Source organism: Onychostoma macrolepis, chromosome 01 (assembly GCF_012432095.1).
Source record: "Onychostoma macrolepis isolate SWU-2019 chromosome 01, ASM1243209v1, whole genome shotgun sequence".
NCBI classification, from domain to species: domain Eukaryota; kingdom Metazoa; phylum Chordata; class Actinopteri; order Cypriniformes; family Cyprinidae; genus Onychostoma; species Onychostoma macrolepis.
Window position 1 is genome coordinate 22,382,983 of NC_081155.1, and position 288,358 is coordinate 22,671,340.

General features: G+C 36.3%; 6 protein-coding genes and 2 long non-coding RNA genes across 10 annotated transcripts; 4 read left to right on the plus strand and 4 right to left on the minus strand.

The window, feature by feature from the left end:
• Nucleotides 1-520: 520 nt before the first annotated feature.
• nr3c2 (nuclear receptor subfamily 3, group C, member 2) lies at nt 521-70,995 on the plus strand. The gene is made up of 9 exons (XM_058768442.1): nt 521-944; nt 3,611-5,393; nt 41,401-41,528; nt 53,335-53,451; nt 54,954-55,271; nt 59,455-59,599; nt 62,328-62,458; nt 66,838-66,995; nt 68,563-70,995. The coding sequence occupies exons 2-9, from the start codon at nt 3,631-3,633 to the stop codon at nt 68,716-68,718; spliced, it is 2,916 nt and encodes a 971-aa protein (XP_058624425.1). The 5' UTR covers nt 521-944; nt 3,611-3,630; the 3' UTR covers nt 68,719-70,995.
• Nucleotides 70,996-78,139: 7,144 nt separating this feature from the next.
• On the minus strand, nt 78,140-145,299 carry arhgap10 (Rho GTPase activating protein 10). 3 transcript variants are annotated; one of them, XM_058778830.1, is made up of 23 exons: nt 144,755-145,299; nt 116,929-117,024; nt 116,648-116,709; nt 114,810-114,881; nt 114,543-114,644; nt 112,805-112,915; nt 111,019-111,123; nt 110,283-110,412; nt 110,056-110,162; nt 109,865-109,959; nt 107,696-107,777; nt 106,988-107,027; nt 106,773-106,841; nt 106,357-106,431; nt 103,232-103,316; nt 102,401-102,459; nt 101,815-101,920; nt 99,479-99,638; nt 96,208-96,346; nt 94,149-94,308; nt 84,962-85,066; nt 81,904-81,995; nt 78,140-79,930 (listed from the first exon to the last, which is right to left on the minus strand). In XM_058778830.1, the coding sequence occupies exons 1-23, from the start codon at nt 144,906-144,908 to the stop codon at nt 79,866-79,868; spliced, it is 2,271 nt and encodes a 756-aa protein (XP_058634813.1). In that variant the 5' UTR covers nt 144,909-145,299; the 3' UTR covers nt 78,140-79,865. The 3 variants fall into 3 exon arrangements, with proteins under 3 accessions (XP_058634813.1, XP_058634805.1, XP_058634819.1); XM_058778822.1 differs by having other exon boundaries at nt 78,140-79,299; nt 144,755-145,298; XM_058778836.1 differs by having other exon boundaries at nt 78,140-79,357; nt 144,755-145,298.
• Nucleotides 145,300-145,573: 274 nt separating this feature from the next.
• prmt9 (protein arginine methyltransferase 9) lies at nt 145,574-154,885 on the plus strand. Its single transcript, XM_058778807.1, has 13 exons — nt 145,574-145,743; nt 146,246-146,448; nt 146,612-146,760; nt 147,316-147,552; nt 147,659-147,826; nt 148,479-148,581; nt 149,144-149,253; nt 149,419-149,611; nt 150,196-150,379; nt 151,539-152,220; nt 152,305-152,458; nt 153,873-153,995; nt 154,458-154,885. Exons 2-13 carry the CDS (start codon nt 146,251-146,253, stop codon nt 154,728-154,730), a joined length of 2,574 nt encoding a protein of 857 aa, XP_058634790.1. The 5' UTR covers nt 145,574-145,743; nt 146,246-146,250; the 3' UTR covers nt 154,731-154,885.
• Nucleotides 154,886-155,200: 315 nt separating this feature from the next.
• Nucleotides 155,201-162,551, minus strand: tmem184c (transmembrane protein 184C). Its single transcript, XM_058778846.1, has 10 exons — nt 162,053-162,551; nt 160,638-160,768; nt 160,487-160,523; nt 159,982-160,187; nt 159,294-159,368; nt 158,327-158,420; nt 157,866-157,978; nt 157,359-157,458; nt 156,961-157,132; nt 155,201-156,768 (listed from the first exon to the last, which is right to left on the minus strand). The coding sequence occupies exons 1-10, from the start codon at nt 162,167-162,169 to the stop codon at nt 156,470-156,472; spliced, it is 1,344 nt and encodes a 447-aa protein (XP_058634829.1). The 5' UTR covers nt 162,170-162,551; the 3' UTR covers nt 155,201-156,469.
• A 129-nt stretch (nt 162,552-162,680) lies between these two features.
• On the plus strand, nt 162,681-165,341 carry LOC131542314 (uncharacterized). Its single transcript, XR_009271698.1, has 3 exons — nt 162,681-162,862; nt 163,333-163,425; nt 164,478-165,341. It is a non-coding gene; the product is annotated as an uncharacterized LOC131542314 (long non-coding RNA).
• A 1,043-nt stretch (nt 165,342-166,384) lies between these two features.
• ednraa (endothelin receptor type Aa) lies at nt 166,385-178,291 on the minus strand. The gene is made up of 8 exons (XM_058778859.1): nt 178,055-178,291; nt 176,366-176,839; nt 174,486-174,613; nt 172,107-172,305; nt 170,935-171,087; nt 170,557-170,690; nt 169,952-170,060; nt 166,385-168,851 (listed from the first exon to the last, which is right to left on the minus strand). Exons 2-8 carry the CDS (start codon nt 176,771-176,773, stop codon nt 168,714-168,716), a joined length of 1,269 nt encoding a protein of 422 aa, XP_058634842.1. The 5' UTR covers nt 176,774-176,839; nt 178,055-178,291; the 3' UTR covers nt 166,385-168,713.
• A 47,070-nt stretch (nt 178,292-225,361) lies between these two features.
• On the plus strand, nt 225,362-241,652 carry LOC131542319 (uncharacterized). The gene is made up of 3 exons (XR_009271699.1): nt 225,362-225,453; nt 226,050-226,238; nt 241,560-241,652. It is a non-coding gene; the product is annotated as an uncharacterized LOC131542319 (long non-coding RNA).
• A 25,653-nt stretch (nt 241,653-267,305) lies between these two features.
• pou4f2 (POU class 4 homeobox 2) lies at nt 267,306-269,623 on the minus strand. Its single transcript, XM_058783354.1, has 2 exons — nt 268,923-269,623; nt 267,306-268,616 (listed from the first exon to the last, which is right to left on the minus strand). Exons 1-2 carry the CDS (start codon nt 269,133-269,135, stop codon nt 267,678-267,680), a joined length of 1,152 nt encoding a protein of 383 aa, XP_058639337.1. The 5' UTR covers nt 269,136-269,623; the 3' UTR covers nt 267,306-267,677.
• Nucleotides 269,624-288,358: the final 18,735 nt, after the last annotated feature.

Here is a 288,358-nt window from a genome sequence, read left to right on the forward strand (position 1 = left end):
TCTCAAGCTAAAAATTCACACAAACCACTTCCAAAGGACATTGACGACTACTTTATCAAGATCCAACTTGCCTGAAAAGATATTAAAATCTATAGGCTACCTATCTTTTTGTTTATCTTCCTTTAGAATCCAGGTAGGGTTTTTTTTTTTTTTTGCTTATACTTCAATCAATTTGTCGTTTAATGCTAAATCAGTCCAGTCCAGACTCATTGCACAGTGCTCCGTTTGTGCAGATGACAACATTTATAGTTGCATTTCCAACCTTTAAATATGTATACTTTTTTCAAATACTCTGCGGCATGAATTTTTTTGTGATTGCACAGTGCATGGTTTAATTAATCAAAATAACGATTAACCGATCTAGTTTTATATACCACCGTGTAACATTTAACAAGTAAGGTCACGTACTTAAATGTTTGAACATCCATTTGTCCTAGATGCACAGGTTAGCGCCTGCGTAATCAAACTACCTTGCCCTACTTCTGGATGGAGAGCCGTATATACCTGAGCGGAGCGCACCCATCGCCCCCCTCCCACGCGAGCTCTCATTGCAGTAGGAGGGTCCATGTGCACACAATGACGTCGCTACGCAAGTCTGACTGAGTCCTCCGCTGTTTGTATTAGTCTTCAGTTGGGCGCCTTCAACAATCTAGTAGCAATGTGCACGTAAACAGAAAACAAACGACAGGACGTTTCGGTGAAGTCGCAGATGACCGCTGTACGCCTAAAGCGCTGTCGTTAAGGATCTCGCGTCATGCGCGCGGCAGTGTGCGGTGCGTTCAGCTGTCACAACTGAAACTAGTACATGCAAGCAGTCGCAACACTGGGAATACTTCTAAACACAACTTAACGCCACTGTTTGGTGTCATTCTCTCCGTTTCGTCTGTTGGATTACTAGTAAGCAGCAGTAGAGATAACTGTCACAATTGGATGTCATAATTACGGTAAGATGTCTTAATGTTATTATTGTCATTATATCGCTGGAGAACAGAGCAGTCCTCTGTGTATGAGGTATTGTAAATGCAGAGCGTTTAAAACTTGTCTAAAACTTGCAAATTTGTGACAAGCGATGTTTCACTTGACAGGACCCCTGTGCTGTGCATGAAGTGCATGCACTTTAAAGCAATGCAAAGAGAAGAAAAAAACAACAATATATAATAATTCAATCAATAATGTATCCTTTAGTAACATCCTTTGCATTGTAATGTGTGTAGGCTATAACATTTTCTCGGCTAAACTAACTAAATCCTGTTTAACACATCGCTATTGCTAACGCTTTCCATCAAATTTAGCCAACATCATGTCTTAAATAGTTATATCAAAGCTTAGCGCGATCTCGTGGTTCTTCACGGGATACCAGCTTTGTTATTTGGCGTAATGTTAACACCATCATCATCATCTTATTTACTGTAAGTAAAAATGCTAGAAGTCGGTGCATCTAGAGTTAAGTGCAACTGAAGTTTATTCAGCCAGATGGGACTCAATTATCAGTGATGTTCACAGACAGTAAGAATATTATTGTGAAAATGCATGCAAACATCCCGCATATTTATTCCACATATTTAAGCGTACTTGATTCACGTGACGTCATGTGATGAATAAAGTGCATCACAACGATATTTAAACAGAAGAAACAACTGCGTCACATTCATCATTCTGGGGGTCGCTGTGCAATGCAGCAAGAAATAGCGCGCATCCGAACCTACACGTAAAGTTGACTAAGTTTTTACAGACTGTGCAAAGAGCAAGTTCGTAATTCGGACGTTTAATGAATGTCGCAGAAATATTGCGGCTACAAAGCTTATAAATAAAAGACTGACAGAGAGACTGGACCAATCCGTGAGTGGCGTGATAAACTCTTGGCGACAGGGTGTCTGCTTCTGTCCAATGGTTGCACGCTAAAGTACGGTATCGTGGGAAGAAGACGATAGGGAGAAAAAACTAACCAAAACAAAAACAACGAACTACGTCAAACATTTAAAGCAGCACTGTATCACCATATGGATTTGCTTTTGAAAGCGCGATGCCTAATGAACTATATGTTGCTACAGAAGAACTACTCAGTTCTAGTCTTAGTATAGATGGTGAAAGTCTGTATGTAGGCTACTGTACATGACTGACAGTTAAACTCACAGCGGTTCTTTTGCGTCTTCAGTCCCTCCCCTAATGTTCGTGTGTGTGGTCGGTTTGCTTTCTCCTCTTGGTGCTGTCAACAGTGTGGGAAATGAACTTTTTTTTGCCGCAAGCCATTAAAAAAATTAAACAAAAATTCCAAAAATGACATAGTGAAATTGAACAAATACACAATGCATTAAATTCTGCACCCTGTTTTCAGATTTAAACCAGTTAATTCTGCATTGAGGCCGTCTCTGCTTTGTAAGTCTCAGTTCACAGTTTTTCTTTTTTTTTTGGAAGCCTGTTTGGGTTGCCAGCACCAAGATGAATTACTTACGAGGCATTTGGAATTTCAGAAGGTGCGCACATTTGTCATTTTAACATAACTAAATGTAACACTGCTGAAACGAGTCCTTACATTGTATCGTTGCCATCTGAAGGACAGAAGGATTCACTTTTGTTTGATAAACGTATGTTCAAAGATAATGTAGATAAATAATATTATACCCTTCTACTTTTCTAGAAATATAAAATACTATTGCTAATAATAATCCATAAACAAACGATTAAAGAACAAAGAAATGACACATTCTATAATACACTATAATAAATACAAAAGGCTATCACCAGTAATGAGACTCCATGACAGCACAGTGCCATTAACATGTGAACATAACAGAACTGTATGTCTGTGGATGTACAGTATATGAGGGGCAGAGGCACATTTTTATGAACTTGGCCTACTACCATCCCTCCTACATTTTAGTTTTTTAGCAGGCAAAGGACTTTTTATGGTGCAGACAGATAGCAGCTGAAGTTAGAGGGTGCGGCGGCAAAGTAAAGCGCAGGGATTTGCTTGGGAAAAAGTTAGGCTACCTGCTAGGTCACAATTCATATTCAATGAGAGGGGTGAGTGAATTCCTTGAAAACTATCTTGAATTTGGAGCACTGCTCCTGATATCTGCAGAGGCAGTGCCAGGAAAGCAAACACTTTCACAGTTAATTTATAAATTTGCTAATTTATAGTGGATTCACATATCATGGTGGTCAAACCATAGTAAAACATGTTTGGTCAAATACAAACATTTCAGCAGGAGAAGGGGAGGCACAGTGGTCTGACAGAGAAGGCATTTGCAATCCTATTTAATTAGCATCCCATTTAAATCTGAGGATATAAATTGGTTATATATATATATATATAAAACTAAATCATATCTGTATTAAGTGCAAAAAAAATTATATATAAAAATTTGTGGTAAGATGTCTTTAAAGCCCAACAAAACTAAATAAACGATACATCTCTTTGTAATAACAAAACTGAAAACAGTATATCTGTAATGAATTTTCCAAAAATAGACAAATTAAACCAGTAATAAATAATAATTATGTGTGCTCTTTGGTTTGACAGTCAGGGTAATGAAATTTCTTTGTACTAATCAAAACAATGCTATTTTGACTGTAAAGTCTAAATGTCTCTCATTTATTGGTCCATTAGGTTTATCAAATGATCCAGGTATGGAGACTAAAAGATACCAAAGTTACTGCGAAGGGGCAAATGCAGAAAACAAATGGGCACAGATGCCAAACACCATGGAGTATTGCTGTTCTGCCGAAGAGAATTTGACAAACAGCGACGTGCTCATGGATATTGTTAACTCGAGCAATGCCCCTAATGTGCCGTCTGTCTGTAAGGACAACAACTTTAAAACTACGGACACAACAATGCTTAGAGTTAACCAGAATCAACCGTTACCTTTTCCCTCCTTCAACAACTCCTTCCACAACCGCAAGTCGGAAACAGACTCAAAGGAGCTCTCCAAAACAGTTGCTGAGTCTATGGGCTTGTACATGAATGCTGCCAGGGAGGCAGATTTTAGCTTTGCCCAACAAGGTACTGCAGGAGGGCAGGGTAGCCCAGAGAAACTGTATCCTCTTTGTGGGAGAGCAATTGAAGACAGCCAGTCCAAAATGACTGGGAGTCCAAAGATGAAAGCTCCCCCAGCTTCATTCCCACCTGGGGCGCAGCTACCCAATGGTGGCCCTCAGGAGTGCGGTGTGGGCTCTGCTACAGTGCCCTCTGCACTGGCCACCGCTCTTTCATGCAGCACTGATGGGTCTGGACCCACGTCTAGTCCTACCGGACACAACATGGTGTCGTCTACTACCAGCCCCACCTTCTTTGACTCCGATTGTCCGTCGCTGGCTTCTTCCCGCAAAAACTTGACCCAAGGTCAACACACCAGTCCCAACACCTGTAGCCCTGTAAAGTCCAGCATGGTGGGGTCACCTCCACTGGCCAGTCCGCTCAGTGTTATGAAGTCTCCAGTTTCCAGCCCTCATAGCATAGGTAGCGTGAGCTCACCGCTTTCCTGTAACACCAACATGAGATCATCCGTCTCAAGCCCAACAACAAATGGAGGCAATACCTGTAACATTAGACCATCCATCTCCAGTCCGCCCACCATTGGCAGCATGACCATGTCCAGTCCCAGGAACTCATCCAGGGGTTTCTCGGTCTCTAGCCCTCCCAGTGGATTGGGCCTAGTTCAAAATGATGTCAACAGCCCTGAGAGCCGAGAGCATGACTTCAAGGGATTCGAGTTCCCGAAGGTAGAAAATGTGGATGGGGAAATATTTAACATCGGCTTGGATGCTATGGGAGTGGCCAAATATATCAAAAACGAACCTGGCACTGATTACAGGAGTATGTGCCTAGGCAGCAGCAAGAGCACCATGCCACATTCTCCTTTCATAACTCACATTAAAACAGAGCCAAACAGAGAGGTGACTTGTTCGAACCTCCAGTTTGTGGAGCCGCAGCTCTCTCTAGGCTGCTTTCCTTCTACAGAGACCACATACTTGTCTTTGAGGGATAATATTGACGAATATAGTCTTTCTGGGATCTTGGGACCTCCTGTTTCGTCTCTGAATGGCAACTATGAACCTGGTGTGTTTCCTAACAATGGCCTGCCTAAGGGGATTAAACAGGAAACCAATGATGGCAGCTATTACCAAGAGAATAATAATGTGCCCACGTCGGCTATTGTTGGCGTTAATTCAGGTGGACATTCATTTCATTATCAGATCGGAGCGCAAGGAACAATGTCGTTTTCACGCCACAATCTGAGGGACCAGACGAACCCCTTGTTGAATCTAATTTCTCCAGTTACTGGATTAATGGAGACGTGGAAAACTCGCCCAGGCCTGTCACATGGGCCTCTCTCTGCCAGAGGGGATGGCTATCCAGGCTCTGTCTGCCTTACAGAAAACTTGGAAAGGTAAGACAAATGCGGGGAGTTTTTATTAATGTGTTGTAGTGTTGTTTTATACTCTCATATCCCCAAAAGAGAAGGGAAAAAAACTATGAAACCACGTGAGAATTAAACAAAAGTTACAAACACCATGGAGACAATTCACTAAAATTAGGCTAAATTAATTGTATTTGTCTGGAAGCTCCTAGTCAGTATAATTAACTGACAGACAAATGGCTTGCCTTTGAAACATCCTCTCCACCCTAATGTGAAGGACTTACTGCTTTTGTGGTGCATTAAATCTACACTTAAAATTGAAGTTGACCAGCATGTGATCTCAACCCAACACTGCAGGGCAAGTGCTCTACTAAGCTCCACTATAGGAGGGAAGCAAAGTTTCCTTCTTATCAGAACTTTGTCTGGGTCTGTGAACATAAACATAACTTATTGTGTCGTTATCAGAACGCCTTGGAAGATCTTGTGCAATGAAATACATCTTGTTATTGAGTCCGGTCATTATGCACCAGCGTCATACAAAATTAATGGTAGGTCAAGTACCTTTCTCTCCAAAACAATGATAAACAAGCAGTTTTTATGAAAGGCTTTTAAACAAACAATGGGAGAGATCGAAGAAGAAAGCAAGTTGCTTAATTAATCATTTGAGACAAGAAACTGATTGTTTTTAGCCCAGTGCTTCAATGCTAAATGCAAAAATAAATCAGAACTTGATATGTAGTGTACAATAAACATGAGGACGCAACTTTTTTTGTGACCTTGTTCGCTTTAGCCATTGCCATGTGAACACTGAATCAACTGCAGTGGGCCTTAGGAAATCCTCGCCAGTTACTGAAGTCATAAATGTTTGCTTACCAGACTTTAAATTATACGGTTGCATAATTTCTTTAACAAGCTTGCAAAGTTGCAGGAAGCCCTAAACAGTTCTATAAAGCATATCCCATCTGACAGTCAAAACTTTTATAAGAGTCAGATGTTTGCAGAGTTAACTGAGTGATACATTGAACCCCCTTTTCAGAATGTGTTCATTTGATGCTATTCTGAGACAAGGCAATTACAGCTAGCCGAGCTCTAGCAGTATAGCTAATGATTTTCACCCCATCCCAGATGTCCTCTGAAACAGTCAGCCAAGCACTCATTCAAAATAGAGTGTCTTTTTTACCAGTCTAACGATATCAGGAAATATGTAACGCTAAGTTGGCTAATGAGAGAGTGTAAATATGTCAGTTGTCTCTACGTTTGTAGCTTTGTCATGTATTTTTTGGCTAAAGAGTACCTTGTATATGTCATTTAAACAGACTTTTGAAAAAAAAAAGTCTGTTTAGTTAAGAGTGTGTATTCAAGCTGAGCCCACCACTGTAGCACCATCTATTATGAAGCAGTCCCTTCTGACTGGCTACTAGGCTACAGTGAATTATTTAAGTTTATGATTTACATAGCATACTGCTATTTAATTGTTAATGTATGTGTACAGTTCTTTTTGGATAAGAGGTTACAGGGAATGTGGACAAGCGGGCATCCTATTCAAATATATATATTTTTTTTCCTTAAAAGGATTTAATTAAGGTTCAATTATGAACTAAAAAGGTATTTTTAACAGCATTTTTTAAATCTAGGTTACTGTTAATTTAGTAATATACTATTTTTACATACGATATTTTTACATAGTATATATATATATATATATATATATTATTGTTAATTTTAATTTTTAATTGTTCATAATACATTAATTCAGTTGTACTCATTTTAATTCATTCAACTTGAAATGTAAATGTTAATATTAACCAAAATTAATAAATGCTGTAGAAGTTTTTTTTTTTCTTTCTTGACTTTTAAAAGTTAGAGGTTAGTTAGGTTTTTAAATGGCTGCATTTATTTAATCAAAAATACAGTAAAAACAGTAATATTGTGGAATATTATTACAATTTCAAATAACTGTTTTCTATTTCAGTGTATTTTAAAATGTATTCCTATGATGCAAATCTGAATTTTCAGCATCATTACTCCAGTCTGAGTTCCAGTGTCACATTATTTTTCAGAAATCATTCTGATTTGGTGTTTCAGAAACATTTCACTATCAATGTTATCAATGTTTTTGTAGAAACCACGATACATTGATAAAAACAGAAATAGAAATCTTCTGCTTGTAACCTTATAATTGCCTTTACTGTCACTTTTGACCAATTTAATGCATCCACGCTAATTAAAAAAAAAATCGTATTGATCCCAAACATTTAACTGTAGCCTACATATACACAATCATGTAAAAAAGTTGATAAGGGGCATCTATGATCAAGAGAAATTCATTTTTATTTTTACCCAGAAACTTGACAATCATAATAATTTGCCTTTGGGTACAGCTAAATTCTGATGTTCTCGCTATCTCCCGCTCTCTCTCTTTCTCAATGGTTCTGTGCTGTCACCGAGTTTAAATCAATAACTAACACACTGAGCAAACCATGACTGAGTGACAGAAGCGGAAGGTGGTGGGAGAGGCGCTGATCTAAAACCTTCTTTTTCCATTTGTAACTGAAAGGTTAATATTCAGGTTCTAGGGGGATGTCAGTCAGGTAAGAGTAAAAAGGACTACAAATATAGATAACAAGCTATGAAAGTTACAATGATACAGCAGTTTACTTTGAAGGCAACCTATATAGTGGGAGTCACATCGCTGCTGACAGGATCAAAGTCACCCTCATCCTAATGAGATCCAGCTTAGCCAGAATGTCAGAGTAGATGACAGTCAGAGGTGGGATGGCTCACTGCCACGTTGGCCCCAGCTGGCCCTCAACATCACACATTACGCCTGGTCAGTCAATATCTCTGTATGTTTTACTTTTGTTTTCTCTGTCTTTGTCCAATGTTTCTTTTTTATGTTGCCTCCTTCATAAGCCATTAGCTTCGTCATAGGAGTCCTTTGGCACAAACAGATCTTTGATATCAGCATTAACTATAAGCCATTATTGAATCATGTTATAAGTTCCATGTAATAAGTCAGAAAAAAATGTAAGAAAGAGAATAGCAAGTGAGAAAATGACACAGGCAGTAAAGTGGGGGTGGGGAGTTTGGTGCCTTCAAGCTGTGCATAGTAGTGTAAGGGAAATTCTTTCATACACTGATGAAAAAGTGCTGTCAAAATGGCAACCTGCAGTGATATGTCCGTTACAACTTTTTGAACCACTCTGAATGTAATTATTGGTAAAGAATTTAGTTCAAAAACAAATAGAAATGACAGAATTAGTGAAAAGTATTTTTAGTTATGCCTGGTAACCAGTAGAATGCATTTATTAAAATGCTAAGTGAAAGAATAAGCCATTTGTTGTTTGAATACAATAAGGAAGATTGACAGTGAGTATTAACCGAGAGGAATGGAAATTCCCTTTAACCAAAATTATGCAATTGAGTGATGCAGCATAGCAAAGGGCAGCAGGTCGCACCACTAGCAATGACATTTTCACTGAATTTCAAACTGCACTTACCCAGAGCGGCAAAACAGAATGAGACAGCCATTCACACAGGACGCTCACAAATAGATTTCACTATATTTATTATTTATTAGTAGTAAATTATCATTAACTCTACAAAACTTACTCTAGCTTATTTAGGATGTTTTTCTGATTTATTTTATGCATGCACTTTTGTATGACGTATTATTTTATATCTTAATAATATATGGAATACATATTCTTTATACAGTAGAATTCCATATGGCTGGACTGAGTATGCCAGAGGAGGCATGTTAAGGAAGCAGCAGTGCAGGAGGAAGAGAGGTCTTTGCTCTGGAGTTTGGCCAACTCTCAATGTTCCTCCAGCAGATGAAAGGGCATATCCCTGTGAGAGCACTAATGAGGTCTTAATTGTATGTTCTTCTACAAAATTAATGGCCAGCGTAAATTTGATAAATTTGGACGTGGCTGGATACTAATATACCAATTAAATCCCAACCTCACAAAATCTGGCCCTCTGCATGATGGGCTGCAGACAGGGGCAACACCTCTGTTCATTTGTGACGGGAAGCAGAAATGGAAAGAAGTGGGAAATGGAAGTGTGAAGTATGGGGAGCATGGAGAGGGTTTCCTCTGGGTTCCACACCAAGTGATGGAAACTATTTTATTGCTCATTTGGGAGTAGCAAATATCTGTGGAGATCAATATTGCTTTGCAATTCTACCTGTCAATTTTATTTTTACCTTACAAAATGTAATTGTGCAGGAAGTCATTATGTGTTCCTGTGACTCCCAGGAAATCACTTCAGCCACCTGTTCACCACTTATTAAACACTTCCCTAACTTTAAAAAAAAAAATTTTTTTAAGAGTTAGTTCACCCAAAAATGAAAATTCTGCGATCAATTGCTCACCCTCATGCCGTTCCAAACCTGTAATGCTTAATTTCTTCTAAGGAACACAATAGATGATATTTCGAGAAATGTCTATACAATGGAATTCAGTGGTAACTGTAACATTCTTAAAAAAAACCCCCACAGAAGCCACTGTTCCACAGAAGAAATACGTTCATGTAGGTTTGGATTGACATGAATAAATAATAACATTTTATTTTTGGGTGAACTATCTCTTTAAGCATGCTACAGTATAGGGTTAACCTAGCGTGTTAAGTAGCCTAATCTCCTAAGTGTGGGTGAATAAAACATAATTAATCCAGCCGTTCCAAAAAATGCAGTCCACAGATTCATTAATATGAAGTAGAAAATGTTCAGATTTAGAGTAGTAAGTTTGCAGGCATTATAGAAACTATATTTCAAATGAAATATTAATCACAAAGTGTGATGTACTTTAAAATATTTAATACAAGCAGATCGTTAATATTGAATGCCTTTATCTTGTTGCTTCTGTTTTTCAAAATAATGATAGTGTATCACGATGTGTGATGACGTAGAAAATTACGAGTTTGTTGCCTAATTACTTCAATTGATTTCCTTCATAATTTTGCCAGTAGCAAACTAATAGTTGGGCTGTTGCAAAGGGTGTTAAATTCTCTTGAATCCAACACACACTCAAGCTCACACAAGTATGCTTTGCACTCTATTAAAAGTGCAGCTACTGTATGCTTGGGATTCTGAGTTTGTAATGGCTGTCCTCATTTGAACTTCTTCCTCAAACAGCATTTGTTGACACTGGGCCAGATTCTTTCAAGGTAGTCCTGGCATATCTACCCACATTACACCAGTACCAATTCTTCATACTGATTAAGATCTCTATTATTTGCTAGCATGTGGCCAAGCCACATAATAAATAACACAACAAACCCTTGAAAAAAATCATGACCGTAAGATGTAAATCATCTGTATCTATCACCCAAACTAAGAAGTGTCTATCTATAAGTGACTATAATTTATTGTGTAAACACTTTGCATGGACTTCTAGGCAGATGGACCATTGTATTGAAAATTACAGTTTAAGTCTGTTCTGTAATGTGTGTGTGAGTTCCAAAAATGTAAGAATATGATCTGAGATAACGAATTCATAAGCGTGATTGTTCCTCATAAGGATTCAATAGAGAATACAAACAAATTCTTTCAAGCAGTGAGTTGCAAGCAGACTGAGACTTCACAAACAATCCAGAGTGTTATTTGAATGCATTCTTTGATTCATTTGAATCAATAGCGCTGCATAGGCAGGTCATGTGACCTCTGATACTTCTCACGGAGAGTCACAGCGCTGCTGTTTTCTGCTGTTAGCTGTGCATGACTGCACAAACAAAAGAGTAACTTGATCATTCATGTCAAATTGTAGGTTGCTTAAGCTGTGGAAAATAAGCTTAAGCGCGGTCAAAAGCGGCTTAAGTTTGTGGATGAAACCAGGTGTATCAGGCATGTGGTTTGGATTGATTGACAAACTCGGAAGCCGTTAATCAAACAACACTTTGACTTTGAATGGTAAATTTTCAGCCTGAGCTCTTGACAAAGTGGGTCAAGCTCAATTAAAAGGGGGAAGCAAGAAGCAAGAATACTTTGTAAGTGCATTTTACTTTGCTACACTCGCACAGGCCGACCATACCTTTAGTACGCTTGATAAATCTTTTAAAATGGTCAACACTGTGGCATCAGACATGACCTAGAAAGCAAACTTAGATCCCCCCCACCTCCCTCTGAACTAATTTGTGGGAAACAAACACAAGCTCCGTTGGGCTTTGTTGGGTCTTGAGTTGCGCCCATAAAAATGAAACGCTTTTTTGACGTGACTGAGCTATAAGTCACTGGGTTCGCAAATAAACGTTGCATGCCCTGGAGACAGCCAGTGACACACAGAACCAGCAGGTAAAAAGACACAGGAAGGTGTCAGATGGCACTTTATAAAAAAGACACTGTATCAAGTGTACACATCGGCAATGCAGCCTCAAATACAAGATTAAACCTCAGCAGGAAGTTCAGTGGCTTCTATTACAGGAAAGAAAATGGTATGTGGGGTTAAAACAGCAACATGTGAATCTATAAAGGTATTAAGTATTGACAGTGAGTATTGTGAGTATTGAGTATTGACTGTACTCACAATGTGACTTGATATCTCACTCTTGCAACTTTATTTTGCAGTTGTGAGTTAATTTCTTGTAATGTAACTATATCTTGCAATCGCAAAATTATTTCTCACAATTACGACTTTATATCACTCATTGTAATTTGTTGCAATTTTATATTTTAGTATGTCTCTGTATTGCAAAGTGTGACTTTATTTCTTATTTTAAACAGTTACGACTTTATTTGTCGTATTAACCATACCTCAAAATTACAAATTTATTTGTCATGTTTACAACTTTATTTCACGTAACTACAACCTGCTATACATCACACAAAATTGCAACTTTATATTTCACAGTATGACTTTTTTCTAAAAGTTTTCTAAAAGTCAACTGCTACTTTATTTCTTGTAATGTAACTAAATCTTGTGATTACGAATTTATTTCTCAGGATTATGACTTTATTTCACACAATTGAAACCCACTGTATATGTGTATCTCAATTGCAACTTTATATTTCAGTGTGACTTTATTTTGTTTTATACAATTTTATTTTGTAATGTAACTAAATCTCGCAATTGCAAATTTATCTTTCATGATTACGACTAGTGTTGTCACAGTACCAAAATTTCTGTGTTCGGTACCGATTCCAGTGAAAATCCACGGTTCTCGGTACCAATTTCAGTACCAAAGAAAAACACAAAAATTGTATTAATAAAATAAAAAAATTAAAAAAGTACAAAAATCAATGCCATTCTTTATACTTACTTAAAATTGTGTTTCAAGTTTTTCCGCAAGTAATAAAAGTAATAAAACAGTAAATAAGTTTCACCCAAATTTAATTTGTCTTTTATTTAATGAAATTTAAACACATTTTATTTTTTGGTGAATAAAGGGGATTTACCGTACTATTAAAATTAAAACATGGAAGAAATATTGTGAGATTATTTCTTAAAAATAACGTTTTATTAATTTCATTCAACAGTAGTAGTAGTATCACCAAAGACTAAAGAAACTTTGGTATCACATACATTCTACTAAATAATAGTAATATATTTCTGGCACAATGTCTTTTAAGTAAAAATGAACTTTTATTTTGACGGGTTGCCATGAATACCTTTAAATTGACGCTGGTTTTACTCAAATGAAACGGCAAAATGCTCGTGACGTGAACAGTTCTGGAGATGTTGTTTATGTATTTATGTCCTCATTGAGACGGCAGATGCTGAAATCACTGCGAGCATCACTTCAGTCTATGTAGTAAACAAAACCGCGCATCTCTGCCATTCATTCATTCACACAGAGACACAGAATATGCAGGATATTTGAATTGACTTTTGCGGCTTAATATTTACAGATACTAGTCCATATGGCGATTTGATTTTAAGTGTAATGACCTACTTTTGATTAACTCATCTAAACTTTGACAATTTCCGTGACATTCCGTGTTAAACTGTAAATTCCGTTTTTATAACTGGATTCCGAGATTCCGTCCGCGTTTTCTGCATCGCGGAAATCATAGGGCTGTACGCGTCAAGAACCAGGTTGACCGGGTACTCGGTACCACCGGTACTTGAAAAAACCTGGTACCGCGACGTTTTTATTTTTTTAGTACCGACTTAGTACTGAAGTACCGGGTCTTTTGACAACACTAATTACGACTTTATTTCACACAACTGCAACCCACTGTATATCACAATTGCAACTTCATGTTTCACAGTGTGACTTTATTTCTTATTTTAAACAACTGTGACTTTATTTATCATAATGTAACTATATTTAGGAATTGCGAATTTCTTATGATTACGAATCACTGTACGTCACTATTAATATTTCATATCATGATTTATTTCTTATTTTAAACAATTTTCTTTTTAACTCTGAGGCAGTAAACGGCCTCCATGCAATTTGGAACATCATATGTAAATTAATCAGATAATAATTAAAACAAATCAATATGGAGACTGAATGAACATGATTAGCATACATCTAAGTTATGACTGTACGTCTCAAAATCTCAATAGGGATTTCTGTCTATGGCAATTGTTTTGAACACTACCACCTGTATTTTGAACCTCATACTCATGAGTGTATTCAGAGCCTGTGGCTATGTTGTGTTGTTTCTGCACACCTGATACACAGCTTTGAGGCTGCCCGGGGCTGAGTATGCCAAACCCCCACATTTCACCACACTGTACTCGGCCAAGTTCACATTCTGTTTACTGCCTGCCTTTGTTTCTACTGTCATCAGTAATTTAGGGACAGGCACTCTGTCTTTTATGTGAGATTTGTATTTGCCTAATCAGAGAGAGAGAGACGTGTGGCGGTTTGTTTTGTCTTAAGGAAATTAAGCAGCCAGTCTCTTGTGCCACTGCAGACTGGAATGTTCTAGATATAAAACCCTTGTTTGAATAAAGAAAAGTAGGAGCACTGGAGAACAATTCTGGAAAAAACAAGACCACAGTGTGTGATTTAAAAAAAAATAAATAAATGCACGCCATTACACAGCAGTTCAAAACTTCTGACCTGTTAGTCAGGGAAAGTCTTTGCTGGTAATACCTTTGCTTATGACTACATCCTCAAATGGAGAATTTCATTCTTGTTGTGTTAAGGTAAAGTAATGTTTAGGACCATTCAGCCTTTGCATGGATTGCAAATTCTTGTATTTACTTAGCATACTTATTGTACACATACAAATAAGCTTTTAAAGGGATATTTCAGGGAACATTTTAGTATAGGGACCAGTTCTCACTATTAACTTGATTATTAGCATGTCTATTATTAACATATTGGCTGTTTATTAATACTTATAAAGCACATATTCTGCATAACCACATTCTACATCCATAATCATACCCAATACCTAAACTTAACAACTACCTTACTAAGTATTAATAAGCAGCAAATTAGGAGTTTATTGAGGCAAGTCACAGTTAATCTTTTGTTAATAGCGAGAACTGGACCTTAAAATAAAATGTGACCATATTTCACCCAAAAATTTACAACCTGTCATAATTTACTCACTACCGTGCAATTTTAAGCATGTATAACTTTCTTCTGCAGGACATAAAAGAAGATATTTTGAAGAATGTATTTGGTCATACAATGAAAGTCAGTGGAGTTAAAACAATGCTGTGCCCCACACTGACCTTTATTGTATTAACTTATATATCGGAATGTCTTTTTATTTATACACAAAGAAATTCATAAAGGTTTTGAACAACTATACTTTTAATACATGCTTGATGTGTCAAAGAAGCATGTATCTGATATGATACTCAGATACCAGATGTTTTAATCTATCATGCAAATACTTTAGTCCAGGGGTCACCAAACTTGTTCCTGGAGGGCCGATGCCCTGCTGAGTTTAACTCCAACCCTAATCAAACACACCTGAACCAGCTAATCAAGGTATTTCTTGGTATACTTGAAACTTCAAGGGCAGGTGTGTTGAGGCAAGTTGGAGCTAAACTCTGCAGGACACCGGCCCTCCAGGACCGAGTGTGGTGACCCCTGCTTTAGTCGTTAAAAAAAAGCAGATAAGGACAGAATATTCCACAGCTTAATATTTGATATTTAAAAACATACCCATATGGCAATGTAAAATAACATATTGTCCTATATCAAGAGTGATATTGCCATGTTACCTATAAGGAGATATATCATTTTCACATACAGTATGTGCATTCTCTGAGTAGATGTATAAGTTTATAACATATATAAAATTCCCACAGTAAAATTTGTGTATGTTAATATTCTATGTGATGATTTTTATATGGTGTTATATATAGCAACCATAAATGTCAACAATATATATTTTATTTATATATGCAACTTTATTAAAACAACATATATACAGCGCACAAAAAAAATCTGTATGTTTATATATGTTTTCGTAATAATTTGTAATAATCTTTTGTAATTTTATTATATTATCAACATGTATTGACCGGTTTTAGGATGATATGTTGTATGTACATGGAATATACTATATATCAAAAATGTATTTACGTAGGTTAGATATGTATGTTAATATATGAAATTGTTCCAGTTTCTAAGATGTTTTTTGTTCATATTACAATATATTTCCATATATTACATTTGAAGATGGGTATAGACAGCACTACATCAGAAATGTCTGTGTCATACAATTACAACTGGTTATAAATAGGAAAGTTTTTACCGCCCAGGCTGCAGTAATGACCTAGATTTCCTCGTTTGTTCTGTAAAGCAATAGCAAGGCCAATGGGGTAATTGTTGGGTCAAATCCCCACCAATGTTCATCAGCCTACTTTAAACGATTGGGCGGTTAGGGACAAAAAGTGCTGCTTTTACAGCAATTCACAGTGTCCAGCCTCCCCATTAACCCACTTTATTGATGTCACAAGTCATCTGAATAATGCTTTTTGTATTCCCACAGCCAGCATGTTCTACTTGCTTGCACTTTGTTGCAAAGCCGTGTTTGGCAAAGCTAAAGTCTTTTGAAAAGTAGAAGGAACTCTGTCCAAGTTGTTATTGACATGTTTAACATGCCTCAAGTGCTTCCTCCACTGCGATACTTAAAAAGCATGCACCAGGTTTTGGGAATGTGTGTCAGGGTGGTTTATGAGAACTAAAACCAATCTTCATGTCCGTTTGCCAGTACACACGGGGGAATGGTTGGGTTGGATCCATCTTTAATGTACAGTTGAAATAAAACAAGTCCATCAAATCCATGCATCACTCAGACGAGAATACACACACATGCTGGACATGGTCATGTATGAGTGTTTTGCCAATTTGCCGAAGTATGTCATCAAGAAGAAGAGCTTGATAGAGGGCAAATGTCAGGATTTATAGTAAATATCATTATAAATGTTGGTCTGTTTGTAATGAAAAACTATTATAGAGTTTCAAAAGACTTTTGCAGTCCACGAGTCATATGGAGTCATTTGAGTCATAAAGAGTGGCCTGGATATTCTTCTAATTCACCTTGGGTTTTTACACAAAAGTCGGTCATATGGGGAACATGAGTAAATAATGACAGATTTGTATTTTTTATTTTTTTGAATTAGCCTATAAAAATTAAAAACAAAACTTGTAGACCTTTCCTAGAAAATGTCCATCAGTCAGCAAAAATGAACTTGCTACCAGTGCATCACAGCTCTCTTATAAATTATATTTCATAATGACAAAACATAGCTATTGAAGCAGAATGATATTGCATCTCATTCAGTTTTTTTGGCACATTACTTCAAAACCACAGGAATTCTCAGTTGCAGGTTAATTCTCAAACAGACTCTCAGCTGTGCACATGTTATATGTCATGTTAGTATCTTCTTGTTTTCTCTGCAGTGCTATAATGTTTATTAGATTTCTCGTTGTGGTCGTATTAGACATGCACAAATCCAATTGGTGCATCCTCAGTGGGACACAAAACTGCATCACATTTTTATACTGGGCAAAAGAGCAAAGCGTGTGAATGACACTTTTTATACTTTTCAGTTGGAACAGCCAAGGCCTCAGGATCTAGGACCCTGTGTGTTACTAAAGAGGAAAAACTCTTTATCTTCCTTGAGTATCCCTGCTGAAAAAACCAATAGAACTCTGCCCAAAACACAATAGAAAATGTAATGGTTTTAATGGTTATAATGGGAATTGTATTGGTTTTAATGGAAGCTATAATGGTGTCTACTGGTATGTGATGGATTCTATTGGTGGGATGTTAAATCCTATTGGAAAAATGCCCAAAACACACTACAAAAAGGAATTTTGTAATGGTTTTACTGGAAAAAGCTAATGGTTTATAATGGTATTTTAATGGAAACCATTAGAATTTCTATTGGGCTTCTATTATTTATTTATTTTTAGCAGGGATGGCATCATAAAATGTGATGCAGTATTAAGATTAAAATGAAAGTCACCTTACTAGCATGGGAGCTAAGAGTAGACACGCTGAGTCTAATCAAGTGCCTCTTTTTTGCACCTGAGGCTGTTTTTAATGACTTTAACTAACTTCCTTTGTAATGAGCCAGGAAAACACAGACCATCGGCAAAGACACGCAGGCCTGAGAAGGGGCTTCATAGATAATCAGGCTTACTCCATCTGCTATTAGTGGTTGTAGTGACAGGATGCCACGAGAGAGAAAAAAAAAAATCTTGGAATTTGCCATTCCCTGCCCGAATGCTGACTCACTAGATATTAGGGAGTCAGATTTCGCCCAAGGGTTGTAGCACGCAGAAGAGTCTCGATCCCCCCTGAGAATCATCTGCACTGGAAATGAGGGCATGTTGGAATCACGTGGGAGGGTCTGAAGTCCCTCGGGAGCCCTTAAAAATTCTCCTTAGCACTTAACGCCGCACTTGAGACATAATAGTTGCTGCAGTTGGTGTGCTGTTTAGGCATGATCTCTTCTCTCACAATTTTAACTCTTTCAGTGCAGTTGTTGTCAAGCCATGTATGTCACAACTGTCTAGTGGTGCCTTTATTTATTTTTTTATGCTCCAGATGTGATGAATTTCAGTACAGAAAGTGTTTTAAAAGCACACTAGAACTCAAGAATAAGGTCGTGTCTTGTTAGCTAGCAATGCATGCATTTAATGAACTCTTTGTAACATTGTTAAAAAAATCATTTTCATAATCAGTATTTTGTTTTCTTGTTTTCTAGTAAAAATATGGTTCCCACTTTATATTAGGTGGCCTTAACTACTATGTACTTACATAAAGAAATAAGTACAATGTACTTATTGTGTTCATATTGTATTGCAAAACACTTTTGCTTCTATTGATTAATTATAATTTCATCTAAATAATAATTAATAATACTTTAATTATATGTTTTAATTAAATTTCATTATGACAGTTTTAAGCATAAACGTCACTAAATTTTATTAGATTCATGCTACACACAAGAACAATTTAATCAAAATTATGTAACTAAATATATAATTTATCTTGTCTTAAGAACGATGTGCTATTTTTACTGGAAGACTAGATATACTAATTACATGATTAAGTAAATAGCAGCCAAACAAAATGAGATGTATGCCTTTTTTGTGTGTATTGCTGTGAATAGCGAGACATAATATGACCTCGGTAATAGGCTCCAGATTTTGGAATATGGCTACATTTAATTGTCTCCTCACTGGGGTGGTTGCAGCATGATGCTGGTGAAGTGATATTATGGCAGCCCATTAAGGTAATTGGCCTGTACTTGAGAAAAGAGGAAACACATTTATTAGAAGTTTCACTCTGCAATCATTTCATTACTGCTAGTGTCCTGCAGGGCATCTTGAAATGCTCGACCATGTAAGTATGGGAATAGATGGTGTATAACAGAGCTCTACAGTGTGTTTTTTTATGTAATAAATATGGTAGTGATTGTTATATGACATTGTGTGTTATGCTTTTTTTATTAGGATGGCAATATAAAAGCGATGATCTGATTTACACAGCAGACTGATCATCGATAGCCAGAGGGAAATTTCTTTATTGCTCCAAAGAGATGAATAACACCTTTGAAACCTTAAAAATTAAACTCATACCACTGAAAGATTGTTGATTTATAAGGCTCCGTGAAAGTAACCTTTCGCAACTGAGAGTAGAAAGCAGAAACAAAGAGCTGAGGGTTCAGTTTAGTTTAGCCTCAGTCAATGGTGAAGTAAGATTTATGGTAGCTCTTTGGGACCAACACATTCAGCATAATCTGTTTTCAATCATGCTATTTAATTTCATGACATTCTGCAGCATAAATAGCTATTTATTATATACTTTGGGTTGTCCTGACTAGGGCTGTCAATGCCAGTTAACAGACAAGATTATCAATAACAAGTTTTATACCACAGCAAAAACTAATATTCAGTTTGTTGAACACTACAGGTGTCACGCCCCTGGACTGTTTTTGTTGTGTTTTTGCTCCCCATGTGCTCCGTGACCCAGTTTCTGTCTCCCGTTGGTTGTGTTGATTTGATTCCAGGTGTGTCTCGTTTTTCCCTGATTGTCATGTGTTTAAAAGCCCTGTCTGTTTAGCTCATGTTTGTCGGGTCTACTTGTTCAGTTTGTGTGTTTCCTACGATTCCCAGTGTTGGATGTACACTGTTTATGGACGTCATTAAAGATTGTTTTGTGTATTCCACATCTCCTAGTTCCTCCCCGCACAGATCGTGACAACTGGTCAAATGTTTGGGATCAGTAAGATTTTTTTTTTAATGTTTCTCAATGTCTCTTCTGCTCACCAAGGATGCATTTATTTGATCAAAAAATACAGTACAAATTGTGAAATATTATTACAATTTAATAAATGATTCATTTTGAGTTCATATTTCTGTGGAAAATGACACATTCTATTTTTTAGGATTCTTTGACTAGAAAGTTCAAAAGAAAATAATTTATTTGAAATCGAAAAACTTTTGTAACATTATAAATTACTTTACTGTCATTTTTAATCAATTAAATGCATCCTTTGTGAATAAACGATTTAGACAAAATTTAAAAGTCGAAGGCAACTTGATGCATCCAGATTTTTTAGTTCACTAAACTATTGCTTTGGTCTATATATATATATATATATATATAGTACAATTAACTATTGCCATATTTTGTTTTTCTGCACAATATTTTGAGTTATGAAAAATGCAGGAATTTTCACCAGATGACTTAAACAGCTACATTTGAATTTTGGAAGAAAAAAAAATATTCTAGAATGACTTTTTAGAGAGTGCATCTGTGTAAACAAGGTTCGCATTTTACACTATTATTCATAGACGACCAATGCTGACACAGATTAAGTCATCTCTAACTAACTTGTGTGGTACAGACTTTGTCTATTTATAGAATCAACAAGACATTAAGCCAGCAATGAAGAGTATGGCTAGCTATCCTTGCCTTATGTGAGCAAATCAGACCATTCGCATTTCTCTTTAGCAACCATCTGGGCATTTCAGTTCATTAAATCTGCACTAACAAGATTAGATCTAGTGCAAATGCTCAACAGACGGAACGCTAGAGATGAAATGTGCCTATACTACTGCTGTTCGTCCATAGATTATGTCTATGGCTATTTTTTGTAAATAAGTGGAAGGAATGCATAACAACAACAGTTTGACAACATTATACAATGTCATGCATAGATAAAGGTCAAAGTCAGTAGATAATCCTTTTTTTTTTTTTTTTTAACAGATGTAAACTACATTCCTACACTCTCAATCACACAGTCTCAATCTCAATTCACTTTTTTCAAGGTCAGTCACAAACAAACAAAAAGGACTCTCCTTTCCTTAAAGAGATAAATCACTCACAAAGGAATTCTGTCATAATTTACACACCCTCATGTCATTCCAAACCTGTATGACTTGAGCTACTTTCTTTTGTGGAACAAAATAAGTTTTCAAATGTTTTATATATAAAAAATAAATAAATAAAAGAAAAAAATCCCCTGAATGCACTTTATACACAAGAAAGAATGAATGAATCAATCAATAATAAAATGGTATAGTTGGTGTATGGTTTATTTTGAAAATTCAATCAGAAGTTAATAGTAAATTCTGCAAATAATTACAGTGAAATAGCAAGTAACACATTGAATTAAATGTGAAATTTTGAAGCAGACAGACTAAAATACTTTACTGTTTCTTGTAAAACATACTCCAATAATCTTTACTTTAATTCCAACTTTGAAAAATAATTTTTACAGTGTATGACAGACCTCTGAAGTGATCCGTAACGGTCATATCCCTTCAATACATAATAGGAAACAGACATGGTCTGATTGCTTTGGTCCACCTCCAGTCACTTACATGCCTTGACAGAAATGCACCATGCACAACATTCTCAATAAAAATGCTACCAGGCTCCAGATGTGCCAAGCCCACACAAATAGCTGTGCAAATCTCCAGTGGGGCCAATTGTTATTTAATGTATGACAATACAAATCTCAAATATCTTGAGAGTCCATTCATTGCACTTAATTGGATTGAGTGAGGCCCACTCGTTGGCCTACATACGTATTGTATTGTGCTTAGGATGCTTAATGCGAATGACACTGATCTGATGATTGACATTTAAGCTCTCAAATCCATTGGGCCACTGTGAAGGGCTTCGGGAAAATATGGGGGGTGGGCTATAACCACAGAAAGATGCTGCAGCACTTTGTCAGAGCGCTTGTTGATGTGTCAGTTGTGTTGTTGTTATCTCCATCTGTTAAGCGCCTCGACTTTCTCCTTCCTTGCCTGTGCTGAGATCACTTTTTTGAAACCGGTTCCTCAATTTTTGGAAGGAAACTTTCTCGAGCCTCACACTTTCTTTCCTCAGAAGGTATGCTAGGCAGAGGCAATATTTATTCACTTGACCTAAAAAGAAATCCACCTCACTGGAGTTTCGAAAGAAGCTGCACTCGGCCTTCAATAAGTCATATTTAATTTCCTTTGACTCTAAGCATGAATCACAGTAAAATGGGCCGTATGAAGACTGGCTTCTGAGAGTACTGTATACCTATCACATGAAAGGGCTTGCCGTGTTTGTCTAGATTACTGTGTTTGAGGAGATTAGGAATAGATTAGGTGCAGCACTGAAATGACTATGAAATGAGATTATAATCTGTTATCAAGGGTATGAGCAAACTAATTAGCCAGCAAGGAGGAATGTAACAGAGTGGAATTAATCCTACAGCCTGGAAGCCTTTTACACTCTCGCACGCACGCGCGCACACACACACACACACACATCCACATCCACTTTTTTTTCTGAACAAGGTGCTGGCATGATAGCTCACTACTTCCATTCTGTTTGTCATGTCTGGTCTCATTAAAAATCATTGTAGGATGTACAACTACACCGCAAACCAGAAACATTTGTGATGCAAGACAAAGTGAGCTCAAGATTCAACATGTGCTGTTGTTGATTGCCACAAAAATATGATTTCTAAAACTATTCATATAGAAGACCAACATGCAAGTGACATAAATAAGCATTAGGTTCGCTACATATTGTACATGCGACTAACAGCATGGTTGTGAGAGTCATATTGCTTTTATAAAACAGTTCCATAAACAGTTAAAGGGCACCATGCCCCTTTTTACAACATGCAATCTAAGTCTCAGGTGTCCCCAGAATCTGTCTGTGAAGTTTGAGCTCAAAATACCCCACATATCATTTATTAAATCATTTTGAAAATGCCTATTTTGAGTTTAAGCAGAAACGGGCTGTTTTTGTGCATGTCTCTTTAAATGCAAACGAGCTGTTGCTCCCCGCCACCTTTTCCAGAATAGGGCTGTCCCTTTACAGCTCATACCTCAGATACTCTGCCAAAACAAAACAATCAGCGGATTGTGTGCGACTCACTCAAGATGGGGTCTCTGCTAATACGGCAGTGTCCATCAACAATTGTGGGCTGGGCTTGTAAAATGTGACATCACGTTTTATGGATTCTGCAAACAGATTGTTCTGAGATGCTGCTTGTGATTTATAGGGATTAAAAAAAAGAGCAGGTGGTATTTTATCATTATAGGGTGGTTGTGTACACACTGCCAACACACATTTATGTTCAAACAACATGTAAAAGTGAATTTTGCATAATAGGTGCCCTTTAATATGGAGTAACTTACATTTAAGACAATATTGCCAGTTATTTTCTCTGTTTTTGCTCTGCTAACAAAGATCCAAACAAAGCGTTTGCAAGCAGAACACAGTATATTGTGTTTAGTTGCTGGGTGAATCAGTGTTTTTGAACAAACTGGCTAAGTGAATAATTCAGTGACCCATTCAGTCAGTTTGGTCACTTGTTTGGTTTCTGAACGAATCAACATGTTTGAATGAATCTGTTGACTGAATGGTTCAGTGACTTACTCTTAAAAACAGTCACTTTCTGCCATATGCTGGCATATCCATGTAACCTGCAGATGAAAATGAAAAATGCTTTTTATCCACATTTTAAAGTATTACGGTTTCTGAAATATCAGTAGTTAGATGTAGAATAAATCATTCTAAAATATTAAACATAAGGTACTTGAAGTGTTAAATAATATTCAAGCTGAAGTGTATTATTTCTGCTCTGCATCACTAATGTCACTAAATGTAACTGTAAAAATAATGATCGTTGCAAATAGGGTTTTCAAAAAACTTCATCCATCTGCCATCTGCCACTCATGGCATTGTTTGAGCTTTGTGCCAAAAACTGTCCGTAGCATTTGTAATTTGAGGTTACACAGGTTAAACACATAAGCATTCTACACTTATCTCATGTCTTCCATCTTACTCAGTTTGTTTGCAGATTACCATGTAAACCAATCACAGAGTTGACACCTTCTTTAATCGGCTCTTTTGTGCTGTGCACTCCTTAAGTATGCAAAGAGAAAGTAGATGGAAGGGAAGAGCAGAGAGAGAAACTAAAACATGGGAACACAGAATTTGTTTGGTTAGTTTTCCAGTTTTGCCCATGCTGGTAGATGCCTTAACTACACCATCATACTGCCTGCTACTCCAGTGACAGCCATTGAAATGTAGCTGTGTATTAAGACACAATATTTTTTCATAAGCAACAAATAAATCATTTTTATTTATTTATTTTTTTTACATCAAATTAACTCAAGTTATTCAGGCTATTGATTTGGACTTGTTTAATGGAGGTGTTTAGATCTGATCAAGAGATTACCTCTGATTATATTGCTACCCCACTGTTTCAGTTCATTTGTTCTGTTTGCTTCTGTTCTGCTTTGATATGTATGTTTGATGCTGTTGATGCTTCGGTCAGGTGGGTCTGTGTCCCTTCATGCTGAATGTTGTTGTACAATCTATTTGATAATGCTAAAAAATTATTCAGATATTCTCTAAATGCTCTAATGCATTAGTCAATCACAATTGGCTGCAACCGAAGTTACAGTGCCTTCAGAAAGTCTTCATACCCCTTCATTTTTTCACATGTTGTTATGTTAAACTGCTTTAAATTACTTTTTTCCCCACATAAATCTACACCCCACTCACCATAATGACAAAGCAAAAACTGGATTTATCACAACTTTGCAAATTCATTAAAAACAAGTCTTCATACCCTTTGCTTTGACACTTGAAATTTAGATCAGGAGCATTCCAGTTTCACTGGATTGTCTTTGAGATGTTTATATACTCTGCCTGGAGTTAACCTGTGGCAAATTCAATTGATTGGACGTGATTTGGAAAGGCACACACACCTGTCTATATAAAGCTTAACAGCTGAAATGGATGTCAGAGCAAAAACTAAGCCATGAGTTCAAAGGAATGGCCTGCAGAGCTGAGAGACAGGATTGTGTTGAGACAGATCTGGGGAAGACTAGAAAACACTTTTTTTTTGCTGTGTTGAATGTTCACAGGAGCATTTGACCTCCATAATCCTTAATGGATGAAGTTTGAAACAATCAGGACTGTTCCTAGATCTAGCCTCCTGGCCAAACTGAGCAATCGAAGGAGAAGGGTCTTGGGTAGAGAGGTGATCAAGACACTGATGGTCACTCTGGTTGAGCTCCATGATCTTGTTTGGAGATGGGAGAAACTTACAGAAGGACAAACATCACTGCGACACTCCACCAATCAGGGCTTGATGGCAAAGTGACCAAATTCAAGCTTTTCCTCAGTAAAGATCCATGAAATCCTGATTGGAATTTACAAAAATACACCTAAATAACTCTCAGACTGTTAAAAAAAGATTCTCTGGTCTGATGAACCTCAATACCTTATTCATGTCTGAGAGAAAACAAGCACCGCTTATCATCTGCATAATACCATTCCAACGGCGAAGCATGGTGACGGCAGCGGCAGGGACTGGGGAAGTGATCAGAGAAGACAGAAAGCTGAATGCAGCTAAATACAGAGATGTCCTTAATGAAAACCTGGTTCAGAGCGCTCAGAACCTCAGACTGGGTTGACAGTTCACCTTCCAACATGACAATCACCCCTATGCACACAGCCAAGACAATGCAGGAGTGGCTTAGGGACGACTCTATGAACGTCCTCGAGTGGCCCAGCCACAGCTGGGACTTGGAACCAATCAGACATCTTTGGAGAAACCTATAAATGGCTGTTCACCAATGGTCTCCAGCCAACCTGACAGAGCTTGAGATGATCTAAAGAGAAGAATGGCAAAAAAAAAAAAATGCAGATGTGCACAGCTTGTTGCATCACACCCAAACAGACTTGAGGCTATAATTGTTGCCAAAGTGCTTCAACTAAGTTTTGAGTTAAGGGTATGAAGACTTGTGCAATGCTATTTTTTCAGTGTTTCCTTTTTAATAAATTTGAAAGTTGTGATAAATCTGTTTTTTGCTTTGTCATTATGGTGAGAGGGGTGTAGATTTATGTGGGGAAAAAAGTCATTTAAAGCGGTTTGACATAACAAAATGTGAAAAAAATGAAGGGGTATGAAGACTTTCTATAGGCACTGTGGATGCACGATAGCTTTCATAAAGCCAAATTTTGTTGACGGTGAGCAGTTTACATTGCTGAATAAATAATGAATGTATTCAGAGAACTTCAGTATAAGGAAAGAGACAAATGCAGAATTGAAAACCGGTCTGATCATGCAACTTTAAGAGGACTTGTTTACTAGCCGTACTGTATCTAAGGGCCTGGGGGTTAAAAGGCATGGCAGAGGTCAAATCAGATGCAGCATACGCAAAACAGTAACACTGGAGAGAGTATAAAGTGGAGCGAATAAGTAGAACACGTTTTGGAAGAAGCACTATAGTTGCTCAACAAAAAGTTTATTGGCACTTTAATGGAAATGGAAAAAATCAATAGAATGCAGGTTTTAAAATAGTCCAACCACAGATACAGATTTTGAATTTAGATTCAGCTGACCCTCATTTAGATGAAATAAAATCAAGCTGAATGAGAGACGATATATATATACTGGAAGTATCAGGTTTAAAGAAAATAATATTCTTAACATTAAAAATGTTAATATGCCATTTTAAGGCATTTTAATGTTGCATTTCAATTAGCAGATCGATTTTACATCATTCTGAGGCTGAAATTAGAAAGATGCCATTTCTAAACAGGCCGTTTCCCCCCCCCCTCATTTTCTCACTCGGTCTAGCCAGTTGGTTATTTATTTACGACAATAGGTACTGCAGTGGATCCTGCAGGCTGGCTTTAAGGCTCCATGTGCACAGTCTAGTTTTAGAGAGTAGCCACAGATCCAATACCAGGTCTGCTGCCTTTGAATGACTGTCACATATGCTACTGACATATCCCAGGAGACTCCCGTAGTTAGCCAAAAAACGAGATTAAGATCTTGCGACCATTTCCGGAAGCACGAGACAGACTTGGGTTTTAACACAAAAGCATGTCTGGAGGTGCTAAATGGAAAGTATTCCCATCGGATCCCTGGAGACTGGCAACGGGAGATGTGCTCCAAGGGGCAGCCTCACCTCCTTGGGGCTGGTCATTACCAATGAGTGCTTTGGCAGGGAAGCTCAGAGAGAAATTGGCAGATTTTCCTCAAGAAATATGTTATGATAGGTTTTCCTATAAAAGTCTGTGGGCGAGGGCATCTCCCATGAGGCTAAATACACCAAAGATGAGTCCACAGACTGATGCAGTGTCACTGTGTGGTCACATTAACATCAAAAAATGAATGAAATCTACAGTAGAAAGTCTGAGGAGTATGGCTTGGAAAAAAATGAAGATAAATGTCTCATGTTCCCATTTCTTAGTGTTTACGGCATTGTTCTAATAGTGGTACTTCACACCTTGTTGTACAACTACTAATTAAACAGGGGATTTCACAGTATACAAGAAGCAACATGCAAGGAGATAACAAGAAATGTGTGGTGTTTTTGTTTTCAAACCTCATTTCGAGTTGGGAATTTTCACTCAAGGGAAAATCTATAGAAACGTTGGATAAAGAAACCCTTTATTGTTGTTGACGTTAGCACTTTGACTAGCTCCAAACCCTCAAATAGTAATTACAAAGGCAATGAAAGAAACATAAACCGCTATACCACAAGATTGAATAGTTTTCCGATCAGAACTTGGTAAACTGTCCATTTTATGTCTTCCTGCTATTTTTTCCTTCCTTTTCCACAAGGTTTGAATTTAAAAGCCTGGTGCCTAGTGTCCACAGCAAAGCTCGTGCAGGCTTTATTTTCCTCCACTCTGTTAAAACAAAGCGAGACGTACCAAAGGCATGTCCCGGTGCCTAAATATTTATGAGAGGAGCGGATGATGCTGTGTATTTACCTTCATTGGCAGTCTTGCTTGAGGATACCTCAAACAAGGAGGCACAGTGTTAGCGCAGGACAGTAAAACTGGGTTGGAGTTCATCCCACACTCCTCCAGGATGGAAAATATGGGGAAATATTTCAAAGCCTGGAGCATATTTAGTTGGGCTCTGCTTTGTTTGAGCTGCGTGCTCCCATGTTAGGATTCATTAAAAGTGCAGCGTGATTCAGAATGAATATGTGGCGGTGGAATCATCCTTGAAGACGGAGGGGTAGAGAGGCAATCTGCAGCTATCCCATCTCTCCATTCTCTGTTATGTAACCAGCCCTCCTGTGGTCTCTCTGACTCAGTCTATTTGTGGTGTCTAGAGTCAGATAAGAGTGCTATTGCAACCAGAGCTTCTCCACCTATCTATTCTTCCCTTTTCTATCATGTTGACATACGGCACCTGTGAGTTTTGCTAGACGTTATTAGGTACAGGTACTGAGAGACTATTAGCCTGTTTCAAAATGATAGAGCCTTGTAAACCAACCCATCGGAGTATATTTAGCTTATCATTTACCTGTCCTATCTGATGTAGAGCAAAGGACAGTAAGATTACGCAACACTGCATTAACTTATCACAGTCCACAATGTATATGAGCTAACTGCCTCGCTTTAGTAGGAACATGGGCTTCATTTTAGACCGCATGAAGAGTGCATCGCCATTTGATCTTAACCATTACATAGTTCTTTCTGAGAGCCCTGCATGCTAAATTATTATTAGGGCTATCAGTGTTAATTAATTGCATATATCAGTATCTGCTGACAAAAATGTATAATTTATAAAGAATATTATTAGAAGTCAGTATATTGTTTTATTTCTAAAACTGAACATAAGCCTATAGTCTAAAACAATCCATTTGGCAATAGAGTTGTCAGTCTTTCCGAGATGTTAACATAATGCAAACATAATGTGTGTTTGCATTCAATCTACAATATTTGCTGTTTTTCATATCACATTTACAGAGCCCTGCATATGACATGCTAAAAAAGAAATAGATATTGGCTGCTAATTAAGAATTTGTTCCCAAAACATATAAAATTATGGCTGTATTGTACTAATTTGCTCCTTAGTTTTATCTTAGTAAAATTGTGGCCATGATATCTTTTTTTCACGTCATGCGCAGTGCTCTGAACAATTTCATATATTAAAGGGATAGTTCATGCAAAAATATTGTCATTAATTACTCACCCTCATGTCGTTCCAAACCCGTAAGACCTCCGTTCATCTTCGGAACACAAATTAAGATATTTTTGATGAATTCTGAGTGCGGAGGTCTTACGGGTTTGGAACGACATGAGGGTGAGTAATTAATGACAGAATTTTCATTTTCGGGTGAACTAACCCTTTAACATATATCTTGCAAAAACATATATAAATATATATTACAAAACATAATAAACATACACATTTGTATGTATGTCTTAATAAAGCTGTATATTATACAGTATAATATATATATATATATATATATATATATATAAATAAAATATATACTGTTGACATAAATGGTTGCTACGTACATATAAAACCATATAAAGCCATCATATATATTATTAATGTTTGTACATATAAAAAATGCTATGGGGATTTTGGTATAAACTTACATTTTTATCTATCCAGAGAGAATGTATGTATGTGAAAAGTACAGGTAACATATATGTCAATAACAAAATATCATGTACAGGACAATAAATGTCATATAGTACATTTATGTATGGGTAGTGTTTTCATGTTGCCATGTCAAGTTCAAAAGTAGTTAATCTCATCTCATTTCTTTTCTTTTGTTTGTCTTATTTTATCATTTATTTTATTTTCAGGAATGGATCCAGTTTAACACATCCTGCTCTTATACACGTGGTTTGATGAGGCACGTTGTATGTAGTAGCTGGTCGGTTATTGTGGCTGTAGACTCATGGGGCAAATGATTTTCAATTTATGACATAGATAACTGTTCATTTTAGATAACTAGAATATGCTGATGTCTGTAATAAGCATTTAAATTTGCAACCTCTCATTACAGCCCGCATTTACTGCTGCCTATATTGGTACATATACAGTATATACTGTATAGAACTGCACAAGAAAATTTTTAGACTAGCCGTGAACCCACAGCAAAATTATTGTGAACATGTCCATGTAGGTTTTCTTGCAATCTGACCTACAGAGGCATTATAGGGAGTGTGGCTCAGTGAGCATGCTCAGATTTAGAGTGGCGCTCTGGTGCTGACATCACCTAGAAATTGCTTATCCAAGGTGACATGTCTACCCAGCAAAGGGCAGATAGTGCATCGCCACAAATATTTCACCTTATTAAATATACATCGATAGGCTCGAGTTTTTAAGGTGGTTCACCTGAGTCAAGGTTACGCTGGCAGATTTTTATTTCTAACATTTCTAGACTGAACAAGAGTTGAAATGCTTCTAACACAGAGAGCAGAAACGGATAGAGACGGAGAGAGAAAGATACACAGAAAAAGAAAACAAAGACATAAATTACAGTGGAATGAGAGCGAGAACAGCAAATATGTTCCTAGAAAGCATCCCGAATCTGTCTTAGGCACATGGCTTACACATGTGTCCCAGTGTGTGACGCAGAGTGTGACACATCAGGTGGAGTCAGCTTGCTGTGGGCATCGGATGTGGCATTGACCCTAGTGCCTGTCAGACCGGGTGGCACTGCTGCAAGACGATGGATCTCCTGCTGTGATAGGGGTTTTTTTTCTGTGACATTTAAACACTACAAATAGGTTTTTATCACTATGTTGTGCTAACATTTAACTTCCCACAATAATTTCTGTTATTTATCCTTACAATGAAAAAAAAATGTTAACCTTAACAATACGCTTCATGTGGTAATATCTAAACCTTGGTCTGAGGTTTATGTAAATTTTAACAGGGGCTTCAACATTCAATAATAGTTCAACTTAGATTAAGTTAGTCGTTTAAAATGCCTTTAAAAAAAATCTGAATTCCTTTAAAACTTTTGACCCTGCTAAAAGTCATGGTATAATTCACATACTGCCTAAAATCTTTCAAATCAAATTGGTTAAAAAGTGTAATGAATTCACCACAGTCGATGATGGAACCACTTTTATTTAAATTCTTAATTTAAGGCAGCAAGTAGACTTACGTTTTTAATTTTGTGCAATAATGCACTTTCTCCAGTAGTTTCAAAATTCAAAAGACATCTCAGATCACATTTTGATACCAAAAGAAAAAAAAAGAAAAAGGATTTTAAGGGACCTCTTCCTAAAATTCTTTTTGTTGTAAATATTTCTCCAACCCCAGACCCTAGTTTGACAACATCAGTCTTATATAACATCTGTTGACTGTTTCATGCTAAAAGTCTTTTGAATCCAATGAGATGGTCCTGCAAGATTTCCTTAACATCTGCAGACAGACTTTTGAGTGATGTTGCCCTCAAAATGATGATTAGGTGATTAACAATGAATAATGAATGATTCATTAAGAAGAATTTATTGTTGTAAGCAACGAGTGCTATTTTGAGCTTTTCTAGTGATCTGTACGTACATGCTTCGTGAGACATCTTGGACAGGTGTAGCATTGTTCTTTAAACTGCCATATGGTGCAGTAATCCTCCATCATGCACATACTACATCTGAAAAAGGTCATGAAAAAAGGACACTGGCGGTCCAAAGCGACAAGTGTGTGTGATGTTCTGATAATGTTCTTTTACGGTTTGTAAAAAGAACATACAGTATCCACCAACATACAGTATTTGTTTAGAACAGTTTTGGACTGTTTTTGCTTGTAAACGATGCTTGATCTGTGCATATTTTTCTCCTTATTCAGACTAGATGACCTTTTCACTGGAGAAAGCAATATTATGAATAAAGCACTCGTATTTTAACCAGAAGCAACAGTTTGAAGTTAGAAACATTTTTTATGATGAATTTTATGATGAACATGCATCTTTTCACTTCACAAGATGTTAATTGATGGACTGGAGTCATGTAGATGATTTGTGGATTATTGTGATGTTTCTATCAGCTGTTTTAACTCTCATTCTGACGGCACCCATTCACTGCAGAGCATCTATTATTGAGTAAGTGATGTAACGCTAAATTTCTCCAAATCTGTTCCGATAAAGAAACAAACTCATTTACATTTTGGATGGCCTTAGGGCGAGAACTTTTCCTTTAACTTGTTTTTAACCTGGAATATTTCTTTGAGTTAATAAGGCAATAGCAAGTGACTAGTTGACTATAGGCAGAATTAAACTCTATATGAAGAGTGAACACCAAAAGCAGGTGTTAATTAGTATCTCATTGAACAGCTTGACTTGTCATGTCTGAATAGAAATACACAGCATGTCAGGTGACTCATAACTCAAGCATTGTAATGCACATCTGTTACTGATAACGGCTGGTATGATATTTGGATTCTTCTTCTTAGCAGGATCGCAAACTCAACCTCATAATGCCCTTGAGGAGGCCTTGTTCAATGAGTGTGTCATTACAGCTGTGTGACACTGGCCTCAGGCCAGACGGTTTACAGTGAGCACGCACAGAATGTCGCACGCCACGCTGTCCAAGTGTAGCTCTGAATTGCCGGCCGGCTGTCAGACGACTCCAGCAGAGGCACAGCCCCGCCTGAACTCCATTGTTTATTGTCTCATAACGTAAACACGCGGCCAGAATGCAGTCTTCAAAGAGGGTGGGGTAGTTCACCGGGCTGGATGTTGAGATGGGCGACTTTTTGGCACTGTGTTTGTAAGGTAATTTCAATTTCAAAGGGAAATTTCAACTTTTATATTCTTCAAAGCATCTTGAAATAAAAATGTATCAGTTTCTGTAAAAATATTAAGCCGCACAACTATTTTCTGCATATACAGGGCAACACAGTAGGAATAATTTAAGTATCTGACTGGATTTAAAATAATAGAGATTTATTTATTGTGAGTTGTGACTGTGTAGAGAGGACCGGCTTGACTCAGCATGTCTCGTACAGGTAAGCTCACACACTTCAGGGATTTAGCTTCTTGTTTATCCTAGTCAACATAAACCCAGTCTGGAGGTCATAAGTGAATCAGGGTCATGTCTGAGCCTGAATGAGGCCACCAGAGGCAAAGAAGGTGGTCACACTGGATTCAGTGGGAGCAGGTCAGTGTGAGTTCACAAGGTCACTCGTATCACCAACACAGAGGATTTGTGGCATTTTTGCAAAGTTGTCTGTGTATAGGCTTTCAGGAAGGTCTGGTTATATCTCCAAGCTTGCCATAAACCAGATTAGCGTAAATTCTGTGGCATATCATTCCAAAGGTGCTGAAAACAGGACCTTATATGGGTTTTAATGCTTGAATTAGGTGCTGCATGTGGTGTTCGCTGAGGAAAACCATAATAAGAGCTTTTTGTGTTTGAGATAGAGATCCACATTTTTGGAAATGCCTATCTGGATCACACAGCAATCTGATTAATTTACTGTTTTAGCATTGTCATTGCTTTGTAGAACTGAGCTAGTCTTGCTTTTTTATTTATTTTTTTAATTTAATTTTTCTTTTCTTGGTTGAAATATGGAAGCCCATTTCTGCCAGAATAATAAAAAAAAGCTTAGTTAAATCATAAATAGATGAGATGAAAAGTCGAAATTATGTCTTAAACAGTCAGAATTATGACATACAATGTTTCAATTATGACAAAAAGTCAAAATTCTGAAATAAAAAGGTGCAGATGCAGTTTAGAAAAAAATCAATGTCACATTGAAATTGAGATAAAAAAAAAAAAATCATAATTATGGCATAAGTCAAAATAATAGCCAAGTCAGAAATTATTTTTGTCATTGACTTTTTGTTATAATTTCACCTTTTCATCTCATTATTATGACTTTTATAGAAAGACATAATTATGACTTTTTTTTTTTTGCCAAGGCTTGCTTTATTTATTTATTTACTTACTATCTGGCAGAAATGGCCTTCCACAGTTGATGAACAGCTTGATTTTGGCTGGTGGTGGTATTAGTGGGAGGGGCATTGTTGGATCTGATTGGATAAAAATCTTTATAGTACTGTATACTGTAGATGTTTATTTAATATATTTTTCAACCCTTGTCCTTAATCTTTATCCAGTAAATTACAAACAGCTGGAAAAGTCATGGGGCCTTTGATTATTTTTGAGGCCTTGGAGTCAAAAAGGTTGGAAACTACTCTATTAGAGCATGTAGATAACCTTAAAGCTAACCGACATGGACTAAAAGCCATAAAACTGAACGTTTAATCTTATTCTTCTGATTTGCATATAAGATTAAGATCTGTATGGTTATCTTGCGTAATATACCGATACAAACTTTGCCCATAGTCATAATAGAGATAATGACAGGCAAGGCTGGCAGCAGGAAACATCATTGCATCATTGTTGATGTTTTCAGACTGTCACATCTGGTGTTGACCACTGGGGTATTATGTGAGATTCTGTCTCCGTGGCTCTGCTAATAGATGGCTGTTCATTCTCCACCAGGCTTCAACACACCCAGGGAAATGATATTCATGCTGATGAACATCAGTTGATAGGTGAGGTGCGTTAACACAAGATGAGCTTGCCCCAAGTCATTTATTAGGGCATCTTAAAGCTTTCTTGCTATAGAGGGCATTAATAACCAGCATCTGAAAAGTGAAAACTGGCACAAAATTAGCTTAAAGCAATCACTTTTTCTTATTTTATTACTATTATATTGTTTAATTATAGAACACTCATTTAAGGATGCAAAACCATTCCATGTCACTATAGTGAGTTTATTCACGCTGTCTGCGCAAGGGAAGATATAACCTGTGGCACTGTAAAGTCAACAGTTCATGTATACCCAGTTTTTCTTCAATTTTTTTTCAATTGCATCACATGTAAGTACATGAGTGCTTGAATAAGTGGAAACCAAGTGCAACTGTATTAAATTAAGGCTGTCAAATTCATAGTTTACTTGTTTGTCAGTCTTGCCATACCTGCAGGGCTCATGTTGATGGACTGAAGTATCTGTCCTCCCTCACTGTTTACATGCTCAGCACAACACAACAAGGAATCAGTATGATTCTGAATGTTTTTCCACTTTAAGTCAGATCCAGCACTGAATTTCTTACAAACTGCACCATGCAGTGAATTATCACGCCTCAAAATCACTTGTTCTGTGCAGTAATACATTAATCTAATCTTTCCAAACGTCTTGCACTTGCTCAGTGCTTCATGTGAAGGTGCTAAAGCAGCAATACCAGCTTCTACGCACCTTTCTCTTCTAAATGAGGCTCATTGTAGAACCTGAGAGACATTCTAAGTTAGTAAGAATGTTCCTAAATACAATTCTTGAAAAAAATAAACTCAAGAAGTTCTCAAAATTTGAAAAAAAAAGAAGGAACAGTACCTTTGCTAATATGTACTCTTTAGGTATTATTATGTACCTAATATGCATCTTCTAGAGGTAAAAAAGGAACAAAAGGCTACCTTGTGAAAGGTACCTTGTGTACCTTCTTTTTTTGAAGAACACAACAGTATTTGATGTTATCTGATTATACGGTGTTTCTAGTTGAAGACTCACTGATCAACTCAATGAAAAACACCTCAAAGGGCATTTTTTTTTGTGTGTGTGCTGGAAGAGCAAAAAATCATTATAATCATTATAAGTGTGCACAGTATTTTCATTGCAACTGGCTTGACAGGAGTTCAAATGGTTGTTTTTTAAATTACAAATGGTTATTTTCAAAGAGCCTGTCTCAAGATGAAGCGTTCTTTTGCATTCATTTGTGCTTCCTCTAGAATGAATGCATCCTGTATCTGAGTGTGTGTGTGCAAATGCATTGTGCTAAAGTTAAAAACAAGGTCCTATTTGAACATCTTTTTAACATTTTAAACATCTTACCGTCTTAAAACTTTACGTTGAAAATAGCAGTTAAGTTTATTAATGTTTTTGAATCTGTCCCCTGATTCATAAACATCTATGCTATTAGCTTGCTGTAATTAATGATTTGCATAATTTCTTTAGTGAAATGGACAGACAGTGTGTGAAAGTGAGCAAACTAAGTAGAGTATTCAATAGATATAATTTACTTTATTATTTTCATAATTTGCTTTAACAATTCTTAGAGAAATTAGTTGCTCTTTTGGAAGCCTGAATTTACCTTTTTTAAGCAAAATGGCCTTGAAATCTGTTTCACAATTAGTTTCACAACTTCCTTGTAATTCATAGCTCCATCATTTACATTTAAAGAGCATTAGAGGCGCAGCCATATTGGGCCACTCACTTCAGATCACCCCCAGTGGATAGTAATTCGGGTTCTGGATGTAAATGCATTTTACATTTTTGCACTCACTGACATTGCAGTTGACCCTTTACTAGATTCAGGTCTTAATAGCCCTCTGGGGACCCATAATTCTCTGCGGGCTGACCATAATTTCCCACTGCGTGCTGCTCTGCGTGGTGCGTGGAGTGGGTGCATTGATAATGTTTAGACTGTCTCACTTTGGTTATGTAAGCCATTTGTCCTCTCCCCTGTTTGTTTTACCTAATCTACCTTTAGCTTTTGCCGCATTCCAAGTTGTGTTACATAAATACTCTAGACTGGAGAGGAGGTGGCTGTCTGTAAGAGCGGCCGCTGTTTGCACAATGAATGGTGATCCTCTTGAAAGTGAGCAGGACTCATTTTCTCTAGCCTTTCTCTTTCTGGCTTTGGTTAGCATCTGTGTACTGCGAAGTCTGATAACTTTACACCCACCTTAACTGATAGAGAACAGCTCTAATGGTTTAAATTCAGTGTAACTATCGCCGCATGTTCTATTTCTGCCCATTGCTCTGCACAGAGTCAGGAGAAAGACTGCTGCTTTAGCGCTCTGTTGAGATTGATACATGACAGCTCCAGCGCAGTGCATTCGAGCAGTTATATGGTTTGTTATTTTTGCATTCCTGATCCATCTGTCAGTCTTCTTTCTCAACCCTGCCAGTATCTTTATGCATATCTCAGCTGATGCAGCAGCACATAAGCAGCAATAAATATTCAGAATCCAAATAATATAGCAAATACCCAAACTCTGCATTCCATTACCCTTCCTGTAGTTTCCAAGTTGAACTTGAACATAATGTATTATATGCTTATTTCCATCCATGACTGGTAAGTGATCACTACCGTTTTAGTTCACAATTGCTTCCTTTGAAAGAGTTTAGGTTGTGTAATTGCACAGGGAACAATACGTATTTATGTATTAGGGTGCAGTATCGTAAAAAAAAAATTGCTTCCTGTTTATGTCCATGATACTTGGTCATTAAACATACTGTATTATGGCTCTTGCACCAACATAAACTACAGATTCTGCTTAACAAATGCAATTGGGTCAGTCCTACTGTGCAGTATATTTTTAAGCAATCATATGTATTGTACAGAATATAAAGTTTGCAAATTTAAAGGAAGGAATGATAGCTATTACATTAAAAATTAAGATATTATTTGTAATTGCAATACTTTGGTTGAGTGGATGTTGCTATTTGGCTTTGCAGTAACCCATATTCCAAGATACAGTATACTGTATATATGTGACCCTGTAGCACAAAACCAGTCTTAAGTCGCTGGGATATATTTTTAGCAATAGCCAAAAATACATTGTATGGGTCAAAATTATCCATTTTTCTTTTATGCCAAAAATCATTAGGATATTAAATAAAGATCATGTTCCATGAAGATATTTAGTGAATTTCCTACCGTAAATATATAAAAACTTAAAGCTTTCCATACATCAATGGAAAGCTTATTTATTCAGAAAAAAAAAAAAAATGGAAAAAATTGACACTTATGACTGGTTTTGTGGTCCAGGGTCACATATCTCTAATCAGAACATGGTTTGGAAATGTATTTAGTAACCAATTTATAGATTATTCTGTGTCCTTAATATAACTTACTGTCCTCTTGGTCTTTTGGAATATTCTGAAGAGAAAAAAAAAGGCAGATACCGTCATCCAAGAAATGACATCAATTTTAATAGGAACACAAAAATCAGTAAGTACAGTATTAGCAAGGAATTTGACGAATTATGTGATGTTTTGTGGTATTATTTGTTCTGTTGTATATATATATATGTATATATTGTATATATATATATGTTCAAGTTACAGAATTCAAAATGCATTGCATAACAGGAATGACAGAATTGCCATATTAATGATCAAAGAGGGCTTTTGCATTTCTGCATTCTTGAGTGTTTCAAGCAAACTGCTTGCTTACAGATATATTTCTGATTTTTAAAAATGAAATCTGAAGATGAAAAAGCATATCTACAGAGAAAGAAAAGAAAAGAACAGACCCAAAGCTAGAAAAAAATAGCTGTTTGATCTGAATGCATGCTGAGTCCATTCTAATTAAACCGTAATTGTCCATAAAATAAATGAGAAATGCGAACACCTGTATATAGTTACAAGTGTTCTCACTTCACCCCACACCTTTTTCTTATTACATTCCTCATGACCTGTCTGTTTCCAGAGAATCATTTCAGGCATTTCAAGCACTGAATGTGTTTACATGCATTTTATACAACATACAAGGTGTGTTCTTTTATCAAGAAAAGGCCACAAATAGCGAAAAAAAAAAAAAAAAAAAGGTAAATTGAGACTTTTGGCACCTTGTCATTTCAAAACGTGTTGTTTCAGAGAAAAGAAAAATAAAGCTTTTATTTTATTGCACTTTATATGCATATCTTAACAGGCTGTTTTCTCAAAGTAGATTATTATTTTTTAGAAATCTCCACTTCAGTATACAAAACTTTTATATGCAGTTTTATTCCTTTCTATATTCTGAAGGATTTTACAGAGGGGTTTGTTCATACTGTCTATTATCTGCCTGATTTCATATTACATTTTATTCCTAAAAACACTGTGATTTTTTTACCTGTCTATTGACAGTATTTTCTGATTTGTTTAGTGATAAAAAAAAAAAAAGAAGAGATTTTCAAAATCCCTAGTGCAAAAACCTTTGACTCTAATGTGGACAAAATGAGAAAGAAACTTTGAACCAGTGATTTCTGTTTTGGATATATTAGATACTGCCTCATTTGCAGAATTTCAGAAACCTTGTAATACAAAAATATTTGCAGTTCTTATAGTAATCAATCAAATATGAAAGCATGGTAGTATCTGATATCTATATTTGACCCTATTCTTGAATCAACTTGTCCATGTTTTGATGTCAAAACCAGAGTAAACATCAAAGAATTCAACATCTAACGTAAACACGGTTTGCATTGTCAGGTTTTTATAATGAGCTGTTTTTTTTGATAGTTATCAGCATTTGTTGTACATGTAAACTCACTCATTGACCACAGAAGTAAGGGTTACTTCAATAACACACAGAGTAAATGGCGCAAATAGAAGTAAAATTCAGAATCTAACTTCAAAATTCAAAGGTTTTCTAAGAGAGGTGAAGCAGGTTACCCATTCACTTCATTATTTATACCAAAAAATACAAGCAACATCCACCAGCTAAAGTTGTAGACGTTAATTAGTGTTTTTCTCTCGTGCACAAAACACAACAGCAGTGTTCTCGCAGTATGCCGGTCATAAGGGTGATCTGTTTCATAACAACCAACACTGACCTACTTCCTGCAAAAGCAGTCACCTTGTCAGCCCTTTGTGTTGTCTTTGTCTTTTTTACTCGGTCGCAAGGAACGCTCGGTGCAGAACAAGAGAAACGGAGGGGCTCGCTGAACAGTTTAATGCAGCCAGACCTCTCCACATCATGCACAGCGAGTGTTGCGGTGCCGCCGGGGCGATTAGCTCACCAGGGCCTGCCAATCGACTCCCTCGCTAGAGACCCCTGCTAACCGGCTAACAAATTGAATGTGTGTTTAGACGGACGAGGGAGAATTAGATCAGCCCTCTCGACTGTGTCAGAAAGATGCGGTGAAGTTACTACCCGCACCAGGCCTTGAGAGGGAACGTGCCTCTGAGACCCAGAGGCTTGTTAAGACTCAAGGATGTTGTCAGAATGCTAACCAGACAATTACCGTGCACTACTGATTAAAACGAGAGCACGCTCATTATCAAAGTCAGGGCGGGGGAGGTACGTGCTAAGCCTATCTTGCCATTAAAGTATTGTTAGAGTCTTACTGTTGGGTTTAAATGAGCTTCGTTTTTTCCTGCACACCATAGGCGTCTTTCAAAGGGTGACTTTCACTCGGTCCGCAGGGCATCCTTCTGAGAGGCTCTGCCCACTCAGGCTATGTCAGGTTTCACTGGGCAATTTAATCAGATTTCTGCCAAGTCAGCCAGACTATTTGGAGTATGTGCTTCATTTTCAATGTTTCAATTTCATTTTGGAGGGCACGGGATATAAAAATCTCTCTATTTCAGTTTCCAACGTTCTCTCATTTTCTGCCACTTAATGTTGCTCAGTATTTATTTCTGTGCGCATGCGGGCTCCAGTAGATTAGGCATAAATCGACTGCTTTGAATGTGGCATGTTATATATGGGTGTGTTTGTGTATAGTCGGTTTGCTGAACAGACCATTCTTATTATCTGGAGCAAAATGGTGAGGCATACGTTATGAGTCAGTGACATATGCCGTGCCCTTTGGGTGCCCAATAACAATGTGGGAATTACGTGATTTCTGCAGCGCTAAAATCACTGGGCTCAAACGGCCCTGCAGAGCAGGACAAACTTAGCTCAGACCTGGGGTGTTATTTATGGCCATTCTGTTATTTTTGTGCTTTTTTTTTTTTTGAAATAGCAGGGAGGTCAATTAAATGGTTTGGATTAGATTTTTCTTCATTTATTAATTTATTAATGATGAGTTATTAATTAAAATGATATAATAATTGATCATTCACAGTTTAATAATAACAATCGATAGCAACTTCTGTCTGCTTTATCAAAAACGTGCAACCAACATGTAGAAAAAGTAATTGAAAATTATGATTGTGTACACTCACATGTATTTAATGTCAAAATATTTCTCATATATTTATCACATGACCTTTTTAGAGTAATTACATTATAAAATGTGCATTTATTTATTTATTTATTGTAAACAATGACACAATATGAATTGACACAAGGTTACATTTTTAAGGACTTGGCACATATGTTTTTTTGTTCCATGTCTGGAATAAAATAAGCAATTTGTTGATTAAAAGAATATAATTTACTTCCAGTGGCATTGTTTCTGATTTTCCAGCTGTTTTCAAATATCAAATGCTTGAAGCTGTTTAATTCCTACAGTTACTCTTGAACTGCCAATGCAACACAGAACTATTTCTGACCATGTTGAGTTATATCATTAGTGTGGTTTGTCACCTGCACCTGATGTCTCAAGTACAGTTTACAGGTACAATTTTATTTGCTCTTATTTCAGTGCATCATTGAGACACGCGTCTTCAACAGCCAAAGTGTGTCTGGTGTGTGGAGACGAGGCGTCAGGATGTCACTATGGGGTTGTTACATGTGGAAGCTGTAAAGTTTTCTTCAAAAGAGCAGTGGAAGGTAAGACTCTCATCTGTTTTCTCACTTACAAACGTGTTCTGTTGAGAAATGTCTTTATGTCTTCTTAAGGGGCTGATTCCTTGCTGAAAAGGCCAGCTTAAAGCAGCATGAATTCCTGCCTGGTTTATGCATAATATTTCAAGGAGCTCTAGAGATTGTAACTATTCTAGATGGCAAGACTAAGTGGTTCAAAAGAGATTAATTCAATTATAGATTACACATGTGGATTATATACCGATTCAATAGTTCATCCCATATAGAGATGTAGTAAACTAATATTTGCCATATACCACACAACACTTTGTAGTGCATAAATGTCATATATTTGGTAAAGTAGTCCTGGCCTGTATTTTAACCCTCTAAATTTAGATAACAATGTCCTATGGGATAATTCACATCTTATAAAGGGAGTGAAATGTTGTTCCTGCTTTCAGGGAAGTTGAACTTTCAGTGGGGCATTTGTATTAGCTCTGACGCAGACACAACGCTATCACAGCCTCTTTAGAAAGGTGCAAATTGCTGATTAAGCCAACAGACACATCCAAACTCCACAGAGCATGTAGTGTACAACAGCCAGGGGGAAAAGTGATCATCAGTCTATTCAAAGAAACACCTGTTTGTACTCAAGGCATTGTTGCTGTTGTATTGCCCTGAGGAAAACTTGTAGAAACTTTGAACTTATTTGTTTATTTATTAAGATTTAGATATAAAGATATAAAGATTTTTTTCTTCCAAATGAACGTCTCTGGAAAGCATCTGTGGTTAAGTTGAGAATTACCCTGGATATTCCTAGTCTTAGCACTCGTTTCTCATGTACTGGACTAGTATACTGTATTTAGCGGTTAAGTTTGGGCCGTATGTTAAATGGTCCACCCAAAAATGAAAATTCTGTTATAAATTACTCAATTACCTCATAAAATGTTATTCTTCAAAACAAAAGAGAAGATGTTTTTAATAAAACCTGAGAGATTTCTGTTCGTCCATTGAAAGTCTAGTAATTAAATTGGTAACACTTTATTTTAGGGTCTCTTAACTAGCAACTAGTGCTTATTAGCAAGCATATTACTAGAATATTAGCCATTTATTAGTAGTAATTAAGCCTTGTTCTACATCCCTAATCCTACCCAATACTTAAACTTAACAACTACCTTACTAACTAATAAAAAGCAGCAAATTAGGAATTTATTGAGGGAAAAGCCGTAGTTAATAGTGAATAAGTGTTCCCTATTCTAAAGTGTTACCATTAAATTACACAAGAACCGTTGAGATTTGTTCTCACATGTTAAGCAAGTACAGTTAAGGTTTAATTTACTATATTTGATGTGCTCGATGTCTGTTGATCAGCACTTGCACATGAATTAAACCCTGAATTAAATCTGTTCATCATATAAAGTGATTGTTTCTCTTCAGAAGACAAAACTGCATTACTTTTATGTCTTTGAAGTGTCAAACTTTCACTGGAGGGACAGAAATCTCTCCCATTTCATTCAAATATCCTCATTTGTGTTTCAAAGAAGAACTAAAGTCTTATGGATTTGGAACCACATGAGGGGGAGTAAATGATGACTTGAATTCTCATTTTTGTGTGAACTTTCCCTTTAACTCGTGGCTCTCTGGAATTCTTGATTCTGATGGGTCAAAATATTTTTGTATAATGACCTAGTTTCATGTTTCTTGTAACACATTTCATGTCCATTTATTTATTATTTGTTAATCAGCGAGATAATGTACAGTCAGTCAGTCGTTATTGGAAAATAAACCATTTCAGGATGATACAGGATAATGACCGGCTGACTGTATGTCATCCCGTAACAATTACTAGTAAACTGATTTAGTAATTTATAGCAATATATGAAGTTATTAAATGTTGGAAAAATGTGTGTTTATATAAAGCATTCTCTCAGGTTGTGATTGTTCCTCAGAGCCCCGATTGAGGTCACACCTCAAGGGCATTCAGAAGTGCAGCCGCTTTTCCAACACCACAGCAGAGGTAGTGCTGTGTAAGAGTGTGCGCTCCATTACCTTACCTGACCTCAGCCTAGTTACCATCTGAGCGAGAGCGAGAGCGAGAGGAAAGGAGGGAGGAGACAGAGAGAGATTGTGAAGAGTGAGCTAGGGGAAGAGGGAGGGTGAGCAGTAAGATTGGAAAAGGATAAAATGATAGTCAGAGTGAGGGAATAGACAAAACCTAGCCTCGCTGCCTACATAGGCAGCTGCTTTCTAAGGCAGCATCCTAACTGTTTTGGAAGCTCATAAGAGACTGATTTGGAACACTTTACGTAGGCAGTAACTCAGAAAGGGGCAGCACATTTGACAGGCAATTGTTTTCAGTGGAATTTGTGATTAGCATGTTGGTAGCAAAAAACAGCCAGAGGACCGATATTTAAAGATGTACGAGTGGAAGTAGAAGAGCCCATTAACCTTCACTGGTTTTTGAAAGGTGGAAAGGTCTTGACTGGTCTTTCTGATATGAAAGAAAACTGCTAAAATATTCACGAAATATTGCAGTCAATACTTAACAATCTCTGTTGTGTAGTTCCTGAGCTGCGTGAATAATAACTAATAGCAGCACAAACACTTGTTTCTGTGGGAATAGTGTGAAGTGGCCATATGGTACCAGCTAATACTCAACAGACTTTTATTAGGAGCTCTACAGCTGTTCAGTCTGAGGACTAAAATATTTGTTCCTTCATTATGAGAATCTGTTATTACATTTGGCACTAGGGATAGACCGGTTTCACTGTGTTGGTTTAGCTGTAAGGTTTGGGTCCTCTGGGATGGAGAGGGACAAACAAATGCTAAATGATATGAATTTACATTCAACGATTATAGTGTTGTAGCTGTTCCTGATGTTAGATGTCTTTATAAAGGGATGTATTCTCCCCTTTTTTGACGGTGCTGGTGCCACAGCCGGTGCCTGATTTGGAACCATTCAGTGCATTTCCAAAAAAATTTAAAATAAATAGAAGACTCTCAGCTGGCCCCTTAAAACGGCTGATCTCAAAGCAGTAACCTGTAACATATTTTTATAGGGCTGCACAGCTTTATTTTTTTATTTTTAAAATAAAATAAAATAATTTTATTTATTTATATATTTTCAAATACTATAAGGACAAATTGATTAGGATTAATTTGAATTATATATATAATATAAAATTAAATGAAATAACACTTCATTCTATAATTTAAATCATTTTGGATGTTAAAATGTTTTCAGTATGCAGAGTAGAGAGATGTTTGCACATTCTCCCTGCTGAGCTCTGGCACAGTATTATTTCAGTAAAAAAGGTTCATTTTGACATTGGCGATGTTTACATTCACACTTGTAATTTGATTAAGGCAGTCCTGAAATTATGTTAATGTGATTATACTCATAATTAGTGTAACCATAATTGCAGTATGTAGGCATATATACACTTTCACCACATTTCTTCCTCTATTTCACTGACCGAAGCACACATGCTTTTGCTGGAGAGGAAAAGCGTGTTACACTCACGCACAGCTTTGAAATCTGGGGAGCTCAGGAAATAGAGTTTATGATTACAATTTTACTGGATATGGCCATCATGGTCAAAAACACATGAATGGAGCCATATTTTAACAGAAAATTCACCCGATAATCATTTACTCGCTCTCAAGTTGTTCCAAACCTTTCTTTTATTCTGTTGAACACAAAAGAAGTTATTATAAGGAATGTTGGTAACCAAACAGTTGCCGGTAGCCATTGACTCCTGTAGTATTTTTTTTCCCCCATACAATGGAAGTCAATGGCTACCAACCACTATTTGGTTACCAGCATTCTTCAAAATATCTTCTTTTGTGTTCAACAGAAGAAAGAAACTCATACAGATTTGAATAACTTGAGGGTAAGTAAACGATTACAGAATTTATCCTTTTTTGGGTGAATTATCCCTTTAAGCACTTTCGAATAATCAAAATAATGGCAAGTAGCATGCAAACAGGATTAAAGAGGTTTGCTTATGTCATGTAAAATCTTAATCCGAGTAATTTGTTATTCTGATTATTGCCAATATAGTCACTGCCATCAAGGTTTCGAAAGTTGGAGATTTACTTTATTGGCAACCTTACAACAGCCTAGTGAAGTATGTGAGATGTTTGATGCAGTTGATCTGTTCAAAGTTTTCTCATCAACACATTCCCTCATCACTTGTCCGTTTCAAACTCCCAAACCACAGTCTGTAGCTTGGCTGTGATTTCCATATGGGTTTTTTTTTTTTTTCAGACAGCTCAGCAGATGCTTATTATTCAGAAGCCATCAGTGTCTTGGCATGTCATCATGTTTAATGATACTCAGTGTCAGTCCTGCACAGCTCATCATTTACAGGCTTGTATTGAACTGGCTAGACCATTATGAAACAATTAAGTTTTCAGAAGAGTTGTTAAAACTTTTCTGTTACTTGGTAAACATAATACTGAAGAAAATTGCACTGATTTAACACAGCTTTAACAGGTCTATATGACAGTTATTTTTGTATTGCGTATTTGGAATGGAAACATCATGCATCAGTATTAAAGAGTGAGAAACTTTGAGGATTTTTGTGGAAAAACAATAAAGAAAGATTAATTAAAAAGACAGAATGTAGCACCTGATGCCCCTAAGTGCCTAATTCCCAGAACACGTAATGATTTAATGATTTCATTGAGAGGGAAAATAAACTTTAATTATTTCCATCTTAGAGTAAAAAAAAAAAAAAGATAAGGCAATTGTGAAATACATTTTACAATTAGAAAGTCACATTATAGTTACACACACATACAATATAAAGCCACAATTGTGAGATATAAGTTTGTTAGGTTTTTTTTGATACAGAAATGGCTTTCATAATTTATAGCCCTAAGGATGAATTTAAATGTGCTTTTAATGACAAAAAGTGAAACTCCACAAACTTCACTATGTCATGCTTGTGGTTGACTGGCACACATACTGAAAAATGCCAGAACTCAGAGTGCTGTGATTGGTCAGTGAGTATTAAAGGGTCAAACAACTATACAGTCCACTAGACAGGTCATACAATCCCTTTTTCCTCACCTCAAATAACCCCTCTGTGTTTGCCTACAGCACCGCTGCTTTCAGTATCTGCCATCTCTTCCGCCTTCTGGGTGATACCTTTGTTCTTTGACATCAATGCAAAACGAGACACCCTTTGTGTTTAAGCAAATCGGATGACGGCTATCACATTATGGCATCTGTGTTTCCAACATCAATATATTTTGGGACATGGGTCGTGACTGTGTATTATTGATACGGTTGAGGTTATGAAAGGGTTTATTCTGGTCAGTTGGTGACAGATGTTTCTTACTGTATCAATTTATCATCATAACCACAATAACTAATTGTGAACTATCTGGCTTTATTAATCTGTTTGTTGCCCTCAAGACAGCCCTAAGCCTAATGTACAGCAAAACCGCAGAGAAAAAAGATTAATTTCCATATACAGTACAAATATATAACACGTTTTTTTCCACTGGATGTTGTATACAGATGAAGCAGTAGCTTTTCAACCTTGGACCAGATACAATTTCTAACAGGAAAGCAGAGGACTGCAAAGTGCAGGAAGTGCATGTGTGGAAATAACAAATGATGAGAGGAAACTGGAAAAACTGTATTTTCATAAATGATTACAGCTGCGTTTTGGTTTGTAATTTAACTCTCATGCGTCAGTTCACGCAATAATCCATCTGAAGACTGAATGTGGACGTGTTGGATGAACACAGAAAATAAGATCTGCAGTTTACATCAATTAGGAAAACATATTTAGCAGAAATAAATCAATGTCTTACTTTAGAAACTGAAATCGGTAATGTCATTAACTGAAGGGGTGCTTATATTGTGATTAAATCGCTGGAGAGATTGACAGAGCTGGTGGTTGCCAGTAGGTATTTCTACTCAAGTTCTGTATTGGATGGCGGATCATTATCTGAACTTCGCTAACTGTCGTGGCCACTCATGGCATCAGTAGTCACTGAAAAATGCATATCACTTTGTCACTTCAGTGTGAACACCCCTTTATACACTGAAAAAGTTTGGTGTAAGCAACACATCCTCACTCCCAACTCGTCACATATTGACACTTGGTCACAGGGTACCCCTTTAGCGTAATTTTTCGACGTGCAGGGTCCTCCATTGCTATAAATAAGAAACCTTTGGCGTCAATATGCCGGTGCAAAAGGCATTGGGAATTTTATCGTCATGATTAAATTATATATTTGGGTAATAATATTGCCTTAATTGCATATATGTGACCCTGGACCACAAAACCAGTCTTACGTCGCTGGGGTATATTTGTAGCAATAGCCAAATATACACTGTATGGGTCAAAATGATCCATTTTTCTTTTATGCCAAAAATCATTATGATATTAAATAAAGATCATGTTCCATGAAGATATTTAGTGAATTTCGTACCGTAAATGTATCAAAACGTATTTTGTTGATCAGTAATTTGCATTGCTAAGAACTTGATTTAGACAACTTTAAAGGCGATTTTCTCATTATTTAGATTTTTTTGCACCCTCAGATTCCAGATTTTCAAATAGTTGTATCTTGGCCAAATATTGTCCGATCCTAATAAACCATACATCAATGGAAAGCTTATTTATCAGCTTTCAGCTGATGTAGAAATCTCAATTTAGAAAAATTGACACTTATAACTGGTTTTGTGGTCCAGGGTCACATATGTTGGGGTGTGATTTTTCAATGTAAACAGTCACAATAATTTTGTTTATGAGCACGTAACCCAACCCCTGCCCTTTGTATAAGGATATAACAGGCATGTACAACTAGTCTTCTGAGGCAAAATGATTGATTTGAATGATGGACCATCACCATCCACTGTAAAGCCAAGATCCTGTGTGCAGTCGGTGCGCAAATTAAAAAATTGCTGCCAGAAGAAGCCTTACATCAGTCTTGGTTGTGAAATGCTATTGGCTCTTGTGTGTCTCATGACCGATTGCGTCATGCTACGGGACGGGAGTATGCTTTTGAATGAGATGTGAGCGCCTTAACAGAGCGGGATCATTTTCAGCGATTAAAACCTTATATTTTATTAATTTCTTTGCATAAAGATATCATATGGCTTCAGAAGACTTGGAATGTAACAAGAGTTGTTTGTAATACTTTTATATAGATTTTTATGGTCAGTTTTTGCAATAAATACCTGTGACTATACTTTTATTTGCCTGTTACGTGTTTTATATTGTTCAGAAGTGGGTAGGTTTAGGGTAGGGGTGGGGTTAGGTGCTCCACTCAAAGTATACATTTATATAAAATGATTTCAATTTTTTTTACAAATACATGCAAACCATTAAATTAAGGAAACAACTGAAAGCAATGGAGGACCCTGCATGTTGAAAAGGGGTACCCTGTGTGTTAAAAAATGACGCTAACGCGGTACCTTGAGCATCAAACTCCAAGGGGTCCTGACCAAGCGTCAATATGTGACGAGTTGGGAGTAAGAACGTGTTGGAGTAAGATTTACTTTGAAACAAATTTTGGTAAGAAATTGCTGGTAAATTTCACAAATAATTGACGCTTCGCTGGGAGTTTGACTGACAAATCTGACCAATCATAACAGAAATATAACCGAATCTGCCATTTTGTCTGACAAACAAAACGAGTAGATTTAAGTTTGTCAACTTGAACTTGAAAAATGGTGTGTACTGACTTCTAATGTTCATTCATGTTTATTTCATGCTATAACTAGTAAAGATGAAGAAACGTTCAGTTCCCGTGCCGCTTGAACTGAGACGCTACATCGATCTGTCACGACACATTAAAGAGCCACAAAACAGTATTTATTGTTTGAATTTAATTAAAGAATGACAAAATTTTCATACCAAAAGTAATCTGCTCTGTCTTGTCTGTCGCCGCGTTGTTAGTTTTTTTATTACATTTTTTATTATAAAGACTAAAATAGTATTTTCTTGTAAAATATACTTCATTCATTAATTTTTACAATATGCCCCAAAGTCGCAGAAATAGCATTCTACAATAACAACTGATAGCAGCTTGATGTGAGTCATATGTGTGGAATTTATTTGAAGTATGTGGTGAAAAAACTAGACGGATGCTGATTCATATGCCAACGGCCTGTGGTTTTCTATGTTTGTTGTTTACGCTACATGTTGCAGCTAACGGCTAATGTGAAAAGGGCTTAATCCTCTTGGTCTAAATGTAGGTTAGATACATGACACTGTATTGCCATGAAAACAGATCTGAAGACTTGGCAAAAGGAGAACCGTTTTAAAAGGGAAGCTCACGTGTCCGAGTCGAAGCCAGAAATGACACGACAGTTGGAAAACAGATGAAAAAAGATGTGAATATTGTATTGCATGAGTCTCACAGGGAGTTTCCTTTTTAAATGTCTGCTTCATTACTAAGCTGACAGGCTAGGTTTTCAGTGCATCCCTCTATCATGAATGACGTAGTCGGCTAAAAGTAGACACAGGCTTGTACAGGAAGCCCCATGTTGGCTCTACACGTGCACACACTTAGGGTGATATGATATAGTATGAGTATTACAAATTCAGCCATAGCATTAAACTCAGTGCACACTGAAGCATAAGAGGGAGGTTTTGGGACCTAATGGCATGTGGTAAAATGTGTATGAGATGAATTTGTTGGATTAAAGGATCTACAAAATTTCAGGCTAAATAGGGCTACAAAATTCTGAAATAAAACTGACAGAATGTCTTTGCATAAATATGGTGAACGAAGAGAATGATTAATCCCAAAATGAGAAATTATTTGCTCAGCCTCATGTCGTTCCAAACCTTTATGACTTACTTTCTTCTGCAGAACACACACGCCCATCCAAAAAAAAAAAAAAAAAAACACCCCGGTTGGGGTGAATACAGTACAAATATTGTACAATGCAACTCGCTTTAATGCTTAATAAAGCACTCAGGGATTTCAAGAAAAAGTCCATGTGGCTCTCTGAACATTTTCCAATTGTTCTGAATGGTTTGGTGAAAACTAACCCAATATAAACTCTTTCCCTGCCAACATTTTTGAAAAAAGTTGCCAGCCAACTCAGCATTCTTTTCTTAATCAACACTTGAATGTAGATAAGTTTCATAAACAAACACATCATTTTGAGCAAAAAGCTGAGAAAATCGCATTTTTATGAATATACATATGAATCATATTCATTACGATGATCAAAGCAAATATGCAGTAGATAGCTTCCATCAGCACCCCCAAAGCTTGCACAGTCCTTTACACTTCCTGGATTGACAATTAAACATTAGGCAGTTTTCATTTATATGCTGTTTGTTGTTGATGATCACATTATTTTTCATATGCATCTGCTTACATATGAGATCGCTCGTTTCTGCGTCTTCCTTGCATGTGTTTTTGATTGGGAGATTCTGGACTCATTCAGGAGATGCGTAATCGCGTCCCCGAGTGTATAACAGTGAAAACGCAAAACCCAGAAAATTCTGAGTTAAAGCAATTTTGACAGTAAAAAAAAAATTGTGTGAAATTGCGTAGAAACACCAGGAAAAGCAGGTGAACTTTTTCGCCACCTACTGGACTGGAGTGAGGGTTGAATGACGCACACAAAATTTACAGTTAAAATGGCTTCGATATTGAATTGTTTTTCGTCAAAATGTATAAAAGCAATCTTGCGGTGTAATGTACTGCCATTGTTTTAAATTCAATTATTTATTTTTGTGTTCTGCATAAATAAAATAAAAAAGGTAGGTTTGGAATGATATGAGAGTGAGTATTTATTGACCACACATACTTATTTTTTGCATATTTGATACAAATGATATTGTATATTATTCTTTTTTAAGAATAAAAAAGTTGCTGTCTTTCTGTTGCACTGTAGAGCTTCTGTCACTATAACAAATTCCTTGTATGTGTAAACATACCTGGCAATAAAGCTCATTCTCATTCTCTCATTCTCATAAGTGTGAACGCTGCCATCAGAATATTGGTGCATACCAAACTAGTGGACCAAGTTCCACCTTTTCAGGGAATCTGTTCACTTCCAAACAAACTCTGATGTGGTTTGTCTGATGTATGAATTCAACACCAACCAAAGACATCTAAACAAACAAAAAACAGGATGTGTCACAAGATGCGGCCTTAAAAAGGACAGTATGTTCAAGCATACTTGGTTCTTCTCATCATAGGAGCAATAGTATGTTGTCCATAACAGTTTAGGACAGCTGTTGGAGCCGCCATCTCCTTACAGCAGATCTCTGTTTTGATTCTTTTACAGATTTTATAAGCTCTTTGTGAGTTATAATATCAGGTTCTGACCATATCCTCATGTCTTCTGTTTTGTATCTTTAGGTTCGGTGTTAAAAATGCCAGTGTTAACACCAAGCGAACCAAATGTATCATTTTCTTTTTTGGTCCGGTCTAAAAAAGCCAAGAAAACCGAATAACCGAAGGCATGCAAAAACATACCTACTGGAAACACAATAAAATTCTAAATTAACTTGAGAAAACAATAGCTAAACAATGAAGAAACATACTACAACTGTGATCAACCATAATTTACTGCACTTGCTGAGATTTTTTTAAGCCTATGCACATAAACACCACACAGATATAGATCCACAAACTACAGTGCACTTGAAACACTACGATACGCGGAGTTCCCCTTCCATCCTTATGTACACTAACAGTCTCTCTGCTGCTTTAGTACATACACGCACACATATGTGTGCCGATTCACAAACACAGTATGGTACAGTCTATGTGTACGTGCTTTTGATGGGACAATGATTAACAGGATTTGTGGGGCAGCTGCGTACAGTGGTCAGAAGGGGCCAGAGAGTCAGCCGAACAGATTTCAGGTCTGATTTGCGTCTGTGTTTGGATGGTGAGGCGGAGGAGGGCTTCGTTGTGTTTCCTGTGTCGCAGTTTACTGTTTTTTAGAGCAAGAAAAATGGGCTTATGTAAGGGGTCATGTGATTTAGCCAGAAATAGTGGCAAGGCTACAGCTGCTGTTGCTCCGTTTGCAGATCCTGGGCTTTTTTGGCAGCTTCTAGACAGACTCGCTGCACATTTTCCCCTCCACCGAAAACACTCATTGTGCACCCTCATGTAATGGAAGTAGCACCAGTGGCGTGCAGTTTAGCGGAGAAGTCCTTCCCATGATGCACGAGTGAAAGAGGGGGTGGAATATGGGTAAGAGAACGAAAGAGAGAGATGCACACGGTCGCGGTGCCTGGATGCGGCCCTGCGGCGCCGTGCTCTGGCCTGTGGAGCGCGTGGGTGTGTGGCGAGTCAGTGGAGCGGAATGGTGCTCCGAAACGAGAGCTCGATCCACGAGCTGCGGCCTTGGCCAAGGAAGGTAGCGCATGAGGGATTCTCAGGCTGTTACGTCCTCTGTCATAACGTCCCGCGCCAAGACATCAGCCAACCCATGACACACTCAGAAACACTATTTGGGATGGCTCATTTGTCCTCTGTGATAATAGTGCAGGGGCGTAAAGTATAAGACAGCTGTCTCCTTTGCGTCGTATAGTCACAAAGGGATGACTGTGCACGAGGACCAGAATGCATCACAATGTCCTTGTGAAGGTCACATTTTTGTTAATGCACGTAATGGAGTGATTTGTCTTTTTTGCATTACGTTATTAGGGCAGTAAATCAAAAATGTTAATTTTTCACTGAATTAATTACATTATGTTCTAATTCATTTTTCAAATTAACCAAAACACATCAAAATGACTTACAGAAAAAAAAAAAAAAATATATATATATATATATATATATATATATATACATAGAGATCTTGAACACATTCTCTCTCTTCTTGCAGGTCAGCACAACTACCTTTGTGCTGGGAGGAATGACTGTATCATTGACAAGATTCGGAGGAAAAACTGTCCAGCCTGCAGAGTACGGAAGTGTCTACAAGCCGGAATGAATCTCGGGGGTAACTGAATTTACTTACTATGGGACTAGAAACTGTTGTGAAATGATATGAAACAATTATACTGGCACACCTGAGATCATTAATCTAAAAATATAAGAAACATATCCAGAATATAAAAAACACAAAATGTTATAGTGAATGTTATAATATGAGGGATTGCCTTTTTAGTGAAGATTTACAGTGTTACAAAGAAATCGTTTCGTTTTTTTCTCTTTTATTTATCAAAGGTAAGTGGCTTAAAAGAACATATTGAAATATGCTTCACATACATCTGCGATTTCAATATAATTGCAACACAATTTGAGCAGTACTCGGTGAGCTGGAAAAAATGACCAAGCTGGATGGTTTTTAAAAAGACAATAAGTGAAATACAGATGAAGTCATTTGGTTGTTTGTGTAACAAATGCTAGCCAAGGGTCACACTAATGGGGGACACCTTATTATTATATTGAAGATATAAAACTATTGATAAACTTGAGAAATCAGTATAGCCTCTACAAGCAAACATTAACTAGTGACTCCAAACAGCAAAAATACTAGCAGGAAAAAAGAAAAACAGTGAAATTTCATCATGTTCATCTGTAATGTGCCTAGAATTACAAAACATGATTTATTTGACCAACTCTGATCAAAGCTGCATCTCCACCTGGTTGGGTTTCTAAATTCCATTTCTGTGGCTCGGTCTTACCCGTGTTTCCCCGATGTTTGTTAGTCACGATTTCCATTACAAATGTCCCTTGGAACGGAAATAAGTAAATAGTAAATGAGTTGTAACTTTTGACAGATGACTCGTCATTTCACATTTTCAAATGACTAACTACAGTTTTATCTGAATGAAAAATGTGAGGGTCAATGAAGGTACTGCAGGAGGATATATAACATATAGAGTTTAATAACACTTATTATTATACCACTTTTAATTGAAATTCTCCCTGAACCTCATTGAGTCAGACTATTTTTACATTGAGAGATATAGTAGACGTATTTGATTTTAAATGATACATGAACATCCATTTGAAAGACTACACAGTTTTCACAAAGCTGTCGAGAGTATAAAATTTGAGCATTTACTGGGACTAGCACATATGCCACCTTCAGTCTCACTTACTGATGTGATATAAAATCTGCTGGCACAGGAATCTTGCAATTAATATCAAATTGGAACACTCACACAGCCAATTAACAGCATCCTCCCGAACCACATAAGAGGTCACATCTATACAGCAGGGATTTAAACTGTGATCCCTGCTATAAGATCCATCTCTATTTGAATAATTACTTCTATCAGCTCCAGCTCATTTCAGATATGAAAAACTGTAGGAACACTGCTTGAAGACTACACTGGGGGTCTTTTCATTAATACCTTGTTCATTTCAAATTATTTATCTCTCTTATAAATCATTGTAAGACCTTCAATGTTTAACATAAATTGCAATTATTCATAAAATGGATCAGGCTGCTCAAGTGAACGGCTTTAATAATATATATTTGTTATTTCCCAGCACGGAAGTCCAAGAAGTTGGGGAAGATGAAGAGCGTTAGCGAGGATTCTTCCCTGCAGAACTCAAAGGACGGGCCTCCGTTTCTGACTTCGGAGAAAGAGTTGAGCTCGGCCAGCGCTCTTGTCCCACACGTCGCCACGGTAGCACCGTTTCTGTCACCGTCTGTGTGTAGCGTCCTGGAGCTCATAGAGCCTGAAGTGGTGTTCGCGGGCTATGATAACACACAGCCCGACACAACCGACCACCTGCTCACCAGCCTCAACCACCTCGCCGGAAAACAGATGATCCGAGTGGTCAAGTGGGCCAAAGTACTTCCAGGTATTCTAATTTGTGTCTCAGGTTCCGTCTTCTGTATATTCAAAAGACAGGGAAATTTTCTCCTGATTTGAACTTATTTGTAATTCAGTATTAGTTGAGTCTGAGATGTACTTAGAAACTATGCTGTCTTATTGATACAATCCTTGACCTGTCGGTTGCATTGGTATAGTAGGGTCTATATAATTATAATTATAATATAATTTTCTATAATCAGTGGTGGATTAAGACCCTTTGGTGCCCCTGGGCAACGACACGTATAGTGCCCCCACCCGCCACGCCACAAAAAATAAAAAAATAAATGGATGAATGAATGAATTAATGAAATGTGATAATTTACATTAACTGTTTTTTTTTTTTGCAAAATGTTATATTATTAAACTGATCTGATAACAAGGCTACAAAAATCCTTACAAAATCAGGTTACCACTTTTTACAGTGTACTCTGATACATTTTTTATAACTTGTGAACCCACCTCTTACAGGTGTAATCTGTTCTTAGATGAGATATAAATCTGAACCATATGCAGCAAATTGAAACATTTTATAACTAGTGAAGCCAACTGTTACAGGTATAATAATCCAATCTGTTAATCACTTCAGACCCTGTGGCCAACAAAGAAAGTGTGGATAGTCTTTTTAGAGTTATTGTTGTCCTCAGCTCATTTTTCATTCATTTATATTTAATTTACAAAATCCTTTTCTACTGTTTTACTCCCTTGTGTAAAAAGGGTGTTTTCAGAAATGCGACAATGAGTGCATGGTCTTGTTTGTAATTACATATACAGCGCTTAACAAATTTATTAGGCCACCACCCAGTGTTAGGTTTGTGCCACAGCTGCCCTAAACTTAAGTATTGGTGTATTGGTGATTACCAAAATCATTTTTTTTTATGTTTCTGTAATGGTTAATCCACCAGTATGTGTAAGATCTTTAGTCACAGTAGTGTTTCTAATGCTAAAATATAATTATTGTTGGGATTGAGTGGATTCGAAGATAGATTGCACAAAAGTTTAATCAAAAGCAGGTCCTTGGGAACAACTAGAAACTATTTGGAAGTCAGTAACAACAGAGACTGTGGAAAAGTGCATAAAAATTATGCCAGCAAGAATGCAAGCTTTTATCAAGGCCAAAGGAGGCCATACAAAAAATATATATATATATGTGTATATATATATATATATATATATATATATATATATATATATATATATTTTTTTTTTTTAGGTTTTTTGGTTATTATGAGCGAATAAAGACTGTTTAGTCGTTTCAGTTAGTTATTTGCCTAATGACCATACAATTTTTAGTTAAACAAGTTTTTGACGGGTGGTCTAATACATTTGTTAAACACTGTATATAGCTACATAGTTTTGTGAGGATTTGAACTGAAAATAAAACGTACAAACTCACTTGTTTACGCTTCGTTGAAACGAACTGCATCGAAATGAAAACGCACGGGTTCATGCATAGCCTATGTGTGAATCTGGCGATAGATCACGCATCCACTGATTCACGCAAAAAAAAGAAACTTTTAACAAAACATTCAGAGAACTTAGTACGTTCTTAAAAAAAGGGTATAGGCCATGGCTAGATAGACGTTTGAGAATACATCGCTTATTTTACCACAGAAAATGTATTTGTATGGTGCCCCCCTGGACGTGGTGCCCCTGGGCACTTGCCCAAATGCCCATATGGTTAATCCGCCTATGTCTATAATTGTGTTCAGGATCATAAGATCTGTGTCTTCAGCCCACTCCTAACTATTCATGCTTCTACAAGTATTGACACTTTATTTAAAGGGATAGAAAATTCTGTCATAAAATACTCAACCTCACGTCGTTCCAAACCTGTAAGACCTTCGTTCATCTTTATAACACAAATGACGATATTTTTTGATGAAATCCAAGAGCTTTCTGACCCTGCATAGACATCAATGCGACTGAAACGTTCAATGCCCAGAAACGTAGTAAGGACATCGTTAAAATAGTCCTTGTGTCATGGTACTCTTGTGAACGCGCTGCGGGGAGACTGACATGAAAGAGAAGAAATTGTTGAATAAATTTGCTATTTTTGTTTTCTTCGCGCACAAAAAGTATTCTCGTAGCGTCATAAAACTGATGATGAACCACTGATGTCACGTGGACTATTTTAACGATGTCCTTACTACGTTTCTGGGCCTTGAACATGTCAGTTGCGTTGCTGTCTGCGGGTTCAGAAAGCTTTCATCAAAAATACCTTAATTTGTGTTCCGAAGATGAAGGAACATAGGTTTGGAATGACATGAGGGTGAGTAATTCATGACAGAATTTAAAATTTTTAGGTGAACTACCCCTTTAACATTCTATATCTCTATGTTCAACAAGGCTGAATTTACTTGATCAAAAATAGTGAAAACAGCAATATTGTGAAATATTATTGCAATTTATAATAATAATTTTCTATTTACAATTTTTTAAATGTACTTTATTCCTGTGATGCAAAGCTGAATTTTCAGCATCATTACATCAGTCTTCAGTGTCACGTGACGTTTCTTCAGAATTCACTTTAATATGGTGATTTGCAACTCAAAAAACATTTAATAATGTTTGAATGTTGAAAACAGTTGTGCTGCTTAAAAAAAAAAATGGAAATCATGATCATTTTTAGGATTCTCTGACGAACAGAACGCTAGAAAAAACTGCATTTATTTGGAGTCCACTAGCTTCCAAAGTAGGTTGGCTCATCATATAGAAGAATCAGAGGTTCACTGTGTCTGTAGTAACAGTAATTGATTAACTGAGAATTGCTAGCATATGTTACTGTATTATAAACTAAAAATCCCATACAATTTTTAGTAGTTAATTATAATTTTGGAAAAATCTGTTTTTGTCATTCCAAATTAAGTTTTCAAGGTACCTTGCAACAAGACGGTCATTTGCTGCATTGCAATTATTTGATACCAGGGTGTCTCCTTGCTATATCCGGATATAAAAATAGAAGGCTGAAAACACACCAGGGCAAACTGGCTCACTGAGTTTCAAAGGCAGGCTTTGGGCAGTCAATGCATCACACGCTCAGACAATCTACAAGTGATGACTTGCAGATGTTCAATTATTACTTATTTTGTTCTGTTATATCCACATTGTTGTGTGTTTGTCATGTGATTTTAAACCATTTTAGGAGTCAAAAACAGCTTCAGGTGAGCATTTGATGGGAAAAATAGGATGCATTTCAACACTTTAAGTTTTGTAGTTCTGTAAGTTTTAGCAGGTTACTGTACATCGACAATAATTTCACTAGTTTCACCAACATGTGGACCAATTTCCAAAGGGATAATATGGGGAAATTATTATTTATAACAAAAGAGAACACAAGGGACGCTCAGAGATTGCCTGGAAATGATAAAGTTATTGTACAAAAGAGATTTTAAGTTAACGGTGTGACACATTATAGTCAATACCAAATTTGCGTATTACAGACAAGCCAAAAATAGCCTCTGCTTCACCGATAAGTTTATAGTGTGTCCTCATGTGGCTTATATTATAGCTTGTGGGTGACTTTATAGCTCTATGTGAGTTTTGGCAGGAATCCAGTCTGCTGTATTGCTAACTCTCTCTGACAACAGGACAATGAATGGAAACCTTCTGTGATTCATGTAAACCTGATTGTGCCGACTGCACTGCAAGACTTTTTCATTTATGAACAAATTTGTGCCACTCTAGGAATCGACCTCAAACTGTTAGGTTCACAATGGCCACACGCATTACATGAACTAAAGAAGTAAATAAGATTAAAACTTTACTTGCTTTGTCCAAACAATTTTACTATCTGCATCCATTTATTGTATGCATATTTCATGTTTTTTTTTTTTTTAATAAAACAAACAAACAAACAAAAAAAAAATAGTATGGAAATTCTATCATTAATTTCTCACCTTTATTATATATATTTTCAGCGGAACACAAAATGGAAATTTTTGGAAGAATCATAATGCAGCCATATAACAAATACATCTTCATAGTGACAAAAAAAAACAGCATTTTTATTTTTAGGTGAACAAAAGCCCAGGATAGCAAGATCCTATTTTATTTCTTAGAGCCTACAGTTCTGGCTTAATATTAGCTCTGCTTCAGGGCAAGTCATGCCCTCGAGTATCCCATATGTCTCTTTGCTCTGTGTTAACTTGCCCTTTATTTTTTTCCCCCAGGTTTCCGCAGTCTACCCATTGAGGACCAAATCACACTGATCCAGTATTCCTGGATGTGTCTCTCCTCCTTCTCGCTCAGCTGGAGATCCTACAAACACACCAACGCCCAAATGCTGTACTTCGCCCCTGACCTCGTCTTCAACGAGTAAGCTATCTCACACAACACCGCGTATTTACTTCATATAGATATTTCTTGATTTATTCCATCCAAACATTTGAAGTAAATGAAAAAAAAATCAACTACAAAACTCCCTTTTTTCATAAACTACAACATACAGACAATCCTTGGCCTTAGGTTTACCCTAAAGAATCCGGTGCTTCAAGTTACACAAGTTGAGATAATACAAAATGATAAGCTCAATAAGCATGTTCCCAGCAGGCGTACGACTGTGACCTCAAAACTGTCCCTTCAATCGCTCCGCTAGGAAATACACTTTCCCTTTAAGCGCTCCTTGATAACGTTGATCAAGGCCGAGAGTTAGGTCAATGGGGCACATAATCAGCACAATCGATGAGAAGTGTTGAGTGGAAAGAGTGTGATTGTGTGCTTTTTAAAGCTAAATGTCCATTTATTGAGCGTAGTGGGAGAAGCGTAAAAATAGAGCACAGTGACCCCTGCAGGAGAACTGGAGCACTTCATTGTATTTGCCAAATGACTTGGAAAGATCTTGAGAAAATGCACAGAATTAATTGGCATGTTTACATATTAAAATATTCTCATCACCTCATACACAACTTCCACACATCCTGATGGCAAACCGCCACGAAGGTTTCTGGCACACATTTCCGAACCAGCTTTGTTTCATGATCGCCTAAACAATTAGCAGTCCTTCAGCACAGTCACAAAAACTTGCATTTTAACTCCTGACAAACCATGAGACTGCGACAACAATCCAAGGGTTGTCCACAGGAAATTTAATGCACACATGCAGGCAGCAGAGTGTTGTCATCCACAATACCACAATATTTGTAGGATAAACACATTACATTACATTACATTAACCCAGTTTATATAAAATAGCACATATATACTGTCCCAAAGTGTGCTTTGACTAGTGTGTACTATATCACCGTTTAAAAAGGACAAGATTTTTTCATGTACTACACAAGGTAAAATACAATCCAAAATACTTGAAATAATGGTTTGTACTGACCGTAATTAGTTCTTAGTTATAGAAATATTGGCTGCCATGAACATTTAACCATTCAGAAGACATACAGTATAGTGACAAATATGGTCACCAACTTTCCCATTCAGTCTACGACATATGAATTATTCTACATATTCTGAGTGCAGTTCATTGTTATATTATTACATTTCAATGGTTGGTTTTAAGGATATTTTTGTCGCCAGATGTCCATGTGAAATCTAGGTCTTGAAGCAAAACCAGTTGAGAAGCACTGCAGGACTAGTGCAGCAGTGCCCTTAAAAGATATTGATCGAAAACATTGTGTGTCTGCCTTGAAGAGGAGCAAAACAAAAGTTTCCAGGTTTCCAGTCTGACACTTTTCAGTGTCCTCTAAAAGTATGTCAGAGTCAGAAATATATGTGTATGGATGGGTGACGGTGATCTTTGACAGACTGCTGTATGTGTATGTTCTTCCAACTTTCACACCTCTATTACAATTCATATAGAAACACCTCCCCATAGCAACTGAAAGACGGGCCACAGCAAATGCCATTTCCTTCTGTCTTTCTCAATAAAAGCTGTTGTTTATGACAGAATGTAAATGGTATATACATATATATATATATATATAAAGAATAATTAGAAAAGTTACTGTAAGGACACCACTATAAGGCAGATATTCTTACAAGTGCAGAGATGAGGAATTGCACTCTTCTCTCATTCCATCTGAAAACAGATTGAAGGTTGGGATATTAAATAAAGATCTGTCAGACTGGAAGAATGGGAGAGATAGAATCAGTTCTGGCAGACAAAAGGCAGACAAACCTGAGCACAGAATGACAGCAGGTCAGACAGCTTTGGAAGACAGATAGGCATGCATGTATTCTGAAACACACACACACACCTAGAGCCAAACAAAGTGGCAGATCAGAAAAGGTATCTAGTAAATTAATAAACAGCCAAGGAAGTGTCAAGATGAAACCAAAAGTGCTGAATAAGACTAAGAATAAGATTGGAAATCCAGAATTCATTACATTTTAAATGTGCACATTTGGAAGACACTTACATTGTATAATAGGTGCACATTTTATCACTTTATGCATTCCCTGGGAATCGAACCCATGTCCTTTGTGTTGTTAGTGCCATGCTCTTTTGGAAAATTCCTTGTTGCATGTTTGTTTGTCTTTGTAATTATAATACGTTTGTTATTTAATGTGTCCTTATGTTATGTCTAATTCAGCTTTGCCATCACGTGAATATATTGCATTTTAAAATATATTCAAACAGAAAACAGTTATTTTAAATTGTAATAATACTTCACAATATTACTGTTTTTACTGTATTTTTGACCAAATAAATGCAGCCTTGGTGAGCATGAGAGACTTCTTTCAAAAGACCGAGGGCTTATTTAATAGTTAAATCGCTTATGTAGTTACACAAATAATGTTACAGTTCCTAATAAAGTTACTGGCTATTTGGCAAGTTTGATTTATTTCTCATTTATATCCCCAAGCCTATTTTTACTTGACTTTGGCAGTAGATGAGGGTTAATTCTGGACTGTAGAGGCTCTCCAAACAGCTCTGCCAATGTGGTAATCTAATAAACCCCAAATGGTGCCTCAAGTACCTTTTAATTGTTTCAATATTCTTTTAACTGTATTTCCACAGCAATTTTTGATTCAACAAAAGTGTACCAGTAACAATGAACTTGTTTACTACAGATCCTCTCAATTTCTCCACCAGGGAACGTATGCAGCAGTCAGCCATGTACGATCTGTGTGTGGGCATGCGGCAGGTAAGCCAGGAGTTTGTCCGTCTGCAGCTAACTTACGAGGAGTTCCTCGCCATGAAGGTCCTGTTGCTGCTCAGCACAGGTGAGATTGTGTGCCCAGAAAGCATCTTCTACATGTGTTTCAAACAGACAAAGAATCAGCCAACAATATGGAAAATAAGCAAATGCATGAATGAATGGATGTCTTCACTCGCTCCGTTTGCCTTTAGCACCCGAGCTGAGTATGTGGGTGTGTGAGATCGGAGAAATTTCCATGAGCTTTGATTGTATTTAAATATTGACACCTGTGGTTTGACCCAGTGACTTAGTGAGAAAGGATTTTAACATCTTTTGAAAGGTTACATTCTCATAATAGAAACTTGCGAGTCATGTCCATAAACCAGGTAAATCAGGTTCCTGTGCCTAGAGCCTTATATATCTGAGGTCAATGAGTTTAAAGTTGGCTGTGGCGCTGTGGGTCCTGATCTCTTTCTCTTTGTCACACCCCTACTTTCCTGTTTGTGCTGCACTTTGCACTAATTACGGCAAAAAAAAAAAGATTTAAAAGATCTTCAGAGCTACAGTTGATTTATTTACTGGTCTGGACCTTGTAATTCATTAAGAAAGAATTAACAAAAAATCTATTTAACTGAAGGGTCATGGGTGAGATGCTAACTCAAAATTTCTTCTCAAGCTTTGTGCACTTGGTCTAATGCTGAAACACTAAGAATTGCAATTGAATCCGAGTCTGAAGGCTACATTTAACAGTACTGAACGATGTCCATCATTTTATCTTAATGTCTTCTTTATGAAAACATTGTTGAAAGTAAAGTTTTCTATAATCACTTCCACAACCTTAAGGCGTGCTGCTAAGTAATTGCTTTTTAGAAGATATTGCTTTGTTTGCAAAAATGGATCACTTTAATCAAGACACAAAACAGAAAACAAAACACATTTCTTTCCTTACACAGTTAAATCATATTTTAGCATTATAATTAATACGAGTGTCCCATATGTATACTATAATTGACAATAATATACATTGCAAGTATAATTATTATTAATTAATAATATAATATTCCAATTAAGATTGTCATTATTTCTGATATTATTGGTATTTATTTACTCAGAAAAATAAAGGAGTGCAATAGATTAAGGTTATAATATAAGATAATATAATATAATGTAGGGCTATCATTAATCGCAATTAATCTCATCTAAAATAAAAGTTTCTGTTTACATGATAATATGTATAATATATAATATATATACACAGAGTACACACACATATATTATGTAAACACAAATGTTTGGAATGATGGATTAATCGATTTTACAGCCCTAAATATGATATACATAATCTAATATAATATTTTTTTTCGGATGCTAGATAAATTTAGCTCCCATATACAAGAGCAGTACATACTCTCAGTTCAGGCAGACAGGCACAGCCAACGCACCCCTGGGCTTACAGCATATGAGACTGAAGTTTGAGTTCTGAATTCTCATACAGGATAGGTTTTGGGATCCACAACCACTTGCTGATCCTCTGGAGCCTTTCCAGAGAGCCCTGCTGTACTTAATAAAATCCAGTCAGGAGATGGGCACAGCTCCAAGAGCTGGTGTTTTTCTCTATAAAAAGAGAGCTTCATGCAAGGAGAAAGAACAGGGGAAGTGTAGGCCGAGTAGTCGGGGATGGTACACTTTTGAAGAGCTGTAGGTTTTGATGGAGCAATTCTTTAAAAAAAGAAAGGAAAAAAAAAAAGGTTTCATATAAATCAACATAGAGATTAAAAAAAATGATGTATTTCGCTGACTACATCTGTGATGTGGGTTTATGTGTGTCATTGCTGATATGAGATACGCTGGGAAGAGCTGTTTTGTTATATAAATAAACCGGTTTCTGTTTTTCACGGGTAAACCAACCCATTACACAGATAATAGTGGACTACAAGCGCTTTGTTATGATCTACTTTATATGCAAATGGTGCGTTTCTATGTATTAATGCTGTTGTGTTGGCATGTTATCTTATGGTACAGTTACTGCTTGATGTTTTTATAATGCAGCTTGTTCAGAATGCTTTTTTGATTCATTTTGATGTGTTATCAGCCTTTTCTGCTTTGCTAAAGCTATTGTGTCATGCCCTCTACTGTGGGGCTCCAGGGCCACTGTAGTTTTAGCATGAAGAGAGAGAGAGAGAGAGAGAGAGGCTGTTATTCCTCTTTGACCTTGGCTAAGGTTTCAGAAGCCCTGCAGGCTCTCACATGACCTTATTTGCGATGGTAGTGTTGACCTGCTAAAGGGTGAGTCACTAAACCAAATCCCCTCTCGTTTTTTTTACTTTTTTTTTTAAATTCCATTATTTAACCCCCTTTTTTCCTTTTTGCTTGTGGTAGACTCAGACACTATGAAATAAATATTCCCACAGACACTGCTATTGGGCAAAAAGATATGTGTCTATACAATTCAAGGTGTCAGTGTTAAATACATTTTGCTGGACAGATATCTTTTGTTGAGTAAGTCTTGCGTTTACTTTCATAAAAGTATTTGGACACCTACTTCTGTTATGTAATGTCTTTGCATTATATAACAAAATATCAAATTAAGTGGCATTAACTTCAAAGCGATGGGACAGGCAAAATGTTGAAGCTTTTAAATGACAAAATCACAGTTTTAAGTGGGCTTAAAGGAATATTCCATGTTCAGTAGAAGTTAAGCTCAGTCAGCAGCACTTGTGACATATAAATGCTGATTGCAACAATCGTTTATTTTGAATGTGAAAAAACTCGGGCCAAACCATAAACATTAAAACACTCAATAATAGCATTAGTAGTAGTAGTTTCAATAGTGTAGCATTAAGATTTAATCAATATGCATAATTTAAGCATAGAAAAATGTTACTAATCTTTCTATGTAAAGATATATCCAATTGTTGTCATGACAGTGACAAGTCCTAAAACGACTCTAAAAATGACAAGAACAACTTAACAGCTCAAATAAAACACAGGTTTTAACAGGAGTATTAATATGAGTGCTTTATAATAAGTTTCACACCTGTGTTTTTAAAAATCTCCAAAAAATTGCTCCATTTAATTCCATTTTAAGTGTCACTATGACTGATTTTTGCTCTGAGGGAAAAATTTTGAGAACAACTTAAGAACTCAAATAATAAGAAAAATAATTTTTTTGAACAGGCTAATTTATGTAAGACCTTTTATAAAATTACAGGCTTCACATTTCTGATTTTAAATCCTCCAAAATTGCCCCATTTATTTACATTGTAATTACCTCAGCATAACCTTCTTTCTTTGGATTACGAGGTATGAGTCAAAATCATTTTTTTAATCAAACATTATGCCACAATTGTTGTTGATTGAGCATAATTTGACTAAATAGCTCTTTAACTGACTCTTCCTGTCAGATATGTTAACAAAATGACAGATTCTACAGGCAACAGCATCTATTTCTTATGACAAGACTCGATTAGCGTGGCATAATCGCCCCACTTTTTATTCACTGGGGCTCTAAATTGCAGCCTGTGGCTAATGAAGCTGGATGTGGGTCAGTGGGAGAGAAGAAAACAGGGGGAAGTGACTGCGGGTTTAACACACACCTGCCAATGAACAGAGGTGAAGAACTGCTTTTCATTCAACACACAGAGTAGAGAGCTTTAAACATCCTGAAGGACTTGTTGTTGTAATTTGGTAATGTTAGCAAATAGCTAGTTTCGTGCTAAGAATTGGAGTTTGTTGAAACTTGTTTGTGTCTGAAGGCTATACTTAGCATTATTAAATGATGTTGGTTCTTGTATCTTATTAAAACTTTTTTTTAATTAAAAGTTTTCCATAAATATCACTACAGCCTTAAGATGTGCCACTGTGTAAATGCTGCTTTGTTTGCAAAATTTAACATCAAAATCATATTGAAACGAACAGAAATGAAAAGAATTCAATTAGCCAGTCAGTGGGACGCAACAAAATTACTAATTTGATCAAAATAGATGCTATTTGTATGTTGTCGAGCACTGGATAGAGCAAGCGTGAGAATGAGCTGTTTCTTATTCAGCTGTCCAGAAGCTGAATGTCATTTCACGAGGTTGGCTGTAGGCCATGAGTGCACTTGTCCTACAGGATAGGGGAGAATTACTCCCTTCAACCTGAATGAGCTTTTATCTCCCATCTGCCAAAAGTAAAAGAAGTTTTCAGTACTTTGATTGAGTTAATCCTTAATAACTTCACACGAGAGAACATTAATCACCTGAGAAGGTAGACTGTGAGGCAGACAGATTAGATGGAAGGATGAATAAACAGACACAGATAGATAGATAGATGGGTAGATAGGTAGATAGATGATAGATAGATAGATAGATAGATACTGTAGATAGATGCATGCTACTTAAAGAAAACAGTGTTGTTTTTCTCACTATAGAGCGAGTAGCTACTGTAACAAAGTGAATTTTTTTATTTTTTTTTTGTTGACAGTGCCCAAAGATGGTCTGAAGAATCAAGGGGCATTTGAGGAGATGCGGGTGAATTACATCAAGGAGCTCCGCCGCTCAGTTGGGAAAGCCACTAACAATTCTGGCCAGACGTGGCAGCGCTTTTTCCAGCTCACCAAGCTTTTGGATGCAATGCATGAAGTAAGTCGAAACATTCGCCTGTTATTGACCTCAGTTGATAGATCAAAGACAGATACAGTTCTGCTCTAATTATCCAGAGTGTTCTCATTCAGTTCATGGGTCTCTTGGGTCACACTTTATTTTAAGGTCCAATTCTCACCATTAACTATGACTTTTGCCTCAATAAACTCCTAATTTGCTGCGTATTAATAGTTAGTAAGTAGTTGTTAAGTTTAGGTATTGGGTAAGATTAGTAATGTAGAATATGGTTATGCAGAATATGTGCTTTATAAGTATTAACAAACAGCCAATATAATAATAATAGACATGCTAATAAGCAGCTAATAAAATAAGAACTGGTCCCTATACTAAAGTGTTACCGAAATATCTAATTTTCGTGATATTGTAAGCTTAATTTTAAGTAATGTTCAAGCAAATCGGTTTTAAGCTTCTTGAGTTGAACACGAGACAGATGATTTAAAGCAGTGGTTTTCCCATATTTTAAAGCATTTTTTCATGATGTTTATACAGTGTCTGAAAAATATGAATTAGAAAAAAATGCCAAATTAAGTAATTGGATTTTATTGTCATTGCACTAAAGCCATAAGACATTTATTAAATCATTATCCTGAAATTTGAAATATTTGTATGAAACTGACTTCATGTTTCTACTATTAACATAAGATATTTTACTTTTTTTCTTATTGCTATTTAGTAGAATAAAATAGGTTGTGATTAATCTCATGATTTGTGTCCAGATTAATTTTTGTGTTAAGCATATTTAATATCTTAAGTTGACAGCCTTGGGATCCCTTGATGTCCGTTTGATATAAACAACAGGGACATGAATAATATGAGTTTGTTACATAAAGTAGAAATCCTCTGCTTTATTTCTATAATATCTGTAATAAATGCACTGTAATAAGACAAAAAAATGAACACCTACATGTATTCTGGTTTAGATCAAGTAGCTCAAATATTTGTCTAGAAACAAATCAGAATGAACTGATATTTATTTAATAAATATTTAATATTCCTTCATTAGAAGTAGCTCACAATTTCTCATGTGGTTAGAAGCTGAAAACCATTAATATTTCAAATCAGCGGATCTTAAAATAATTACAGCTGTAGATTATTAAAGATTTGTAATATCAAGTGTGCATTCAAATGAAAAACTGCCATCCTTCATGTTGCCACTGCGAGATTAGAGCCTCGGTTCATTTCTGAGAGCTGTTCATTGCTAATCACTTTTTGCATTGCTGCCAGCTCAACATTTTGTAATAGCACACAAAAGTACTGGAAAAGACAGTTTTGAATTGCACTTGGGGGTGAAGAACACTTGACAGCAGTGTTGATTTATTAATTTGTAAGATGAAGAGAAACAAGTTCAAGTTCTGCCTAAAAGCTTTTCCGCTTTGGTCAGTGAGACGGCACATCCATAAATGAGCTCAGCCGCTCTGCAGTCTTTTCTTTGCTAATTCATCAATACATGTTTTCCCAGACTCATGTTTCACCAGAACGTCTCTTTAATGATAAGCACTGTCAGTTTGAATTAAATCAGAAGTCTCTTCTCTCTTTCTCTTTACAGCTCGTGGGGAGCCTGTTGGACTTTTGTTTCTACACTTTCCGTGAATCCCAGGCTCTGAAGGTCGAGTTCCCTGAGATGCTGGTAGAAATTATCAGCGACCAAATACCAAAGGTGGAGTCGGGCCTAACACACACCCTCTTCTTTCACAAGAAATGACTGAAAGCTCGCAAAAGGAGGGAAAAATGAAGGATCACATGAGAGGAAAAGCAGAGGACACTCAGCCCTCAGAGAGCGAACAAGAGCAAGCCCGTTATGCACAAAGCAAGGCGTAACGAGAGGCTTGGTTTAAAGCCATATAAGGCTTGCGTAGTGAGGGAAGGCAAAGAGCGATCTCTGTAACCAGCCAACAGAGAAGAACTCATATTTCTTGTGACAGCGCGTTCCTTACCCCCAAAGACAATGCTGACAGTGTTCTATATGGATATGAAGCCATATTCTTTGGTAAAGCTATAGTGCACAGTCACATGTGAATACGTCACACACACAGAAATATGGGCCCATATACTAGACATTTCCTTGAATCCCAGACCTGTCAGTTTGCCAGTAAATACCATTGCGTTTGTATGTAACTCCTATCTGCCGCTCACAAAATTACAGGTAAAATTCAGTAATAAAACTGCTTTTTATTGCTGGTTAAGATGGAAATATTGATTAAATTGGGGTGTTTGCAAAGAGGAAGTAAGATACTCCAAGGGCTACAATATGTTAAATATAGCTGAATTTTGACTAATTGGTGCATGGAAGTAATTGTAGAAAGAATCAAATCTAAATTTATCTGCAAAAATGGCATACTTGTGTTTTTTGATGACTTGAAGTGTTTACATAGGCCATGCTGATTCAGTGCTGCGGTGGCCTGATGATTGATAAGCTGAGAAATGGCAGCTCCGAAAAAATGCTATTGGACCGGGCAGAGAGAAAAAAAAGAGAAAAAAACATGCAACTTTGCAATACAGCAAATATTATGGCTCGTCTTGTAAAAAATTTAGCTCACGCAAACACACATGCCACATTTTGTGCGCGCTTGGACTGTAGCAAATTTAGTAAATCGTACCTAAGCTGTTACTAAACCAGCTCCCTTTGGACGTTAAGGAAAATACAGTACTAATTTACAGTTCTACTCGAGAAAAGCATTTTATATGATTGCGAAGTTTTTGCGTTTCCAAGAAACAATCCAGCTAGAAGCCATTTTCTAACAAGGTGCTTCTGTTTTCTTAACGTAAATAGTAGATGATTTTCAGTAGCAGCACATGTACAGTTAGATACCGTATGGGGAAAATCAGCTTTTCTGAAGCATACAGCTTTCATATTAGTAAACAACAGTAACAGCTGTAGTCCACGTAGTAGTCTATTGTAAGAAACAGACAGGGTTACGCGGACTAATAACAACAGTAACCTGCTCATAAACACACAATATATGTGTATCGTATGATTATAATTGTTGCTTGTAGGAATTTTTTTCAAAGGTTGTACATAGGAAGTTTTTGATTTCAACCACCTTGCAATTAAAACTTGGCTATTTGGGGAAGTACCAGTCGACTTGAGAGTACTTGAGTGAATTGTATCTTAAAAAGGAAATTGGACCACTGTTTCGTGTTTCATAACCCCACTGTGCTACTGATGGACTCAAAAGAGGTACCGCTAGTTCTCAAATGCTGTGAGTCTGAGGACAATGAAGGTGAAGGTTTGTGTGTTGTTTGTGTGTGTGTGTGTATTTGCTTTTCTCTTTTTCTCTCAAATTTCTTAAAGGCACAGGATAGCTGACTTATTTTTGAGAGGGCATTGTTGGTTTTCTCTGATAGGATCTGAACGATCCTATTGGTTGATTTTGATTTGCACAGACACCGTAATGTGATAATTGGGATATTAGATGTTCTACTATTGTGTTGGTTATGTAATGTGCTTTGGGGGGTGGGGTGGAGGTCAGGTTGGGACGCTTGTGAACTGGAAAGGTCCAAGAACTTTTGATGTTTGCCTTTTTGATGTAGCTGGTTGGTGGTAAAGACTGTTGGAGGACAAAAATCCTAATTTGAATAGAACAATCAAATCAATCTGTGGTACCCAGGCAAAACCCATTTCACCAACCTGTCAATACACTGTACGTTGAACATTTTTGATGGACCTAAAACTAGGTATGTGCAGTAGTCTCTTTTTTCCAACCTTTCCCTTTTTTAAATACACAGATCTATAAATGAGAATAAATGTTAAAAGGTTCATAGGATGTATGTGAAGTATTTTTGAGAGATTCTATTTTGCTGGACACAATATATTAGTAATTTGTCTAAAAAGAGTATATGAGATCTTTTGTAAAGTGAAATGTTTATGCATGCTTTTTGAAAAGATGTTTACAGTGTATTTAAGAAGGGAAACTTGTGCCTTTTTTCTCACAAAAGTTACCATTTTACAGTATCTATTGTAAATAAATCAGTGAATTATTATGTTGCGTTGTATGGAACATTTCTATATTAAATATTTGTCAGACATTGGGATGAAGTTCACACATTTCCCTCTTAACAGTTACTGACTGCCCATCAATCAGAATCAAGAGCAAGAGCCAGAGAGCATGATGGATATACATTTAATTTATATTTACTTTTCACAGCAAGATAGACTTGTTAACTCCCTGAATGTCACTAACTTAAAACTTGTCATTTTGCTCTGTAGTAATGTGAACTAATTGTATGTTTTTTTTTGTGTGTGTTTTTCCTCTTCGCTTCACCTACAAATCTAATAAAAAAACACAACGCAGTGCTCACATCAGAGGTTAGCTATATTAAGCTGAAAGGAAAAGTACTTGTGGTTGCCAAATATTTTTATCCCAGAGTTTTTTTTCTTTTTTAAATATCTAAATAAAAATCAAACCAAGCAAAAACACAGATTAATTTTTTTTCTTCAGTGCTTCACAAGTTATTGTCTTGTGAACCAACAATGCTCTTTATTATTATTTATACAGTATATGAAAAATATTTAGATTTTTTTCTTTTTTTAATAGTATAAAACAAATTCAACCTTTATGTAAGAAAAACCTAAAGACAGAACTAGGACAGGGAGCAAAATTTAACCTGTCTGATATGAATTCAGATGTCCATCAGCAACTTAAGAGAATATAGATTGCCATGCTTGTTGCAGCATGTTTGCAATTTGCGTTTCTCCTTCACCAAATGACGAAGCTTGAAATATTGAAAGTTGGTGTGAATCCACACTTTTGAGTTGCTTGTTACTTCAGCTTTGACAGTCTGCATATGACTTTTTAGATGTGTTTTTTGGGAGTCTAATAACATGTAAAACTATGCATTTGTACAAATCACATTACCACCAAGCAGCACCTTTGTGCAAAATAAGGGCAAAGCATGGTCAAGGTAACCAGAGTATGAACCAGAATAAAATCCAGCTTACTTGTGAAAACCCACAGACCACATGTTGTGTTTGCACATTAACACCCTTGTGTTAATGGATATTGATTTTTTTTTTTTTTTTTGGGGGATAAATCTGAATCGGTGTGCTATACATTGTTTAAAGTGACAAAGCCATATCTCTTTTGTGACAAAAGAGCATTTCCTGTTCATATTTTGATTTTTTTTCTCTCCCTTTTAAAAAAAAAAATCAGTGCTTTGTACAATACTTGTTAGCAAATCTCCTCAGTACAGAAATATTCAACATGAGCAAAAGACAGATGCAACTAGTTCCTCTAAACTGTATATCTTGATGCAGATCTTGCCATAACTGTGTTTGCAGAAACATCAAGGGATTCCAATAAACCTGTTAACAATTAATTACTGTGCACTCTTTCTTTTGCTATTTAAGACAATTCATGAGCATTAAAGGTCAGAAATGGGTGTTACATCTGCTGTAAATCGCAATTTATACAACAGTCATTTTTATTTTTTGCCTGGAGAACATCTAATATTTCACTAAAATTACTAGTATTTCAAATACATTAGCAAGTGTATTTGAATGTAGTGATTAAATGCAGTTTAAACAATCGAGTTTGAAGATTTGTTCTGGGTTAACTTAAGGACAGTTCACAAACTACACGCTCTTGTACTGCTTTTGTGATCATTTTTAATTGCAACTCCCACTGAAGACTATTAACATCGACTTCCTTTTCAAACAAGTGTGTAAATAAATTAATCTAGTGAGTCAACTAATGAGCTTATTGTAAAGTTTTTCACACTCAAAGTTCAATTTGTTAACATGAGCTAAGAATAAACAATACTTTTACAGCATTCATTAAATGTAGGATCATTTTAATTTCTATACTGATAGATTTTTAGTTGCTGTGTAAATTAAAGGGTTAGTTCACCCAAAAATTCTGTCATTAATTACTCACCCTCATGTCGTTCCTGTAAGACCTTCGTTCATCTTCGGAACACAAATTAAGGTATTTTTTGGATGAAATCCAAGAGCTTTCTGATCCTGATCCAAAGATGAACGATGGTCTAATGGGTCTGAAATGGCATGAGGGTGAGCAATTAATGACAAAATGTAAATTTTTGGGTGAACTATTCCTTTAATATTATTGTATTTTGAATGAATATGAATCAACAATGAAGGGAAGCATATTCATTAAACTAACATAACAGTTGCAATAAAACTGAAAAAGCAACAGATTTTTTTCTTCATATTGTTTCTATTTCCCTATATATATTATGAGATGAATGGAAAAGGAAATGAAAAAAGCAAAAACATACGCATGGATGAATTGTTTACAATACTGTAAGTGTTTAAAAGCAAGATAAGGTGAATATTTATTATTATTTTATGTTGTCTTTAGGTTAATAAATGACAAAGTATTGTTCATTGATAGCTAATAACTATATCTAACTTATACCTACCTATGTTAATAAACTGAACCTTATTTTAAAGTGTTACTGCTCATACTGTAGATGTTTTAGAGATTTAGGGGTCAACTGTAGTGGATAACAGTAGGAAGACAGTGAATTGGATCATAGGATGCTGCAGACATCTGAGTGGGCGCTGAGTGAGTGGAAAGAAACAGTAGGAAGAAAAGGAATGGATAAGGAAAAAATACCTGGATACAATATGTGGCAAAGCCCAATGGAAAACAGAAAGAGAGAGAGAGAATGCACACTAAAAGTAAAGAGGAGAGTAGGTTTGAGTGACAAAGTCATAATTCAAACCTCTGGCAGATTTTAGTTTTAACAAATTATATTTCTCCAGGGGAAATGAGCATGAATGAGGAAGTAAGTGATTATGATAATATGTGAAGAAAACAGCAAGTCTCGTCTGCATTTACTGGTCTAGCAGTGACGGAAAAATCCTCGGAAAACAGCACCAGAGAGCGAGATCTTCTGACAAAGAACATAAGCATTAACAATGTAACACCTCCACGTCCCCAGAGAGAAAATTCGCCATTAACCTCGTTAGAAGCCCGATCTAAAAAATGTGCTTGTTTGCCAGACTGTGAGAGTAGACAGTATTACTTTTGCTCTTTTGCGCAAATCCGCAGCCCACTCCAAATCTCTCCCAGATTGCCAATAGCGCAAGCTGTGTAGTCCTGCCAGATAAACAGAATCTATTGGATCAGGCAGATTTCAGGGCTGTGGCTTCACACATGGCGGCTTCTGTGCCCCAGATTCTCTGCTCGCAGACACTCAATCCTTTTCTGTTTTGTTTTTCACTGTCCCACCTTCTCAGTCTCATTCATCCGAGATATAATACAGTTTCATTATATTTCATACATAGCTGCATGCAGCGCAAAAAAAAACTCAGCATGAAGTGAGTATTCTTACGGCAAAAAAAAAAAAGAAAAAGATATTACCATACTTCCCCAGTTGATTGATTACATTTAGATTTGCAATTTTATGTATTTATTTATTTTTAATTACACATTTTTGATCTGTTGGTTAAATATGTAAAATTTTATTCTATATACACTAATTGTATATGTATATATTTCCAGAAAAGAAATCTGAACACTATAACTTCTTGTTTCATTTTGTTTGAGTCAAAGGTTTTAACAGAGGTGATTTTGGATATCTCATCTTCTCCTTTATCACAGTACTATACTCCTTGTTTTGTACAGTATATATTGTACTGTACAAAACAAGGAGGAGTGATAAGCTGACCGTGCTGGGGAAACAAAATGAAAACATTTAAGAGTTTGGTGGATAAAACCTTCTCATTCTTTCAGGCAGAGAGACACGGCGCAAATAGTAATTTGGTCTTAACTCATAACCATGCAAAAAAAAAAAAAAAAAAAATGGGAGACAGATGGGAACTTTGTGGTTAAACTGCATCCAAGGAAACTGCAGTGAAAGGGAGACACAGAGGGAGAGAAAAAGAAAGCCAGAGGGTGAGAATATGAGATGAAGTGGACAGGGATGGCGGGAGGGTGAGTTTGCCCATCTCATTAGCTCGGGCTCATTTGATTATGTAAGCACCCGGCTCTTCGACACGTTGCCTATTTTTAGCCCTCTCCCATGTCTCGTCCTATCATCTGCTCTATTAGTTATTGGATGTCTGTGACTCCGCCATGTCATGATAATTATGTAATATGTGGCACTCAAACACACGCATTCAGGAACACACATCTCACAGCAGTCTGGAAGACATTTGCACGCTAATGATGTGTACAGTGCACTGAAGTGTGATAACGCACACACACACACCATGCTGCACAGTCCGGAGGTACTTTGTAAGCTAATTAGACAGAGGCTGTGACTTACTTCAGTTGTCCAGAAATCAAAATTCAAGAAATTACCGTTTGTTATTTATGCAATTCTGGTCTTGATTTGGTGCGCATTATGTGAAAGACTGGTAATTTTTTACAAAAATATATCACTCCACCTGTGTATAATAACTTGCCATTCTGGGTCATGCAAACAATAACTATTTTTCAAACCCCTCCCCTTCTACTACCTGGCATAAAGAGACCACTTTTTTTTTTTTTTTTCAGAATCAGTTCCTAAAGTCATTTTCTCAAAGTTATGGTTAGCCCAAAAACTAAATGTGTGCAACTCTTTTTAGTAATGTCATGTATTTCTCAATAGCTACATTTACATGCACCTAAATAAGCAGTTTATAATCAGACTGATGGCTCAAACGGACTGAAAAAGCTTCATGTAAACACTTTAATCTATCCAAATTTGAGCTCAGTTTGAATGAAATTTATAAAATCTTATTCTGACTATTTTCATGATCACATTCAAAAATTTTTTGCGTACATGCGCAGTACTGTGCCACATATGTTTACACATGAATACTGGATTTGCTAAAAAGCTCTTTTGAGACAAATGTCAACTTTCTTTTAAATATGCATGATGAAATCAGAGGGTTCATTCCAATTGGTGAAAATTACTGCATGTAACCCCCAAAAACAACAACAACAACACAATAACAATATTTGAAGGGAGTTACAAATAACAAATAACATGTTACCAAAAACATGTACAGTATATATACAGTGAAAAGTGCAATGTGCAATATAATGGCTCCAGGACAGCTCTAGTAATGCAGTTCCTGTAAATAATAAATAAATAAAAAAATACAATAAAAATTCAAGTATTAAAAACAAAAAACAAACAAATAAAATCTAAATAACATAACATAACATAACATAACATACAGTAACTTAAAATAAATTAAATAAGTAAATACATACATAAAATTAAAAATTGCCAGTTGGTAAAGTCACCGCACCACTGTAGCTGTAGTTAGAAGCTCTGGTCTCATAAAAACCTGAAACCCAAGCTAAATCAACCTAATATATACACTTTTTAAAGCTATTTGAGTGCAAGAAACAATATTTATCAGACAGTTCATGGCAAATTTGTATTGTTAATTTGAAATGTTATTTAAACATTAGCTTAAACAGGCAACCAGACTCTATTTCCCCATTCAAATAGATAGGAGTTGGTCTTGCATGCCAAAATAGCTATTTGAAGTTTTTGTAAATATGGCCACCGAGTCAACTGACTTTACTTTCTAACTGACTTTGTAGTTGACACCAAAATTTAAATTAGGTCACCATTTACACACACTCATGCAGTTCCAAAACTTTCTGACTTTATTATGGGGAACACACACACACACACACACACAAAAAAAGTGAAAAAATTTTTTTTTCCTACATTCAAAGTCAAATGGGTCCATTGTTGTTTTGGACCCCATTGAGTTTCCTTGCATGGGCAAAACCCAGACACATTCTTTAAAATATCTTCTGTGCTCTGCAGAAGAAAGAAAGTCATACAGATTTGGAACAATATCAGGATGAGTAAACGATGAGTCTTTATTTTTAAATATCCCATTTTACTGAGAAATATATCACATTACTGAAGTAAAATGGTTTGCGAAATGACATTTTATGTTGACAGGATCAGGAACCACGAAAATCCCTTTAACCGCAATTGAACAAACTGCAGTCATGTTGCAAGAAATGTGCACTTATGTGTGTATGATGGGGTCATGAAAGGAAATGGGAACAGAAAACAGGAAATAACCTAAACCCGACCCAGTTGCTCCAAACAGTGTGTGTGCTAACCGCTGCGCTGTGGCTCCAACAAAATAGTCTATTTTGATGCAAATGGTTTGTTTTCAAGCACTCCATCCAGCGTACGGTAAGGACCTAGACTGCCGTGTGCTCTAGTTCAAGCCCAGTATATGAGGAGGCAGTCCAAATCTGCTAGGAAATGAGGATTTAATCCACTTAAAGGGGGAGAGGTTCAATGTAAAAGCTGCAGAGCAGCTCCAGGGCTAGAAGTGTGTGGGAGAGAATAAGCCACTATGCTCTAAATGCAATGTATGCAATAGACAACAGTTCATTTACATAGAACAGATATCCGGTTGTGTTGAAATGACAGGTACCAATAACAAAATGCTGCTTATATTTGGACAATAAAATTACAATAAACCATCAAAATGCTTACTAAGAGTTTGAGCCAATTACAAAGCTCTAACCAATCTAACTTAGCACACAATTTAGCAAGAAATGTCATTAAATGGGAAATTAATGTGGTAGTGAAACACAACAAACCTTAACTGAAATAAAAGAGCTTGTGTGTTGTTTTTTTAATGGATTTCTAGAAAATGGCATCAGTGAGTTTTTAATGGTATTTTGGCACAGATGTGTGAATGGCAGCAATGGATAAATAATGAAAAGCCACTGCATGTGTGAACAACAGATGTGGTACATTTACCAAAAGAGGTAGCCAGCAATTTACTGTAATTTAACGGGTTTCATGTGTGAAAGTGGCTATTGTTTATCACTCATACAGTACGGTCAAGATTGCTATTAAACAAATGCAAACATTTATGGGAGATTTATGGGTTATACTAATCAGGTAATGAAGTTTTGAATTATTAGACAAGCTAAAGTTCTTCAGCAGAAGCCGTAGTGTCTTTTTGACCTCGATGGGAGCACATCCACACAATTAAGTTAATCGACATTAAGAAAATTACACACAACGTTATTTTATTTTTCATTAAACAACAGTCATATCACAAATGTTTTAGTTTATTTCCCAGTAAGCACATTAGGGGTCCACAGTGCCCTGCAGCATATGGCTTCCATTATTTATAGACACAGTTTGGCATATAAATAAAAATGAAAAGCAAGATATAAGAATAAAACACTTTATTTATTTAACATTGATCAACATCAAAAAAATGATATCAATGCCAAGACCTTTGCAGAGGTCATAAATCACTGTCTGAAATCACTGCAGATATGCTCAGTCACAAATATGAACCCGTGGAACAAGGGCTCTTAGAAAAATGAAAATGGTCTCATTAAACATCAGTGAAGTCCTGCCATTTTTAAGGTTTCTGCAAAAACTATGTGGTAAACTTTAAAGAGGCTTTTAAGTTTCTTTGCACGAAAATAATTCTGTGTATACAACACAGATGTAAGACTTGGCAATATTTAATTTGACGTCATTGTATGGGTTACTTTTTTATTTATCGGTCTCTGTTCTTCGAAATAACGTTAAAACCTATATACAGAATAGCAAAAACGTTGCTCTGTTTGAGTTATCGAACAGCGTCCCACCTGCTATGCGTAATAAATTTAAAGGCACAGCATCAGTTTTAATCAATGCGAAAGATTTAGTAATCGCATACCAATTTCAATATTAATAACAGATAAGCACTCATAAGCGCTCTAGTGTTCCAATGAACCAAGACACAAAACTGACAACGTTCACTGCCCTCTCATAAGGTTACACATTTTACTATACATCATCACATCACAGCCCAATTAAATGCAACTTGATAATATTAAATACAAAGACACTCAAGGTATCTTTGAGTATTGAGTGTACTAATGCTAAACAACCCAAACTACTTGGCTAAAATTACGAGACATGCAACTTAGAAAAAAAAAGAAGAAGAAAAAAAAAAAAAAGGACAACAGTCAACAATGACGGATACATATTTTCCCACGCAAATTTATATTTACATTTCTAAAAGTGCAGTCTCTTTGTATGTATACGGCACATTTTAGCTTATACTTGAACTTAACTCCTGTGCTAGCAACATCTGTGTTTTTGGATACAGTATATATATTTTCTCTTTCAATGTCTTTAGTGTGGAGAAGGATGGAGGAACGACAAGCAGTGCCATTGTGAAAGAGCCGCCGAGACCATGGATACCATGTATATAAAGAGAAGTATGAGGATAGTTCTTTTCGGAGTTACAGTATCTCCACATAGTTTTCAGGGATGAGTCCTCGCTTTCCCTCCAGCACACCCTCCAGCCATCCGGGCTCCCTGGAGAGTGTCACTGCAGAGCAAAACCACGGACACACAGGTAAAAGTCTTACTGCAGCTCTTCTGTCACTCTGTATGTCAGACAAGCAAGAAGTCCTCATTGGATGGAAGACATTTTTTTATGTGGATAGTTAGCATGGCTGATGAATGTAAATTACATGTGTACAAGTTCGGAAAGTTTGAAGAACTATAGCCAATCCCCGATTACTTTTTCTGCATTTTCTGTGTTCATTTTGGGAACAAAATAAGCAGAATGGGTTCAAAGTGTGTCAAATGGAGCTGAAATAATTATTCAATTAGCCAAAGTGTTTAATAAGCAAACACAAGAGGTGGGAGATTTGTGAATAATAGGTGAAAAGTAATTTTTAGATGAGAGCAGCAATGATTTAATGCTAGAGGAATTATGTATGTTAGGGTTTATGTCTGTGCTGAGGATAAGAACAACTGTGAATGTTAATTATCACTGCCTACTGAGGATGCTGAATATTGTCTCAGACACAAGGCAGAGAATTCTGAACCATTGATCAGTAACGTGCAGACCTGTATGAGAAAACAGCGGGATGCCTGTACAGGTAGTTACTATGATTTTGTTGAATGATAGAGGACAACCTGCCATTTCAATAAATGTAATGCATTAGAACACCCTGATGAATGATGAAAGGTGAATGATGTCCAGGTGAAAGACAGAAAAATGGAGAAAAACACAAAAATGATGAACAAAGGAACATGCAGATCACATTTACAAGAATTATTCAAATTGACAGAAAAATGTACAGAATCTAAAATTCCATACGATTTTCATTCTCATATTATAGCAGCAATATTTTACATTTAAAAAAATAATTTATTATTTAATGCACATACTTTTAAAATTGGCTTTCCAGCATTTTTATTGATTTATTTAATTATTAGGGTACAATGGGGCTAAAGGCGCCTTTGATATTATTTTCATCTAAACCACTAGATGGCACAAAAAAACGTGGCGTAGCACTTTGCAAAACATTCGCTTTTCAAGATGCACGTGTAAATTTGTCTGATCTCTGAAGCGATCGTGCACAGAAGCGCGAAGTTGATTCTGTGCTTACTTGATCTAATATTTTATGTTTTTTAAAATGTTGTGATTTAAATAGCACATGAGAATCACTAAAATTAATGCATATATTTTGAGACAAAGGTCTTTATGATTTTCAGTTTTGTTTAAGATAATTAAAGCAACAGTTTTTAAATAATGAAGAATATGTAAAAGTATGGTATTTGGGGTAAAAAGCGCCCCTGCTGTTGGGGCTAAAGGCGCACCGTTATTAACATGATAATTAATAGATGGCTGACTTTTCCATTTGTTGACATGACATGTTTAGATTCAGATGGTAAATATCATATTATGTTGGGAGTCCATATTAGAAATAATCACCATGTTTAGAATGAAACCATCATATTTAAAAACATGATATTAATCATATCATATAATAAAATAATATTTGTTGTTACTACTGTAAATATATATTCAATTATTACTGGATCTCTTCAATACTTTCAGAATCTTTACTTCTTAAAATTATTTTGTTTCTATATTTGAAAATATATATTTTTATATTAACATTTTAATGACAGTATATATATATATATATATATATATATATATATATATATATATATATATATATATATTTTTTTTTTTTTTTTAATTTATTTATTTTTTTATTAAGCAGAAAACAGTACAAACTTTGCTAAAGTGATTCTTTTGAACAAGTATTAACTTAGACATTATTTTAAAAAACATTACTTTAACTGAAGTATTTGCATAAATACCGTGGGCCTTTTACCCCATACTGGTGGGCCTTTTACCCCGTGTGTGGGGTAAAAAGCCCCTCTTGCCACCTCATACATTTATAAGATTTTTAAACAAAATAATCAATTTTAATCGATTTATTTTCACACAAAATCTGTTGATCTATTAATGTTCAATACAACGTATATTTTTTTTCTGCAATTATACATTTTAGGCGCAATGAATAGCACATTTTTTTCTTAAGGTGGGCCTTTAGCCCCTTTGTACCCTATTATTTATTCCTTAATTTTTGTGAATTAACATTTTTTCATGTCAGCATTTCATGCTAGTTGATGCTTTTGCTAGTTTAGATAATTTCATAGAATTGAGTATTACAGATATTATTTATCTGGTAATTCTTGTATATTCTTTTTTTTTTTTCTTTCTTCCCTAGCACGTTTTCCATACACAAAGTAAAATGACAAAGTATTATTTGGGGTGCCAATAAACTAAAATTTAAATTTTAAGTTGGCTCAAAATAGTTTTTATTGTAAATTCAATTCAACAAGAGTTCTGAAATGTTTCATCTGAAGTTGATGAGATAATGTCTTCAGAAAACAAGAGCTGTGATAGTGGTTACGGCCCTCATTTCCTTGTGTTATTTTATCGGTCTCGTTCTTTGTGAATTGATTTTAAGGGATGTTACACCCCTGCCCCATTTCCATCCCTCCACCCATGCTGATATAAGATCGGATTTATTTATTTTTTTTGTGCTTGTAGGACCCGCCAAATCCAATATGTCTGTGGATTCGGGTGAGTGCCTGTGGCAGTGATAACGTTAACACTTACCGTCATGGAAGATTGCGCCAACCTGGAAAGAGAGTTCGGAATCGTGTTCAGCCTCACAGGGGTACACAGCCTTTGCTTTCTTGAGGGTGACACTGAAAAATGGAGGCAATCAGTTAGTGGGCCTCTCGCTATTCGGAAGGGTGGGGATTAGGACGCGACTTTCCATCTAGCTGTAAAGTGGACTCAGCCGAAGTTATCAATGAAAGCAGTCTGCGTGATTAACGTCTGTCCGTAAAAATCCCAGAGCTGAGTGTTGAAGTAGAAGAGAAAGAAGATAGCCATCAAAGAGTAGATATGATTCAAAAAAAGGGAAATTTTAAAGTAAGCTTTGGCAGCATTCAGGCATATCCTGCCATTTATTACTCAAAGTTCCCCTGGAGTGGATTTGGACTACATTTACAAAGCACAAAACGGTTTCCACACTTTTTGACCAATGAATTTCAATGGCTTTTTCCATGACTTACCAAAACATTCATACTCACTGCATACATATTTTAATAATCTTACAAAATTCAGACTGTATTGGACTAACAAAGCACAATTTCAAGTCAATCACAATTTCAAATGACTAAGATTTTTCATGATTTATAGATAGTTTTATAGATTAGTATTCATTTCCAAGACTAGAAGTTAGTGTACCATCAGAATGATTTTAAAACTGATATTTCCAAGTAAATAATACTAATACTGTTACTAATACAGGACGTATGTTTTTGTTGTTGTTGTTGTTCTCGTTGTTCTCTCGCTCTCTCTCTCTCCCTCTACTCACAAGTAGGAGGTAATGGCCGCCACCTGTCACCAATGATTGGCTGTTTACACTGATTGGAGGATGAGAGGGAGCAGAGGAGATTTAAGCAGAATTTCCATCACAGAACTGTGTGGTTGTCTGTGTGTGGAGGCTCTGTTGTGAGGTTTCTCTCCCCTTGCTTTTCAAGGGTTTCTTTGTTATGAACTATGTTTTGCTGATTGGATTCTCTTAGTCATATTGGGTTAATCCACCTGCTGTTCTAACTTCCATCTTTACAACCAGAAAACCTGTTATTTGTAAGTTAATATTTGTTTGTATTTTTGTTATTGGCTCTTTAACTTAAGTTTGCATTGTTAATTTGGGACGGGGTTAAGTAGAGAGGGGGTGCCATTTTCTTTCTGGACTTGTTTTCTCCCGTTTATGTTAGTAAGGCAGTTACAGTATTTTGATGTATTTTTGTTTCCTTTTCTTTTGGTAGGTTAGTTAGTTTCAGTTTATTAAGTAGCTGTATTATGTTTGTTGTTTTGGCCTGAGGTTTCTCTCAAAGTCTTTGAAACCCTCCTGTATATTACAATAAAAATGTTATACTTTTTCTTCTTTTACGTTATGAAGTGGGGTTCTCTATTTGTAATTTACTCTTTTGAGGTAGGTTACGGATCCTCACTGCTGACACACACACACACACACACACACTTTTATTCTGTTTCGTGACCTTCCCTCTCCTAGACTTGATACGGGAACATAAAAAAAATACCACTACTAATAATAATCACAATTTTAAGGTCCAATTCTTGCTTTTAACAAGCATTAACTATGACTTTTGCCTCAAACTTCTAATTTTATTAATTATTTATTTTAAGAAGTTTAATTTTATTAAACTTCTATTTTAATTAATTATTAGTTAAGTAGTTGTTAAGTTAAGGTATTGGGAAGGATTAGTGATGTAGATTATGGTCATGCAGAATATGTGCTTTAAGTACTAATAAACAGCCAATGTGTTATTAATAGGCAATTAGTTAATAGTGAGAATTGGTCCCTTTACTAAAGTGTTCCCTAAATAATAATAAAGAGAATTTACATATAGTTGCCTTAAAGATTTTAATTTGTAACTTCAAAATGTATAAACGTTAGATGAGAATGATTTTAAAGCTGATATTTCAAGGTAAAATAATAATAATGGTATTTAAATATAGTTGCCTTAAAGGTTTTAATTTGTGATTTCAAAATTTATTTAAAAAGTCACTGTAATTAATGAAAAATTGATTGGAAATCCAATCAATAAAATCCTATATATATATATATATATATATATATATATATATATATATATATATATATATATATATAAATAAAGTAATGAAATTAACATTTAAGCAATAATTTTAAATGAATAAATCCAAGACTTCAAAATTAATTCAAAATGAATAAAATCTTTAATCGTCCATTCCAATGACTTCTCAAAGATTTTATTAATTTGCATGATTTGAACAGAACCAGTGTGTGGTTACTGAGAATATAGCAGCAATGTACTCTAGACTCTCTTCACAAATGCTTAACACCATTCAACACCTGCAAGTCTGCTGAATGTTTTATATATTGCCTCATAACAACGTGTCTTAAAGTTAATACACGACCCAGGCAGACACCCAAAAAGTTACTGCAGGAGTTCTAACGAAAATGTGCTCTTTACAACTGCAACATAAGAAAGACGTCATTCCTGAAGGTCAGTCATTTTTTGCCAGCAGCTTTTTAACAGATTGAATGACTTTAAATTGAATGAGTCTGATCACCTGCCACTGGGCATCACTCATTTTATAGGATGGAAAGTTAATGCATCTTTGTGTCTGGATCAGTACTATAGATCATTGCAATGGCCCCTGCCTGGAAAGTGTGAGACAGAGGAAATGTGTGTGTGTGTACAGGTGTAGAGTCGGAAATAGAGCTGAGAAAGTAGAGATGACAGAGAGAGAGAGAGAGAGAGCGCAGAGTTGTGTCGGCGTGTAGGAGGGAAGGAAAAGTTGGTGAGTGTGCGAGTCGGAGGCTAAACAATGACAGATGAAGACTTTGCGAGTGAGTGAATGCATGTGTGATTGAGTTAATAGCCTGAGGCTGAGAGCTTAAGTGAGACTTGGAGTGCGAGTGAAAGAATCAATGAGACAGCGAGAGAGTGTGTGCGGGAAAGGTTGAGCCAAAACCGGCCAAACTCACTTAAATTAATAGATTGGAACAAATTAATTACATACTATGGAAAGGAGGTGTGGATGAGCTTATAATACATGTTCTTCAGGGACAAGTGTGTTTACGTCTTACCTTTCCTCGGGTTTATTCTTCTCAGTTCCTACTAATCCAGGTTTCACCGGAGTAACTAAGGCAGGGGAGGCAGAATTCATCCATGAAGCTGTGGCAGTACATATCCTGCAGAACAAAAAAAATGCCACAAAGAATTTATACTGTACCATCCTTATAGAATAAAAGACGGCAATTTCGGAAATACTGTCAGTGAGTGGAAAAAATACAGCTTGTGTAGGATTGTAGTGATAGATTTTGTTAAATTCCACAAATTGCATAATTTTATGCTTATATGCTACTATTTGAAGAGGTAAATCATCCATTTATGGACATCAAACAAATAAATACACAACAGAGACAACAAAGAAGGGTTAAAAACAGACACACTCTGCAGCATTCCTCACACACAAACGCCTTCATCATTATTCCTCTTAGAGAGGCTGTGCTGCTCAGACAGTCTCACAATCTCAGATAGGGAGAGAGAAGTGAAGGTTATGAGGAAAACTGCCCAACGTCCCTAGGAATCTGAAGGATTTAGAAAATGCAAATAATGCAAATTAGCACTTTAGATCAAAAATAGCCGACAGCAGGATCAGGGAATGCAGGAGACGAACTGCGGAAGTCTACATTTAATGATAATAAATTAATGATAATTTAAATATCAATGTTGAAAACAGTTAAATAAATATGCCAAATATTTCTGCTGCTTTGCTGCTAAATATTTCTATGTAAACAATTTTTTCATGATTCTTTGATGAATGATTTCATGAAAGTTCAAAAGAACAACATTTATTTATATAAAAAATTCTGCAACATTATAAACATCTTTACTGTCACTTTTGATCAATTTAATGCATCCTTGCTTTAAAAAAAAGGTAACACTTTAGTATAGGGACCAATTCTCACTATAATCAAACTCAAACTAGTTGCTTATTAGACAGCTTATTATTAACATATTGGCTGTTTATTAGTACTTATAAAGCACACATTCTGCATGACCATATTCTACATAAATACTCAACAGAGCTTAACTTACTGTAAGCGCAAAACTACGTTTAACAGTTCAAACAAAGCCATACTCCTAATTAGATTCCGGAAACACTGGTTTGGAAACTCAAGAGCATGAAGACTCGAGAGAAATGTGTGTGTGCTGAAGGTGAAGGGAGTGAAGGACTTACAGGTACAGGAATAGTGGCAGCACAGGGGCAAATGAGGAGCAGTGTAGTCCAGCAGGAGAGACAGAGGAAAAGGGAAAGGGAGAGAACGAGATATATATGTACAGTATGTATAGAGAGAGAGAGAGATGCAGTGATTTATGACTCTGCAGTGGGTCTGTGAGTCCTCAGCTGCTGCACATCAGCATGAGACACCAGCAGCGCTGCAGTGCAGCAAATCCACTCATTAACCTCACACCAGCCACACAGACACACACACACACACACACACACACCTCACACCAGCCGTGTGAGTCCCAGCTAATACACCACAAACGCTGCTCCGTACACAACGTTCACGCTTACACACATTTCAAATCAAGGTTATGCTAATAGTGTTACATCAAACATCAGCTCTCACCAGGGTAACGAGTCACCACAAAAAAAAAAAAAAAAAAAAAAAAAGTGTTTACACACTCTTATCTGAATTGTCAAATTCTAAAGAAAAGCTAAATGAAGTGGAAAAAAATGATAAATTCAATATGGTTGCCCTGGCAACCAGCAGAACCACAGGAAAATGGTTTCGCTCCAAAAAAATGCTTTTACAATTACAACTAAGCCAAACCAAACCATCGCACTCATTTTGAACAATTAAAAATAGCACTAGGCACAGAATTGCATATTACGTCTTATTTTTTGATCCCCAAATAAGCATCTTATTTGAAAAGGCAAAATGTTTTTGCTCATTTTGCTTTCGCACAGGATGCGTTTGCAGTCCACGCCTGATCCGCGGCTGTTTACCACAAACACAAAATTTATCCATTATTTTGATTTCAAATCCAAACGTTGTTACTGAAAATGCTTTTTCAGCATTGTGATTCTCTTTTATCAAAGTACAGTAATACAATTTTTCATAGACATTCACATTTAAACTCTTTGTTTTCCTAAATCCACGAGTGCCATATTGCCTTGTTTATCTAAAAGTGCACTTTTCCTTGTTTTAAACCTAGCCAAAAAGCCATGTGTTGACTGTGAAACAGTAGACTTTAATTATATGAATTTATGGTGTAATTACTACATTTCCATGTCAATCCATGTTAATTTTTACCGCGAACAATGCGCTGTAATTCAGCACGTGCAGCACAGCAAAAATAGACTCCGTGTGGAAACAATCGCTGCATGACTGCTGCACACAGTTGCAGTTCGGTGTCATGAGAAATCGGGTCCGCTTAGGACCCCAAACGATCCCATTGGCTCAAATTACTTTTAATAGGTACTCTCTTTAGTGCCTGAAAACAATTCCTACAAAATCATTTAATGATAAATGCTGTTTAAACTACGTTATAATGATAATTAATGTCTGTATTCGTTAGCTTACTGTATGTACTAGCATAGCACACAGATACCTGACTAGCTGCATAGCTTATTTTATACAGGAATTTGCACTTATCCTACATGTGTTCACAATAATTTTTTTAATTATGTTATAAATTAAGTGTTAAATGTCAAATGTTTTATTTTATAAATAAAATTAATTAATGATTTATTTTTTTCACTAGAATGATTACTTTTATTTATTAATTAGCAGTTAATCAAGTGTAAGAAATGACATTCAATTTGTTTCATTATGCACTATTTTGTTCTATTATGCACTATATAGTAAGCCATACGTTTTTACATTAATATCTTTATGTATTTATTTAGGCAATGGGATCACTCGGGGTCCTAAGCGGACCCGATTTCAAGGGGGGACTTGATTTCTCATGACACTGGACCGCAACCGTGTGCAGTGTGAATCGCACAGCCGTAGTGTATATTGACATGCTGCATGAAGTAGCCTATGAGGATGCAGTTATATGCCCCCAAAATATGAGGGCAAAAATGCCCCGTATGGATTTTTGTCTTACAGTTCTATCATGATATAGTTTAGAATATCCACACAATTGCAAATGTGATATTGATTTTATACAATAGTTCAATAAACAAGAAGTTAATATTGTTACATTTACATCAAATATTGTCAGTAGTGTCTATTTTTCTCAGTGTTGCACACAAAAACAGTTCCAAACAAATCCACAGCAGAACTGCTGTGCATCTGTGAACAACAGTGCTGTTTTGTTACTGAATGCATCCACATTTTTTAAAAGAATCGCGTGAGCCAATGATTCAGTAACCCAATAATAAAGACCTGCTTCATCGCTGAATGAATTGGACATTTGAACGAATCGGTTGAATGAATGACTCACTCATTACGCATCACTTGCCACCACCTACTAGCAATTTGTTTCATATTTAGAGTATCATTTAATTTTTTCATATCAGAAAATCAGAAAAAAAACATTAAATCCTGTTTATAATTATTATCCAGTTATAAAAACGGAATTTACAGTTTAGCACGGAATGTCATGGAATTTGTCCAAATTTGGATGAATTAATCAAAAGTAGGTCATTTAAGTGTTTAAATCAAATCGCGACATGGACTAGTATCTGTAAATATATATGAATCCCCCATGTTCTGCGAGTCTCTGTGTGAATGAATGAATGGCAGAGACGCGTTTTTTTTTTCTTTTTTACTACACACACTGAAGCGCGCCTGACGCTTGCAGTGATTTCAGCATCTGCCGTCTCAATGACGACATAAATACATAAACAACATCTACAGAACTGCTCTGACAGTCACTTCACGAGCATTTTACCTTTTCACTTGAATAAAACCAGCGTCATATCATATAGCTACACTACACACAGAAATGTAAAAGTATTCACGGCAACCCGTCAAAATAAAAGTTTATCTTAAAGGCATTGTGCCAGAAATATATTACTATTATTTGGTAGAATGTATGTGATACTATACTGTTGAAAAAAAAATTAATATTTATTTTTAAAGAAATAAATCACATGATATTTCTTCCATATTTTAATTTTAATAGTAAATCCCCTTTATTTACCAAAAAAATAAAATGTGTTTAAATTTAATTAAAAGACAATTTAAATTTGGATGAAACTTTACTGCTTACTGTTTTTCAAACTTTTATTACTTGCAGAAAAACTTGAAACAATTTAAATAAGTATAAAGAATGGCATTGATTTTTGTACATTTTATTTTTGTTTGACTTTATTATTAAAAATAGTGTGTTTTTTAATTAGCATGTGGTACCGAAATTGGTTCCGAGAACCGTGGATTTTCACTGGTATCGGTACCGAATACTGAAATTTTGGTACCGTGACAACAATACTCAGCACATAATGTAAATAATTAAATTTTTAAAAAAAATTAATAGCTTGACAGCTCTAATTATAATACTATAGGAATTTAGGTGCTGTATTTGGTCACCATTTCAAAGTTTTTAAAACATTCCAACACTGATCTATGTATTGCAATTAATAATAATAATAATATTATTATTATATATATATATATATATATATATATATATATATATATATATATATATATATATATATATATATATATATATATATATATATATATATATATATATATATAATTAGTGCCGTCAATCGATTAAAAATATAAAATCGCGTTAATGACAGTCATGGGCTGTGATTAATCGCACATTTAAAATACTAGGATTTACCTGTAATTGTGTTGAAAAAGAAATGCATGAAACTAGTTTAAGGAAACAGAACCTCTCACACTTCCGCCAGGTATGAGACATAATCTTTATTATTCTTTTGTTTTTATTCAGCCATTATCAGCCTTTATACTGGCAATAAAACGTATACATTTCCACAACTATCATCAAACATATTTCTAAATAAATACAACAAAACATTTTCTTGCGACCTTACGTGAAGTATTATGACAAAATGCATTATGAAGAAGAATTGGACCTGTTCTGCAGCTGCATTAGAGCTAATATTAGCATCATGCTTCATAAGACAATTTATGAGATTAATAGTACACTTTTACTCAGAACTCACTTCAAACCACCATCGAGTGTTTGTAATAACTTCATTTTACGATCACATGTGGAAATTGGTCATTTACTGTTGTTAAAATATTCTATTTATAGCCTTTTATATCGCTGCACAAATTAGCATTTCAGATGTACAAATTCAATTTCAAGAAAATCACATACAGACCATATCTATCGTAATCGTGTGTTTATTATCTTATATAATCTATAGGGGCTGTTGTCATGTTTATTTCTGCTGTGTAAAAGCCTTAACATGTGCTCTGCTGAAACTCACGTTGTTTGTGATGTTACCACCTCTCCATTCTTAAGTTGCCAGGTATACATTTCAAGTATAATACACATTTGTAAAAGGATCTATTTAAATTTTTATTTGTCTATATACACTTTGGGCGGCCGCGGTACATTAAAAAAGTAGCCCAAAAAACCACAAACCACGGCTCTGTAATTTTTTTTCCCACGACTGTATTTTCAAAATAAACCACTTGTGCCGTTACCCTGGCAACACTGTGCTGTACCCTCATCACACAATGATAGATAACCTTCCACGCTGCGATGTCGGGAAGAAGTTGGGGTCAAACCTTATCAAGCGATTAATCTGCGGTAAAAAAATATTAACGCGTTAAATTTTTTTGATTAATCGCATGCGTTAACGTTGACACCCCTATTATTTATATTTATATATTTATTAATCATGCATATTCCCTAATATTTAACCATTGACTATAGCCATTTCACGTTACAGTATAATTGAGAGCTATCAATTTTAACATTAGACTTTAAAAAAAATAATAACTTCTAATTTAAATGAACTTAAAACAATCTTCACATAAACCCATTATAATAGTCATTTACCTGTGCCCTTCAGCAAGTAGGAAATATACAGAAATTATACAGAAGTTATCAAACACTACATTTTAAATTAAATATAGATGAATCCTTAAAGCTACAAAAGTTATTGATTTCCTCTTTTTCTTTTGCTCTTTGATTCACAGACATAACAGCAGCTAGTTTATTAAGTTATTTGGCTGCTATTACTTTAAGAGCTGCCGTTGCTGAACGTGACGCAGATCTGACACGTATGCTCGTAGTTTCATCCGCGCTTTAATATGAAATGATACAGGCTACAGAGTAGGGTTGGGCGATGTCAACAAAATTGGCATCGGACGATGTCTACAGTGAAACATCGCGATGTGGGGGGATGTGGTGCGCGTGAATCCGTATTCAGAAAGGCACGGAAAACAAATAGCAATTGCTAACGGTTGCCTGTTACATTACAGTACATAAAATTTCACTTACCACATAAACAGAGTAAGGAAAGATGACTGAGGACGATGGCGAATGATTTGCAGATCCTGAGCACCACTGACAAACATCTAATCTTGCAAAATGTGTGGTAAGTACTGCTGCTCCATAGTATAAACAGAGTACGTGCGATTGCGAATCTCGAAAGTGAACGGAACGGGACAGGAATATAGAATCTGAATAATTACAATTTGGAATCTTGGAATTTGGAAGCATGTCACGGGACACTGCTGTCACTTTTGTATGTATATATGCAAATACAGATTGATCTAGGGATAACACTTTTCCACATTATGCCAGGTATGGATATGCTGGATTAAAGAAACAGTCTGTGCTGAAACATACCTCTCTAAAAAGCCAAGAATACAATGAATGTCTCAATTACACAGTGATCATCACCTGTTAACATCTAAAACTTCATTAAGTGTGACAAAGCACAATTCAGCATTTATCTCGACTGGATTTCTACTAAAGCATCACTATGATCTGTGCTCTCCTGCTTCAAGGCCAGGGGCTGAGAGATTTACAGATAAACAGGTGACAACCTCGTGACATATGGACAGGAGTAACTCTGTAAGCGACAGCGCCCGGTAGAAGGGTAAACAAGGCGAACATCTCTCTGTGTCAATAGTGTTTACGGGGTAGGGCCGTGGCCACCTGTCCCTCGGACAAACAGCAGGCAGGATTTACAGGCGCACAGGGAGCCGCTTCCTCTGATGGCAGAGAGTGGGAAATGGCAGGGAGAGAAGCAGAGGGTTACATAAGACCAGCGCCGTCTGCGCACAGGACTGCAGGCCAAGAAGAGAGAGCAGCATGTGCTCAAAGAGTAAGAGTAACTCTAACATATAGGGGAAAAGGGGGAATATGAGCATGGGTAATTAAGCGATGAAGGAGAGGCAGGATCAAATGGTGATTGTGGTTAATGGAAATGAGTGAGAACAAAATCTATCCAAATTGGGAGAGGACTGGTGGAAACAGCGAACAGATGTGCGGACACAAAGTTTATTTCCAGGTGACTCTGCAGAATATGGTGGGCCCCTATTAGGATTCAACACAAGAGCCCCAGACAAACACACAGCATCTGAAGGGCTGTGAAAGAGCTGAGAAACCAGAGGCAAAACCTCTGGCAAATAACACTGGCACAGGATAAGACTCTCAGCCCAAGAACTAACTCAAGTTGACAAGCACAGGGTTGAGCTTAGAAACAGAACAAAATACCAACACACACACACAAAAGAAGAAGAAGAAAAAAACAACAACTCTAGAAGTGAATAAGGTAGAGCTGAAGGGATGGCCAGTTTATGGCTTCAATATAGATAGGGCTTTGTGGTAGTTTTCTGTAATCAAATTCAAATTATTATTTTAAACAGATAAAAATGTAAAATAGACTAAAACATGATACATCTGCCTATTACTGCTTTACTTCTGACCAGTGTTATTTATATATAGTTTTTATTAATATTTAAACTTTTATTTTTACACTTAATTTTAATTTTAGTTTAAAAAAAAAAAAAAAAAATACTATTTAGCTTTTTTATTTCATTTTAAATTTCAGTTTTATTTTTTTATGTAGTTCAAGTTAATTTTAATGCTTATTTCAGTTAGTTGCCAAGGAAACATTTCAAATTTTCCAGACAATAATTTTTTTTTTCCCATCCAATATTTGGCAACACTAGTTTAGGGACCAATTCTCACTATTAACTAGTTGCTTAATAACATGCATATTACTAGTATATTGGCGGTTTATTAGTATTTACAAATCACATATTAATGCCTTATTCTGCATGACCATATTTTAGATCCTTTAATCCCACCCCAACTTAATAACTTACTATTAATAAGCAGCAAATTCGTAGTTAATAGTTAGTTAATAGTGAGAATTGGTCCCCAAAACTAAAGTGTGACCTAATATTTCAATTTTATTTTAACTTTATTTCAATTATTTTATTTATTTATTTATTTTTTAGTTTTAGTTAACGATAATATCCCTGTTTCTTACTTGTTCAGCTGACAGGAGACTGGTAACCAGTTTAGAATTAACATGTTGAGATTTCATTGACACGTTATATGTAAGGTTTAATTTATTAAATAATCTACAAAAAATCTGTAAAATCTGTTTTTTTTGTAGCACAAACACACGCACACTTAATAGATTTCCTTCCCAAATTGCATTGACTTTTAAAATATGAGACACTAATGTTTCAGGAGTTCAGGACACAAAATAGCACGCATGCTTATTCGATAACTGTTTTAGTTCCTATTTGGATTTATGCATATGCTTTATTTTTTAAGAAAAACTGTTTTTTTTCCCCCCAAGGCATTATTAGATGCCAGTGTCTCCTATCTTACAAATTTAATTTAAAAAACAGTATCATAGCTATTAAACTATATATTGTTATGATTTTAAATCAGTATTTAAATTCAGAATGATGTAAATATAAAAAGGTGATAAAAGGCTGATTTTGTGGTTGTGCTTTAAAATGTAATTTTTATAATATTAATTCACATGATGAAGAATTTTGAAAGTCTGACAGTAATTAGTGTTGCATACTACTGTAAGGTGAACCCTGCCTTGTTTAAATGTTGGAAAATAATGAAAAATTTAGATAACTAATCAAAAAGTAAACAAATGTAATCAGTTACATTACATTAATAAAGTAATTGAAATAGTTACATTACTCACTACGTTTAAAATAGGGTAACTTGTTATCTGTAACCTATCACATTTCCAAAGTAACCTTCCCAACACTGTACAACATATGTGCATGTTATGACATATGTTTTGGAGAGAGGCAAGTCTTTGCTACATACCCGGTGCTATCTGGCAGGGATGTGCTAATGGTGGCGTGATGATTCTTAGATTTCTCGGGAGGCGTTCCAGAGGCGTTCGAAGACTGGGAGGAGACCGACTCATTACTGCCCACTGATGTCTCATCATTAACCAGGCCTGGACTCTCAGAGGATGGAGAGACTGTCAGAGCAAGGGAGCAAGCAGCAAGAGACAGAAAGAATGGTAAGGAAAACAAATAATGTCCAAAAGACAAAAAAAGCAAAAACATATGAATGCAAAAAGACAGAGAGAGAGAGAGAGAGAGTTCAGAACCATTCTTGACATCAATTCAGACTTTTGGATTGAATGAATGCGTTACGTGAATACTTCATAGATATGAGCTTGGTAAGTAGAAATGAGAAATGAGCTTGGTAAGTCTGTATGTATGTGGTCTGGTAAAACAAAAAAAACTGTTTAAAAAAAATTTAAGTTTCAAATTAGATGGTAGTTTAATCAAAATATTTAGAAAATGATATGAACATTTTCTAAGAAATGTATTATGATCCAACTAGTAAAATGTGTTAAGTTTTTTTTTTTTTTTTTAAACTGTCCTCATATTAGTTTTCACATTTAAGGTGTTTTAAACAAGCTTTTCAAGGGAAAAGAAAAACAAAAAAACTTGTGTAAGGATTTATATTGCACCTTCTTTAAAAACAAATATTGAGGTGATATTTTGATCCTTTTCTCATCCTCTCTCATTCTTCATGCCTTTGTAGAAATAAATTGACATGTTTTATTTTTGAAACTGACAGATCGTTATTGGTTTTAACACTCTTTTGTAGCCAACCAATGTGACTGCTGCCATTTACATTTAAAACCAAAAGTTTAAGAGGTAATATAAACAGATTGTGTTCTAACAAAAAAAAAATACTTGGATAAAAGTCAACTGTTCTATCCTGTTCTGTCCTATATCCTAATATTTTACTAATAGAAATTGTATAACGTATAGTATTTGGCTGGTAACACGATCACGTAAAGGTGGTCACACTTTTCACCTTAAGTTTTACATATCCCACACAAAACTAAAACCTGAAAATGCTGATGGTTTTGCTTTTTCATGAATCCATTATTAATGCACAAATTTACAGTTTTCCACTGTAGTGTGTTTATGTTGGCAGTGGCCACATCCCCTTTCTATAGTAACATCCCACAGCTGAGGGATCTCTCCTAAACAAATAACCAGTGTTTACTATCTTGTGTGGAAAAGTGTGGTTAGTCTGACCCTGAAAACTGCAGCGTTTTCGAAACCCAACACTTCTTGGAAAGCTTTGCGATGTGATAATTCACTTTGTGAAAAAGCCAATACTAGTTTGAGTACACCTGCACAGCTGTAGTGTAGAATACATAAAAACCTCATAACTGCTTAACTGAAAAGTGAAACTGGAGATACGGTCTGCTTTGTTCTGTACTATAAAAAAAAATCCACCGTTCAAAACCAAAGGATAATCCTGCATTGATCCCAGTCTGAAATCATTCCTGTTGGGTGGCGTATCAAACCCAAATAGAGAATTTAACACTGCGAGACACATTTCCAAGCAGTCCAGAGCCACCAGGGCATCAGTTATCCACCTAAATATGGACTGGCAAACTACATCCTGTAGCCCAGAGTGACAATGGGTAATCAGCATGTTTCAGCAGAGCATCACATCTGATTGCACAGTGTGCAGTAGTCTTACATAGCCATGAACCCTCACTGAGAGAAACGGTCAAACACCATGGGGAAATAAACTGCATAAGCACTGGAAAACATGGTGATTTTACCACCAGGATTATCCAACTGAACATTTCTATCTATGAATTGCTGCATCTCTTTAATATTAAAGAAAAAATAATAGCTTAATAATTTAGATATTATATATTGTGTCTCCAGGCTCTGCAGACTTTTTCCCAGTATTTTGGCATGTATGAGCGTCTGTTTTATTATCTTTATTTTTTCCTATATTATGCAATTATGTATTTGATGGCAAACACGTGACAACTATAATTCCTTGTGGTGTTTCCCTGACCTTACAGCGCTTAAAGCTGATTAGTCTCTCATACCTGTTTGAATATCCAGCACCTGCGGGTTGTATACAGCCAACGGGCGATTCTGCCGGCTGAGCCTCTTGGACTGTCTGGCTGGCGCAGAGAGGGGTGTAGCAGCTAAGGATGGAGAGCTGCTCGGAGCATCCCCGAATATCTAAAAGAACAAAAAGTTAGTGGGATTTGCTGGCTAGACTGCGTTGTGTGTGTAAAAATCAAAGTAAACAGTCTGTTTAGAGCCGCTGCCTGCGGAGAAATGATGATTATGCATGCGAGTGCGAATGTGTGGCTGTAAAAACAAATAAAGATTCAGGATTCTCTCAAGACCTGTATCTTAAAGAAACAGTCAATCCAAGCTCATGTATTTCAAAACCTGTATGACCTTCTGTCTTGAAACAAAATTCAAGCTGCTCTTTTCTATATAGTGCATGGTGATTATAACCGTTAAGCAATACGTTTAATACCAGATTTCCAGGGAATAAAGGTTTAATTTCATGCTGTTCCTCACTCAAAAGTAGTAATGCACCAAACTGATTCAAAAATTAAAAATAAGATGAAATGAAATAATTACAATTTAAAAAAAAAAAAAATAAAGTTATTATTTATTTTTAATTTTTTTCCCCCCAGATACACAAACTTTGGTAACACTTTATTTTAAGGTCTCTTAACTAGTTGCTAATTAGCATGCATATTAATAGAATATTAGCCGTTTATTAGTAGTAATTAAGTACATATTAATACCTTATTCTGCATGACCTTATTCTACATCCCTAATCCTACCCAATACCTAAACTTAACAACTACCTTACTAACTATTAATAAGCAGCAAATTAGGAATTTATTGAGGGAAAAGTCGTAGTTAATAGTTAATAAGTGTTCCCTATTCTAAAGTGTTACCCAAACTTTATATATTGGTACTCCAGCATTATTCTTGGTCACAGTGAAGTTGGCCAATTTTACCTAAAAAGATACTGACACAATCAAAATTCATCATTGAGAAGTGCTAATTAAAAGTCATTGTTCTGATCAATTTCAGCCCTCCAAAACTCTCTTTTTTTTGTGCAAAATTTTTGTGCATCACTATTCAAAAGATATCATTTTAGAACACTTGAAATATAGCACACAATATATGTTTGGAATACGTGCACATTTGCACCCTTTTATTATACATTTTGCACTTTTTAAAGCTTGAAGGCCATGATGCAACAAGTCGAGATCGGTCAATGTAAGGCCAGTGTCTGTTGGCCTACTTTTTGCAGTGTTTTCTGCACCACTGGCAGTAATTGGACCACAGTCAGCAGTTTTTTAGCGGATTGAGCATGTTGAATCACCGATGGAGCCCGACGTCGAGCGAAATCATTATTATTTGCAGTTAAGAATAGCGAACCAAAAAAACGAAGCCAGCAAACAATAAAGATGCTGCTTTGTTAATTTGTGTATCTGCAGTCCTAACTCTTCCAGTTTCCCTTTTTTGAATGACAAATACAGACTACTGCCACCTGCTGGTATGGGGAGTTATTTCCTCTTATGCAGCTCAGAGCATATGCTAGTTGGCTATATTCTTTGTGGTGTGTACAAGTACAACTTTTTTGGCCTAGGCACTGCAAGGCCTTAATAACCCCTGATCACCATTTACTTGCACTGTATGAAGCAAGTATAGAAAGAGAGCAATGTAAAAGTTCTTCAAAACTTCTCCTTTAGTGTTCCATGGAAAAAGGAGGGTAAAACATTTCTGAAAATGAGTGAATCCTAATAAAATCTACATATCCCTAAATAAGAGGTGCCTGCAAACTCATTAATAGCATGCTAATAAAACAGAGCTCTCATGAGAGTTAAGCCTAAATAAGAGACCCCCAGGCATGTTGCCCAGTTCATTGAGAGACACTCAAACTGATGTGCATCTGAATGAGTGGCAGCTATTCAGTGACAACACAGGAAACATGTTTTCATAATAGCATCGGCTTCATTATAGTCACACAGTGTTTATATTTGAACCCCAGACGGCCGGTGTGAGTGACGGAGGTTAACAGAAGTGTGGAAGTCTCGACAGGGATGAACAAAGGAATGAGAGAGCTGGTAGAAGGGATAGAAATCTGATACTGCTGTGAAATTCTGCAGACGACAGCAAAGCCTTCTCTCTCTCTTTTTCCATCTCAGTCTTTGCCCATTCCGCTCTCTCATTCTCTCAGACTTTCTCCATCCAGCCCTGCCTCTCTCTTGTTACCCTCTCACCCCTCTCTCTCTCTTTGCCCTCGCTCTGCACACTTTTCCCCCCTCGTTTCTTCTTTGTCTCGCAACTTTTCCAACTTCTTTCTCTCTCTCTCTATCTCTCTCTACAGATGGACCTGAATGCAAAACACTGTCTGTTGAGTGCATCTGGGGGTATCAGCAGTCTGGAGAGGAGCTAATCAGTCTGCTGCTCTGCAGAGTCATTCCTTCTCCTGAATCTCAACGCTTCGCTCACTTATTTCAACTTACATCAAAACAACATCAAGGTCATACGCAATATCATTTTGTCTAGGAATGCTGTATATTAAACAATCTGCTTGTCTACGTAATTTTGGAAATTGCACAGTTGCACAGTTCAAATTGCACAGTTGTTCTGTTGTTCAGTTTTTAAGTTCATAATAATAATTATTATTATTATTTTATATAAAGTTTCTATTTTGTAAACACCTTTCCTATAGCCCAAGGTCATTTTGCGAAAGAAAATATCAAATAGTAAAAATCAAATCAGCCAAAGTGATTAATGGATCCCAGTGTTTATTTTTAATTACTGAACTGAAATATGATCATCGGGCACAACATTGCGCATAGTATGAAAGTAATTCATCAGCCTGTTTCAAATGTAGGCTAAATAATTTACAGATTATAAAATAATCTCATTCTTTCTCCTTTTGTCCCTCAGAATGAACCCCATTTTAGGATTAACCAGATTACTGTCATCTAAAGCTGATTAAATCGTCATTTTAACCTGTATTTTAGCCAAATGAGTATGGCGGTCCAACTGTGAGCCTTCAGAAAGAACAGCTAACTGAGTAGTGGCCAGTCAAAACACACATGGCTCCCCCTCCTGGCTGTAGAGAGAAGTACACCAACCTCAGCATGGCAAGACCTTGTAGAAAAGTTCAAAATCAAATAAACAGATTTCACTCACTATCTGCTTTCTATAATGTGATACTCTCTGAGGTGCTAGTGGTGTCTTTAAACCTTGAGAGCTGCCAACCTAGACAGCACTTTTGACAGCTCACTAGGTTTTTGAGATGTGGCCACCAGTGAGAAGTCTCACCTTTTCATGCTGTTCTATGAGAATCTCCACCACAATGTTCTGGAATTTAAGGTCCATAATGGCTGCCACCGTTTCTTCCTGCGGCCTCATGAGCGTGGGGCCAAACACTACACCGAGGTTTGCCACTGTCATCAGGTTCTGTTTGCTGTTGGCAGCAACACTACACAGAAAAAAAAAAGTTATGATTAAATTACTTGAAAGATTGAAAAAAAAGATTGACATTACTGATGAAAGACAGCAAGAACATTTTATTGCATTGTATTTGCATTTGATTGTAAAACTAGATGCAGTTAACCTTCCACTACAAAGTTTCTTCAGAGATAAAGCCCTCAGTCTCACTGCAATGTATCTCTGCTGAATTTACTCTAGTTGTTAATTATAGAAAAAATAAAAAAATAAATAAAAAAAAACTTTCATAAAGGAGGAGAGGGTTGGCAGCATGTCAAAAACCTGAAAACAAGATATTTAAGTTTTAAATTTAGTAATTAAAAGATCACAGAGGTGAAAATTAAAACCTGCATGCTGAATGACTCCGATTTACTTACTTTTTTTTTTTTTTTTTCAACCTTTTGGCTATCAGCCTGACAGATGGAGAATTTTTAGTCAGACTTCATTACTTATCATACATGCAAGTCAATTTGTAAAATATCTAAAATAGTAACTTTACCACCCTCTGGACGAAGAAAAAAAAAAAGGTCATGATGAAAGCAGTCTAGATGTTTTTATGCTTTGCTCTTTGGATCATTTGACATGGAACCTGTTGCACTTTTCTCCCTTTAGTTTGGTTCATGTAGGTATACACTGTATGAATTACATTCTGCTCAAACAACACATTTAGAGTATAATAGAGTTTAAAAGTTTTAAGTCAGTAATTTACACTTTTATTCAGCAAGGACACAAGACATTTCCCCAAAAATATTAAGCAGCACAAATGTTTTCATCACTGATAATAAGAAATGTTTCTTGAGCAGCAAATCAGTGTATTACAATGATTTCTTGTTAGAAGGATCATGTGACACCGAAGACTGGATTAATGGCTGCTGAAAAAACAAACAAAAAAAAAAACATTTGAAATGTATAAAAATAGAAAATGATTATATCAAATTGTATTAATATTTCACAATATTACTTTTTTTTTTTTTTTTTTTTTACACTATTTTTGGTCAAACAAATGCAACCTTGGTGAACGCAAAAGACTTCTTTCAGAAACATTACAAAATCTTTCTGACCTCAAACTTTTCAACTGTACTATAAACCTAATAGAGCTTTGGTGTTACTATAATTCATAATCAAATTGCAATTCTTCCTCTGCAAACGGCTATTAATGCCTATTTTCAGAAACAGGTGATACTCGTTTGAAAATTCAGAAATGGGGGGAAAAAAGGCAGCATATTAACATTTTAGAGAACTTGCTATTATGTAACTTTAATAACAAATTTTGGTCCAAACACTTTTGTCTGTTTCAGAACAACACAAACAAACTACAGGTCTCAAAAAGTCAGATTACCACTTTTAAAGGGTGCACTTTGAAATAAATACGCCACACACATAACAATTAATCACCTCTCTAATTCCAATTCAGAAAACATGGCAACATTAGGCTTTTTACTCTCCATCTCTGATGGGTCTGCAACTGCGCCAACTCCTAAAGCATTTTGCGAGGGCTGGAGTGGATGGAAGAGGAATTTAGTGGCGGATAACCTGAATTTAATTTCCAATTGCACATCCTTGGCTGCCAGCAAATCCCACTCTATATTTTGAGGAGACGCGTCTGCCCAGTCACTGATTGCCGGAGGTTAGGGAGATTATGCGCTTATCTTCAATTTGCTTACATTCACATTATATAAAAAGTGAGGCCTGAGGTAAAGCCTTGTAATGATAGCTAACATTATTTAGAAATCTCTAACCCGATCTAATCTCTTACAGAAAGCTGTTGCATAACTCTCTTCTCTAAGTGGGCAGTTTCTGGATGGAGAGGAGAGGAGAGGAGAGGGGCAGGGCTTGTTTTCTCTAGAAAAAAGTTTTGATCTAGATAACAGCATGGAGGGTATGAAAGTCCATGTGGAGTTTTCTCTCTTCTCTCCAGAGTGCTGTCTGTCCGTTTGCTCTGTTGCTCAGCAACTGAGGTAGCCTACGGACGTTTCTAAGGGTGCTGCCTGTAGGAAGGTGTGTGTTTGTGTACTGATGGTAAGAGGGAGAAAGTTGGAAATAATGATAGAAAATAGTGGCTGACGGCCGAGAGAAGTAAAAAGGTTGGAGAAAGAAAACAGAGAAATGTACACACAAAAAATTGTGTATACAGATAGAAAGATAGAGAAAAACCAGTTTCCACTCACTTGGCAAGATGCTTGGTAACCAGACTGAGCACTAATCTGTTCCTCTCTGGCAGTTTATGAACCAGGCAGTGAATGGCCTGAACTCTAGATTCTGGAGTAGCGCTCTCTGCGTAGACAAAAACACACACACACAAAAAAATAAATAACACAGGGTGTAATAGTGTAGGCCGGTGAGGTGTAGTGGTTAAAGTCCAGGGCTGTTCAACTGCAGGCTGCTCCAGGAGAACTTGAATATAATACGTTTCTGTACACGTGGCCCTCATAAAAACTAAAGAACTAATTAGTAAATCTTCTGCCTTTGTATATGTAGCATTAATAGGCTTGCCACTATTGACTTATAGCACCTCCCAGACCTATGACAACCTCCGCTAACACATCTCTGCTGATGTCATTTTTATCATTTGAAAGTCCTTCACTGAAATTTAATTCAGTGATACTTTCTGCAAGCATTAAACCCCACCTTAAGAGTTTCACAAATCATAAGCAGTTCTCTCACCGACATGCACATATTCAAAGTTTATGGCATTTGTCAAGTAATTGATTGGGTATTGCTTGATTATCGTCTAAGCAAGGACAAAGACCTTACTTGCAGGGACGATGAACTCCTTATACAGCTCGTATGTCATTAGCGGCTCTGGAAGGCTCCTTGAGAGAGAGAGAGGGAGAGATTTATCGGCTTTATTGGGCATTATTATATACACAACACTATGATTAATGTGGCTGATCACTGCAAGAAATTAGATGAGCACACAAACACACACATACACTGTGATAACCAAGTTCATCTGAAGGTACTTTCGCTCAGTTTTTGGCACATGTCCCAGCACTGTTAGCCCAAAATGAGCCCAGCACACCAATATCATTCATACTCGTAGAGGAGTACAAGCTCAAAACACACACATACACTCTGCTGCTGCTGCGTTACAAAAGCTGCCTTGTGCTATTCTATTGTGACACATCAATTACAAAAATTAATTAAAAGCAATGTTAATTAAATGTTGAATAAAACTGCATACAATTATATTTTGTCACTGAAAAGAATGTCCCACTGTGAATCTGACAAATCATTAAAAAACTCTGACATATTTCACATGAACTCATTTATTCTTGATACTTTTATTTGAGATTCAATTCAATTCATAAATGAAGAGGCCCATATGTTTCTTTCTAAGGGTTCACACATGAATTTAGCTTTACACTAAAGTCTCTTTTGAAATGAGCAAATTAAGGTTAAGGATGAATGGGCATGATGTATTCTGTCAAATTACAATTAGTGCAAGGAACATTCTCTCTCTCACACACACACACACACACACACACACACACACACACACACACACACACACACACACACACACACAAACTATGCTGTTTATTATCTGCAAGCAGAAACAGAAAGCAGAAAGTTGAAACTCACCTCAGGTAAAGTTTTAAAGCACTGGTGATGGTTTTGACATCCCAGTCCTCACTGGCTGCTAAATCTATTTCACTGCTCTTCTCATCTACCGATCACAAAACAAAGAATTCAAGTTCAAATGATCTTTAAAAACTATAATGGTGGTATAAATAATGCCATATTTGTATGTCTGTCACTATTTATTTTTTTTCAATAATATTAGAAATGATTTAAGTCTTAAATTGTAATAATAAACACTGCTGTTCAAAAGTTTTGGGCCAGTATTTTTTTTTCCAAAAGGAGTCTCTTATGCTCAATAAGGCTGCATTTATTTAATCAAAATACAGTAAAAACTGTAATATTCTGAAATATTGTTAAAATTGAAATGAACTGTCTGTTTGATCTATTTGCATACATATTTACATATAATCTTACTGACCCCAAACTTTTAAATGGTAGAGTATTTTGAAATGGTTGGGACAACTGAAAAATTGTACAATTAAAAAAAAAAAAAGCACAAAACGCATTTGAAAGGTGCAGAAATAAATAATGAACTCATGGTAAAACTTAAGATGGTTATAATGTTGCCTTATTAGGGTCCTGATTAGGACTTGGATTAGGACAGTATAGATCCAAGACTAATGAGAAAAACAAAGAAAGCAAGATGGGTAAAAAGGTCTGAGGCCAGGGAGTGGACGATATGAAGGGCAGACATCATTTTGTTGTAGCACTGCTCACATAAATCTGGATCTGTAAATACTTTCCTGATGGACAAAGAGTACGCAAATATATAATGCGTAAAACAATCTGCTTTGAGTTTGTAACTCCGGGCTTTGACACTTTTGAAGAATTCAACCAAAGCACTGACAATCACCTCGCTGTCTGGTTAGCTGTAACCATGGTAATGTCTGAGTGAGTTTTAATAGAACACAATAGACAATCAGAAAAGTCTAAGGTCACATATGTACTAAATTTTAGCCATTTAAGTCAATTCAAAGTCAAAATGAAAAACAAAGGCAGTTTGAACCGTTTTGTGCTATTTTCATGCAAAAGCTTAAACCTGAAGTCCAATGGTATTCAGCCACGTTGCTGAATTCAGCCTGCTCTGACCCGTTTCAAACTCCCTGACAAACATGCCTATAATGACGATGGGACGCCACTATTTAATACTCCACTGAGAAACTGAAGTGTGTTTACATATTCTAATAGAGTCCAATGTTGACAGCAACAGCAGAGAGGAAATTGCCAGAGAAACTAACATTTCATCTTTCACTGTTCTGCTTTCTTTTAAAGAACTGATGTTCATTACCCTCACCTCAACCCTCAGACAGCTCTGAATAGACATGTACAAACACTACTGTTTAAAAGGTTGGAGTCTGTACATTTTTTTTAATGTTTTTATGTTAACAAATCTTTCAGAAATCTGCCTTTATTTGATCAAAAATACAGTAAAAGCAGCAATGCAGTACTATTTAAAATAAATGTTACCTATCTGAATATATTTTAAAATGTAATTTATTCCTGTGATGGCAAAGCTGAATTTTCATCAGCCCTTACTCCAGTCTTCAGTGTCACAGGATCCTTCAGAAATAATTATAATATGCTGATATGATGCACAAGAAATAATTCTTCTTATTAATGCAATTAATATTTTTGGGAAACTTTCTTTTATGACTTGGGGGTAAAAAAAAAAAAAAAAAAAAAAAACTGTATTTATTTTTATAAATGTCCATTATTAATATGGACTGTTAAATGTGTTAAAAATGAAAACAAATATAGCAGCATTTTTTCCCCTCCTCAAGTTCCTGAGGCTAAGCTCATACTTTTTACTTAACTTCCTTTGCCTAAAGTTGCATTCTATATTCATGCTACTGACAAGCAATAAAGTGGTTTGAACACTCTAAATAAAGGAAAAACGAAATGTGACTGTGATTATGAACACTATGAAATGTGATTATTTTGTTTAAATTAGAAATTATTATAAGCCTGATCATGTTCTGCAAATGTTGTTAATAAATGCCAACAATCGCATGGCCTCTCATGACTTACTGCTTAATTAAAATGACATGCTTAACTACCTGAGTCCTCAACCTGTGTCCCTGTGAGCACAATAGATCCTCAAGAGTTGTGAGCACATCACAGCTCCAATACAGACATCTTATTAGCACTCTGTGCTTTCATCTTAACACTCAATTTGCATTCTACTGACATCTCAATACAACATAATACATGCTCATCCTCCTGAGTCACTTCGGTGAGAAAAAGTCTGTCAAGAAAACAAACACAGCTTTTAATTTAGTACTACGATTATATCGCTCTGGAAATTAACGTATGGAATTTTGTTTGGTCATTCCACTCTGATCTGTTCTTACAATTCTTTACGTAATAACCATATAGACTTTAAATAAAGAGAATGCCTGGACATAATCCAACAACTGCAGAGCCTGTGAATGAGTGCTCTGAATTTGAAAATGAGATGGATAGTTGGTTGTGCTCTGGATATTTGGCAGGTTTTAAGTTCATGAGCCAACTACAAGGGCTCAGGCTGTTCTCAGATGAGGACAGTGGATCCATATAGAGTGTTAATGGCTATTAGACCCTAGAGTGGCTGAGTTCATGTAGCAGCAGGGGCTCAGGCAGCCTGCCGACTCGACACAGCGTTTAGCATTCAGAGCAGAGTGATTCCAGCTCATGCTACGACTGCAGGAGAGCAAGCAAAATCAAGAAAGAAAGAAAGAAAACTGAGAATGGGACAGGATAACAGAGCATGAGATGGTGATCAGTGTGTGTTGGGTTTTTGGGAGAGGCGAAATAGGATCAAGGAAAAGTGAGAGTGAGTGAGAGAGTGAGAGTGAGAGTGAGAGCGAGAGCGAGAGCGAGAGAGAGAGAGAGAGAGAGAGAGAGAGAGAGAGAGAGAGAGCGAGAGAGCGAGAGAGGAAATCTGGTTGCCTGCCTGAAGTAACGGAGTCAGGTGTCACCTAAAGGACAGGACAAAGGGACGTACAGACAGACACCAGACAAGATGAATGTCTGAATGCCAATGAGACTCAACAGGACACCGGCTCTAGATACAATTATAGGGCTTCAAAGTAAATCACCTAAATCTGAGGAACATTTACAGAGCAATCAAATAAGGCTGAACTTACCAATCATTAAAATGAGAAGCTTCTGTACTTTTGAACTGACCCCGACAACTCTGTAAAGACCTTGATCATTAATACCTGTGAAAATAAAAACATGTTTTGTAATAGCAGTTAGGTACTCTATTCACATCCCAGCTGATCTGGGAAACGAAACACGAGCACACTAAGCTTCTCCTGTATTATCCTGAACAAAGCACAACAGGTTGTTGTTGTGGGCTGAGAAAAACTGCTAGATCATTCTGCCCTCTAGTGTTCAAAAGGTGTTACTGCACTGTGTGAACTATTGAAGGTTGAGCAGACTTTTTTTCTTTTCTTTTTTTTTTTTTTTTCCTGACAGACAATATTAATCCTGCCTGAAACATTTTGCTCTCCTTTATTTTGTATATGACTTTTTCGTATATTATAACATGTAGAGGTACCTCTGGTTTCAATGGCATTTATTGAATTTTTCACAAAGCATATTCCCACGTCATCCAACTGGGCATCAACTATGGAAATACACAAATATCATAAATATCATCACAATTTATGTACCAGCAATAAATACAAACATACAAGTAATAACATTTTTTACGAACAGGCACTACAACTGAAGGTAAACTTGAAGCTCTGATATTAATTTGAGTTTACTTACTTCCTCTTTCTCGTGAATGTGTCCGGTTGAGATACTGCATCTGTGTGTGTGAGATAAACATCAGAAAACACAAACCAGACCAGCATAAAACACACTACACCAAACAGAACAGAATTTATATACCAAACAAGACACCATATATGATCATTAAAACACTTTGAAGTATACACTACTGTTCAAAAGTTCGAAGTCAGTAGGGTTTTTGCTCATCAAAAAGATATTGATATTGTGAAATATTATTACAATTTTAAAGTAAATATTTTCTATTTGAATACATTTTAAAGTGTAATTTATTCCCGTCAAGGCAAAGCTGAATTTAGCATCATTACTCCAGTATTCATTGTCACATGATCCTTCAGAAACCATTCTAATTAACTGCTTTGGTGCTCAGTAATAGTAATAATTACAATAATAATAATAATAATAATAATAATAGTTTAAATGTTTGATAAATAAAAAAAAGTTCAAAAGTCTTTTGAAACTATGTAAAAGTTTTTACTGTTACTTTTGATTATTTTTAATGCTTGCTGAATAAAATGATTCATTTCTTCTTAATGACTTAAGTGCTGACTGCAAACGTTTGAACAGTAGTATAGCTCTAATATGTAATAAAAGCTATCTTTCCAAAAGTTATCCCGTTTTGTCTACTGAGAATCACAGAATTGTTTTCATTGAGTGGTTGGAAGCTGAAGTGAAGGATTGACGCACCGGCTCCTTTCCTCCCATCGCTTGCATCCAGAATCTGTGGTCATCTTCTGAGACTGCCTGGACTGTCAGTACTGTGATCGGTCTAGAAAACAAACAACCACACAACATGCAAAATAAAACTCCACTTTTTTTATTGCAGAATGCTGGTTTTATTGTATATGATTTGTGTTTGAACATCTATTTAATTGTTTTATCAATATGTAATGACAGTAAAGCATCTTTCCATTTCCTGTTTCTATTATTTTAAGGCTATGCCTCTGCATCAGACAGAGTTGTTTTGTGGGCACATGATTTGAGGTGTACGACTTAATAAAGGGAATAATAGAGTCTCCAACAGGAGTAATGTATACATGCATACGTACAATTGCATAATGTACCTCTAGGGTGCCTATAACTGTTTAATCAATTCCAAACAGCTAAAAAAAAAAAAAAAAAAAATCACATCCCAGCCTAATTTTCACTTGGAAATACATTAGATTTTGGAAGTCAAATTCATATTCACATTGAGATTGATTCATCTCCTAATTTGGAAACATTCTGATGTGCCATTGAAAAGATTCCACTAAGCAGCCTCAAGATATACACGATTAACGTTCATCATAACACTCTGCCCAGGTCAGCTTTGGCTTTGATTAATGAGGGTCCTTAGTGTATCCTGGATGATCAAAATATTTTGATTTTCCTTACCCTCTGACGTATGAGATTCAGCACCAACAAATCTTATTTGTCTCACACTCATGTTAAACCCAGTAGTTTCAGAGAGATTTACAGATTTCTATTGTTTTTCATCATCTAAAGTTAAATTCTTAACTCATAACAATTGATTTGCTTCCTATTTTAAGCAAACATCCACTTGAAGAATATCAGTTTACAGGTGAGTCAGAGCAAGTGACTAAAAGGTGACTTTTTTTAACACTCATGTTGTTTTCCAGCCATTTTGAATGGAGATTATTTTCACGAAACACTATTATCATATTGGACTAAATCTTACTGACTTTGCCCCAAACATTGATATGATAATTATTGTTCTCGGGGACTATTTCCCACCCTGTTACACCTATGATGTTTCCAGGCAATGACAGAAAAAAAAAAAAAAAAAAAAAGAAGCTTAAAAATTTCTCACCATGCTTTATTATTACCAAATATTGGATGCAGTATTTTTATCATCCACTTGATTTCTTTCAATTAGCACAGGTTTGTATTTCTTTTTGGCTGACTGATTGTAGGCCTCAATGATCTGAGCTAATGCATCTCAGACTAAAAATCTCAGATTAAATCCCAGAATTTGGTGATAATATAACATAATGAGCGATTCACAAGAAATTTTTGAAAGGTCGGTCATTTTTGACTGGGAACACAAATAGGGAAAGGGATTGTCAGCACAGAAGAAGGGTACTTTGTGCACTAACAATCTTTAATTGAATCACCTGATTTCTTGTGAATCAGAAATGCATCATTCCATTCATTCACAGTAGGGCCTTTCGCACCGCGGGAACCTTTTCATAGTACCCGAACTAATTGTGGAACTACCCACTTTTTGGCGTGTTCGCACCGCAGGAACTAGGAATGGTTTTAGTTCCAGGAACTCCGACTGGAGGAACTAAATTAGCTCCTACTTCAGAGCAGGGCCCAAAACAGTTCTACAGGAACTATCAGTGACACACGTGTACGCTGATTGGCCAAACGCACGCAAAACACCGGCTACATTTTTAAAAAGCCATGTAAACATATTTACTCCACGAACACGAAAAAAAGTGATAACACCATTTACCTGTTGTCTGCAGTGTTGTGTTCTTTTCTCAGCTTCGATGATATGTAACACTGCAAGTTGTCAAAGAATTTAGTCTCTTAGCCCAACTTTTTGCTCTTGCAATCGCGTAAATTGTGCGCTGACATTCCATCTCCGTTATCATGAAATCCACGACACACTACAAAAACAGCTCTGATCACAGCGTCCTCCACTCACCGGTTTTGGACGTTTGTTAATGCCACGCAAAAAGATCGCTGTCGGCCGCTTCAGAGTTCCTGCTGCCGGTGCGAACGCAACCAGGAAAACGGCCCAAGGGAGAAATCGGTTCTCTAGGAACTACCCTGCTTGCTAGTTCCTAAAACTACGCGGTGCGAAAGCCCCTAGTTACCATCACAGCTGGGGGTGCAGGTCCAACATACCGATCTGTGATCTCTATGTCTAGGCAGAACCTCCTGTCAAGAGTGTCTGTGGTTTTGCGGACACAAGACTTGATTGTAACAGACTCTGTCTCACCCTGAATGGATACAGAACATTCTGATCAGCTACACAATTATATCTTATGAACCATGCCATTTTCATGACAAATGTGTCAAGTGTGATGATCATTTACAAGCTTCCCGCCCGATCTCTGGTCAAATGTCTTCATGTGTAGAATTTTCTGTTCTTTGACAAACGTGCAATAGCGTTTCACCCAGCTGGATCCGAAAGGAGGAGGTCCTGTGGAAACAGCAATAACTATCAGCAATGCAACCAGCGGAGCATAGGACATATGACATGACAGTCAGTAAAAGATAATAGGCACCCCAGTGTTACATCAAAAAAATTTATCTTGCGTACGTTTCTCCTGTACGTAAAGATAGCCCTCACTGCTGATGGGGCTGGTCTGTCTGTATTCCTGTGGCGACTCTTTGATTCTCTTCATTAACTCATACACCTCAGAGCGTGTGCCCTCAAAACGACTCCGTGTCTGAAAGCAGAGGCAAAAACATAAAATAATAACAAAATCAACAATGAAGTTCAACAGATTCTGTGAGGGCCTGGAAACTGGGAATGAGTAACTTCCCAGTGTATTCTAAAGACCCCATCTTCGTGCTAATCTAAGACCCATGTTTTCAAGCTGTACATCCTCAGAACTCTGACCCTGACCATCAGAACTGATTTATAACTGATTAAAAACAAAATACCAATGGGGAAAGTGACGTGGTCCAATCAAATAGGACAGGGGAGGGAAGTCGGGTCTCAAACTTCCGACTTAGAAGTTAAACAATGGAAGGTCAATGCAAACAAAGGCCTTTAAATTTCCCTTGGAAGCCTTGGTCCTCTCAAAAAGCTGCTGTATCCTGTCTCAGTAACTCTCTTTCCATATCACTCTGCAAGCTAATAGTGTTAACCAGAAGACTGATAAATCTTGGAGAATCACTGTAAAAATGTGTCTATAGCTGTTTAATGTGGTTAATGATGTATGCAATGAAAAATGTTGAAACAGCATGGAATATATATATCACATAAATCATTTAAAAATAGATCTAAAGTTTTGTTTTAAAGTTGAAAACATTATTACATTTTTACTTACATTTTGAATATTGATTTGAAGGGCCTTTTTATAATGGTCAAAGTCTTTGGCCAACTCATATCCCTGATGATAGAAAGTAAATACAGTCTGAAAGAACGCCAACATCTGTATGAGAGAGAGGGGGAAGAATGGAATTAGAGAAAAAAAAACAAACAAAAAAAAAAACAGACAAATTATATCCTGCAGTACAAACATTCTCGAGTTTATATAATACGTTTTAAATGTCTAAATCCCTATGTGATATCCAATTCCAAGCAAAAGACAGAGTTTTAAGAAGAAAGTCATACAGGTGTACATAAACTGGAAAAGTGAATGTAAATATTTGATAAGATTTTATATAAAGGATACAAATTTTCTTATGCAATCTATCAAATTGTGTGTGCACAAAGCGAGTGAATTAGTAAGAATACTCGCTCCACTAGTAAATGGCTCGGACACACCTATATTTATATGAGGCTTTTGTATGTGGTAACTGTACCAAATGTAACCATGCTGCACCTACATCTCTGAGTAAATATTTTACTTCATTTAAAAATTTTTATACAAGGTAGGCTGCACTGCAGTTCAAAAGATTGGGGTCAATGTTTTGTGTTTAAGAAAAAATGTTTAATATTATTATTCAGCAAGGACACATTAAACTGATTAAAAGTGACAGTAACGACTTTCACATTTAAAAAGTTAAGGTAACACTTTACTTAAAGCCTTTATGTATAATGCATTATAAAAGGTATTCATAATGTACATTGTAATGCATAATATATTTTTTATTTGTTTTAACGCATTATACTTTTTAAAGGTGGAAAAATGAATCTTATAAGTATTAGAATGTATTAGAATTGCAGTTACAATTGTTCACGAGATCATACAATGCATTATAGTGTGCATTACAAGGCATAATTAATGCATTAAAACTACTTTTATAATGCATTATATATAAAGGCTTTAAATAAAGTGTTACCAAAGTTTCTATTTCATACAAATGTTGTTTTAATATTTATCAAAAAAAAAAAAAAAAGTTTAATGGTTTCCTCAAAAATACTAAGCAGCACAACTATTTTCAAAATTGATAATGAGAAGAAATGTTTCTTCAGCTGTAAATCAGCATATTAGAATGACTTCTGAAGATTCATGTGACTGAAGACTGGAGGAATGGCTGCTGAAAATTCAGCTTTGCTCTCACAATAATATTACTGTAAATTCATAGGAATTTAAATTGTGATAATATTTCACAGTATTTTGGTCAAATAAATGCAGCCTTGGTGAGCATAAAAGACTTTCACAGACTTAAAAAAAAAATCGTACCAATCCCGAACTTTTAAATGGTACTGTATATATGGTTACGGTTGACAATATCATTATGACTTAACTTATCTGTATGTACATAGTCCAGTTGTCATTTTATAAGTAAAGAAATTCTTATTTTTAAATCAGTTTTGCGTAATATTTGCCTACAACATGCCAAAGAGATAGTATTATTTAATTCCAAACATAGCCCTTATTTTTGCTATTCTGTTTGGTGCTACCAGTGGTGCAGAAATTACACATAACAGCTTGAAGCATTATGGCAATACTTATGAAACAGTGTATGTGTATACACATATATGTATATTTGTAACATTTATTCTGTTGATGCTGCATTGAGAGTGAATTTCAGTAAATGTGTTTCCTTTTTTTTTCTGTGATAAGTGAGAGCATATCAGATGCTGTCGACAGACAAACAAGACAGCAAACAATGTTGAAATGAATCAAGTTGAATGACAATCTGGACAAAAGGTCATGCACTCACAGGCTCGACACACTCAAACTTCTTCCTCTCCTGTATCTCCTGCAGCTTGCAAACATATTCCAGAGATGACTCCTGAAAGTGCTGCCTCATCGCTTCCACCGACATGTCTGCCTGAAAGACAGACAACATAAACAAAGTACTGAAACACTTGAGATGAAAAGGTCCAAGAAAACAGGGAGAGAAATCATCATATAAAAATGAAAAGTGACTGGGTTGTGAAATGGGTTTTTCAAAAAGCTGTCTGTATTTTTCCTGCAAAATTACCTGGCCGTGTGTTGCCTGTCTTTACAACACAGAGGGCCTTATTCTGTAAATGGAATATTTGAAAACCAAGAAACAACTTGGATGATGTAATTGTGTAAAGGTTTGTCTGAATGTAAACCGTACTAAACATTAACTATTGTAAAATAGTTATTAGGTGTGCGAATACAGTTAAATACAGTGCATCACACTGACATCTCTTAGCAACATTCCTTGGCGATCTCCATCATAAAATCTCAAAGCTTTATTAAAAAAAAAAGACTTGAATTTAAATTAAACATTTCAATGCAAGAATGAATTCCTTAAGCTGTCGTTCTGTGTGTGTTAAGTGTTCTGGTGCATATGGAAGACAGAAATAACTCTCAAAAATTTATGCAGCTGACATTTTGATAACCACAGTTTCTTGTAAACAAGAGAAATGGATGCCAACAGTTTAACCCAAATGGTGTTTGTAACATTAGCTGGTTCCTATTATAACATTACTTGCTGGAGATATAATCATCAGAATTTTATATATATGAATATACAGTGCCAGATGCACTGTTTTGTTTATTATCATTAAGCTCAGGAATTAAACTGTGTCTTTTCTGGATTGTATGTGTGGGACAGGTGGGAGAGACAGCATTTACAGTAGGGCTTGGAGAAAAAAAAAAAAACCAATCGGTTCACTCGGAGCAGAATCGATTATTTTTACATTTCTGTTCCTCTGTATTATTACCGTTCTGAAACCGGTTCAAGTAGAAAAAATACGTTTGTTTCTGCTTTTTGTTTTCATTCCTTGAACCTGTTCAGAGACCTGATTAAAAGTACAATTAAAATTAAAATTAAATGAAATTAAAAAATAAATAAATAAAATACAATTTTAAAATACATCCCTAAAAAAATACATCCCTAAAGGTATCTGGCTGCAGTGACGTGAACATGGCCCATGATAACTTAAGAGTCTTATGAATTGGCGAATAACTGAGCAGCCCCTGGTGTTCATCCTTTCCAGGAATCATACACCAGTCTGACTCAAAATGGCCCAATGCTAAAACTCCTGCCCTTGACCCAAACACATACGTCATACGCAGTAACATAATGGCCCACCATAAAAATATCAACAGACTCTAGTGCTTTTTATGCTAAGTGTATACAACATATAGGCATGTTCATGCCATAAAAGGTTATGTTCCCCCCGCATCACTGAATCAAGATTTAAGCAGGATAATACACTGCACTCTTTCACTTTCCCAGGCTTAGAGAGGACTTGTCTGGCTTCATAAATATGGTAGAACTAACAACAGATTTTAATTACCAAAAGCAAAAAAAGCACTGCAACAAAAGCAAAAGTTACACTAAATAACTGCAATAAACAGTACAGTAAAGAATACAGCAAACCATTGACCTAAACGTATAAATCTTTGTTTTTTCTTTCTCTGAGATACAGAGAGAAATTACCATTTCTTGTGTGTGGGAAGAATGAAATGTGAAGTACCTCCTGTAATTGTGGCTCTTTCTTCTTTGCTGACATGTTCAAAAGTTTCTCTAATGAGCTGTAGTACTTCTCTGTTTCCTTCTCGTACCTCTTTCTCTCTGCCTAAAGATAGCACGAAAGCATATGAAATGGAGGAACTTACTATTTTTAATACATGGAACGAGAAGCAAGTTTGGTTTCAATAAATGTACAGTTTTCCATCTGTTAAATGCAAAGCTCCTAAATGACGATGAGAATGAGAGATGACGGTAAGAGCTATGCTTTTACCTTTGCTGAGCCGAGATGCTCTTTCCGAAACTTTTCTAATGGCTTCATCAGTGTCTCTGTGATGTTTCTCATCTGTGAAAAGAAAATTCATTGGATATAGGATATTTGATCATTCAAGTTATTTTTAGCAAACATTAACAGTAACAGGATGATTTTCTTTAATCAAAACTTGCACAAACGCATTCTGGGTTTAAATGTAGGTGTCACCATTTCATCACCCGAGGCAAAACGGTTCATTTAGCTATCTGACATTTTGAAACAATTATTCCCTAGAAATGAATAAAGCAACACAGAAAAGCAGGAAAAACATCATATTTTAATTGCCACAAAAAAAAGTTTTGTATACCCCGAGAAACTGACAAAATCATTTATTATACAACAGTCTGACTCAAAACAAGCCACTGCTAAAACCACTGCCCTGACCCAAACACACACAAATTATTTATATTCACCAGTTTTGCATTTGCCTACAAAAGTTTACTTAGGTTAAAACAAAACATTTGTGAGAGACTGCGAAACAAATGTTTTGTGAGCGAACGCAAAGTTTCTCAGGGAAATGCAAAAATGTTAAGAGAAAATGCAAACGCATTGAAATCCTTGCAGGGGCTTTGTAGTATAGTATGAATGCAGCTCTGCACAGTGCGGTTAGGTTGCTTTCTAAGTAAATGATTTTGCTTTTGAAGTAAATGAACAAGCCTCTTGAAGATCAGGAACATGTTTCCAAATCCGCAGCAATGAACAACATTCTTTGAGAATTCAAAGAAAGCAATCATTTTCTAAAGCCCATATTTTAACAAGGCGGCTTTCACAATGTTTATTATTATATAAAAACATATCTTTATAAATGAGGTAATGAAATAACAAAAGAAAGCCATTGCATGAGTGTTAGTACTCAGAATGAGCACCACTGCTCTACGATTACCCTGTCTTTCTGACCCTGTCAGGGCCTGTAGGCTCCACCTCCTCCATGCATGCCTCCAGTGTGACGAGGGGCCGCAACATCATTGGCCTGCTGCAGTGTTATGAACGGGTGGGGCTCAAATCTGAGCTCAAAACAACTGTCAGCTGTTGCACTTTGAGTCATGGGCAGGCCCTTTGGCTCTCTAATGCTGCATACTAAATAAATACTAACATGACCTACATGCAACATGAGCCCTTCCTACCTTGATGGCTAACCATGCATTAGACTAAACAGTCCTCTCATACCTTAAGAATGCAAAAAATCAAGGTGAAGGGATCGGTTACAGCAATAGGTAAAACTAATTTTTTTAATGCCTTTAAGGAATCAAACTATTTTTTTTTTTTTTTTTTTTACACATTTTACACTGTAAAAGCAATTTGTAAATGAACTACAGATAAAATGCCTATTAGTCTCTGAAATATAAAGAACTTAAATCAGGTGCTATTGGATGTTCAACCAGAGGGTTTGAAAGTACAGTTCCTAAACAACTCATTTAAGGTGACATGACTCAACATAAGCAGCCGTCTTGTGTAATCACAGAGTCATTGAGACAGAGGACACAAATAACTGATGGCAATGTAACTCACTTCCTGTGGCTGTGACTCAAACAGTGCTGAAGCATGCAGGGACAAACAGACGACTGATGTCACTTTATGTGTTGAACTCAATGTTAGAGATATAGATATATATATATATATATATATCACTTAATTTTGACTTGTTTTTTTCTGAAAACAAGACCATTTTTACTTGTCTAGAAAATCCTTCTTGATTTAAGAATTTTTTGATATTTTGGCTGGAAACAAGCATTTTTTGCAGTGTTTAAAATGTATAACATAGTGTGTTTTTAATGCAAGTCTCAACTGGTTGTGCTCACCATCAGATCTCTTTGGTCTTCCAAGTTTCTAAGAAAGGAGGAGAATTCTTGCAATGATTCATCTGAAATGGCAAACATGCAGACAATGAACAAAGTTTATATGCATGACTATTTACATATTTCTCAGCATGTGAGCCACCCGTCTGAAACAATCAGATGAATCACATGCACAAATCTCACCCACATCACACTAGCAGCCAAGTATTAAAATAATGGCAAATGTATGCATCTGCGTAAATGAAAATGAAAAAAAAACAAACAAAAAAAAAACAACAACTCACCAATGCACTTCTCATCGTCAGTTTTGGCATCGCCGATGTACTCAAATTTGAACTCACCCAGGCACTGAGCAAACTTCTTCTGGGCCAATGAAAGCTCTGCAAATCAGAGACAAATCAGAGAGTTAAAGCTTTTAAATCCAAAGGCAAATGAGGAATTGCTTTATTTGTGGATATTTCAGTGTTTCCATTATTTTCATTCAGAAAGGTGTGCCACAGTCAAAACTGCCTAAACTATAATTCAAAGGTTTTGGGGTCAGTTTGTTTGTTTGTTCATTTACTTATTAAATTAATAATTTTATTCAGCAAGGACACGATCAAAAGTGACAGCAAGAACAATCAAAATATTTATTTTTTATATAAATGCTTTTCTTTAAAAATAAATAAATAAATAAATAAATACATAAATATAATATAATATATATTTTTATTCATTAATGGATACTAATATTTCCACAAAAATATTAAGCAGCAACTGTTTTCAACATTGATAATAAGAAGAAATGTCTCCTACTAGCAGCAAATCAGCATATAAAATGATTTCTGAAGGATCAGTGAAGATTGGATTGTTGAAAATTCAGCCGTTACAAGAATAATAACCTTGTAAAATATCAAAACAGTTATTCTAAGTTGTAAAAATATTTTCTGTTTTTACTGTATTTGTCATCAAATAAATGCAGCTTTAGTGAACCTAAGAGACTTCTTTCAAAAACACACAAAAAAGTATCAACCCTAAACTTTTGAATAGTAATGTATGTAAACCAAGCCATGACGTGACCTTAAACACTGAAGACAAAAACAATCCTTTTATTGTATCATACTGGAAATATTTGTATTACATTGCCCTCTATTCAGGAGCACAGAAAATCATTCCCGAAGAAAAGCTTAACAATACCACCCATTCATAGATAATGAGTTGGTCATAATGAAAGTTATGCTCTGCAAACATCCTGCCGGACTCTTCTGTTGCCAAGATCATCCTGAAGAAGCAGGTGTTGCAAGCAGATATCAAGAATTTCCTCTCAATCTGGAAAACCCAAGGAAAAAAAAGAGGTGGGACTTTGCCATGAGGCTGGGGGAGGATTTTTGATTCAGAGGGAGCAAATTTCAGTCTGTGAATTCCCAAAGGATGATCGCGAATTCCCGATATAAGTGAACTCTCACTGGGGTCCGTGGGACAGAGTGCTGGGATATTTTAGGACAAACACTATGAGCGGTATCCAGCACTGCAGTGTCGTCAACATCGACAGCTGAGCCCGTCCGTGTGAAATGAGCTGGCACCAAATGACCGATCATATTTTCTCCTGCTTACCACCATGTTGGTTTCTAAATTTGCTTGCCATATTTGTCATAGATATACAATCGTTTATCCTTGTAATCCAGTTGTAAAGTCATTGTAAAGTCTACTAAAACTGACAGAATGATCAGAAATGTTGTGTTTTACACAAAAGTAGCATTCAAGATGAGTGGTTTAGTCTAATACTGGTTGTGTATGACCTATATTTCATTTATGTCCACAAAGCTACCTATTAAAGCTGCTTACTCCACCCTCTTGCCCAGTCCAAACTAAAAACGCCTGGTCAACTCATCTGTGCAGGTTGGAGTGAATGTGGATTACTATATAACAAAGCTCAATCATGTGAGTCTGGTGGAGTGGACCTGCTGACTACATGACCCCTGGACACAGCGGACTAAGAATGACAAGAGATAAATGTGAACGATAAACACTGTGCTCTAGGGCAGGGCAGGACAGGACTAAGTCTCAAAATTTTTGACTTTAAACATGCATCTCTATGTGACATTCAGTGTGCCTTGTAAGTAAGATACATTGATGGTTTAGTTTACTTGTTATATAAAACTTTGGGCCTGGATTTTGATTGTGGTCTGATAATTGGTGGCATCTGCTCGATGGATGAATGGATAGTTAGATAAAAATTCAGCTCAGTGATCCTTGACAAAACTTTTACACAGCAGCCATCCACCCATCTGTAAAAATAACATCTGTCCTACGATGTCTCTGATATCAGATTTACAGCGCGCAGAGGAGGCTGGGCAGCTAATTCTAGTGGGCGTTAGGAAGGGCAAATGGCAGCCAGTGGGCACTGAATTAAATCAACGCATTGTTTGTTGAGGTTCTGTTCTTTCAGCAAGACTCAAAATAGAAGTGACAGGAAACTGTATTCTTTCCTTTCTTCCGCATGTGTGTGAGGTAGGCATCACTCTGTAAACATGAAGACGTGGCTGTAGAAGTTGCCACATGCTACAACATGCAATAAGTGGTGAAATCCAACACTAAATGTGCCATGAAGAATGTAAGCAGATCAGACTGTGGCTCAATCGAAATGAAAAATCTAAAAGTTAAATGACATTATAAATACATACATGACAATATAAATTATTTTTTTTTATACAATTATACACATCAGGGCTTGCAAAAATGAAAAAAAAAAAAAAATCCCTGGTAGCCCTTGTGGCAGGCACTTTTGATTTTGATAAGTTCAGATACAGGTTTTCATGAAAACAAAAAGCGTATAAAATGATAAACATCACATTTCAGCATTTTTAAGAAAAGAGATGAGTTAAACTTATACATTATGATATTCATTTAAAACATATCCCATACGTGTCTTAAAGGGACAGTTCACCCAAAAAATGAAAATTCTGTTATTAATTTCTCACCCTCATGCCGTTTCAAACCCATAAGACCTTCGTTCACCTTTGGGACACAAATTAGGCTTTCTGACCCTGCACAGACAGCAACGTAACTGAAACGTTCAAGGCCCTGAAAGGTAGTAACAACTACGGATGACTAGACGGTACAGCTCCTGCTAGTTGACACTGTAATCAATAGTCGATAACACGAGAGAGAAAAAAAAATTACTATAATTTTAATGTTACATTTAAAACATTTTAACAACAAGCTAAAATAAAACTTTTGAAAAATAATAAATATCAAAATATTTAAATATATAAATATTTTTAAAAGCGTATCTGGGCGGAAACTAACGTTACATTTTTACCTCAGACGTCGCATGCCTTTTCTTCATGTCAGTTGCGGCAAGCTTGAAATGACCACGCGACGAGCCAGCAAGGTGTGGGATTATTTTGAATTAGAAGGAAACGGAAAAGTTGTGTGTAAACTGTGTAATGTCAAATTGGCTTACAATAACTCTACTGGAGCGATGCGTAATCATATTCAATACAGGCACGTATGCGTTAGCTTGAAGACAAAGCCAGCAAATGTCAATCATGTCATACACTACAACCCGCCGCTGAGGTCCGCGATCCCATCCGCGCCGTCTATTCCTCTAAACGAAGAACGACTTCGGTGGTGGTGCGGGATCTCCAGGCTCTTTTCGAAACTGCTTGCTTGTAGTTATCTCTCTGCGTGCCTGTGACTTCAGTTCCAGAATCGCCTCTAGTCCCGTCTTTTGCCAGACCACGTTAACATGTTAAATTCACTGAACAAATGCGCATGGTCTGAGTAAGTAAAACGAGCATTGTTATGTTTTTAGACAATATAGCCAACATGAAATACATTTTTAAAAGCCGTTTTAATGCTATTCCTTGATAAACTTTCCTATTGTTTTTGACTTGTGTTTTAATATGTTGGCTAACGTTATATGAAAATGAAGAATTCTGTCAGTCTATTGATTGATTTTCCATTTCTGCATTACTCCAGCTGATCTGAATAAATAAGCTATGCACTGGTTTATGTTGAGTGTATGCTCTTCCTTTTTTTCCGTTTAACGACCGCCTAAAATTAAATGATGATGACTGGAGGCAAGCATACGGCATAATTGTGACCTGTTTTTAGCAGATTTCATTGAGGCATTTGACAGTGTGATGCAAAGATTAAGTGTTTCAAGTGTAGGCTGTTATATAGACACACATTTTTTTCTTCTCTGGACATTTTTTTTTGGGTTTCTAGCTTTTAGACTAGTCGACTAATCGGATACAAAACTTCCGTTTAAACGACAGTCAAATTAGTCGTAGCGCACATCCCTATCCTCGATATTGCATAACGTGAACAATTCCATTTAAAGACTAAGAAAATAACTACACCAATCTTCTAATCTTCTATATCTAAGCAACGTCAGCTGACAAACAAGTTCAGAAACTTGAGAAGTGGTCTATCCCGTATACTCCGGACTCTAAACAACAACGCTGACCCAGTAGTAGAGTGCAGGCACAAACAGGACAGTCAGAGACCTGACTCATGGCATTGAGGTCTGCTGCTCATTCATGGGGAATGCTTGAAGCATTTATTTGCTTTGGAGGTTTGGAGGGAATGTGGCTGAAGGGGTCTTAGTATGTACAATCAGAAAGGGCATCTGTTAGTGTTATGGGAAAAATCAAGAAAGCGTGCTGACAGCACGCACATGGAGGTTCAGCCCACTGACAATCCCTAAAAATTCCCTGGTCAATCCGAGGGAATTCCTTCAACAGTGAAGCATTCAGAAAACACAAACCAAAAACAACACACCCTGGAAACACTGATTCTAAGGTCAAACTCTCAGTACAGCCAAACCCTGGTGCTGACCCAAGCAAAATATTGTGTCAAATTTATGCCAGAAAATTACAATTTTCTGTACCAAATATGCGCCATAGCTTTGATAACAAATTTATTACGTAGACCTTAAAATGTTGGCAAAAAGCCACTCGTTCCAGGAAACTGACAACTCCGTCATGTCAACCTATATATTATGGTGATGTTAAATATGGGTTTGGTGCCTTATTGTCAAAACAGAGGCACTGGCAGAGACGCGTATTTTAGTTTCAAACACAGAGGCCTGTATTTAAGGTGACATTACGTTTTGAAATGAGAGTAAAGACACACTTTGCTGATAAATGAAACTACAAGGCTTGCGGCACCAGTGATTTTAAAACCGAAAAAAGAAAACGGTCATAACTTATATCTTTTTATAGTCTTACTGTATACATCAGAATGTTCATGCTGCTCTGTAACCATATCTCTCTCTCTCTCTCTCTCTCACACACACACACACACACAAATGTCTAACCACCAAAACTGACCATTTCACAAGACATCACCAGTGTTTCTCAAAGTTCCGGTAAAACATTAGACTAACATCTCAACTAACAACTGCATTTAAGGAAACAAAGCTTTCTTTCTGTACTCAAAGTTAGACTTACTGCAGCCAAAACATGACACACAGACACACACACACACAGTCTCAGGCTAAATTGTGTAAAACTCAGTGTCTGATTACACATACATTTCTTTGCAAGACACACCTCTCACTCCTTTGTAATTTGTGTACCGTTTGATCTGTCTTGCATGGTTGCACACAGCATGGGATGAGCAACCCGTAACAATGCGTGGGTTTATCAAGTCTGAGTAATTAAACGTGAAGCATCAGTTGTGTCACACCAACGGTGCAAAAATACATACAAAGACAATAAAAACAAGAAATATTAGCTAATCCTACTATGACAGATCCACATTACTAAACGTGTTGATGATGATTTTGTGGTTTATCTCGGTTCATCTTTACGTCACTCAGCCCAGGAAACAAGAACAAAAAAGCAGGAAAATGCCCCTCCTATTGCTTATCGCAGGAAACCATGTTTTTAAAACATCTGTACAGTCAATGTGACGAGACCGTTAGGTACGACTCCACTGAGACACTTTTCTCTGAAGGCATTACAGGAGTTTAAAGGATGAACAAAAGAGTGCCCAAGAATAAAGATGCACACACTTCAGCAGCCGAACTGCCTTTGGACTGAAGAAACACACCCAGTCTTAATCACTGCAATCATTCATATGCACTGTGAACCAATGAGTAATGCATGCTTAGAATACACTTGCTAACTTGTCATTTAGCAAATGCTTATTATCTCAAGCAATTTACAGTAATGGCATGGGCAGTCTTTCTGAAATACCTGTGCGTCTTTATTGCCTGGGAAGAGACTTTTAGTAATTCAGTTATTTCAGTTCACGCACAGCCCTTACATGGGAACAGACCTAGTACAACCCCAGTGATGAGACTCTGTGAACAACTAACTGACTTATTTTCAAACTGAAATCACACTATTTCAGATTTCAATACAATATAGAAGGGTTCCTTTTTTGGATTAAGATTTTCTGAGCAGTATGGTTTGAATTTACTCAGAAATTCCCCACTGAGTCACATACTGAATATAAAACAGAAACTTCATTTGGGAAAGTGATGTCACTCACAATGACGTCCTGATTAGACCCACATGTTTGTTTAGTTCAGTGGGGTCACAGAGAATCAAGGCTCAGCGTACCTATAAACCAGCTAGCCTACAGCATGATCATATAATTAGTAATAATCAGTACTGTATTTATGGAGATTTAAGGGAAGACACTAGCAGCTTAGGTCACTTTTCTTACCCAATGCAGAGAAATTAGCCTGCTTGTGAGGAAGAGGTCTAATCAAATTAAGTATTTTGGTGCTAATAATTTGATTAGACCTCTTCCTCACAAGCAGGCTAATTTCTCTGCATTGGGTAAGAAAATTGCCTGAATGGTTTACACTCACATAAGATGAAAACTGTACTCGTAAAATATTTTTTACATTGAAAAAAGAAAAGAAAAGTGTGTTAAATATATGCAGTGCGGGTCATCCCGTCAATATATTGTTGAAATATGTTGAAATGATGTTACACCAAATGTCAAATAGAATCACATTCATTGGCTGCCACCTAGATATTCTAGTAGTATGGTGATGTGAACAGCAAAAATTACATAATGGAACACGCTTATTACCAGCAGAGGCAACAGGAGAATCAGTACCTGTATAACTGAAGCAGAAAAAGTCTGAAGCCAGAAGAAGGGGGAAAGATTCGACACCCAAGGTGATCCCTTTTTATAGAACACACAAGGGAATGAATTGTGTAGACCACTCTCTAAAAGTATCAGTGTAGTTTACATGCTGATCCTTGTCAATAAAAGGCAGTACAGTGTCTAACAAACTAATGAATGTAGCCTTAATGTATCCTGAAGTACTTTTGGGGAGAGGGATCACAGACTCTTCGCATGTAAATTTTTATCTTCTTCCTTGAAGTGAAAAAGCCAAGCTAGATAAAGCCAACCTATTATTTACCATGACATTCCTAAAAATCAGCACATAAAAAGCACATTTAATCTGTATGATCTGTAGTGTAGTGTTGACTTATCTGTGAATTTAGCATATTTATGAACATATAAATACTCCACAGTTAATATCCTAATAAATAAATAAATAAATAAATAACAGTAGTTTTGCTTTGACTGTACATGAATGCAATGAATGTACATCATCAGCACCTGCAGGTTTTTGTGCATGCACAAAACAGATAAGATTCGCTAGTTGGCCATGAGAATGAAACTCCAAAAAGATTAATATTAATATTAGGATTGAATAAATACCAGTGCAATCTCAGTGTTCCACACAGTCATTCCCCAGTGCTCTCAACCAAGTCCTTTTAAGGCATGCTAGGAGAAAACCTGGAAATGGTCAAGAGGCCCATCTCTAAAGTTTTACAGACAGAGTCATCTATTACTATAATAACTGAGTTTCATTTTTCTCTCTCTTCTTTCTGCAAAAAAGGACACAAAGCAACTGAGACCTTTATAAGACTAAATTGTGAGTGCAAGTTAAAAGAGCGCCAAAGTCTCAAAGGGGGAAGGCCTTATGTAATGAAAATATGCAATGGGATGTGGGGTATGATGGTAAAAATGAACAGATGGAGATGGCTTTGTGGTAATAGTGATGGGTTTATGGGAAGGTTCAGGTCAAGTCCATTCTGGACTAATAAAGGCAAGGCACATGACTTGTTCTTCAGGTTCACACAGTCTCAAAATGTCACTCAATTGGTGCTCTTTCTTTTAAACAATTCTCGGTTTCTGAACAATGGTTCTGATTTTTCAACATTATGGGTTTGTGTGTAGACGGTACACAGAGAAGCTAATTCCCAAGCACTAACAATTTACAAAGTAGAATTAATAATGCTATACGACAGAAGAAAATCCAATGCTATCATTGTAGCAAGAAAAAAATAAATTAAAAAAAATCAAAGAAACTGTCCGAGTGTGTGTGTGTATGAGTGTGAAACTGTGTGAGTGTGTGTGTGTGTGTGTGTGTGTGTGTGTGTGTGAGTGTGAGAGAATTAGGAAACATGTTCAGGCTGATAACAACCCATCTTTATATACACAGAATGCCTATACTTGAGGCCCAAGTTAAAGTACAATTATATTAACTCTTATTATGCATAGCTAAAGATAGAGCTGGGTAGTTTAACTCAATCTGAAGACTTTGTTCACACAGCGTACTACTTCATAAAATTTTCAATGTTTATTATTTACCTTAAAGACCTAGAACATTTTTGGGGCACCTGACACACCTGCACTTTTCTTTGTTTTGTCAGACCTATTCTAGCAGTCAGCATCAAGTGCCATATATCATTATAAACAGGAGAACTTGTAGTTTCAGTCTAGCTAATTTAAAGTCCCAATTTTCCTTTTGTTTTCTCTAAGAATGAATGAATTTCCAGAATTTTAAGAAAAACGCAAGCAACAATTGTGTGTTTTTTACGGTGTACTCAAACTGAAACTCCTGAAGTTTGGATTTTTTTTTCTTTGGAAAGTTGTATCTGGGTGTTTTACACTTCCAAATAAAATTGTGTCTACATATAACATTCCCCAAGCAAGTTATAGCCATTTATTACAATATTGTTATAAGCGATTTTCAGTGAAAAAACAGGTCTATATAGTTTACTAACAATAGAAAATGGAATCAGTGTTATATAATAACAAGACACAGTAAAAAAAAAAAAGTGACTTTTTCAGAAAAATATATTTTCAATCTGAGTATGAACAACAACAAACACAAACCGTGCAGCTAATAGTAAAAATTAGGGGTGACCCCGAATAGTCGACGATTCGATTCCCAATCTCACAGTCGAATATTCGCGGGGTGTTATGATCATGCCATTTTGGCTATATGGGGGTGCTCAGTGTCTGATTTCACATCGAACTACCAGTTTTCTCCCAATAAGTTAATATACAGCCTATTATGATAATGCTGTAAATAACAATCTTAAAAGAAAGAAGCTTTAAATAAATATTTTAACTTGCGTGAATAAATCCAACTTCCCCTATAGATTAAAGTTTCGCTTTCCAATCCGTCACCGACAGAGTATGGAAGGATTTTCCGGACTATTTAAAAAAAACAAAAAAAAAACAGAATTATGTATTGTGCCAAGAAGGTTGTCTGTTCCTTCACACAGGCACAAACTGACTGACAGCTGCCTTTAGCAGAGCCTTTACCGATTAGCTCCATTAATCAAAGCATTCGGCACGGTCATCTGTGAGTGACGTCACCTCCCAATACAAACATGCCCCCTAGTATAGTCCCGCCCCCTCACAATGATTGACAGCTTTCCGTGTAGACATCAGAAATTCAAATGCAAAAGGAATTGCGATTTTCATTTGAGTTTTGGCAGGTTACATGCGCGACGCAGAGAAAGTGAAAAACCAAATGTGGTAATTAATATTGCTATTTAAATATGACAGGCTCATAACTCCTAAGACATGGGAAATACAATTGCAAATGGACTTTGCCTTTTCATTTGAAATGTGGCAGTCACTGTGCGTTCGGTAATGCAAGATTTGCAATTGCATTTGGATTATGTCTCAATTTATGCGCCCACATGTGGAAAACGCAATTGAAAATACAATTTGCAATTGCTTTTGAAAATAGTCCAGAAAATCCTTCCATAACAGAAGGAGCATTTTGGCAGCAGGGATTTAAATCTTTAACAAGACTCAAATTGACACAGGCAGAGTGGACAACTTCATTTTTTTTTTTCAATCAGGTAGGGTACAACAAGTGATTTCAAAACGTTTCAGTTTATTTATATTGTGTATATATTATTTATCTCGTATAAGATCCATTTTGTTGAGTTACGCTACAGTAAAGTGCTTCATTGTAGTACTATACGGTGATTATCTCTTCAGCACGTGGTGCGAGCAGGACAACAATGCAGAATATTAATAACTATGACTGGCACTGTCATATACATAGCATTATAATGAGGACACTATTATAATAAAACGCTGTGATTTTTTTAGTGTTTAGTTGTGTTTCTGCATTTTATTGTGCGAAGAACGCATCCACAAAAGGAGTTCATTCAGAGCCGTGCAGACGCGTTCATGTGCATTCGGGGCATTTTGTACAGATAGCTTATAAGTCGTAATATTGTTATGTTATATAAATAACGAAGCGTATTCTATGTGAGATAAATGAGTTAAATCCCATTGATTGAAAACCAGCTATCATATGCTTCATTCTACTCGGTCATCTTCAGCGCGCGCAGCTCAAAACAGAAATGCAGAACGTTATAACTCACATAACATTATAATGAGAGCACTATTGTAAATTTTGTGAATTCTTAAGGGTTTCGGTGACGTTTTAACCATCTTTTAATCAAAACATAAAACATTATTTACCCCGTTTGCGAGGCGTCCGTTGCACATTTTCCTTGTGTATTTATGACTGTCCAATGTCTGACTTGACTCTTGGTAATGTATTTTGCTCCGCCCCCAAATATATGATTCGACTATCAGTCGACTATCGGCATGATTCGAAAATTCCGATTCGACTATGAAAATCCTTAGTCTGGGACACCGCTAGTAAAAACAATTGCACAAATTCTTCTGCAACAAAAATACAAACAGTGCAAATGATTCACAAACTACACACAAAATGAGTGAGAAATATACAGAGTGCAACAGAAAAAAATTGTGAAAATGAGCTTTATGACCTATATAATTACTGTTTACATAATATAATAAGATGGCGCAGTGCATGGCAGCCACAGTGCTTAGCTCTCTAGTGTTTGTACTGTTTTTGTTAGTTTTTCCTGTTTTATTTGTTTCTTAAACATGATCAGTTTTACCAGGTATGAACTGCTGAACATTTGGCAGAACACACCACAAAATCTTTTACCGGATTTCAATTATTCAATTATATACAAACGCTTCAGGACGTGTAGACGGGGGAAGCGAGCCGGCGCGCTCATGAAGCTGAGACAGTGCGGATTCAGAACACCGTTGCCTAGCATCCATCTGGCGAATCTCCGCTCTCTACCCAACAAAACGGACAAACTCCTTCTGCTCTCCCGGATAAACAAGGATTTTTCAAACTCTGCTGCTCTGTGCTTCACAGAAATCTGGCTGAACGACGCCATTCCAGACAGTGCGTTAAGTCTGCCGGGCTTTCAGCTGTTTACAGCGGACCACGACGCAGAATCAACGGGGAAAATCGCGCAGCGGCGGGACGTACTTTTACATCAACGAACGGTGGTGTACAGATGTAACTGTGTTAAAGAAGATGTGCTGTCCCGATCTTGAAACACTCTTCATTAACTGCAAACAGTTCTATTCGCCGCTAGATTAGTAACGGTATGAGATTTTCACGGTATGATAATCGTCTCAGAAAATATCACGGTTTCACGGTATATATTAAACAATAATTCTTATCAGTAACAATGACTCTTAAAAGAATAAGAACAAGTTATTTGAGTGAACAAATCCTTTATTGCAACAAACTTGAAACCATTTTAATGAAAGTAAGTCTCCCTTGTGAAATATATATATATTTTTTTAATTTTAAAAATAAAGTTATAAGCCTTATGTATATCTATAATCACACTTTAACATTTTAATTAATGTTTTAAAATGTTATCAAATTAAAATGTAACAACTTTTATTTTTGGCAAAGTGCTGCACAACAGAAGTGCTGCGAACAGCTGCACAACCAAGTTAAAACATGGACAAACATGATATTCCTTAAAAATAATTTTTAAATAAATTCATTATTATAAAGAATATTATTATTGTTGTGGTTTTTAATTTTAAGTACATTGTACAATGCTAATATATTTCTGTCATGACTTCAAGTTAAATTGAACTTTTATTTTGATGGGTCGTAGCGGACCTTTGAGTTTCAGCGTGTATTTGACAATGGTTTGTCTCAAATAAAACTGGGAAATGTTTATTTAGGTTTTCTCTCAGAGCAGCTCTGCTGATGTTCAGGTTTATGTAGACGCTGAAAACACCATTAGTGCCATGCATGCATACTTCAGTATGTAGTAGATAAAATGGCGCCACTCATATCTTTTGATTTATCCATCCATCAGATTGCGCGTTTTATGTGACAACCTCGTTAACTTTATACTGTAAATCCCATGTTCACGACTGCACCAGGATTCCCTCTGCATCACGGAAATTATACGGCCTTTTAACTTGTTATAAATGAGACATACCTTTATTTGCATGGAGGGCTGGTGTCCGCGAATATGAGAGAACATGTTGGATGTATTGCCTGCTTTTGCAGCCACTTTGCGTCCACATTTTTTGCCAATTGGATCCGTCCTCAAGGACAACCCCACGTTCGTTTTTTTTTTTTTATATCCGAAGTATTCCCATACTGCAGATTTAAACTTTTTTCCGGTGGGGGAGGGAGATTAGATATAATCTCGGTCTCTGCCATTTCCTCTGCTGCAGGTGCATGTAAGCAGCCACGTGAATGCAGAGTGAAGCAGCAGAAATAAATTGCATATGCGCGAGTGAAATAATTATTTTTTTTCATTATTTTTTTTTTTAAACCGTAGATATGCAATTGTTTACGGTATGATAACCGTGCACGTTCAAACCGCGATAGACCATCATACCGGTATATTGTTACAACCCTATTCGCCGCAGGAGTTTTGCTCGTTCATTCTGGTGAGTGTTTACATTCCTCTGCAAGCGCATGTGAGCTCGGCTTTACAGAAAATCGCTGATATGATCACAGTGAGTGAGCAACAACACCCGGACTCTGTTTTAATCATTCTCAGGGACTTTAATAAAGCAAATCTCTGCCAAAATACAGACAGCATGTTACATGTCCCACCAGAGACAGTAATATACTGGGTCACTGTTACACAGCAATAAAGGATGCATATCACTCTGTCCCACGGGCAGCTTTCTGATCACGGTTTAGTTCATCTCATACCAACCTACAGGCAGAAACTGAAATCAGCTAAACCTGTATTAAGGACTGTAAAAAGATGGACTAACGAAGCAGAGCGGGATTTACAAGCCTGTTTCTCTCTCACTGATTGGACTGTTTTTTGAAGCTGCTGCCACCGATCTGGACGAGCTCATGGAGACTGTAACATCATATATCAGTTTCTGTGAGGATATGTGCATTCCTACCAGGACTCATTTAACCTACAACAACGACAAACCACGGTTCTCTGCAAAGCTCAGACAGCTCCCTCAGGCCAAAGAAGATGCTCACAGGAATGGGGACAGAGTCTTGTACAAACAGGCCAAATATACACTGGAAAAGGAGATCAGAGTAGCAAAGAGGAATTATTCCGAAAAGCTACGGATTCAGTTCTCTTCTAGTGACATGGCTTCAGTGTGGAAAGGTCTGAAAGACATCACCAATTACAAGACACCATCCCCCAGCACTGTGGAGAATAAACAACTGGCAGACGATCTGAACGAGTTCTATTGCAGGTTTGAAAAAACACCATTCACACCTCCTGCAACCCCCGTCTCCCCCACACCTGCAATTCAGTTAAGTGAAGATGACATGCGCCAGGTCTTCAGAAAGAACAAGAGAAGAAAGGCACCAGGCCCAGACGGTGACTTGCGCTGACCAGCTGCCCCCCCCCCCATCTTCACACAGATCTTCAACAGATCACTGGAGCTGTGTGAAGTCCCCTCATGCTTCAAACGCTCTACCATCATCCCTGTCCCAAAGAAACCCAAAATTAATGACTACAGACCTGTGGCTCTGGTTTCACTGGTTTTGGCTTATCTGAAGGACATCACTGGACCCTTACTGGACCCCCTGCAGTTTGCCTACAGAGCAAACAGGTATGTGGACGATGCAGTCAATATGGGACTAGTGCTGGGTGGTATACCGGTTCATACTTTATTTTTCTTATGATATTAATTTTTAAAATACCGCAATACCGGTGTCATTTAAATAACGTTCGGAACCCGACACTGTTTGAGAGGGGTCTCTTTTCACTATTGCATTGTGGCGAGGACACAGCTGTATGTGTTAACGTTACCTATAGTCTTTGGTGTTACTAAACGTGAAAGTTCTGAAGCTGTAGAACGTGCTGACACACAAGAACTCATCCACAATGTCCACCGCCCGCTGCCATCAGCTCCCGCATCTCACACACACGAGCGCGACTTTAGCACTATATTTAGCAACTTTCAGACCCTTTTAGCGGCTTTTTTCCCCATAGAATATACAAACTGACAAACCTAGCAATTTTTTTTGGATAAGCCTTAGCTATGGTTCAGTTGGAAGATGTCGCCAGTGCTGCCCCGCGAGCGTGAGATCCGACTCTCCCGGCGCAGTGTTGCCTCTCTCGTCGTCTGTTCTGTGCAGTAAACGGCTGAGAAGCCCTGCATTCAGCTGGCCGTACCGCAGCAGACTTGTAAGTAAATGAGTGTTTGGTCTGTTTGGAATTATAAATATGAGCATAGTTCGTCTGTTAATATTATGCACTTTTTTGTTTGTTGTTTTTCTTTTTTGTTTGTTACTCAGACGCAGGCAGTGCGCTGCATGAGGCAAAAAAGTAATATAGCCAAAACCACCTTTAGTGTAACGTTAGATGCATGTTGATTTTATCAGACGATGTCGCGATTATAAGAGCGTGACTCCAGGTTAACATGTATTAATGAGTCATGTTTAGTCACTATTTAGTGTGGACTTTTTCTACAATATTCGCTCATCATGACAGTGAAATAGGGCATTCTAAGTCAATCTACTGCAGTTTTTCCTCTCTCAATCAGTAAACACCTGGTCATGCATGAAAAAAATAAATACCGTCATATAATGTGAAACTGGTATAATTTTGAAAAATACCGTGATATACATTTTTGGTCATACCGCCCAGCACTATATGGGACTGCATTGTGTTCTGCAGCAACTGGACAGACCAGGGACTTATGTGAGGATCCTGTTTGTAGACTTCAGCTCTGCTTTTATCACCATCATCCCATCACTCCTCCAGCCCAAATTAACTCATCTCTCCGTGCCCACCTCCATCTGTCAGTGGATCACCAGCTTCCTGACAGACAGGCAGCAGCTAGTAAAGCTGGGAAAATTCTCAGCACTGGTGCCCCTCAGGTAGGGGCATAGGCGTAAATCCCGGGGGGGACGGGGGGGACAGGACCCCCCCTATCTGAGGCTTGTCCCCCCTAAAAATATCATTACAAGCGACTCTGTGTATTGAAAATAATATAATGGAAATATACTTAAAATAACTGTGTGAGTAGTAAAACAAAATAAACGCAAAAAAACGTTTTAAGTTCAGAAATGTTTTGATTCCCCCCTCCCTTTCCTCACAGTGGTTTGGTCCACTGCCTGCTTTCCTTCTTTACCGATACACACACACCAGTCCGGTGAGAGAGAGCAAGTTAGTTATGTGTAAGTAACTTAGGCTGTCAAGGCTATTTTATTCTCTTTAAACATCGGGTGAAATGATTCTCTCTCTTTAATACAGATGATGCTGGATCATTAAAGGGTTAGTTCGCCCATTTAAGACATGAAGTTGTATGCAATCCTTACCAGCACTATAGTGCATACACACTGACCCACCCTTTAGTCACCTCCCTGGTCAGAGTTCTGGCCGCTGGAAGTTTTTCAAGATAGTACTCCCGGTTAGTTTCCGGGGCCTCAAAACTGTGCGTTTTTACGTGAAAAAATTATTTGCGTTTCAAAGCTTGAATAATTTACATCACGAAAAACACGCCTGACAAAATTCATACCTCAGTTTTAATCGGCACTATTTTCTTTCCATTTCTATCAATCCGCGCTGCTGTCAACGTCAACAGTGCGCACGTTCAGATCAGCTGTTGATAGCGCGACTCGCTGACAACATGTCTGACTACGAAACTTCTGATGACGAAACCAATTTTAGCACAATGTCAGACGGAACAGATGATGATGAAGTAATTTTCAGCTTGTTTACCGTACAGTTTAGACATTGGATCATAAAGTTAGTAAATAGAGCTTACCCGTGGTACTGGTACAGCAAAACTCTTTAAAATCATTTTTTTTCTTTTTCCTCCTTGGTTGGGGATGTAATCGTCTTCGCTGAAGTGAGCACTGCACACACGGAAATCCTTGATTCTCGATATTTTAGCTCCCGCAGAGTAGCCGATGGCAACCAAAGCTGTCTCGTAGCTATATCCGAAACTGGAAAACGATGGAATCTGAACGGTGATCCCGGCACATTCTTGTGGTCACAGCCTGGGAATTTACAAGTTCGCACCATTGTTCATTTTCTACTTTTTATGTCGTTGTCATTCGATTGTGTAAACACTAACAGCTGATCTGAACGTGCGCACTGTTGACGTTGACAGCAGCGCGGATTGATAGAAATGGAAAGAAAATAGTGCCGATTAAAACTGAGGTATGAATTTTGTCAGCCGTGTTTTTTGTGATGTAAATTAATCAAGCTTTGAAATGCAAATAATTTTTTCACGTAAAAACGCACAGTTTTGAGGCCCCGGAAACTAACCGGGAGTACTATCTTGAAAAACTTCCAGCGGCCAGAACTCTGACCAGGGAGGTGACTAAAGGGTGGGTCAGTGTGTATGCACTATAGTGCTGGTAAGGATTGCATACAACTTTGTGTCTTAAATGGGCGAACTAACCCTTTAATAAATTAGTCATGATAAAAAAATTATGACATCCGATGTTTTTTCTATGAGCGATTATAAGGTTAACAAGTTTAATACCGTAGCTTGTCACCCACTACAGCTAACACGGCGATAAGCCTGTGTGTGAACTGATATTAGGCTAATATTGTAGACCTACTTGTTGGGTTTCGTTCAATATGATGTTAAGTGGCAGATCAGTGGGTTTAATGCGGTTGAATTAATGCGAAAGAGACGTAACGTTACTAGGTTTCAGACGAAACCTAAAATACTATGGATGACGCAAAATAATAATTAATATGACCGTGTGGTGAACCATCATATTTAAACACGGTCTCCATGCTATGTACACATGCTGTGTACACATATCTATCCTTACAAGTACAATTTTGGCTGTATTATTTGTGTCCCCTTCAAAAATTGCTCTTGAGAAATTTTACGTTTATTGTCCCCCCCTACTGTCAGATGAAATGTACGCCCCTGGGTAGGGGAGGGCGATATGGAAAATGTTTTTTTAGAAATATCACAATTTTATCACAATTCTTTGTCATGTTGGTTTTACTATTTTGTCTGAGCAGTACAGCCAAACTAATTTACCTATTATAAAGACAAATCCTTTCAAGGTAACAAAATATGAAAAAAAATGGTGCCTATTTAGGCCAAAGTGGGCGAAGATGAAAATCTTTATCATTATTTTATCTTTGTTATTAAAAAATACATTAAAAATACACATAACATACAAATAAAACAAACAGTGTTTAATTTTCAGGCACAATAGGCATATTTAGTAGGAGCATTCAAGAAATTGAATGAACAAATATAAAAATAAAACACTATATAAATTGATTCCTATTAAAGTAACTATTATTTATTTTATTTTTGTCAGTCAAGAGTAGCGAGTTGTTTTTTTTTCTTTGTGTTTTGTTGTTTTAACATTAAAGATTTTGTTGTTGTTTTGTTGGTTTTAGGGCTGCACGATATTGGGAAAAACTCACATTGCGATATTTTGTATTTCTGCGATATATATTGCGATATGAAGAAAAAAAAAAAAAAACTTGAATAGCTCTATTTGGAAAAAAAATATTGTAGATGAGTAAATCAGCATAGAAAAATTAACAAATTACAAACATAGATAAATATAATAGAACAAAGATATAACAGTGCTTTATATTTTTTCCAGTAAGTCTAACAGTATTCAGGTATACTGGTTAAATAATCAAATGTAAAATAACACTGTATAAATTAAATCTAGTAAATCTGTTAAAGCTACAAAAGTGATTTTTCTCTGTGTTTTGCTGTTTGATTAACATTCATGACACTGAAAGCCTTAGGAACATTAAACTGCTGTGAGCCTATACTATCTATTTTCTTTATCAATTTTTTACCTTCACCTAAGCCATAAGCAACTGTGTTTACAAGGTTACTTGCAGAGACATGCATTTTGACAGTTTCGCGCCTATGTGTCATTTCAGGCACAAATAGACACGGAACTGAATGGAATTCAGTGTTCACATATATCTGAGTGACTCTCACCGTGTCTACAAAGGGCGCTGACAAAATACAATAGAACCCATTATAATCAGTGATGCCGTCTACACTGGATGCGGCGCGACACGGCAAATCCTTGCGAGTAAATCCCTCATTCTTTTATGACGTACTGACACAAAGTTCAAAGGATTTGCAACGGTCGCCGCGTCCAGTGCAGACAGTGCGTCGCGGGGTGGCGTGATGCGATAGCTGTCGCGAAAACGATCAGTATAAATATAACTGTCAGTATACTAAAAATCGCACATCCTGCGATGTGACTATCGCGGATGTGCATATCGCGATATCGATGCTGAAACGATATATCGTGCAGCCCTAGTTGGTTTAACAATACAAATTCTGTCATCTGTCTGCCGATTCTGTCATAGTGTTTTATATTTATACCATAATTTACTCACTCAAAATTAGTTTTAAACCTGAATGAGTTTCTCTCTTCTGCTGAACATAAATGCTATTTTGAAGAATGTGGAAAACCAAACAGTTGCTGGTCCACAGTGACTTCCATAGTATTTTTTTCATAGTATGGACCAGCAACTGTTTGGTTACCCACGTTCTTCAAAATATCTTCTTTTGTGTTCAGCACAAGACAGAAATTAATACAGGTTTGGGAAAACATGCGAGTTAGTAAATAATGAAAATTTTAGGGTGAACTATCCCTTTAATGACAGTCGGCTGCATATTTAGAACTGTCCCTTTAAGACCTGCACGCATCTAATATACAGGCACGCATCCATTTGTCTGAACTGTTTACCTTCATTTTAGACATAACCAACTGAGTCTATACATAAACCTTGTGTGTTTTGACAGTAATAGCGCAAAATACAACTTAGTTGTATTTAGGCGCTGTTAGACAGGCTTAGTGCGCGCGCTTCAGGTGTACGGGCTCAGAAAAAGCGCACGTTAGACCAGCGCGTGAATGAAATGTTTAATTGGCAAGGCTTTAAAACAGACGCAAATAATGTACTTTTGTGATTGCGACTAAGTGCAGTGTCCCGTGAGAGTAACTCTACCGCTGAGTTAACACTGATGTGAATGTATGTGGCGTTGTACAGTATACTGATACGGAGGCGCCAGAACTGTAATTGATAGAACGTATGCTGCAGCACGATACTACGATATTTCTCCAAAAGCATATCGTGGACACATTTTTATCATCCTCGATCAAAAATCGTCATATCGCACACCCCTAAGTACCGGAATCGGTATTGATAGAATGTAAACAATACCCATCGCTACTAGGTGAAGTATGCAGTGCAGTCAACCAGCCCACTAGGTTCAGAACAGTCCAATACGTTTTTCAATTCTGTTTTATTTATTTATTTGTATTTACTACACTCAACAAAATGTCCTATGTTTAAAATTTCTGTCTTCTTCATATTACAGCTGTGACACTGAGGGCACAGTTAACCATCAAACTAAATTACGAGCAGGACTGTGTTTACACGGCCATCTCTTCGTCCAATCTTTCCTGTTCCTCTCACTGATCTTTTCCAGACCTCTCTTCTTTCCCTCTCTCCCTTGCTCACCCTTTCTTTCTTTTCCTCTCCTAAGGCCTCTTTTGGCTTAAACATCTCCAAGTTTATTAAGCACACTATTTTTTGTCAGAACATGACATCACCCTCAACCCTCTGGGCTCAGTTTCAGCATTAATTCCACGAATGCGTTAGAGATATGATCATTTCTGTGGAATACCACTGCAGCCGTTCCAGGGATGAAACACGTCTACATGCTGAACTGAGATAGTAGTCTTTGGTTTTGAATACTCACTTGAGAGCAATAAGACCATGACAAATCTAGTATTGAGAAATCAAAATATTGAGAAAATCACCTTTAAAGTTGTCCAAATTAAGTTCTTAGCAATGCATATTACTAATCAAAAATTAAGTTTTGATATATTTACAGTAGTAAATTTACACAATATATTCATGGAAAATAATCTTTACTTAATATTCTAATGATTTTTAGCATAAAAGAAAAATCGAAAATTTTGACCCAAACAGTGCATTTTTGATTATTGCTACAAATATACCCATGTTACTTATGACTGGTTTTGTGGTCCAGGGTCACAAATGAAGATATTGAATGGAACCTGAGACATGATCACTTTTTATGATTAACTGATTTGTTTATAGGCAAATAAAAACCTCTTAAGACCAAAATCTCTCAGGTTTCATTTAAAAATATCTTAATTTGTGTTTTGAAGATGAAGGAAAGTATGGGTTTGAAGCAACGTGAGGGTAATGGAATTTTTATTTTTGGATGGAAATACAGTCTGTTCAATAGGTTACTGTTCTGTACCTAATTGTTGGTCATTCAGCCAACAAAACATTTAAGCGACGCCTTTCAAAAAAAAGTTCCAAAAAGTTTCCAACAAACAGAATATTCTGGAAAACATGAAACAAGAAAATGAGATGTGACTCACAACCTTGAGACAGAATGAATTGACGCATTGAATGGACTGTACATCACTCACATCATGTTTTTTTTAATTGCATAAAATGAAATATAGTCTCTACCTGAATAAGGCCTGTGGTGATGATGTTGCATAAACACCAACAATAAAACAGTGTTCTCTGCCAGGCAAAGAAGCATCTGCACAACACATGAAGCTCATTTCTGGCTTTCATTTCTTCTCCTGAAAACCTTCCCTTTCCATGATCTCATATCCACTTTAATTCCATTTTAATGAAATATTATGACGATGTTTGGCAAACAATGCACTGAGATTACTGGGAGACTGTTGCCAATCTCAATCCTTGGCAAGAGTTGAGAACATCTCACAGACGCTTATAAAACGTCAAAAGTGACATGCAGAGAGCAAAGACTAAACTGTCTATTTGCTTTGCTTTGAAGACATCAGTGTACAGCTTTTTGCCTCCAGTGTCCTGAAATGTGGAAATAATTTTAACGTTTCAGCAGAGCAAAAACAAACCCCGCAGAAGCTGATGTATGTATTTCCCCCCCGTTACTGTAAAGGCGTCCATTGGCTGTGGAATACAAAACCCGCTATTTGTTTCCTATGGACATAGACGAACAAGGACTCTGGGGAGAGGGGAGGATACGAGGACAAGTCAAAAGGTTGTGTGACAAAGACTAGCTGCTCTGCAGAGGAAACAGACAAAAACAGGAGCGCATCCTCTGAGTCCTTTTCATCCACTGAGGGATTCCTGTTCCACAGCAGCTGACAGCCTGGTTGTCACACGTCCCTCTGAATCAAGGATTCCATGGCCAAATACATCCTCCCAGACTTCCAAAAGGTGGAAAAAGTAGGCATTAAGGCTTCAGTTACACTAAACTGCAGACTACTGAGAAATGTGCCAACACAACACGATCTTGACAATGTGCCAACACAAAAGTTTGAAAATCTTCTGAAGAGAGACAAACACTTTATATGATGAACAGATTTAATCACATATAAACATTGATCAACACATAGATAGAGCACATCAAATATGATAAAGCTAAATTGTGCTTGCATGATGCACAAGAACCTATGAGGTTTATTTTCCCATGTCACGCAATGAGTTTCAGCAAGAACCTGTGAGGTTTGTTCTTGTGCATCGAGCAAGTATGGCTGAGCTACCACTGACCATATTTAATGTGTTCTATGTTAAAAAAAATTAATAAATAAAGTAAATAAATCTGTTCATTATATAAAGCGAACTGCTTGATTCATACTGAGAGTACAATGTCTTTTTTAGTTATTTTAAGTATACATTGTATCATTTGTGTTTTAAAGATAAAGGTAAGTGATTACAGGATTTTTTTTTTCTATTTTATTAACTATTCCTTTAAACAAACTCTCGATAATAAACAAGCTCTGCTTCTTTTGCTGCCAATCAGTATTGCACTAAAGAAGAGACAAAGATTAAAAGCTTAGTGGTCATTATCAATGCCATTTATCAAACAAGTATGAATTTCAAAATACAACAAATGATTTGGTTGATTTCAAAACCACAAGAAAAACAAGCAGAGGTGGAAGAACTGGACTCTTTCATGGTTATTTACCTCGGGCCAATTCTGCTCAAGATGACACTTGAAAGAATGATAGGCTCCTGCCTATTGTGAAATTCTTTATGAAAGGGCATTAGCTTCTTTTAAATTTTAATGTTTTAATGCCCATCAGTGTCCAAATTTTTGCATTTTTGCTGTAAACTGTTCCTAGGTCACTGCACAGAGTCAAGTGAGCAGTAAGCACTGGGGCAAAGCCAATCACTACAACATTAAGGAATGCTCCGGACACTGCCTGCTTTAGAAAGTCAAATGTCAGTGAAAAGTCAATTGAAGCATGTATGCATGCCAAGCAAAATTCTGCTAACATGGTGACCAACTGTTTGTGTTATATTCTGTTTTGCCAAAATTCTTGTCATGTTATTTTGTTGCCAACATAAGAAAACAATCAAATGTCATTTGTTACTAAGGCCAATAAGGTGACCGACACTTATACTGAAATGCTTAATTCCGTAGTATGTAATTCTGAATTATGGCTATAGCAGTTGTCTGTTTGAAAGATGCACGCTCCACTGCTAATAACACTGTTGTGTTGAGATCATTCAGGTCATCTAAGTGGAAGCGTGTCTAATTTGCAGTGCTCACTGGAGTGGCCGACCAAAGGTGTTAAATGTGCTTTCACACAAGAGGTGTTTGTGGTCCATATGCGGCCCACCCTAAATAATAAACATCTATCAACAACATATATTATATTAATTAACGAACAGTTTAAATAAAATACAAATTTTATGACTGCCGTATTTGCAAGTATTTTCCAAGCAAATTAAGTGCACGTTTTTATCATATGTGTAAAATTACTGATTAACATGGCGGATAAAAGCAGCTTGTTTTTTTACACCAACAATATACTATAGGCGTACTACTTACAGTACACTGTTGTGAAAGGCCAGTTTCAAATCGCATATTTGGCACACTGCCTTTGTCTTGTCCTCACTCAATGTAAAGTGCTCCCACACAGCTAAGGTCTAAGGCATTTTTGTCTTCTCTTCCAGATCAACTGAATCATGACGTTCATGACGTTCACTCATGGGCGATTCATATTCAAGCGCGAATGAGAACCGTTTTGCGGGGGACGCCAGGTGTTTGAAAAAAAAAAAAAGAATATTTGAATCTCAAAATTGAAAATCGAATGCTAACCCACCGAACGAATATTCGAATAATAGAATATTATGGTCCAGCCCTAATACATACATACAGTACATAAATAAATAAATATTTCTGCCAGCATTATACGTCACTAAAGTGAGGACATTGAGTCATTTGGGATAGGGCCTAAAGCTTCAATTGTTTCTATTTGATCTCAATTGATCCCAACAGTGTAGTTCAGATTTTAAAAATGAAACCATGAATAGAGCTTTTCAGTGCTCAAACTGGCTTCTATACTTACAGATTACTGGCTGTTGCAGTACTGACATATACACCTCCATTCAAACTCCAAATATTCCATCGTAGAACGAATGCAACAGGTATGTTAATTAGTAATCGAACCGATATTGATTTCTTTTATAACCGATACCAATTATTTGCATATTTTTGTGCCCGATAACCGATATGCAGAACCGATATTTATTTACTGTTATAAAGTAAAATTAAAGACTGAGTGAAGTAAGTCCATACTTCACTTTGGTTTTTCCTCCTTTCAGTCATCTTAAAAAAAATGTTTTGAGAATTAGCAGTCTTTCATGTTAAATTTAATCTTCATATTACAACAATAAAAAACACTTTATTTATAAAAAGCATCAGTAGCAACAATAATATTAACAATAAGCAAAATAAATGTAGAATGTCTAATGTTTTCAAATGGAGAAAATAAAAGACAGGAGTCATATCAACTTCATTTTTAACTACAGTTTTAGTTGGTTTATAAGCCGTTTAATAGGCTAAAGAGTGAAGAATAATTCACTGGATAATGTTAATTCACTGAATAATATTCTCTGGAATATTGGAATATAACAAAACATTGTATTTTATTGCATTTCTCAACTGGCATGTTATATCAGAATTATTAATAATGTTTTTGTCGTTCTAGAATCTAGATTATGAAATGCCTGCTGACAGCTGACAACTATAGGCTACTGCGATCAATCACAGAGATAATAAATAATTAATTTCCATAGAGTTGTATTTATTTAGATGTTTATTAGCGAAATAATGGTTATATATTAGGGCTGTCAACGTTAACGCATGCGATTAATCCCAAAAATTTAAACGCGTTAATATTTTTTTTTACGCAAATTAATCGCTTGATAAGGTTTGACCCCAACTTCTTCCCGTCATCGCAGCGCGGAAGGTTATCTATCATTGTGTGATGAGGTTACAGCAAACCAGTGTTGCCAGGGTCACGGCACAAGTGCTATTTTGAAAATACAGTCGCGGGAAAAATTACAGAGCCGTGGGTTGCGGTTTTTTGGGCTACTTTTATAATGTACCGCGGCCGCCCAAAGTGTATATAGACAAATAAAAATTAAAAAAGATCCTTTTACTAATGTGTATTATATTATACTTGGAATGTATCCCTGACAACTTAAGAACGGAGAGTCGGTTGTAACATCAAACAACGTGAGTTTCAGCAGAGCAGCAGAAATAAACATGACAACAGCCACTATAGATTATATAAGATAATAAACACACGATTACGATAGGATATGGTCTGTATTTAATTTTTTTTTTAGATGAATGTGTATATCTGAAATGCTAATTTGTGCAGCGATATAAAAGGCTATAAATAGCATATTTTAACAACAGTAAATGACCAAATTCCACATGTGATCGCAAAAGGAAGTTATTACAAACACTCGATGGTGGTTTGAAGTGAGTTCTGAGTAAAAGTGTACTATTAATCTCATAAATTGTCTTATGTAGCATGATGCTAATATTAGCTCTAATGCAGCTGCAGAACAGGTCAAATTCTTCTTCATAATGCATTTTGTCATAATACTTTATTTAAGGTCGCAAGAAATGTTTTGTATTTATTTAGAAACACTTTTGATAATAGTTGGGTAAATGTATACTGGGATTGAAGCGATATGGCTTGGTAAACGTTTTATTGCCAGTATAAAGGCTGATAATGGCTGAATAAAAACAAAAGAATAATGATAAAAGAATAATAAGGATTATGTCTCATACCTGGCAGAAGTGTGAAAGGTTCTGTTTCCTTAAACTAGTTTGTCATGCATTTCTTTTTCAACACATTTACAGGTAAATCCTAGTACTTTAAATTTGCGATTAATCATGATTAATCACAGTCCACGACTGTGATTAATGCGATTAAATTTTTTAATTGATTGACAGCACTATTATATAATAAATGTTAATATTATTTAGGGCGTTTTAAACCAGTGAATCTTCTTAAAAGTTACATGCGGTGGCCGTGCTGGAACATTTCCTGAGTATCAACCAGCTGAGTGCACAGCAATATGAAAGCAGCTTCATGAGACTAATGATGAGCATATAGACAGAGAGAGAATTAAATTCAGCGCTTTTATTTCCAACATGCGCTCTTTCATGGCTGCATATTATTTAATTCAGGCGAAGTTATGTCTTTATTGGGACAGACTGACGGATTATCTTATGTAACTCTGTGAGTTCGTCTCTATTTCTTAGAGACAAGCTGCATAAACTAGGCCTACATATCAGGTATTTATGTAAAACGTAATTTGTGCATTCATGGCTGAAATGTTAAATAAAGTTTACTAACTACAGAAAATCAAGTACCTGTGCACGCTGTTGTTGTCTCGCCTCAGACGCGCTGCAGTGGCTATCCTGCATGCAATTCTCAAGCCTCCCACAAGATGGCGCTGTTTATCGGTGAATCCAATATTACGAAACCGATATCCGATTATGGAAAAACGCATAAATATCGGGAAAAATATCGGTAAATCGATATATCGGTCGATCTCTAATGTTAATCTTCAAAATGTGGTTACTTTGACAAGTCAAAAAACTTATTTATTTTATTTTATTGTTTTGTTAAACAACAATTCTATGATTTCTTTTTTCCCCCAATTGTTTATTTTTTATGCTTTCATTTCAAAGTACATTAAGACATTACAGAGAATACATTTCTTTATAAATTGGATTAAAAAAAAAAAAAGTTTAGGCTAAGTAGACACTTTTGACAAATCACATATCATAATAATAATTATAATAAATGCAGCATTACCTGCAAGAATTACCATGGACACAAATATTGCAAAATGGCAAGAGGAAGTCATAGTATGAAGTATGCATTCCAAACTGATTGAACAGACTGAGTGAATTCAAAACTAAGTACACAATTACCCATACTTTAAGTACTGTATATAAACACTAATTGAACACAATACCTGTTGCATGACAGCACTAGAAATTTCAAAAAACATTATGTGGGAAAAAAAACAAAAAAAAGGGTGGACACAAAGGATAAAGTTTTTTCTAGTTTTTTCTTATTCCTGCAGGAAACCCATGAGCAAACTAAATCAACCTAAGGGCCCGACAATGGTCAGTTTACCAATTATGTATGTTATTATTGATGATTGCTTTGGTTTCCTATGTTTTAAGCCAAGTAAAACTAAGCTAACCAAGCCATGATCATTATGTGGGCAGCGGTTGTGTGGGCTGTACCATGAGCCTGCTGTCCTGCGGATCTTAATTTAGCCATATTTAGCATTATCTAGAAGCTGTGACACTATTAGTGCATAACGCACAAGACTGAAAAAAGAAAGAGGAACCAACCACAACATCTAAAAGAAACATTTAGCTAAAATTTATTTAGCATAAAACTCAACAGCACCTAAAAACTTTTGGTTTTCCATTTTTATTTGCACAAAACAAAAAAGTGTCCTGCAATCAGAACAAACACTCATATTAAAGATAACTCTGCCCAGACACTGCAGATCCCAATAATTCAAACATATCCAAAAATGGTCTGAACATCCAAGGCGTAATACGCAAGCTTTATTTTTAGCCAATTTGTTCTGCCCTGTCCTAAATGCTAGGAAAAAGGCAGAATACAATAAAAGCATAATGGGTAGGGACATGAAATATTTACAATAAAACTTTACACGTGAAGGTGAAAGGTTGGGTCACATGACAGAGGTGATAAGCCACAAATGAAGATGCATAACTGCAAATGTCTGAACTGAGAAAATTGTGGCCTTTCAAAATAACTTACATAAGTTTCTTTAAAAATCCATAAAGTAAACAGACCAAAAAGCGGACTTGTAGGACACCTGGTGATTTGAACACAGATATTGTACAGTAAATCATAACCCCAGAACTGGATGAGGTCAGCAAATGTTATGCCACGCAAGCTCATTTTCTCAGCGCTACACTAAATGAACCATGTCACTCTCGAGACCAGCAAAACTACTCCAGCAAGCTCTCTGGTAAAAGTGTAAATAAGGAATGACATAGTGACCTTGACAAAAATACAAGACCTGTTTGAGTTGCTGATATTATCGTTATCTGACATTTGCATAGTTTGGATCGCATGTTGACTGAATGGCAAGTTTTATTCTCATTTGAAGCACAATTATTTACACATCAAGTTTAAAAGCAGAGATAAAATGACATGGCACTTACGTTTTGTGGCATTGATGAGATTCTTTCCATCTTTATACAGCTCTTTGATAAACCTGCCGGTTTTGTCCAGCTCTGCTTCATGAGCTTTGATTTTCTCCCTGAAAGCAGGACTGTCCAGGTAACTCTCACTGAACTCCAACGGGTGCAAACCCATTTTTACTGGACTCAGCTAGTTTACAGACTAGCTAGCGTTTAAATCCCGTTAGAAAGCGACCAACGAATGAATAAAAACTTGTCGAATAACGAAATAATATTAAAAAGGGAACGGAAATCTGTCCAAAAAAGCCTTTACTAACGCGTCCTCGTTATATTTTAGGAAGACCAAACGCGTCGGGAGTTCTCTTGGGAATAAAACTCTTTCCAAGTAAACCTGGCCCTGGGTAACGTTATATTAAGTATGTTCCAGGTTTAAACTCTCGCAAGGTGTGATAAAACAGCTGTACGCCACACGGATATCTATTGAAATAAAGGTAATAATGTCCAGTCAGGGTTTTGGTCCGCGAATGACAGTCGCCTCGCGCGAGTCTCCTCCCGCGCCGCGTGCAGGACTCAGCTTTTTTAGCTCTTTCACGTCATCACGCCTGGCTCTCGGGAAACCCGGGATATTTGAGGGAATAACGGGCCGCGGGAGTGGTGTCACGGGGATTTGCGTCTTTTCCATCTGAATAAATCATTCGGCATACGTATCAATTTTTTTGTGTCTCAATAAGCTCCGTAAATGCGATAATACTACTGGGCTGTCAGTAGTGTGTTTAAATCTAATGTGGAACTCTAAAAGAGCGGAAGTTGTTTCCGTCCGCCTGATTCCACAGAGCGGACCTGCAGTACAGGAGCAGAGCTGCTCTGAAGTAGCTCATAAATATAGAGACAAAACTAAATGAAAAATGTTTAAATCGCAGTCTGTGTTTTAATGACAGCGGCAGGCTGGAGTCTTCAGGGGAATTCATAAAAAATACAGTCCGGCGAACTCGACTCGCAAACCTGAGAAGGTAAAGAACCATAAATCCAAAAAACCAAATGATGCTGAAATTGTCAAATTAAAAAAAAAAAAAAAAAAAAAGCATATTAAATAGAAGCATATAATTATTCTGGTTTCTTATTTCAGCCGAGGAAAACTATGCAATGTTCAGTTTTGAAAATTAGGAAAATTTACGTTTGCTATATTTACTGTACGTAAATTTTAACTGGCAGATTTGGTGGATTAAGTAATACTTATTAATGCTTTGTAATTAGGCATTTTATACTTGATTATCATTACATGAATGAATATAGTTACTAGCTCCAAACATCCAGTATACTCAAATCAACTGAAATACATTGAAACGTGTTACATTTCACACTATATCATTTGTGTGCTTATATTTGACAATGATGGAAACATTTTCTATTGATTTTTTTATTTTATTTTTTCCGGAAGCATTCCTTGTCTGTCGTTCAATTTATTCAATTTTAGGTAATGATCCAGTACATGATCAGTTCTGTCATTCACAGAAAACATGCCTAATGCCACTACAAGACCAAAGAGGACGAGGCGTCATAGACGAGCTCAGAGAGAAGATGCTGTGAGAAATGAGCTGGTGTCAAGATCACTGGAAGGCGCTCAGCAGTGTCTGTTCAGTCAGGACTATGGCACTGCTTTTGTTCACTACCTGTTGGCTCTAAACCTTGCTCCAGCTCTAAAAGACTTTGCAAATGTAAGCTTGCCTTCCCCCCCCATGCTTCCTTGATGTTTTAGTCTGTCTGCCTGATCAGTCTGTTTACTGTAACAGTGTGTGGCGGTGAAATGATGTATCTGAAGTTGAAAAAGCTTCAGAACCTTATAGCAAGGCCGGTAAATATGTGATTTTGTATTCACAGGAATCCTTTAGATTTACTCTGTTTAAATGGGCTGAAGAGCTGGACTCTCTTGGACGTATCCAGGACCTCTTTAATTGCTATGAACAAGCTATGGAGTTGTTTCCAGTGGATGAGGTTATAGTGAACAGCATGGGAGAGCATCTCTTCAGGTTTTTATTTGTTTATTATTATTGTTGTTGTTGTTGATAATTATATTATTATAGTGGCTTAGTATTTGTAAAGTACCAAATATTTTTTTTTTTTAGGAGTTTTTTAGTGAATAGGCAAAAATAACAATATAATCAGAATCAGAATGAGCTTTATTGGCAGGTATGTTTACAAATGACAGAAGCCAACGCAGTGCAACAGAATGACAGCGACAGAACAAAAACAATAAAAATAGAACATGTAAATAGTGAATAACAATATACAAATTGACAATTGTATGTACAGGTATATTACAATAGACAGTTTTTTATGAACGGGTATATTATGTGCAAATTTGAAGTGTAAACTAAGTATGTACTGTATGTTGGATAAATAAGTCTATAAGTGTATAAATAGTGTTGTGTGTTCCACGTTTATTGTCAAGTGTTCATGAGATGGATTGCCTGACATTAAAGATAATAAAGATAACACCACATACTGACCCCAAATTTTGTTCAAACTGTGTTGCTCATTTACAAACATGACCCCGAGTCAATTGTTTGTTTTTTTTGTTCCAGAATGGGGTTTCGGGATGAAGCTGCTGGGCATTTTTATAAAGCCCTTAAACTCCGACCAGACTTCCCAGAGGCAAAGGAAAACTTTTACCGTGTTGCCAACTGGTTGGTGGAACGCTGGCACTTCTTAATGCTCAATGACCATGGGCGAAACCACAAGTACCAGCTGGCTATTAAGAAAGCTGTTGAGGGAGGATGCAGCTCTGTTCTGGATATTGGAACTGGCACAGGCATCCTCGGGTGAGATTTTTCAGAAACTTGTTACATAACATTGTTATTTAACAAATGTCTGCTTCGACTGATATACAGTTGAGTTTGCTTTAATGCTTTTTGTTTGGCATGTTAGTATGTGTGCAAAGATGGCAGGTGCTGCTGAGGTCTATGCCTGTGAGCTGTCAAAGACAATGTATGAGCTGGCATGCGAGGTGCTCTCAGCCAATGGGATGGCAGATAGCATCAAGATTGTTCACCTGAAGTCTCTAGATATGAACATTCCAAAAGACATTCCAAACAGGTAAATATTTCTTTATATAGTAACCAGATTCATACTGACCATAGTTTTATTTTTATTTTTTCAAGCATAAATCTTATGATATAATCTTATATATATAATTTATACTACCATTTAAAAGTATGGTAAGATTTTTTTAATGTCTCATCAAGATTGCATTTGTTTGATCAAAATATACAGTAAAAACAGTGATATTGTGAAATATAGAATTTAAAGTTACTGTTTTCTATTTTAATAAATGTTAAAATACAGTGATGGTAAAGCTGAGTTTTCAGCAGCCATTACTCCAGTCTTCACATGATCGTCACATGATTATTCCAATATGCTGATTTGCTGCTCAAGGAACATTTCTTATTGTTATCAGTGTTGAAACAGTGTTGAAATCAGTTGTTTCGTATAATTTTTGTAGAAACTGCTACATTTTTTTTTTAATTCTTTCATCAATAGAAAGAACAACAAAAATATATTTCCCCCCCCAATTTAATTTGTCTTTGTTAAATAAAAGCATTAATTTTTCTTTTTTTTAATCACACTGACCCAAACCATAAAATATCATATATTATTTGTAAAAAAATATTGCTTTCAAAATGTCTTAACTGAGTTTAAATGGCAGATGTTTTCATACATTTGTGTTGATTTATGTTCCATTCTTCAGAGTGTCACTGGTTGTAACAGAGACGGTAGATGCAGGGCTGTTTGGTGAGGGCATCATTGAGACGCTGATCCATGCATGGAAGCACCTACTTTTACCTCCACCTGTAAGTCACTTTCTGAATGATTTCTGTATGTGTATGCGGCATTGACTGTTCTGATCAGCAAACCTACAGTGAGGTCACGTGATGCCACAAATTAAACTCTGATTATAGTGTAATCCTTTTATACAAATGGTTTTATCCTGTCTGATCCGATGCTTATCCGGCCGTGGTCAGTGACTAAGAGATTTTTGTCTCTGAAAATGTCAAGTTGTCTTGCACCAACGTTAATAGCATGCTTGGCAAAAGATTACATACTTTGCCATACTACAACCAGATCCTTTCTTCTAAATCCTTACTTAAAATATTCTAAGCTTTTTCTCATATCAGTGTCAGAGAGTAGCCTCAAGTTATATACATTTTTGGACAACAGGGACGCCTAGTGGCTGAGATACATAAATGTTTGTGAATGAGGTCTAAAGTCATTTTTAGAAAATATGTTAGCAGTGTAGATGGCTATAAAAAATATACAGTTGTATAAAGCTGCTATAAATTAATAAATTTCTGTCCATTATAAATAATGCTTCCAAGTCTTTCACAACAATTGATTATTAAATCATTTCAACAGAACACTCAACAACCCTTGTCCAGTCCCTCACAAACGGGCCGGGTTATACCTGCTGGTGCAACTGTGTTTGGAGTCGCTGTTCAGTGCCGTGAGATCCGTAGACATCACAGGTGAGAGACCAAAGCTGCTTATGTGTGAGTGACACATTGATAAAGTTTGTATTACACTTCTCTTTAAAGAGTTAACACAATACCAAAGAAGCAGGCTCTGGAGTATGATCTTAGAAAGATTAGAGTGAACATTTAGTGATTGAATTACTAATCAACCTTCTGCAGGCTGTATGCGTCTTCAGTTGGAGGCTTGGATCTGTCTGCAGTAGGACAGATCTATAGTCCTGTTAGCTGTCTGGCTGATACTGAGGACAGCACTGAGCCCTACACCACTGAAAGACTGAGCCGCCTCCGTGGAGGATACATTCAGCTCACACAACCTTTCACAGCTCTGGACATAGACTTCAACAATGTGCAGGTATAGAACTCAGTATAATATAGAGCTGAGTGTTGAAATAAAAGTGTCTTTTGATCATGCAATAAGTCAATTGATCAAAAGTGACAGTAAAGACATTTGCAATGTCATTTTCAAATAAATGCTGTTATTTTGAACTTTCTATTCATTCTGAAACAAAAATGTTGTCTGTCTGTTGTCAACATCGATAACTATGTGTTTTGAGCACCAAATCAGCATATTAGAATGCTTTCTAAAGCATCATGCCACACTGAAAAAAGACTGGAGTAATGGCTGCAGAAAATTCAGCTTTGTCATCACAGGAATAACTTGCATTTTAAAATATATTAAAATAGAAAAGAGTCATTTTAAATTGTAATAATATATCACAATATTACTTATTTTACTGTATTTTTGACCCAGTAAATGCACCCTGGGTAAGCGTAAGAGACAAAAATATTTAAAAATCTGACCCTAAACTTTGGATTGTGTATAGTGTAATAGAGACATACAGTGAACATGGGCCAGATGGGAGAGAAACAACACAACTGAAATACCTAAAGTGGCATGGTTGCAGTAAGTGGTATTAAGCATTCTCTGTGTTGCAGGAGCTGGAGGGTCTTTGCTCCAGAGAGATGACACAGCTGCGACTGTATGTGACCCAGGAGGGTGTTCTAGATGCTCTGGCAGTATGGTTTCAGCTACATCTCGACCAGGACAACCACCTGTCCACTGGCCCAGAGGAAGACACATGCTGGGAGCAGGCCATCTATCCAATACAGAGTCCATTCAGTAAGAGCTACTGTGTTAATGTAAAAATATAGAGAATAAGAAGTATACAGATGACCATGACTCTAGAACAATGCTTCTAAAATGGGGGCCTCAGCAAATTTCAAAGATCGCTTGAAGTAGGCATGAAATGGGATTGTGGTCTTTTCTTCTTTATTGTGACGTATAAAAAATGTAGGGTGGGATTTTGTCCATCAGAGCATGTGTTGTTGTCGGAAAGAGGGGAAGATGTTTTTGATTAAAGATTATGAGGGCACGTGAATTAAAAAAATTATTTAAAGAAACAATATGTGCGCAGATAAATATAATATTCATTAATCATATCCAGTTTCAACTGAAAACGTTATGAAAATTAATTCATTAAACCTTGAACTCTGAGGAATGTTACATCTGGAATACAGAAAATTATTTAAATTTTAATTATACTTCTATATTTTATCATACTGACACTCCAAATTTATATATGGGGCTTCTAAATATTGTTGTGGACAATGTAGTTGAGAACTACTGCTCTAGAACTAGTCATGCCAATGAATTTCTTGATGCATTAATATCAGAAGCCATCTCTTACGAAGAGAACAGGAAGTAGTCTCACAAACTTCACATTACCAGCTTTGACTGGTCTCCCAGGTTCGTTTTAAAGCGGTTTTGGCCACTAAATAAGCTGTGTTTAGCTGGTTTTTACCTTTTTCTTTTTTCTTTTTGCTAAATCAGTGCGTTTTAGATGTTTTTAGCTGTTTTTGTTAAATTAGCTGGTTTTGGCTGTTTTTTTTTCTTCCCAAATCAGCTGGGTTTAGCTATTTTTTTTTTTTTTTTTTTTTGATAAAAATCAGCTGGATTTAGCTGTTTTTATTATTAAATCAGCTGGTTTTACTTGCTTTTAGCTGGATTTTTTTCATTCATGCATGCTAATCCTAAAAATTTGCTAGCAACATGCTAAAACATGCTAGCATCATGCTAAGCATGCTAAAAACATGATAGCAACATTCTAATCATGTTAGAAAAATGCTGAGAACATGTTAGCAAAATGCTAACAAAATGCTAATCACGCACGCGCGTGTGTTGAATATGCATCATTTGAGGTTGTGTGAAGACAATTAGGTTAAGCTACAGCCAGTTTAATAGAAATAATTAATTGACTTTAACTCGTATCATCCCCCAGACACTGTGAAATGCGGTGATGAAGTACTGGTGGAGGTTTCCTGTAAGGACTCTTATCTCAGGCTATGCTGCGCTGCTATCATAAGAGATGGACACACATTCCATATGGACAACGTAACTCCCAAGATCCTCACTGCAAACCCTGAGGCTGAGCTGTGCAGTGCTCTGGCTAGCCTTCAAACCAACCAGGAGAAACCATCTTGTGCTTTTATGTTGGAGTCGGCAGAGATCGCCCTCCTCAATAACACAGCGTATCATAACAGCTTCCAGAAGGCCATGAGCAAACTTTTGGTTTCTCTTAAGTCAACTGGGAGGTCACAACCATCAGACACAGAACTCGATCCGATCTACGTGCTCGATGTCTCCGAGGGCTTTTCTGTTCTCTCCTTGATGGCAGCCCAGTTAGGCTTCGATTCAAGTGAAGACAAACATATCAGCCCTGGATTGGTTCAAGCCTACAGTTCAGTGGAGAAAGAGCATCACCAGACTATGTTGAGACTGCTGGCCAAAGGAAACGGTGTGCTTGAAAGCGCACTGGAGTTCTGGTTAAGTCACGTGGAGGATGATTCTGCGGTTCTCCAACGGCCAGCAACCGAGAAGCTCTGGAGCGCCATCATACTTGACTGCATAGAGATCTGTGGCCTTATTAGACAGAAACTGTTGGAGAAAGCAACGTTAGCTAGGTAAGAGTTTAAATCATAGTATGGTTAGTTCTTTTTTTTTTTTTTTTTTTGGTGTTTAAACTAGTTTTTTTGTGAACATTTCAGGTGTTTGTTGGAGGATGGTGGGCAGATTTTTCCAGAGCGCATTGTGATCCACGGGATGCTTGTTGAGTCTGACACGCTGCTTCGGGAAAGCGCCGTTCAAGGAACAGAGCCGACTCTCGGGTTCAACATTGCTCCATTCATCAATCAATTCACAGTATGGTTGGCTCTGTCAATACTGTGCTTACTCTTTATCTCTTGTCCTTGTGTCTAAGGTCCCATATTTGCTCAGGAACGTTCTCTGGTATCTTGAGGTACAATGTAGTATAGGCTTTGTTAACACTGCACCTAAATCTAATTTACAAACCAAATCTATATATCTATGTTGGTTGCCATAATAATTTGCAAGTGCTTTATTTAAAAAGTGAAAGTTTTGAAGTGCACGAAATTACTTTTTTTTTTTTACACATTCACATGTGCTTTGTCCCAAAACTGCTCACTTGTTCACTGCTTCACAATTTACTGCATTCAAATACCACAAAGTTCATTATATGTGGAAATAGCAAGAAAAAAAAGTGAATTTACAAAAAGCTGTAGACAAGACCACACACTGTATATGATCCGTTCTGACCTTTCAGACTGAAATACATTTTTAAAAATCATATTTTAATCGTTTCAAACCATACAAATTGTAAAATATTTGATTTATAGTACACTACCATTCAAAAGTTTTTTTTATAAATAAATAACATTATATAAATAAATGTAAAAAATAAAATATATGTAAATACATTTAAAATAACATAATAAATAAAAATCCATACTTTAACTAAGAATACATTTAATTGTTCAAAAGTGACAGTGAAGTCTTTAATTTTTTTTTTAAAAAAATGAAATGAAAAAGTTTTTAATTCATCAAAATATCCTGAACAAATATATATATATATATATATATATATAATCACAGTTTTCACCAAAATACTAAGCAGCACAACTGTTATCAACGTTGATAATAATAATAATAATAATCGTTTGCTGAACAGCTAATCAGTATATTAGAATGATTTCTGAAAGATCATGTGACAAAGACGGGAGTAATGATGCTGAATATTCAGCTTTGCCACCACAGGAAGAAATTACATTTTAAAATATATTAAAATAGAAAACATTTATTTTAAATTGTAATAATATTTCACAATATTGCTGTTTTCACTATTTTTGATCATATATACTTTTCAGTGTGTCTGGTCTAAACAAAACTGCTCTTCTGTAATCAGAGTGGCTTTTTAGCCTTTTTGTGTAAACATGATTGTTTGGCTTTTAGTTTGTTTTTACAAGACTCCACTTTGAACTGAGAACTCGAGTGCACATTGTAGTTCAAATTCCAAAATTCTATTCACCACCTCTGCTATGTGGTTAATTATAGATGCTTTATACAGTATTGTCAAATGCCACACATCCTAACAGAAAGAGTTGGAGAGATACCATGGATTATCAGCTTATCAAAGATCAGATTTTCCATTTCATGCACTGAGAGAAATGTAATGCATAATAAATATTTTCTGTGGTTTCTGCAAATTACAGAATTAAAGTGTTTAAAGAATAAAATGTCTGTTTTTTTCTTCTCTTAGGTACCTGTTCATGTGTTTTTGGACCTGTCCACACTTGAATGTACACATCTTAGTGAACCAGTAGAACTCTTCGCACTGGACCTCATGAACAGCACTGCCAATTACACCGACAACGAAGTCAAAGTGAGTTTTGGGTTCTGGTTCTTTGGGCTTCTCTCTCTCTCTCTCTGTGTTGTTATTGTTCAAATAGTTTTTGTTAATTGAAATAAAGCTTTACACATAGCTGGGTAGATTACTTACTAATTGTAATCCATCAACGATTCCAAATTACATGACAAAAATTGTAGTAAGTAACGTAATCAATTACATTACACATTTTATATAATAAAATATAATAATATAACAAAAAAATAGAAATGTTGCCTTACTAAAGTGGTTAAAACTGAAATAAAAATAAATTAAGCCAAGTAAAATTTAACAACTTAAAATGAAAACTGAAAATTCTAAAAACTAAACAATATACAAACATTCAAAAACTAACAATTTTAAACTTGTTTAATTTTAAATCCTTTTAAGTCATTTTAAAGCCCTCTAGTAGCCCCATGACTGTCTATTAAATTGCCTTTTATTTTGTGCATTTGGCAGGTGCGGGTCAACACCTCAGGCAAGGTGACTGCCATTCCCTTCTGGTACCAGATCCACCTGGACTCTGAGCACAGCGTCAGCACCTTCAGTGAGGACTCTCACTGGAAGCAGGCGGCGGTGGTCCTCCAGCAGCCCCTGACGGTCAGCAGAGGAGAATGGGTCAAGCTCAGCATCCAGCTCCATAAGAGCAGCATCTCCATTACAGCTGTTAAAGAAGGGCTGGGGGATGATGATGTTATCAGGGAGGCGGAGCCTGTGACCAGTGACTCATGATGTGGGAGGGGTCTCCTGTATTGATATAACACCAGAATCAGTGAATTGCTGCTAATGGGCAATTTTTTAATTGCTGTATGGTTAAAAAAAAAAAAAAAAAAGTTATTATTTTTAAAAACAAGCACACATTTTACATTAAAATAATTTCACCATGACTGTGTGGCTTGATGCTTCTTAGAGGTATAATTAAAGGAAAAGTTCACCCAAAAATGGAAATGTGCTGAAAATTAACTCACCCTCAGGCCATACAAGATACAGATGAGTTTGTTTCTTAATGGGAACAAATTTAGAGAAATAGTATCATTACATCACTTAATCACCAATGGATCCTCTGCATTGGACTGAGGATAAGCATTTTTTCTTTGTACAGTGGAAGGCAATGGTAACGTCATACATATTTGGAATGGCATGATTTCTGGGTGAACTATGCTTTTGAACTTGGATGGAAGGCAATTAAGCAGAAATACTCAATACACATTTCCATGTGAAGTTTAATGATTTGTGACAACCACTGTTAGATAAGGCAATACAACAGCTGTACAAACCGTTGCAGAAGATGCATCTCTCTGAATGGATCAGAGAGACACATGACAGTTCATAAAAACAAAGAAATGGGAATATTTCCCATAGGTCCACTTCTGCAATGATAACAATCTGCCCTTACTGTTATACTATATCTGACATTTATATCTCATGTGCAGCTGATGTTAAAAACTGACAGCTCGTTGAAACCATTAAGAAAACTACCCCCCCCCCAAAAAAAAATTCTTAACAATAAGACAACTTTGGCTGATATTTAGACATTGCATAATTTCCCGAGGTGAACTTAGTCTTCTAAATTTTCAGTAATTAATTAAATTGTTTTTAACCTAATTTCTTTGTATAATTATTAAAATAACCAAAAATAAAAACACAAATACGTTTCGAGAAGGACAAAAGAAAGACCACTAACATATGCGTTTTTATGTGTTAACAATTACATGAAGCTGTTCTGAAGGCAAGCAGTCCAGGAGAGGTTGCAAAGCTCTGAAGCGAATTAGGCAGAAATAGGGGTGCTTCTGTATTTTGATGCTTTAGAGCCAATGTTTCAACTGTAGTTGCTTTACCACATGCATATATTCTGCTGAGAGGAAAGGTTGTAAATCTCCATGGCATCCTGGCAATTTGATATTACTGTCCATGATCAAGGTGCTGCTCCGTGGAAGGAAAAAAAAAAAAAAAAAACTTAAAACACTTAAAACATATTACTTAAAACGTATTTGTATTCACAGATAAAAATGTGAAAGTATCACTGATAATGACAAAGAAAAAAAAACAACCTAAAATGACGATGAAATCCAGGAGGATGTCAATGACATTTTGAAGTAGCATTATCAATACATAGTGTTTCTTAGAATAAAAACATTCATAAAGCTGCCTTAAATTAACCATTATCTGATGATGTGAAAAATTTAAATTGGTATTGGAGAATTACTGTGCTTGGCTCTAAGGTCAGTTTGTAATTTGGTCATGTTTTCAGCAAAACAATGCCAAACAGAGATAAAAACGGAGGACCAACACTACCCAAGTCCTTCATATGTGTTCTTGCTACCTAAGCTTCACCGAGCCTCTCTGAACACATATTAACCACAAGTATGAATAATTACCAGAGTTAACGGCGGCTGCATATATTAGAAACGGTAGTTAACGCACATTAGATCGATGTGCGTTAACTATTTGGTAGCTGAAGCTCAGTGATGCTAAGCGATTGCTACATAGTCTGAGCCTTGTTGATCTGTATGATCGCCAGATATCACAGCAGGCGTGATATCATCCACATCTCCTTCCCATGGTGCACTGCCAAGGTTGGCAGGAGCAGAGATGGAGTGGGGGGTTACGGTGTGGCCCATGCCCTGGTAACGGCCCTTAGGGGATGGAGGGGTAGAGGACGATTCGACGCCTGGATCCTGAGAACCAGCTGACAGCAGTCCTGTGTTCTCGTCCTGGGAAACCTCTTCACCGAAATATGTTTTCCTTGGACGACCCATGACAGTTCTCCCTGAAAAAAAAAAAACACAAAGCAAGGACATAGATATGATGAATAACTGTTTGAAATAGGGCTGGGTATTGACAGATTTCACAAACTGATTCCTGTTCGGGGGGGGGGATATGATATGACTGCTTAATGTAGATGAAGTATTTTGTAAGAATTCAAAATAGATCTTAGACCCTCGACTGTGTCGTGACTCACCGACATTGCGCACTTGTTCCGAGATGTCAGCCCGTATATCTGAGACATCCCACATGGCCAGGAAGGAATCAAAGCAAGAACCTTCCTCTGCTTCCTGTATGTAGGGCTTGTAAGTGAAGCTGAAGTGATGGGCAATGGCTGCCAAAAACATTTCCAAACAGATGATGAAGTCCTGTGAGAACACAGGAAAACAGACCTTTAATCTTAAGGTTACTTCCTCTTGTGCAACCAGAAGTTCATTAATGGTGCTGCATTAACAATGGTGGATTGTATACATGGTAAGCCAGTCAAAGATATATATATAACTATAAGAATAATATTATATGAGTATTATTGTGTCTCACCACCAGCCCATTTCTGGTAAATTGAGTTTAATGTTGAGATCAAGGTATACATACCTGTAATCCAGTGGCTACAGCCTCCACGTTGTCCCAGTCCCAGGTGTGCGAGTCTGAGATCACACCAACCTTCACTAAAAGCGCAATAACCACAGCTTGCCTAAGACAGATAAAAGAACTGAATTAAAACATCATATGGTGGAAATTATCATAAAAGATGACTTAATTAAAATGGGTATTGGGAATTATTATAATAACTATTAATTTTGTTTGATTTGAATATAAAATCTTAATAAAATTGAAAAAAAATAATTATATAGTACTGTCTATTACGATATAATGTCTATTTTATAAATATCTGAATTTTAGATTACATTCAATTATTTTTCAATAAAATTAATGCAATGTGTCCACATTTAACTTTTTTTTCTCTTATTTTATCAATTTCAAAATTATTATTTTGTCACTATATAGTGTATTCTAGAAAACTGCCCTGCAAGATGGGAACTAAACTTGATTAGAAGCAGATCCAAATTATTACAGTGTTAAATGTGTAGAACGGTTTACCAGAATGACGCAAAAACCACCAGCTTGACACAGAGGAATTTGCCCACAGGTTTGATAGGACTCAGCTCTTCCCTCAGAGCCTTGTAGAACAGCACAAGACAGTACATGGCAAACTGAAGAGAGAAAAAGTTAGCACATTACCATTAGATCATCAGGTTACCGTTTATCTTGAAGCAACAACAGTGAAAAATTATTGATAGTTCATGCTCCCTAAGCTGTTTACTGTTCATGTGCAGCATAAACACCAATGAGAGGCTGTAAAGTCTGGTTTGTTTTATTTCACAGCAAATGAATTGGTAAAAACCCATAATGATGGCTCTGTCAACAGGGCTTTAGTTAAGACTTTTTCTTCCTTTTACTTCTGTCTGGTTCCTGAATGGAACTGCAGACTCACTCCGCTCTCACGACATCAAGATCATGTGACATTCTTGCATAATATTCAGGACAAAACAGGTACTTACAAGCTGAGAGAGATTGTTGACGATAACCAGATAAGTCCAGGCATTTTTTGAACTGAAGTTGCCTTCATCGTAGACCCCACAAAGCTGACAAATCCTAATTTGGCAGGACAGAAATGATGCAAATCATTGACCGTCATGAACAGACATGCTTATTTTAGGATTACATATAAAAGCAGAGTCTATAATAGAGGGTGTAATTTTAGCTAAATGTAAGTCTTGTGTTTAAAAGCATCAGAGCACAGAAACATTAGTGTCGACTAAAGGGCTTTGTTGATGCACTTTCATGAACAGAAATTACACTACCATTCAAATGTCTAAGGTCAGCAAAACTTTTATAAAAAAATTACATTTTTATTCAATAAAGATGCAAGATGTGTCAGACACAACATTTATAATAATAATAATAATTAGATTATTAGATAAGTTAGATTTGTTCCTATAAACGTTCTTTCCATTAAAGAATCCTAAAAAAAAATGTATCACAGTTTCCACTAAAATGTTAAGAAGAACAACTGTTTTCAACACTGATAATAATAATAAGAAATGTTTCTTGCGCTCCAAATCAGCATATTAGTATGATTTCTGATTGATCACATGATGAAGACTGGCATAATGACTGCTGAAAATTCAGCTTTGCCATCACATTAATAAATTACACTTTAAAATATATTAAAAGAAAAAAAAAAACATTTTAAATCATAAAATTAATATTGTAATTTTACCATTCTAAATTGTAATGAATTAAATATTACTATTTTTATTGTAATTTTAATAAAATAAATGCAGCCCTGGTGAGACTTCTTTCAAAAACATTTAAAAAAATCGTACTGACCCAAACATTTGAACGATACTGTATATTTTGCTTCTTTATGTATCTTTATATGGTGTAAAAACACAAAAATGTGACAAAACTGATAGTAGATGCTTGACTAACCTCTACAACATACACACAATGAATGACACTTACAAAGCAACAACTGTGGTGACAGGTCTCACAACTGTGTACTGCAGAACCCCCAGTTTACATCTCAGCAAAAGCACTCTGTTAAGAAAAACAAAAACAAAAACAGTTCAGTAAATGTGCTGTTCTCAATATGAAAACAGAGAAAAGGGAGGCCATGAGAAAATATTGTTGCAGTATAAATAAATGTTTCCCTGGCACTGTATAAAATCAAATAAAGTTAACTTGACAGGCATATAACATAGAGCTCTACTGTTCTCTAAAGCAGGTTTTTTTTCTTTTTTTCTTAAACACAAACATATTTTTTCCAGTTAAAACGCTGCTGGTTTAAATCAACAGACTTTTCACACATTACCACCACTGTCTAACGTAAATGTAAAAGTTGCTGCCCTCAGCAGCAACAGCTAAAAGCAGCCAACAACCTCAAGAAAGTGTTCACTCTGCAAGCAATTTAGAAGAAATCTCTTCCTGCTGTATCTAAACAAAAGACTTTCAATTCCCATCCTCCACTTTAAAGAGGGCTCCAAAGGAGAAGATGGTAAACCGGTAATAGAGGCCCTCAATATAAGAACCTCAGCAATAACGTCTTGACTTTCTCCTTTAGTAATTCTAACAACAGATACACATTAAATACCACATCCTGCCTTACGTTATGCCACTTTCATATTCTATCCACGTCTGTGCAAACACTCACTCTCCCATGGGCCACGGAGGGCAGCAGCAAAGAGGGGGGAGATGCTTTTGTTGCTCCTGCACCTCCAGCATCAGCACCAGACTGGGATACTGGTTTCCCAAAAAGTTGAGAAGGAAGATCATGAAGTTGTAGATGACATAGGCCTCATAGCACTCTCTACATGTGTCTACATAAATGGCAATGTTGGGATACTTCAATGCAATCCACTGTGAAAACAAAAGAAGGGACCAAAGAATAAAGAGAACTTGTATATAGAACACAGAAATGTCAAATTACACCAAAAAAAAAAAAAAAAAAGAGATTGGATGCACATGAGTTTGGTTAAGGGAGTCACTTTCTGAGCCATGAGCATCTGCACCATCAGGCATCACATTAACTTATTGTCAAACATAAAAAGGCCAGTGTTCAAGTCAAGGCAATCTTAATCGGAGACTAAACATCAAAGAAGCTATTTGCGATTCAAATACCAACATTTTAGCTATCATTGTCATCACATGATACTCACGCTATCCAGGCTGTATATAGGAACCATCCATAATATTCTGAGGATGAAAAAACAGAGTGAACATGTGAGAAACAGACAAAACAATCAAAGATAATGTCAATTAATATTGCATAAAAACACATTGCAAGTAACATTTTCCATACAACAATACCTGATAATAGGTTTTTGTAGCTCAGGTTGGGTGTAGTGTACTAGATGCTGCAAAATCCCCCACAGTGAGATGGGTATAGTCATGAACACAAATATCCCAGCGATGAACCATGCCTTATTAGGAGTACTAACCTATGAGATTACAAGGAGGAAATGAATACCATCAATGTGAACAGTCACTGTCAAAAATGATCTATACTAACACCAATACACCTAATTTTAACAACAAAATAACTATTTAGATACTACGTTTTCCATTCGTGAGTCAAATTTGACTCTTATATACAGTGTTGGCCAAAATTATTAGAACACTAGTATCTTCACCAGCTAAACAAATGGTTAAGTCAGTTATTTCTATCTTTTGCTGTAGTGTGTCAATTTACATTTCCAAACATTCATTTTGCCATTAATGGTAATAATCCAGTGAGATTTTTGTCTGACAACAGCCAGTGCTCCACACAGAGATCTGATCTGATCATCATCCAGTCTGTCTGGAATAACATGAAGAAACAGAACAAACTGAGACTAAATCCAGAAGAACTGTGGCAACGTCTCCAAGATGCTTCAAGAAACCTACCTGCAAAGCTACAGTACTGTTAAAAGTGTTAGGCACTTGTGTAAAAATGCTGTAAAATGAGGATGCTGTCAAAAATAATGTCATAAATAGATTTTCTTTATCAATTAACTTCTATTAACTAAATTAAATCAACATTTGGTGTGTTTAAAGCAGCTTTTTCCCTAGGTGCACTTGCACATAGCTTTTCAGGTAGCTTTGCAGGTAGGTCCTATAATATGTATTAATATTTTGAATAAGCTTTTGTTTTCAGTTTTCATTTTGCTGTGTGTGTGTGTGTGTGTGTACCTGTTTTTCTATTCTGGTGGGGACTTAAACCTGAATACACACAGACTCATGAGGACTCGCGTCACGGTGGGGACCTAAATTGAGGTCCCCACGGGTAAACAAGCTAATAAATCACACAGAATTAAGTTTTTTGAAAATCTAAAAATGCAGAAAGTTTCCTGTAAGGGGTAGGTTTAGGAGTAGGGTTGGTAGGGTGATAGAATATACGGTGTGTACAGTAGAAAAAGCATTACGCCTATGGAGAGTCTCCACAAGGATAGCAAAGCAGACGTGTGTGTGTGTGTAAACATTTTTAGCCTTATTTTTAGGCACTTTAGGCATAAGTTTTTCATCTAATATGTATATTCTATTCAAATTTTTAGCTTAATTTTTAACCACCGTAATAGTTCTAGTTTTAGTTAACAATAACAACATTGATTTGACCTTTACGTATATTACGCAGCTTAAAGTTCACTTAAATAGTTCACATTAGAAAATGTTCATTTCTTGATATCAGAACAATACAGATATTATATCAATATATACAATACATTAATTATAAAAAGACCTCTGACCCCTGATTTTTGAAGTTCCCAAATACACAATGGAAGGACAACCAGGAGCAGCAGAATGTACAGCAGCACCACCAGAGGCCGGATCCACCTCCTCCAGTTGCCGCATGTGCACGGCATCTTTCCTGCTGCCACTGAGCTCTTACATTACACTCCGATTGAGTTCGACTCAGAGGCAGCTACACAGAAAAGCCGAATTAAGTTCTTGGTAGTTCTGGCATATGATTCGTATAAACACGACTGAGATCTTGATGAATCATGAGTGTTGTGCGCGCGTCAAACAATCAGCTGATTCCTCCCAATCCCACAAACATCACTGCATTCAAGAGCCGCTCGCGATCGCGTCCATTATAAAGTCAGCGCACGGTCATGTTTTATTATCTTTTAGCAGAAATCATGTTATAAAACTTTATTGAGTTCCAAAATAAAGTGAGCGATAAGTTAATAAACAAAGCTGGTCAAGAACTTCCTGTTGATCTTGTCGTCACTGTGGGTTCTTTGCCTGTTTTTAAAAAAAACATTTTTAACGTTTAGCGCCACCCCTCGGATCGGAGAACCAACAAACTGCAATCTATAAAGGAGGAGATGGTGAGTGTTTTAAAACATTTTGTTTCGACGTGTGTTACTCAGTGTTTGTTTGCAGTAAGTGGCTCGTACTTGTATCCCCTTATCTGTCAGCTAGTCTTATACTTATCCATAAAATAAATAAAGTAAAAATAAAGTAAAAACAGTGTGGTTGTCACAACCTACCCCACGACCTGGTAGAGTGTACTGGCGTTTGAAAACAAGAGCATTTTTAATTAATCTACTGAGGTAATTCAATTTTCAAATTAATTGTTATGACACATTTATTAAAGGTGCTGTATGTAGGATTTTGACTCTACTAAAGCATAAAAATATCATAATATGTTTGCAGATATTTAAGAAACATGCTAAGTTAACATACTTTAACTTTATCTGAAAAACAATGCTACAGTCAGTTATTCTCCTTTGAGAATTTGGACTGCAATACCTATTTCAACCACTCGGTGTCAATCCTACATACAGCACCTTTAACTGGACATGAAATTACTAGGCTACTTTATTTCCTCAGATTTTATTTTATTTTTCTGCAGCTATTTTTGTATTATTTTTATCCTTCTTATTATTATATTTTTACACAGAGATGAATTATTTTGTGAATTTTATATTCATCATCACGCATGTGTGCACCTTATGTAACCCTTCATTTGCCTGGTCTTTATTGAATACTTTTGTGATGCTTTTTTTTGTCCTTTTTCGAGACTGCCTGCACTTGGCTGTATTGCCCACACCCTGCTAATACAGTCCTCTGGTGTTACATGGAAGAAAGAAAGCCTTATGGGACCAACACGAGGGTGAGGAAATTATGACAAGTTTTATTTTGAATGAACTGTCCCTTTAAATGTATTGAATTTACGTGCTGTTTTATTAAATCTCTTGACAAAAAGTTAAAAAGTTTTACTTAAAATTGTACTAAAATTGTAAGTAAATAAGATTAGTACATAATATAGGCTATTAAGATTAATAAATATATATAAACTTACATATAATATTTAAACTTACTTTAGGACTACCCTAAGAATAAGTGGAAGTACTGTGCAACTGCTCAGGCTGAATGGTTCACTAGATGGCAGTGTGTGGCAACACTTTTCAAGCAGGTTTATCCCAATAATCCATTCGCTTTATATTCCATATAAAGCATTCCTGAACTAAAACCAGCGAAGTCTCTAAGACTGTTTAAAAGTGTTCCTGACCAGAGGAATGCGCCTTATGTTTTCTGTTTGTTTTCCTGAACAACAGAACAGTCGTCAAATTACTGTTTCTAATTAAGATTCCTGGGGAGTGAGGAAAAAGTTTCATTTTTTTTCCCGCCGTACTAAACTAATTACGACAAATGCCGTATCAGCACGAAAGCACATTGTGTTTGTATCCAGTAATGAAAAGTAACACTGCACAGAACCCTAGGCAATGTCTTTTTCTTAGCTAAACAACTCTTACTTTATCGGTAAGCTTGTGCAAGTATATAAAACAGGAGATAATACACACAGCACCTTTGTCTTGAAAAACATGTTTTATCATTGTTTAGTTTATGCAGTTACATTTATTTAATAATTAAATGGTTAAAATCAAAATTGTAAATAACCTTGAGTGTGCAATAGCTGAAATTTACAGATGTTGTTATTATTAGGTAGGCCTGATATTAGCTCAAACAGTCTCCCCTTGTCAGACCCAGCAGTCATAAGAGTGCAGCTCCACTAGCCTGTTTCAATTACCCACCAAATGTGGAAGACGAGTTTAATGGTCTTTTACATGGAAAAACAGCTACAGCTTGAACTTTCCATGATGAAAGCAGAGGCATGAGCTTGACCTGTAAAACTCAAAACTCATTTTCTTCTCTTTTTTTTAGATCTGGAACAAACTGCAACAACACGTCACCTCCCTGCCTGTCACAAAAATAAGGTATATCTGAAAAAAAAAAACTGAGTCAATGCATTATTTGTGGACTGAAGGAGATGTTGGCTATAAAGTAGTCGTGAAGATGCAGAGGCATAACTTTTCCTTTATGTCGCTGCACTGTCATCATACTGCCCTGCAGTTACAGAAATGGCTCATTGTGATGGGACAGATTGTTCATGAATATTGAATCGATCCTTTTGGCTTTTATAAATTAGAAATCGCTCTTGCCACACTCATGTGAGCGTCTTGTTGGATGACTTGGAGGGATATCGCTGCAAAATGGCATGCGGGGCTCTGCCATGTCGGGGCAGGGAAGACAAACAGGCGGTGTGTTTGAGAAAATTGGATACACATTTAAAGTTTAAACGCTGAGTGACGTCCATAGTTAACATCTCATGTGACTCCCAGCATGAGAGTTCTGCTTCTGTGTTTGTTTGGATGTAATTTAGACGTCAGTACGTGTTGGGCTAAATGAAGAGAGTTACTGGAGCGTGGTTCATGGCTTTATGTCTTTGTACATGTTTGAATTTTGATCTTCATGAATTGGTGTCATTCCCTCAGGACAGAAAAAAGAGAAAATATATGTTTGATAATTTATTCATCTCAAACATCTTGCCAAAGATTTATGACATAAATTGTGCACAAAGGATTCTATCCAATCCTCATTAGCAGTCAATTAAATAAAATACTCTTAGAAAATAAACATATATGCTTATATGTGATTAACAAAGCTTAATACGTGTTACCGCTCTAATTTTTTGGCGCTCAGTCATCGCATACATTTCTGGATGGTTTTGAAATCTCTTGCGTGACAGATAAGGTTACCTCATGCTCATAAATAGAGGTGACTGCACTGCATGTTCTCAGAGTTAATTATTTGATCCAAATGCTGTTGGTTTCTTGCCTTTTTAAGTATAATATCAGTGGTGGTATGTAATATCAGAAATGTGTTATTAATATAATTCATGGCAGAGCACAGTCTTAGGATACAGCCAGAGCTTATCTATGTTTGCTTGTAATGGGGTCGTCTGGCCTTGGAGAGCTACAATATAATGCTGTTTTTCCTTAGAACATATGTGCTTTGTTGAGAGATCTTAACTGAAGGCAGGGTAAAGTAAGTATTATAAAGTATATTATATTATAATATATATTATTTTGTATTGTATTATACTTTTTAAAAGAGTAAAGCCTAAGGTATAAGGAAAAAAAGCACACACATCCTGAAAAACAGTTTTTTTTTTTTTTTTAATTCTCCAAATTGAATTAAATACAGCAGCAGAGTGATGTTTGAATTTTTGTAAATGTTTGAGTGATGTATATTGCACTCTTTTTTTTTCGCCTTTTTTATTGCGTTTGAGCTTCATTTGCTTCTTCCTTGGCAAGCGCAAAGGTTCCCACCAAATTCCTCGGACCTAAAGCCATTCCTTCTTCTCCCTGAAGGCAGTTTCATGTGCATGAGAAAGAATATCTCAAACCTTGGATGATAAGTCGTATATTTTCACACTAATGAGATCTGAATAATTTGACGAGAGTCTCAAAGCAGACTTGTCTCTGTCCTCTAAATTCAATATCTAATTTCATGTGTAATAAAAAATCTTAAAACAAACAAAAATACATTTTCATAGTAAATTATGAAGTCCATGCTTGTTTTGGCTGGTGGAGTAGGTTTATATTCAGCTTAGAACATTGTGTTGCAATGACTTTATACCAAATATAAATAAAGATTAGCATTATAAATAATAGAAATTTGTAACTGTTATTGCATATAACTCTGCATTAAACAAATAATGTTCTTTTTCAGAAGAATCATGTCTGAGAGCAGACCAACAATTTATTTTTGTGCTTATAAGCATCATCTCCATTATATACACTTCTTTATTTACTTAGAAAAATCCACAAAAGCAAATAAAAAAACACATTTATTTGTCCAAACCAGTATCAGACTGATAGAGTACTTTTGTCCAAATAAACACTTTCTAAACTGACAGTGCAGACAGATTATGGTAATAGCTCCACAGTTTACATCTAATCCTCTAGTATGCCCCGTTCACATCCTCTGGGTTGACACAGATGACCTAGAGGGGCCGTGTTGCCTGGTGGGTCAAAGTACATCACAAATCACTCCCAAACTGGAGCTTCTTCCCAGGCCAAAAACAGACAGCTGTCACAAGGCACCTTTCTTCTTTTAACACTGAACGCTCATTACACTTAGAGATAAGATAGCATTGCTTTAAGTGGTAGAATCAATAGTCTGGTCCAATACTCTTAAAAATAAGTAGCAGCTTATCTAGAAAATTGAACTGATGCTATAACAATCTATGAGAAAAAAAAGTGTTGTTTTAACCAGTCATTCATGATATGTAAAATAATCTATAGTTTATTCACTGCATAGCATATAGTGTAAACAGAGCTGTTTGGTTGTTATAGTGCTATAATACGTTTAAATTCATATATATTATAAATGTGCACCATTCCTCACTCAGTGGTGGTGTTGAAGACCAGCACATATGTAACATAAGGATAATCTGTGACATCAAATTCCATTACAAAAATGACATTTTCTTTTTTTTATATTCACCAGCACGCCAAATTAACAAGACCCATGTAGGTCTCTGTCAGAATTTGTATAATTTCATTCATATTAGTTTCAAATTACATCAAGAAGGAAATGGATTACTTAAAATTCCATATACACTACCTTTCCAAAATTTGGGGCCAGTAAGATTTTTTTGTAGTTTGTTTTTAGAAAAAGCTGCATTTGTTTGATCAAAAATACAGTAGAAACAGTAATTTTGTGAAATAGTATTAAAATTTCAAATAGCTCTTTATTTGAATGTTAAAAAATTAAATTTTCTGCTGAAAAGTAAAGTTCGGCATTTATTTGAAATATAAATCTTTTGTAAAATTATGAATGTCTTTATTGTTTCTTTTCATCAGTTTAATGCATCCTTATTTTCTGAAGAAAAATATGAAGAAAAAAAAAAATTAAAATCTTACTGGCCCCAAACTTTTTTCATACAACAAGAAATATGTCAACTTAAAATACAGATGATATACAAATACTGAGGCTATTAAATATTAATAATATTAATGTATGCAAGGTTACTAGCATGTATGAGTTCTCTTCACAGAAAATTCACAGTGTCAAAAAAAAAGGCAAAGATATGTTTGTATCTCTTGGGCGTTTTTGTTTTGATTACAGAAAGGCCCCTTTTCCCGCGCCCTTATGCTCATTTTTTTTTTTTTACCCTATAACACAGCATTTGTTGCAGTTGGATGCATTCCTAGAAATTACTCTTAAATCCCAGCAAGGTCAAAGTTTCATTTGCCTCCTTATTGCTGGAACTGAATCCAGCTGGTTCATTTCACAGTTGCTGTCTTATGTTTATGTTTTGAGTTTTAATTTAATTCTGAGCTTACATTTTCATCTTAAACAAGCATATACACAATAAACGTAACTGGCATTCAAACACAAAGGCATATCTTCATTATCTTCCTACCCCACTAAATAAACAGAGGTGACGTCCAGCGCACATTATGATTCACTTAACAAATGAATAAAGATTGAGGCAGGTGGCGACCTGAAAGTTCCTGTTTTAAAAACTAGCCTTGCTTAAACTTCCACAACTGCATTCAATGTGCTAACAATAACAACCGGACACTGAATTTGAAGGATAGGCTGCCTCCTCAGCGGCATGCTGGGAGTTTCTTTGGCAAAGCTCATAGGAAGGAACACAGAAAACACAGACTGACCACTTCACTCTTCCTTTCTGAAACTTCCTTTCACGTTGGACAGTGACGATCCAGAGCATGTTCATAGTTTAGCATTTACATAAGGAAAACATGGCAAGCTCCTGATGAGGGTTAATTCGTAGCTGTTACGTTCAGCTGCATCCTGTTGCTGTTGGTCTTCACTCCCACAACTTCTCTCACAGCTCACTTCAAAACAACCCTCTGAAAGTCTGGGAACAGCTGCTGTAGGTCTACGGGAGTCTTTAAATATATCAGGTCCATTGTCTGGTCTGATGCTATATATAAAAACAGCCTGATACTGCTCAGAGCACAGGAACTTTAGTTTCATATGAATGGTTACAATGTTTTCCACCTCAAAGTTTGACAATGGATGATGTCCGCTTCTATAATGCGTTTTAAGCATGTAGGCTTACTGGAGTGAGTGCTTCACCTCTCAGTCGCTGTATTTGCGGAGGCTTCTGTCAGTAATGAGGTTGCCGGGCTCATGGTTTTTGCACTGAATGCTAGTGCCGTTCATTGGGCCTGAGCTGGACACCTGGTTCTTGGTGTAACACCAACAGCACAAGCATGACTGCAATGATAAAGAACAAAGAAAAATCATTTGATTGTACCAACATAGTGCATGATTTGTAAACCAATAAATTTTAATGTTGTATTACATAACCAGCTCCATATGTATGGCTTTTCTGACATAGTAAAGTTGCTCAATAGCTCACCTGGTACAGCATTGCATTTATGATTCAGAACACTTGGATACCAGTGCAGTAAAATTCAAGTCACAACACCCAATAAAAGAGCTTAACGAATCAGAGAAGGAAGCCAAAATGGCATGGTTGCTTCAACAAATGTGTTTTTATTTAACATTTGCTTTTGTCAACACTGTTAGGTTTAAGGTAGGTGGTATGTTCTTTTCAAACACAATAAAGCATTAATCTTTTAGCGCCATTCACTGGACATTCAATTTCCAAACTACTGTGATGCATAGAGGAGTCAACAGAATAAAATGTTGATAGATTTGTATTCATCTATTTCAGAGACACAGTTGAACATACCGTTTAGCGTCACTGGCCATTTCCATTTGAAAGTTCCATGACACAAGAAGCAAACTGAAATGTTGCTTCAGGGACATTTTTCTAATGAGCCTGGTTTAGATTTTAAGTAGTACACATTGTATTGTATTAAAGGTGAATGAGTTTAAATGAATCAGTATTTCTTATCTGCAGCTCTAAGTTTGGCCCATAGTAAATCAACTTTGAATGTTTCTCTTGGATCCACACCATCTCTTGTACAAATCGTCAATTTGCTTGTATTTAGGCCCATGAACTTTGAGTTGTTGTTGTTGTTGTTGTTGTTTTGCTTTGTCTCACAAACACTTCAGCTGCACTGTATCTTTTGGGATCATCCTCATTACTCAGAAGGAGCCCACTTAGGGTCTGACATCATTGTCGGTAAACTGCGCTCAGTCAGGGCCGGGCATGGCTTATCTCTCTCTGAGAATGACTCACTGGACCCTAAACGTCTTTCTCTGTGATTCAAGCATAATTTGCTGATAGATTGTTCTGTTTTTTAGATTTCACGAAGACGCAAGGAAATACGTTTAGGAACAGTTGCTCTGTGTGAGTCTGATTGCAATGGCAGGCAAATGAAGGAAGCAAGCCGTTTTAAACTCACCTTAAAGCAGTTCTTGAACTTCTTGCTCACAAAATAGAGGATGATGGGGTTGATGCAGGAGTTCACAGTGGCCAAGTTAATGCCAAAATAATCCATGATCAACAGGAAGCTGAAAGTTTGGACACTCGTTTAGTTTTGTTGTGTATCTGATTCTGCTTCTGAGATTATACACACTTTGCATAATCTATTTTATAACTATGAAAGATCATGCAAACCTAATAAAAAACACCTTGAGCATCATTAGCTATAGCCTTATGTGATGTATATGATAAGAATGCAACAAAAAAGGAGTTGTAAACTTGTGTAAATTAAGTTACAAGCAGTGCTATATATATATATATATATATATATATATATATATATATATATAATTTAAAAGATTTACTTTTATGATTTTATTTACTTACTGTTTTTAATGCTACAAATCTTACAGTCTCCTAGGGGTATGTAAACTTATGAGCACAACTGTATAAACACTTTAGAGTACAAGCTATAACTTTTACGTCAGAAAAAATACCTTATGCACAAGCAGCACAAGTATGTAAGGTATAAAATAAATCAGTCCACTCAATGTTAAGAGTCAAAATTGGCAAAGGCTCACTCACTTTAGTAGGTCACAACGTCTTTCATCATTTGGAACATAAACCATTTTCTTCAACAGTCTACTGAGATGAAGAGGGAACCAGCAAAGAGCAAAGATCAGCACTAAACAGAAGACTGCTTTAGCCACTTCACGCCGCTGCAGAGCATAAACAAGCCATTAGTACAGCAGTATATTCAGTGTTATATAATATACTCTCATGTTAAAACTCAAAGGCTTTACCCACAGTAGGACATACAAGTATACCATGATATCATCTAAGTGTTCATAAAAACAATAATACAGTCTAAATGCAAAAACTTTACTGTTCAGTATTATTAGTATACATTTATCATACAGACTTGGAAGTTTATAATCATTAGTATTAAGGATGACTTCTTACCTGTTTAAGGTGTTCGCTGAGGGCGATCCGAAGGCTTCCATTTCTGCGGTTGAGCATTTCACATGTCATGAGGGTGTAGAAAATAGCTGTGCAGGCCAGTGGCACACAGAAGTAAAAGCCAAATAACCACCAGTCTTTCCAATTTACATAGAACTGAGAGAAGATCAAACACATACAAGATCCATTACATCTACAGTAAGCAAACACAGTTAATGTGCCATGAAATTAGATAAGTAAAGGGCTGAGTTGTCACAACAATTTTTAAATTCCTTTTTATATGATAAAACCAACTTTTTTTAATGCCAACTTTATTTCAAATACTTCATTTCAAGGAGTGAAAGTAGCAAAAATAGCCTCAGAAGATATCAGCATTGATTTAATGGTGAGATTAGACCTTTCATGGATGTTTAGAAGTCAGAAGAGTAAGAAAAATAAAGATATGACAACGATAAAGAGACTAAATTCTAGCTATATATCTTATACACTACTTTTTGAGCGGTCAATAAAAATTATAATATTAATATATAATATTACTGACCCCAAACTTTTGAACTGTGGTATGAAAAGTAGTGGAAGTAATTTTTTTTCTGACTTTTAGGAGAAAATAATTTTGTGTTGTGTCCTGATCACCTTACTGGGTTAATTTTGTAAAAAAAAAAAAGATTCCCTAACCCCCCCCCCCAAAAAAAGGTACACAACGTGAACTCAGCACAATGTTAATTACATTTTTATAATTGAATTGTGCTGTATTGAGTCTCGTCTGAATTGTCTTTTGTTTCTGTGATTAATGGCAGGGTTCATATGAAAGAATGAACTCTGTTTCTCATCTCCACATATGGCTCTGCTTGAGAGAGATACATCAGCTTGTAATTGCACTCATGGTCTGTTATCAATTTACTTCTTTGGACAGAACAAAGAGAAAGAAATCTCCAGATATCGCATGGAGCAACTGAAGAAAACGCAAAGGTTTTTACGCTTATCCCGGTATTGTCTGTTATTTACGCAAAATGTTGTTCCCAGGATCAAAGTTTGTTAAAGATCACAGAAATAGTGCATAGCATCCTGCTCAGGGTCAAGCGGACAGGATGCACTGTTTATTACAAAGTGTTGGAGTGTTTATGTGAATGAGGGGAAAAGACGTCTGCATGACATCCATCCGGTTTGGAGCGTACCATCATGAAGTCAGTTTCAGGCTTGAGCATGCAAGTGTGAATGGTTTGGTTCTTGTAGGTAAAGGTGACCATGTTGAAGACCACTGCCTCTGGCACAGCCAAGATGATGGACAGGACCCAGATGGTGAAGATCTCAATGGCAGTGAAGAGGGGAATGCCGACCCTTTGCACTCTGTTCCAGGACGCTACAGCCCTGTACCTGAGCCACAAAAGGTACAACCATTAAACAAAACTCTCAGACGATTGCTCATCTGTTTCAAAACAAAGACATAACGTTGAAGCTCCATTTCATGTGCACTGAACACTTCTGTGAATGACCTCAGAGAAGAATGTGGAGTCTTCAACACCATCATTATTTTACGTCAACACCTGTGAAGCTTGACTGATCAGATTCCTATCGCGTGGGAAAGCTTTTGAATCGCTGTGCAGCTGTGGCAACATTCAGCTACTGGTTTATAGCTACAGTATGCTTAAAGGTGGATCTAAGATTAATGAAAAGACTGCTTTGCATTTTAATATTCATATTACTAAAATGCTCACAGATATACTTCAGCTGTTTGTTTGGATAAAGTCACTGGTTTGCCTTGCTGCTTGTTTCCCTTTGCTCAAAGTCATGTTTGCTTGTTTGTTTCATTAATATCTTTTCTCTTGTGGGTTTTTCTGTAAAACGGTGCATCAAGATTTTATACGTAACTATATCTTTTTTTTATGACCCATTTGAATATTCCTGTTTAACAACAATGGGGCATTTATATTTCACTAAGTGGAGATGTATCCACTTTGCCAACACTCAGACGGATGAGAAAGACATGATATGTAAGCTCACGCAACATGGGGAACATGAATCGGACGAGATGTGCTGAACATTTCCTCGGCATGATTCACAAACTAATCGAAAGAGGCTGTGCTGTTGTGAAATTAAGGCCAGACGTTTGATTCAAGTGATTCATTCTTTAAAAATTGCGACAGGCTGCTAGACATTTGTGGCTCAGATTTGCTTTTATAGTGCTGGATGACAATGAAATGTCTTTTACTCAGAAAAAAATTATATTGTCTGAAAGAATATAATGTCTTTTTTTAAATGAGAAGGAGCTCACATTGTGTTGAGATAATTTGTCAAAAGGTAAATTCATTTCATTTCACTGTTTTCACTGTTGGCTTACACTTAACTTGGCCAAAGGATAATGTCTTAGTTTAGTTTTATTGTATAATTGTACGACAAGATAGGTATTCGTTCTTCTTCTTTACGCTAGTGATTAAACTGAGGTGGGCAGGTGGCTTCTGCCTCCTAATGAGGAAAATACTTTCTAATGAGAGGTGCCCATTAGAGCTGACCTTATAAACTGGAGGAAGTGCCCTGATTTATCAAAAACTTGACAAGTTAACGTCCCGCCTTTTCCCCTAAACCACAAGCAAATGTTTCCTGAGATGATTTTCATGGGAACCACCCTGATCAAGATGATATAGGAAATACAGCTTTAAAAAAATACAAAGAGTTTTTTTTGTGTGTGTGTGGGCAAAAGAGTTTACAAGCTTTATTTTCTTAGATTATATATACATTTCTGGAGAAAAACTCCATCTGAAGAAAAACTCTGAGAACGATGATAAATTAGAAGAGGCAGAAACTAGTCAGTATGTTTTGTGTTTTTTGTTTTGTTAAAAAATACCAAGAGTTTTTTTTTTTTTTTTTTGGCTCAGACAAAACTTTAGAATTTAAGAATTTAAGTTACTTGACAAATGACCTATTTGCATTTTGTGTCAGAATAAAAATGGATGCAATTGCAGATTGATTCCATATTACGTAGCATTTAATTGGTATTACTTAGACAAATATTGTGGAAAAGTATTGATTTTTTGTATTATAATAACTAAATCAGTCAAAATAGCTTGGTAGGTAGAGTAGGTAGAGGAGTGAAAGACCTTTTGACCTTTGTCTATCCCTGACTTTAAGACCTCAGCAGTGAAATCTGAACCTGAACCTCACTGTGACCCAAAATTTAAAGGTCAAATTAGAGAAGGTTTTGCGGGCAAAGGGATTTTCAAGCCTTATTTTATTAGATTATATATGAGTTTCTGGAGAAAAACTCCATCTGAAGAAAAACTCTAGGCAAAAAGTGAATGAGTTTTAGAATAACAAAACCCTGAAAGTGGTCAGTATTTCAGCTTCTGTGTTTGTTTGTTTTTTGTTTTGTTTTTAACCCATTTCTGGAGCCCCCCCAACATTTTTAATGTCTCACCAATCAAACACACCCGATTGAGACCTGAAACGGGTCTGTCAAGAACCACTGTTTTAGATTATAGATATAATCATACAGTATGTCAGCAATTTTTAATCATGTATGTACACTTTGACATCAAAATAGTGAAGCTGTGATTTACCTGTCCACACTCAAAGCACACAGATTGAGTACTGTAATCCCAACAGATGCTTTCTGGAGGAAAGGCACCAGTTTACACAGGAAGAGTCCAAAAGAGCTGTTGTCAAATGGCCATTTTGTGAGAAGTAGCTGCAAGAAAAATAGAATCATTCATGACTATGATTCCTCAGCCATGTGACCCACAAGCTAATCGCTCACTCTAGTAGAATACAATTCATTAAGATGAATTAAATGTGGATGAACTGAGCAACATGTTCTCACTTATTTTAAGTGCTATGTCTGGACATTTATTTATAAAGAAAAAAAGAAATTGAGATATTTAACTATAATTGAAGCAGTCTAGATTTCTGGAATTCCCTTAAATAAAGAGCAGATTTTTTTTGCCTTTACTCTCTGTTCCCGTCTTTGGCCTTAAGGGCATACATCTTGTCTTGATGAAATGGCTTCAGAGCCGTTTCAATGGTTGCTTGTATATAAGCCCAGGCACTTCCTTGGTCATTGTATACGCTTGCTTGTCCTCACCTTGCAAAACTCCAGTAGTGTTGAAAACAAGAACCTCCTGTCTCCTTTTTTGAAGTGTACCTCTTTTTTGTAATGACATTTGCGTCATCAGAAAGTTTTTTTTTTTTTTTTTTTTGTTGGTTTGGTCTTCTACAAAGACAAACATTCAGTGCTAAACTCATTTCAGAGAGTGTTTTAACTTTATAAATTGTGAAGACAGACTACAGATAGGAATTAGAGTACAAGAGATAAAGGGAAAAACACTCTTGTTTGCCAATTTTTTAGAAATGTACTCTTTGTATTCATGTTAGTTAAAAAAATAAAATAAAATTTAAAAAAAATCAAGAAAAGTTGCAATATGACTCTAAAAATGTAATTTGGTGTATCCATCAAATATATTCAACAAAAATAAATAAAATTACATTTAAAAATGTACATAAAGTAGATAACATTTTGTATACATGTGATTTTTAAAAAAATTATTATTATTCATTCATAAATGTCAGTACATTTTGGCGGGTCACACTACATGACATTTTACAAGGTGAACTAACTGTGCATTGTCATAAAAATTATCTTAATTTTTTTGGATAATTATACCTTGTCACACAGTCATGAGGATTTGCAGGGGATTTGCAGGGTTTTTTTTTTTTTTTTTTTTTTGTTGCTTGTTGCTTGGGCCACAAACGAAGCAGTTTTGCTGAAATGTTCTTTCTTTTATCCCATAAAATAATAATAATAATAATAATAGATGATGCCAAAATCTTTTTTTTTTTTTTTTTGAGGCTTGTCTCTTAATTACGATATCAGGACAGTTATATGACCTTGACATTTTTTAAGCATACTTTTAATACAGAAATTCAAAATATGCTCTTTACTGAAGAAGTGTATTGAAATCGTTGTATGTCTGAATTGCATATTTCATCTATTTTTGAATAAATTCATTAAAATCATTGACCCATCTGCTAACACAGTCCTCTGTTCACTGTCAAGTACTGTGTTCACTGATGAGCCGAAAACCAGACAAGGGACTTTGGCTAGTGATGAAGCACTATTCAGAACAGGGCTATTCATTTGGATGGCAGCCCTTCGGTCCCCTGTTTATTTTATCAGGCCATATCCCTGCTGCACTCATCACAAAAACCTCACTAACCACGGCCCTAGAGATAAACTCTGGATGACCGTATATAATTGTACGCCCCTGCCCTGTGCATCTAAGCCCCCTCCCAACTTCCTCTGCCAGCTCATTCTCCCTTCCTGCGCTCGAGTACTCTCTTTTGTATTGTGCTCTATAGGCTTTGTGAAAAGTAGCCTTTGAGAACAACATGATGTCATGCTTCCTAGCAATTGAAAATAATGAAGAAACCGATCTGTGCCTACCTTGTAGACATTGATAGGGATGTCTATGGTGATGTAGATGAGGTCTCCAAGAGCCAGGCTGGCGATGAGGGCGTTGGGTCCATTCCTCATACACTTGTTTTGGTAAATAATCCTCAGCAAGGTGGCATTACCCACCATTCCAACCACAAACACAGCACAGGAAATAATTGTGTTAATATACTTAAAATACTGCTTGATGGAAGTGGGGTCCTTGCAGGGTGGAGGCCCCTTCACTCTGGTATTGTTATCCAGCAGGGCTTTTCTGGTTGTGGGCTGGAGACCTTTATGCACATTGATTTTGGAGGTAGTAAAGTTTTGAAGGACTTCCTCTGTTCCATTAATGTGGCATATTCCAACAGTGGCCAGGACGGCCATTAGCAAAAACAATTGTAGTGTCGTAATACCCATTGCAGAACGCAGTTCTTTGATTTCCAGATGAGGTGATAAGAACCTGATTACGGCTATTTAGCACAGCTGTGGGATAAGAAACAACAGGATGGACATCAAAACCACATCCATGTCATAAAGCAAGTTAGAGTTCAGTTTGTCGCAGCTCAAGCACACAAAATAAAGAGACAAACGACGCAGGCCTCGGAATACAACAAAATCAAAGAGAATTACTTAAAAGTATAACACTAGATCTGCAAAACTTCAACACAACTTCAAAAGGGATTTAGTGGAGGAGCACAGATGGAGCGTGCCAGTATGAGTTACTGTCACGCTACGGGGACGAGACGTTGCCTTTCCTGTCATTCCCAGCAAGTACCCATCAGTGCTGGCATGGTGCTAGTGGCACAGCATCAAGCTTTTGTTTTTTCATTTGTAATTTTTAAAAAAGCCCGTTGCACAGCTTTCATCACTTTGGTTTCCTCAACATGCATTCCCGCTCTGGTTTGCATAAGGGCAGTTTCCCCAAACTTAATAAAGATGTCTTGGAATTTCACAATAGGAAATCTAGAACAGACCACTGTTTATTACATGGTTTTAAATCAATCAGATATATTTTTGGTAACAATAAGGCTCTATTTGCTAATATTAGTTAACTTAATTAGTTGACATGAACTAGCCATGAAAAAACGTATAAAGCATTTATTAACATTAATGCCAATTTCAACATTTAATACATTATTAAAATTAGTTGCATCTGCTTGCATTTCATAATGGATATAAGCTAACATGAACAGTTGTGATGTTAACAAAGATGAATAAATACCGTAACTGCTAGTACCTTGTTGTATAGTGTTACCAAATTTTCCAGTTCCAACTTAAAGCTTCATATTTTGACCAACTGAATCGCTTATGCTGAGAAGAGCATTAAAATGTCTATTTTTTTTATTGTTAATAACAAAGGCATGATTTGAATGTCTTTCAAATAAGTTAAATGAATCCATAACAAACATAGCCTATTCGTACAGGAGAATCACAAGTGAGAAAAGTTAATCAACTCTCATCTTGTTTTGGATCATTTGAAACCCTCTTTCATTATCTTGACAGCAAAGGAACACTTCTGAGCCAAGATGTGTTTCCTGTTCAAAGTCCCTGCCACCACCTGGTACACAAGGAACTATTTAGTAGACAGCCCTTCAAGTAGCATCTCAGTTTAGCATCAGCTAGGCACTAAAGGGATCCTTAACTGCACGTAAACTGCTACACTTATGAATTATAAATGCCTCCTGGTTTTTCACCTACCGCTCCTTAAATGTCTGCCTTCCCCAGGATCCCGTCAGTCAGTCAGTCAGTGAGTTAGTGAGACGAATATTCGGCTAGAGCCCCCCAGACATCTGTGTGGTATCATATGAGTAATTAACCAACTATCAAAGTGTAGCAGGATCCCATTTGGACGCCACGACGCACCAGAGCTGCTGTGAAGGGGCTGCGCATTCTGTCTCTAGCTTTTCCTGTGGAGAGTTGCTGTGTGTGTGTGTGTGTGTGTGTACGTGTGTGTACGTGAGTGTTTAAGAGAGAGCACTTTGACGGGGTGGGATTGCAATTCTCCACCTCCCCCCTCGGCCGGGAGGGGGGCCCCAAAGGAAACACCAGCGCTCGGTGAGGCACAGCCTGCCTGACTGTCTGCAGTCAACCCAAGCTCGGGAAGCATCAGGAGGAATTACGAACCCTCTCCTGAGGTTTGCCTTCGTTCTCTCCCTCATTCTTTGTCGTTTCTCTGACAGAACTCCTGCTGCCGTGTCGTAACCTTCTCCCAAATGATCAGCAGCGATATTTGCATCTGACAAACTCACCTACCGGTCCTTTCCTTCAGATGCGATACTGACAGCTATGCAGGAGGGGGTGTGGGGGACGGCGGTGGGATCGAGAGCCAAATATCCCTTGAACTTTCTAAACCCGAAATATCACAGTGTGGGTGGTCAGACTCGGGGGAAAATGCGATTGCTTGTGTGAACATAAAAGCCCACATAAGCCTTGGGTTCAAGTCTGCTTTACCAGCCTTACATAAATTGAAGCTATTTTGGATACTTTTTCATTATGTGCTCTGGCAGCGTGATTTCAAGAAGGTCGATTAGAATTACAAGCTTATATTAAACAAAGTTCCTGGCTGACTACATCACTGTCCATTATGCAACCTAAATGTCTATGCCGAGCAAAATGGGCCATTATCAATATGGGGTCTAAGTGCAGGAAGGCTGCTATCAGTACTGCAAACAGGCACCTAAATAAGCTGATACAGCAACTGTACTTGATTCTAATAAAACACTGACCTGAATATCATTGAAACTCACTGGGCCATGATGATGTTTTATATAGCAGTGATAATGCCTCTTCATTACAGCTGCTTTATCAGGTTGTGTTAAGATTGAGGTTTATCTCATCCTTTCACATTGTATGCGATGTTTGATTAAATTTGATTATTTGATATAGGCTGGCATTTATTTACAAAGCACTAATTGTTTTGTTGCCTTCATATCTAATGATATATGTTAATTAAATCAAATATGTTAATATAATCAGCAGATTTATCGTGTGCATAGTTACATGTCAAAACAGATTTGGGCAGATAGCAATGGTTAAGTGTATAGTTCATCACATTTATTTCATTAAAAAGTTTTTAAGTCAAGATTTAGAGTTTTTATATGCACACACACACACATACATGTTCGTTTTTGTGAAAAGTGTACTTTTCAAAAGTTTGACACACATTACATAACGTGATCAAGAAAATTTGTAAAAACAGGAATATTTTGATATATTATTGCAATTTCAAATGATTGTTTTCTATTTTAATATGTAATTTAAAATGTAATTTATTCCTGTGATGCAAAGCTGAATTTTCAACATCATTACTCTGTTCTTCAGTGTCACATGATCCTTCAGAAATCATTCTAATATGCTGATTCATGTTTTATTATTATCACAATTCCAATACTATTTTAAATAAAATATTTTTTTGTGGAAAATGTAATATATATATATATATTTTTTTTTATCAGGATTCTTTGATGAATAAAAGAACAGTGTTTATTTGAACTATTCAATGTAAATGTCTTTGATCAATTGAATGCATACTTGCTAAATATAAGTATTAATTTCTTTAAAAAAGAAAGAAAAACAAAAGATAAAACTTACTGACCCCCTTTTAATCATTATCATATCATATAATATATCATATATTGTCATGCCATCATATATCATATATCTTTTAAAATGAAAATATTTGATTCCTGGAGTTTCATATTTTCCTTGATTTTTGTCCCCCTCCTTTATTTGATTTCTGACATTTTTTGATGCACCTGAGGGGAGAATTAAAGAGTGTTTGTTTGTCACACTTTATTATGCCATTAAAAGCATAGCAGCAGTAGTCTGTCCTAATCAACAAATCTACAAAGACTAAGAAAAGACAGTTTAAAATGTTTGCAAATATTCCACGTATTATCGCTTTATATTTCTCCTTTGTCCATCTAGCTCATATTCTCATCACGTTTCCATGCGGCCAGATGCTATGGGCAGTATAATTCCCCTTTTTATTCCATTTTTACGTGCATCTTTTAATTGGAGTGTTCATTTGCAGCTAATCAGCCTGCTAAGTATTAATTGTGACTTAATTGGGTAATACTAATATTTATTGCCATTCAATTTTAAAATGATTGTGTTTTCTTTAATTGTAGGCATGAATTCATAATAGCTCTTGAATAAGTCATGGTCAACAGTGGCATATATTTTATTAATCGTAACGTGATTTGCTGACAGGATCCTTTTTCACAGAGTCCCTCAAGTCTGCCGGTAGTTTCAATGGTGTCACAACTTTTGGGGTAAAGGGAGAGCGAGAACGAGTGTGTGTGTGAGAGAGAGAGAGTTGAGTTTGGAGTCTTTGTTAATCAAGACATTAATATATAAAATGATGAAACCTTTACCTGGTCCCAGTTGTTTTGGGCTTTCATGTTGTTGTGCTGTTGTTGTTTGGGCTCTTCATCTGGTATTAATGCCATTCTGTCTGAACTCAAAGATGGCAGGCTGCCTGGTAATTCATATGCTTGTTCTCTGATGGCATCTGTGAAAATGTGCTCCGTGCATATTGGTACATACCCTGTGGGAGGGAGCAGGAGCTCAAACCTCTGACTGAGTGGGATGTACGCGGTTTCATAACTGGGGCACTTGCACCAAAAACAAAAGAGAGAGAGAGAGAGAGAGAGAGAAAGATTGGAAAAGAAGGGCGAATTGATTGTCTGTGTGGTGACTGTGATTGACATGCTGACACAGGCTGTCTGATGATGGGCTGCAGAAGAGTTTAAGTTGAAGTACTGAGAATTAGAATATTGAATGGAGTCATATGAATGTCCGAGCTTCTGGTAAAGTGGATTTATACTTCTAAAAAGTACCATAACAATATCACAAAAGTAGTCCACATGAGTTGTCTGCTATTTTTCAAAGTCTTCATTTTCACCTTTTATTATTTTGTTTATCAGGTTTTTTTTTTTTTTTGGTTTTTTTAGCCTTTTTTACTAATTATCATACCATTTGCGGTCAAATAATTTCAAACATTTATTTATTTATTCATTCATTTATAAACACAAGCATGAGTGAGATTGTGAGCTGCAACAGAGATATAGTTGAAATTTCGATATGTTTCTCACAGAAATCTATAATGCAGCTTCTTAAAAGATGGAACATACATTCTGAATCAACCTAAATGCATAAGGTTTATTCAAATAAAATAAAATAAAAAGGGTTAGATCAGGTAGAAAAAGCTTTTTATAAATGCTGATTTCTACTTTTTATTGCATAGCGCAAAAGTCATAGACTAAGTGCTTGTCTTTTGCTCATTATGAAGTTTAGAATAAAATATAAAATGTATTTAAAAAAAAAAAAAAAAAAAGATTTATAATTCATGATCCACTTTTGTCGGCTTTTCCCATGCAATATTTTCACCACAGGAAGAATGAAAATAGAATTGGAACAACATGAGAGTTCAATCTGAGAATTACTCAAACTTCACATCAAGAAAACTGAAATTTACAAAAGGGTTTAGTTATGTTTAAAGTTTCCACCATCATCACTTTGTCTACTCAACCTCCTTTTGTTGTAGAATTGGCATGATTTATGGAGGATCTGGAAAAGTTTTCAAATGAGTCATTAGGCTATGACACCAGAAGCTCTAAGGTCAGGAGAAGTGTTTCTATTATCTGTTTTCTATTACAAGGGAGAGACACAACAGCACAGACAGACAGTTATGCTCTAGGTTATTTAAAATAAGTACTTTTTGAATAAGAACAGTTTTGATGAGTTGAGAAGGTAAATCATTTTAGATGATGGTTGATGTCTTTTTGTGAATCCGGTTGTATACTTTTATGCATTTTAGTGTTTGAAAATCACTGTGGTTTCACATAATAACTCAATAGACGTTTACAACAACTGCAACAGCATAAAAACAACATTGCTTATTTACTCACGTGTGTTTGTAGGTCAGCTAGACACTGTTATAGCCAACATCATCAAATGAGTCACCATTGAGGAACTTTGTTAGCACCGTGTGCCCATACAACATCGAAATAAAATAAATATTATGGTCTGACATATTTGCATTTTACCTGCTTGTAGCTTTTGTATTGTTGCTGGCCAAACTCAAGCTCCCTATGGGCAACATGACAAGGTAACTGATAGTACAAGTCTAAGAAAAGTCAGTAGGGCTCGAGACACATTCCTGAAGCACCCCTTGTCTAATCTGCCTTTTGTCAGACATGCTCATTGCGAGAAGCGATAAGGTCTGAGCACACGTCTATATCTGGGGCATGCTTGCTGCGAAAGCTCTTAAATAAACACTCGGGGGACATCTTGGACTTAATAACCGCTCATCCTCCAGAAAACTCTTTCTAAACTTCTATTTAGCAGAGGCATCAGTCATGTTTGCCAAAATTCCGAAAGTTTGGAAAACACAAGCTTTTCATTTGTTTGAAATGAAAATTCAAAACAGTCTAGAGAAAAGGAATGAATTATTCCTTTTAGGAGGAGTCAGAAAGGTGGAACATGAACTAGCAAAGCAACGAAACACTTCACTCTCTCTGTGCCAGCAGAGGCTTTATTTATTTTGCAGATAAATAAATTAAAGACTGGTTCATTTAATTTCGTCCAATTGTTCTGGTTGAAGTAAAAACAAACAAACAAAAATACAAAAAGAAAAGAAAAGTGTACAGTTCACAGTGACATCCACAAAAATACACTATAATATTATTATATACTATCTTTCCAATATGCCCAGAAGGACTCGAAATGAATTAGATTATTATAGAAAATGTGAAATTATGTTTTATACATAATACAGTACAATATAACCAAGCAATGACAATGTATGATGAATCTCAAAATAAACAAATTATACAAATTTAGAAATGAAAGATAAAAAGTTGTATACAAGGACTGGATACTTGGTAAATCAAAAATTATAAACAAACTATTAAAAACATTAAAAATGCATCTGTTTATGAAGCAACTGTTTTAAGCATTGATAATAATAGGAAATGTCACAGGAATAAGTTACATTGGAAAAAATATATATTTGAATAGAAAACAATTATTTGGAATAGTAATATTTCTCATTATTACTGTTTTTACTGTCTTTTTGATTTATAAAAATGCAGATTATTTCATTTGTCATTTAGGGTATGCTCAAAGAATGTATATTTTTATCAATAGGTACTTCAAGATTTGATTATTGACATTAGCAGTGTTTCCATCCAAAGTTGCAAATTTAACTTATGTGCAAAATTGGAATATCACCTAAAACATTTGCGAACAAGCACCGTTTCCATCCAACGAGTCAAAGAGAACAAAATCGTCACTTCCTGGTAAACTGGCACTAAATAGCCTATAGACAACTAGGATCAGCTACTGAATATAATAATTTTCATATGTGACCTTAGACCACAAAACCAGTCATAAGGGTCAATTTTTCTAAATTCATATGAAAGCTGAATAAATAAGCTTTCCATTGATGTATGGTTTGTTATGATAGGCCAATATTTGTCTGAGATACAACTATTTGAAAATCTGGAATCTGAGGGTGCAAAAAAATCTAAATATTGAGAAAATCGCCTTTAAATTTGTCCAAATGCATTCTTAGCAATGCATATTACTAATCAAAAATTAAGTTTTGATATATTTACAATAGGAAATTTACAAAATATCTTCATGGAACGTGATCTGTGCTTAATGTCCTAATGATTTTTGGCATAAAAGAAAAATCAATACTTTTGACCCAAACAATGTATTTTTGGCTATTGCTACAAATATACCCCAGCGACTTAACCCTTAAGACTGGTTTTGTGGTCCAGGGTCACATATATGAAAAATGACCTGCGCCTCAGAGCGAGCAAACGAAACACAATAAATGCTGTCATTGCTTTCGGAGGTGAATGCTGCTGTTTGGGAACGCAGTCGTGTAAGACAATTATACAGAAATACTTTGATGACAGACTTTGCTCAGGCATTTCAGAACGACCATAACAACAATTTTAGATGCTGTGGAACGAGATCAGTCCGCTGCTAGTCAAGTTATTCCGTCTCATAGCGCAAAGTCACATGACTTTTTTTTATGGACTTGGAGGAATTTATTCGCAAAATGCATTTCCATCTCCCATTATTCGCATTAACCCTTTTTTGCACAAGTCAAAAACCACCTCAAGCGAGCGTAAAAATTGGGCGTTTCCATCACTCATTTCTCATGCGACACTTCAAAATGACACCTTTAAAACAGGGTGATGGAAACCCAGCTATTAGCAAAGGTTTTGTTCACTGATAAAATTTTGACTCTTTCTGATATCAGTTCAGGTGCAGTCATGGCCTAATGGTTAGAGAATCGTACTTGTAACCCGAAGGTCGTGGGTTTAAGTCTCAGTACTGGCAGGAATTGTAGGTGGGGGGACTGAACGTACAGCGCTCTCTTCCACCTTCAGTAACCACGACTGAGTTGTGTTCACTACTCATTGATGTATGTGTGCACTTGCATAGGTTAAATACAGAGCAAAAAATTCTGAGTATGGGTTACCATACTTGGCAATATGTCATGACAATGGCAGAAGACTTGCAACTTCTTTGTTATTCTTCCTAAGTGAAGATCCTGGAACAATGCAAATTCAAGAAAGAGGTGTATGCAAGAGTACAATGGACTCCTATCAAAGACTGAAGAACAAACGCAGTTCATTATGCAGATTGTCAGAGAGCACCAGAATTTTTCAAAGATCAGTTCTCATCAGCAGCGTTGTAATTTTTTATGTTTTATGCCTTTATTTCGATAGGACAGTAAGTGGACAGGAGGCAAAGTGGGAGAGAGAGGGGGGGACAGGATCGGGAAAGGTCCATGAGCCAGGACTTAAACTCGGGACGCCTCAAGCGCAATGGTGCTATGTCAGTGTTTTGCCCACAAGGCTATCGGCACCAACGTAATTGAACATTTTAAGACTAACAACACTGTTCTGCGTTCTCGTTTTTAACCTACTTCACAGTTTAATAATGGTGTTGTATAATTATTAATTATATGCTGATATGGTCATTAAGAAAGAATTTCAACTTTGTTGAGCATACCCCAAATGTAGTCCAATCTCAGTGAATTGATTTGGTTTGTTTCCATTTCTCATTAAGGAGAGTTGACTGAGTGGGTGAGAGCAGAAGATTTCAAAAGGCCAAAAATAAGGGCCGCCCAGTATAAATCAGCCTTTATGTATGTATATGTGCTGTATATGTGTCGTTCTTAAAGGAAGTGGTTGTAATGCAAATATATGACTAACATTAGTATAAGGGATAAAGTATATAGACTAATGGCAGTGGACAGGAAGGATTTTCTATCCCTCAGTGTTACACCAGGGCATGATGATTCTAGAATGGAAAGTGCTCTTGTTATGGAAGTATCCATAATGTTTAAAAGTTTGGACAGCACCATTCACCATTCTTCCTGCCTTTCTTAGCAGTTCTCTGTCCTTTAATAGCAGACCACTGCATAAAAATATCACTTGAATATGTTGTTGTTCTGCATATGTTGAATGACCTAAGCCCTTTCTTGCACATGTTGACTGGATGTTAATAGACCAGTCAACCCTGCTGTTCAGGTGCGTTCCCAAGACTCCACCATTTGAACATCCTCCCAACGGATGCAAACTGGGGTGAAAGGTTTCCTCTTCCTATTTAAGTCTAAAACCAACTCTTTTGTTTTTCCCACGTTGCACTTTCAAAGGTTCTGCTCACACCAGTCCACAAAGACACCGGTGACTCCTCTGTACTATTCTTCCTCTCACACATCCAACAATCAAAGTGTCATCAGAGCATTTTTGTAGGTGACATGACCCCGCGCTTTATTTAATGTCTGTTGTATGAAGTGTAAACAGGAAAGGAGCCAGGACATTTCCTTAGGGAGCTCCTGTTAAACTGACCACCTGATTCAACACACAGTCCTTCAGACAACCAGCATTGTCCTTCTTAGTATGTTCCTTAGAGTGAAAATGTGATAACAGTGATCGCAGTGTTTCCATTTTTTTTTTTTTTCCAGATGAGTGTACACTGCCCTTCAAAAGTTTGGGCTTTTGAAATCCATTAAATTTATCAAAAAGTGACAGTAAAGATGTTTAAAATGAATAAGAAATGATTCTTGAGCACAAAATCAGCATATTAGAATGATTTCTGAAGGATCATGAGGCATGAAATATGAGAAAAAAAAAATGCAGTTATTCTGTTTTGGTTAAGAAATAAGAGCAAGGGTTAGTTATGGATTGATATGGACCTTGCAGTTCATTAAGTGCAAGTCATACTGTTTGTTGATTCAGGGGCTAATTTAAAGGGATAGTTCACCCAAAAATGAAAATTTGATGTGTATCTGCTTACCCCCAGGGCATCCAAGATGTAGGTGACTTTGTTTCTTCAGTAGAACACAAACAAAGATTTTTAACTCAAACCGTTGCAGTCTGTCAGTACTATAATGCAAGTCAATGGGCACACAATCTTTGAGAGAAAAAAAACATGCACACACAAATCCAAATTAAACCTTGCGGCTCGTGACGATACACTGATGTCCTAAGACATGAAACGATCGGTTTGTGCGAGAAACTGAACAGTATTTATATAATTTTTTACCTCTGATACACCGCAATGTCCAACCATCCTGAGCTCATCCACAACATCCGGCGTGTGACGCATCAATGGCTCTGGAACATAGATATATACAGTATACATAGATATATATGTAGATCCTTATGTATCGCGGCCCATAGAAACCGTCGCTAATGAGGAATCTATGTGTATATATCTATGTGCCAGAGCAGGTTGACGCGTCACGCGCCGGATGTTGTGACAGTCGGACATTGAGGTTTATCAGAGGTAAAAAATTATATAATAATCCCAAAGATTGTGTGCCCATTGACTTGCATTATAGGACTGACAGACTGCAACGGTTTGAGTTAAAAATCTTTGTTTGTGTTCTACTGAAGAAACAAAGTCACCTTCCCGTTTCAATCCTACGTTGTAAACTAATAAATTGCAACCACCCTTAAAAACTCCTGATCATTATGTGTTTCTAAAATGTCGCCTCACCAAGAGCAGGTCGACTCAAAACATCTGCAAATAATTATAGAAATAGCATCTGAGATATCAACACAGCTGGCCAAACCTGAGTGATCAGCAGAAACACTCAAGGGGAAGTTTTAGTTTTAATTCAATAATTGCATCCATGTGGTATGCGTATGCTTTTGTATCAAGTGTCAGATATTTGTAGATAGTTCAAAAAGATAGAGTATAACCTGGAGCTTTTGTAGCACTTTGTGTTGTGTAGTTGACGGAGCACACTACCGTTCAAAAGTTTGAGGTCAGTAAGATATATTATAATACATTTTTTTTTTTTTAAATTAATTAATACTTTTATTTAGCAAGCATGCATTAAACTGACCAAAGCTGACAGTAAAGACATTTATAATGTTACAAACGATTTCTATTTCAAATAAATGAAAAGTTCTGTTGAGCTTTCTATACATGAAATAATATATATCGGGGTTTCCACAAAAGTATTAAGTAGCATAATCTTTCTCAAAATTGATTATAAAATGAATGTTTCTAAAACACTTATTTTAAACTGTAAAACTATTTAACAATATTGCTGTTTTTACTGTAGATTTGATCAAATTAATGCAGTCTTGGTGAGCATAAAAGTCGTCTTTCAAAAACATTGTTACCAGCCCCAAACTTCTGAATATTGTTCACTGTGCTTTTATGTGTCTAAAATGAATTAATGTCCATATTTGACATATCAGATATTATGTTTTATGAATACGTGTTGTGCAAATTGCTTTTTATAAAGTAGGATATGACTTCCTGCAGCTGCTTAGAAATCAGTAACACCCCAAACATACTTGAGCCACAGTTCCAAACAAGTGGCGAATGAGCATAATCAGTCAATGGGGCCCAACCCTCTAAACAAGTACAGAGACTCTTATTCTTCACAATTCTCTCTCTCTCCCATTACACATGGACCTCGAAGCTTGTTCTCATGTGAAAACAAAAGTACACTTCAATCCCAATGCTCTCCCACTCTCTCTCTCTCTCTCTCTGTGTCTCGCTTTCCTTTTCTTGATTGCAAACAGTGTAATGTTAAGTTTTGATGTTTACCACATGGGCGATTACCACAAAGTCATTAGAGGGCTGTTATGAAAGCATTCTCAATGACTTTATCTTCCCCTCAGCCTTTTTAAAGGAGTGCAGAACATTTATGTGAGTTAATCAACATCGGCTCTGCTTTACTTCTGTTGCTCTGCCTGATTTACCGCAGCTCTGGGCAATGATTCGTCAATTGGCAACTTCCCAGCATGCCTCAGCCATTGATGGTACCAGAAGCAAGTACAACCCAATAAAGAAAGACTTCAGTCGCAAACAACCCACATTGTTTTATGAGTACATCTGAATTGTGCGTACATATCTGAACTAAACGGTCAGTTCTCATGTCAAACAAAATGTCAGGTTGCCAATCTCTAGCAGAATAATGTTCCAGTGGATGATTTAAATATGTTTAATATATAATTGTGTCTAAATTAAAGTGTTCAAAAGTTTGGGGTTAGTAGGATTTTTTTTTTTCCCTATGTTTTTCAAGAAAGTCTGTAGGCTAATTAAAACATTTATTTAATTAAAAATACAATAAAAACAATAATATTTTGAAATATTATTGCAATTTATAATAACTGTTTTATATTCTAATATATTTAAAAATGTAATTTATTCATGTGATGGCAAAGCTGACTTTTCAGCAGCCATTACTGCAGTGTGGTCAAGATATTGTGCCGTTGTCACAAGAACAAAAACAAAACAAAAAAAAAAAATTGTTCTCATGAAGAAATGTAAAAATGCAGAATGTTTTATGTTAGGGTTAGGTTTAGGGGCTAAAATTAAGGATGCACCGGGCCCGATACTGAGCTCCTCTACTCGTACTCGTTAAAATGCCCCGATACCAAACGCCGATACCACTCAGCATGTGATAATGCCATATTCAGACAAAGAAACAGTGACAACAGAACAACAGACAGCAGAATGGAGTTATTAGAGATTAAGGGTGTCTACGAAGTATATGAGAGCTTGTCGAGTGAATATCCCTTTCTCACAGACATCACTGGAAAGTTTGTACTTTGGTCGGATATGTCAAAAACAAATAAGTAAAACAATGCACAAGTTCCTTAACTGTAGAGAGAGAGAGAGAGAGAGAGTTAGCGCACTTCTGTTGTGTGAACTTTATTGATGTTGGCTCACATAGCACGCATCATTTGAATTAAAACTAAATCGTAAATATAAGACAACTTATTGGGGCATTCAACATAATTTATTTTCAACCTTAAGCATACACGAATTTCTGGCGAAAGTGAAACTAGCAGCCTGTGTCAAATGCGCTGGGCTTTACTGTACTTGTCCCTCATATTGCACCAGTACAAATACGTGTTTTATATGAGTGGCTTTGAAATATAAATCACAGCACGTTTCAGAGAAAAAAAAAAAACACAACTTCTATTTCTGAAAATATCACAGTTAGGAGATTTATAAGGAGTGGTTTCCTGCATTATTACAGCAAAGTGTGCGTGATTACAGTACTGAGCCGCTGCAATATTGCTATTAAATTAAAGATGATGTACCATAGAGCAAGAAAGAAGAAGAAGAAAAAAAAAAAAAAGGACCGGTGAAAGTAACAAAAACTTGTAAAATACATTTTAATGTGCATGATTAAGTGTTAAGATAACCAAAGGATATACAGTCAAACCAAAAATTATTCAGAGACCGGATATAATGTTTGATATTTTTTTGCTAGTGGGTGCAGGACACTATAGTTCATTTATGTAAGTGAGGATAGCAAAATAAAGTAAACTGTGACATATTATACCCAAAAATTCTTCATACAGTGGACTACCAATAAAAGTATTGATAGTTGTGTAAATATTGTCATACTAACAGCTGAATAATTTTTGGTTGATTGTAATCCATTACGTACCTTTCTATCAAATTTATCTGACATTATCAAGATGAATTTGTTCTGACACAATTTAACTCTGAGTTCTTGTCATATTTTATTACCATTTTCTAAACTATAGTGAATAAACTGTTATAATGTGAGAAATGTTGAAGGTGTCTGAATACATTTTGGTTTGACTGTATCTATTTGATAAATGAAGTTAACGAACTAACATTATACATACTCTTTTGGTTTCTGTACCCAGTATTTAAAAAAATTACGAATACAATGAAATGTCGGTATCGGTACTCTGTATCGACAAGTACCTAAAATTAAAGTATCGGTATCGAGCAAGTACTGGAAAAAGTGGTATCGGTGCATCCCTAGATAAATTACAAAGTTTGTATGGTATTTCGACTATGGAGAATCCTCAAAAAACACAAAACCCTTCATGTGTTTGTGTGTTAGCACATTGCTAAACTAACAGGAAACCCAATGCAAATACTGGGTAAGATTATTAATATTTAATTGTACTGTTATTAATACATGACATTTTTCAGTAATTTATGGAACAGAAATGTATTTCTGTCATTTTTCTCACCCCGTTGTCCATCTTGGATTTATCTTTGTTTCACTAACCTTGCTGCAGTGCATCATGGGTGCATGAACGCAGTATCTGTTGGCAGCTCACTAGGTTTAAGAGCATATGCAAATGCAATCAGTGATTAGCAGTTAGCCTCCAGCATTGGAATAATCTCTGACCCAACACTAGCATGTCAAAGACCCTTCATAACCCTTTCCAAGCACATATCCCAAGGTACTAATGAGCAGATGTCTGTCTAACAGAAGGATGATGTGACTGCAGATACAGATCAAAACAAATTTATAAACACAATTTTTAAAACTAATGATTATGTACCCGAAGACTCTTACACTCTAAAAAATGCTGGGTAAATATTGGACAGAACACATGCTGGGTTATTTTGACCCAGCTGGTTGGGTTAAATGTTTTTATCCACCATGCTGGGTTGTTTAATTTAAGTCATCTATTGTTTAAAAATTATTATATTGCTGACTTAAAATGAGCTGGAAATTAAAAATCACACACAGAATTACTATAGGCAACAACAATAATCAAAAGATGAACATTTATTATTAAGCAAGAACACCCATGGATAAAATACAAGACAAATTGAATTTATTTGGGTGAATACAGCATGGTTTACAATATTACATACATTGAAACTTCAACCGTTCTCCTGTAATTGCTTTTTACCGAAATAGTGCTAATTCTCGTGCTGGTGTGCTGCCGAAATCTGAGCCGGTGAAGAGCTGCTGTTCGTGGGGGAACGGCGAACTTTAGACCGGGGCCTCGCATTTCACTCGTAGCTGAAAAATGCCATGACTGACTCCAATACCTGCCCATAAACAAACGGTACTGAGATTAGAGAACATATTTTAACATCAAATTAAACTCAGTATTATAACAAATAAAATCCATTTATGTTATGCAAGGCAAAAGGCGTTTCCATCATGTGAAACGACGCAGCTGACTGACATCTCGTCCTTATGTTGCGTTGTGTAAAATAATACAATTTACAGCACAGTAAAGACTTTATAAATTAAATAAAATTTGTACGAAACTTTATTTCACTGAAGAAGTGCACCAAATCGGAAGCAGTGGTGCTGAGAACCGCTGTCTCCTGTAGAGGACACAAAAAGCCCATGCTCTGACTGTAACTCAGCAGCTGGGTTGTTTCGTCGGAGACAAGCTCAACCCAGTGGTTGGGTATATAGAAAAAAATAACTCCGCATTAAAAATGACCCAGCAACAAAACTACCCAGCACTTGGGTAAAAAAAATATTAAAAATATCCCAATAAAATTACTCAAAAAGCTGAACCCAGCATTTGGGTTAAAAAAAAAAATATCCCAGCACCTGGGTCAAAATATTAAAAACAACCCAATAAAATTACCCAACAGGCCGAACCCAGCATTTGGGTTAACAAAAATAACGCTGGATTTTTTAGAGTGTACACTTAACTACATCCGCTGAATTGTCAGCTTGCACAATCCAAAGCATCAAATTAATGTCAGTTTGTCCTGGGACATGCTGTTCTCAGTGCCACTTTGTTTAGCTCAGTGCAATGACTATACACGGTGCCATCACTATCTCTTGCTTCATCTCTATAATGACCAAAAACAACCAAACTTGCGTTCACATATCAGACAGCCTTCAAATGCATAAGAGAAGTTAAAGTGGCATCACATAATTTATTCTACGTTGAGAGAAGGGATATGGTTGGTTGGGTGACTGTGTTTTTATACGCAGTCTGATATGTTCATAGAAATGGGTGTGCTTCCTGTTCTTGGGTGGGCACTTGAAGGGTTTGCTGAGATAACTTTCAGTTTAATTTGAGACAACAAAGAGTAAAGTGCATTGCTTTTTATTGCTTCTTATGATTAGTTGACTTATTGTCTATATAAAGGAGTTATAGAGGATCTATTTGTACCCAGTCTAACAGAGCTTTCAGGTTAAGATGGTATTGTGTTGCAAAACACTTTGTTCGCTTTTCCTGATGGTCGTAATTGATATTATGCCCATAACTGCACAAACATCTTTGACTGTGGTGCCCAAATGTCTTTCAAACTTCAAATTCCAGTGGCTCTTTTATTTTCTCTCGCACTCACACACACACAAAACATACACAAACAGCCCGTCCTGGAACTGACCTCACTGAAAACGTCATGTGTCTATGGTCATCATTTCCTGTAGTTGTTTACAACAAAGTCCTCAAGAAGTCATCAGACGAGGGATGATCAGCAGTAGCATCCATTATGAGAAATTTATTACGAAACTATCAGTATGATAATGTGTCAGCTTGTTGCTGATTCAATGTTAGAGTCTTTTAGAGAGGGTGAGAAAAGAGGAGAGAGAAGTTACTCATCGTGTCCTAATTTATTTGTTCTTTCTCATAGAGGGCGACGTGACTAAAGTGCCTGTCCCTGAGGAATTGCTTAAATGAAGTGCTGGAAAACCCTCTGTCTGTACACATAATCACCATTTAAAATGACTGAAGCTGTTAAATTGATTTAAAATGTTGAATTGTGATTTATCTCATAATTTCCTTACCATTTTAGTTCCTTTCCAATTCATTTCCTTTTAAGGAACAAAGAAACTAAAGAATAGGCTTTTGTGTAATTACTAGGTTCAGCAATTTGTGTGAATAAAATTTGATATTTACTTTGGTCATTTACAGAAAACATTGTACATTTTAGAGATGTCAAGTGTCTTATGGGGGTGCTAGTGAATTAGATTAATTAAAAGGTTCAACCTAAAGGTTATAAGTTCAAAACCTGGAAGTGGCAATCCATGCGTCTCAGCCATTGTGCCGTCAAGCTAGGCGCTTAACCCCGGGTTGCTCTGTGAGTTGCTTTGGATAAGAAAGTGATAAATAATCTTACTTAAGTTGAAAGTCTCACATAGCCAAACATTTGAATAAACAGCAAACCGTTTTCTCCACATTGCAGCTTATTTTTTGGGGTGGTCTGAGGCTGGGACCAATAGAAAAATAACCTTGAGTAATTTCTTTTTTTTTCTTCTCTGCAAAAGAGAAATGGTCTGATCAGTAATGCAAAACACTCAATAGAGAATGATGAAAATCTCAGAAGCGATTCATTTTCATCTGAACTGAGCTACATCCTCCAAACCGTGGAACCCTTCGGCCATGTGAGGACTTCAGCCCACGTTAGGAGCTCAATTGAATCCAGATGTCGCTCCAGCAATAGCCATTACTTTCACCACTAAATCATTCAGTTCCTGAAGGAATGATAGTCAGGCAACTGAAATGAATCGCTTGCTCTTATTGTTAATCACCCTCTAAAAGATTTTTTTTTTTTCTTTCTCTGAGAACTTTCACTCCTCCACACGTTCTGGAAAAAAATGCATAAAATGTTCAGTGGTTGTGAAAATTGGTTGATTTGGTTCTTTAGTTTCTGAGATTAAAATAATGGTTGTCAAACAAAGCAAAAAACGAGTAGCTGGCATTTCCTCCAAGAAAAACAAGTTTTATGAATTCTGTCTTTGTTGTTTAGTGTCTGGAACTAATTGAGTTTTGTGACGTGTGTTTGCGTGCATAAGTATAATTAGTCTTTCGTCTGAAACTGTGTTTATCACGGACATATGAACATTCATTCTTCAGAAGTGTTGTTTTGATTGCGCAAAATATCTCACGTCAAGAACTAAATGTTTAAATCCTCAAAACAGCCTAAGGAAGACTGTATGAGGACTGTAAGAGAAGCAATTTGAGCAGTGAAAATGTTTATAATTTATTTGTTAATCGATTGATTGATTAATTGATTGATTGACTGATTGATTGGTTTACACCCTACTATCCAAAAGTTCATTAATATTTTTATTCTTATAATTTTTGTATTTATTCTTAAGATTGTTATTTATATTATTTTATTCATAGAATATTCTTTGTTACTTATTTATTTATTTTAATATATCATTTTTATTAATACTTCTATTAATTTAATACTTCTGTTCAGCAAGGACTCATTAAGTTGATCGAAAATAAAGATATAATGTCTGATTCAAATAAATGCTTCAATTGTTCTGTTCATCAAAAAATCCTAAAATAAAAACAAGAAAAAATGTTTTCTTGAATGATTCCTGAAGGATCATGTGACACTGAAGACTGGAGTAATGGCTGTGTAAAATTAAGCTTTGCATCACAGGAATAAAATAAAATAAAACAACAGTTATTTTGAATTGTAATCATATTTGCAATATTAATTTTTTTAAATTATTATTATTAAATGAATGCAGCCTTGGAGAATATAACACTCTTCTTTCAAAAACACAAAAAGTCTTACTGGCTCCAAACTTTTGAACGGTAGTGCAATATTTAAAATCCTAAAATATTCCAAGATGAATTTAACACTTGCTCTTAATGCATAGATATTAACATCTGCAAGATTAAAGGGGCAATTTAATTAATTACTACGCTCATATAAACCATTTTATTGCTATCTGATTTGACTGTGAAAAACGAACGGGTCACAACAGCTACAGTACGCTACAACAGCAAGTCACGCATTATTTTTACCAGCTCTCATTGCTTTCCTCTTTTGCTGAACTGTTTGATTCAATCGCCAAACCCCAGTTTCTTCCGTAGGCTTTATCACAGCTGGCTGGCTAATGTGAATAAATGTATTTACACAGTTGTGGCAGGTTGTCTGAGCGTGTTCTCTGGGATACAGACGTGAGTAACGGGCGCCGTTACACTATCAGACCTCTGTCGTTGACCTCTGGATGGCCTTAACTGTTGGCCGCTGCTCCGTCTCTCACCGCGGCCATTCCGTCCGTTCATCTATGCCGATACGGACTTCACACTCCCTTAACGTGTAGATCCAAATCAGTCTACATGCCTCTCTGCTGCAATATAGCATTTGCTGTTTATTTTGGCCCTCGCCCAACAGCCAGTTCATTGAGGGCTGGACAGAGTCAGGCTAAAGGGATCACACATAGCAGTAATTCACTCTCCGTAGCGAATAACCCTTTTTCTGAAAGCTGTGGCGATAAGTGACCATATACAAGACACGCTGGACTGACAGGAGTCTGTTTGTAAAATAAATAAAGATCGACGTCAGAGCTGTTGAAATGTGCAGTTGCTTTTGCTGGTAAGTTAGTATATAGACGCTGGATGTGTGTCTGTGGTTGGTTTATAATGGGCAGAAGGGGAAATTGGATCAAGTGTATGTGTGTCTCTCTGTCCGGAGTTGCTTGTCTGCGTTAGATTTATGTTAAATTGGAACAATAAGTCTCTCTCTTCATTTCTGTCTGTGTGACGAAAGAGCAAAGCTTCTTTTCCTGTGTGTATTGTTTAATGGGGCACCGTCACCATCTCTTGCTAAGCAGGGCTCGACTGAGCATGGGAACCTGTCACATAAAATGAGCTCTGGGATTTCTTCACAGTGGGGTGGAGGTCGTAACAAGCCTATATTCTGACTGGAACACACAAGCATAACATCGAGAACTGTTAGGATAGAGATTATATTTGATTAAATTATGCCTGTAATATACCGATAAAAAACACAAATACCAGTTGAACTTGAACTCAAACTCATGCTTGCTTTCTAAACTTTCCTGTGATGGCATGATATTATGTTACTTAGGAATTGATTATGTGATGCAAATGTCAAAATGTTTTAGTGCACACATGAAGTGTTTTGAGGTCATACCCACAGCTGCGTAGTAACTGATTACATGTAATCTGGATTACAGAATCAGATTCCGAAAAATAAGTACTTGTAATTAGATTAATTTACATTTCAAAATACTCATAATCAGACTACAGTTCCTTTTTTATTGATTACATATTATTCATACAATAGCAATAAATGATTAATAATCCCTAATTCCCCTTTTTCATCTTTTAAATGTTCCTTTCTAAAATAGCCTGCTGCTTATATACACTCAGAAGGTCTTCCAGTTTTGTGGACGTTCACACAAAGACAGGTGTCTTTCAGGTTTAAGAATGGGTTCAACATTGCATCAAGTGCTGATTTACACATTCAATTATGTTATTAAAGTTTGGGAAACCTTGATGTAATATCATTTTTAATGCACTTCATGTTGTTAAATACAACAAATGTCATATATTTTCTCTCTCTCTTTTTAATCGATGTGATAAACAAGCTAGGTCAAAAGTAATCAGAAAGTAATCTGATTACATTACCTAAAATGTGTAATGTATTGGATTACGTTACTAACTACAATTTTTGTCATGTAATTTGGAATCAGTAACGGACTGCAATTTGTAAGTAATCTATCCAGCTCTGGTTATACCATTTAGCTGTGAATTGTGTGAAAATAAGACTTTATTAATTGACAGTCTGCCTGTTTAACCATCATTTGTGTGAAAAGGAATAAAAGTTGATGGTGTATTACAGCCACTAGGGTTCATTTCAGCAGGAAACTGCAGAGAATTGTGTGTAAAAGTACATTTTTTGGAGTTTTCCAATAATGTAGGTTTCCAGTAAGCCTATGTTGCATAAAACGTTTCACATTTCACATTTTTATCCTTTTGTCCTTGGTTTCTCAACCCTTTCTGTCCAGTCGAACAACCAGTATCAAGTCCCCCTCAGAGAACACTGGTCAACAAACTAATCACCCCCCCCCCACATATTATAGCAAAGAAATGAGAAAGACAACATCAAAAAGTCCTTCATCAGAAGACTGGGTTCTTGCAGAAGCCAAAGCACTTGGGAGCAAGCCCTTTAATAATAAACACAAAGTTGAGGGTCCTTTCTGTTCTAGTTAGGAGTTCCCTCCATGGTGGCCTAAAGGTTCTTGTTAAAATGGCCATCTACTCTTAACTGCTCATGCATATATATGTGTATATGGGATGACTTTGGGCAAATCGGCTCAGTAATTGGAGACATACAGGATCTATATGAAGTGTTCAGGGTTGGAGTTGTTTTCCACGAGGCTGAAATCCCAGCGTGAATGCAGAATCCCACAAAAGACTTCCAAGGAAAACAGTGGCCCCACTGACCCGAGCGAAGCCAAGGGGCAATGCTCTGGAGCCAAGCGTGGGTCCCGGGAGAGCTCCACCGGGTGACTGAGTTACAAAAGAAAACAGTCAAACGGAGCGAGGCAGAACCCATCGCTCCTGTCTGTGACTTCTGAGAAGAGGATGATGAAAAGCCACATGTGTGGTTTTTATTAACCTGAGGAGGGCTTTTGTGCTTCTTACCAAAATATAGACACCACAGAGAAACATGATACTTTTTTTTTTCAATGCACACTACTATTTAAAATGTAGGGGTGAGATTTTAATTTTTTTAAAGAAATGGATACTTATTTTAATTCAGTAAGGATGCATTAAATTGATGAGAAGTGACATTAAGACATTTAAAATGTTTTCTATTTCAAATAAATGCTGTTCTTTTGAACTTTCTATTCATCAAAGAATCCTGAAAAAATTTATCATGGTTTGCACAAATAATTATCAGTGTGTTTCAACATGGATAATTAAAAAAATTTAATTGAAAATGTAGCTTTACTATTACATAATTTAATTACATTTTAAAATATATTGAAATAGAAAAAATATATATATAATATTAAGCATAGCCTCAGTGAGCATTAGAGAATTTAGAATAAAGAAACATAAGATATTAGTGTATTCTTTCAAACACAACTTTCAAAAAAAAAAAAAAAAAACTGTTCATTTTTGCATTAGATTAAAGTCAACATGTTTTTTTGGGGGGGGGTTCTTCTAATTTATAATCACTTATCCAGTCTAATAAAATGTGGCAGAATTATTCACAATGGCTGGGAGAGTTTTAAAGGCACTGAAATAATAATAATAACAACATTTCTACAAGACAAAAACGAATTGCTAACATGTCTGTAATTGCTCCTTAATTTGCACTCCTTTTGATAAAACATTCACACGTGACCCGTTTGTGTGGCAGACTTATTATAGTAATCAATTTTGGATGATATGTAAATATTGCCAATGTTTAGATTTTTCAAGTACAGTCTGTCATTACAAATGCAGTCTCATAGGGCTAGTCGGGCCCAAAGCAATCATGTATGCGTTAATATGCCACAAAATCGCTACTAACATTACCATAAATGTCCAACAAGCCTTGTTTACAAATCCTCTCACTGCACATTCAAGAGTGTCCGAAATGGAGCCTCACCTGAATACCAATTTACTCAAATAGACAAACAGTGTTAAATCACCTACAGTGAATTTCAAATTGCTCATATTGTTAGTTTTATTACACCAACAATATAATTTGCAACCCAACCTATTGCAATGGAGCTTAAAGAAAAGGTGTTTTATATTATCTGCCTGCTATCTATTATTAACAACTATTCAAACTTGCATTTGCGCCATGCAATTTCTTTAATGGTTGTGAGTGCTGAACCAGAGAAGGTTCTTAACAATTGGCATTAAGCAGCAGCGGTCTGTTTACCTGGAGTACTTGATGGCTCTAAAGTAAAACATGCAAAACTTTTCTGCTTACATTCTCTGGCAAAGCTCTTTATAGAGCTGGAGAACAAAATGAATCATTGTGTAACTGGCACTGATGCACTGTCAATAAAATTGTTATGCAAGTTAGTTTTCTTCCTTTTTTTAGATTTAAATGTAGCTATATGGATGATTATTAAAAACACAAATTCCATATCATGAATTTCATATATAGACCAAGTAGATGCACTTTTCAGGCACTGCTATTTAAAGCATGAAAATCATCTTCTGTGTATTAAATGAGATGATTTCAAGAATATGCTGATCAATTATTTAAAATGATAGACCATTTAAAAAAGCATTAGCCTTAAAGTCATGCATTCTTGGACCACAGGAAATATCGGTGTAAAATTGTACTGAAATATGTTTGTCTATATTTCACTGTACATATTTTGAAAAAGGTAATAACAGTAAATAAAAGATGGGAATTATTCTATTCTTAAGTAAAAAGAATATTAAAAGTGTTTGTAATTAAATAATTCATAAGCAGGAGGAATGGTAAGGAATTTTATTTGAAAAATATCTGAATTGGATTTCTGAAGCAGATTTAGAAGATCTTCAAGGCTGCTATATTTCAGATGGATTCAAACTGCATATTGCATGTTGCATTTAATTGTTGAGAGAATTTTTTTTTTTATATATTTCAAAGGATGTTAAATCCCTTCTAACAATTTGAGAAGAACACATTAAAACCAGATTTGGGTTTGTTGTAAAGGAGATGCTCTGAAAATGTCTAAATGAATAAATGTAAATGTATAACATCAAATTTTGCTTTCATACACATGAGAAAAATAAAGATTTATTTATTTATTTATTTTTTGCATCAATTTAACTTTTAACAAAAAACAACAACAACAACAACAAAAACACAATTGTTTAGGATAGTAAATCTAAGTTTAAGTTTTTGACAATGAGGATCACTTACATAAAACCAGTGGGTGGCAGTTTATGTGTATTAATGTATTGTATATAAATAACTGAGAATAAAAAGTCTTATAATATTTTGTAAAGACTGAAGAGGTTTTGGAAAAGAGAGGATGATAACCTTCTACATTTCCATTTTCCTGAAATCCAACTAAACTATAAACGAGAGAAGCATGTGAACATCTTAACCTTTATGGAAGGGTTCAAGCCTGTCTTTGCATTTGGCGGTTTGCCTGGATGTTTCAAGCCCTGCATACTTTCATCTGCGTAGTTTAAAAAAAAAAAGCCTTCCTCAAATTTCTAATATCTAATTATATTGCATGACATAATAATAAATATTTTTATGTTTTAATTATTTGTTCGAAAGTTTAATGTAACCAAAAAACATGAGGAAATAGCGCAGCTACTGTCTTTCAAAAGTGTAGTTTGATATCTTTACCACTTGGTGTCAGAGTTGCCTCCTTTAAAGACATTTCTAAAAATTCTAACTGAATAAATACATTTAATTTTGCGTTTTAACTGTTTGCAAGAGGGATGTTTGCTATAAATTCCTCATTCGTGATTATTTTGTGTTTTTTAAATTTATTATTTATTATTATTATTATTTTAATGTGGTGAGACTTATGACAGCACAGATACAATATTTGTTAATACTGCACACAGGATTATATTGAAGATAATGAAATATATATATATATATATATAAACTAATAAAAATAATATATTTATGTATGTATGTATGTATGTATGTATGTATGTGTGTGTGTGATAGTAATTATGTATGGCATTTTTAAGGTAAGTCAGAGGTTTTAATTAAAACTTTGTATTTTTTATAACAACAATGATAAAAGAGTTCACTTACTGGAAAACAGTCTGTATAGTCAATAAAGATCTTCCTCTATTTTTCTAATAATAATTTATGTGAAGAAACATTTTTATGTATATATATATATATATATATATATATATATATATATATATAATCCTTTTATAAAATACAATCCTTATATATAATCATAATCCTTACTACCGGTATATATGTAATAATGATTATGGTATTTTTTTAAGGTAAGTTAGAGGTTTTATCAGTGTTAAAATATGAAATCTATAAATATATAGAACTAGAGAAATATAAGACTTTTTTTTTTTTAAAGCATGTCTTCTAATTGTAATTAAAACTATGTATTTTTCATAACAACAATGATAAAATAGTTCCTTTACTGGAAAACAATCTGTATCATCAATAAAGATCTTCCTCTTTTTTTTCTAATACTAATTCATGTGATTGTGATACTGTAGAAAATCGACAACAGTGAATGACATCTCTCTGTTTCTTTCTCTCCAGCATCATCAATAGAACTATGAGTAGACATGATGAAAGTCACTCACGGGGTCCCAGAGCAAGACCCTCGATTCGCTGCAGAGGTTCTGAGCGCACACACACACTCTCACACTGCCACACACACTTTAATTAAAGCCTTTGAGAATTGTGCATTTTCAGAAGAGGGAAACATGCAAACTTTCCACAGCTTGACAGGTATATTTAAGTTCTGCAGGTTTGACCAGATGGTGCATCCATTTTATATAAGAATCTAAATGTGAAGGCTGGAAAAGAGGATGAAAACATTAAACAAATCACAGAAGAAAGAAACGAAAAAGTCCAGATTTTGATTATCTATTAGTGTGTTTGAAGTTTTGGCCCATCGGCGACACATCAGATATGAGTTAAGATCAGCTGGCAGGACTTTAGAAAGAAGAGCCGGTCTTGTTTGCTCATCTAATTGCGCAGAGAAGCAATCATGAGGATACTTCTAAAAAATGTCTATAATTCATTTATGCATTTTTTTACTTCTCAACATCAGCATGATGAGGGACAAACAAATCAGAAAGTCAATGTCAATCAAAAAGTAGCACGGCCCGCACAGTGTATTGAATTATTCCCGTCCGGTTATTTTGCTGAAAGCATCTCTAGGAGCCAATGTTCAATTTGAAATGTTCTATGTTACCCCCTGCTTTTTTGACAGCTTTCTCAATCCAAGTGATATGCCTTTTTCAACATCAAAAATTCACTTCAGAATAGGTCTATTGAGCATTTGAGGACATGTGTATTTCAACCGCCGTGTGTCTTTGAAGTTTTACAAGATACAGAAGACAACATGCTGAAGAATAAACATTTCAAAATCACCGCACACTGAAAGATACCTTGAAAGCAAACCGTCCGCTGTTGTGCTAATCCACCGAAAGAGGGAACTCTGTTTTTAAGAGGTGTCTTTGCTCCATCTAGTGAAGCTTTTTGGTAGGGTGTAAATGAATGAAATCTGCACCGTGAGCTCCGGCTAAGATCATGCGCATATTAAAATTCTAAGCAGTGCTTCATTTCAGACTCCTGTCCGTCCGGTTGCACTTTGATTTCATCATATTGGTGGATTAAGGTAATCTTTGCTTCCTGATCAACTGGTGTGCAAATTATCAGCTCAATTGATGATATCCCCGTCTACCTCCTATCATTTTTAATTAGGTTCATCGAGGAAAGAATGGTCAATATTGAATGTCTAACTTCACATAAAAGCATTTAATTCAGCTGAGGTTTACAATAAGACCATGTATGGACTAACATTTAGTAGTTAAAAATATTATTTAAAATCATTGCAAGTTATCCCTTTATTCAGTGTACAGTATTGATGGAAAAATCTCTGTGCTTTGGATTTCCAGAAATAATATTTAAAATCATTTTTGTTTTTTCTTCTTCAAAAAGTTTGTCATTAGGGGAGACATTTTATTTCAGTGTTATTTCAATATAATATCCCCATATTTCTTGACTTCAAATTACAGTCTTTTAGAAATCCACACTAATTTAGAGATAGCACCAATAGTTTATAATAGTGGGTATAAGTACAAAAAGTGCTTTATATTTTTACAAGGCAACACCAAACTTTTTTAGTCATCTCAGGAGGGTAGTGGTCATGTGATTTCAACTTTGTAGCTCTTTTCTCATTTTTAAACTGATGATGTTACAACTCACCCATGTTACAGCATTCTCCAGTCTCACGTATGTAACATACATTTGTTATGCTATGTATCAATTCTTTGGCAATAGAATTTAGTGCAATAAAACATGGATGCATTAAGCTCTCTGAGCGCATGAGTTTGAAGTATTAGCGTGAGCTGCAGAACTCTGAGACATTGTCAGTATTAAGAAGCTCTAATGCTGTAGTGTTGTGTAGTTGCAACAGTCATCTAAGAAAAATTGACATTAAGGTAAAAGAAAAAAAGTGGTTACGTTGTACAACAAAAAAAAATGAATTATACATCCTCAGTTCTTCTAGACAATCCTCTCATAATGTTTAATTGAAGCTCAATAACACAGACTGCCAATTAAAGGCTATGCAGACAGCAGTCCTGTGAATGGTTAAGTGCTTTGGGATTTGGCTACATGGCCTTTTACATTTTCCATGCCTGTTATTTTTCAATTAATGTGAAAGAGGCTTGTGCAACAACTTGTAATAAGCATAAAATGGATGTAAAATTGATCTTAGATAGCCCAAGCAAAGGCATAATGGCAGCTTCCACTCTACTTAGATACTTAGAGGTGTTTTAATGATGTAAGATACAGGTTAGGTCTTCTGAAGAACTGAAAATGCAGATGATTCGATGTAAGACGCGTTGCAGCTGGGGGTTTTTCTGTGTGATTGAAAGACAGTTTGCACATGGTTTTTCTCTTTTTTTCGTGTTATATTCAGCATGAATATTGACAACCATTTTTATTTTGCAGACATTTTAATTATTATTTTTTTTATGATACAGTGACATTAATTAATGACATTATAAGCAATGTCAGCATATATAAAAACTGCACTGCTGCAACATTCCCCTACAATAGTGGAGTACAATATCAGTGTGAGACTTTTCTTACTTCGCTTAAAACACTTATACAGTATTTATTTGAAGTTAAGAGAAGCCAAACTTTAGCTCCACTACAGAAGCTGTTATTTTTCAGGTGTGATGTATTGAAATCAGCGTCATGTATTTCTAATCTACCCGCTGCCTCTGAAGCATCAATAAGGAAAGGCCATATCCCTTCTCCCTGAAGTGATAATTACCCACATCGCTATTGATCTGCCTATTGATGCATTGCTAATTGTTTGCGGCGCTTTTTATTTATTTAATTCATTTCCGTACTAATGCGTATGTGTTAACCTTGAGTCGAGGACTTTGGCAGAGTTTGGGATGCAGATGTGGGGATGTCGGCGTTTGGATTCTACTTTAAAACAGCAGAGAGTTTGTGCCTTCCGCAGTTTGAGGCTCGGCTGCTTAAACAGAATGTCAATTCGAGCCAAATTTGAGTTGCCGTAACGATTCTTTCTTGACGTTGTTGAGATATTGAATTTCGTCCCAGCCTTGAATGCTTCCAACTTTTCTGAGTGGTCTCACAGGTGCTCGTTGAAGACGGCACAAGATGCAATTATATTGACAAAACTTGAAACCACATTAAAGAAGAGCTGGAATAATAATGAAGATTTTATGTATCGTTAAAAAAAAGCGAGAGAGATTTGAATTAAAAACAACAAGTACGTTCAATTTAACTTTAATTAGTTGAATCGATTCCTATACCTATTCAGAAACCCAAGGCTACCATTGCGCAGGTGAATATTCATTTGCTACCTTTTTGCTCTATTTCAAACAAATTTTCTAAGAGAACGTTTGCATTTTTTATCGTAAGGTTGAGTAAATATCGACAGAACAAACTTGGTTGGTTTCTACCATTCAAAGCGCTAAAATCTGCTTTGATATAGAGCTTGATATGCACACAACAAGTGTGATTTTTATCAACCACGAGCACATAAAACGGGAAAATGATCCACAGAGTGACTATTTGTGACGGCGAGAGAGTAAAAAGTGTTTGAAAACACCTGATTGATTCATGGTGGAAGAATACAACGTATACAAACTAAATGTCAACTCTAAAACTGCTGTTTGTGGCATGGCCTGGGTCTACAGTGCATGCGAGGGAGCGTTATGAATATGCAGAGTCAGTACAAGAGGTACATCCAGAGCTAATGTGAGCAAGCGATACCGAGAGGTAATGCGTTTGTGTATGTATGCGAGTTCGCAGAGCTGAAGGTGTTTGTGCTGTTATGCCCTCTGGCTTGGCTGCCAGCTTCTTTCCCCCACTTCAGAGCCAGGAGGCAGACTGCCGAGGAATACCGATCACCTTGGCCAGAGATGCTCCTTTGAGCCTTTCTCTGGCATCTTTTCCCCTTCTGCCAGCTTCCTCCTCTGCTCCTCTCTTCCCTTCTGAAGTTGACAACAAAGACATCCTCGGGGTCCTCCTTGATGTAAGACCCGCTCTTGATCTTTTTTCCCTATGTTTTTTGTACCTTAGTGTTGCACTACTTTCATATTCCGCTAGCACAATATTTACACTCCAGAAGACAAAGCCGGGGTGAATCTTTCATGCTGGCCAGGGCCCTTCAGAAAGAACCAATCATCCGGCCACGCTTCTGCTTCGTTACCTGGCCAGGCTTATCAGATATCAGGGACAGGTAACCTCCGGCCGTGCCGCACAGTCGCTCGTCTTTCCAATCCCGAGCCAAGGCTGGAGCTGCCTGGTGCGTCGGAAGACTTTGTTCCCATCTTGATTTGCCTAAACCTATCCGTTTATAATTGAACCTCTCTATGCGAGAGAAAAAATCGAGAGCGCAGGCTGAGTTACATCTATCGGGCTGAAAGTTTTTCATCTCTTCCCTTCTTCTCTGACATGGAGTACCTCCATCACGGCTGCCACAGTTCCCCCTTTCCCCCCTGCCCTCCCTCGCTCTTTCGCTCTCTCTTTCCTTCCCCGCTTCCATGAGGAGAACTCTCCAAAGAGCTAATTAGTGGAGCGAGCGAGTCCAGAAAGTCATGGTGGAGCTAAAGGAAGAGAATCGTGCCTCGCTCGCTCGCCCACACGCTTGCCGGCTAACGGTCAGGGTCCTGCAAAGGGGTCACCGGAGTAACCGGCAGTAACGAGTGGCAGGGAGACCGACACAGACAATTGAGGGAGCTTCTGAGAGTGATGAACCACTGACAGGAGGTTTCCTTCAAGAGTCCAAATGGCTTAGAGAGGGACAGGCTCAAAGTACCTGAGAGTAGAGAAGCGGTGATGCTAACGACATGCTAACGCATGCTGCTCCATATCGCTCACACTTGACAGGGAGAGAGAGCCTCGCTGACATACTTAGAGGAAGCCAGGGGCATAAGAAATAAAAATAAAACGCTATCCAAAATATTCACTTAGTGACCAAAGGCAGTGCTCAGTTACATCCAATATACTCAGCGTTATTTAAAAAAAAAAAAAACTTGTCATTTAGATCAAGTAGAAATAAATGCATAAAGGGATAGTAAACCAAAAAATTAAAGTTTTCTCATCATTGTATGGAGAAAAAAAAAAAAAAAAAACATTTCTCACAGTATTTTCCTTTTTATTTTGCAGAAAAAAATGAAAGTTATTAAGGTTTGGAACGAACATGAGGGTGAGTAAATGATGGAATAATTAAAATTTTCACATTAAAGTGACAATTTCAGTTTCTTTTATTCTGTATATTTATGTTATTGATTTCCAAGTGGGTAAATAAAAGCAATTAGCCAATATTCACAGCCTTTAATGATCTACAAGCCAGCGCTTGAATTTTCATTATAATACAACAAACCTCACAAGACTTAAACAAATTGCTTGAAATGCAATTAAACAACTTAACAAAGTAAATGAACACAGACTAATCAGATGTACGGATAATGAAATTAGGAAAGTTTGTTAAAAAAAAAAAAAAAGGATTTAAAGTTCAACAAATACATTGTGAAGATATGGGAAGGCAGGGAGTTGGTGAGAGAGCATAGGTGATGTCACGATGGGTTCTGGTGTGAGAGCCAAGCCAGGTTAAACGCAAAAGGAAGAACAAAAGGATTCTGGGAATGTCCGTTGGGTCCTCCATTGCATTCAGACCAAACTTCAGGAAAAGGTTATGGGGTGGCCATTATATTTTCATGATGATCATTTATTTATTTGTCAAGTAAATCCAATCAGAATTGCAGTCGGGCTTTTCACAAAGCAAACTGTGGTAATTAGCAACAGTGGGAGTGGTGGCAACAACTCAGACTCCATCCACTGACTTTTATGTGTGTGTGCAGAGAGGTGTGGGCCTAAATATTGATGGAGTTGCCAAAGCACATGGTGAAAACTACAAACAGTGCTGTACTGGACTGGCAGAGCACGGGGGTCATCATAACGATGGCATTCCAACTAACTTGTACAAATCTAAGCTGCTGAAGCTCAAATTGAGGACAAGCTGTTTCAAGCATGAGTGAAGAACTCTTCACTTTTTGTTCCACTACAGCTATCATATGTTAGCCCATATATATGTTCATGCATTACATTTCCGTATATGAAATATGCTGTCATATTAAGTAAAAACAAACCTATTTGAAACCTATTAGAATTCACATATTAATACATATTAATCACATATATACATCTAACCCAGAAATATAGATATTTATGTATGTGTAATACATTTTTAGATGTCATGTAAATGTATATCCATCCTAAAACCTGTCAATTCATGTTAATATTAATTTAATAAATATAAAACATAGACATGTATTAAAAAAAAAAAAAAAAAAATATATATATATATATATATATATATATATATATATATATATATATATATATATATATATATATATATATATATATAAATATTAAGTTTACTTAAGGTTGCAATATATAATACCATATTTAAGAAATATTCTATAGATATTATTATCATATGCACATATACAGATTTTACTGTATGTGAAAATTATATATTGCTTTATAGGTAACATATATGGTAATATCACCCTAATTTAAGGCAATATATATCATATATTACATTTCCATATTGGAACACTGTTCTAATAAGAAGATTAAAATTCATTCATTCACATACAGTATATCATATCTTTCTCGATATAAAACAATAGCGTTTCCTATAGTTGGAAAAAGAGTTTGCACTTCCTTGATAACTTCTTGTAGAGATTTAATTGAAAATTAACTGCATAACAGTATTTTTTTTAAGGTGTCAAATAAATTCAAATGAAAAAAAAAGTTGAATTACATCATAAAATCCGTATAAAATTATGAGCAGAATTTGCAATAAGGTGAAACCAAGTAGCAGTCCATTAAAGAAACATTAGTCATATTTTCTCATGTACTATTCTTCACTACTTTCTTTACTTTTGACTCTTAAATCTTACAAAAACTGATGAAAGCAAGGGAAGTAAAAGCGAAAGCACAAATGTCCATTTTTCAACCAAAAAAAAGATGCATTAATGCAACACACGCTTCTTACAGTAGGAACACACTGCGGAACATGACAAAGCTTCCTGTTCAGAGCGGTGTGTTTGTCTTCATATAAAATGTAACATCCTGCCGTCGCCTCGTGTGTCACGTGGGACCTCACTTTGCAGGTCTCTGGTGTAATCCCATGATTCCTTTATCTCCAGCCTCGTTCCTCAAAAGAGCGTTAATTACAAAAAACCTTCATTTCTTTTAATATGGCTCAGGCCAATTAAACAGCACATTATTCACGCAAATATTTTATTTGAAATGACGTTTTTTTAATGAGGCTTCTGCCTTGATTGTTAATCGCTGTGAACGTATTAAAAGAAAGGGAGTGCGACACAGAAAAGTGCTTTGTACATCTGCTTTACGATGAATTTTTAACACGTACCCCAGATTTTGACCATGTGCCATCCCGGTTCCTTAAACTGTGCCGTCCTTTCTGCATCTCACCGTACGCGATCGATTGTGCCGTAGTGAGAATTCTTTTTAAATCAAACACAGAAGTCATTTGTATGAACGCAGTGAAAAATTTGCTTTATACAAAATACATTGTTCTATCCACAGCTCTTATTGAGGCAGATTCAACACTAGTGAGCGTATAAAAATTATATCATATTTAATGAGACGCACTGTGTAATTCAAATGATAACTATTTGTATATCCAAAGCCTTATATGCAAGGACTTTGCATGCAGCGCCTGTAATTACAATGAATGGAAACATGAGGCTTGTATCCAGTTCCTACTTGTCCCCATTTTCAGAGCACTTGTCAGAGCTCCCGTCTTTAATAAATTCTTGCTCTATTAAATAATTCAGCCTTTTATCAATAAAGCTCAATGTTACTCTATCTCTTAGTCTTCACATTCAATTGTAAGACTATTTCTTTATTCATTATATGTGTCATTTTGTCACTTTCTAATGTGCGGCTTTCTGAAACGGCAATCTGTATTTTTCCTAGTTCTCTGTCTTTTCATGTCTTACATCCATTTTTATTTTCACTGCCTCCCTGTGCTCATGGAACAGAGTATTATCAACGTTCCTGACATGTCCCCTGTTGTCCATCTTATTCCCTGCCACCGAAATAGAAATACTAAACTTTTTGGTCTGAATTTGTATTGATTTTTTGGATTAACTCAACTAATTAGATACTTACGGAGGTCAATGTGTTTTCTAATGAAGTGCAGAGAGCCCATCCACATTTAATCCTCTGCAATCACGGTAATCTCTCTTTAGGCAAGGGCACTTGTATTTTTTCACTTTTGTGTGGGTCACAACCTCTCAGAATGCCTTAACATAACAGAGCACTTCTAAAATGAAAAGTGTAGATTGTGATGAACACCCCTGATATCGATCTAGCACCATCCGAGTCGACATGACAAACAGATTTGTCTCGCAGCGGCAGTATTTCAGGGATTAACATTGTCCTGGTTTGGTGAATCTTCATTTGTTTTCTCTTTTCAGTACCTCTGGGCAGCATGAATTATTAAAATGCCTCTAATGACATGAGTAGTGCCAGATAAAACCGTGACCTTGTAAGCATTGATCTCCTGAGATACACCAATAAGCTCTAATTTGGACGCTCTTGATATGGCAAAAATCTAGACTTGTATTCAAAACGCCATCGATTGTCAGTCAATTATTCTGCGCCTTTTCATTCCACTCGGCCTCATTGATTTCATGCTGTTGTTTGAGTTGCAGAATTACTGCTGACAACATACAGCATAATCTTGCTCAAGTATCATTATGATTCAATGCTGTATATTCTTCCTTATGTTTTTTTTTTTTTAATTTGTAAAATGCATGCCCTATGTAAATAATGTTAATGTAACGATTTGGGGTAGCTGCTTTAAACCATGAGTCTTTTGTGAGACTGTAGATTTAGAAGCAATGAATCGAAATGAATGGCATCTTTCTCTATATATATACACTGTAAAAAGTGATAAGTTGACTTAACTTAAAAAAAATTGAGGAAACCTGTTGCCTTAAAATTAAGTAAATAATTTTTTTTTAAAAAGTTACGTGAACTTGACAATTCACTTAACTTATTTTTTTTAATTATCATTTACTTAAAGATTTTAAGGCAACAGGTTTCCTCAATTTGTTTAATTTAAGTCAACTTATCATTTTTTAAAGTGTAATGACGAATCATTCTTAATAGATAGAAAAAATAAATAAATGGGGTGAATTTCATTTCATGTCAACTTTAAAGGAATTGTTCACACAGTTCAGTACAACCTTTGAAAACTGACTCATCCTCAGACCATTCAAGATGTAGATGAGTTTGTTTCTACATCGGAACAGATTTGGAGAAATTTAGCTTTACGTCACTTGCTCATCAATGGATGCTCTGCAGTGAATGGGTGCCGTCAGAATGAGAGTCCAAACAGCTGATAAAAACGCCAGTCCACATGACTCCAATCCATCGGTTATGAAATGAAAAATCTATCAGTAAGATAACTTTAAACCATCATGTCTGGCCAAAACATGAGACCATAATTCATAATAACACTTCCTGAAAAAGTAAATCCCCTGTTGTTCTCTCACATCAAAAACCACAGATATCTTGGTTTAGTTTGGAACAGTTTTAGATTGTTTTCACTTGTAAACAGTGCTTGATATGTATATTTCTAACTTTTTCACTAGAGAAAGTAATATTAGATGACTCATCTTTTCGCTGGAAGCAATGGTTTGAAGTTAAAAATGTCTTAATGATGGATTTGTTTATTACAAACACACAACTTTTATTTTTCATCAGCTGTTTGGACTCTCACGGCGCCCATTCACTGCATATAGGATCCATTGGTAAAACAAGTGATATAATGCTAAATTTCTCCAAATCTGTTCTGAAGAAGAAACAAACACATCAAAATCTTGTATGGCCTGAGGGTGAGTAAATATTCAGCAAATGCTCATTTTTGGGTTAACTTTGTTTAGTTTACACTCTTTGAAAAGCCCGATCACTGTAAATACAGCTGAAATGTGTAAAATCTTAATATCAGTGTGAAATCACATTTTACCCCCCAAAAAGGCTTTCTAATCTTTAATTAAAATGTATGTATTTTGTCACTGTGCAGCTAATAATTCTTTTTGTAGTAACCAATTTTTAATGTTTAGTAAACTCTCATTATATTATGCTATGTAATGCCCACTTTTCACAACCCAATCAGTCTATGATTCATAAAATCCCTAATTTTTTTCTTGTTTAATATCTAGTTTCACATGTCACATTTGTTGTAAGCAAAGTGCTGCAAACGGCAGTTGGAATTGACTTTAATTATGCTGTCTCACCCTAACTGTGCTGTGTATATATTTAATCTCCAGTAAATTATTTTGATTTAACAACAATTGTTTTTGCACAAAAAGCCTCCTAACAGTGTGTGTGTGTGTGTGTGTGTGTGTGTGTGTATGTGTGTCAGGTTATTTCATTATATCCTACTTCTGCCATTCCAGTGAAAAGACAGATGTGTGACAGAGTGTGTGTATGTGTGATTATGTGTGTTTGTGTCTGCTGTCTGAGAATCTACAAGCAGAGACCGCAGTGGGACTTGTCTGAGCGTGGGGCTAAATGAAGGTGACAGTGTTTCTGAGCAGCTTCCTCCCGCACAGGAGAGTGATGAGACTCCCTGTGATTGAAGGAACATTCCTGCAGGCATCCTGCAAGGCTTGTAGGATTCAGAGCACCGTCACCAGGGGAACAGCAGCAGCGGCTACCCCAGGCTTTAAGGTGTTAGCCTATTGCGAACAGCCACCGGCACGCTGGAAGTGACCTGGCACAGACAGAAGTTCAATTAGAAACTGCATCTATAGGATGTGCGCACTAATAATCACCATTCATGGCTTTTGCATTGTATTAAGCTTGAAACATAATTGTAGCAAATACATACAGTTTTAGTTCAAAGATTGCATTTAAGTAGTCACGTCCTTGATGGAGGATTTGGTGATGATATGCATGATTATGAGTCTGTACTGGAAACCGAACAACTTTCTAAGATCCATATTTGCAGAAAAATATCAGGTAGGGTGGAAGAGGCACGTAGCCCAGACTGTCAAGGTTCTTAAAGGTCTAGTTAGCAGAGGTAATAGATGAGAGTTGTCAGTTTCACAGTTTATGAGCCCCACGTGTCCCCTGAGAGCTACCGTAGCCTCTGGCCATTCTGCCCTTACCTAAGGCATGGACCGCTGGAAAAAAATATAAGAGAACCTGATGCTTCTAGTCATTCTGCATCCCTGCATCCATCTCAAAATAATTGGTGAGGCACCTTTCTACAGAAAAAGAGAGGGGGAATGAAAGAGTAATAGCTTGCAGCAAAACTGCACAGGTCTGTTAGTTCAACTCTGATACACGGTGAAGGTTGTTTCTCCAGCGGAAAGTTTGGAAAAAGTTCCATGTGACTTAAATGATGAACTCAGGAATGTACGCAATAGTTTGTACACAATAGTTTGTTCTTATTTGTAATTTTTTAACTAGTAACACAAAAAGGTCCAAATAAATTTAGATTAAAAATTAGTTAATGCTTTGAGTATCATTAATGCATTTATCCTTTATTAATTTTTTGGTTAACATTTAATGTGTAAATTTGTTTATTAATTTAAAATTTTGTTTAATGTGGGTGAGACAATTAAATATTTTAGTTTGTGTAAGGTATATTCATATTCATCTATCTTTTTTTTTCCTGAAATTTGCTTGAAATTCCTGATTTAGCGTGTACACACACACAAAAAAAATAGAAATTAGACAATTAAGGGTTTAAAGATAAGACTTTACAATGGTCCAGTTCAATAACATTTATTAACATTCACTAATGATGAAAATAATTGTTTACACCATTTATCTATCTAGGCTAATGTTCATTTATAAACATACTTCTAGTAATTCATTATTAGCTCATGTTTGACTATAAAACTGCATTAATGAGTGAATTAATGTTAATTTATACAACTTTAAAATGTATTATTTTTTCATATACATTAATAATGCTTATTTTAACGACTTTGCTTTGCAGTACAAACATCATGACATTATAAAATGTAAATGTATGAAAATATAATATTATAGGACAGGTCTAAAACACAACGTTTGGTTTCAGGGTCCTTGGCTTGTGCTAAAGTTTTAAATTTAGACACGATTCCTATTTCCGTCAACTTTATGCCTTATATATAAAAAAATAATAATCTGTTGGTGTTTATCTGTCTCTTTTCTTCCTCACACCAACATTCAGTCATCCAAGACTCACTTCACTTCCAGTTATCTTTATCCTCTTAGAATCAATTGCTTTTTTTTATTTTTTTTTATTTAACGTAAATATCAACTGTCAGAAACCTGTGAAAATAGGTCTTTCTTGTCCGTGCCGTTGAAACCCGTGCAAGCAAAGGTTTCGGCCCTCCTCACTGACAACCTGTCCAGCATCTAATGACTACCCCAATCTCCATTTGCAATTCTTTCTCTCATCTCCCTCCCCTCCACGCACATCCATCTCTAATCTGGTAGAAGAAAGGCCCTTCTCACCCGCAGAACTCTGGGAAGACAATACCACTGGGTTTTACACTACCTGTAAGCTCAGAGATAAGAAGGAAACACAGTGAAATTAGGGGGAAAATCATTATTCTCTGAATGAGACGTCTCGGGCTTGATCAGAGGGCAAATCAAAGCCCTATCTCTTAGGCTACTTAAACATTCACTTTAAAAGTCGGCAAACTGATTGTACTCATATGGAAATCGTGGCTGCCGTGCCGTCACCGGCCTGCATTCTCTCCTGTCTCCAGGTTCTCCGGGATCCCAGCAGAGCCCTCGCTCTCCCCTTCATTAGAATCCTCCTGGTGAGGGGCAGACTCTGAGAAATGAGCAAAAGATGTAAATTCGAATGCAGAAAGGAAAAGGTTCAGATCTTTTCTCTTTTTTCCCCCTGACAAGCTCCGGAGAGGATAATGAAACAAGAAATGTTATGGAAACTGAGAGTAGTTCGTCTTGTATGGCTCAGACGGTGTACTGGGGCACTGCTGTTTCAGACGGACGGCTGTGCTTTTGTCAGTCTGTGGGCATCAGGCGTGTATCGGAGGACACTTGAGTACGAGGAGATGTGTTGCCTAATTTTACAGTTGATCAGTAAGTCATGTTCTTATACCAATAAGCCAAGAGAAAAAAAAAATCAAATTGAATCAACACGTCTTCACGTTTTACAAAACAAGCAAATCATGCAAAATACTTGTTTCTGCTGCAAAAACAATGGAACTGGTTTGTCTGCAAAAAGGCGTTTAATTAGATTGTGTCTATTACCTGCAAAAGCATTTGATATTCCAAACACTCATTCTGACTAAAAAGGCCTTGATTTCAGGTTCATTTGTGCGGCTTTATGGCAGTTCCATGGAGCATGTGGATAGCAACAAGAGCCCGCTTGCTAGGCCAAGACCCAAACATGCAATAAGATTACCGCGATCCTCATTAGCGCCCTGACGGACAGCATCATCATCATCTATTAGTGCGGGGAAAATATTCAGACGGGGTGCTCTCAACAGCTCAGTGGCCATGAAATTGATCACCTTAGAAAAAAAGGTGGGGGAGGGATTGAAGGAGGCTATGGCGTTCTGATACACTGGAAAGATTCGTGCTCTTGGGCTTCTGCATTGATGGGCTGTCATGTAGCTGATAAGACTGTGCTTTAATTGGGGAGTGTATTAAACACTGTGCATGGTTATTGGGTTTTCATATTAATGGAGCTTCAACTTGGCGTGTTCTTAAAGAATGAAATGTAAATTATTGATGCTGACGATTATTAATTTTGATGTAGGTTATGGGAAATTCTAGTATTCTGTAGATATGGCTGATGTTTCATTACCGTGGTGAGCCTGAATTGTTTAAACTCTGGGCTTGAAATAAATATTTATTCAATTCATCTTACATTAATAAAGATGTTGGTGTATTTAAGCAATATCTAACAAGCTATATGTAATTCGGCAAGTAATTACAGACGTGGCCATATTTGGAAGAAGCACATGATTGAAAAATCACGAGTTATATTGTTTTTAATTCAATAAACAATAAGTTAATATTGAAAATAGCCCCAAATGACTCCAAAGCCGTGGCAGAATCAACATTGTGCATCTCTGATCAAAACATTTTGAACAATTCAGCTGAATTCACTGATTGACTTGTTTCTTTTCTGAATGCTTTTTTGCGTGAATTCAGTGAACGATTCAGTGACTCACTAGTAAACACAGTAGGTGCGTATGAAATTGCATACTGTCTAAATATGATTTGAACTTCATGATCATTTAAAAATAATGTTCTGTATAGTATGAATGTGTGGAGTATGAATGAAATACAGATTAACTATATCTGTCTTGTTGTCATTGACTATGTTTACATGTGCACCAATAATGCGATTATTTCCAATATTCAGAGTAAGGACTTAATGGCATTAAGATGTTGCATTCCGGGGGTTAAAATACACGTTTTTTGGTGGGGTTCCCCTGGTAAAATGAGCATTTTAGGCACTAAATATCACGTTATTGGGGTTCGCTTAAACCCGCGGACATGAAAAACAACCCGCTACCTCAGTGTTAAAGTAGCCCAATTCCGCAGGAAAACCGCAGACTTGACAACACTGACTGTAGGTATACTATATGTAAGTATTTGACTGCAGAGAGTCATTTGTTTCGTTCCTAAATCAGCATGTTTGAACAAATAAGTTGAATGAATGACTCAGAATACTCATTCATAAAGACAGTCACTTGTTGCCACCTACTGGTGTGTCTGTCCAGTATGCGCAAACACTGACAAGCGGAGTGATACATGTGAATTTTTAAAGCGGATGAAAATTCCAAGTGTTGTTATATCAGGACTTTTCTATGTATTTAAAAGCCCTTATTGTAGATCTGTCTAAGCACATGTACAGCTTCTATGAATGCTGAAGTGCAGTGATTCTTTATAATATCATCATCTCATAAGCAATGTTGCTTCCAGACAAATGATTGACATATCCATTCAGTAATCCTGATCTACAGCAGGTGGTGTGGTAGAGTTCTGAACTCAGAGACTCTATTCACACTGGCTTTCGCAGACTCTCTCTCTCAATCTCTCTGCAGCGTGAGGAAGGTCACATAACCTTGGACCAGCCAGACCTATTGAGCCTCTGAGGCAAATAAGAGCTGTCACTGTGGCATTTCACAGCTTATTCCCATGACAGCAAAGAAAGAATAGCCCCTAATAAGAATCAAAGCTATCATCAGACCAATCAATGATTTCTATTTATATACAGAGCAATCCAGAGACAGCCACAGATAAGATGGCAATCACATTGCAGGTATTATATGTACACAACTTGCAGTGTGAAATCATCCCAAAATTGAAAAGACAGTAATGGAGATATTCTGAGTTTCTCTTGGGAGCAAAAATACTACAATTTTTCACTATTGTGCAGAATCTGATTTGAACTCTGACCGCTCCACATTCTACAATGGAGATATAAACAAGAGTGTTATTATGTAATTTAACTCAATGCCTATGAGGACAATTGTCTTCAAAATGAGCGCTGGAGGAACTCCAATAATGAGTTAAAAACGTCTTTGTGTCTTGTGCCTGTGGGGAGCTAGCTATGATTAATAATTACTGCTTTAATTGTCTAATGTTAATTAAACACAATGTTATTATCTGGAATTAGTTGGAAATCTGGCCGTACTTGACTGTGACTGAATGGATGAGAATAACCATCGTTTCAAGACTGGTCTCTCGAGGTCTTTAGAATGTGGATGCAGCTTGGTGGACATTTTGGTAATTCTTATTTTATAGAAACGTCAGTCATGTGCAGCTGGAAAGCCACTTCCACATTTAGGACAGTTGAGTGTTTTCTTTTCTCTTTCATCCCTGCTTTTCTGTCATTTTTGGTAATTGTGCATTATAAAGAAAAATCTATATTGTAGGAATTATTTGGAATTTTTAACAAATATTAAAGTATGAGATCTGGATATATACCTTTCTCTTGAAAGAAGTCTCCCCAAGGCTGCATTTATTTGGTCAAAAAAAAAAAAAAATAAGTAGTAATATTTGGAAAATATTATTAAAATTTTTTTTTAAAGTGTTTTAATATATATTTTAAAATGTTATTTATTCCTTTGATTTTGGATTTTCAGCAGCCATTACTCCAGTCTTCAAAAATCATACTAATATGCAGTTTTGCTGTTCAATAAGCATTTATTTATTTTTTTAAAACAATGCTGCTTAATATTTTTGTGCAAACTGTGATACACTGTAAAAAATGACTGTGATTTTAACAGTAAAAAACTGTGAATATGCTACAGTAAAAACGGTTAAATGGTTAACGGTACGTTCCTGTAAAATTTACAGGGAAAAACGTGAACTGACGTTTCCAGAATTCCATGCGTTGCATTTCATATTTTGTTTGAATTTGATGTTTTTTCTTTGAAATAACTATGTTTCTTCTTCATTTTTTTCTTATCAGTTATGTTTATTAGAGTTGTATGTTACATCTAATGTTGTTAAATTAATGTTTATTGCATATTTCAGTTTAATGAGTCTAACCATGATGGTGTTCAGTGTTTGTGTGAATGACACTGTGCACCTTCTACATATGTTATTATTTAAAAGCATGTGACTCTCATCACCACCTGCATTTGGTGGTTATCAGTGTATTTCAATGGTACAAAACAGATTTCAGTACTTTAATAGGTTGGTATGCTAACATTATATCAGTTAATGGAATAACGGTATTTAACTGTAAATTTAAGTTAAAACCGTACAACCTAACCTTGTTACCGTATTTTTTACGGTAGAATTCCGGTAAACACAGCTGCCGGTTTTTACCGTAAATTTTACAGAATTTGTTTTACAGTGTACTTTTTTTTTTTTTTATATATATATATATATATATATATATAAAACTTTTTTAACTGCCATTGCTGTCACTTTTGATCACTTTCCTTGCTAAATAAAAGCATTAATTTTTTTCTTTATGTTTGTGCCATACAGTAATTGGTATAATCTTGAAGCATCATCTATTTTGTTCACATTTGACAGTGGATAGTTTTGATGTCGAAAATTGGTAACTGAACCTTCATAGCAGGATTTTGAGGAACGTGCAACAGTAGCAAAACCAGAAACACATTTTGGAATTTTTTTCCAACCCATAGGTACCTTATTCCCCTTTACATTTTACTCTATTCTCCATCACCTCCATCACCCCCAGCAAGGCAGATGACACAGGCTGAAGCCCAGTGTGCCGTTCGCCAAATCTGCTTCGTGTCCGTTCCCATGACACAATTGCAGGACGTTAATGGACCTTTCATGTGCAAAGCTCTCCGGCAGCCGGAAGGCAAAGAGCGCAGGGAGAGACAAGGGCCGTGGTAATTGACGCCTAGCCTGGGAGAACAATCAAGGCCAAAGCAGCAAAGCAGCACATCCTCTAATTATTGAGAAGTCTAGCATTGAGCTACGATGATAATCAGTCTCCCAGAGACCTGCGCCTCTGTGTGGTTAGAGCCGATTTATCGTGTTTCTCTCCCCGCTTCCACTTTTATTAAAGATGATATTTCATATTGAGGGGGAAAAAGGGATCTCCAGACAAAAGTTAAAATGCAAAGTTTCGAGTCTGTAAAAGACGACTCAGATTATTTCTTGGCTTATCCGCTGAGTACATGCAAAAAAGTGGATGAATGTGGAGCAAAACATCAAAGAGCTAGAACTAAGAAAAAGGGAGCTGAAAATATGCTGTTAAATATTTAGTGCGAATGCCAACAGGTGGTCAAGAGTGCAACACGGGGAAATGGTTTAATTATGATGAATTATGAATGACCCTTGTACTTATGTAAATATGCTTTTCGTTGCCTAATTGAAAAAGAAAGTGGATCCATATTGAACAAAAATTTGCTAAATTAATGCGCGCATGTGTAATTAAATGACAATTAGGTTCACTTAAAAATAGACTCTTAATCATAGATAAGTGATAGATAGTATCATAGATAGTATTTTTACAGTTCTCAGTCCGTTTTTGATGCTTATGAAGTAGCTTGTTTTATTTTGAAAGGATTCCATGGAGCTTAACTCTCTTTATTATTGCTAGAAAATAATTAGAACAACTTAAAGTATTTGAAATATGATTCTACATTGTTGTTGTTTTTTATATCTGACCTACAAGACGAATAAGGGGTTTGACTTTTTCATTTTTTCAGTTTAAATATAAAGTCCAGTGAGTGAGCCAATTTTTTATAAACCGTAAAAATTCTTTTGGCTGTTTCTACATGCTTGGGTCACTTTCCAGTGAAGATGGAGCAGTTGAAAGTGTCACAGAAACAATCATTTCCTCTGAGACGCTGTATGCGCCTCTAATGGGCTGTGCTTAGTGCAAAAAAATAAAATAAAAATTGTGAAGTGGCTGGAAAAAAATTAATAAAAAAAAACCTTTAGAACTGTCTTAGATCCCTGGGCATAGAAACCTCTGAGATAAGTAATAATTGATAAACGTTGGGGACGAGGGTTGCCAGCTACTTAAAAAACCCAAGAAACACTCTTAAATATACTGGAATACGATTATGCTCTTCTTTTATCCCTATTCATCAACGTATCTTAACCCATCTTCCCCAAATCTCTTTTCTTTGGCTCCCGCTGATGCCAGCGAAAAGAGAGGAAGAGAAAATGACCGTTTCAGTCAACACAAGGCTTACAAATGGTATGTAATAATTAATCAGGTTTAAAATGGAAAAATACATTTTATTTTATTTATTTAAAAATTATATTATTTATATTTTAATAACATTGATTCACGTTATACTCTCCATTTCTTCTTCCACTTATTCTTCTTAACTTTATTTGTCATTTTAACTGGTTTATAGAAATTGTTGCTAGTATAGTCAGTTTTGTTGTTTACAGTTTTATGCTCCAAACATGGAAACTTTTTATTTTTTTATTTTTTTTTATTAAATTTAAACAAGCATGGACCTTGTGCAGTTTTAATTAACAGAGAATTTAGATAGATGGATAGATGGAAAGAAAGAAAGAGACCTGCAAGTCTAGACAAAATAATACCGGGACATTTTGTCTTCAATTATTTCTTTTTGCTTGTTTTATATGCTGATATAAACACATACATGTGATCATGAACAGAGCTGTTGCTTAAAACCATGGGGCCTAGGATAAGATATAAGAATGTATTCACAGCCCCCTAAAGATGCATTTATTCGACCCAACTCATAGCAAGATCCATAAATGACCCTCAACAACTCCTCCGATTTGATATGTTTTGAAATCGCAAATCCAGTCAAATCCAGATCCAAACAACTGAGAAAGTCAGAAAGCAACTATCTGCCATCAGCTGAAATATTTGTCTTAATTTGAGTGATATTTGAACCAATTGTCTGCTGGATAATTACAAATGATATCTGGCAAGGCATGCGTTTTCAAAATGCGTATGAGCTGTTTTTGTAGCCATCCTTGAGTGTTGCTGAATTCTCATTAAAAGACACTCACCTACACATGCAACATATGCAGCACAAATTATGCATGAACTGACACTGTGCAGCATTTTCACTCAGCACTCAAAGATGTTTCGTGTACGTGAGGAACCACAAAGAACATCATTAGGGGTTTGCAATTAAACTGTCTTTTATTGTTGCGGGTTGCATGTCATGCAAATTTGTAACTTACTGTAAAGCAATGGCAATCACTGAAAAACACTGTTACCCTTAGTGGCATCTTTATATTATTTAAATTCAAACTTCAAATCACGTTAGTGTTCTGGAGAGGTGCCAACAAAAATATACAGTTTTATCTGATTTGAAATATATTACAGAAAAACAATATTCTATGTCACTCTCTTGTCTAAATAGTCATTTATCTGAGAAACTGAAGGCCATATTTAAAATACATTAAAGTCCTCAGACCATGTTTAATGAATACATTTAAATAAGAGCTTATTAAAGTATGCCAGCTAAAATGAGAGGTTAAAACATGTAGAAAATTTCTTCCACTGAGGGTCATTTGCAGAGCCTTTCATACCCCTATTATTTTATTCATTGACTCTTACATGAAATATCTTTTACATCACATTTGCCTCTCCTAGTGGCCATCTTAGAAGACACCGAAAAGGCAGATTCTCTATGTTAATAATGTCTGCAGACCAGATTATAATTAGGCTTCACCACATTAGTCTTAAGGAACAACGGATAATAGATTTAAGTTATAGTCTAGATGACTTTTTATGAAATAAAAGAGTGTAGTCTAATTAATAACAATATTATTAATAATAGCAATCATAATAATACATTTTATTTATTATTTGAAAAGTATATTATTATTATTATTAGTTAGTCACACTTTCTGAAAGCCAGAGGACAACATATTTTTGTGGCACAGAACCATTTGTTCTTATGGCATGTATTTTTTTCCCATGCTCTATCATACACAATTTATTATTTATTGCAGTCTTGTGTAATACAAATGGTCTTAGGATAAAGACAAATCAAGAATTTCCATGCTACCAAGGCGAAAATAGATTCCTAAACAACTTTTGTCTGCTGTGGAAATTGGCACAGGAGTTGAGGGGGGGTTCGGCAGACATCGACACAGGATCTGTGTCACTAGAGGAAATGACAAAGCTGCACTTGAGACAAGCACAATTTCACATTAATGAATAATTGAGACACAGAAATATCCGACAGGGCTGGGAGCTTCTATCCCATGTTTGCTTTTTCTAATTATGCTGATAGAGGTGCCTTGAATTGTCGGGCTTCACTCATAGGTGTATTGAAATCGTGCATTCGGCTGGAAATTGTTCTGAAAATAAACAGGTGATGTTAAATCACTGTTGTGTTGCAAAGCCTTGATTGTCAATAAATGTATAGCATTTGTGTCCTTGGGACTGACAGGAAACTTTTTCAGCATCACTCTACAATAAGGTTCCATTTGTGAACATTAGTTAATTACATTATTTAACTTTAACTAACAGTAATACATATTTGTTAATCTTAGCTCATGTTAATTTCAATATTTGCTAATAAATTACAATATGTAAAACAAAAGTTGTATCTGTTAAATTGTTGATGAATAAAATGTATTGCTCATTGTTAGTTAATGCATGAATTAAAGTTAACTAATGGGACTTTGTTAAAGTGTTACCTTTTGCTACCTATGGTAAAGTGCTACCTTATTCTTTAGTGAAGTCGAACATACACAAGGCTTCAAAACTGGACAGTTAATAACAGCAAGAGGAAGAAAGGAGAGCAAGAAACAGTGTCAAACTAAAAAGACAAGTAAGTTCGAGAGAGAAGCCGAGAATGTCTTGCTGCAATTAATGGGAAGGTGGCTCTTTTTTTCAAGGCAAATGGGAATTGGAGGCTTCCATCATCGCTAGTGGGGATGAGAAGGTACAGGAAAGGAAACTTCAGAGCATCTTGAGTCCATTATGTTGAATTCCAAAACTCATCTCCAGTCTAAAGAGAGAAAGTGAGAAACAGAAAGTTTCATTTTTAATGACAGCTCATGAATTATTCCATTTATTGTATACACTGTGTTTTCTGAGGTAGCACGTCCAAGAAAGGTGAAGACGAAGCATGTAGAGAAGTCTCTGTCCTATAGTTGGGTGATAAGGTGCCAATGACACCTGTTGAGCAAAACAGGAACGTTCCCAAAAAATAGAGCCTTGCCCCGTTTGGGAGACATTCTGTTTCCAATTGGAGTGAGGGGAAAAGAAGAAAAGAAAAAAACACACAAAAAAAAGCACACACACACACATCAGGTCAGGGAGCCGATCTAAATCTAGACCCCATATCCCTTGTAAACAATGGTTATGCATGCTCAATGAGAATCTGTGTGATTCAATAATACAAAGACCCAGATTCAGAAACAAGTGTGTTTCTACATCATCAGAGATATGAGTAAACAAACGTTACCAAAAGTAAAACTGACAGTAACAATTAGAATGAAATATTGAAAATAAATCAAATTAAAATGATTAATTCATTAAAAAAATGTAATGTATAACAGTTAAGTATTATACAAATCTGATGAAAGCAGTTAAATAATGAAATAAAAATAAAGAAGAAAAGAAGAATGAGAAGAAATCAAATGATTAACACTTCTGTGAGATTGCAATTACAATTCCAGCGCCGTTGTTCTTGTGTTAGAACATATTATTGGATTCCATTTTTATTTTCACTTTAGTGACACATTCAACCCAGTGATAGTAGTGAATAGCAGTATTTAAAAAATAGAATATGAAGTGACTGACTAATGTTGGCAAGGATTTTGGTGTGTGTGTGTGTGTGTGTATGAGTAGGTTCTCTTAAACATTCATTCCTTAAAGAGGTTAATTAACGATTTTGGCGCTTCATGGGTTCCCCCTATAATTTAATTAATAAATTTACAGTAGTAAGATATCAAACTTTAATACCATTTGTTCATGTTCTGTGGTGATATGTACATGTTACTGGGCTGACATGGTTATACAAATCTAACTCGTAAGAAATGATTTAATTCTTTAGGTACAAATAAAATTATCTTAGTCACAATTAAGTATTTAATTAATTAAGTACTTAAGCTTAAGCTTAATTAAAGTATTTATGGTGTACTATTATATTCCCCGATTAATATATTAATCTCAAATTATAAATTATACAAAATATTATTTTATTTTAGCATTTTTAGTTTAGTATTAAATAGTATTATTTGTAATACCTTACAAATACAGAGGATGGTCCTTATACATTTTACAGAAATAATTAACATTATGTCAAAACGAGCAAATTCAACAAGACATTTTGATTCAATTCAGGAACACACACAAATTTGTAAGTGTTTCTGGAGTGACTAAAGGTTGTCAAAATCATTTTATTACATTCAGTGGTTGGGTGTGAGGATTAAAATGGTCTGATGTTGCATATTAAGCTGAACAAAATCCAGTCCTGCATTCTCACAGCCATGTTATACTGTCTCCACTGCTCCCTCATGACACAGACATGCCATGTTCTCCAGCCCGGCCAATAGGTGTCCCTGTAAACCATACAAATACTAGCAGCCAATCTCAGTCCTACTAATACTCACTGCCAGCACTGATTCCATTCATACTGGTAATGATACAGCCATCTCTGCTGACAAAGAAGACTGTTAGATACAGGTACCACAGATAACACTGCTGTCATTTGTCACCATTATTTGATACAATTTTTAATATTTCAAATAAGTTAATATTTTGTTAGTAATATCAGTAGTAGTAGGAAAAGTATTATTATTATTAATAATAATAATCTTATTTAGTTCAATTAGGATATTTAATTAGCCACAATCTATAGCATTAGTATTAAATTTTTTATTTTTATTTCAGTATTAGTATTAATTTACAGCTATTATTATTGTTGTTGTTGTTGTTGTTAACAACAACAGTAATAATAATAATCATAATAATAATAATCTTATTCAGTTCACAATCAGTTCAGCTACAATCTATCAAATTAAATTTAATAGTTTTAATTTGAGTAATAGTAGTAATTTACAGCAATGATTATTATTGTTGTTGTTGTTGTATTGTTTAATTAGTTATTAATAATAGTAATAATAATAAAGTTTGTGCCCAATTAAATAATGCCTAATTAAACAGAATAATAATAATAATAACAACTCTCTAACAGTATCTCTTGTATGTGCTCATAACATCCTGATCAAATAATCCAGTGTGTTTTCTGCCCATCTCTTTCCTCTCTCTCTCCTCTCTCTCTCTCTCTCTTTCTTTCTGTCTCTCTCAGTGGCAGCAGTAAAAAGGGGGGTCAGAGCAGCGTTCCCAGGATAAAAGAGCTGGGCTAAGGGCTCCTCTCAATCACTGGGCCCTCCAGGAGGTGAGTTTCACGGGGCGATGAGAGACCTGTCGGGGGTGTGGGGATGTGAGCTCCATTTAGACGTGTCTATCTCAGGAGGAGAACGCTGTTGACTCTCTCCTATCTCCTTTGCCTTTGGAGACAAAAGGCATGCAAATATTTGGTGTGCTGCTAAGCCCCACAGAAGCATATTTAAAATGTCAGGGTGGTTATTTTCTGGCAAGGTGGCTCATCTCCGAACAGCTGGATTCAGTGGGATGGGCCGCTGCCTGTTGAGTGGCTCCCAGACGATGAGGGGTCCCAAACTTTACTCGTAACGGCTCTCGGAGGGAACAGCTTGCTTCTGGAACGGGTGCAGACAAGTCCCATTTGTATCATTCGAATGCGATTTCCAATGCGACCTTGTGAATTTCCTGTATTTTTCTGAAAGCAAAGTGTACTTGTGATAGATAAATAAATAAATGCATTTAATAAACTGAACAAAAATTCAGAATATAACGAAACAGATAATGTGTTGAAAATTTGGAGTTCCTTTTCCAAATAGTGATATAGTTTGTGTCTGTAAATTTTTTTCTTCTCTTTCTGTCTTGCTTTCTCTCTCTGATTCCCTCTCTGAGCTGTGATCAGGAGTGAGCTTTTTCATCGCCCCTGGGGAGGCTGCGGGACTTCGGTCAGCCATATGGTGTGAGTCCCCTGCCCCTCCCTCAATCACAGCCCTGGAGGAGCGGCCTGATGAGGCTGGATCAGACCCACCGCTTCCTGATGGAGAGGACAGCCCTGACTCGACACAGCAAAGAGACAGCCAGGTTAGGAAGAGGGAGGCAAGTGTGATAAGGTGTGCTCAACCAAAGGAACAGGAATAAAGGGAACAGATCAAATAAAGGACAGTTTGTGTATGTTCGAGTCTTGAAAGGAAAAATAGCAAGTCACAGTGTAGAAACATTTTCAGCTGGTTTTAGTTTAATTTTAAGAATTTTAATTACTAATAATTATTTCTATTATATTTAAATTATATTTATTTTATTTATATATTAATTTATTGAATATATTTTGCTTGCTTATTTATTTATTTAGTCAATAACTGCCTATGAGTGAATGAATTAATAGCACGCAAACACACACACACACACACACACACACACACATAGTTATTGAGTAAATAAGCACAAATAAAAAAATTAAACATAAATAAATAAAAATTGCATAATCATTCATTAAAATTAATAAAAAGAAATCCATGTTCACACTGAAAATTCACATTGTACACTTTAAAATTCATGTATACAACTAGATTAATAAACAAACAATGACATTTGTTTAAAATAATAAAATGTGTATAAAATTGCTTTTATCTTTGTTTTAACTGTTTTAACTAAAACGTTATAATAATAAAAATGATTATTATTATTCATTTTTAACATTTTTAAAATGTTTTGATTGTCAGAATAAATTATTTTCTTAAAAATATATTAAAATAACATTATATATATATATATATATATATATATATATATATATATATATATATATATATATATATATATATTAAAATAATTTTAATCAAATTTTATAAATCAAATTAATTTTGAACTTTTAACTATTCATTTGTGTTGTTCACTGACACATACTAGTCAAAGTATATGATATTGATATTAATAATATTGATGATATTATTTGTGTAAGTGTACCCTAAAGTAATATGTATATTCATTTATTCATTTTATTAACTGTATCAATGCATGGATATTTTATGGGGCTGCTCAGTTGGTTCATTATCAGATTTTTTCCCCAGCTCTTCCCTGCACTGATTGCATGATCAATCTGCAGGTCAAGTATTCGTGTCAGGCACGCTGTGAAGATGCTGTAGTCATTTAACTATAATTAGTGATTTTAAATCATGTACATTAATTATAGCGTTTAAATGAAATTACCAAATGGTTGAACAGAAACACCTCAACGAGTCCCCTGTCATACGGAGGGAGGAGGGAACGTACAAGAAAGAGAAGTAAAAGAAAGACAGGTTAATTGTAATTCACTGAGAAGCTGACAGTGGAGTGAACGTATTCCCTGCGGAGAATGATTGGAGAAATAAAAGTTTTCTCTATAGCCCCCCACCCCTGCCTTCTCACTCTCCGAGTTGCCAAACACCAGCTTGTCATTTCTGTTTTGTTTGGCTTCCTTGAGATGCCTGAAAGACTTGATACACACATTAAAAGATGCTGACATGTTTGCGTCTGATCCTCTTTTGGTCTCCATCTCTAATCGGGGGCGGCTTCTCTGTCTCTGTCTCCAACGTTCGCGCTCATAGAGACTGCCACAGGTGCCACAAAAAGACTCAGATCAGCCCCATTTTGAAACATTTGACAAAAGATGGATAGTTTTTCCCTTTCAGGACAGGAAAAACAGTGTTCGCTGGGCACCCATAGATGTGATTCGACTCACAAGTATGTGGCTACTTGACCTAATTAGTGTTCTGTGTTTACATCGCTCATTACCGCACTGACAGTTATTTCGCTCATCTTTGAAAGGGGCCCTTTCATGATGAATTACAGACTTGGATGTATGACACTTCCCAGCTACAGAGGTGTCCCGTACTGGGGACCAAAGCCCAAATGAATCTCCTGAAGAGGTGTCTTGAAGATATAAGCTATTCAAATGAGACACTAACAGAAGGGGACTTTGCTATTGCCGGGCGCCTTATGATAATGTTCTCATTTGAATATAAAAGAATCTTTGCCATTTTCTCCCCGTAGATCAAAAATGTGCGGCTTGAATAGGTGTTCCCCTCGCTAAACAGAGAAGACAATGGGAGAGTTAACCATCTGCTGCTCTTTTGTTTGTTATGCCGATGGAATTCTCATACAGACACTCAAAGAGGGTTAAAACAAGGAGACTGTAATAATGGCGTCCACCTATTACGTACTGTATGATCGTGTGGGTTTTCTTACAGTAAATGGGCAGCTTTTGTGAAGCCACATTAGAGAGTCTTGTGTGAGTGTGTATAAACTGCTGTGCTCGAGAAGTTATGGTCAGGATGATGGACAGATAGGTAGTAAATCCATTGCGGTTCTGTTAATATCTTAATGTACATTACTCCACACAGTCGATCTATAATTCAGTACAACCGAAAAAGGTTGAAAATGATTGTATTGGACTTATTAACACAACCCATATGGAAATAATATACCGCTACCCCCGTAAAGCCATAAACATAAGACATTTTTACTTTTATTTGTCCATTGTCTCCAAGGCTGGAATAAAATAAAATAAAAAATTACATTCACAATTAACTATTTGCTGCTTACAGTAGTAATTTGGGTAGGGTTAAGGGATCTAGAATATGATAATGAAAAGGTATCTTTCATAAAAGATACTCTATAAGTACTAATGGACAGCCAATATTATAATATTATATAGCACTGAAACATCTAGTTGATAGTGAATAGTGTTTCCTTATCTAAAATGTTACCTAATATATATGTTTTTGGTAACATTTTAGCATAGGGACCAATTCTCACTATTAACTAGTTGCTTATTAGTATGCCTATTATTAACATATTGGCTGTTTATTAGTACTTATAAAGCACACATTATGCATGACCATATTCCTTAAGAAGTATTTGTTATTGTTAGTTCATGTTAAATAATCTAGTTAACGAACAGCACCTTATTGTACAGTTACATTTGAACTTACAATACAAGTAGGATAGTTAAAGGATTAGATACTTTAGTAAATCTGAGCTATTGTAGTGTCTGTACTTCTGTAAGTGGAGATCTATAGCGTGAGCTGGTCTGCAGGAGCTGGTGTGTCTTTGAGAGCGTCCACTGCCTCGGGCTCGTCCTCCAGCCACAGCTTCATGTCTGCTTCTGGTGGCTACACACACAGAACAGGCACCTTACAGCAGACAGAGGCCAGTGCCTTGATAATTATCAGGGAGACATAATGTAAATCAGCAACACCAGAGGAAACAAAACTGTCCTCAGCGTGAGCCTCCTATTAGCATTTAGCATGTAGCTGGATGCTATAAACAATTAGAGGCTAAACAAGAAATATTAGGTAAAGTTCACCCAAAAACGAATAGATAAACATCTATATATGAATAAATATGTCTTCATAGATATTTTCAATACAAGGAAAATTCATAGTGACCCGTACCTGTTACAAGTACAAAAACACCATAAAAGCACTATAACATTCAAAAGTGACATTTTGAATGCATTAAATGGATCAAAAGTGACTGTAAAGACTTTTTTTACCCCAAAAAAGTCGAATAAATGCTGTTCTTTTGAAATTTCTGTTCATCACTGAATGCTGAAAAATGTATCACAGTTTCCGCAGCACAACTTAATATTGTTCATTATAACAAATGTTTCTTGAGCAACAAATCAGCACATTAAAATGATTTCTGAAGGATCATGTGACACTGAAGACAGGAGTAATGGCTGCTGAAAATTCAGCTTTGCATCACAGGAATAAATTACATTTTAACATACTATATTAGAAAATAGTTGTTATTAAATTGTAATAATATTTATGTTTTGCTGTGTTTTTAATCAGACAAATGCAGCCTTAATGAGCAAAAGAGACTTTAAAAAATGTTAAAGTCTTACCAACCCCAAAATTTTAAATGCTGGTGTTAGTTCCAAGTCTTCTGAAGTCATTCTTCAGTATTTACTGTGAATGTTCTCCTCCGCTGCAACTCTAAAACACAAAGCTATCTCTAAAACATCAAAGCTATGAGTTCAGGTGACTGGGAATATATAGCACCTGAATCATTACTTGGTGCCTTTATAGGGCTTTTTTGGAGCTTGACAACCTGCGGCCAATATGAACTAAGTAAAGTTTCTTCATTTTGTTTCACAGAAGAAATAACAGCATGCAGGCGTGACAGAATTATCATTTTTGGATGAAGTAGTACATTAGTAGCCATACTCTCACTCCACAAGTGACGGTAGAATTGACGACTATTGTAGCACTAGTGTGACACTTTTACAGCAACCGCAGTTAATTCTAGCCGAAATATCTGGAGGTTCACCATGAGTGCAAACATTCTACTGGCAGTGAGATATTACAAAAGTCTTTTGGGTCCAACAAACCCACCTCATTAATATTTCCAATTATTATTCCTTTTCTGTTCTCTTTCTACCAGCAAATCTGCCGAGCAAAAGAAAGAAAATAATTAGCTACTCCTGATATTGCAGAGGTACGGAGAGCGCCTGGGTCAGACCAGGCATCCTGCGTATTCTGACATTTTAAATTACCTGAACAATACCTGAAGCAATCTCTGGACCTAATTAACTTCCCACTGAGACCAAATGTACACATCATTTAAAAAGATAGATTTGAGGGGACAAAGCATGATGCCTGGGCCTGCGCTGGGGAAAAAGCCTGCGTCCCGGACCTAAACCCCCCTCCCTCCCCACCGGCACGTACCACACCGTGTCCTTTCCCATATGCAAACGCGATAGGCAATATTCTGTTGGCCCTATTTATTGTATTAGAGTAGGGGGACTCTCCATCAAGTAATCAATGTGCTGTTCCAATGAGTTCATTTTAATGCACTCAATCATGCCTTTAATGTTTATGGCTTACGGGGGTAGCGAGCATCAGGAATGCAGGAATGTTATATGGCTTCGGTTTCGGCCCATTTCATCAAATATTTATGCGCTCAAAAAACGGGCATCAAAATAGGGGTGGAGGAGAAATACATTTGCTATGTTTCACTCTCCCTCTTTGTCTTTCTCTCTCACCTCCTGTGTCTGGCTCCCTTGTTTACATTTGAACTCCTTGTGTAATGCTGGCACTCCTCTCCACTTTTATTTATCTTTTAAAAAGGTTTAAAGTGATAGAGTGAGACGTTCTTCACAGCAACACAGGCAGCTTGTCAATGCCACCATCGTCATGTTATGAAAGGCCTTTGTCTTACCAGCAGGCCAGAAGCAAATGATGCAAAAATGCTGAAATTCTGCTATAATTCTCACTCTATTTTGGTGTCAGTCTTACTATCAGCTCAGCTGCTGTTAGCGTCTCTTTTGCTGGTAAATAGAAGAAGCTTGTTCTCTTCCTGTGCCTAATCACACTCTTCAGTTTAACTGCAGCACCCCAAGTAATATTAATTTTGCAGCTAGTCTATTTAAGGCCTTTTGTGACGCGTGTGTATATATTTAACAGTGCCTTTTAGCTTTTTTATTTTTTTCTGTCAGCCTCATAATACAGCAGTCTTTTTTTTAGTTAGATACATGTAATTTATAAATTATAATAAAACGGATAGTTCCGGTCCTTGATTCTGATTGGTTGAGCCACGTTCGAAGCCGTTGTAAATTACTCTACAAACCTACACCTTTGTTTACTTTGTGTGTTGCTTGGAAACCACTTTGTTCCAACCACAACTGTTTCTGAGGAACTACATTGTTTGGTGGAAGAATACTGTTTTTATTCATATCATTACACTTATTTACTCTGTTTTATTTTTATTTTATTTTATTTTTTCGCATCGTGCCTAACAACGCCCCTTAGCTGTTATAAATTCACTGTAAACCACAGCTTCTTGGGGCTTATTGCTTTAGTATACACTACTGTTCAAAACTTTGGGGATGGTAAGATGTTTTAATAATTTAGAAAAAAAAAAATACTTTGTGATCAACAAAGATGCATTTAAAAATGCAGTAAAAACAGTAATATTGTGAAATGTGTTAAAATAATTTTTTGTTTTTCTATTTGAATATATTGTAAAATACATTTTATAAATGTAATTAATTCCTGTGATGGCAAGCTGAATTTTCAGCAGCCATTACTATAGTCTTCATGTCACATGATCCTTCAGAAATCACTCTACACTGAAAAAAATCACTCAGAAATTGCTAGTAAATTTCATTAAGAAATGGCATGTAACACATGGAATTAAATGTGAAATTTTAAAGTAGAAAACTAAAATAGTTTTTCTTGTAAAGTAGACTGTAATAATATTTATTTATAATCTTTATTTTATTATTTATTTATTATTATTATTTTATTTATTTATTTATTTTTTACAGGGTGATATGCTGATTTTCTGTTCAGGTAACATTTTGTATATTATTGTCACTGTTGAATACAGATGTGAAACTTACTCATTTAAAATATTTCTTTAAAATTATTTAAAAATGCTGCATCTTTGCCATATTTAATACATCCTTGCTGAGTACAATTAATAATAATAAAATAAATCATACTGACCCCATACTTTTAAATGGTAGTGTATTTGATTTTGCTTTGGCTTGTTTGAATTTATGTAATAGGTCTCTTGAAGCATCTTGGAGACGTTGCCACAGTTCTTCTGGATTTAGTCTCAGTTTGTTCTGTTTCTTCTTGTCATTCCAGACAGACTGGATGATGATCAGATCAGATCTCTGTGTGGAGCACTGGCTGTTGTCAGACAAAAATCTCACTGGATTATTACCATTAATGGCAAAATAAATGTTTGGAAATGTAAACTGATATTTTCTACTGACACACTACAGCAAAAGATAGAAATAACTGACTTATTTCAAATGCTAGTGTTCTAATAATTTTGGCCACCACTGTATATATCCTTCATATAGAAGTAATTTTGCTTAGCAACTCGTGAACGTTTCTTATAAACATGTAAATTAGTATTCTATAGCAATCTCCTTCACGAAGCCCCAAAACACCTGCACTACACTGCAGCGCTCCATGCCGGTGGAAACGTTCACCTGCAGCCCAGGGAGAGTTGAGTGATCAGTAACAAGCAGTTGTTTGAGCTAAAAGCTGTGATGTGCTGCTCTGAACGGGAGCCTGGAGTATGTTTCTGACATTCAAAGCTGAGCTGGAGAGGTTTGGGGTTGCAGAGAGAGTGTGAAATGCGCGTGTCGAGTGTCGGACTGAGCAGCGGCGAGCAATCACATCCTGCTGTGTGCTATCCCTGAGATCAGAGATCACAGCTCCCGACCACACATGCTCCTGAGACTCTGGCCTCCTGCAATATTTACCCTCTACACGAGCCAGCTTGGCAGAGAACTGTCACTCAGCAGCCCTGGAAAACTGCTTTTAATAGAACCATCAACCCAAATCAGCCATTCCAACACATGGGGATTTGACAATCCAGCTTGTACTACAGATTTACAGACAAGGGATGTTTTCGCAAGCCTGAGAAAGTGGAAACAGTTGGTGGATTCTAAAAGTTTAACATATGAATATATTATGTTCATTTGATATTCATGAGAAGGGGTGCAGTTTGGAGTTTTGAGGAACTTCTATGCTGTAAGTTTAAGAGCAGGATAAAGACTGAATAACAACATTATTTCTCTTGAAAAAAGTTACGGAAAAGTTCCGTTGATCAGACTAGTATTTACCATTTAACACTCTGTATCTATTTATAGATGTGTTAATTAAACTTCTCTCTCGTAAGTCATTCTGAAATTATCATTAATATTATCACTGTTATTAATTCATGAGTGGATTTTAATTAAATTGACCACACCACTCAGGAGGTCAAACTGGAATAACAGGAAGAGTAATGTACTGAATTGCTGTTCCAAAAATGTAAAACATGGTAATGTATTCTGGGAAGTGTTATCTACTTATACTGCTATTCAAAAGTTATCAATCATCTAGAATGATGCTTACATGCTTAATGTTTAATAAAATGTACACCCAAAGCATAATATGACTATCTATCTATCTATCTATCTATCTATCTATCTATCTATCTATCTATCTATCTATCTATCTATCTATCTATCTATCTATCTATCTATCTATCTATCTATCTATCTATCTATCTATCTATCTGTCTATCTGTCTGTCTGTCTGTCTGTCTGTCTGTGTCTCTATCTATCTGTCTGTCTGTTTGTTTGTCTGTCTGTATCTCTATCTATCTATCTATCTATCTATCTATCTATCTATCTATCTATCTATCTATCTATCTATCTGTCTGTCTGTCTGTCTGTCTGTCTGTCTGTCTGTCTGTCTGTCTGTCTGTCTGTCTGTCTGTCTGTCTGTCTGTCTGTCTGTCTGTCTATCTGTCTATCTATCTATCTATCTATCTGTCTGTCTGTCTGTCTGTCTGTCTGTCTGTCTGTCTGTCTGTCTGTCTGTCTGTCTGTCTGTCTGTCTGTCTGTCTGTCTGTCTGTCTGTCTGTCTGTCTGTATCTCTATCTATCTGTCTGTCTGTCTGTCTGTCTGTCTGTATCTCTATCTATGTGTCTGTCTGTTTCTATCCATCTCTATCTGTCTGTCTTTATCTCTATCTATCTGTCTATAAACCTTCAAATTTCAAGGCTTTTTCAACTTTTTTTCAAAACTTTCAAACAAGGCTTTGTCTATCCAGCATTCATGTAAAACTGTGCTTTTCTAGTTAAACATGACGCTTATGTGATTTCCTTAAATTTTAATTCTGCATCCTGTTTGCTACCTCAGTTCAAATTCAGGAATTGGACTTATAAGGAATCCTCATTTTATTTCTGAAATGGTGCACAACTGTATTATGCAGAGGCATGGACCAACAGAAATGTTTCAAACCGTTTGACATCAGAACAGTGTTGAGTTCAAGACCTTCATCTTTTTTGCATTAGGCGCACACATCTACGTCAAATTAAAACATATTGGTTTTGCATTGTAGCTTAACAATACAGGAAAATTTCACCAAATATTTTATTCAAAAGTCCTCACACCTTCCCCAAAACTCTTTGACTGCACGTCATGTCCCATGCTAACATTTGTAAATCCTTTGCCAAAGCACTGAACTTCCTTCCAGGCCACTAGAACAGCAGACATCACTTGCTGACACAAGCTCTCATTTCTTTGTAGCATGAGTTATATCAGGTGGCAGCGAGGCACATTTTGGGCTTGCATACATATAAGACGAGCTGATTTAGGGTTTTTGGGGACCGCCTGAGGCAGGTTATCCTGTGAACCTACTGACTGCAGAGGGATTGCCTGGCAGAATGAAAGGCAGGCAATAAAAGCAGAGGGGGGGAGTGCATCTCGAGTGCATTGAACAGGGGGGCCTCCCTCAGGCAATGGCCCAACTGGCCTCTGGTTAAATCCTCCACTGAAAGTGTAATAATCCAACCAGAAGCAGACAGCAAGAGAGGACAGAGCCTTTAATGCACAACAACAGTAGCTTCTCTAATTGCCCCTTTTGTCTTTTAAGCACAGGATTTCTGAGGGTCTATCGTGTTTGGAAACATACATCAATGGGGCTTGGTTCTTCAAATGAGTTGGAGATCACAATAAAGCTAGAGACTGAACATGCGCCCTCACCATTCAGTAGCCCACTGGGAGAATTTATGTCATAGATATAAATTAAATCCTTTGTCAAGTAGTTGTAGCTTATAAAACTAACAACGAATTTGAGATTAATTTTAAAAGATTCCAAAAGTATCCACGTATATATATTTGAACTGTATGACAACCCAACCCCCCCCCCGCCCCCCACCCCTATAAAACCAAGATTTTACGTTTTTTTTTTGGTGTGTGTGTGTGTTGACAGAAGGGCACTTAAACTAGTAGAATTATTTTCTCATAATCAACAGCATGCTGTCAATAGAGCTTTACTTTTTAACCAGAAATATTGTTTACCTCAATCAAAAGTAGATATAGCTAAATGGTATAGACAATCTAGAATATGACTATACTTCCTTCATGGATGAGTATCTTTATAGATGGATGAATGTATGAACAAATTAGTAAATGAGGGACTGAATTAAAAGTTTGAACTTATACTAAACCAAATTAAACTATTAACATTTGTTTATTTTTAATGGTTGAATATATATTTAATATTTGATTAAATATCTATAATATATATTTTAAATATCTATAATTATATAATATTTTACATTTAAAGTGCATAATAGGTATAGTTCAATAAAAAAGACAATTTTGTCATAATTTACTCAGCCTTATGTTGATTTTTATATATAGATAGATAGATAGATAGATAGATAGATAGATAGATAGATAGATAGATAGATAGATAGATTAACTTTGGTGTACAAGTAACATTGAACCTCATTGGCTTTCATTGTAAAGAACGAAAGAAAGAAAGAAAGAAAAAGAAATCTGTGCTCCACAGATTAAATGAAGTCATAAAGGTTTAGAACAACTTAAGTGTGAGTGAATGATGACAGAATTTTCATATTTAGGTGAACTATCCCTTTAATAATTCTTTAGTAATCCTTTAAAGTAAATTAAATGTCAAATTAAGTCCAAAAGAATTAATCTGGCTCTGAATAAATGTTCCTTTCATCAAAACTTTTACAAAACCACTTAATATAGTTGATTTCATTCATTAAATGTATAGGAATAGCAAACAAAGCTGCACAACCTCTCAATGACCTGATTTTGCATGATAATAGATAGTTGGAGAAGCCGAGCAGCCTCTCGCTTTCCTGCCAAATGCATGCTAATTATGACAGGAAAGGTCAAACTAATTAGCTCTGCTTTTGAACTTGAATGTAGCTGCTTTATTTGAGAGTTGAAAAAAAAAAAACTAAATTAGTTTTATTTCATTATGCCCAATTTTAATCAGTTTAGAAATGTATTTTGCATTGAACAAGCACTGCTAATGAAATAATTGCCAGCTTTATGATAGTGCTGCTACATCTTGGAAAGTGTTAAGTGTCATACTCTATAAAATCAGCCATGAACAAACGCCATTAAGCCAACAGTGAATCATAAGTGTTTTTGTTTAGATAGGTTAAGTAAAGCATGTCATTACAGAGCTCTAAGAGCTCTAAGTGGTAGTTTAAGGGTCCATAAATTCAATTAGACACTATTTAATCCTGTCCTCTAATGTGTTATTCACTGATCCATGTGATGGGAAGAAGCCTGGGGTTCGTCGACTTTTTTAAAGAAATATTGCCTGGGATTTCCATATATATTGTCAGTTCAATGACACCTTTCTCAAGCGTAAGGGCCACAGATGCTTACAGGACTGCAATCACAGTGCACTTCTCCCACAGGACATCCACTAGTCATTAGAAATAGCTGAGAAGGGGGCGTCCCGTGAACAGACCCACACTCGTAGTCCCCATAACAGCCTCCCCTTGGCCTCTCATCGCTAATGCTCCAGTTTAGCGGCAGCCATCAAGAATGCCGTGAAGGTCCTGACACACGTTACGGGCTCCTTGGGGTCCCAGATGATGGAGGGCGGGTGTTGCTGGGAGGCCAGACTGAGTCCCCCAGCCTCATGCACCCCTCCAAAGTTCTCCTTTATCCCTTTGTGGCATGGGCCAGTCTCCTCAGGGCTAACCTCCTCCTCCTCCGAAATAGAGAAGTGGGTGGATGTCTAAAAGAACAGCTGCTATGAAAGAGTGCCATTTCCTCCTGCTGTCACCAGACCCCCCCGGTTCACACACGCAGACACTATCTGCCGCCCCGCTCCCCCAATTAATATGCAGATGAACTTGTTTTTCTTAGTTGTGAGCTCCAGTGACAAAGCGGGAAAACATATGCTTAAAATATTTATGATCTCATCCAGTAATTAAGAGCTATCAGGGCACTCAGTGAGTCAAACAGAGGCAGAATGGCCTGAAACAGGCGCTCGCTCCCTATAAACACACACACACAAACACATACACACTGACACACCCACATTGTTGGGGAATTTAAAGGAATATTCCGGGTTAAATACAGTGGTATACTGTTGATTATCACAGAAAATAATTTAGACTTGGCACAACAGATTGTAAACAAAAAATGTGCTGACTGAAGTGCATTTACAATGTGTGGCAAGCACTCAGAATTCACTTCTTTTTTTTTTTTTACAAACTGTGAAACAAGTCAAATTATTTTCTTTGATAATCAACAGCATCCTGTCAATAGAGCTTTACTTACACCGTATTTAACCAGAAATATTTCTTAACAACACAATCAAAAGCAGATGAGTTCTGAAATAGATAATTGGTACAAAAAAGGGTCCCACTTTATATTAGGTGGCCTTAACTACTATGAACTTACATAAAAAATAAGTACAATGTACTTATTGTGTTAATATTGTATTGCAAAACAATTTTGCTGCTATGGGATACGGTAAGGTTAGGGACAGGTTTGGTGGTATGGGTAGGTTTAAGGGTGGGTTAAGGTGTAAAAGATGGATCAACAGTGTAATTATAAATGTAATTGCAGAAGCTAATTACAGATGTAATTACATGCAGGTGTTTTTTTTTAAATATAAGTACAATGTAAAAACATATATGTACACAATAAGTGCATTGTATAAAATGATTAATTTAAATGTAAGTGCACAGTAGTTAAGGCCACTTAATATTAAGTGGGACCCCAAAGTATATATAGAATATGCCAATATTTTCTTTATCACAAATGAACAGATGATTAAATGTGACTGAATTAATGTGACAAGTTGAAAAATGTGAATTCATTAAAATTTTTGAAAGTTTCAAGTTGTGTTCAAGTAGTTTTAGATTGCAAAAATATATATAAATATTTAAAAAATTAAAAGCTAGACCGACTCGACCGACTGGCTGAAGTTTTTATTTACTGACATTTCAAATTTTGCATTGTTCTCTGAGATTAGCACAGTATTTTAATATTTTCATATCAACCACGTTAAAGTAACTAACTGTACTGTAAAAATGATGGCTTGCAATTGTTACCTTAAAGAGCTTATTCTATGTAGATTTATTTAGGTGTTTTAGGTTGATTCAGCAATATTAAATAATATTTTTGACCAGTTAACTTAACTTTTTTAGTGTAAAAAAACAACTGCTGTAAAATATAATACCGTGCAGAGCACTGCATGCTCGGTCGCATCTCTGTCGCATGCAGTCTGGCGGCTCTGGATGGAGGATCCATTGATCCCACATTCAGCCCAACTGTCATACATATCATGCATTCTACATTCAACATCCATCCTCCAGATAAAAGCTGAAAGGACTGAGCTGGCCTGCTGCACTCTCCGTAGCTCACTTACCGCTTGCCTCCGAGTGTCCTGTGCCTCCTTCCTTTTGTCACTTTTAAAGGGAACACCCTCTTTACAGCGTAGTAAAGGGGCCCTCGTGGTTTTCACGTCCCAGACCCTATGCCTCATCCTGTGCAGTGACCGACGGAAGTCCCTTACACGGCTCTCTCTTCAGAGCTTGTTGTCTCACAGGCGCTCAGTGCTGCACTGGCTGCGTTTTGTCAATAATCATTTATTTGTTGCTGCAACGGCAGAAGCCATTACATCTGACCTCCCTGTTTCATCAATTATGGATAGATTATTGGATGTGAACATCTGCACAAGCAGCAGCACACGCTGTTTGGACTCACCTCGTGGCTGGGATTAGATCAAGTATTAAACTGTTGTTTATCGTCAGGCCAAAAAAACTTGACTGGGAAGAGCCATGGGGGAATTTCTCTTAAAGAAAATACAACACCCATCAGCAGGCACCTTAAATTGTTTAGCAGTGCCGCCGAGGTCCCCCCGTAAGCTGCCGGTCATGTTTTATTCACAGGTATTACTGTTTGTGATAAAGCTCATGATCAGGGCTTTTGGCAGACGTGTGGCGGTTAGTTATTGTTTTGTTGCGTTGGAAAATGCATGAGCGGGGTACGGTTGATGCTGCTGCCACGCTTTCATATGATTCTAGGAGGAACAGATGGAGGCGTAGGACTTTGCCAGCAGCGACCAACTACTTGGAACTTCAATCCAGGACTTCAGTCCAGCAGTGGCCCCAAAAAAAGAACTGGGCCCTGCTGCCCGAGCTTAAAATAAATCTGAGGGCATTCGCTACTTTTGACAGGGGACTGTAGCGCTTTAGGTTGCAAATAGTGGCCTACATTAATTAATTAAGTAACTAGGGGCATTAAGTGGGTAAAGACTGACATAAACTAACAGATGTTAAATTGTGTCAGTTCCAGCTATTTTAATTTGAAGTTAATAAAGCTGAAGCACAGGCATCCATGACCTGTGCTTATGCAATACCATTCAAAAGTTTAGAGTTGTTAAGATTTTTTTTTTATTGTTTTGCAAAGATGCTCATCCATGCTGCATTTATTTGATTAAAAATACAGTATTATTGTGAAATATTAATGCAACTTAAAATAACTTTTTTCTATTTGAATACATTATAAAATAAAATTTATTTCTATAATGCAAAGCTGAATTTTCAGCATCTTTGCTCCAGTCTTCAGTGTCATATGATCCTTCAGAAATCATTCAAATATGCCAGTTTGCTGCTTAAGAAACATTTATAATTATCAGTGTTGAAAACAGTTGTGCTGCTTAATATTTTTGTGGATACAACTTTTTTCATGATTCTTTGATGAATATAGAAAGTTCAAAAGTATTTTTTGACATATAAAATATTCTGTGACATTATAAATGTCTAAACTGTCACTTTTGATTAATTTGATGTATTCTTGCTGAATAAAAGTAATTTTAAATAAAACAATCTTGCTGAAAAAGTATGGGAATACTTTTGAATGGTAGAGTATTATGCAATATTAGTAGTTGTAGTATATGTGTGGAAACAGTTGTATGTATAATGAATGAACAGCAGTGTTCAAATGAAATGAACATTAAAGAAAGGTATTAATTTGTTTAAAAACATAATAATTAAAAAAACAACTGACCCCACATTTTTGAATGGTAGTGTAACCCTAAGCACAAAATATTCTCTGCTGCATTATTTGACAGAATTAATCAACATGCAAGCTCCTCTACATCAACTTTCCATCTTTAGATAATAAACAAAAATCACATTATCATAATTTCATGGTTGTTTGTACTCACCCACACAGCTCAGTGAGTGCACTTTTGGATTTGTGTGTGTGTGTGTGTGTGTCCATTGGGTAGTTATGAGATGATTGAACACCATGCACGACACAGTGTGCAAATGTCATGCAATTTTCTTAAGCTTCAATAAAATGCCAATATTTTTTAGCATGCTGTACAGGGAGTTGAAGGAAAGACTAAAAAAACAGTAGGCATTGTAACCTCTAATGCATTTTGGGCTAAATACATTTTTCTCTACTGATGAAGGTTGGGAATTCTTTATGCAACAGAATTTGTTTCATATGAGGTTCTGTTTTATTTTTTGATTGTTTTGTAATGTTTTTTTAAATACTCTGAATAGCATCACCTGATTTCAGACTGTGTTCTCATTTTGTCTACTTGCAGGACTACAACAGCTGTTGTCACGTGTGGTGTGCAGAGTATCAGTCGGATGTCACTCGGTGAGGTACTAGCTGAGGTTGAAAGGCTTAGAGTAAGGTCAGTATCACCATACTGCATTATTAATATGGCTGTGCTTACGTGTTTGCCCATCGAAGCCTTCTGTAAAAGAGATAAGAGAAAAGGTGATGCAGCTTGAAATCAAACATAGATGCAGATTTGCAGTGACATGAAGCTGTTTGTGGGGACAAAAAAGAAAAAAGAAAAAAGGTTGCGATCAGAGAAGGAGAAGGGCACTGACAATGCTACAGCTGAAGGATAAGATTCACTAACAATCAACAGATTCAGCAAAATCTGTAAAGGCAAAAAAATATTTAAGTGACAAAGATAACATTTAATTATGGTACTACAAGTTAAACACTGCAATAATTTACATTTGCATTTCCATTGTACAAGGCAGCATGTTCAAATTACATTGACTATTAATTTCATGTGTAGTTCATTGTGAATATTTTATTTTCTTAGTGTTTATCATAATGTATAGTCTTTAAATTAAATTCCCTGAAGTTTCCAACAAATGAGGAATAAATGAATCACTTTCCAGTGTAATCTCATCAAGAGCACTTATCTTTCACACAAAGTAGTTTATCTGTCTTGAACTGACAACAGAGAAAATACACTTGGTTTTAATATAGAAGGCGTTTGGTGCAGATAACAAATCACTGTGCACTTTACAATGAATGGGGACTGGAGCTTCAGAGTTTCAAAGGAGAGAAGCAGGTTGTGGCTTGTGCATGATATTACATGTCTTCTAAAGCCAGTAGGTTTTTGTGATGAACAGACTGCAATGTCTTTTTCATTGAAAATCATGACATGCACTCTAATTCTTCTTGGAGAGTTCATGAGAGAAGTAGTGATGTCTGATTTGTGAATAAATTCTCAATATTTCTCAATATTTCTGTCTTGATTTCCAGCACAAATATCAAAACATTCTTAAATCAAGATACGATTACTTGAGAAGCAAAGTTACTTAAGATATTAAGTCTTGTTTTCTGAATAATAAATAAAATAAAACAAAATAAAAAATGAGTTCATGATTAAAAAAAGAAAAAAAAACAAATCTTCAAAAATACTTTTAGTAATTTTGCTTTTATCTAAGAATGTTTAGACTTTTTACTGGAAAATAAGACAAAAATAATGAATAGGATTTAATTAATTATTTTACTTAATTTTTATTTATTTATTGATTCATTCATTCGCCAAAAATGTAAAAAGAATCTTGTTTTCCACAGAAGAAAATGATATGATTTTAAAGCAATTTGATTTAAATAATGACAGAATTTTCATTTTTGGGTGAACTATTTCTTTAAGATATTGTTCTGGATCCACAACAGAACAAAAGTCAACAACATATCATAATGATCTTATGTTTGCGAACCATAAAATGAGCAATAAAATGTTAGATCTCTGTAGTATAACCACCAAAATCCTCCTGAAGTAATGCCCTCCTGCATTTGCATGCCATCAAAGATGGCTTTCTTCATGCATCACACAATGGCATCCATGTCCTTAAGTGCTTGATGGCTGAGCGTCTGTGCTGCCATTAGCATTAGCCAAGTGCTGCTAGAGTAGCGTTAACAGATGCATCAGTGGGCGCGGGTTGGACTGCAGCCCATAAAGTGGGGCCGCACGTCAAAAACCATTAGACGGCACGCTTTGATTAATGTTGTAAGTGATTGTGTGAATAGCACTCTGGGACTGCAGGAGAGAAAGGTTATCCTCTCACAGAGGAGCAACATGAGAATGTCACAGGAATAATGAATATGCCCGTCATGTTATTTCCCTCCCTCTCTCCCCCTCTTTTTCTTGCCTTCCCTCTCTCTCTCTCTTGCATTCTCTCTGTTTTCTCATCCAAAGCCGCTGGTACTTCTGCTGCTGCTGCTGCTGCTGCTGCATTGTGAGCTTGATTTCAGCTTCCTGTGTGTGTTTGCATGGCTCCTCCCTGCTCCTCTGTGTCTGGTATAAAGACACATGAATTATTGATTTGCTGTGATAATAGAAAGAGATATGTCATATCTTTTCGGCTATATGCCCCATCATATGTGGGTATTAAGCGTGGCTCCATCTGTAAATACCGGATAAATATGTATATGACAATAAAGAAAAATAACACATAGTGTGAAGATGATGTTATCAGAAACTGACATTGAGCTAAATTAGAGTGAATTTAATTCTCTTGCCATGTGTGTTTAAATCCCAAACTCTTACTTTGCAAAAAGTGCGCAAATCCATTCCACTGGGGATTTTCTGCACTTACAAGCCCTATGGAAAAAGTGCTTTATAAATTTTTGATGTGGAGTTTATTTATTTGCATATCTGCTGGCCTCTAAATACACAATTAAATGAAGCAAAATGGAACTGTCATCATCTCAAATATTGCATTATTCTCCCATAGCTTTAAATCAGTAAGCAGGCACGTGCGGACGGACGGATCCTGTGGCATTCAGGAAATGTAATCATACTTTAAGCACCATTTCCATTTGATCTGTTACGCCATCTTGGGGTTTTCCAATTCGATATCCTCCCCCAAACTCCTGTTCCCTCATAACATGTTCAGATGAATCCATCTGCTCTCCTTGTCTTCTCACCCCATGTTCCCCTCCTCTACAATGGATCAATAAATGAAATGCTATGTTTAAACTGAATCAAATTTTCCACTTGTAGGGCCAGGCTTGCTTTCATTCCCTCGCTGCATCACTCCAGCAGCCTTCGTCTCGTCATGCCCCCACATCCGACCCAAAGCATTTAGCTTCCCCATATATACAATTAAACGCACCAGTAAGTTCAGCGTTTTCATTAGATTGGACCTGTGAGAGTCTGGTTGGGGAAGGAGGCCCCTAAAAATGACCAGCGTTGTAATTGCATGGATTGTGTTTATATTCATTCATGAAAAGGAGACCACACGCCAGACTTCCACCTGTCGCCCTTTTGATTGGCAAGGCAGCAGGCCAAGCACTGCACACTCTAAAGACAGTGCTCACATACAGGCCAGTGTGGTGTGATGGTGATGTTGTTTGCTGTTGATTTATGATAATTCAAAAATGCACACAAATGCAAGCCATATTGATATTGATACATGTTTTCTACTGTGAGACTTGCAGTCAAAAATGTTTAACCAGTGACTGCAATAAAGAACAAAAAAAGTTGTCATTAAAAGGTTGAAATTATTATGAAAACATAGAATAGTTATACATTTATTTTATTTTATTTTATTATATTGTATTTATTATATTATTTTTTTAAATATTAAATATTACTCAAAACACAATTTATTTATTTTTTTCCCCATTGTAATCAGGTTCCAAAAATTAAGTACTTGTAATTAGATTATAATACATTTAAAAATGCTTGTGATCAGACTACAGTAACTTTCTTTATTTTGTCTTTGAAATGTATTTGTTTTTCAATCACATTAAAGTGCACAACTTCCTGTTACTTCTTATTTGCATGTAATGCAGGGATTCACGGACATTTTTGTCAGCCGAATCTCTTTTTATTTAATTTTTATATATATATATATTGTTGTTATTTTAAATTGTATTTTAAATTATTCTTTTATTTTTAAATTATTTAAATTATTTACTTTTATTTTATTATTATTTTTAATTATGTTACCTGTAACGGGCTAGTTCTTTTAGATTTGTAAAATGTAATTAATTATTAACTTTTCATTAAACTAGAAACCACCTGAAGTTCCTTCATGAACTCCAGTTTAAGAAACCTTAATGTAATGTTTAATGCACTTCATATTGTTAATTACAATGAATGCAATATATTTCAACATGGTACATACATATACATCAATATAGTACAAAATGATCCTATTTAAAAATAAATAAATAAATATATATATATATATATATATATATATATATATATATATATATATATATATATATATATTACACACACACACACACACACACACACACACAGTGAATGGCCACATTTCTTGCCACTTGTGTTTTGGATTAAGTATCTTTATTTGTCATTGACCCATATACTCACAGGCAAGCTATCAAAATAACACACATTCAGATGTGCTCAGACACAAACACACAAGTATCCATCATCCATCACATCTGATTTTTCCACTTTCAGCAGCAACACACGATTAAGTTTTCATGCATTTGTTCGACCAAAATCTGGGTGCACTCAAGCAGGTCCTGTATTGATTATTCCTAGCGCAAACAGTAGGCCAAGTGTGATATACATAATTGGACAGTTGTCAGGGGAGAAAGTGGGCCTCCGTCCTGAGAAAGAACACCTCCATATATACACAGGGCTCTTTGTTTGTGCAATACAGACAACAGGTTAAGAATAAAACATTGCTCCTTTGAGGCACAGATTGCACTAGTAAATATTACAGTCAGTATTTCATCTTCCAGAATCTATTCGGGTGCTGCTTCTCTTCTGAGGCCCTGCAGATTTCTCTAATCAAGCAAAAGCAAACATTGCACTGCTAATATGGAAGCCAAGAATCTCTTGGTTTGCTTTCTAATGATGAAAAACAAACACATGTGCGGAGCTGACCTGACACTGGATCAGCTCTCTGATGAGATGTGTGGACAAGAGCAGCAGTTATGCTTCTGCATCCCGCAAATCCCATTCAGTCGAAGAGCAACGCCAGGGAACAGAAACTGACAATGTGTAATATCTCTATAAACGCACGTCCTCTGTGTTGACACGGCTTTTGGCAAACACAGAGATCTGACCTGGAATACCAGATTCCCACACACACCCATGGTTGTGCTTGTTTATAGCTATTCCCAAAGCATACTGGGTCGCTTTCCTGTTTTCTCTCCTCGGGCAATCAAACAGCAGCTTCGCTTACTAACCCTTGCCTCCACTCCTGGGCTTTCCCATTACAAAAAACATTCACTTACAAGGTGCGCGCTCCTGCGGCGCAATGCAAATACTCCATTGGTCAGCCGGGCTTGGAGAAACAGGGAGGGCTGAAACTGCCACGATCCTGACCCTAAACAACATCTATTCTTAATGCCTGTACTCAACAAGACACTGAAACAGATCAATAGCAGAGAGTGGTCAAATACTAGCTGGGCTTAAACAGTGATGGGTTTTTGGAAGGGATTCACTTAGTGAATGTGAAAACCAGAGATCCCAGACAGAAAAGACAGATGGAGACCGCTGGCTCAACTTGTGACAGTGTGCATGGTGAAGTGTTCGTACAGGCAAACCTGGACATGTCAATAAGCAGCAGTCAGTGGCATGGAAGAAGACTGGGAATGACATGTGCACCGATCCAAACGCTGGCCTGAAGTCACCGTTCACAGCACAAATTAGTGCAGATCACTTGCTCATGTTGCAGATTCTTTTCTCTTTTAGATTCTTGCCACAACTGGACTGTGTTTTACAGATCTAATGAATGATTTTTTGAATAGAATGGGAACTGAAACATGTAAGGTTGCAAACGAGTTTTGGTCATTCAAATCAAATGAGTAGCATAAGTTGTGTGCAATGTAGCATTATTATTTCTTTGCTAAATATATCAACAATAAACAGGTTTGTGGGTGTCTTGCGAAAGTAGAGAGTCCTAATCCTATTTATTTAAGTATTTATTCATTTTAAATCTTGCAATTCCCATTACATAGAAATATAGGCATTACATATTTAGAATACAAAATAAAGTAACTGTTTTCAGCTCTTTTTATGTTTTTAGTCACCATATTCAGATTACAGTTACTTTATAACTTTTATATAAACAATATGTAGCAGTGACCTTAAAATAGAAATGCTGTCAAGTGAGAAACGCCATTTTTCCTCACCGCCGCACAAGTTCACGCTGCACTCTTGTCCTCTCACTCACTCTGTCCCATGGCTATGTATAAAAGTTCCTGTGCATGTGCATTTTTACTCACGTAATACATCATTTCCAGTGTTGGGGAGTAACTAGTTACATGTAACTGTAAATGTAATCTACCACGGTTACTGAGAAAAAATGTGTTAACGATTGCAAATTTAAAAATCAAAAATCAGGACAATCTCAAAGTAAAAAGAGCTGCTAAAGTCTGATTTTGTGGTGGCTGTGCGTTAAAATTAAATTATTATTTACATTTTAATTCAAGCGGTGAAGGATTTTGAAAGTCTGACAGTAATCAGTGTTGAGTACTACTGTAAGGTTAACCCTGGATTAAATGTTTGAAAATGATTAACAGTTAAAAACATTCGTTAGAAATTTAGAAAAGTAATCAAATGTAATTTAAATGGTTACACTATTTATTGCATTTTGAATAGCATAACTTGTAATCTGTAACCTATTACATTTCCAAAGTAACCTTCCCAACACTGTTCCTCTCCTGATCCACTTGAATCAACAGTGTCATGGCAGAAGAAGTAATAATTCACTCCAGTTGTGGGCTTGCAGTTTGGATCAATTGTGATGGGATAAAAAGATGCAAGATAATAGTAAGAAAACATGTCTTTATATTACAGTAGGTTGTCCTCTCAGGCTGCACGCAAGAAAACAAATGCAATGCAATATATGGAGCTAGGCAAACACAGCCAATGTGATTGGAATCATATGAACAACCCATCACTACAGCTAATGGTGAAGTCCACAAACAATTCACGGCTCTCAGCCGGTTCTTTTAAGTGAATCTTAAACTTACAGCCCATGTAGTCCGGTTCGAGCAAATAACTGTAATGATCCGGTTCTTTAAGTAAATTATACATGCAGTGCATCACGTTGATGATTTTCTTAAGAGTCTTTTTTGTGTCATTCAATCATTCAAAAAAGACTCCCGAGGTATTGGCTTGAATCAGAGTTACTTAATTGTTTACTCACTTAGTCATAACTTTCACTGATGTCCATCTCGAATACAAGTTTTGTGTGCTGTTTGAGACCATTTTATGGACTTTAGTTGTTTATTCATCTCAAGAGAATAAATAGATCCACATCATTACATGGTCAAGTAAGTTTCAAGATTGGGGGCGGGGGTTACAGCTTATGTCATATATTTGCAAAATATTTACTTCCTTTGAATGTATAATTGAAACAAGCTTGGCATACTATATACAGATATATAAAAGTATCCTCCAAAGATGCATTCTGTCTTTAAAAAGTGGTAGCCACTAAGTATCAAATGACTCGTTGCGCAAGAACATGCTCAAGTTCCTTCTCCCATTAGAAATTCTTCATCAGACTGTTGTTCCTCTGTTTTTTCCTCTCTCATAAATCAAAGCCTGGCATTCCTCACTACCTAGCAACCTGTTCTAGCCTTTGTGAGATCTATCAATAGGTATTGTGGTCTTTCCTAGCATCATACAGTATGTATTACAGCAACCAGCACAGCTATGAAAGCCGCCACTTCTGAGAAACCACCTTACCCGTCAGACCGTCAAGGGTTAAGATGTACTTTGTCTGAAGCAATATTCAGTGGATCTCTGGCCTCGATTTCTCAGCAGGCCTTGCTAATGACTTGTAGCCTACAAATTCCTTGCACTCTCAGGTGGCTTCCTCCGAGCTGGGCTCTGCATCATGATGAAAAGCCAGAGATAAAATAACCTGACAGTTGCAACTCATTGCAAGAAGCAAGCAGTACCCTAGCAGCTGAGACCCCGGAGCCCCAGTTGCTCTCTTTTCTTCCCCCTCTTCTCTTTCACACACAGACTCTCTCTCTTCTTCTCTTTTTCCTTTGTATTTTTTAGACGCACTGCTCTATCGCATCTGCAAATGATTTGCAAATGCAGACAGTCCAACAGCTGGTGGCCTAAGATGAAGTGTGGATAACTGTGTTCAAATGTGTGTGATGCCGAAGCAGGATACAGAGCAACTGTTCCCTAATTATTGGTCCATTCCCACCAATTTTATTTCAGTCCATTAAGCAGACAGAGCCCACCCCTCTCCTACGCTTTCGCACATGACACCTCCCAATCAATACGCTCCTGCCGGTACCTCTTCGAGATCTCTGAAGACCAGATTGCAGCCAGAGGAAGCGCTAATTGAAAGTTTAAAGCAATAGACGTGAATAATAAGGTTTAGATCATTGGATCTGTAATCTGTTGACATGTGGGTCACTCCTGTTTTACAATGCACATTGTATATCTTAATATCTTAAAACTATATATATATATATATATATATATATATATATATATAAGGGGTGGAGTGAATGTTAAGTAATTCACTATTTCGTGAGTGGATGTTACCATTTTTATAACATGTAAATGGTAATTGATTTATTATAAATATTCCAGGTTTCCTTTTTTTTTCTTCTTTAATTGAAGACATCAAAAGACATCAAAACATTTATTTTTATTTATTTATTTTTTTTAATTATTTTTCTAATGTAATAATGGTTTCTTTATTCCTAACCATCTTAGTCTTTCGTAATGTCCCTTTTAAATCAAAAAGTCCCTTGATGAGATCATCTTCCAGAAGTGATATCATTTTGTTGGTGGTGGGAAAACAGACACACAATATCAATATTAGCAGTGTTTTGTATGTGTGTGTGTATGATGTGATGTTTTGTAGTTTTAATTGGTGTTAAACATTCTGTTCAATTTTGTTATTGATTTTCAGAAATAACCATGATAAAGATATCATCAAAATTTCAAAATACGTTTGAAAAAAAAAAAAAATCTAAATCAACTTCAAGTTGACATCCTCATGTAAGCTAACTCTCAAACCCTCACTAATTAACTTTGGCTCTTTATATCCATCTTGTTAAGCACCCTTTTAATTTTCTGACCGTTTTGTAAATAATTAAGTTAAATTGAGTAAGGTTTTAAGTGCTTGAGCTTGACCAGAATACATTTTTGCATGTTTAGCATATCTTTTTACTGAAATACTTCCTTAAATAACAACAGTAACATATTTATTTTTATTTATTTTTTAAAAAGTTACAACAGGAATGAACAGGCTAAAATTATATGTACAAAATGGATGGTCTGTTAAAATCCTGTTCTTATGAAGCAAATGCCACTGTTGAAATGCATTGATATTTGATATTTATTGCCTCAGAAAGAGGTGTAATTCATGAGGTCTTGTCACCTGAATTCTGTTTCATATACCCGAATGCAGGTTTCTAGCATAAAATGGGAAGGTAATCAATGTAATCAAAGTGTCTTGGGGTCGTTTTAATGCACATAATGTTGTTTCAACACCAGCCATCATTACTGAGTAATCTTCACACACACCCTCCATATTAGTGTTAGGAGCCTGTTGGTTGGCGGTGGCTCTAAGCCCAGAGAGAGTGCTGGCTGGCAGATGGCCCACTCATGAGACTGTCTGTGGGGGCTGACTCAGTGGAGCTGCCCTGCCCCCTCCACCAGTACCACTTCAAGGGTCAGTGCTTTGCTGGTGAGTTAACACGCCACCTCATCTGACATTTATGTGCCCTGTCCTGTTCTCCTTTTCCTTTCCACCTCTCTTCTCTCTGACTTTCTTGTTGACGCTGAAGAAACCATTTTCATTAACAATTAATTACAAAGACACAGCAATTTTCAACAAAACATTGAATTAAACGTGAAGTTTGTGAACCATTTGTGAAAGTGTTTTATTTATAACTTCGAAAAATTGTTTTATACAGTGCATGTTCCTTTCATAGTTTGATTTACTCATGCATTTCTCTTTGCAATGTTCAAGGGTTCATCGTTTGACTGTATGATGCCAATATCTACCTCCTAATTCTACATAATTGAATTAAACAGCCCTGTCCTTGTATTTCAATGCAAATACCATATCGTCTGCGCTAAGTGACCACAGCAGCTGCAAGCCCGCTAATTAGAGGAGCTGCTAAGCAAATGTGCTAAGGCAAATATTTAGCTAATTATCCATTTTTAATGCCGTTTTCCAACACTGGGCCCTCTCCGAAGGTCCAGCAGATGCTATTAAATTTCACCCCATAGATACACAGTTATGACATGTAATAACTACATGAATATAAAAGAGATTAATAATTTAGAAGGAGCTAACAAATTAGGGCCATCATTAAAAAGGAGGAAAGAGACAGAAGGAAAAAAAGGATCAGCCTCACACCATTTGCATTAAACTCCAAATCCAAGGTAATACTGGCCTCACTCTCTGTCTCTTCCCCACGATAAAGAATTACTGCATTAATTCTGCAAAGTGAACTTATTGCGCCTATTCGTTTCAGGGTTCCCTGGAGCATTCAAAGACTACACAATGATAACTGCATTTCAGGGGACAATAACTCTCAGATATCCGTTCCCTCATCAGACTCATTCTTACGTTGACCGAAGAGGAATCGTGGACATTATTCAGTGGCTTTTCTCCATTTGAGCATAGACGTGGGCTCAGGCATTTCCTCCTGAGGGAATAAAGGACACTTATCTTCTATTGTTCCCATGTTTAAACATACTGACCTCTCTCAGCTTGAATCCAGTTCATGTCTGATTCTGAGATAACATCTTAATTGTCCTTGTTTTTAACCAGATATCCACTTGCATTGGTTGTTTGTGCGTAGAATTGCTCATAGAAATGGTTGTTGAGTGTTTGTGGTTTGGTTGCGTGTGCCGACTGTCATTTACATAATGGCATATCTCAGTGTCAGAAAATGTATGTGTTTATCTTAATGTTCTGTCAAGTTAACATAGTCAGTGAAAAGCATCTTATACACCTTTAAATGCAGACATGAAGGTAAATTCAATTCCCCTTGTGTAAACATCGCCCACGATGATTTGAAAGAACAGAGGTGTCTTGTGAAAAACATTCTGTTAACAGAGTGCGTCGCTGGAGGCACTGTCTCAAAATTGTGATATTGTGAGATTTCTTCCCCCACATGGTTTCGAATTTCAATTTGAATTATGATGAAAAGGATCAGTCAAGGTGTATGTGTGCAGTCGTTGTTTAACCCCAGGTTTCCTCGACTAACACTCTCTTTTGAGAGCTGCCAGGTGACTTGACACAGTGCTTTATACTACACGAAAGCCTTTTGGGAGGAAACCTGTGCCAGGATGAAAAAAAAATCGTTTTCCCCAAGGATATGCATGCAAGTGGGTGGAAAACATCAAGAGGCCAACTTTGAACAGTCAGATTCCAGGCCTTTGTGGATCTGATGTCAAATGGCATTGTGGATTTGATGTCGGAAGGCTTGGCTGGTGTAGGTGGGTTTTACTGTATACAGATCAGTTTGCACTAAAAGCTTCAACTTTAATGGAACATCTAGAATAGCTTTATTGCTACACATTAACTTTAAAAACAAACGTGATCTAAAAAAAAACATAGGATTATTAGGATAGCAGCAGTAAGGAGTGTGATGAGGATGGTAATGATTCTTATATTGTGGGTTTAATAAGAAAAAATTAAGCCAGCCTGATCTCATGAGAAAACATAAACATTTCAACGTTTCATGCAATGTGATTTGTTTAGAAACTTCTTTTTTGTTTGTTTGTTTTTAGACAAATCCTGAAGGTCCAGTACCACTGAGATCATACAACTTTATATGCGTTTCATATAAATTTGCCAAAATGTAAAATAGTTATGAATTGCCATGAGAATGTGTTGGTTAACCAACAGTATTTGTTGAGTGCCACAATCATTCAATGCATTAAAAATGTTTACAATGATACATGATAAAAATGCACTTACAATGGCAAATTGTGCCAGTTATTAGAAGATTTAAGGATTTAAATTTGAAGCTTATCATTTTATCATTCTTCTGTTTAAACTTGTGTATTGTTTCAGCTATAAAGTTGTTGTCATATTTTGTCTTTTTTTCACACTTACAAAACAATTGTGGTTTTTTTATACTTTTGAAACTGTGAGTATTTTAACATTTATGGATTGGCACTATTTACAGATTTTGTTTCCATTTTTGATGAATCCAATTTTTTTTTTTTTTTTTTAAAGAAGGGAACAAGTGGAAATAAATTTTTATGATAATCAACATTATATTTATTTTAAAGGATATAATGTAAAGGACTACCCATTAAATTGGCATGTGTGTGTACAGGTTTTTATGCTTTATGAGGACACAAATGTGTATGACATAGGTATTACAATGTGAACATGGTAAACCAAATGGACTTTTTGAAAATCTAAAAATGCAGAAAGTTTTGTGTGAGGGGTAGGGTAGAAAGATAGAAAATACAGTTTGTACAGTATAAAAACCATTATGCCTATGGAGAGTCCCTGTAAACCACATATACCAACATGTGTGTGTGTGTGCGTGTGCGTGTGTGAAAATTGTGCCTATGTACATTAGCTAAAAGGAAACCAGTGTTGGCCCTTCAGGCTATTTCCTAATGTCATCTCACATTTGTCCCTGTTGAAAGCAGTGAATCTTGTGAACATTAAGGAGAGGATGTTTGAGCACGTATTTCTACTGATTTAGCATTAGCTCACCAAAACAACAAAAGGACTCAAAGGAGCAGCCTTAAGACATATCTCTCATTTCAACATGCACATCACTACATGTGCTTTTCTTCATCTGTATGTCTTGCAGCAGAGCTCTCTCAGAAGACATGAGATTGAAATCACAATTAAGTGTTTGGTATCTTCTACATTATAACTTGATTACTATTTGAATGTTTTTAAATGCAATATCACTTGGAACCCATGGCTTTGTCCTCACTTGGGTGAATGAATTCTGGGATTTCCAAACTTTTTCTGTCAGACAAACCTCTTGATCTAAAATATTTACTTGAAATACCTTGTTTAATATTTCAGTGATATAACAACACATTTGCATGTTCACAGTTCTCTGATTGAAACAGTGCACAGTTTTGTCCGCAATGTGTTAAGTTTTGCAACCTTTTACTGACATAGGTAGATTTTATCAATAAAAATTAAATAATAATAATAATAAATACAATTAAAAAAGTGGGATTTTCAAATCACATATATAGGTATTAAAATACACCCATAAGGGAGGTACTAATGAGACAAAACACACACACACACACACACACACACAAGGTCGTCTCCGTAAGAGTCAAAAATTTCATTGCTGTGGGGCACGAGAGACAGAACTTTTTGTTTTAGTAGACTGCCCATCAAATAAGCATAATTACCATCAGAATTCACATGGCGTTCATAGACTCCTGAAGGCAATCGGCTACACTCGAATTAGCAACTACGATAAATCACCATTAATTAGCTAATAAAAGCCAGCAGGTGGTTGGGAGCCCACAGCCATTCCCTGGTTGTTTGAATTATGTATATTACATGTTGCAGCAGTGAAGTAAATGAGAGAGCGAGAATAACAGACAGGAGTCTTTGAGAGCCTTGCGAAAGAAAAGGGGATATTACCTGATTCAAATATCCCACAATTCCCAGAATTCCACCCAGAGGACTACAAGTCCCTTTGACCCCTGCTCAAATAATGGAGCCAGATGGGTTTTTAGGCACTAAGCGTGTTTGAGCTGTCATTATGGGCATTGACTCTCAAGCCAAAAATCATTGTAAACCTAAGGCATACTCAACTAGTTCTCTGCTTTCATAATCCTTCACCTGTGAAGTGGGCTCCATTTAATGATCTTATGGTTATTAGTGAGCCTAGTGGTGGCCAGACAGCTTTGGCTAATGTGATTGCCGACATAATGAGGCTGATGGATTTCAGAGTTTTCTTGAGCAAAATATTATGAAAAGATTGATTGATTGTGTCATATTTAAAGTTTTGAAAATAGTTACTTATATAATAAATCAAGAATTAAGATAATACATGTGAATATATAGGCAATTTCACTGTCTTGAATGATTTCACATTATGGCACATGTATTCAGAGCCACGATCATATTGCGAGTGAACTCTGAACAGAATTGATGGAGAAAATAATAATAGGAATCATGGTTTCCTTCCTGAATGACTCACTGATTTTTTTTTAATGAATCAGTTGAGTGAATGATTCAATGACTCATAAAGGGAGTCTCTTGTTTCATTCCTGAATGAATCACCATTTTTGAAAGATTCACTTGATTAAATGATTTAATGACATACTCATAAAGATGTTCACTTGTTGCCATCTGTTGGTGTGTCCATGTAAACTCACAAAGTTTAAATGACCATTTCACTCACTAAATATTTGCTGAACAGTGGTAACTGTGTGACCACATTTTTGGTGCATTTAGCACAATAGTGTTTTTGGATGATCCGTGTGAACATTGCTGTTGTATAAACCCTTAATTAAATTTATTTTCTAAATGCATATTATAGATCTTATTGTAAACAATATATATATATTTTTTATTATTTTTATTTTTTTGACTTTGTAATGTTTAATCAAAATGTCATATCTGGACTTTCTGGTGAAAATGTCAGTTCAGTTAAACCTCATAAGCTCGCATTCATTTGCCTCCATTTTTAAAGGGGTCATGAATTTCTTCTGTTTTTTTTATTTTGTACTGTTCTCTGAGGTCCACTTGTTATGTTTTCAAGATTTTTACATTAAAAACATCAGAATTTATAAGTAATAGGCTCTTTTCTGTGTTGTTTTAACCCCCTCATCGGAACGCTCTGTTTGAATAGGTGTGGCAGATTGTAGACTCAGAAGTAAACACCCACTGCTATGATTGGCCAACACTTGTGTGTGTTTGACAGCCTACATCCTTCACAGATGGAAGGTTAAAAACACATAAATACTCATATCAAACGATCTGTAATAACAGACAAAGCAATAGTGAGCACATAATAAAAACAGTTACTCACACTTGTGTGTTGAGACATTACTGTTGGATCCAATACAGTCGGCACAGCATTGTCTTTCAATTTCAATCTTTCTGAAAACCCTGCATCGAATTGCACCTTGTTTGTAAACAAATCTGCGGTAAAATGAACTGAACAAAGGATCAAGTTCTTACTGATGTGGTCTGGAACTTCATTAAAAATAAAGTTCATCCACTCTTTGCTAACATTGGGATCAGAAGGAAGGCAATGCAAAGACTGTTTTTTCCACAACTTGGCACTGCACAGCGTCTTCTTGTATTCGGAGGAACCTTTATCGTTTGGTTTTTGCATAGACCTGCGTTCACCTCTCGTTATTTACACTACATGTGTGAATCGGTGGGCGGGGCTAAACAGGCAGCGATGTAGAAGCAGGCATTGATCTTCTTCTGCGGAGGCGGTGCTTATCCACACTATTACATCATAGAGTGGAACATTCCACATGTGGCAGACTGGCTTCAATATAAGCTGTTTTTAGAGTAACGAGAAAGTTTTGAGTTCTGAAACTTGTTTATATAGTACAATGACCTCTTATCAAAAGATCAAGGGAATTTTGGTTTCTCAGTTCATGACCCCTTTAAATTCAATACCCACATCTCAAAATCCAGTCAAAAACTTCTTTTTCGATAACCCTTACTCTTCATTGTACATTATAATACAGAACAAAACAAAAAAATCTGTCGCTACTTGCGCTCAACAGTGACTTCAATACTTTTCAATCAGGTATCTCTGAACAAATATTTCACAATCAACATAATTACACAATCAGTGAAGATTAATACAGTAGGGTAATTCAGTTACACTTTACAATAAGGTTTAACATTAGTTAACTACATTGGTTAATGTGAACTAACAATGATAAAAACTTCTAAAGCATTTATTAAGGTTAGTTAATGTTCATTTTAATATTTACAAATATATTATTACATTTAAAAGCTCTATCTGTTAATATTATTTAACTGACCTGAGCTAACATTAGACAACAATGAAAAGTTGAATTTTTATTCATTTTATTATTATTTTTATTTTATTTTATACCTATTAACAAAGATGAATATATACTGTAACAATTGTATTGCTTATTGTTAGTCTATGCATTAACTAATGTTAACTAATGGGACCTTATTGTAAAGTGTTGCCAGTAATTCTTTAATACATCAGTTCTCTGATACCTTAATAATCTAGAATTACCACTTGATTAACAGTAACAAACATACCTAACGTCAGTAATTTAATGCAAATATTAAAGTGGCTAACAGAACAGATGAACTGGTGCAGCAGTACGTCTATGCCCCCTGGGCTATACTGCTCCTCTCCCAGCGGACGCTTCTGTTTAAGTAATAGAGAGAGCAGAACTTACCTCTCCTTGGGTTGCTCATTGTATCATCCTGCCAATTCATAATTAATGATTGCTGTTTTTTCTGCCCTGAAATTAAGTACTGTTTATTGTGAGAAGCAATAACAAAGTGGTGCTTAATTGTGTTCATAAAAACATAATTTATTGTGTTTTTCGATGATGGTTTGCTCAAGTATTTGTTGTGTATCCTTTGGCAGAGACTTTATATTCAAAGTGACTCTCTGGAGCACCTTGTTGTATTTTTCAAAGGCATGAATACCATGATGGCATGTTTGCAGTTGTAACACTGTTCAGTCCTCCAATATATGTGTTGCCAGCTTAGACTTGTTGACTGATAAGCTACCAACACTTCCTCTGTAAACTGTTTTTTTTTTTTTTTTTTTTCAGAAAAATATTTTACAGTGCCAAAGACAACAAAGTTCATATATCTTCATATTGACATTAAAAATGCAGATGATGTTCTCATTTCAACTTACTTCTCAGTGTAATTCATTAATTGTATGTGAGGCAATGAGACAGAATTGTAAACGAGTGTGTCTCTGAGATAGCTGCCTACATGCCATTTTCTTGCCGTAACAAGTTTTTTCTTTCTTCATTTTCTTCCTCGGAAAATGGGTCCTTTTCTTGGGGACTCGTGTCCTCAGGCACTTGCTTGGCACAGGGTAAAAGAAGTGGCGACATACGTTCATGTAAGTGGGCCATAGTAGCAGATGGGACACTGATTGCTCTGTTGTTTACAGCTGTTTGTGTCCCTTCATGTGACTCAAACTCGCAGCAAAACAAGGCAATGTTGCACCCGAGTGCAAAAATTATTTGTGGCCCCCATTATGAAGTGGGCCAAGTGCTCCAAACTGTAATGGTCCTTTGGCAAAATGATCTTTTTTCATTTGAAGATTGTTAGTGTGGTATTGCAGCAGATAAAATGACTAAATAATGACTTTAAAGTGACACTTTAATTCTCAAAGACTATTTTTGTAGAAACCTTAAATGACAGAATAGGCCAAATGTTTATGATTTATTTTCAAGGACTAACAATCTTCATGATTGGCAATTGCTCCAAAACATGTCATGATACCACAAAACTCTCCCTGACTACAACTCAGCAGCACAAGCATTGGTAGCCCGCAGCCATCAGTTGATGTATTTCGAACAGTAATCAGCCTTTTATAAAGATACTTTTGAGACTGTTACTGCTACAAGGATGTAATTCAATATGAAACTTGATGTGTTAAAAAGACTCATTTTTAAATGCATTAGAAATTGGAACATTGCATTAGGAACTGAAAAAAATTGAACTGTTTGCTTAGTTTACGTTTAATTGTAGTATATATTGTAATATATTTAAAGCAATGCTTTGCAGGTAATTTAGGAATGATTAAGCTATGTATCCCCGGTTCAGATTTATTAAGTGTTAACAATTGTAAAATGTCTCACCAGTACATATCCTGATTTAACCGTAAGTTAGAAATATAGATATGTATGATAAAAAATAAATAATGAATATATAAATAAATGCAAAATACAATTAAAACTGTCATGTGCAAAATGTAGGCAGATCCTTGTTGTGTTTAGTGTTAGCGTGCATTGTGGTGTAAGTAAACAAACTGCATTCCGGCACAATAATCAGCTGCCTCAAGTATTGAGATTAGTTTATTTTTAATTACATTCCAAGCCTTTTGTTCCCCAACACCTGTCAATGAGCATTGAGCACTGTAGTAGCTCTTTGCTGTAATAAAAGATTCTTTAAAAGTTCTTTACACATAACAGTTCTAGTCAGATCCATATCGTCCTAAAGAACCCTTTCATGCACAAATGGTTCTTTGTTTAGAATTTAGGTTGTTTTTTATGTTGTTTATATATATATATATATATATATATATATATATATATATATGTAACAGTCAAAAACTTATTTCAAAGCCATCCAACTACACCGACTGTCAACACACTCTCAACAGGTGCATGATATCCTTCTTTAAATGTCTATTCACGAGTTCACACTTACATATATTTAGCACGAGTAACGTAATGCGTATTTGGCGAGTATGGTAATACGTTGTTGGCGTGCTGTCCTGGGGAAGGGCTCCGAGCTCGGGAATTGCCCGAACCCAGAGTACCCCCGCCTACTGTGTTGAGAACTTTAGTGATAATGGTGGAGAAGGGGTGGTGGAGGGATGCTGATTAGCCGTCAAACGAAAGGAGGTATGTCAGCTGCATTTATACCTGTGTGTTGATTAGCTTGATGGCGTACCACTTGTGTCTAATTAGGCTAAGTATCTGACGTGCTCCTCCCGAACTTTGTTAATAAAACATCATTAAATTTCAAATTATAAATTGTTACCAATCATGTCTTTTTTCTCTGTTCAGTTTTTTTTTTTTTTTTTAATAACAGAATTATTTTTAATAACTAACAGAAGTGTGAGCAGCTCTGTTCAGTTGAAGATGCTTCTCTTCTCCAATAAGTAAGTAATCAACAAACATAGTGAATTTATGATCCATATAAGACTTTTTTTTTTTTTTATTATTATTATTATCTGGGTTTATGCATAAACATACCCAGTCACAAAAACATTAAAAGCTATTCCATGACTTTTTACATTGCATAGGGCTCACATACTATCCATTCACAACGTCTGCTGTTTTGTTTTTGTTGCTGTTGTAAAACCCTAACAGAGGCTACAAAATATTATAAGACCAGATAAATAGAGGGCTAAAAGCATAATATTAATAAATAAAATTAATGAAAATAAAGTTATTAAAAAGGTTTTTTATAACACTATTAAGGTTCTATATAGTTATTAAGGTATCTAGTTATACTTTCAAAGCCTTTTATAGTTATACTTTCAAAGCATTATGGAACTTATAAAAAATGCTTCTATTTAGCACCAAAAAGGGTTCTGCTATTGTTACAAGCTGAAGAATCCTAATTTGATACTGTTTAGAACCATTCTTCTTAAGAGTGTACTACTGAATTGCTGCTTTAAAATAAGAATTATTATTATTATTATTATTATTATACACCTCTTTTAAGTGAGATGCTTCCAGTTTCCACAAAGAGCTGTAGTGTTGTACCTTAGGCTACAGTTAGTGAATGGTGGCATGTTTTCCTTCCGTATTCTGTAGTCAGCATTTCCAGCATCTGTGATTAGTGATGTGAGCAGTGGAAGAAAACAAGGGGAGAGGCGGCTGGGGTACAATAAAGCCCAGCTAATGGGTAGCCAGGTAAACCTCTACTGAACATCTCATTAGTGAAGAGAGGGAACAGACAGAAAAGTGAAAGCTCTTTAAACAGGGCAGCTCTCTCTCTTTCTTCTCTCTTTCTCTATGTCTGTTCCATTGGCCCAGATCTCTGCACTCTTAGCTTGAATAAAACACACCCCCAGTGTCTAAAACAATTATATCACTTGAGGGTGTGACATTACAATGGGACTCAATGATAATGTGAAGGAATTAAAGCTGGCTAAATATAACTGAATAAAGGAATTGAACAACTTATGGTCTTTTTTATCTAAATGGTATGCACAGATAGGCTAACAAGTGCAAATATATAGAATTACAACATAAAATAAAATAAAAGGAAAAGGTCACAAACGTATTTATTTATTTTTTAATGGACACATTTCAAGCGAAAAGGTGCGAAATGCGTTTGGTCTAGTGGGCAACATTTTATTTTAAAGTAACTTTTTTCAATCCCAAAAATTTTGGGGAAAATGCATGATTTTAGATTTTGAAAGTAGTTTTAGTAAATAAGACCGAATTTAGATATCTGCGCTCTTCACTTTCAGTGTGACAAAGCGTTATTATAGTGATTAGAACGATTCCGAGCTAGGCAAAACAATGGAATAAAGAGACAATATAATGGGATAAACATATTAAGAGAGGCTACGCGTGATATTTCACGTTTCGTTGGGTGAATTACATGCATGCATAATGCAATATAGTCAGAAATGCTTTAAAGACGTTTTAGGTTTTTATGCGCACTCCATCGAAGTCATTTAGCACGTTCTGCCTGTGGTCTGTCGCTGTAGCCCCGGGCCTCTGGCGCTTGGCCGGGCGTCGTGTCATCACACCAACTGGGTTTTTGATGAGAACCTGACCCCAGCGCCTCATCTCTCACCGCTGTCTCATTGCTTTTATTTACATCTGTCTTTAGCATTCTAATTACGCGCTTTATTGCTTTAGCCTGGAGGAGTCCACGGAAGCAACGACGGGACGCTCGAGTTTTTAACTAATAATAAGGACCCGTTAAATCCCACCCACGGGCAGACAGCACCCGGCACATGCCTAATTATGGACGACAGATCATGATAAGGAACACATTACCTATTGACAATGTGCTAATTATACAGTGACTTTTAGGAGGTCAACTATTTCTAGGAGTAGTCATAGACGAGGTTCACTATGTGGCGCCTTATCTGAAGATTTTCTCTTTTTAAATGTATATAACCTATGTCTTTTAACAATTTTATTTATAGGCCTACGTGTATGAGAAATAAAAGACGAAATGAGCGAAATGTTTTCTGTTCAACTGGCACGACTTTTAGAATGTAGCCTATGCTATATGTATTTAAAGGGTGTTTTTTTTAATTACTTACGAATGCAATTTGATTTAGATTCAAAGTAATTTTTGCAAACCTTCATATTGCGTGTTAGAACTTAATTCACCTGCCAGAACCCAATTAGCCTACATGATTTTGTGATATCCTCATAATTTTACTTAACAATGCGAAAAATTAGATGTGATTTCCTGCTAAATACCTGTCTTGTTGACTACAGCGCGGACACTAACATAACTTTCAGATTGGAAACAATGGTGTATCCTGCGTAATGCTTAGGAAACCATACATCATTCAGTTCTAGGAGGAAGAGAAAACTTTTAAACGGTCCTTTACGCTTTGCAGAATTTTATAAAATAGCATCAATACCAGGGCGCAGAGTCTTTTAATGAGCTCTCAACTTTAAAGACTTGAAGGATATTAACAAGCTGCTTGACAAATGGTGCTTAGAAGCACATTAAAGACGCGGCTAATGGGGCGCATAATGACGGCTAATTTTCGATCAGATATAAATTAGAGCCCCCAACAGTTATTTGCCTTAAGGACTTTATGTAAATGATTCTGTTCTGTATAAACTGAGGACAGAGGGGAGAGAGAGAGAAAGAGAGAGAGAGAGAGAGAGAGAGAGAGAGGCAGTCCTTGCGGGTATGATGAATAGATCTGCAGCGGAGCACGGCTGTCAAACCTCAATGAACACACACATCCAGCAGACAGCTCTACCACCTTCTCATTATTGCCAAATGCGCGATCTAACTGCGACTTGCTCATTTGGAACGGCGCAACAGCGTCTGAGAATAAGAGAACGCAACGTGTGCTATGCGTTAAAACCTAAATGAATTTCATGGCGAGCAGGAAGAAAACCAGAACTGAGCGAGAAACATACAGGCTCATCCTAGACTCTTTAATATTTAATCACCATAGGCCTCTTTTGAAGACACAAATTTCAACAGTATGCCACAATCTATGGGGTGTACTTACAGTGTAAGGATAGTAAACTGATTTTGCTTTAAATAAGAATGGTGTTCAATCATTGTGTGCATTTGTTCATTAGGCGCTATAGAAAATTGTATTTGTTCACCTGACCGTAAACGGAATCGCTTCAGAAACGATGGAAAGGAAATTATTGTTAATATTTTTTATGTTTTGTTAAAACAAGCCTAACCTAAAATCTGGCTATTGAGCTGTTTGATACATCGTATCATATTCATGGTTTTATGAAAATAAAGCCTCAGGCCAATGATGTGTCGATTGGCAAATATTATATTTCGTTACATTTTGAAATGTGTGTCTATATATACATACATATAATACTTTGTTACAAGCTTGTGTGCTTAAATATTTATTTGGGTACCCTTTAAATTTTTTAGCATGAGTTAAAATGTAATACGCCGCATAGTGAACAATACAAAAGGCATAAAGGTCAACGTAAAGACTAAAATAAAACGTAACTTGTAGACGTCTGCAAGTCTGTAAATAATTGACGTTTCGTTGTTTTTGGCACAGAACAGGTAACAATAATTATGATAACAGGTAGGCTAAATATTGAGGGACGAGACAGACCTGTACTAAATCTAAATCTATTAATAACTAGTTTTTTTTTGTTTTTGTTTTTTAGTTTCTAAGTAGTTTTACTCACTGTAGTATTGTTTTTAATTTTTAATATTACACTAATACTATTTATCAATATTTTCAAAGCATTAAGGTCTGTATTATGGTTTTATTATTCTATATTTTGTATATCGCTCATTATCATCCCAGTTATTGGTTTTCCCATTTAATCAGATAGGCTATGTGTATAACACCATATCGCCTTTGGCCAATGTTATTTTACACTTGTGTGTGGGAGAGAGAGAAAACTTCAAGACATTGTGAACTTGTGTATTCGTTCACGTATTAGTGATTTGTTTTGATCAATATGTTTTACGATTATTACACATCTGTGAAATTATCCCGTTTCAAACTATTTAATTTCGCATACAAATTCTTATATTTTCCACCGTTATAGCATATTTATATATTTATTTATTATTATTATCATTATTTTACAGTTATACTAATAATTCCAGTGGAAGAAAGAAAATCTAAATACAATGGACATCAGTGACAATACAATAAATGTTCAAGTATTAAATAAGGAGCTCCAACACGTCAGAGGCCTGTGGTTTGTCTTAACGTGCTTTGATGGCAGACACTTGGGGTAAATGTACAGTTAAAATATTCTATTCGTAGCTCCCCAGGCGGAGCACCGACAGTCCCTGGCTTCATTAAAATTTCATCACTATCCCTATGAAAGGGGGGAAATGTTCAGGGGAAAGAGAAAGAAAACAGAAGACCTAATTATAACAAAGGAAAACAGCGCTGCCCTTTCGTTTTTGAGTGTGACCACCATGGTTTTTAAAGCATGAGAATCACATTTATGCGATACCGCTAACAGGTCAGTGCCCTCTCTTGGATCAGTCTATTAAAGGAAGGTAGAATAAAATGGCACATTCGCTTTTCTTTGGAAATATTGGGAGTTAGGCGCACCAGTGTATGTATTGCATGCTCCTATGTTTTATTCTTTCTCCTGAATGATTTGTGCTAAAAAAAAAAAAATCGATCGATAATTTTCGCACCTATCTGAAAGTTAAGTAGGGGGTAGCTCGCTCGGGATAGGCCGTTTCGTCCATGAGTGTCAAGCAACGAGATTCATTTCCATTCCCTACGAGCCTCTCCACGTCCAGCCCTCCACTACAGACTGTAATTAACAGCTCCAGTTAATGATTACTTACTTAGTGCTAGTAATTATCTGATTTTCATAATTCCATGTGTAATTTAATAATTCGTTCATATTATCGTGTTAAGTGATCAGCTCGTTTAGGAGAGCTGATTTCCTCCTTTGAAGCAGGTTAGAATTGATGAGAACTTTAGGGTCTATTCAGTCAGTGAGCTTTTTAAAATTAGCCAAGACACCAAGTAATAAATTGAATGCTGATATGATTGCTATAAGGCTTCACACTTTATATAAATTATTGCGGATTCAACGGAATTGTTTGACCTGCGAAAGAACTTAATAGTCTATAAAACATCGAGGTTTTGGCATTAATCACGCATTTGTACAGATAAAAAAATAAAAATAAAATAAAAATGTTAACTAAATACTTTCCGAGTGTCTTTCCCAGTAGCTAAAATAATTGCATAATGTTTTGGAAATTGTACTTTGTCTTGTTTCAAAGGCGTTGAAAAATATGATTAAAATCATAATAATAAAATAAACACAATTTTGCGAAAATATTCATATTGCATTCTTGTTTTTTTTTTCAAAAGAACAAAACGAAATGCAAATTGCATTCATCATCTGTTAAACCCCTTTGAAAATCGGCAGGAAACATCAATGGCAAAAACCTCCTCTATTCAGGCGGCTGTCCGTGGTGCTGAAAGCAATTGGTACGCCTAGAATGCCATGACATGCGCCGCTACTGAGATGACACTCCCGTCTCTTTTTTATTTTTTTATTTTTCATACGGCCTAACAGTGAACTGAGTCAGTCTTCAAAGGGCTGCCTATGTCGGCAGAGGAACGAGAACCATCGACTGTGGATTTAAATGGAGCCCGGCACGTTGGCAGGCGAGGTGTTTTTCTGGCGGCCTGACATCTGGCAGCGCTGTGCTCGAGGGACCTCCCCAGATCTCTATAGACTTCATGATTAGACTCTAATAGAATATTAGCATTTGCTCTCAGGTAGGCTTCTAAGGGCTGCGAATGCTAGCAGCAGTAAGCCGTTCGTGGAAATACCAAGCGTAGCTCTACAGCTCAAGAAGATGTCAAGACGTCTTTTTTAGGCAAACAGCAAGATACTAATCTAATCTGAGTACCCGTTTGTATATTGCTAGAGAAATAAGAAAAAATGCAAATTGGTGTTAAAGACACGTGTAATCCACACAATGAGCAATATAAGATGGAGGCAAACGTTTAAATTATATTTAACATACACAGTCCATGAACACGTCAGGCGTTTGAAAACTCTGTCTAGGCCTTTGAATATAAATGAACCCATTGAGAACGTTCAATAAAATGTTAAAATTTTGTTCTTTAATGAAACACATAGTTCAATTCAATTATCAAATAGTAACTTAAATATACATTGATGTAATAAATTAACGAATTGATCCGACAATTAAACCTAAAGCAACAGACATTACAGTTACCGCAGCTAAAACAGCAATACAGCAAATACCTGTACGGATATTTTATGTGTATGTCCAAATGAGATATTTACATTTTACGTGAATGCTTCCATGAAACTCATCTTTTTCATTAAGAAAACATTACTAAACATGGTGAATTTAACAAGCAACGACTCCATAATTATACGCGTATATTTATACAAATAAATAAGCAGATAACATACATGAAAATAATTTCAAAGAAAATGTTCTCATATATCTCTCGATTGTGCCTTTTCGAAACATTAGAGGAACGAAAGAAAATAAATAATAAAAGTGGCCTGTTTCAAGCAGTTTCCCCGTTTGCAGAGGGCCACGTTTTCCTTGTTGTCTCAATATGATTTTCTCAAGCAAAAACGTGGAGGGAATCCCAATAAATATGTAATGAAGTAAACATTACCTCACATGATAAATAGTTCATAAGAAACATAGCCACGTTAGAGCGCAGGCGTATTGCAACAGATATTTGGCTGAACAAATCCCATTACTAAAAACAATTGAAACTCTCCTCGTGTTCAGTATATCCAATATGTTCTATTTGAGTAGCTAAGAGGTCAGTTATAGCAAATATGCCTTCACAAGAAAAATATGGATGTTCTTATCGCCCATTGCCTAATTGCAGGCTAGGGTTGTCATTATTAAAATCACAGACGTGGAATTAAGAAGACGACAGACAAAATTATGCATGTAACAGCTAAATCAATAATTTACAAGGAGCTGTTTGGTTATTATCTAATAATGTTGCAGAATCGTTGGTGGACTTAATTTGTGATGTCCTCTTTTTTTAATCTAACGAACCCTGAATTAACACCAGATTGAAGCGTGACATGCTGAGAAAGAAAGACATATTTCAAAAGAAAAACACTGACAAGACACTGTCACCCTTTTGACCTGAAGTACCCCCTCTCGGTTTATAATAATTACTGGTGTTGTGTGTAGCTCGATACAGAACACTTTCTGGTAAACGACTAAAATACGCTATTCAGCTTCAGGCAGGCTGTCTGGTTGAGGTTTAAAGAGTCTTGCTCCTCTGATATAGAAAGTGTGCTAGAATAAGTGAGGAAAAACGAATGGTCTTACTTGATCAGTCAAACGATCCTTTAAATGATTCCACATCCCCTTTGCGTAATACGTGACAGTGATTTGGTATTTTCAAATGTCTCTTTTGAATGTCATGAAATTCTGGTTCAATGCACAAGTTATTGATGATTGAAAAAGGTGTGAGATAAGAAATATTTTACAAATCGTCTCTAAACAGTTTTAGGAGTCTCTCGACACGTCGCGTTGGTCTTCTGGTCGAGCTAGACGCAGGCCGAGTATTTCATGCGTTTTTGTTTCTGCCTCTGGTTGCAAAACCAAACCCGCACTACGTTCTTTTTGAGGTCCAGCTTCTCTGCGATTGCTGCGATTTTCTCTGAGGACGGACGCGGCTGAATAGCAAAATAAGCTTCGAGGGACCTTTTCTCGGGGGCCGCGATGGAGGTCCGCTTCCTCTTCTTCTCGGCCCCGTTGAAGAGCTCGGGCTTGTTGAGTTTCTCCCGGTGCGACTTTTCAGCCTCCTCCAGCCAGGCTTGCAGGATGGGCTTCAGGGCGATCATGTTGTTGTGGGACAACGTGAGCGATTCAAACCGGCAGATGGTACTCTGGCTTAAAGAGCCTACGCCGGGAATCTTCAGGTTGGCCAGCGCTGACCCTACATCCGCTTGGGTCACGCCGAGTTTGATCCGACGCTGTTTAAAGCGCTCAGCGAATGCCTCCAAGTCCCTGGGATCTGCATCCACGTCGCTCATGCAGCCCATGTGGGATGACAGCCCATGGGCGTGAGCCATGTTGATGGCAGCTTGGTGCATGTGGTTCATGCCTGCCATGTGAGCGGGGTGCGCAGGCGTGGAGACCACCGAGCCGTCTGGCCCGGCCATGGCTCCAGCAAGTGCCAGTCCTGGAGTGATGTGATCCAGCAGGTCGCCTTCCAGTGCCTGGTGCGGCTGGTGGTGGTGGTGATGGTGGTGGTGATGGTGATGGTTCGCCAGAGCTGACGGGTGCGAGATGGGCACGGACGACGACGAGGAGGACGAGGAGGTGCACGGAAGCGTGTTCATGGTGTGGTAGGTTGCGTCCGGCTTGAAGGGGCTGTGATGAGGAGGGTGATGATGGCTTTTGGTCTGCGAGACTATATCCACCGCCGCCAGAGCTTCCGCGCGGGCCAACAAACTCTCATCCAATCCGCCGAATATATTGCTCTGCAATTGCAAATAGAATGCACACATAACTGTCAGCAGGGAATTCGCGCTCCACTCCGTGCTTTTAAAACATTTCCAGCATGTAAAAAAAAAAAGAAATCCTAAAAAAGAACACACAAAACAAGACACATGCAACATCCCAGGTCATAAAAATTAATACGAAAGGCAAACCCGGCTGAATACATAAGTTGGGAGGGAAAAATGGAGGTGTTGGGTGATTTGCTGTGCAGACATGAAAAAAACATCAAGCAGAAAAAGTGGGCTGTCAAAATGTGCCTTTAAGCGGTGATTATGCAGAATACGTACCGGTGGGGTTGGGAGACATGCTCGGCGCATCGCCTCCGAGCCGCCGCCGCCGCCGCTGATCGTGTTGCTGTGTCTGGACGTCGAGCAGGAGGACGCGTTGGAAGTCAAAGTGGAAGAGGAGGACGCAGAATGCAAACTGGAGTATTTGGCCTCGGCCAGACTGGTGTGGGGCATGGCGAATGCCTGCTTGCTGTTCAGAGACATCATCATCATATTTGCGACCGAGCCTCGGCGAGTTCCTTTTAATAAGTTAAGACTCCGCCTTCTTCTTCTTCTTCGACTGGAGTTCAAGCCCAGTCGCTGCGCGGAAGTCTCAAGTCTCTGGCGTTGCAACGAACGTGAAGAGGAGGATGATGCACCAAGTCTCTTGATAGCTCATCTAGTGGTCTGAGAGAACGATCTCCTGCTCGCTCCGTCGCGCGCCGTGGCTAGAGACGTGCCGCGAACACCAGTAAGCCATGCAACCTGTCGGTAAACTCCTTCAAAGATCACGCCAACTCTTGCCAAAACGCTCCGCAGAAATTTTCCTCCGCCTTTACAAAATATCGTACATTTGTCACAGCGGAAGCTGATGTCTTTGGTGAGTTTGTCTTTGCGCACGCTTTTAAAACGAGTGCAAAAAGTTTCTTCTCTCTTCTCTTCGTGCCAGTCTCCAGAACGACGTTGCTAGAAACAATATCGCTCGTTAACCTTTATCCCGATTCTTGCGGAATTTGATTATGAGATAAAGGTGACAGTCGACTACGTTCAATGCTGCGGGGACTCGATCTGTCTGTGCTCTAAGGCGAAGGGCAGGCTGTGTCTCTCTCTCTCTCTCTCTTGCTCACCCATTCTCTCACTCCCTCTCCTCTTACACACTCTCTCGGCTGTACCTGAAAAACCTTTCATGATTTATTATTCTTCATTAGCCACAGCGCCGCTGGGGACTCTGCGCATGGGCAGTTGCAATGACTGCAGCTAGTATTGTACGATACTTCAATAAAGTTATTGAGGAAACCACCGTGGTTAAAGGAATAAAATAAAAGCAGAATTGCATTCTAAAGTTAAACATCTCATATTTCAGTGTTTGGAAATGCATTTCTCCACAAAACACTCGTTGTTTGTATATGTTGCGGCACAGACTTGCACGAGTAATTATTTTGTAACGTTTATGTAGGCTGCAAGACCAAACTTTCACGATTATACAAAAAATATTAGAAAGATTCGGTGCTATGTAATTCGTAATTGGAAGTTTGGTCGGAGAAGCTCGGATGAATATGAAGAAATCACCACAGACAGCTCCATCATCTGCTGTCCCTGTTGGGTGAAATAAATCAGAGTAAAACGCACGACTATCATTCCATTATAGCGAGGTAATTTGATATACCGACACGCATTAAACAAATTATGTCCAGTGAAATGTAGAAATATTGAATTTAAATTTAATTTGTATTTGTTCGACAGTCATTCAGTAATTAACCTGCTTTGATTTTATTTAAAATAATTTAAAATTTAAAAAATCGTGTTGACGAATTTATTAGTTTTCCCGGTTATTGCAATAATAAATAGGAAAGCCATTTGAGTCATCATTGAGCGTGTGTTATGAATTTGATGTCTCAACAGAACAGGCTACACTGTGTGAAGTATTTCATTAATGACACAGAAAAGCGGATTTTTTACAACTCTTTAGGATTTAATTGCAAACCCAATACAATTATATACTCGTCGCAGCGGGCTATTATCATATCTTCGTTCTAATTAGACTACTTCATCAGTGATTTAATTAAAAACCTTTAATCATGTTCTAATTAACAAGGCTAGTCTAATTTGTTTAATCTATTCGAGTCCATTGGATGGGGTAATTGATGCATCATAGCGACCGACTAACCTCGCATGTAAAAGTGCACAGCTAACGCGAGATCCAAATTTTAACTTGAGCTAAAAATATTCTAATGCATTAAATTTATTAAAATGTTCCAAACAGCAATTACAATCTAAAGTGAGTTCATTTCTGTCAAATATGTGCCACATGCAATTAAAATATATTATTACGTATTCTGTGGAGACATACTTGTATATAGCTAACAAATACGCCAGTATATCTGTTTGTCTTAAAGGATTATTTGTCATCAAATTTATACTAATTAGGAAATTAAATTAGAGTAAGTGCTGCATCATGTCTCTTGAAAAAAAAAGAAAAAAAAAAAGAAAGAAAAAAAAAACGCACCTTGCACTTTGGCTGTATAACAAGAAATCATTGTTAATAAATCGGACTTAAATCAACCGAAAATGTAAAAATGGCTAAATAAATAAAAAGCTAAATACGAATATGAAGTATTCATCCGTTTCGGATGTTTATAAATACCTAGTGTCACGGATTCTTATGTTTGTACGTCGTCGTGAAATCTGTCCCATGGCAATCACAACATTTTTGTCGATGGTGCAGAAGCCACACGGTTACTGAGAGGTACAGTACCTCTCCAAAGGGAGGGCCACCCCTGGCGCGCCTGCTCAGGAGACTTCAAGGCCCAATCACTGTCTCCTTGTATATACCCAAAGACTGATTTATGATGAAACTTTAACGAAATCATTTATATTTCACCACCCCTAAATCGGCAAATGAAATTTTCATTCACAATGAACCACACAAAAGTATATCTAACGTCAAATAAATCAATTGAGTTCAGCTCTGAGGCGATTGAGTTTGAGGAGTAGTTTTGGCTCACTGTAGCGTTAAGAAATGTATTTATCAGGGCGATTTAAGTGCTCAGCTTTAATATATCTGATCTCAACTAAAACACATAATCAGTTAAAGTACCAGCGACCACAGTGTCTTTTGCACATGCACGTGCCCTCTGTGCACAATTTACAAATAATAAATCGTTTTGAAAAGTCAGTGCATTTCAGTAGGTGATCATGTAGGTCTGGCCTTTTAACACTAAAATTACATATCCATCTTTTTAAAGGAATTTCTTTAACCCCCTTCCTCTGTCTGTTTTTCTTCTCTCTCTGTCTCTGTCTCTTTCTGTATCTGCCTTTTATTTGATGACATTGTGCTTCAATTTGTATTACCAGACAGGTGCTTTTAGGAGCTAGGTGTGCAAAGATTTTTCTCCTCCTTCAAAAGCTATGTCCGCATGCTCATAAATACACTTTTATTTTCCCCACTAAGAAAGCATGCTCTCATAGGAATTCTGACTAAAATTGAGCTTCATAGACGTTTTCTTTTACATATAAATAACAGTGCACCAGTAGCAACAACCCAAAACAGGAGGATAAAAAAGCAGAAGGAAAAAAAAAAAAATAACAGCCAGACTTGATGTACAGTAGCTCAGGTGACTTGTTTGCTTTTTTTGACGTACATCAAAATCAAGGTATGCCGCTGTGGAGCTTGTGTGCTTTACACAAAGACATTCTCACGAGCATCCCTCAGGAGCCAAGCGCGTTAACAATCCCAATTACATCCGGACCACCAGAGACAGCTGTTTTAATACCCACCGCTCCTTTGTGCCACCAACACAGTCACTGCAGCTTGCTCTAAGAACACAGGGACAAAGGATGATGCATCACCGGATTGTGAGAGGGAAAGAGAAAGCTTGAGATAAAGTAAAGGAGAAATAAAGAGTAAAAAGAAAGATTGCGAATGCGCCATGCATGTGGGAGTGTGCAGGATATTTAGAGAGAGAGAGAGAGAGAGGAATCAAGAATGTGTGTGTGTGTGTGTGTGTGTGTGTGTGTGTGAGGAGAAGACAGAGAACGTGTTTTGTGTGAGAGAGAGTCTCTTTCTTCCCTGTTCTCAGTAGCAAGAGTTTAATTCACAGCAACCTCGCTCAGTATGCGGTCTGCACTCACTAGGAACCAGTGGATGTACAAAGGACACGGCCTTAGCAATTAAATCAAAATAAGCAACATTAGACTTTCCTCTGTCTATTTTTCTACAGATCTGAATGTCTGTAATGTATTACCACACAAAGGAGGCTTTCCGAAATATATATATGTGAAGACATATTACTTCCTCAAATGCACGTAAAACCAGTCAGTTTGATTAGAGTTGAGAGACAGGATGTCATCTAGGCAGATTACATGCCAAAAAATGTTTCCATGACACCAGTAACTATACCAGCATAGTAGCAAAGCCAGAGTCTCGCTCTCAGTAATGTTCATTTACTCTAAGACTTCAGGGCAGAGCAGGAGAAGGTCAATCCTCATAATGATGTCACATACCTCTAGGTCCTCCAAATCAATATACTGTAGAGGGGTTCACTGCACCTGTCATTGCATCAAATAAGGTACTGGTTAGAAATCGTGGCTTTGTATTGGTCTCACTGGATGATATGAAAAATATCAACTTCCCTTTTGGCATTATTCATTATTTAATTGTAAGGAGTTCAAGCCACCATATACCATAATAAATAAATAAATGGATAAGATCCTTATATGTCATTTTTTTAAGATGTTTTTTTCTTCTTCTACGTAACTGTTTACAGCTAAGCACCATAAATATACATATGAGTGTATACAGTCAAATAGAAAAAAGTTATTTTAAATTGTTATTACTATTTTTACTGTATTTATGGCCAAATAAATCCAGCCTTGGTAAGAGATCTTTAAAAAAAAAACTTAAATATACAGTATATAAAGCACAACATCATAACATTTACTGCATGAGGAACAGTATGTCAGCTGCTTTTCTTATGATTGGTCATGTACTGCGCTGCCTCTGAATTCAATCCGATACAGTTGAAAATTCTCTCTTCCTCTCTCATTAAGATGACTGTACCAGATTATAATATATAGCATGTCATGGGATGTGTAATGGTTGATGCTAATTGACCCCCTTTCCACCTTTCTTTTGCACAAATGAAAAGGTTTTCCCCATCCTCTGATGGAGCGTGTCACTATCTGATCCAACAAATTAAAGAGCTCTCACTTGTCACACTGTCACCACATGCAGCCTCCCGCTCATCAGCCATAATTATCATTTTTCCCCTTCATCCAATTGCCTGCCAAACACCCTATTTAAAGTTACACTGAGGCACAACATGTCTGTATTTGCGTGACATGATCTGGAGAAGTAACTAGCATTATGGTATTTGACAGCTTCCAGAAATGCCGATAGTTTGGGGGGTGTCTAGATGTTTCTAGCACATGAGGTGAGGTAAACTGGTTACACACTGAATGTGTAAATTAATACATGGAACCGCAACTGTTCACATTCCTGACATCTACGTAGATGAAGATCAGGTAGGAACCGATATTTTGAAGCATAAACTATGATTATCAGGCATCTTTAGATCTTGTTGATGGTGGGATCTCTGTTACAGTTTTAGTACAATTTTTAAGCTTGATAGATAGATAGATAGATAGATAGATAGATAGATAGATAGATAGATAGATAGATACTGTAGGTGACACCCAGGTTACTCTTTATTTTGATAGTCCAACTTCGCAACTACCTGTCAACTAACACTCATTAGGGTATTAGTACATTTTGTTAGGCTCATTTCCTAAGGTAGCCCTAATTAACCATGGTTTTATTGCAATAAAACTGTAGTAACCATGGTTTTTTGGCATATGGATTACCATTGTATAACCACGGTTTTACTACAAATACCATGGTTAAACTATGGTTAGTGTAACAAAACCATGGTTAATTTGTGGTTACCAAAGGTGCTTGCAAAATTACTTAAAGTTAGTAGAATGTCTGTTGGGGGACCATCAAAAAAAGCAGTCTATTAATACAGGTGCATCTCAAAAAATTTGAATATACAGTATATATATATATATATATATATATATATTGTAACTTGTTTCAAAAGGTGAAACTTTCATTTATTCTAGATTCATTACATGTAAAGTAAAACATTTCAAAAGGTTTTTTTATTTTTTTATTTTTTTTATTTTGATGATTAGAGCTTACAGCTCATGAAAGTCAAAAATCTAGTATCTCAAAATATTAGAATATTTACATTAATTTGAGATTCATTAAATGACCATCCCTACAGTATAAATTCCAGGTATCTCTTGTTCTTTGAAAACACAATAATGGGGAAGACTGCTGACTTGGCAATGATCCAGAAGTCAATCATTGACACCCTCCACAACGAGGGTAAGTCACAGAAGGTCATTACTGAAAGGGGTGGCTGTTCACAGAGTGCTGTATCAAAGCATATTAAATTAGTTGACTGGAAGGAAGAAATTGGGTAGGAAAAGGTGCACAAACAACAGGGATGACCACAAGCTTGAGAATGCTGTCAAGCAAAGCTGATTCAAACACTTGGGAGAGCTTCACAAGGAGTGAACTGAAGCTGGAGTCAGTGCATCAAGAGTCACCACACTTAGATGTCTTCAGGAAAAGGACTACCAAGCCACTTCTGAAACAGAAACAACATCAGAAGCATCTTACCTGGGCTAAGGAGAAAAAGGGCTGCGTTTCCCGAAACCTTCTTAACGCTACGTCGTTCGTAAGTTATACCTTAAGTTATACCTTAAGTTGTACCTTGACATTAATACGTGTTTCCCGAAATGTTCTAAGTTAAGCACATCGGCTGGCAAACCATTAGGAAGCACATAATTAGGAGTCTATTTAAAGGGAATGATTTGGTCAAACTATGGCAGCGAGACAGCGAATAGTTGTCCTAAATCAAAGACGGCTCCGTCCGCGGAGCCTGTTAGTGTATGTGCACTATTTCATAAACTTTAGTCCCCTGGCTACCATGTCAGAAGATACAATTCTACAAAAAATTTGCCTGCCACGGGAACAAATTCAGCAGCTTTTACATCTTGTTGGTCCAACTTTGTAGAGACAAACTCGACAGAGCTACATCCTAAGCCCCGAAATTCAGCTGCTGGCGGCTCTCCGTCTTTACGCTGTGGGGAGTTTTCTGGAGGTGGTTGAGGATGGATGGGCTGAGTAAGACCTCGGTGTGGCGGTGCGTTCACTCAGTCACAAACATCCTGCTCCGTCACACCACCGATTATATGCGTACGCCTTTTGCCAGGCACGAAGTGATAGAGGCACATCAAGGCTTCCATGCCATTGCGGGTGTCCCGTGAGTAATTGGCCTTGTGGACGGTACATTGCCAACCCATCAGCGCTCGACCAGGCCTTCATAATACATATGAACATGATAATATAAATGACCCTTTCAAAAGCAAGCAAAGCCAAACAGCCATACTTTTGGCCGTGAGGTTGCGGGTTCGCACACTTGCAAAATTATACATACATACTGTACACACACACACACATATATATATATATATATATATATATATTTATTTATTTAAACGACCCGTCATCAATTATTCCTTATGTGTATATATATATATATATATATATATATGATATCCAAGGTTGCATTTAGTTTGCAATTTGAATTATTTTATAAATGCAGTGACCCCCGATAAATGCAATTTCTACTATTTCTAAAGTGCTTCTTTATAATGAACATCGCTTTCTCAATACTTTACCCACTCTATAACGCAGTGAAGGAGCTAGGAGCTCCTGTATATACTGAACAATTGATGCACAAGCCATCGATATCAACCTATTCAGCACCACCGCCATGGACAGCACCTGCTAACGTCATACTGAAAAAGGCTTACCTTCGGGGAACACACCTAGGAAAGGTACACCCCTAGTTAAGGTGTACCTTTAGAGTCTTTGTAGTGCGCTAAGAGACACTGTTATCGGGAAACGCAGCCCTGGTCTGTTGCTCAGTGGTCCAAAGTCCTCTTTTCAGATAAAAGTACATTTTGAATTTCATTTGGAAATCTAGGTCTGGAGTCTGGAGGAAGAGTGGAGAGGCACAGAATCCAAGCTGCTTGAAGTCCAATGTGAAGTTTCTAAAGTCAGTGATGATTTGGGGTGCCGTGACGTCTGCTGGTGTTGGTCCATTGTGTTTTATCAAGTCCAAAGTCAATGCAGCCGTCTACCAGGAGATTTTGGAGCACTTTATGCTTCCATCTGCTGACAAGATTTATGGAGGTGCTGATTTCCTTTTCCAGCAGGACCTTAGCACCTGACCACAGTGCCAAAACCACTTCCAAGTGGTTTGCTGACCATGATATTACTGTGCTTGATTGGCCAGCCAACCTGCCTTACCTGAACCCCATATGGATTATATGGGATATTTTCAAGAGAAAGATGAGAAACAGTAAACATCCAACAATACAGACACACCTCACTGATGCTGGAGTTTGTGCTAAAGGAGCCTGCATAAATGAACATACTTTAAAGAAACTTGAACTTTTCTGTTTTGCAAATCCTTTTTTGATTGATCTTAGGAAATATTCTAATATTTTGAGATACTGGAATTTTCACTTTCATGAGCTGTAAGCTCTAATCATCAAAAAATAAAAAAACCTTTGAAATGTTTTAATTTACATGTAATGAATCTAGAATACATGAAAGTTAAAATTTTTGAAATAAGTTACAATTTTGTTTTTACTTTTTCACGATATTCAAATTTTTTTAGATGCACCTGTACTTTAATGACTGGTAATTGACATGTAGTTGCAAAGTTATTTATAGTTACTTTTCTCGCTGCTTAACCTCGGGTTATCGTTGTTCGAAACCCTGCTTAAAAAAGCTTGGCTCTGGAGCAGGGTTAGCCCTGCTTTTGCAGTGTTAACCCAGTACTAAGTTGCCAAACCTTTACAGTATCAAACTATGCAGTGTTAGAATGTTAAGTTTAGATGCTTAACAAAAGATAACCAATCATGTGCCTCATATTCAAATACTTTGGACAATCATTGGAGCAATGTGCGTTTAACAGTCGAGTCAGCATTTGAGTAAAAAAAAAATGTCATGGAAAAAATGGTGACGGAAAATATGTGAAATGAAACACGTGACTGAGGATGAGGAAGAGACCTTTTACAGTCCACCGAAAAGCCCATTAATAGTACTTTCAGCAAAATAACACTGGGATGTGCAATGCCAGAGCGTTTATGTAAACAGGTCGCGCGTTGTGTTCCTCCAATCAGTGACACTGTCGCCACACAGATATGCAAATAAGAACATTAACCCAGGGTTTAGAAACACAGTGTGAAACATCAGTTTAAGAATACCCAGAATTAATCGTTAAACCTGGGTAAATTATAAGCAGCGCGAAACATGAAGCAAGATAACCCAGGATTCTGTTTACCCGGGGTTTAGAATAACCCAGAGGTAAAGTGAAAAGCCCTATATAGGCCTAGTTAGTAGCATGTCTGAAGTGGACTATCAAAATAAAGTGTTACCGATACACATTGCTCACAAGTGTACACTGGTCAATTACATCTCTTTATTCATTTGAAGCCCCTTTGCATTTTTGTCGTATGACTCTCTCATGTTTCTCCCTCACATTTCAATATTTGTGATGAATCTCATCTTTCTAGTAAAGTGCTTGGTTTCTTAATCATTGAAATATCACAGAACAGTGTGTATTCTGACAGTTTCCCTCCCATCCCACTTCTCAGAAAATGAAACATTTATTAATATGTCAGTTTGGTGAGCAGAACTATACAAAAATGCACCGAGCTTGTTTCATGATGGTACATAGAGTAGGTGTTGATCAAATTTCAACTCCTCAGAACTTTAACAGTGTGTTTTATTATTCAGCACACTCACCAGCGGGGTCAACCCCAATGAACGTGATGGGATATTGATGATGTCAGGTCATACAGTAGCTTTGATTTGAATTAAAAGTTATTGACCATAACCCCCTTTTTCAGATGCAGTATGTCACATTCATTGAAAAAGAAAACATGTATGGACATCATAGTGTTTAATAGAGTATTTTCATTACTTGTGTTGGTTAAGCAAGTATTGATGAGTTCATGCATTGATACTTGACGACATTTGAGTTTGTTCATTGCCCAAGATGTCCAAACAGAAATGATGCTAATTAGGTCCAATCAGTACAATGCATGAACTCTTATTGAGCGTGTCACTTTACCTGCTGACTTTGTGCGAGTAACTTTCTAATGTATGCACTGTACCCCTTGCTATTGACAAAAATGCCTGGGCCTGATCAAAGCACAGTATTCAGTAGGTTTGTCAGGGCCATGAAGACAGGGTCTGTAACACTAATGATCTTCAAACGCTTCCCCATTGCACCAGGAGCTGCATGACTTCCAGGCAAGTCCCCCACCCCCACCCCAAGAGAAGCCTTAATTGTGCTTGGCTTGTAGGGTGACAGGTGTCAGAGGCCCCCTCCACATCCAGCTCATCCCTCGGAACAGAGGGCCGAGTCTTTTGCAGCCCTCAATAAGCTCATTATTAGCATGATAATATAGCAACATGATGTTGTTCTAACATGCTGATCACATTTCTGAGAAAGTCTGTTACAAACATCTAATCTGTATGATTCTAAATTTAGTTTAGTCCGAATTCAATACAAAACGTGTAGCCTTACTAATGCACTGATATTGAAATGTTACTTCCAATACTGAAAGGCTGATAATTATTTTCATGTCATGGCTGATGACTGATATTGGCTGATATAAAAATTTTATGCTGTTTTTATGATTATTTTTCCAAAAATAAAACCCAGTAGTTTTAAATGTTGTGGTTTGATTCTGACATTGCAACATTACAATGTATAGTACACACATAAATAAATAAATGTGACCCTGGACCACAAAACTAGTCATAAGGGTCAACTTTCTTTTAAATTGACATTTATTCATCATCTGAAAGCTGAATGCATAAGCTTTCCATTGATGTGTGGTTTGTTAGGATCGGACAATACTTGGCTGAGATGCAACTATTTAAAAATCTGGAATCTGAGGGTGCAAAGAAAATCGCCTTTAAAGTTGTCCAAATGAAGTTCTTAACAATGCATATTACTAAACAAAAATTAAGTTTTGATATATTTACAGTAGGAAATTCACAAAATATCTTTATGGAACATGATCTTTACTTAATATCCTAATGATCTTTGGCATAAAAAAATAATCGAACATTTTGACCCATATAATGTATTGTTGGCTATTGCTACAAATATACCCGTGCTACTTATGACTGGTTTTGTGGTCCAGGATCACAAATTAAATAAATAAATAAATAAATAAAACATTCATTTTGAGATTGGGTAAAAATTTTACATTATTATTTAAACATTAGTATTTTTAAAGATGAACTTTAAGTGAGCATTAGTACCATTACTATATATATATATATATATATATATATATATATAATTCCAATAACTGATATGTTGGTAATCCATGCAACCCTGCTAAAAATACCTGAAATGACAAATGTCCTTGTTTGTGAAACTGTATAGTGATTATATATATTAAAAAATAACAAGGCGCAGTGTGATGTGTTCGAAAGACCAACGCTGTCTGCTGCACATATCTTCAAAGCCTTACCACAGCTGGTCTGAGTCTCATGGGCTGGCATCCAATGTAGTGGTGAATAGGAGATTAACGATAACGAGCATCTGATAGCTAGCTTTGCTTTAAACCTGGAGATGGTGCCTGTACCCTCAGTTCATTTGGAGATAAAGATAGAGAGTGGAAGCGACAGAAAGAGTGAGTGAGCGAGCGAGAGTGAGAGAGAGAGAGAGAGAGAGAGAGAGAGGAAGGGGGAGGGAGTAACCTTTCCTAGCCAAGGTCCACATGGACAGTGTGTGTACAGTGAGGAGAGGAGTTTGTCTTACATATCGAGCTTGTCATCAGCTACACAATCCGTGGAGGGCTGCCATCAGTACCACATACTGAATAAACATGAATATATCATGAGCTTCTGCTTATGTAACATTTAGGGGTCACGGTGTGTCTGTCATGATAAAGAGACAGACAGAGAAACTGCAGAGGAGGACTGACAAGGCTTCCCTGAACAAATATTTTAATCATTTCATAGTTTTGACCAGGATTATTGAAAAATGATTTTTGAAGGAGGAACTGGATTTTATTTCATAGAGTTGTTCAACCAGTTTTACACAAAAGAGGATTTTTAAAAGAGGATACAGTAACGCATTACTTGAAGCATTAATGCATTATAAGTTATCTCTTTTCATAAATAATCGTACGCAAAGTTAAAATGCATGAAATATTTGCAGATTGCTTGTTACACATGAAATTGGTTGTTCAGTGTGTTTTAATGTATTATACTTTCTAAAGGTGTAAAAATGAATTATTATTAATTATTATTTTTTTATATTTTAGTTATAATTACTCATAAGATCAAGCAATGCATTATAAGAAAATGAATGCATTAAGAATACTTTTATAATGCATTATATATACAGTCTTAAAGTAAAGTGTCAAGTGAAGGATGTCACTGTGTTTGTTTTTTATTTTTTTATTTTAGTTATTTATTTAGCCTATAATGGAATTATTAAATAATGACAGAATTTCCGTTTGTGGGTTATGGGTGCACGAGAAGGCTGTTTATTGTAATATGGAGTAGTGCATGTGACTTTATAGCACTGTACACTGTAAAAAATTATTTTTTGACAATGTAAATAAAACAATTTTTCAAGAAAATACTATTTCAGTCCTTCTACTTAAAAATTTCAAATTTAATTCAATGTGTTACTTGCGTTTCTTTGTAATTATTTTAAAAATGTACTAGCAATTTCGCAGTGAAAATTGTTTCTATATAAATTTTTTGTCAGCGTAGAAATGTTCTAAATCACCAACGTTCTAAAACACGAGGCTTCCAAATGTACCTGCGCCTGCGCATAATGAACCTGTGCAAAAGGTTCAGTCAACTCCCAGATCTGGTCGTCTCCCAATCTGGCAACAGAATTGACGAGATGAGATAATTAGCGTCTCTCCCTCTCCATGACTCTTTTCTGTTGGGGCTCTGCTCTTTTTTTCCGCGAGTCTACTTGGCATTGCGCATCTCCATAACGGGCTTGTTTAAGTCTGTTCTGCAAGCCCCTTCGCCAACCCCCAGCGGAGGGCAGCTCACGGGACCCCCGTTGCGCTTTGAGGACCACTTTGGAGCTTTAATCCACTCCAAATGTGCTGATAATTCTCGTTGCCAGGCCACTCTTCTCTCTTGCCTAGTGTCACAAGAGTGGTCTCACGAGAGCCGATCAGCCAATGATAACAAAGTAGCCAGATGTCTGGTGCTGGCATAGTCCCAGAAGCCAGGCAGCGGTACGCGGCAGCATCCGCCATGGGCCCGAGATCAAAGCTACCTGAGATTACTTATGGGCACAAAATATGTGTTGCTTATTCTACAGTTCCCATTAATAACAATCTGGGCGAATTTGTATTTCTAATTAACTCTTTCTTTTGGGTGCAGAAGTGCTGTAGGTTTATCAGGGCCTCCGCAGGTTTTTCTCCCCACAATGTGAGCAAAAAGCAGGAAGACCCGGAAGTCGGATGTTGCGGTTTCTAAAGAAGCAACATCAGCCGTCGGTGCACTTTTTTCTCCTGTTTTTAAACAACAAACAAACAAAACAGAGATTAAACAACCCTGATTATTAATGACACCATGTTTTCATTTTATTTGCCTTGCTAATATATTCAATTTCAAATATTAATGCCAAATAGATACATATCAATGTATTAGTTTGTTTGTTGAGAGTCAGTATAAAGCATTTCATTTCATTTGTCAGGTTTAAGGTGTGAGCGATTGTTTTCTCTAGCAGCAATTTTATATGTTTGTATCAAACAACTTGTTTCAACATCTGTCATCTTAAATTACACTATTCTTGGGAATTCTCCAAACTAAAATTCCAATATTGTCTGTTTGCACTTTTGACCCTGTAGACTAACATAACTTCTGAACCCATAGACTAACATCATTTTCAAAGTCTCACTTGTTTAATTTGATACTAACAAGATCCAGCAGTGTGTAACAGAGAATTTTCATTTGGGAGATTGGAAATGTCCACAATATCATTTTCATCACATCTCAAATATTTGTTGTGTTTACAAATTATTATGTGATTTGTGTGAAATGGCTAGGATGGAAATTAAATTCTGAACATTTCTGGACACTACTTTGTCTTTCCAAGGCTCATTTCATTGCTAGCATTTTACTTACCATATAAACAGAGTGCTGCAGTGATTATTATTATTTGTTGTTGTTGTTGTTTTGTAGACAAAAAACAGAAACAAGCATTTGTCACTTTTGGTTCTCATTGTTCTGAAGTCAATATGGATTTTTTAATTGCGTTTTTGGTTAAATGCTTGAAATAAGGTCTGTTGTGAACACAAGCACAACACTATATATATATATTACGATGAACAGGGCAACCTATCTACTCACTGGTCCAATTTCACAGCCTCATTGTGTTTATAATCACATTCTATTCTTGCAAACTATTTGAATTCAAAATTTTATAATTTTTTTTTTTTTTTTTTTGTTTTTTTGGTCAAAAAAGCACTGTATGCGCAAAATAAGAATATTCTTACAAATTTTACACAAGCTGACAAATTGCACCTTGTTTGTAAATTTAAAAAATAAAAAAATAAACACTTAACAATTACGCTGTTATCTTATTGTAACACTGTTAGTGTTACACAAAATGATTTTTTTTTTTTTTTTTTTACATTCAGTTTATCAAACCATGCATTATTTACATTCTCAAAAATTACATATGCTTTGTGTTGTTGTGAGTATGTGCATGAAGAGTACATTTTATTTATGCATTTGAAAAGTGCACATTTGGGGTTTAAAGTTTATTGTATTAAAATGTATCACTATTATATTAATATGTAGATAATATAATAAAGTCAACACTTCAAAGCTTTGAATAAAACAATCCTTGCTCTTTCCTATACAGTGTGTTAATGAACATACTACTTTTATGCTGCTCTGGGTACAGCTACCGCAGAATGTTCAGTTCTTCAATTGTTTCTGAATTATTTTGAAGTTGAAAATTTGTTTTTCTTCCATTGGCAGTGTTTCTCTCAACCAGCTCTGAGAAGTTGTTGTTTCCTCCTTCAGGCCCTGGACTACTTTTATTGAGTTCCTCCACTTATTCCATCTCATGTGCACTATTCAGTTTGTAAATATTTAGAATAGAGCACTGCCTTTAAGGAAGAGAAAACAAGACGGGCTCTGCATCAAGCTTTGGGAAGGCAATTGTTGCTTCCTTTTTTGCCTGCAAGAAATTCATGCATATTTCTGTGTTTCTGTGTCTACTTTCAAGTCCATTGTTTAATGTACAGATGGTATACATTTGGAGGTGAGGTACCACATGCACTCAGTCATTTATTAATTATTAAGCATTGAAAGTATTGCTTCATGTCCATGGCTGATGGGAGGGAGTCCCTCCTCCCTCCTCGTTATGAATAAGAAAAAGAATAACTAAGTGGCTGTGTTGATGTGCGAATCATGCAGGTTCCTATCTAGATGAGCAAGGCATCTCTTGACATGCTGTCTTTGCTCAGTGAGGATGTAGTGAGGGTTGGCTCTCATGATTAGATCTAGTTAGCAAGCTTTAAATATTAATACCGTTCATTTCTATAGGTGAGATCAAAATGATGGAGATCATGGATGGCGAACAGATTGAGCAGATTGATGAATTGATTGATTAGACATGAAATACATATCAAGGAGTGCATTAAGCCTTGAACCCAACAGTCATCCATTCCATTTGAAAGCATAAACCTCAGATAAAGTGATTGACAGCAAACATGAGCAGTAATTCTGGGCAAATTTATTGTTGTTCATTATGACCAAGTCAAATCTTTATGTGACATTCTTATAGCAAACCTTACATTAAATCCTGTTTGATTTCAATTTGGTCTAATGATGTGGAAAATTGATGTAAAAACACATGAACCTACATGTTACACAATTGTCACAGGTGATGTTACTGTCAAATAACATGAGGATACTGCTCTAACAAAGGGGATACATTTTTTTATATATATGGGATATGGCATATATTTGATGATTTTTCTAATAATTCTATAATATAATATATAGAATATTTGGTCAAACTTTAGCTTAGGGACCAATTCCCAGTCTTAACTAACTATTAACTACGACTTTTACTTCAATAAACTCCCAAATCGCAGCTTATTAATAGTTAGTATGGTTGTTGTTAGGTTTAGGTATGGGGTAAGATTATTAGGGATCTGAAATATGGTCATGCAGAATAAGGCATTTATATTTGCTTTATAAGTACTAATAAACAGCCAAAATGCAAGTGGTATGCATGATAATATGCAACTTAACTTAATAGTGGAGAATTTATCTTTAAACTAAAGTGCTACTGAATATTTTATATAATATAAAATATATGAAAAACCTCTAAGTGCCATCTGAAATGTTCTTCTAAAATTTGTATTTTTATAAGAGTCCTGTGTTTATTTTCAGTTATTTCACTTTAATGGCAATGAAAATAACCTAAATAAAGTGAATTTACTGAACCTACACATAGCATCATACATATTATATATATATATATATATATATATATATAAGATGTTTATTTGCAAAAACAGATAACTCCGTTTTTTAAAATGTTCAAAAATCATGTCTTTCATTATGTTATCATTTTATTATTGTTATCACATATATGCATTATGCATTAACACAGCAGTGCTATACCTGCTGAACCGCTGAATGTTAAAAATCTTAATTATGCAAAATTTTATATACATAGAATAGTATATATATATATGTGTGTGTGTGTGTGTGTGTGTGTGTGAAGAGTTCATTTGCAAAAATGAGTTATCTGTTATCAAAATTTTGCATAATTAAGATTTTCAACATTCAACGGTTCAGCAGGTATAGCACTGCTATATTAATGCACAAATGTATCAACATACACTCTTTACCGTGGCTCCTAAGCATCATTTGGGTGCATTTGAAACATCCTCTGAACTTCTTAAAATAAGCTTTTTATTCTCATGTCATTTTTTAGCACTTAAAACCAAAAGAATTACTGCCATGCGGAAACTCTGGAAACACCAGCCGTTCATCACTCTTAAAACAGCTTCCTCTTATGCTGCTTGGACTTGGACTGTTATTAATGTGTGCTGAATAATTTATCAGTATAAAATTACCATGGTCTCTTTTTTTTTTTTTTTGCCAAGATTTTTGCCAACAATTAAAAGACACAGATTTCAGCTGTGCAAAATATTTTTTGAATTTTTAATTCCTCTTTTATTGTTATTTTTAATGTCTTTCTTGTCTACAGTGTACACACCGCAGAGAGTGGAGTTCCTCTTCCCCGGTACGCTCTTTGCCTGCTGGGAAGAGTTGTGGTCTTCCCCTGACCCTAACCATGATGAACAGCTTATGGATAATGGATGAACTGCTATGTGTGCTGAACTCCCTCCAAGCAGCCCATAATGGGCTATTCCCTCTTTAAACATAGCCTGAACTTGAGGGTTTGAAAAGTACAGGGTTTGTCAGTTAGAATCACTTCACATTAACTCACCCCGTCTATATGAAACTGTTCTTTTACCAGAGCTTTAAACATCAGAACAGAAAGCTAAAGTTTTTTGATTATTTTCATCCCCGACTGCATGCAACGAATATTCATAGAGAGAACTGCGTGTCTCAGTGGACATAACATGAATGGACGCTATCTAGCAGGGGTCATAAGCCAGAGTTTGTTTTTCAGCGTATGCGAATCTCTGCCCGTCCTCAGAAAAAAAATTGAATATTCTTCGGCCCCAGTCATATTCCATGTGGACGACTGTCCATATCTCAATGACGAGGCCAACAATTGGCAGTAATTGGCACGTTGCCTCAGATGTCCTCAGAGAGATCTGAGTGTGAGAGCGGACGGGCTGCCCTTTCCACCAATTAGAGCGCTGCCCCCAAGGGGGCATTGACTGGTGGGGGCCTATGGCGTGGCTTGATCCGGTTGTTTGTGGAGTTGCTGCCTCCTCATCTTCCTCCTCTGACATCTCAGAGTTGGGAGACTTCAGTGCCAGACCTCGACGCCACCTCCTCTGTCTATCTGTTCCTCTGCTCTTGAGCTGTCAGCGAACACCATCACATCCACCATCTGAGGTCCTTGAAAACTAAATGGCCTGACAGACTCCCCGTTGCTCTCCCTCCAGCAGCCTCACATGGATAGCTCCTCATTGAATGTCGGGCTTAATGCCCATGATGCCCATCTAAATTCAACACTACTGATGAATCTTGAATTAAGGAGTCTTTTATTGAGAAGTACAATGGAAGTGTTTGTTCTTGTGTTCTTTGTTTTATATTGCATTATTGTGAGTAGCGCTTGAGTTTTTGAAAAGCTTGTTTCTCATTCAAACACTCAGGCACTTCAAGACACTTATGTGAAGAGCCACTTGATTTGACACACAAGAGCCTCTCGAGAAAACAGACGGCTAGTCACGATATGTGTTAAAGGAGATTAGTGCAAACGATCACATGTTCGGTGCATATTGCTAACAGCCGTCAGTGAGAGCCTTTGGAAAGAAACAAATAGCTATTCCTTTTCCAGTGCATTTGGGTAAAGTTTAAATTGCTTGTACTGTTTTATGCTAAAATTTAAATACCTTAAAGTATTAGTATTATTTTCCCACCCTTAAGGTTTTTTTTTTTTTTTTTTTTTCAGACCCATTTGGCTTTCTTGTTCCTAAGGGGAACAATAGAAAACATTGGTAACACTTTATTTTAAGGTGTCCTTGTTACACGTTACATGTACTTACTATTATAATGACTAAAATTATGCATAATTGCATGCAAATAACCCTAAATCAACCTCTAATCCTAACGCTAACCATATAGTAAGTGCATGTAGTTAATTAATATTACTCAGAACCTAAAGTTATAAATACACTGTAACAAGGACACCTTAAAATAAAGTGTAACCAAAACATTTGAAAAACGTAGGCCTACTAGTAATCTTTTTCATGTACAGTCTGAAAAATAAAGGTGCTTAAAAGGATCTCTTTCTTACCTTTCTTACCTTCAGATGTTCTTTATGGAACCATTTAGACAAAAAGGTTCTTCTGTGGCATCGTGAAGCACCTTTATTTTTAACCCTCTGGTATTGTTCATTTGGGGGTCACACTTGTGTAGTTCGCGGTCAAAACTGACCGAACACCCGTGATGTAACTTTTTTTTTTCAGTAAAATCAATATAATATATTTTTGTTCCATAATATTTTGTATTTTGAGAGAATTTCATGGTACTAATTAATATTTATGAAATAATTCTGATAAATTTTTCCCATTGAAAATAATACAGAATAATTTTTCTAAGATTTTGATATGGCAGTATTTCATGTTAAAACAGAGACAATGCCTTTAAAATCCAATTTCTGAAGTCAGATTAGTGCCATCTGGTCGGAGTAAAAAAGAAAAGCATCTGCAATTCCATGGTTTAGCCACTAGATTCCTATATAGCTCTATATAAAAGGCTTATAAGGTGTTATTCAGTCCTAAAAATAAGTCTTTATGCCTAAAAACCACTACACTCTCAGAAATAAAGGTACAAAAGCTGTCACTGGGGCGATACCTTTTCAAAAGGTACACTTTTTTATCTATTAGGTTCAAATACTGTATGTACACTTTAAGTACTA

What these genes read in the sequence shown, in the direction of transcription:
- nr3c2 (XM_058768442.1), top strand. Translation starts at nt 3,631, where the DNA reads ATGGAGACTAAAAGATACCAAAGTTACTGCGAAGGGGCAAATGCAGAA. An exon ending in CTTCAAAAGAGCAGTGGAAG is followed by an intron (nt 41,529 to 53,334) that starts GTAAGACTCTCA and finishes CTCTTCTTGCAG; the next exon opens with GTCAGCACAACTACCTTTGT. An exon ending in GTGGGCCAAAGTACTTCCAG is followed by an intron (nt 55,272 to 59,454) that starts GTATTCTAATTT and finishes TTTTTCCCCCAG; the next exon opens with GTTTCCGCAGTCTACCCATT.
- arhgap10 (XM_058778822.1), bottom strand. Translation starts at nt 144,908, where the DNA reads ATGGGTTTGCACCCGTTGGAGTTCAGTGAGAGTTACCTGGACAGTCCT. An exon ending in TCTTTACGTACAGGAGAAAC is followed by an intron (nt 110,163 to 110,282) that starts GTACGCAAGATA and finishes CTGTTTCCACAG; the next exon opens with GACCTCCTCCTTTCGGATCC. An exon ending in GTTACCAAGCATCTTGCCAA is followed by an intron (nt 99,639 to 101,814) that starts GTGAGTGGAAAC and finishes TTTTCTGTGTAG; the next exon opens with TGTTGCTGCCAACAGCAAAC.
- prmt9 (XM_058778807.1), top strand. Translation starts at nt 146,251, where the DNA reads ATGCCTAATGCCACTACAAGACCAAAGAGGACGAGGCGTCATAGACGA. An exon ending in ACCTACTTTTACCTCCACCT is followed by an intron (nt 148,582 to 149,143) that starts GTAAGTCACTTT and finishes TCATTTCAACAG; the next exon opens with AACACTCAACAACCCTTGTC. An exon ending in GAGATCCGTAGACATCACAG is followed by an intron (nt 149,254 to 149,418) that starts GTGAGAGACCAA and finishes AACCTTCTGCAG; the next exon opens with GCTGTATGCGTCTTCAGTTG.
- tmem184c (XM_058778846.1), bottom strand. Translation starts at nt 162,169, where the DNA reads ATGCCGTGCACATGCGGCAACTGGAGGAGGTGGATCCGGCCTCTGGTG. An exon ending in CCTCCGTGGCCCATGGGAGA is followed by an intron (nt 159,369 to 159,981) that starts GTGAGTGTTTGC and finishes TTTTCTTAACAG; the next exon opens with AGTGCTTTTGCTGAGATGTA. An exon ending in GGAACAAGTGCGCAATGTCG is followed by an intron (nt 156,769 to 156,960) that starts GTGAGTCACGAC and finishes TTTTTTTTTCAG; the next exon opens with GGAGAACTGTCATGGGTCGT.
- ednraa (XM_058778859.1), bottom strand. Translation starts at nt 176,773, where the DNA reads ATGGGTATTACGACACTACAATTGTTTTTGCTAATGGCCGTCCTGGCC. An exon ending in TGTGCTTTGAGTGTGGACAG is followed by an intron (nt 172,306 to 174,485) that starts GTAAATCACAGC and finishes TTTGTGGCTCAG; the next exon opens with GTACAGGGCTGTAGCGTCCT. An exon ending in CTGAAACTGACTTCATGATG is followed by an intron (nt 171,088 to 172,106) that starts GTACGCTCCAAA and finishes ATCTTCTCTCAG; the next exon opens with TTCTATGTAAATTGGAAAGA.
- pou4f2 (XM_058783354.1), bottom strand. Translation starts at nt 269,135, where the DNA reads ATGATGATGATGTCTCTGAACAGCAAGCAGGCATTCGCCATGCCCCAC. An exon ending in CATGTCTCCCAACCCCACCG is followed by an intron (nt 268,617 to 268,922) that starts GTACGTATTCTG and finishes TTGCAATTGCAG; the next exon opens with AGCAATATATTCGGCGGATT.